The sequence below is a fragment of the Caretta caretta genome, chromosome 7, assembly GCF_965140235.1.
Source record: "Caretta caretta isolate rCarCar2 chromosome 7, rCarCar1.hap1, whole genome shotgun sequence".
Taxonomy (NCBI): domain Eukaryota; kingdom Metazoa; phylum Chordata; order Testudines; family Cheloniidae; genus Caretta; species Caretta caretta.
Window position 1 is genome coordinate 95,289,032 of NC_134212.1, and position 272,792 is coordinate 95,561,823.

General features: G+C 41.6%; 4 protein-coding genes across 8 annotated transcripts; 2 read left to right on the forward strand and 2 right to left on the reverse strand.

Moving 5' to 3' along the window:
- Positions 1–14,888: 14,888 nt before the first annotated feature.
- On the reverse strand, positions 14,889–47,404 carry LOC125640242 (uncharacterized). Of its 2 annotated transcripts, XM_048858568.2 has the most exons (13): positions 47,264–47,404; positions 46,306–46,382; positions 35,857–35,913; positions 29,974–30,049; positions 28,228–28,359; positions 27,175–27,298; positions 25,085–25,145; positions 24,934–24,980; positions 24,416–24,491; positions 20,785–20,886; positions 18,945–19,865; positions 17,981–18,091; positions 14,889–15,647 (listed from the first exon to the last, which is right to left on the reverse strand). In XM_048858568.2, exons 2-13 carry the CDS (start codon positions 46,332–46,334, stop codon positions 15,332–15,334), a joined length of 2,052 nt encoding a protein of 683 aa, XP_048714525.1. In that variant the 5' UTR covers positions 46,335–46,382; positions 47,264–47,404; the 3' UTR covers positions 14,889–15,331. The 2 variants fall into 2 exon arrangements, with proteins under 2 accessions (XP_048714525.1, XP_048714527.1); XM_048858570.2 differs by lacking the exon at positions 35,857–35,913.
- Positions 47,405–47,673: 269 nt separating this feature from the next.
- Positions 47,674–169,687, forward strand: CC2D2B (coiled-coil and C2 domain containing 2B). 2 transcript variants are annotated; one of them, XM_075130971.1, is made up of 38 exons: positions 47,674–48,062; positions 49,276–49,346; positions 51,973–52,071; positions 54,653–54,718; positions 61,925–61,992; positions 64,963–65,044; positions 65,096–65,209; positions 65,312–65,392; positions 68,546–68,638; positions 72,320–72,506; positions 81,587–81,723; positions 81,857–81,982; positions 90,521–90,730; positions 94,007–94,104; positions 96,284–96,424; positions 98,056–98,188; positions 98,528–98,649; positions 99,191–99,368; positions 102,022–102,172; positions 115,265–115,412; positions 115,748–115,886; positions 118,339–118,542; positions 120,346–120,438; positions 121,822–121,916; positions 129,689–129,859; positions 134,875–134,977; positions 140,331–140,440; positions 142,413–142,509; positions 146,470–146,568; positions 148,528–148,710; positions 148,872–149,075; positions 149,350–149,439; positions 149,935–150,048; positions 150,961–151,095; positions 156,678–156,800; positions 157,600–157,658; positions 159,620–159,797; positions 168,915–169,687. In XM_075130971.1, exons 3-38 carry the CDS (start codon positions 52,012–52,014, stop codon positions 169,101–169,103), a joined length of 4,581 nt encoding a protein of 1,526 aa, XP_074987072.1. In that variant the 5' UTR covers positions 47,674–48,062; positions 49,276–49,346; positions 51,973–52,011; the 3' UTR covers positions 169,104–169,687. The 2 variants fall into 2 exon arrangements, with proteins under 2 accessions (XP_074987072.1, XP_074987071.1); XM_075130970.1 differs by lacking the exons at positions 47,674–48,062; positions 49,276–49,346; positions 51,973–52,071; ... (19 more) ...; positions 121,822–121,916; positions 129,689–129,859 and having other exon boundaries at positions 118,418–118,542.
- Positions 169,688–177,658: 7,971 nt separating this feature from the next.
- Positions 177,659–187,859, reverse strand: CCNJ (cyclin J). Of its 2 annotated transcripts, none has more exons than XM_048858907.2 (6): positions 187,701–187,859; positions 186,952–187,080; positions 184,414–184,624; positions 182,549–182,848; positions 182,302–182,428; positions 177,659–180,736 (listed from the first exon to the last, which is right to left on the reverse strand). In XM_048858907.2, the coding sequence occupies exons 2-6, from the start codon at positions 187,018–187,020 to the stop codon at positions 180,325–180,327; spliced, it is 1,119 nt and encodes a 372-aa protein (XP_048714864.1). In that variant the 5' UTR covers positions 187,021–187,080; positions 187,701–187,859; the 3' UTR covers positions 177,659–180,324. The 2 variants fall into 2 exon arrangements, with proteins under 2 accessions (XP_048714864.1, XP_048714863.1); XM_048858906.2 differs by having other exon boundaries at positions 182,302–182,461; positions 187,701–187,858.
- Positions 187,860–255,462: 67,603 nt separating this feature from the next.
- ZNF518A (zinc finger protein 518A) lies at positions 255,463–266,470 on the forward strand. 2 transcript variants are annotated; one of them, XM_048857111.2, is made up of 3 exons: positions 255,463–255,740; positions 258,218–258,346; positions 260,817–266,470. In XM_048857111.2, exon 3 carries the CDS (start codon positions 260,941–260,943, stop codon positions 265,597–265,599), a length of 4,659 nt encoding a protein of 1,552 aa, XP_048713068.1. In that variant the 5' UTR covers positions 255,463–255,740; positions 258,218–258,346; positions 260,817–260,940; the 3' UTR covers positions 265,600–266,470. The 2 variants fall into 2 exon arrangements, with proteins under 2 accessions (XP_048713068.1, XP_048713071.1); XM_048857114.2 differs by having other exon boundaries at positions 261,032–266,470.
- The last annotated feature ends 6,322 nt before the right edge of the window (positions 266,471–272,792 follow it).

Here is a 272,792-nt window from a genome sequence, read left to right on the forward strand (position 1 = left end):
GTCCCCCGACTGCAGTGGCATGACCCCTCGTCCCCACAACTTCTGCTGGCACTGTCTACAGCGCACGCTAAGCGGCAGGAGCGTGGCAAGCCCACAGGTACTACAACTCCCAGCATGCATTGCGCGCGCCCGAGCTGGTGGGCCGCGTGCGCTTGGCCCTTTGCGGAGGGACGGCGGGTGCGCGGCGCCGCTGTTAGGTAGGGCCGCGTGCTCGGGGGCCCACTGTGGCAGCGGCCGGCGGCTGTTCGCTTCTGCCTGCTCGCTCTCTGAGGGCGGCTCCTGAGCTGGTGGGTCCTAGCGCTGGGGACTGCCTCCCGCCCGTGTCCTGCTGTCATTACTACTCTACCTACTGCCCGCCCTTCAGTGGCTGAGCAGCTCCAGCAGGGTCAAGGGAGGTAAATCCTTCCCACCTTCGACATTTAGAGGGCAGCTGGTGGCTATGGGGAAATCAAACAGTTTATAGAAATACGTCCAGCTAGTAGTAAGATACTGATGTATGCTCACCCCACCTCCCACAAACAGGTGGGTATTACACTGAAAAATAGAGGCTGGGATACAACAACAAGACCTCTTAGATTTACTTACAATTATTTATTAACCTGCAACAGTTCTCAAAGTAGCCGGGCCACGACTGAGTTTCCATATCTGTAGCTCATTCCACTCCCTTTACAAAGAGGAATTACATTCTAAATGCCACAGGTAAAATCAGAGCTGTATTTGATATTCAGCTATACTAAATTGCATTTGTCGTCCATGTAATACAAACTCACACTCTTCCCCAAGCTTTCTTTTAGCAAATTAAGTACCATGTGAAACAGAACCAGTTTTAAAGGCTACTATGACTCCGCCCAACAGTCTGCACCACCAATCATAGCTCTTTTTTTGCCTGTTATAATTTATTCGTCTTAATATCTGGGGTAGATTACTAAACCTTTCCTCAGGTGCCTACTATCAGCCTCACATAAGGTTTGCTAATTTCCAAGATTTCCACCCACAACCTCCTTTCTAAAGAGAGATACAACATTTGCTATCTTCAATCCTCTGGTATAGCATATAATTTAAATAACAGAGTGCATATTTTTCTAGCAGCTCAGTCACTTTGACCCAGGTCCTCAAAGGTATTTAAGCACCTAACTACAATTGAACTCAGTGGGAATTAGGCACATGAATACCATTGTGGATCATCTGGGCCTTTATTCCTGGATTCCATTAGGACAAGACTGTCAGAATACGATCTAGTCCTGGTGACTTAGTGCTCTCAATTTATCAGTTTGTTTTGGCACCTCCTCTATTGATATCATAGTCTCCAATGATACGTCATTAACTGAAAAGACTTGGTTTGAGATAGGTAGCTGCAGTGTAGCATGATACAAATAAATCATGTAGCATCTCTGCCATGTACTGATCATCCTTAATTGCTCCCTTTACTCTCTGATAGTCCAGCCGGCCAACCCATTTTCTCACAGGCTTTCTATTTCTGACATACCTAAAGAAATCTTGTTATTTATGTTTATTGTCAGATTGTATGCTCTTCAATTACCACATAGCATTCCTAATTTTTATTTATGTTTTACTTGGTGTAGTTTACGCTCCCATCTATGACTTCACTAAAGATGGATTTCCATTTTTTTTAAAATATCTGTTTAGTTTAAGTAACCTTTAGTTATGGCTATTTAACCAAATGTTTTTCTTGTCTTTCTGCTCTCTTTGTTTAGAGGTATGTTTATCTTCTGTCACTCAGCTGGTCTACATGCTGAATCTATAGCGAAGACTACACCAAAAAGTTAAGATGACCCAGCTGTGTTGTTCAGGGGTGTGAAAGCTGACCTAACTGGTTTAGATAGTGCGAGGTTGATGGGAAGAATTCTGTGGACCTAGCTACTTCCTCTCGGGGAGATGGAATAGGTACAGCAACAGGAGAACCCCAGCACTATGTAGTGTTGTAAGTGTACATATAGCCTAAGAATTTTAATTGCCTCATTTTTGACTTAAGGGACTTTTTGAATAGTCTCATCATTTTTTTCAAATGCCATTTTAAAAAGTACTGTGAAGAAGTGCTAGTTTCTGGTACAGTCCATGCCTTGAGGATATGGAACTCATATTGTGGTCACTGTCATTTAGTAGCTTATCTATGGTTACTTCTAGAACAGACTTCAATGTGTTACTTATGACTAAGTCAAAAATAGTCTCTCTTCTTGCATGCTGTAAAATCAGCTGTTTCAAGAAGTAATGTTTTAATGTGTTGAGAAATTGCTTCACTAAATCATGTCTGATTGGGATGTTTGATCAGTTTTTTGTGCAGTAAATGAAGTTATTCATTATTGCTATTTCATTAGATTTAGTTGCCTCTGATCTCCCTCTGCATTGTACATTCAACAGGGTTTTCCTGATTAGGAGACTGGTAGTGTAACCATACTTGTAGATTTCTATTGCTTGGGATTTTACTCCATGATCCTTGCCAGCCAGAAATTTTATCTCATTAGATTGTATGGAATCTTCTAGAAGTAAAAAGATTGCCTCATCAGTCCAATTTGAGATTATAATAATACATTCCATCATGTTTTAATGTATGCCTGTTATGTCAAGGTTCTATTCCATTGCCAAGCATTCTAGTTCACCATTTTTTTGTATTTAAATGTCTTGTATTACTATATAGGTATTCTAGGTTTAATTTTTGGCCATAAGCCTGTTGTTATTAAATCTCTTAATATGTTGTTGTTCCAGAATTTACCTCCATGATCTCCATCTGTTTCCCCTCCAGCTCAGCTCTAATTTCTGTCCTATTCTTTACCGGATGCAGAAATACCTTGTTGTTGTTGTTGTTGACATCCCTAGCACATGTCTTTGTATGATCTGGGTACTCCTCCACCGCGTCAAGCTTTTACTCCAGCTCTTAATTTAAATAATATCCCCAAACGTGTGCAGAGTTCCGTGCCAGAAGTCTGGTTCATCTCTTGTGTATAGGTGTTCACTTCTCCGAAAAGTTTCCCATTGCTTAATAAATTTAAACCCACCCTCTTTATATTTCTCTCCCTGATCCATAACTAGGGCTCTTAGAGGGTTTAATAAATACTTAATAAAGGTGCCACTGATAGCTCCTCCACTGTTTGTGTCAGCAAGGGTACTAAATTATATTTACGTAAATCAAGCATGGTTTTTATGAACTCTGAACTTTTATGAGCCTTACAGTATCAGCCCACATGGATAAGCACAATATCATGGAACTTTCTGACAACTGGTCTGGAGTTCTTTAATTGTTTTTCATCAAAAATGTCTATTTGTCAAAACCAAAACTGTTCATGCAACAGGGTCAAGTTCAATAAATTCCCCAACTGAAAAAAAGTTTAGAAATTGTCAACATGAAAAATTCTGGTTTTCCAGTTAGAAATTACTTTTTGATTAGAAAATAAAGTTAATTAGCCTGAAAAAGGATTTTTAGAAAAGAAAAAGGTTCAAAATAAAAATGAAACTTTTCTAAATGATCAAAACAAAATGTTTTAATTGATCTGAAACACAAAAATGTTGGGTGGTTGTTGGTTTTTTTGGTTCACAAATATTTTCAAGATTTCTACTTTTTGTCCCAATGTGAGACGGGGAAAAAATTTTGAATTCTTTAAAATATTTGCAGGATAGGAACATTATTTTCGGCCCACCTATAAACTGTATCTGCGAGTTCAGTTTGGAGTGGATGGCATGTATGAAATAAGGGAACTCCCCATATGAAAACAAATTAATCAGTTTAATATTGTGTATATAGGGAGAAGCCTGGGGAAGAAGAGTTCCCCTCACTTTTTTCAGTGTTTACCAGAGCTATGTAAGAGGCAAAAATTAGCAGAGCGAAATGGAGATAGTGAGGCCTGTTTGTTTCTATAAGACTGCAGATGTCACCAGATGGGCCTGTGGAAAAGTAACGACATGAAGATAACTTGTACATGAATAAGTTATACTGTATGGGCCACATTTCTTTTGAGTTAAGTATTTTATTATTTAAGCTCAAACATCCATAAGGTTATATTTTTGTTTCACTTTAATAGTCAAATTGCTCTTCTCTCATGAACCAGTGCAAGAGGGACATTAGTCGGTGCAGTAAAAAGACTTTGATATATGTAATTCCCATGTGCCCTAACTAAATATGCATAGCATAAATAGAAAAGCACCTCTATCATCAGGGTGATAAGGATGAGGAAAAACACTGAAATGCTGAATAGGCAGTGCCAGAGGGTTCACATCTAATCCAGCTCTTTCCAAAAGCTGCTGCTATATAAAAATAGAAAAGAAGGCTAATCTGTAACCATCATCAAGGTTCTATCATGGTTACTAAGTTTGCAACTAGATATCAACATGTTAAAATGATTGTATTTAATTATAAAAATCAATTGATATTTCTCTTCAAAGCTGTATACAATAAGACTGTTCCTAACAATATGATTTAGGCTTGTTAAAAACTCTAATATATAGACTTTGAACATCAGAATTCAGTTTACCATCAAGCACTAAATAAATGTTTGTTTATATGATATACACACTAGAAAGCAGTATTATTCATGTTTGTATCTGTGATTCAAAAAAGGAAAAAACAAATGCAAAATTCACAATTCAGTGCCAGTTTCCACCTCATTTTTCTCTTTCCCTTTCTATTCTATTCTGTGTAGTTTCTTATATTGCACTCAAAACTGTAGTATTTGAGTACTTTCCAGAAGTACATTAAGTGTTGTGACTAACCTCTGTCATATGTAGTTTGTACTCTCTCATCTTCTCCCCAGGGGAAAAATTAAATGTGCAGTGTTTGTGTTCTTGTAGGAGTTTTTTAAAATGTAGACACTGCTATGTTTTTATGTCAGAGAAGATAGGTTTAAGAAGCATGCCTTGCACTTTGAGCAAAAAGTGGTGAAGTTTGTGATTGTGCTTAATCCCTTAGTTTTCCTTACAATAATAGAATCAGGGTTAGAAGAGACCGCAAGGGTCATCTAATCTAAACCCCTGCCAAGATGCAGGATTTGTTGTGTCTAAACCATCCAAGACAGATGGCTATCCAGCCTCCTTTTGAAAACCTCCAGTGAAAAAGCTTCCACAACCTCCTGAGGCAGTCAGTTCCATTGTCCTACTATTCTTACAGTTAGGAAGTTTTTCCTGAGATTTAATCTAAATTTGCTAATCTGTAGTTTGAACCCATTGCCTCTTGACCTGCCCTCTGTGGCAAAGAGAACAACTTTTCTTCATCTTTTTAATGGCAGCCTTCCAGGTATCTGAAGATAGCTGTCATATGCCTCCTTAATCTCCTCTTTTCCAAACTAAACATACCCAATTCCTTCAGCCTTTGCTCATATGGCTTTAATTCCATCATCATTGTCACTTGTCTCTGGATCCTTTCCAGTTTCTCTACATCCTTTCTATAAATTGGTGAACAAAACTTGACACAGTACTCCAGCTGAGGTCTAACCAGCGTCGAGTAAAGAGGTACTATCACCTCCAAGTGACTTATATGCTATGCCTCTGTTAATGCAACCTAAAATTGCATTTGCTTTTTTTGCAACAGCATTGCATTGAGGTTGTGATCGTCCTCAACTCCCAGATCCTTCTCACCAGTGCTGCTCCCAAGCCAGTTTTCCCCATTCTGTATTTTTACATTTGGTTTTTCTTCCCTCAGTGTAGCACCTTACATTTGTCTTTCCTGAATTTCATTTTGTTGTCGATAGCCCAGTTCTCCAATTTATCAAGCTCCCTCTGAATTTTAGCTCTATCCTCCAAAGTATTGGCAACCCCTGCTAGCTTTGTCATCTGCAAACTTGATCAGTATGCTCTCTGTACTTACATTGGACCCAGAACAGATCCCTGTGGAACCCCACTTGAGACTTCCCTTCAGTTAGACGTCATTCCATTAATAGTTATTCTTAATGTAAGTGTTAGGGAATGGTTTTAATTGAGATACCTTTGCAAGTTAACTCTTGTAGACTCTCTCGTCTTCATTGGTAGATTGCTCTATCACACTGCCCAAAAGAAAAGATCATTGACTATTTATAAGAGGTTCCAGCATTTGTTGATTTATTTACTGTAAGTTTATCATTAACGTGATTATTTTCAACTGATATGTTATGCTTTTTTTTTTTTTAACTAATGCAGAATAGCAGGTTTTATGTGAGTGGCAGTTGACAAAATACTCCTTCACAAGTTGTGAGGGTTCTTGGGGCACCTGGGACTGTGAGTCACTTTGTTACCCCCTGCATCTAATGAGAAGGAGTCTTGTGGTAGCTGGGTGTCAGCTCCCTGACACCACTAGCGTTTCAGCCACTCAAGCCTTAACTTTATTTTGCTGGTTATCAGTAGGTACATCCCCAATCTCTGAATCCCTTTGAATTGTTCCCCTGTGATATCCAGCCCCTGACACTGGGTACTCACAGAAATTACAGATCCTCTGCACCCAGAGGTGCAGTGTACTCCAATTTTAGCATAGACCACCACTCTTACAATAAAACAAAAGTAGGTTTATTTAATAAAGAATAAAGATTTAACTAGAAACAAGCCAGAGTGGTAGAAACAAATGGTTAACATACAAAACAAAATCATAAAACACGAACTGAGATCTACTCTTATCAATACCTTACCTTACCTTTCTAATAAAGTAGATTCCACTTTACACCCCTTGAATTTCTGTTGCAGAGCTTGCTGTTTTCTTTAGAATGTGAATGATAGCAACGCTGTTCCTCAAGGGGTTTCCGCAATGAATGGATCAGAGTTCTTCTCCCTCTTGTGTGTTATACTGAAAACAGCCTTTTATTTCTATTCACAGACATGGCAAACCCCTGTCTTGTAATTTTTTTTACCTGTAAGTGGTTTTGATTGTTATTGCCTCTGATGGTTTCCCATTCAAAGTCTTAGATCTGGTCTACACTACATGTTATGTTCCTGAAAAATGCTACTTTAAGCAAAACGATGTTGAACAAATCCAATTCCCCATAAGAATTAATGTAAAGGGGGGAGTTAGGTTCCAGGGAAATTTCTTTTCACCAGACAAAAGACACACACACACAGATACACACGGTATAAGTTTTAAACAAACACTTTTAATACTGTACACATCAGTGATGATGATTGTGAAGCTCGGTTGAGGTGGTGGAGTCAGAGGGTGGAAGAGGGTGGTATATTTCCAGGGAATGCCTTGCTGCTAAACAATGAACTAGCATTCGGCTGAGCCCTCAAGGGTTAACACATTGTTAATGTATCCTCACACTCTACAAGGCAGCACAAATGGAGGGAGGAGAGACAGACAGAGACACACACTGGGTGTGTGTGTGTGAGAGAGAGAGAGAGACATGGGCATTGCCTCTTTAAGTATGCTGACGCCACTCTAAGTACACTGCCTTTTTAAGTAGATCAGCAAATTGAGACAGCAGCTGCTGCCAGCAAGCTCCCTCCATCCTGAACCCTGTCTTGTCCCCCTCACCCTACCCGTACACTGTGGAGATGGGGTACAGGAGTGGGGGGGCAGGAGTGGGGAAGGGGGACACCCTGACATTAGCACCCCTGTTCCCCCACCCTCTCTGCACAGCAAGCAGGAGGCTCCCAGGAGCAGCTCCAAGGCAGAGGGCAGGAGCAGCAAACGGCAAGGAAGGGGTGGAGGGCCAGCTGAACTGCCCAGCAACTGATAGCCTGCTGGGCAGCTGCCACACAGGGAACTTAGGGGAGCTGACAGGGGGGCTACTGGTCCACCCTGATTCCAAGCCCCCACCAGCTAGCTCCAATGGGCTGCTCTTTCTGCAAGCATGGACAAAGCAGGCAGCTACCAAACAACATTATAAGGGAGTATTGCACAACTTTAAATGAGCATGTTCTCTAATTGATCAGCAATGAAACCATGTTAACTGGGATGACGTTAAGTGAGGAGTTACTGTATAAATTATGTATGTGTAAGCAGAGTCAGGATGAGCTCAACCCTGACATCTGGTGGTGAGTTGTGGCAAGTTGTGGAAAAGAACTTCAGGGGCTGAACTCATTTGCATAGACACACCCACCCCACATAAAATGAGCCCATAGCTGCCCAAATGGTCACTTTGGCTGCTGTAGGATCCCCATTTTCTCTGTTATTGGGGCAGGAAGAATAAATTGTTATTATCCTGATTATATGACTCAAGGACAGTGGAACTGTACTTGGCCTTTTGTTATGATGGAGGGACTCGCCATCAACTAAGTAGCACTCGCTAGGCAAGGGACATGGGTTCTAATTCTCAGTGAATTGAGAGGGAGTAGGTGTAGGATAGGTATTAATATCTGGTAGTGTAGGCCCCTAGGTGAGGGCCTTATGTGCTAATTGCACTTCCTTCTCTCTCCACTGTGGAATATCAGAGCTAACGTTGATTTTATTAGGAGTCTAGTTACAGGCTACTGAGTTGAATTCACTTTGGGCCAATGGTGCACCAGCACTGAGGCTCCCCTACTACAAGCTGAAATCACAAAAGAGCTAAACTTACTAAGAGCTGAAATCACTAAGTGTTGTGTTGTGTTGTGGGGGCTGAAGATATATTGCAGAGCAGTTTGTGGGATGGTTGGAGCGGCTCATGGGGTGGCTAGCAGAGCAGAGTGGCTGGTGGAGCAGAGCAGTTTGTGGAACGGCTCATGGGGGCAGCTGGCAGAGTGGAGCAGTTCGTGGGACAGCTGGTGGGGCGGAGCAGAGCCCTATGGAGAGGTGGGGCAATCGGCTTTGGACCATGTAAGGTGCCCCTTAACCCTCCCCATCTCCACCCAGGTTGGGAGGTAAAACTGCAGATAAACTTTCAAACTCTGGCATGCTGCACTGACCAGGGACAGAGACTTTTGGGTTGTTGGACTTTTGGGACTTTGGGTTGCTGGACTCAAGAACCAAAGGGAAAGGACATGCCCCAATTTGCTTGGGGTGGGTTTTTTGCTCATGTGTTGTGTTATGAATCCTGTTGGTGGTGTTTCCCCAACATAATGCCACATTGTTTCTCTCTGTTATTAAAAGGATTTTGCTACACTCAGACTCTGTGCTTGCAAGAGGGGAAGTATTGCCTCTTGGAGGCGCCCAGCGGGGGTGGTATATATTTGTCCCAGGTCACTGGGCGGGGGCTCGAGCCGCTTTTGCATTGTGTTATTGGAATGGAACCCCTAGATACTGAACCCGGCCCTTGTTGCTGCCAACTCTGACGGGCAGAAGGGTTACATATGGTATGTCTGTAGTTCCACACTTGTGCTCTGCATCTGGGTGACACCTCCAGTCAGATTGGCATGAGCACTGCCTAGCCTGCTTGACGGCTCATCCAGGGACATCAGCTGTACGATTGACCCACTGAGAGAAGGCCAGGGATGCACCTTATGACTTGGCAAGGTGGAAGTTTCTATTTAATTTCAGAATATTAAAATGATGCAGAAGTTTATCACAAACTAATCAAAATATTTGTCATGTTTCTATCGTGCAGAAAGGGCCAATACGATGTTTTTAGCAAACTCTACCATGAGAGTAATGATGTATGAATACAGATGAGGAAAAAGAGAACATTCAATATTTTAAAAAATGAACTGAGTCATGATTTAAGTCTCTCTCTTCTCTTGTTAGGTGAAAACAATCCTTTCTTACAGTAGCAATGCAGGCTATAGCCGTAATCTGTTTTTGTACGATATCCAGCAGGTCTAACATTACAAGGCTACAGAGCAATTTGTGGAAAACATTTGTTGTTAGGAAGTTACATTGTATACTACCAGTGTGATTGTTGAGCAATTATCAAAAATAAATAAGCACAATTTAACAGGTTTCCTTTGGAGTAAGACATTTAGGTAGGTTTTTTAAAAAAGCCTTTAAACAAATTTTAAATTTTATTTTTACTTAGAGACATTATCTTTCCAGTTAAAAGGGGGTCTTACAGCCAACAGATGATTGCCCTTGAGTAGAGAAAACCGCAGCTGGTGCAGACCCATCCCTCCTGCATCTGGTATAGGGAGAATTGCCAGGACTGTCAGCACAATACAAGAGAAATCTTTAGGGTGCTCAAAAATATGCACTGGTACAGCCTAGTTGAAGATCAGAGGTTGCAAAGATAACCAAAAGCAACCTTTGTTTCCCTCCCCTTCCTATCTTGTGCTGAGCACAGTTCAGCCAGTCTGGAGAATCTGCCTCATAGTTAAATATCCAGGGAGAAAACTTGGCCCCACTGAATCAATAGCAAAATTCCTATTGTCTTAAATGGGGACAAGATTTCTAGAGCTCTGCGTGGATGCAAAATTTGTATCTGCATCCATCTGCGATCTGCAAAAATGGTCTGTGGATATAAAGCAGATATCCACTGATTTGCAGGAATCTAAAGATTTCACCCCTGTTTTGTCCCTTTTGCAAATATTTGCTGCATATAAATTACGCATAATATTGTTTTGTCACAGCTTCAGCAATTTGTCAGTGTTTGCAACAGCACTGTGAATGACAACAAAGTCAGCCTAGAAAAGTTTGAAGTCATACCTTTTATGTGACATATTATACCCCACCAGCAACCTCCAGGATGTCAGCAACATTACATCTTTCCAGGAGATTTCATACTCTGCACCGTGGGAAACCAGTGGTGTTCCCCAAGATGTGTTACAGTATACTGCAGATATTTCTAGTAGTGTTGAGAATTTGCATGAAATAGGCCAGGACCATGTGATATTTTCAAAAGTTAAGGAGGAAATAGGAGAGAACCTGACATTTATTTTGACAGTTGCATTGATCTATAGTATGAAGATAAGTATTTTAATTAATTTGATTTCATATTCTACCATCTGGCTAACTTAGAATACTACAGATGCTAATGTGCAGTGATGATTCAGCTGCAGAAACATTTCAAGACAAGTCAATAACTGTTTGCATAATTCCATTCTGAATAGGAAATTTTTTAAAGAAACTAAATTCTGGGAAGAAGGATATGAGAACACCCAAGAACATTTCAAAGCCAGTGTGTTGTAAATGGCTTATCTAGTAATTTTGCTTCAACCATAAATGCAAAAGCAAAATATGTTTTGTCAAATTGAAAACATCTGGCTCTTGGAAAACTGTACCTAGAGGTAAGTATTGATCTCTAGAGTACTCTACCTTTGAATCTGGGCATAGGGGCTGTATTTCCCTATTCAAATTATGATCTCATTTTGAATCTAACGGTGTACTCCAAAGCACTTCCTCCTCTATGTACCACAATTGTTGCTCTTTACTCCTTTTTTATGTACAATATAGCAAGTATCTAAACATTGCAAAAACAAAGCTAAGACATTTATATTTGCAATACTAATGGCTCTCTTCCCTCTCTCTGCTGGAAGATATCAGCAAGTTCTTTAGAAAACTTGAATGTAAGAAACCTGTAGCGTGAGCTGCACCTGTCCCTCATCCCTGATAAAGCAATGTGAATGCTGATGCTTAGACTAAGCCCTTGTTAAAATGATTTAATAGAAAAGAGCACCCAACTGAAGGAAAATTTGCTTCATTAATATGCACACCCTTTCTCAAAATTACTTCATCTTTGAAGTACTTGTTACTTTAGTACTGAATAAGGTTGTAGTATTCTCATGATCACAGATTTAATGGAAAACAAAAGTTAACTGTTGTAAAATGAGAAATTTCAGCTTTGTACAAAAAGCAAAAATTGGCAAATTGAGAGAGAATCCTGACAGAGGGGAATGTTATTGACCAATCACTATCACTGAGGTGGAGAATGTAGGAGAAAAGTGGAATTAGGGATGATTTGGAGCCAGCTGGCCTGCTGTTGGGCTCTCTCAGTTAAGTCTGTAAGGGACCTGGGAAGAAGCAGAAAGAAAACCCAGAGGATCTTAGGAAAAAGAAGATATAACTCTTCACCCTTGAGACAGTACTGTTTACTCATGAAGTGTCAGGACCTCTTTCTGCTGAACTTGTTCATTTTCTTTGCATCTCTCTGCTTTCAGTGGTCTAGTGCCTGATTTTCAAAAGAGCTCAACACCCGTAATTGGGACCAGATTTTGAAAAGCAGCTCCCATTCAGAACTTAGATTCTGTGTTGTGCTTTTCCTGGGATATTGTTCTACAAGACTAGAAATCTGGAAGAAGTCCAGTCCATCTTGAAAGTGATCTTTTAGCAACACAGACACATGGAGGATCAGGGCTATTCCAGATTTTCAACATTAGACAGCAGTATCCCAACAAAACCACAATTTAAAATCAGTTGGACTGACTGAAAAAAAAAAATCACCATTTGATGTGACAGGCATGTGAAGAACATTTCCCAGATTTGACAGATAATCCAGTTAGTTGTCTGTGTACAAGTGTTAAAAGTAGAGCTGGTTAGGAATTTTTTTAACGAAACTTTTTTTTTTTTTGGGTCAAAAACTGACTCTTTTTGTCAAAATTGAAACAGTTTTGACAAATCGGATTTAAAAAACCATTGAAAGAAGTTGTTGAACAAAAACATTGACAGTTTGTCAATGACAAATTTAAATTCTGCAGTTTAAAATGACTTTTTGTTTAGAAATATAAGCTATTTAGACTGAAAAAAGTTAAAAAATGTTGAAATTGAAACAGTGTGTTTCAAAATCAATCAAAACAAAATGTTTTGATTGACCCAAAGTGAAATTTTGTTCGGTTTTCTATTTGAGATTTTGACTTTTTGTCTTGATTCAGGATGGGATGAATTTTCAACTCTCAAAAATATTTGAGGTATGGGAAAACCATTTGCCACCCAGCTCTAGTTAAAATAGTCATTGTCAAGCTATGCTACACTGCTACGTCAGAAACACAGGAGCATAAAACCAGAGAATGTTCATCTGCAACAGAATAATCTGAAATGCTAACGCATTTTTCTACAGTAGAAGTTGCAGGATGTTTGTGCAGATGTTGCAGAAATCTGTAATGCTTTTGAATTTATACAAAAGTTACTCTTAGGGCTTGGCTACACTTACATTTTATAGTACTCTAACTTGCTGGCTCAGGGGTGTGAAAAATCACCCCCCTGAGCACAGCAAGTCAGAGCGCTCCCAGCGCTCTGGTGGAGGTGGATTACCAGGAGGTCTGGGAGAGCTCTCTCCACCGCTTGCATGCAACCACTCTCTCACACTTCAAAGCGCTCCTGCAAAGTTTCCAGCGTAGCCATGCCCTTAGATTCTTGGAATTTTCATAATAAAGTTCCAGGTCAGTGGGAGCTGCTAGATCAGAGGTAGGCAAACTATGGCCCGTGGGCCACATCCAGCCCACGGGACTGTCCTGCCCAGCAATTGAGCTCCCGGCTGTGGAGGCTAGACCCTGGCCGCTCCCCTGTTGTCCCCCTCCCCCTCAGCCTCAGCTCGCCATGCCGCCAATGCTCTGGGGGGTGGGGCTGCGAGCTCCTGCCAGGCAGCATGGTGGTGTGGCTGGCTCCGGTCAGGCGGCATGGCTGCCAGTCCTGGTGCTCTGAGAGGCATGATAAGGGGGTGGGGCGTGGGAAGGTTGGATAAGGGGCAGAGGGTCCTGGTGGGCAGTCAGGGGACAAGGAGCAGGGGTGGTTGGATAGGTGTGGGAGTGCTGGGGGGGCCTCTCGGGGTATGGATAGGGGTTGGGGCAGTCGGGGACAGGGAGCAGGGTGGGTAGGATAGGCGGTTAGGGGCAGGGGACCCTGGGAGGGGGCGGTCAGGGGCCAAGGAGCAGGGCGGGTTGGATGGGTCAGGAGTTCTGAGGGGGGCTGTCAGGGGGTGAGAGCCAGGCAGTGGGAAGTGGGAGGGGGCGAGGGCCAGGCTGTTTGGGGAGGCACAGCCTTCCCTACCTGGCCCTCCATAGTTTCGGAACCCCCATGTGGCCCTCTGGCCAAAAAGTTTGCCCACCCCTGTGCTAGATGCTTAGCACTTTTGAAAATCTGAACACTTGTTTAGGTACCTCGCTATGGATTTAGGAAGATCTTATTTTTAAAAAAATGTTGACCTGGAAGTGCTGGGCAAGAGCACTGCTGTTTGAGAACCTTCCTTTGGACTAAACTGCATGGTGTGTATATAAGTGCTGATGCAGTGGGTTTACAGCTATTCCACCTGTAAACCACTTTTCTCTCTTTATACTAGCTTTTAACTGCAGGATTATAGGCACTGAATATTTACCAGAACTGGAAGGCTGATTAACGGGGGTTAATCAGTCACACTCTGCTGCATTACTCTCTGGAGAGCTGCCAGCAGACCAAATGAGATGGTGATCCAGAGTAGGCTGCTCTGGCGCACACATGGATGAACCTAGGGTTACCTTTACCTGTAGATTCTAGCTACTGCTCTGCTGTGTTGCTGAGGAAAGCCAGTGGAAAGTGTAGTAGAATTGGAGATTGGAGATAGACTGGACTGACGTGTAAAAGTGTGCACACACACCTCCACCCCAAGGGACCTGGTCAGCTGGAACAGGGATTCTGGTGATATGGGCGAGATCACTCTGCTACATTGCTGGCAGAAGCTAGTGGAAGATAATGATGATATGCATCTGGCACTGGACTGACAAATGCATTGTCTGTGGGAGCAGGAAGGAATGCAGATTCAGTTCAGGATCCTCAGGCTGCCTAAGAGCAAGGTCAACAAGTTATTACTGAAAATCCAATTAATCTGAAGTTGTCAGCAATTCATGAGAGAAAATTCTCACACGTAAAGCTTTGTGGTGTAAAGAACAGTGATCCTAGGCCTGCTCTTTTGGATGGAGGTACAGAACACTGGAGTTAGAATGCAGTGCTGCAGCTGTCCAGCAGAGTAGACTGAATTCAACAGTGGGAGAAAGAGGAGAGGAAAAAGCCCAAACTGTGGCCAAATGAGCCCATCATATACATAAGTCATGCCCAAATCATTGTACGCTTATGCATGAGAAATGCCTACTAAAATTAATAGGAGATATATGCCACTACTAAAAAAATAGGTTAACATTAAGAAATCCAGGATATCACCAAATAATTCAATCAAGTTGACATTACTTTCCGCTTTATTAATTTTCATAGTAAGTTTTCTATCATTTCAAATGCTAGTCTAGTTTATGATGCAGATTTTTAGGTTTTATTACAAGTTTTGCATCCTGAAATTATTTGCATTTAAAGAAAGTTAAACAAAAACACAACCACTGTCAGCTGTTTACTTTAGGATATAGGATTCCAATTTCACTAGAAACAAGGACTATTTTAATTTCCCATGTATTGAGGATTTGTCTCCAAATATACTTAACACACACTATTTCATAAATGTAAAGAACCACACGTCAGTAGAAACTAGTCTTACAGTAGAGACAAGTTCTCTTAACATTGAAACTTGAATTTTCTAATTCGTAAAAAAAAAACCTTGGTCCACATACAAAGTAAAATGGGTAAATACAGGTTTAATCAGAGCAAATGCTTTCTTTTTATTCAGTTCCAGTTGTAGCGCTCTCTTGGAGGTAAATCATAATGTGTTCTCTCCTCCTCTTCAGGTCTGTAATCTAATGGCAAACCATAATTGTAATCAACTGTTACAATGGGTAATCTTTTGCCTTGCTCCATATCTCTTGTAAATTCACCTTGAAAAGGTTTCCTTTCATAATCAGTTGAATCATCTTCCTGGTGTATGGATGAGGACAGATGCATTGTGCGTGAAGAATATGGCGCAAATCTGTTTTTCCCCCCTCTGTTAAATTCATCTGAAGGACGTGTTCTCCTATTATCTTCAGGACAGCTAGGCCGATTACTATAATAAAACCAAATATTAACTGTACAATTCTTAGATATACAATATTTCAATAATGATAATTGGCATTAAATTCTAAAATGGTGTACCTCTGAAAAGAAATTATAGGTAAGTAATTTACCCTTTAGTACACTGGAAATGGAAAAAGTCATCTAGCTCCAAATTCTTGCCTTTTAATGCTTCATCTTAATACTACATTGCAACTTCATTACTCTCCTCAATACCCTTCTTCGTTCTTAGAGACAAATTTACCTGTGTTAACTTATTCGTATTTGTAATATTTGCCTTCTTTTGAATTAAGTTGACTACCCTTTCTGTAAGGTAGTTCTACCAGGAGTTCCCTATTTATTAATAGTTCCTTCAATTTTGGATCATGTTTCTAGTTTTAAGCCCCTAAATAATGTGGGGAAAAAAATCAACATCCACTTTATCTTTCCTTTGGAATACATAATAGTAGCACTGTACTGCATGTTCTCTATTACAATAATATTGTTCCTATGATATGTTGACTTAGGATCTAATAAGTACCATATGGCATATATTATAAGGGTGTGTACACACACAAACATTGCTTTGTATTCTATCTCTCTGGTCACAAAAAATTTGTAATGGTGAGAATAAATAACCACTGGAACAATTTACCAAGGGTTGTGATGGATTTTCTATCACTGACAACGTTTAAATCAAAATTGGGTGTTTTTCTAAAAGATACGGTCTAGGAATTATTTTGGGGGCATTCTATTGCCTGCAAGGGCATCAAACTAGATGATCACAATACTCCCTTTTGGCCTTGGAATCTATGAATTTAGCATATATACCATATCTTGGCTCCCAGGGTAAGTTATAGTATTTCATATTTACCTTCTTTGTACTACATTTGCCACCTCTTATCCAATTACCTACATCAGAGGTTCTCAAACTGTGTCATAGCATGGACTACATTTTTAAATAGAGAAACTGCCTTGTGAAACACCTCCCTCATATTCACATAGAACACCACCCCCTGTCCTATTCATGATTACATCATCCCAATTGTTCACATGGAAAAGTAATATGAATTCAGTGTAACTTTTGCAGCATTTAATGCAATGTAGCAACTAGAAACAAAGAGGATGGCCAGCACTCCAACAACCACATTTAGGAACCACTGATTTAATCAATCCAAATATTTTTGTATCTGGTTTCACTGTCTCTCATAATTTTGCTCATTTTCAGGTTCAGTATCACCTGCAGATTTTGAGAATTTTGGTTCTAATCCTGTAAAATACTTAACGCAAGTGAATAATTTCATCAACTGGTGTTAATGTTAGTTAGAGAATTAGAACTGAGAATTATGAGGGACTATGAAACCAGATTCACAAGATTTGGATTGTTTAGGTCAGTCATGTCCTAACTGGTCCTTGGAATGCAGGTGTTCTCTGTTTCTAACTAGCTAGTTTGCAAGTTTGGGACTTTTTGGTCTCAATATCACACATTCAAATCACGTACACAAATGAAAAAAAGTCTTCTATCAGTTTCTAAATAGCTTTCATGGTCTGGTCCAACTCACAGAAAGTCAATGGAAAGACTCCTACTGATTTTTCTGGTGTTTGGATTGGGCCCTCAGTGCCGATGATTTGAGCTGTGCGCTATATGACAGCAGCATGGAAGAACTTTGAAGAAGAATATATCCCAAGTTTTTACTTTGCTTTAAGAATGAGTTCACCATGTAGGGAGTGTTAAATAATTTCTAGTTAAAAATATGATTGCATTAATGAGCATCAGTGTTATGAAAAACATAGGTTTCAGAGTAACAGCCGTGTTAGTCTGTATTTGCAAAAAGAAAAGGAGTACTTGTGGCACCTTAGAGACTAACCAATTTATTTTGTTGCACATTAAACTCAGGATTTTGTTTTTTGCCAATTAATTTGATGCCTGTAATAAAAAAAAAACCAGACATATGGCATAAGACCACATATAAGCTTTTGTTCCTTTACAATGGAATGATTTGTGAAAACCATGCTACCAGATAAGGATTTCCCAGTGATAGCCAGAGTACGTATTTCAAAATCCTGATTTTCAGACCCATGTGCAACTTTACTGTCTCTGGTATCTAAAATTCCGGTAACAAGCACTGTATATTATAATAACTCCTCCATTATCAGATATAATTATACACATGTACGAATTTCATAATACATTTCCATTATAAATTGCTTATATTGCAGTTTAGCGAGAACAAATATCTAGTTTGACAACTGCACATCCAATTTAAATTTCTATGGTCATGGTGGCAAAGGGATGTGTAGACGAGTACGTAGATTGATATGCAATATATGAATGCTGATATTTACCTGTAACTTCTACTGAAATCATCATTATCAGATCCGTAATCTCTGTGACGTGAAGGAGAAGAAGAAAAGTGAGGTTCTGGTAAATTTTCATGGGAGGAAAATGACCGATTTCTTAAAGAAACAAAGAAAGTACATGTTAAGAAAGACAAGTGTGTAAAATAATTCAGTAATTCTAGTGAAAGTTCTTTTAGATTTTTTTTAAAAAAGTAACCAAAATTAGTTAGCATGAAAGGAATGTCTTAGTTATATAAGTGAGAGTATAATATTATTTTAGCAATATCAAAATTATAAAGTCTCAGAAGAATGATCTAATATCCCTGATCATTTAAATTGTGTAAAACAAAAGTGAAGGACAGAAATAAGTCTTTTAAATTATAGCACTCCCAAATACTTAAATAAATTTTTAAATAAATATAAAAAGTATAAAGAATATTGCTGCAAATTTTATGTCAAAGGTTTTACTTTTGAACCCAACAGCTGTATTAACAAGGTGCATATTTGTTTTAGAGAGTTTTCAAGGATTTACAGTTCTTAAATGAGAGGTTTGCTAGTAGACATTACTTATGAAATAAGCAACTGAAATCCAACACTTCCTCACTCCTTTGCTGATTACCTCAACTTGGTTAAAGGGATTAACATTACCTTCAGTCCTGAGGACTGATTTTCAGATGCAAACCTCTTCAGTATAAAATGAAGTGAGATGCAGCATTTTGTCTCAAGGTGATTCTGAGGAGTTACTGGAAATGTGCTTTAATACTAATTCCACTCTCTAATTTAAGAAAGTACAGAAATACTCTGGAGATCAGTTTCCCAACCTCAGGGCCTGATTCTGCAAACCATTACATGAGTAAAAGGAGGAAAAAAACCTAATTGCTCGTTATCCCAAAAATGTCATATAATAATATACTGAGGAACAACACTTGCTACTCCCTAAATCTGCTGTAACAGCAAAACAATACTTCACCTGTCTGAACACCATTCACGTGGCAAGTCGTCATGGTCATGAAAAGGTTGCAGTCTTTGTCCATGCCCCTTATTAACAAAATCAAAATCTTTCAACTGTGTCTGTTCCTGCAAGTCATCATAACCTTGATTGTCATGAAAAGGTCTGCGCCTTTGTCCAGGACCCCTATTATCAAAATCTTTCAATTGCATCTCTGTTTGTAAGTCATTGTGAGGCTGATGGTCATGAAAAGGTCTCAACCTATGCCCACGGCCCTTGTTAACAAATTCAAAATCTCCCAACTGCATCTGTGGTTGTAAGTCATCATGCGTTTGGTAGTCGTGAAAAGGTCTCAGCCTTTGCCCAGGCCCCTTGTTGATGAAATCTAAATCCTTCAACTGCATCTGTGCCTGAAATTCATCATGAGATTGGTGATCATGGAAAAGCCTTCGCCTCTGCCCACGGCCTCTGTTAACAAAGTCAAAATCTTTCAGCTGCATGTCATCCTGTAAGTCACTGTGAGATGGCTGATCAGGAAAGGGTCTCTGCCTTTGTCCACGGCCTCTATTAACATACTCAAAGTCTCTTGACTGCACGTCTCCCTGTAAGTCATCATGAAACTGGTGGCCATGAAAAGGTCTCAGTCTTTGTCCAGGCCCCTTGTTACTGAAATCTAGATCCTTCAGCTGCATGTCTTCTTGATAGTCATCATAAAACTGGTGGTCAGGAAAAGGTCTTCGCCTTTGTCCGGGTCCCCTGTTGTAGTCCCAATCTCTCATTTGCATTGGCGCTTGTAAATCATCCTGAGATTGGTGGTCATGAAATGGTCTTCGTCTTTGTCCCGGTCCCTTGTTAATGAAATCAAAATCTCTCAACTGTATCTGTCCTTGTAAATCATTGTGAGAGTGGTCATCGTCATAAATTCTTAATCTTTTCCCCGGCCTGTGAAGAAAATTAGTATTTTTAAACAGCTTATTTGCATTTATGTTATAAATATTTCAAGTTAGCCATCCAAACAAAGTAGCATTTTTTAAACTATTCAGGACTGAGAAGACATTATCACTCAAATATAAAGGTACTAAAATATTAACAGTCTAAACTATCTAATTATAGTATATATTATATGTATTCTATAACCTTGTCTCTTTCACCAACAGAAGTTGACCCAATAAAAAGATATTACTTCACCTCAACCACCTTGTCTTTCTAATTATATTATAAAACACATTCTATTGTCAAGACCGGGGTTCTCAAACTGGGGGTCGTGACCCCTCAGGGGGCTGCAAGGTTATTACATGGGAGGTCACGAGCTGCCAGCCTCCATTCCCAAACCCTGTTTTGTCTCCAGCATTTGTAATAGTGTTAAATGGAAAAAAAAAGTGGTTTTAATTTATAAGGGAGGGGTCACACTCAGAGGCCTGCTGTGTGAAAGGGGGTCACAATACAAAAATTTGAGAACCACTGGTCAAGACTGTGAAAACCACTATAATTCCATATCACTTTTTTCAGAGACAAGCAAACCCAAAATAACCCCATAGAAAACTAACAAGAAAATTCATACACAAACTACTGTACTAGAATGTTATCGAGGAACAGGAGATACAATACATGTCTCTTCCAAAACCAAAGGATAAAAACTTTTACCACATAAAAATTGCCCCAGTGAATCCAAAGTACTTGTAACGGAAGAGATCCTGTCCTAGTATTCTCTTGCTTTATCTTTTTATCACAACCTTAATTTAATTTAAAATAGGTATACTGAATTACTAGTACTGAAAATAGAACAGAACACCAATGTAACTATTCCAATAGTTATCTTTCACAGTACACTTTTTAAAAATGTAATATTTTTGCCAATTACCCAGGAAAATCTTCATTTGGGAACCTATCTACAGGTCCTTCCATTACATTTGGCGGGGGTATAATATCTTCATCAGGATCCCATACATCCATTCCAAGATTACTAGGGAAAATAAAAGCATTTAATGTAAAATTTCCTTTATTAAAAATACTGTTGAAAGAAAGTATGTACATTTTTTTCCAGTTGTGGAAATAAACTGGCATTATGGGAGTGCTGGAAAGCTAGGGAATCATAAAAGTGTAGGACTGGAAGGGACCTCAAGAGGTCATCTAGTCCAGTCCCCTGCGCTCAAGACAGGACTATGTGTACATTTGGGAGAATTTCAGTTTATTTTTTTCTGAGGAGGCTGATAGAAAAAGGCAAAGAAAATACTTTATACTTCACTGACATACAATATGACTCGTTGACCGTTGGGACAAAGCCCCATGGTTATTTGCAAAATTGTCCCTCAACTACATCACCCCTTCTCATATGAAAGTATACATGATACAAGCCAAAAGAAAAGGAGTACTTGTGGCACCTTAGAGACTAACCAATTTATTTGAGCATGAGCTTTCGTGAGCTACAGCTCACTTCATCGGATGCATATCGTGGAAACTGCAGCAGACTTAATATACACACAGAGAATATGAAACAATACCTCCTCCCCCAGGTATTGTTTCATATTCTCTGTGTGTATATTAAGTCTGCTGCAGTTTCCACGGTATGCATCCGATGAAGTGAGCTGTAGCTCACGAAAGCTCATGCTCAAATAAATTGGTTAGTCTCTAAGGTGCCACAAGTACTCCTTTTCTTTTTGCGAATACAGACTAACACGGCTGTTACTCTGAAACATGATACAAGCCACTATCCTCTGATCCCACTGAGGGTTACCAAAAGAAACTACACCATTCGCTCAAGAAACTCCCTCAAAAAGCACAAGAACAAATCCGCACAGACACATCCCTGGAACCCAGACCAGGGGTATTCTATCTGCTACCCAAGATCCATAAACCTGGAAATCCTGGACGCGCCATCATCTCAGGCATTGGCACCCTGACAGCAGGATTGTCTGGCTATGTGGACTCCCTCCTCAGGCCCTACACTACCAACACTCCTAGCTATCTTTGAGACACCACTGACTTCCTGAGGAAACTACAATCCATTGGTGATCTTCCTGAAAACACCATCCTGGCCACTATGGATGTAGAAGCCCTCTACACCAACATTCCACACAAAGATGGACTACAAGCCGTCAGGAACAGTATCCTCGATAATGTCATGGCAAATCTGGTGGCTGAACTTTGTCCTCACCCATAACTATTTCACATTTGGGGATAATGTATACCTTCAAATCAGCGGCACTGCCATGGGTACCCGCATGGCCACACAGTATGCCAACATTTTTATGGCTGACTTAGAACAACGCTTCCTCAGCTCTCATCCCCTAATGCCCCTACTCTACTTGCGCTACATTGATGACATCTTCATCGTCTGGACCCATGGAAAAGAAGCCCTTGAGGAATGCCACCATGATTTCTACAATTTCCATCCCACCATCAAACTCAGCCTGGATCAGTCCACACAATAGATCCACTTCCTGGATGCTATGGTGCTAATAAGCGATGGTCACATAAACACCACCCTATACCAGAAACCTACTGACTGCTATGCGTACCTACATGCCTCCAGCTTTCATCAAGACCACACCACACGATCCATTGTCTACAGTCAAGCTCTACAATACAACCACATTTGCTCCAACTCCTCAGACAGAGACAAACACCTACAAGATCTCTATCAAGCGTTCTTAGAACTACAATACCCACCTGCTGAAGTGAAGAAACAGACTGACAGAGCCAGAAGAGTCCCCAGAAGTTACCTACTACAGGACAGGCCCAACAAAGAAAATAACAGTACGTCACTAGCCATCACCTTCAGCCCCCAACTAAAACCTCTCCAACGCATCAAGGATCCACAACCTATCCTGAAGGACGACCCATCACCCTCACAGATATTGGGAGACAGGCCAGACCTTGCTTACAGACAGCCCCACAACCTGAAGCAAATACTCACCAGCAACCACACAACAGAACCACTAACCCAGGATCCTATCCTTGCAACAAAGCCTGTTGCCAACTGTGTCCACGTATCTATTCAGGTGACACCATCATAGGGCCTAATCACATCAGCCACAATATCAGAGGCTCGTTCACCTGCACATCTATCAATATGATATATGCCATCATGTGCCAGCAATGCCCCTCTGCCATGTACATTGGCCAAACTGGACAGTCTCTACGTAAAAGAATAAATGGACCCAAATCAGATGTCAAGAATTATAACATTCAAAAACCAGTCGGAGAACACTTCAATCTCTCTGGTCACTCGATTACAGACCTAAAAGTGGCAATACTTCAATAGAAAAACTTCAAAAACAGACTCCAATGAGAGACTGCTGAAGTGGAATTAATTTGCAAACTGGATACAATTAACTTAGGCTTGACTAGAGACTGGGAGTGGATGGGTCATTACACAAAGTAAAACTATTTCCCCATGTTTATTTCCCCACCCCCCCACTGTTCCTCAGACGTTCTTGTCAATTGGTGGAAATGGCCCACCTTGATTATCACTACGAAAGGTTCCCCTCCTGCTAGTAATAGCTCACCTTACCTGATCACTCTCATTACAGTGTGTATGGTAACACCCATTGTTTCATGTTCTCTGTGTATATAAATCTCCCCACTGTATTTTCCACTGAATGCATCCGATGAAGTGAGCTGTAGCTCACGAAAGCTTATGCTCAAATAAATTTGTTAGTCTACAAGGTGCCACAAGTACTCCTTTTCTTTTTAGTACAGAAAAGTTTCCCTATTTACATTCTCATAATACAGGAACAAGGGACATTCAGTGAAACTGAAAGGCCAAAAAATATAATTAAAAAACCAAGAGAGCTTACAACTTCACTGCTACAATGATATCAAAAAGGCAAAAGAGTTTTTGGAGAACAGATGGATTAGAATGACATCTACAGTTACATTAGATTGGATTTGTTTAAAATAAGGAATATAAATCCTCTTGCTTCAAGGCATAAGTCTGCTACTGACAGACGGGCTAGGAAGAATCTTCCCTTCCGGGCCCAGTCTGCTGCAGGGTCTGTTGCATCTTCCACTGAAATACCTGGTACTGGCCACTGATAGAAACAAGAGAGCAGGCTAGATAGACCACAGGTCTGCTCTGGAATGGCAATTCCCTAGACAGCATATCCGGAAAAGTTAACAGATCCAGACTCTGGCAGGCTCAGAGGAGAGAGTGAATTCCAGAGTTAAGGGGCCCCTCACCAATAATTTTTTGCCAGCTGCTCCTTCCCATTTATAACTCTGCTGAATGCACCTAAGGAAGTAGGACACAACAACAGAAGAATTTAATAAGAAAAATCAACTTTAAAAGAGAACCCTTTGCATGATGTACATTTATAAGATAAACCTAAGGGGAAAATTACACTTCATACCATTCATAACAGAAGTCTTCAAAGATAAGCACTGATTGTGTAATAGGACAAGAGGCAACATTTTAAATATGACCCAAGCATTGACAATGCAAGGAACTGCATTTGACAACTTCAATTATGTAATTAAAAGCCTTTGCCTACCTTCTCATTGGCTGAGTTCTGAGATCTGTTAGGTATACAAGACCGTCCATACGATGACCTCTAGCATCACCAAAAGCTGAAGAAAATTGTAAAAAGATTAGCGTGTGCAGTTAAACATGCTTGGAACACAACTCCATATAATGTGGTCAGTCAGGGCTCCATGTAAACCGTGGCACAGTGAACCTGAAGTAAGTTCACTATTGATTCCTGTGACTCAGTTTTAAATTGCAGCAGACTGTCATTTTTGCAGTAAACTGTTTTCCAACTGTAACTATTGCAGTTGTTACTATGATTGCACCAATACACAGAAACCTTCAAAACCTATAATGGGGTTGGAGGGAGGGAACTGTCCTCTTGATGTGGTTCAGATCTGATGGTGCTCAAATACTGCCAGGCATGGAAGCAGCAGGAAGATGGATTAATCTGTGGGAACCTGTGCAGGAGTTAAGTATGAGGTAGCTGTCACAGAACCACTGTAGACACAGAGCCTCATGTTCTGTTCAAGTTCTACGAAATACCTTGAATTGCTGTCTCTGGATCCCAACCTTCAACATCAATAAGGTATCTGACAAAAAACATGGCTGAATTATTATAAAGGTATATATTATCACTGATATAAACATACTATTCTAATTAAAAAAATTATCTGAATTTTCATGTAATACTTGCCTACACATAAGGTAGCCAGTTCTATTAATTCCATTGGTACAATGAACTCCAATGAGTTTATCTATTACAAAGGAAAAAAGTGTGAAAAAATGAAAATACCAAAAAATAATGAGTGCAAAACAGAAGCCATTTATTGTTTACACTAAAACAGTTTCAGTGAGCATGTTTGCTGTTTGAAAAATTATTACTATTAAGCCTGTACACATCAGGATATATAGCCAGAATTTATGTTCTTCCTGCTGGATTTGTAGCAGCAGTTAACTCAATGCTTCCCACTTCCCAACCTAAACTAGTCCAGGCAGGGCACAGAAAAAAGAAAGGGAAAACTGGTGATAAGAAAAGCTGCCTGACTAGATAACCATCAACCACACTGTGATAACGAAACTGAATAAAGTGACTAGAACAAAACATGACTGACTTTGAGGGCAAGTTTAAACAGCCACCAAACTTACTTTCACAAGGAGTTCACTTACAGATTCTCCTGAACCCTTCCAAAAGCAAAAACACTGAAGTCAGCCTGGCAGCCTACTGGTAATGAAATGCACTACCAGAGGGATCCAAGTACACGAGTCTAAATTTGGCCCATTACTCCTGGGATGGCAGATGCCTGAGGTATTGCGGAGGCAGTGCATTTAGCTTCTTGCTTTGTATTGCCATCTCTAGTCAAACTTTGGAGAAAGCTGTGTCTCTTGATCCAGCTGCAAACTAGGAAGTTGGGGTTCTGACCAACATTCAGAACAAAACACTCCGACCCAAAGGGCCCCTAAATGAATGCCTTTGTCACATCTAAATCATTAGATTATGCAGGACAGAAACTCCCTACACTTCAGTTCATAAGCCAAAAACAGCAACCAAGGAGCCAGAACATTAACTAAAGGGATAAGAAAGAACCATCTCAGAATATCGTTCTTTTCCAACACTTCAAATTTGGGCTCTGGTATATGAGATTTACGTCCACCTGCAAACTGGCTATCCACAACAGAAGCATACATCTTATCTGAGGCAGAGCAGTGCAATGAGGTAGAGCAACTTTGGCAATGGAAATTTTCTGACACAAACCATTACAGAGCTATCACAGTAAGAAACCAGGAGGGGCTCAACAGAGCAGTCTCCTGAGTCAGGCACACAGCTGAATGACTCTCAGCTGCCAGTAAAGATTTGTTCCAAAAGATGCTGAACGGAGTTGTGCAAGAGCCTGCAGTACTAAGGGAAAGATAAAAAGAGATACACATGTAGGTTGTAGCAGGATGTGTGCAGAGTTCTTCCATGCATAGAGCTGTCACACCAGCCTGGGGAGAACTGTGCAACAGCTCTGCACAAACACTATGTAAACTCCCAATCACCTCTATAACTGTATCATGCTCTTAAAGAATTACTAGCTTCATGAGAGCAAAGGAGTATCCAGCTACCATCAAAAAATCTTAACATGATGCCCTGTAGCTACTAAACTTTATAACCAATTAGCTAAATGACATCTTCATGCTCTTGAGCTATGTCCTTGACTCCTAATTCAGAGAACTCAAGGTCACACTACTAAGTGGTTCTGCTATGAAGAAGAGGGTGGAGATCAGACAGGAGGCTATCACATTACATGCCTTCAACAGGGTAAGGCTACCTTATAGATCACAATGAAAGAAGAAAAAGTATGATCAGAAAATCCTTGATTGTGTCCAATTACAAAAACACAGAAAGTGTTATGAAAAGTATTATTTCTTATACACAGAACTATGCCAGTGGCTCTCAAGCTGTGGTCTGTGAACCAGCAGTGATCCATGAATTGCCTGCTGGTCACATGGTACTAGCTCTCCTTGTTTTCAGCAGGCACATCACATTAAATACAGCTAAAAATATGACACTATTAGGAAGGCTGTCCGTGTAATAAATGCTGTAGCTGATATGAGCATTTTGGAGTGGCAAAAGGGATAGGAGATGGTCCATGAGATTATGAAGTTACAAAACTGGATCACACTATGAAAAAGTTTGAGAAACCTGACCTGTAGAAGTGAATATCTATTGTGATTAATAAATCACACATTGAAGATTTAAGTAACATTTTGGTCTTTTATAGCATTAAAAATGCTGTTAATTACCATTTCCTGCATTTTCCCAAAGGAACTTTCTGACCCATTTTTTGAATTGTAGAATAGTAGCATTATCGGGGACTTCAAGTCCAACAGTATACAGTTTCTTATACTGCACACTTTTAGGTAAATCCTAGCAACAACAAGGAGAAAAAAACAGCAACAATCATTAGTCATTAAAATCTTGTACCACCATAAAACTTACAAACAATATATTAAAAAAAAAAACAGATGTAAGTCACTTGTTCAAATCAATCAGTAGTGATTGAAAATGATCATTACATAGTTATATTAGAAAAGCTGTACTCACAAAAACTGCCATAGCAAATTGACTCTTCCCAACAAAAGGGCTACCTCAAGCAAAGAGATCTAGGTTTGTAATGGAGACTGAACTTTCAATACCCTTTCAATACCTCCTGGTCACAGTAGATGCACGCTGGTGGGATTGACTAAGGAAGCTTGTACTGCCATTCAAATCCTCTTCATGAAGAGTATCAAACTTCACCTCCTCTCCCTTACTTATTTTATCCCATTACAGTGTATATTCAAGGGTCTACATTTAGTAACACATGTTTTTATTTACTCTGGCACAGAGCACATTAAAAGGATACTCGCAATTACAATGTAAATTTTTTTTTAAATCAGTGTAGAGTTAATCTGTGGAATCCATTCATACAGCATAATAGTGAAAGAAATATTATATTTTTAAAAAGATTTAGATATAGCATCTGTCTTCAGGGCGGGGCCATGTCTTTCTGTGTGTTTGTGCCAACATAGTAGTCTTAATCAGTGAATCTGGGAACTACAGTACTATAAATAAATATAATGATCAAATGCTAGTAAAGTTCCTGAATGAAGCCATAAGTGAACGCTAGCTGAGGTTAAGATGTTCTTTCCTTCATGATACAATTCTGCATAAACTTCTGCTGGAAACACGATACCAGATTAGATGGTTCACTTGTCTGTTCCAACATAACAATTTCTAGATTGACATTAAATAACACAAGATAAAAGGTAGCAGTAATTGTGCTTTTAATTCTGCTATTACTCCTTTACTATTACCTTAACTTCATAATACCGTGTGGTGTATGTTAAGTCAATAATTAATCCAAGTTCCACATTTAGGGCTTTCATTGCAGCAATCAGGTCTTTGGGTGTAAATTTCTGGGTTGGAGTAAGTCTCTGGTTAATTGCCTGTGATGAAAAAGGAAAACGAAGACTGTGTTTTACAAATTCCAATAAAAATAGAAACATCTGCCTCTTATAAAATGAATCAAGAACAAGAAGAAACATAGGCATTCAATGTATTGTGTGGATTCAAAAACTACATTGAGATGGAACTGATGACCCAAAATAAGTTAATGATTTTATTGTATGATATGATGACAACAGATAACATGGATAAGGCAGGCTATCATGTGGCAGCAGCTCCAGCGCAATAAGCACTAATTTCATATCAAGAAAAAAGTCTTGCACAATGAAGAATGAATATAACAATTTAAAGTAATTCCTTGAACACATACAAATTTAACATTGATGTCAATAAGCAAAACAAAATACAAAAATCTTACCCACTTGCTCTGCAAAAAATCCCAAACAACTGGTCTATTCTACATAAAAACTAGGGAGCTCTGATAGGACAGCTTACTGGCTTCCTTCTCTTCCCACAGATGTTGGGGATACTTATTTTTCCCTGCCTGTTTGCTTTCTCCTCTGTCACTCATGTTATTGGATGCAACATAAATTTGTCATTTAGCATTAAGATAATTTTTTCCCATATATTTGAAGCAAGGTCTTTATCAGGATTGAAGTGAGTGTAAGAAGAATGTAGACAGCAGCAAAAAATTCTCTAATGAGCATCAGGGCCAGGCAAAGTATCAGGGAGCCTAAACAGCTCCATGACAGCTTCCAGTCTCTGCTTTGACCAGCATAAGCTCAGCAAAACAGAGAATCTGGCCAACCATGTGAAACAGATTAAGATGGAATTTACATACAAGATGCTGTCTACATACCATTAGAGAGCATTTAAAACGTTTCTTTAAAATATACTTCTTTTGTCCATTTCTGTGCAATTTACAGGAACAGGATACGGAGACATACATTTATAGTCACCATTTCAAAAGTGGTCCAGTGACCACTATCCTTTAATGTGTGATCATCATGTATGTGAAATTAATTTCTGCTTTATGTCAAATGGACAGTTATCCACATCACAAAAATCACCACCACAAGTAGGACTCTTGTTACAGCAGTTTCAGAAGATGCAAAAGACTGGGCTCAAGCCTGAACCGACGCACTCCAGAAGCACTAAATTCTGTAATTTAAAATGATTAAATGAATGGTGCAGATTAGCTGGTGAAAACAACGAGGAGTCCTTTGTGGCACCTTCGAGACTAACAAATTTATTTGGGCATAAGCTTTTGTGGGCTAGAACCCACTTCAGCAGATGCATGGAGGGGAAAATAGTGGAGAGGGTATAAATACATGAAAAGATGGGAGTTGTCTTACCAAGCGTGAGGTCAGCCTAATGAGACTGGTTGAGAAAGTCATGATGTATAAGAGATAAGTAAACATACTCAGTAACACCAAGTACCAGTCTACACAAGAAAAGCGAATAACATCTTTAGTTTATGGAAAGCTCATTGGAAAAGGACTGAATGTGCTAAATACTAATTTTAATAGAAAAATAATTTCTGTAATTTTTCACCTTGAATCTGTTCTGCAGTTTGCATATGAATGTGAATGCTATTTTCCATAATTCTTCACACTGCAATTAATACAGACTGACAAACAGCACTTTATACATACCCCTTTCAAAGGCACTTTGAAAGCAATGAATCTTGTTCCTGGTATAGGCTGTCCAACTGGTGTCAAAGTCCGCCATCTTTTATGAAAAAAAAAATTTGTATTTTTTTCTGAATACTTGAAGGATAAAATACTTTTCAAACTATACTAATTTGATACAGGACACCTGAAGTTTCATATAAAACAGCTATTTCTGTAATAAAGTTTATTCTTCTTTGGAGTAAGCTTTCCTCAACAAAAGCACAAAAAAACCCTGCTCTTTTTGGTCTCAGGATAAATTTCAAGCTACATTAAATGTCTTATAAACAGCAGACTTTGCTGCTCCCACATCACCCCAAACAGAAAGATGTAAATAGCATCCTAGTCTCCCTGATGGATCATACAGCTACTTGCTTGACATGTCAAGGGCCAGATTTCCCAAAAAACTTCAGAACCAAGCAGCAGTCCTAGCTGGGCATCTAAGTGAAGTGGTCAGGTTTTCTAAGTGCTTATCTGGCTACGTTATTAAGGTGCCTAAATAGAAACTGAACTCTTCTGAAAAATCTGCCTTATTTCAGCAGGAGATATTTTGATTTAAATAAATCCAAAATAAATAGTATTAGCTAGCATGACTATTGAAACATTACTATTGTTTTGTTTCAATATCACACATTTGAATAATGTTAATAAATTACTGGGGGGAGGGGGGGCGAGAATTCATTTATTCCACAGCCAGAAGGGACCACTGTCATCATCTAGTCTAGCGGTTCTCAAACTGTGGGTCGTGACCCCAAAGTGGGTCGTGACTCAATTTTAATGGGGTCACCAGGGCCAGCATTAGACTTACTGTGACCCAGGGCTGAAGCTGAAGCCTGAGGTCCACCCCCACCTGGGGCAATGGGGTTTGAGCTCCAGCTCCCTCTCCCCCGACCTGGGGCGGCAGGGCTTGGCCTGAGGCCCTCTTTCCCTCCACCCGCCCCAACAGGGTGGCAGGGCTTGGGCTCTGCCCCCCCGCCCCTCCAGGTCATGTAGTAACTTTCTTGTCAGAAGGAGGGTCGCACTGCAATGAAGTTTGAGAACCCCTGATTTAGTCTGATGTCCTGTATAACACAGGCCACATAATTTCCCCAATTTTATTCCTAGACTATATCTTTTAGAAAAACATCCAATATTGATGTAAAAGTTGCCAATGACAAAGAATCCACCATGAGCCTTCATAATGGGGAAAGGTGCCTACAATGCTGGAAGAACATAAGTAGAGTATTATTTAGGTGAGTCAGAATATAGAATTAGCATTTCTCAGAGCACAAAGATTCTTCCATTATTCAGCACAGCTACACAAATTATATGGAGAGATCACTGGCCCTCCATAACTAAGTCTGCAACCAGGTTTCCATTATAAGACCAATCTTCACTGATCTTCTAACAAAGCACAAGAAAAATATTTTCTAGTCATAGTTTTTGTGATCACTGTTAGTATAGAATGGGATTTTGTCCATAAATTTCAAGTAATTAAATGAAATGGTTCTGAAGTTACAAGTTAAAAATTAGTCCTTTGCACATGTTGCCAAAATGCTAACTGTGTACTACATATGCACCTGGGTCTCAGTGACTTATAAATTAAACTGTATCCCCTGAACCCATCAAGGAGCAATTCTACATTATTTTAATACGGAAGCTCATGACATGTTACAGGACTTGTTAAAATTTACACAGGAAGTTTGGGGCAGGAAACAGAATATATTTATCTAAGGTAGCAAATCTGCTAAACCACAGATCTCTGTATCTGATGCTTACTGATCTGTAGAATAGGGCCACTCAAGTTTATCTAGCTTTGTCAATTGTTTTAAAATCTACAGAGGAAAAGTCAGATATAAGCATAGTCTGTTTTACAGAAGGGTAAATAGGCACAAAATACTGTGGGATGGACTTTAGGCCAGCAGAGGAAAGAAAAAGCTTGTCCTCTTTAAGGATTGCTGCACTATGCACCCCTGGGCTTGAGGGCAGGAGATAGAGGGCCTCTGTGGCTAACTGTTTGGGCAGCAGCATATAAGTTTACTGCCTCCCATGTACTCAAGGGAAGATCTATAAGCCCTTCCCCATGCCCAACGGTGATATTATGCACTATGAAGAAAAACTGACTGATTTGCCTGAATGGCACTGCAGTGGGATTGGCTAGGCCATTGCCTGTAAGCCTGGATCTGTTGTGTGAAATCGGGCAAGTGAGTTATTTTTCTCACACAATCTGTAATGTGGTACCCTCTTTGCAAGGAGCTTTGTGAGCTACAGATGAAAATACACTATATAATTGCAAAGCATTTTTATTAGACATTTTTCATGTTTAGGGCAGCGGGAAGTTCAAGGACCTGGCTGGGAGGCAAGGTTTATCTATTGCAATATACATGGGCCTAGCAGATAGAGACACAAATGGAAAACCTGGTTCTAATATTAATTTTCCATGTGATCTTGAACAATGGAGGGCTTGTATCAATTAAGGAAACTTGCTAATTATATTAGTGTAAACTTCCCTTATCTAGACAAATCCTTAATTTTTCTGAGCAATAATTTTACAATCTGTAAAATGGGTGTAGTGATAGTTACCCACTTCCTAAAAGTGTTACAAAGTCCACTTAAATGTGTGTAAAGTGCTAAGAGTAAAGTATTAAAGATATACTGTCACTTTATTCTTATTATTTAACATTTACATTGCAGTAGCACTTAAAGGCCAAGGAGGTTGGGGCTCCATTGTGCTACTTAAAAATGTGGTCAGTTTCTGAAATGTGATCAGTTTCAAAATGAGTTAAGTTTCAGTTACAAAACATGTCCCTAGGTATCCACTGCTGATTTTTGGTGGTTTTAATATTATTTTCCTATTTTTAAAAATGTTTTTCTCCCCCCGTTGCTGTGCTGAAGATCCACACAAACGAAAGAAACAAACAAACTATCCCCAAGGTGCATTTGACAGCACTATCTCAAAGCCCCAAATAAGTGGTTACTTTTTATTGTAGTTTTTAAGTGTCCTCTAAAGTTTTGTAGTAGCAGAGCTGAGAATAGAACAAAGGAGATCAGCCTTGCAACACTGTATTCATTACTTTAATTCATGTGGCCTCCAGGGTGTCACAACCACACTGGAAACTCCTGAAAGTGCTTGTAAGGTTTAAACTTTTGAAGTCCAGCAAATTACACTAAAGTGCTTCACAGTGCTCCCAATATTCAAAGCCAGGAGAGATGGAGCAGAAAAAAGGCCAAAGCCTACTGGCCATGTACACCCTAATGTCCTAGACAACAGACTGAGCACAGAAACTTAAAAATTCCTACTTTTTGTGTGTGAAAATGCTTTCAATGATCACTACTTCAAAACTACTGAACCAATTTCCTTCAAACTCAGTTTTCTCCTTAGATCTCATTAACAGCCATAAAACAACACAATCTTGAAGGAAATTGATCTAGTCTCTATGTTTGTGCAAAACCTGTGCTCAGAACATATAGGGAAAGTACATATTTTACACATAATGAACTAATAAATATCTGAATGAATTCCGCTGAAACTCTCTTCTGGGTAAAGATCAAGTACAGAAAAATTTCCAGTCCCCAATTAATTGGTTTGAGTAAGTTATAAGCAACTTAAGTAGGGGGTTTAAAGAAAGTTGCATTTCAACCTACCATTCTCACTATAATAAAATGGCACACACACACAAAAAAATCACCTAGATTCTACCTAACAGTTCTAATAAATGTGCCTTATACGATGCACTAAAAAGTTGATAAGTATCTGGCTAGTATAATTTATTTTGGAAAAGGAGGAGAAAAAAAAAGATTGAGAGACACCCAAAGTCAAATTATGTCAAGTATGTGATCATAGAAGTCACAAAAATCTGGTTGTCATCATAAATAAAGGAAACAACAAAAGACAATATCCTTTGCAGGCAGTTAAGAGAGTTAGGACTTTTTTTTTAAAAAAACAAACAAACTTGTGTACAGTAAGCATTTCAGAGGTAAAGGCTTGTAAACAACAAAATATTTGTAGGGAGTTAAAATGTGATTTGTAAAATTTCTTTTCACATTTTAATGTAACCAACACTGATCTCAGCATTAGAAAAATTGGATTTCATCGGATACGAATTTTCATTTTGTTTATAAAGGCCATTGTACATTAAAAGAGTATATTGATTAGTGTTCTGTAAGGCCAAAATATATTTTTAAATAGTTTGAAAACTGGAGAGTTTGTTTGTGGAATTGGACACACAGAAGTTGTTAGATGTGCAACAGTATTTATTTTTAACTGGACTAATTGCCTAACCCACAGCAATTATTTTCACAGAAGCATTCTACTGCATGCTCACCTGTGCACTTATTGAAAATTTAACCCTCAGCTTCCTGCTGCAGTGAATTTACCAGTTAGTTACAGAGATCTGTTTATTGACAACAGTACATTTAATCTTTATTTTTAATTAATCAAGAGCAAATATTGGACTGTTGCATCACTAAATGGATCAGACAGAAACTGCAGCCTGACTACAAGGGAGAATGTTATTTACACACAAATATATCAATAAGTAAATTTAAAAAGGTAGTTTAATGAGATTTTAGTCACTGATCAAAAACTTTCTGCTGGACTCCACTGTACACGATAGTGTCCTATTTATTGGTAGCCTCTGCACACATTTCTAAAGCACCCAAAGTAATAACCAAGAAGGGCTGAACATGGGCACTTCTGTGGTCACCTATGTGAAAAAGGGGACAATGAGGGACCTACTTACCCTACCTATTCATGTTGAGATGGCATTAGATAAATTAAAATTGGATAAATTAAAAACAAACAATAAAACCCCCAGATCCCTCTGTCTTCTGGAAATGGGGTGAACATGGGAAGGAAAAACTATGAAAACCCAAGATTAGGGCTTCTAGGAACTACAGTAATATAAACAGTACTAATGAACAGAATGACACAGCAATTTCTGAGACACCAATACTGACAGATAGTTCATATACAGCAGTTTATTATAAAGTTCAAAACAGCTTCAGCTTCCTCCAAGACCACATTTGTCAAGTAATCCTTCTTTCAATTATTTTGGAAAACCAAACTACATTAAACAAGTTACATATGTAATATATAATTATCATATAAGTTCACTGGCACAATAGGTCAGTTGTGGTCTATCAACCTAACAACCATCCCTTTCATCATTAAAAATTGTTGCAGCATAAGCAGTGGGCTAACCTGAAATGGTCCAAGCCCATATTTTGTATTTTTGAAGTTACTGATATAGATAAAAATAAGGACTTACACCTTCAACATTAGATATGTGTGTGCGCACGCATTGATTCGTTGAAAACCAGTTTTGCTAGATAACAGCACCTAAACCATGCCTTGAACGTAGTCCAGTTGCATTTACTATTTCCACAGCATTCTAAAGAGCTTAAGTAGTGCATGACATGCAACATGATTCCATACCAGAACAGATGCAGAGTGGTAACCCTTTTTGTGTGTTTGTGAAAAATGTGTTTAGATTAAAAATCAAGTTATCTTGCAGTCCAAGCTTTCATAAGGTAATATACACTGTTTATCCTTCTAGTTCCATATGTTCTCATAAGGGATTAAAATGCATTTTAAAAGCTTTAACTTTTCAATCTCTGTGTAACAGGGCACACATTTTTAAGGGTAGGAGGAAAAGAAAATACCATTGCCAATCAGCCATTGTTTTCATTCTTCTTACCCAGCTTGCAAAATGGTTGCAAAATTCAACAACCGAGGTAGAAAAATCTATTCAGCTGCCCTATTGCAAGATGACTGATGAAAATGAAAAGTTTGGTATTTTACTTCCAAGTTTAAAAAAAAATGAAAAATTACTTGCTTTGGACAAATGGAATTTTGCAAAATTGTTTAGTTTGCTGTCAAATTCTTACTCAAAGCATTCTTTATTCAACCTACTTCTGGCACCTTCAAAACAGTACGGCGTTAATCTACAAAACAAGAGTAACAAGAAATTAATACTTTTTAGCCTTGTGCAGATGTGTTACAATGTGGAAAAGTTTTGCAAAACAGGCACAGAAAAGCTGTGTGCCAATTTAATACAGGTGTAGAAAAGCTCAGTGTCTAACTCTGAATCCAGATTTTCTCACTAAAAACCGTAAAAGCTATGTTGGTAAAACAAATTGCATAGAATTCTGGGTATTTAAAATTGAAAAATGTGAAAAGTGTTTATTTGGAGGGGCGAACAAGTCAATTAGCAGCACTGAAGCTGACCCCAGGGTGGTACCAAGGCGTCTAGTTCTTAAGCCACCTGCAGACAGAGTATCTCCCAGACAACTCAAGATGTAGCTTGATGACACGACAGCTACCTGGATTCTGTGAGGCTTTTGGTCAGTATCTCAACTGTTAAAATTCTTTAAGCCCATGATTTTCTGAGTTAAGGTTTAAATGAATCTTCCTCCTTGAAGGGAAAAACCTACTGCAAGCACAGGAGTTTTCCTGCTTTGCAGAGAATGGTTTAAATAAATACATGGAAACAGATTTAGCATGTCCTGTTTTAAAAACATGTTGTCCACTATTTCCTAATTCACCCCCTCATGAATGAAGAAATGGAGTTTGAGTAGGGGCATTTCTCAATGAAAACCACTTAACTTCACGCTCATTTTATCATTTATTTTACAATGTATGACTGACACTTCAGAAGAAGTAGAACACATTAGCTGGCCCCAGGAGCTCATCTTCTAAGTTAGAGGTAACATAAGAGTTATTACAACAGATGATGGGGACAGGAAGAACAATAATTCAAAACAGGCATGTTTCGTAGGTCTCATTAGCTTCAAGGATTTTCACCTTTTGTTATTTTATCGTCATTTGGCAGAATAGGATCACGAGTACATAAAAGTAGAGCAAGGGTAGTTCTAACAGGAAAAAGTTGAGAGATAGAAATTCAAGAAGAGGTCAAAAATACTGGGACTGATCAGCTTAGAAAAGAAAAAAAACTAAGGGGGGATATGATAAAGGTCAGTAAAATCATGACTGGTGTGCAGAAAGCGAATAGGGTAGTATTATTTTCCCCTTCACATAACACAGAAACTACAGTAGAACCTCGAAGATACAAACAACAGTTACAGACTGACCAGTTAACTGAACCCCATGTGAAAACAGAAGTAAGCAATCAGGCAGCAGTGGAGACCAAACAAACACACAAACAAACCAGGAAATACTGTACTGTGCCTATATTGCATCTTAAAGGTAGGCACATCTGGGCTGCCTGTCCCCCATCCCCACCTTGCCACATGGGGCACAGCTGGCAAGAGCAACCCTGGAGTCTTGCTGCTTTCTTGTAAGTCATGGACGAAGTCCTCTCCCCTGCCAAGAGGGACAAGCTTGCATGCTCAGTCTGAGCCTGGGAAAGAAACTTCCTGAGCTCCTGCTGGAACCTACCTGGGAGTGTTTGTTGTTGGAGCCCAAACTCAAGCTCATGCCTGCCCAGTGTGCTCTGGAGGAGCAGCTCAGTTTTAAAAAGCGATAGCCTGCACCCCGTGCCCACGCCTGCACCCCGCGCCTCAGTTCTACAGTGTGCCTTGCTCATCACCCTTGCAGCCAGGGGGCCAGAACCAGCTGCCTGTCTCCACCCCATGCACTGGGTAGCCCCTTATAGGTATGAAATAAAGCATCTGAAGTTTGCAGGCTCAGATGTGAGACCCCCTCCAAGCAGTCTGCCTTGAGGAGCATCCCATAATGTCTTATTCAGAGTTACAATCAACCTCCATTCCCAAGGTGTCTGTGACTCTGAGGTTCTACTGTATGAAATTAATAGGCAGCAGGTTTAAAACAAACGTAAAAAAATCTTTACACAACGCATGGTCAACCTGTGGAATTTGTTGCCATGGGATATCATGGATGCCACAGGCTAAGAAAAGAACTAGCTAGGTTCACAGAGGATCAGTCCATCAATGGCTATTAGCCAAAATGGTCAGAGATGTAACCAGACATCGCTAAAATCTCTGACTGCCAGAAGCTGGGACTCAATGGCAGAGGATGGATAACTAGATAATTGCCCTTTTCTGTTCATTCCCTCTGAAGCATCTGGCATTGGCGACTGTTTGAAGACAGGACACTGGGCTAGATGGACAATGGCAAATTTTCTACACCCCCTTCTCTCAATTAAGCATGTGAAAAACTCTCCATTCCAGTTCTGAGTCCTCCCAAGGAAACTCACCAAAACCAATGTCTCAATATTCTGAAATTTCTAACAGGTATAAAATAAGCAGAAGGAAGACAACAAACTTTCAGATACTCTTTATCTATCAGAAGAAACAAAGGGTACAATTCTCCCTTTACAGGTTACCTTTAAGAGTAGTGTATGGGGCACACCAGAGAAGGAAAAGATAAAAGATCTGTAGAGAACAACAGAGGGTTAAGATGAAATAAAGCATAGGACGGTGCAGAGCTATGAAGGGAAGAAATCTGAACTTGTTCTGGAATACAAGAAGAATCCAGTGAAGGAACAGGGGATGGAGAAGGAGGAAAAGAAGATGTGGTTAGAGCTATCAAAGAGGAAGTTTCTAGTAGTAGAGTTTTGGAGAAATGGGGAGAGTTAAGAAGTTGTGGGAGGCCAGAGAAATGATAGTTACAATAGTGGAGACATGAATAAATATTTTAGGGTGGAGGGGAAATTGCCTCAGCGGAAGTCTGTGAGCCTAGATATAGGGCAGAAGGTATTAGAAGTCAAAGATGATATCAAGACTAGAGACAGGGTGACAGGAAAATGGTAGTTTTGTCAACAACAATGGAAACAAAGGCTTGAGTGAAAAAGCAAATTCTTGGAGAAACTGAGCTGGAAGCAGCTGACAATCCAAGAGGAGTTATTAGAAAAATTAAGCAATGCTTGACTAGAGAAATAATGAAAGGTTAGGGACAGAAGTATATCTAGAAATTATCAGGATAGAAGTGACAGCTGAATCTATGTGATTGATTGAGACATGCAGAAAGAAGCTATGGAGGCAGATGATAAAGGAATCAAGGATGGAACCATAGGGACTCAAAGGAATACTGGAGAAGTCCTGAAGTAGTACTCGGGAGGTAAGAGGAAGAACCAAAAGTGTTAAGAAAATGCAGGAACAAGTGTGAAAGGAACAGCTAACTGTCAAATAGGAGATAGTCCACGCACAATTAATTAAAATACAGTCTCATTGCACATGTAATTTTCCAACCTCTGGAAGGAAGAGCATATATGCTGATCTGCTGTCAGCATCTTAAAAAGGTGTGTGTGAGGAATACAAGTCAAATCTCACCTTTAAATCTGCATCAGAATGGCTACACATCTTTGAAAGCCTCTCATGGCCCCACTGTCTAAATTCAAATTTCCTGGGTTTTATAGTGCCCACAGGTTTATTGTTCTAACAGAAAAGCCTTTAAGATTATACATTTGTGCACACCTAAATCAATAAGTGACATATTGCGCATACACAGTACTTTTTTAGTCATTATCTTTATTTCTCTAATTTTTCAGACTTGCAAACATTCCATATGACTATATACATAAAGATTTGATATCTTTAAAAAAGCCATTTGAGTTATGCAAATATTTAAATAAGTCTTAAACTTTTTTCTACGCATGGAAACATTTTGTGCCCATCCCCTCCCCCAAATGCACTACCACCTCAAAGCACATAGAATTTTACCTGTTTTTCTAAACAAAAGGCAAGTGTCTCACTTTTGAAATGAGAACAAGCATTAAAACTTCAAGCTCAGACTAATTTTTTCCAGAAAGTTATTTGGGTCTGAAAACAGGGGCTTCAAATAAAAATAACATCTTAACTATATTATTGTTATAAAAGTATTCTAGCTACCTACTTTAGAAAAGGTATATGAATAGTATTCTTAAGTCTGGTTTACTTGAAAACTTACCCCTCTTTCATCCTTTTAAAATTAACATTTATATATTTAAAGAGTTTCAGAGATCTGCCACAACAGATGGAAACCCTCTTAAAAACAAAGTAAGAAAGCTCCCATCACATTTAGTTACATATATCCTGGTAACAAGTATAAGGGAACAAGGCTGACCCGGGGTCAAATGGCTATGTATTTAATAGTGAACCAATGGCAATGGTCCCTTGTTGTACCAGGATGGAGAAAAGGAAGAAAATGGAAACTTAGGAAAGAGCTCGTTTGAAGCGTGATTGAAGATCGGTGACAGGCTCTAAATGTAAGAGTCTAATCTGATGTGGGTACAAGAGGGAGCAATTCTAGAAAGAGATGGACACAGAAAAATGAGCTTACCCTAAGTTAATAAGATGACCATAAATAAATTAGGTTACTGACCCTGAACATTTTCAGTTAGGCTCCGAGACAGATGTCTGACAGCAAGGAAATTACTTCAACAAACCATGTTACAAATGTTGTTTTGGACAGAAGACTTGCAGATCACTCTTATAAATACAAGTTATATTTGATAAGAATGGCTTACTGCTTTGATTTTTAACAGACTGGATATCTTTATATTAAGAGACTAGATATCATTGAAGTAGAACCACTAACTATCATCCACCTGAACAGTCATAAAATAGAGGTCAAACAGAGGTGCAAATATTAGCAATATTTGCAGTTATGTCTGTTCAATGCAACATTGGTAACACCAAAACAGTAAATCATATTTTAATAATAAAGTTAGCAGTTGTTTTCACCTATGTGAACAGTCAATCTAAATGATAACATAAAAAAATGCACTTTGGGAATCACTGTTATCTAGTGAATGAATTCAGTTTTTTGACTGCTGCAGTAGATCCCACTGTGTATCAGTTCTTGGAAAAAGCTTACTGGTATCTTCTCAACAGGAAAGTAAAATTATATTAGAACAAGTTGCAGATAAAATATGCAATGAGTTACCTTCATTGTACTTATTTTGTACATTTCACACTCAATTTAGACATACTTTGGTTTTTATTTTCAAGCACAAGATTTACTTGCCTACCTTTTCCATAGGTAACTGGGCAAGTAGAATGTTAGGTGACTAATTTACAGGAGTAAAATAACAGAACTGTTGAATTGTACAATTGGATTTCTCAGTATCAGAAGCAATTTGAAAGCATAAAGCCTTTGGTTTTTGGCTTGGCAGTCCTCACTGGCATTATTAAGCAATAATGCATAGGATAATTGATAGCTCAGTGGGCTATGTCCAAGATTGTTTGTGATACAGCAGGTACAATAGATTTAGAGGAACAGCAGGCGTGTCCTATGGGATGCCTGCACTGCCTCTGCTCTATCTGTTCTATACATAAATAGAACATTCCTGTTTCCAATACTTCATTCTAGTGTCTTTAATGGACACTAAACTTATTTCTTAAAGTAAAAAAGCAACACATTTCTCTACCATGGTACTTTCCAGAATATAATAGCTCAGAAAACTCCAGTGTTGAAGTACACCAGGAATCCAGATTCAGCAAAGAAATTAAAATATTAGCATTTGTCTGTTGGGAAAGGTTTTTGACTAACAGTGGAAAATTGGTAAAGACAGATATACATCTTTAAAAAGTTACACTGGGGAGAAAAGTAACTTGAAAGATGACTATCTGAAGCTAATCTTAACTATTCAGAGGTTTCCAGAACTTGCAGTCCTTTACAAATATGCATGTTTAGAGAGTGATTTTCAGAGTTTAGTACGCTCCCCCACAAAAAAAAAAAAACAAAAAAAACAAAAACAAACCGAATTCCAAACCGGATACTATACATATGCCAAATAACTAAACTGTATAGAAAGAGAGACTGAAATACTGCAAATTGCATAAGTTCATCTCCAGAATAGTATACTTGAGCTGTGTGCTGCAACTCAGTATCTGGGTCTAAGTGCTTTACAGAAATGTACAATTCTCATAAAGATACCACAGATTTCTAACAAAGATCTCATGCAACTTGGTTTGCCCTATTTTCTCCTGTGTTTTTAAAGTGTGATTCTGCTCTGAGGTCAGATTTCAAAAGGCTTTCTGGGGTCACACATTGTCTCACTGACTTCCAGAGCAAATTTGCTCAGTTTCTCTCTAAAACAATGTTTTATTTTACACTGCTAGCCCTGTGAACAACTTTGAATGCAAACTTTGAACTTTTCTTCTCATGCGGACTCACAAATAGGTGTTCAGTAGGACAAATTAGGCCCTCAGTTACACCTGTCCAAAACTGATGGTCTTAAAATCAAAGGCTGACATGTGTAGTTCCATTGCCTTTAATTAAGGTTGGAACTAAGCAAACAATTCTTCTTATGGTGCACAAGAATAAGCAGAATTCAACTTACTCTCACTTAACTGTATTAGTTCCAAAGTGTTAACTGAAGCAAAAAGCAGTAAAAATACCTTTTTATCATTTAAGACAACATATGTAAGTCTGAACAGGAGGAGTAGATAGAGCTCATGACTATGGTGCCATTTTTACAGTTACTCTTCAGAGCAGAACAGAAATGTGATGGAAATTGTATTCACTGTCTTTAATTTGAATTCTGGTGCATAAATAAGTATAATTTTCGTTGTTAGTGTCCTGGCAGCTCTGGAAATAGTTTAAGTAACTTGAACTCCCTCTACTGGTTGGTTCAGCAAAACAACCACATACACACCTTACATAAGGGGATTTTTAAAAAAATGTATATGCAATAGTCTTTAAAAAAAGAGTTCAAAACTCATTCATCACCAAGTTTTAAAGGTTGATCAAACATGGATATACTTGGCAGTATTCTTTTAAACAGCCACCAATAAGAGAAGAATTTTATTCCCTAATAAAATGACTAAAGACACGGTCCTCTAATTTTGTGACTGCATTTCTAATATATCAATGAATTACAAAGCTTTATAAACAACTTTTTACTTTTTAAAATGTCTAATTAAACAATACTGTTTTATTTGTTGAAATCAGGTACCAATGGATTAATAATTATATAAAGACCTGTTAAAGTAATTAGCCATTCAGGTTAAATGTAATTTCAGAAAAATAAAAAAATAAGGGCTTGATTACACTTACACTGGTGCAGCTGTGCCACCAAAGCACTTAATGAAGACACTACCTATGCCAAGTACTACACCTCCCTGAAAGGCTGCAGCTGTGTTGACGGGATAAGCCCTCCTGTCAACATACAGCTATATACAGTGGTGGTTAGGTCGGTATAACTACATCGCTCATTGGTGTTGAACACTCTGGGGTGCGGAATTTCCACAGCCCTGAGCGACATAGTTATACCAACATAAATTAGTAATGTAGACCAAGCCTAAGACACTGCTGCCCTTCAAAACAGTACTTTCTTCAGGTGACTTTGTATAAGGAATAAAATACAATTAGTGAAGTTAGTTAAAGATGTGTTGACAGAACACTCTAGAATCCGATCTTAGAGGGACAATGTAAAATTAAAAATATGTACCAAACTTCCATCTAACATTTTTTAAAGCTATTATTGTTACAATTAAAACTGAATATTAAAAATGAAAAATTAGAGGGGAAAAGTGGGAGAAAAAGTGGTGTTTTTGATAGCACTCTATGTACTGCAAGGCGTGGCCTACCCAGTTTTTGTGCTGGTATAATTATTTCAGCCTAAGGGTATAATTTTTTTAACCAAAATAGTTATACAAGTACAACCCCATATTGTGAATGTAGTTTTACCAGTATAAAGGTGTCTCATATCATATAGTTTATTCCCCTTCCTGTACAAGAATAAGTTGTACCAGTATAAGCCCCTTTATATGGGTATAACTTGATCCACACTATGGGGTTTGTATTGTTTTAATTATATCAGTATAAAGTGGTACAACTTATATGGTGTAGACAAGCCTTAAGTTTCACTGTTTCCTCTGCATGTAGTCTCTCCTGTTTGCACAGGACTCTCTCAGAGCAACAAGGGATGAGAACAAATAAAATCTGGGAGGTGATTCAGGGCTAACTGTAGTTTTTACAGTAGATTTTAAATTGATGGTATTGCTTTGAGTTGCATAGTTCCTAACCTGCTTGAACTTGTCCTGTTTAAAATTTTCTGGTCATAAACCGAGTAAAGAAACTGAATGCTGAATGAAAAGGAGTACTTGTGGCACCTTAGAGACTAACCAATTTATTTGAGCATAAGCTTTCGTGAGCTACAGCTCACGCTGTAGCTCACGAAAGCTTATGCTCAAATAAATTGGTTAGTCTCTAAGGTGCCACAAGCACTCCTTTTCTTTTTGCAAATACAGACTAACACGGCTGTTACTCTGAAACCTATCATGAATGCTGAATGGTTCAGAGCAATTTGCCCAGAAAGTTTTCGACAATTTAGTTAACATATTCACACAAGCAATTTCTTACCAGAAAATTCATATTAAGAATGTTAATAGTGCACCAAAAAGAAATAGAAATAATTAACATATTATGTAGACTTAATAAGACCGGAGACATTTTAAACAATTAGATAAAAATAATTTCCTTTTTCACTCATCTGCAGGAGAAACTGTTAGGAATGCCACTAAAACTTAAATGTGCCAGGGAACTGCATTCCTTACACTACTTTATATTACTAATTCTATCAACCATACCAAGAAAATAAGTACCTCAATTTTGATCTTGGCAGATCAAAAGCCTTTTGGGTCACCTTTCAAAAATACTTCTAATTTTAAGTGAACACATATATACTGTTAAAGGCTGTTTCACTAGAAACATATTTAAATGTTTACATAAGAAATTAAGATTAAAAATAAGGTTGTTAAAGAACTTGTAATGTCTTCATCTGACAAAAACCATGCAATTGAGAGACTAACAATCTTTAAAAACACAGCTGCATAATTTGGGAAAGTACAAAATAAACTGAGGAATTAGATTAAATTTTTAAACTTAATCTCCTAAATTTTATTAGCTGATGACTCTCCTACAGGATAGAGCTTATTTCTCAATTTCGAAATGTACACAGGTGTTAGTATCTAATTATACAGTGTGTAAGTAGAAACTAGGGTAACTTCCATAATTAGAGCAACCAGATGTCCTGATTTTATTGGGACAGTCCTGATTTTTGGGTCTTTTTCTTATATAGGCTCTTATTACCCCCGAGCCCCGTACCGATTTTTCACACTTGCTGTCTGGTCACTCTATCCATAATTAAAAAAGGAATGCCTGTAGCCTGTGTGTCTAGGTCAGAGCTGCTTCACTTCCTTCAAATTCAGGGCATGAAGGAAGGGACAATTCGTTACTGAACACATTCTCAATTCTGTAATATTAAGCCTAAGCCATGAAGAAAATGAACAAGATGCGAATTCTTTCCAGTTTCCTTCCTTTCTGTTTGATAAGCCTAAGACCTTTTAAATAAAAATTAGTAAAACTTTTAATCTAACTTCATTTAAAACTTTGAATACAGTATGAAGGGAAGTGGAAGAACAAATTAAGTTAAAACTATTACTTTATAAATAATAAAAAGCTACTGATATTTTTAGTAAGTTTTAATTCCTGACCCCAGCCTGCTATGACCAAACTCATCTAAAATTCTTTGAAGTTACTTGCCCTGGATTGGTTTTATAATATCAACATAGATCTTTTTAGCAGGGAATAGAAATCAGGACTCCTATGTACTATTTTTGACTTTGTAATTCATTCAAAGGCTTTGATAAACCTACTTTACCCTCAATGTAAAATGGGGATAATACCCACCTTTCTAAAACACTCAGATCTTCTGATGAAAGGCATAAGCCTCACGGACTACTCCATATTACTAGCCCTTAAGTTTATGTGCACCCAACTGAATCTGTTGGTGAACTCCCAGTAGCACAAAGGCTACATCTGTTATATATATATAAAAAAAAAGATCGCAGCCACTTTCATTTTTAATATGAAGCAAAGCCAGTGGTCCTAGCATGCCGTACTGCCAGATCACTAGGATGTGGATAGAATGCTGCGACTTATTGTCTGAGACATCACGAGTAAACATTCTAATAGTTCACTTGAAGAGTACAAGTAGAGGAAAAAAAGGGCTTTTGCACTTGCACCTATGAGAATGTCTCTTGTGCACATGCATGCAAGCATCTGCCCCTCTCCCCCATCTCCTCCCCAGCTCTTGGTGGTACTGTAAACATCTGAGAAGTTGAAAGGATGGACTACTGTCCCGCCCCCTCCCCCAGTTGTGAGGACGCAATTGGGGGGGGGGGGGGCTAGGAAGAGAAGCTATGTGTGGTTGATGAAGGAGAAGCGTTCACAGACAGGCTGGGATATTATACTCACCTGGGGGATGGTGGGCTGTGTCTTCCCTGTCTTGGAGCAGATACCTACCTTAACTGGCTGTAGGTGGCAGAGAGGAGACGCTGTAGCGAGAGAGTGCATGGGGCAGTCAGAGCCCCCTCCCTGCAGGCGGGGCTGGGCCCGCTCCTGCCTCTCTCAGTGTGAGGGATACTTACCCATCGGGGATAGTATTCTTCTTTACCATGCTGAAAGCGGGAGCAGGCAGAGCAGGAGGCAACGGTGAAAGTGGGCACTGCAGCAAAGGAGAGAGAACCGCGCAGTTAACACGGTGCCAATCTCTTTCTCCATTAAGATGGTCCGTCTCAGAGGGCTGACCCTAAATGCAAGCACAGCAAGCAGCCACTTCGGCTCCACATTTGATGCCATCAAGTTCTGCAGCTTGCAGGCTGGCCCATTTTCCTCTGCTGCAGTAGGACAGGAGGGAAAGACAGCAGGTCACCCCCCCACCCCCCATTTTCCCCGACACTTGAACCAGAGAAGAGGCAACAGATTTCTCCCTCAATTCGACTCTAGCAGCAGGGCTGAAGGGGTCAGAAAGATCTTAGTAGATCTTTCCTCCTCCTGTAGCAGATCTGCCCTCCCCTTGCACTCTCTGGGCCTCACTTCTGCTCCCAATGACGGAAGGGAAGATCAGCCCCGCAGCAAAGGAAGAAGATTCACCTGCCCAGCGCTAACCTAGCTGGGCCCGATCCTGCCAGGAGCTCAGCACGCCTCGGCTCCCGCGGACCTAGAGACCCCAGAACGGCCCCAAAGATAGCCCGGGGCCGCCGCTCCAAAGAAGATGCTTTTAGCTGGCGCGAGGCCCCAACCGCAAAGACGGCGCCCACCATCCTCTCTGGCCCCGGGAGCCCCGGCAGCCCCAGCCCCGCGGCCGGCTCCCAGAGAAGGGAGAAGACGAGGCGAGCTGCGCCCAGACTCCGGGGGCTGCCGGGTGCCGGCGAGGCAGCAGGATCAGGGATGGGGATGGGGCTGGGGCTCGGAGGGAGGCGCGGGGACAGGCCGGGCCTGCGGTCAGGTCTCCTGAGTGAGAGCGGCAGGGCTTGGACCGTGAAGGGGGTGCGGTCGGGTCCCGGCGAAGCAGGGTGGGGGGCTGGGGCTGCAGGTCGCCCGTACCCTGAATGGATTTTCCTTGAAGAGAAAAGCTGTAGTAGCGACACAGACGACACAGAACCTTCCCGAAAGGGTCCGCACTGCGCAGGCTCAGCGACCGGCCAGCTAGTGTTTCACACTGCGCATGCTCATCAGTGGCCGATCGGGTCCGGGATATCTTAGTGCGCAGGCTCAACAACAAGCGGCCAGGTTTGTAGGTAGGCTCAATAACTGAAGGACTAGTGAGGCACGGGGTTATCAGTGCGCATGCCCAGCAAATAACTGGGGAAGTGGTGCGGTGTCAGTGCGCACGCTTAGAATCAGGATTGGGGTGGGGGGAAATGTATCAATGCGCATGCTCAGTATCCGCTGGCCTAACTAACTTCAATAGGTGAGAGCTGGGATCTTCTGGCTTGGGGACGCAGTTTATGGCCCATCCCTTATTTTTCCCTCAGGAGGACCACAGCTCCCGGCATACAGTGCGGCAACTGCGTCTGATCGGCTGGGCCCTCTCCGTCTTTGGTTGCGGGCGAGGAAGGGCGCGGTCGCTCCTACTTGTGCAACCCGGGGCTGAGGCGCGGCTGCAGGCCTGCGACTCTTGTGCGCTGAGGTGGGGGGACGGTGCACGTCCACAGTGTGCGCTGTCCGTGCTAGGATGCCCTTAGTCTCACACGCCGCCCGGAAGTCTTCTACACCCGGGTTTCTCAAACTTCATTGCACAGCGATCCCCGTCTGACAACAAAAATTACTACATGACCCCAGGACGGGGGCTGAGCTCTGCTGCTGCCCGGAGGAAAGTCTGAGCCTGAGCCTGCTGCTACAGGTGGTGGGGAGGGGGCAAAGCTAAAAACCAAGGGCTTCAGCCCCAGACAGGGGGCCTGTAACATGAGCTGTGCTGCCCTGGGCTGAAGCCCTTTGGTTTCGGCTTGGGCCGTGGGCAGTTGGGCTTGGGCTTCAGCTTCCACTCTTGGCAGTGGCAAATCTAAGCCAGCCTAGTGACCCCATTAAAACTGGGTTGTGACCCACTTTGGGATCCTGACCCACAGTTTGAGAACTGAGGTTGTACTCTGAAGTGCGAAGGTGCCTGCAATTTGCCCACAGCCTGGTGCTGAGTTGCTGACAAGGGTCCCTCGTTGCTGGTGCTGTTTGTTTAAAAACATTGCAGTTACCATTATGTGAGCAAAGTTACCAATATGAGAGGAAAGTGGTCAGGGATAGTTTTCCGAAGAAATTGGCACCTGATGGTGATGAGGCAGCTGTGTAAATTCTAGGGGACTTTCTTACTGTGCTGAGAGAGAAAAGGGAGAAAAAATTATCTAGAGTCTACATAAACCACAGAACTCCTTTAACAGCCTCTATGTTCTCTGCATATCTGAAAAGGTGTGGCTCCTTCTGTTCCCCACTCCCACTTTTGTACAATTTCTGCCCTTCAGGGCTTCCCTCTTTTCTCCTGCTTTCTTCCCCGTTTATCTCAACTCCTATCACATGCAGGCTCCTCTTCAGCTGCCTGCCAGCTGTATCTTGTCTTTCAGGAGCACTTGGTTCCAGCTCCTGCCCTTGTTGTAGATAGCTGAAAGTGGGTGAGGATTGGGTCTTCCTGCTGATGAGAGAGGAGAAGCAGGCAGGAGGCTGCGGGAACAGGACAGCTTAGCTATAGGAGAAAAGTAGCTCAAAGAAAAAAGGCTGCCTAATTCTGTCACATATTCCTGGCTGTGATTAGTGGCTGGGACGCCTGTATCCCTGAATGACGGTTGAAAACCCTGGACTGTTGACAGCTGTGGCCTGAATAATCAAGGGTGTTGGCCACAAATGCTGAAGTCTGTGTAAAGTGCCACTTTTGTTCAGTTTTGACATATTATAATTTTGCATCAATCAGCTTGTTTTAATTTTACATGTTTTTTGTTTGAGAATTCACCTCTTTTAACTCTTTAAGAATTGGTTTTTCATTGCATAAATATAGATGTATCATACTTAGTCCTATTCCTCTTTTTGTACACAAGGCCACATTACACTTTTAATTATGTTCCTTTTGCCAGGGCTACGAATTAAGAGCCATATACTACAGGGGATCTTCCAATGGTAACAAAAGAAGGTTTGCACAAAGATTGTGAGTAGTATATGGCCACTAAACTTTGTCAGTAAAATTATTATTACAGTAGGTATCATTTGGCTGAGAAAAATGTTGCAGGATGCTTTTAGGATCATGGCTATTTCTGTCCTTTGATTATTTGTTTGTGCAATTAGCCAGGTTGTGTGTACAGTTGCAGTACTTGTACATTTCAGATTAGGCAGACAATTGTACAACTGTTTTTGAAATTATTAGCCTTCATTAGGATAAAAAATAAGCATTTCATGGGAGTAGTTCACACCTCTTTTGCACCTGCTCTTTCAGCATTCTATTGCTTCAGATTTTATTTATCAATTGAACCATAAAGACTAGAAGTATCAGTGCTGTCTTCTTTCTTTGTTCCAATTCTGCAGGATCTGGATGTGTATTGAAGTAAGGGGTGTGCGTAGCTGCACTCAGCTAATGATATTTGACTCTTCTTGAAGTAATACTTGTGGGCTATACCTCTCCAGCTGGGAGAGGATTGAATCAACAATATAGTAATAGTACTAGAACGTGGAACTCTTGATTCCTGTTCATGTTGTCTGGTGAACTAAAAATACATAGATTTCTGCTTCTCCTGGTCTCAGAATTCCGTTTTGTTGGCTTTTGCACACCAAGCCAATTTCCAGATTATGGTTATATGTCTCAAATGGCATATGTGCAAGTGTTTGGTGTGAAAGATGAATATTAAAAGCACCATGTTTAGTACAGAAGAAAGAACATAAGAATGGCCATATTGGGTCAGACCAATGGTCCGTCAGGCCCAGTGTCCTGTCTTCCAGCAGTGTCCAATGCTAGGGGCTTCAGAGGGAATGAACAGAACAGGCAATCATCAAGTGATCGTTTCCTGTCGTCCACTCTCAACTTCTGGCAGAAAAAACAAAACCAAAAAGTTGTGATAGGATAAAATAAATAGTTTCCCATTCTTTGACTAGTGTAATAATTTTCCTTCTGAAAAATTTATTTGTTCATAGTATACACTTTGATTGCAAATTCTACATAATAGAAATTGCTGTTCTCCCCTAGTGTGTCTCGCTGTACTCTAAGTGAAATTAATTATAAATTAAAAGATGAAGTTCTAAGCTTATTTTGGTTGATTGTGTCTTTAGAGAGGAGAGAGGGTTTATTTATGTAGGATAGATGCAGTTAAAACAACAAAGAAGTGGAGTATTACCTATAAGAAGAATGGGAAAAATAAAAAGTTTATCAAAAGCCAACAATAGACTCTGGATGGGACATGTAAGATTATATTTATATTATATTCATTCAGAAGTGAACTAAATAACTTTATTTAAATGATAAAATACAATTTTATTCTGTTGAAAGAGAGGAATTGTTCGATACTGTATAAAATAATAAAACCAAATATGGGCCTCATGTCTAAAACACTACATTACAATTACAGCCATATTAGGCGATCCAGTTATTACGCAGCTTCATTTTATGGTATAAATAGGACTTAACAAGCCATATTCTCAGATCTTGGTTTCTTTTGATCTGTCAATGAAGATGAGAGCACAAGTACTGATACATGTATGTTTTTTACTTATGTAAATGCTATGCAATTTAGATACAGCTCTCAGGCTCTTGGCAAGTTGCCAAACACGACTGTTGGGCAGTGTGGAAGGGGAGAGGGGGGTCCTAAAGTTTTGTATCTATTTGGTTTAGCACGTATTCTGGCATGTTAATTTGTTGTAATTTTCAGGTTAGTAACCTGATTATTTAGAAACCCATGTCATAGAGTTTAACACTAGAAGAGACTACCAGATCATCTAGTCTGACCTCCTGTATAGTGACCTGTATATCACAGGCCATGTAAACCAGTTGTCTGGAAATGTGGCCATCTGCACAACAATCATATTGTTGTTCCATATTGTTTACTGTTAACTATTTTAAATCAGGTTATAAACATAGATTTTAGTTGTTCATAGAATATCAGGGTTGGGAGGGTCCTCAGGAGGTCATCTAGTCTAACCCTCTGCTCAAAGCAGGACCAATCTCCAATTTTTGCCCCAGATCCCTAAATGACCCTCTTAAGGATTGAACTCATAACCCTAGGTTTAGCAGGCCAAGGCTCAAACCACTGAGCTATCCCTCCTCCCTGTTTACATATTGTAGTATGATATAATACAAATGTTAAATATCAAAATAGAAGTGTTTTATATAGTATTTCAATAAAATGCTTGCTACAAAATTATGTAACCAGAATTTAATCTGAATTTATTGTGGTGTCTAGCACTAGAAAAACATGAAATACAATGCACTATGATTGTGAAGTAGAGGATAGCTAACTTTAAAATATGTAAGAATTTGGAGCATCATGTCTGTCGATGAACATACTTTAAAAAAATTTTAATCATTGGAAGTATAGACATGTTTTTTTTTCTCTCTGTATTTCTGTCTCTGCATTTTTAAGAATTTAAAATGTTTTCTGTTGGTTTCATCTTATTCCTTCATGTTATATCATTAAACATATTTTAAAAAGCTGTATAAATATTGCTTTCGTGGACCCACTGGATTGAAGAGAAGTTAAATATTTTTATTTTGGGCAAAGTAACTTGTAATGGTCTGATAGTTGATAGGATTAATATCAAACAATGATATGACAGTTTGTGTTTTTCAGTTTACTTACTATCTTGGTTGTTCAAACACTTCAGAATAAATGGATCCTGATCAAAAAGAAGAAGAAATGTCATCAGATAAAACAACTAAGGGAAGTTGTGTTAGTTGAAAAGTAAATGTTTTATATTCCTTTCCAGACAAAATACATATGACTGGATTCAGCATTCTTAATTCATGCTGGTTTAAGCTAACTACTGATGTTAATCATAATAATCGATAATAGAAATCTGTGAGTAGAAGACCCAGAGGATCTGTGGATTTTCTGTTTTGCACAGAGTCGTATTATTTTTTGTGGGGGAAGAGAGGAATATGTATAAGACAATATGTTGAGAACCAATAATAACAGGAGTGAAAAGTCATTAAATAGTAAAGCTCTGTAGTTTAGAGTTGAGATTTTTAGCTGCTAATGAAGTCTTCAATGTAAAGAACCAATAATGTCCTGAGGCTATGAAAAATAATTTAGTTAGAGGCTTGATCAGTTTAACCAATAACAAGCAATTCAGTCTGTGTTTACACTGCAGATATTCTCCTTTCACAGCCATGTTTGCGAATCTGCTCCTGTGTGGTACCTAACCATGTTTGTACAGAACATTCTGAGAAAATCTGGGCAATTTATTCCATAGTGTTTCATCAGGGGATATGGTGTCCACAGGATGTGCATAAAAGGAAACATCAGCATCATATGGTCCAATGTGCTATGGGATGCCCTTTGCAATAAGGAGATGGGGGGAAAGGAGGACTGACCAAACAAATGCAGTTAGGGAGTCATATCCATACTGTATGCAAACATGCAGTGCTGAACTGGGTGTTGGATGAGTCTCTGGCAAAGGTGAAATGCTGCTATTGTTATTAATAGACTTTTAACCATGTGATGTGTGAACACAAATCATGTTTGAGCTAGCCATACCAGTAACTGACTACTAATCTAGTTAATTTTTTTTTTGTCCTTTTTCTCCCATTCTGTTTGATATTTATTGCACACTGTTTGTTGCTTCTGTCTTCTCCCAAACAGTTGCCTCTCACTTCTTGCCTCCTTGATGGTTGCCTTTCCCTGGTTATCTTACTTTCCTTACATTGATGGCTTTTCTTCCTTGCCCTGCTTTCTCTTCACTCTCGTAGTTGCTTCTGTTACGTGTTCACAGAATCATAGAATGTCAGAGTTGGAAGGGACCTCAGGAGGTCATCTAGTCCAACCCCTGCTCAAAGCAGGACCAATCCATAATTTTTGACCCAGATCCCTAAATGGCCTCCTCAAGAATTGAACTCTCAGCCCTCAGTTTAGCAGGCCAATGCTCAAACCATTGAGCTATCCCTCCCATTGGCTTCCTTTCCTCGGCAATTTAATACCCGCTTTCTTCCTCATATTCTTCCTCTTTCTTCTCCTTCTTATTATCAGGGTCATACCCCATTATGTAGGTGCAGCACAAACAGAGAGACATAGCCCATCACAAAGAATTTACAATAGAACTTAAAACAAAATGCAACAAGTGGATGTAACAAATGGAGGATAATACCTCATAATGTGTGGTTTCATAGGTGGGCTATGTGCACTACAGATGGTTTCAAGTGTCTGTCTTAAAAAATTGTAGGATATAAACAAAAATGATAAATGTCAGCAGTTCCTATCTGATACTTAGCTATTTTCTGCTCTGCTGTGATTTGCTCAGTTTCCTTCTCTTCTTATTTTCACTGCTGTGCTGTCTTTGCCAGAAGTATATGGTACAAGAAGTGGTGGCAGCAGAAGACCACTGACTGTTACCACTTGAGTATCCAACCCTTAAGGTAACATAAAAAGGCTGTCTTTGTGGTATCCTTGTGCTGTGTATAACTATATTAAGGCTGCAGAATGGTAGCACCCAGATTAGAACTTGGATTCTTTCCAGGTTTGTAAAACTGATCGTTAGGAACGGTAATGCTGAGTCTGCAGGGTATATTATTGCCCTTGTCACTTCACAGCAATACATGCAATAAAGAACTTGGCTGCAGTAATTTTTTTTTTTAAGTGATATGCTATCTCCTTCAGTTACAGAGGATATAGAGAAAAAATATCCAAGGGGATTTCAGGAAAAAAAAAAATGTAATCCTAAATACTTCTTCTAGATGGAACTTTAGGGACCATGGGCATTGTACCGTTCAACTGGTTAGAGAGATTGCTGTAGAGTCATGTAAGATATTTTTATTTCCCAAGGATGATCAGTTTTTTGCAGATCTCCTAGCACCTTGACTGTGAGGAAGAGGAGAATTTGGATTTCCTACATTTCAGTATAAAGCACTGATACTAGGCCTCTCTTTGGACCAGACCTTGAGAGGATCTTAAATTATGGAAATTCTGACTTTCCTTTGTCCTTATATGGCAGACCCAGACAGCTGAGACATAGATTAGGTACCAAGGGAAAAAATGTGAGATTGACAGACCAGGTGGAGGAGCTGCATACCAAATGCAGCATCCAGATTCTGCCACGTCAAATTAGAGAAACCAATATTGGCAGTCAAAACAAAAACCTATCACTACTACAGAAAAGCCCCCCTACTGTCAAGGTTTTAGTCCACGCAAGCTTATGCTCAAATAAATTTGTTAGTCTCTAAGGTGCCACAAGTACTCCTCGTTCTTTTTACTTAAGACATGTATCCTATAGATAATAATAATGTAAGCTTTAGGATTCTGTTTTCTAATTCTCCAGAAAAAGGATGCTCAGAAAGCAATTCTGAAGAGGATCTCTCAAAGAAGAGAAAGTGCTAGAAAAAAGGTGAATTTGTTAACGCTACGTTTTAAAGATCTATACTGTACTAGCTCTTTATTAGAACAGATATTAGAAAATACTTTATCTTGTGGAATCCAAGTATTTTGATGCCTTGGGCTCTGTATGGAATGGTACATATATACTTAGTGGTGACCACTAGCTGTTAAAAAGTAGTACAGATATTTTTCAGTAATACATTACCCTTTCGATAAAGAGTATCTTATGTTAACAATATCTTGTTTTATTTAGCCCAGATACGTTCTTTAGAACTAAAATGCCCACTTTAAAATTGTTTGTGAATGTAATTTTCTCACAAGCATTTGACTTAATTTATCTACATGACAATGTTTTTACTTCCCAACAAAGCTTTTTTGTACAGATATTCCAAAGTCCAGACTTCATACTGATAGCAGAGTTGTCCTTTCAAGAGATAGTTAGGTTATGTCATATTTTAAAAGAAATCCACGCATGTGTTATACAACCTTAGATTGTTAAAAGTGAAAATGGTGAAAATCTAAATTTCTTTTCACCAGTTATGCTGCTTCTAGACTGGTCAGCTTAATTTTCCAGTTCTCATGGATTTGTGTGATGCTGTTGTGCCTGGTTTGCAAAGTTTGTAGGGGGAATGATTAAATCAAAACAAAACACAAGTTGTTTGAAATTATTTAGAAATACAACTTTATAAACAAAATGTTAATTTTGGCCTACATTTTTGGACAGTGCCTCTTTAACTCTGCTATCCCTTTGGCTAGGAGGAATAGATACTAAACAGTTAAATTGTTTGTGATTAACTGCTTTTCTGTTTCATAGATTCTTAGTGTTTAAGGCCAGAAGGGACCATAAGATCTTTTAGTCTGACCTCCAGTATATCTCAGACTATTAAATTTCACCCAGTTACCCCTGGATTGGGCACAATAAGTTGTTTTGCTAAAGCATATCTTCCAGAAAAGCATCCAGCCTCGACTTGAAGACATTGAGATGGACATTTTACCACATCCTGAGGCAGTTTGTTCCAGTGGTTGATCATCCTTGTTGTTAAAAATTTGTGTCCCAATTTCTCAGTTGATTTTGTCTGGCTTCAGCTTCCAGCCATTAGTTCTTGTTACGCCTTTCTCTGCTAGATTAAGGAGCCCTTTAGTACCCATTATTTTCTCACCATTATCAAGTCCCCTTTGAATCTTTTGATAAACTAAATAGATTGAGCTCTTTAAGTCTCGCTGCATGGCATTCTCTCCAGACCTTGAATCATTTGTGGCTCTTTTCCTGAACCCTCTCCAATTTTTCTACATTCTTTTAAAAATGTGTCCTCCAGAATAGGATATGGTATTCTAACAGCAGTCTCGCCAATGCTGTATGCAGAGATAAAGTCACTTCCCTTCTCTCTACTCTCCTGTTTAGCTCTTTTTAGCACAGCATCGCACTGGGAGCTCTGGTGTTGCTTGTCTACTCTGAGTCTAAATTCTTTAGAGTCACTGCTTACCAGGATACAGTCCCCCATTCTGTAGACATTGCCTTCATTCCTTGTTCCTAGATGCCTAACTTCACATTTGGTGATATTAAAATGAGTTTTGTTTGAATGGGCCCACATTACCAAGCAATCCAGATTGCTCTGTATGGCTACCCTATCCTCATTATTTACCACTCCATTTAGATTAATCAATCTTCTGAGGCTTTTCTCCCTAATTAGCTATATTGTCTTTCAAAAGGACATGGTGATTCAGATCAACCCACATTTTTTTCTAAATATAGATTTAAGACTCTACTGTAACCAGTCAATTTCATTTTCCATTTTTTAATCTAGAATATTTTCTTAGACATCATTAGTGTCTTAAATTACTCTCTTAATTAAAACTAATGTTTTCCTGAAATCTTTTGTACTATTTGTTCTTTACAGACCCAGGTCTATAGGTGCAGAGGAGAGCCTCGGATATAAATGGTAGTTTAAAAGTGTGAAATGCGCTTCCTAAAACAGATTTTGCTCAGTTATGATGGTGTAAATCTGTAATAATTCAACTTTCTTCAGATGAGCTATTGTGGATTTACACCAGTGTAACTGAAAACAGAACCAAGTCATTTTCTGTAAAAAGAAGTACAATTTGCATCCAATGGTCTGAAGGAAGGTAGCACAGTTTTCAGCCTGTACTTGGATTTTCCACAAAGGAGGTATTTCTTCTTGTGGATGGTTTTAAAGAATTCTTTGTATATAGCTAACTAATGGGTTGCTAGATATATTGTTAGATTAAAGCAGGTTAAAATATTAATTGTTGGGACATCTATTAAACCAATGAAGTTTAATAGGTAACTGGAGAACATTTTGAACAAGAACAAGTTGAAAGCAGCCTTCAGAGGAACAGCTGTGTTATCTCTTATTTATGGTACAGTGTGATACTGTCCAACATTCCTGCCTGCTTTTAACATTGGGGAAAATAAGGTTGATTTGAATATGGTATTCTTGTACAGCATCTTATTGGTTATTAACCTTTTTCCTTTCCTGTATTTCAATGTTATTTCTATAAACTTAGAAGTTTAAATTTTGACACATGAATGTATTCATGATTTTACTGATTTATAGTATGTCTATTACTATGAAATCTGGAACCATTACAGATTAGCACAAGCATCAGTTTATAAATGCAAATTTAAAGTGGCAGCAGCAAAGATGATGCTTTAGTACAGAACTATTTGGAAAGACTTAACTCAAAAGATGGACTTTGCACCATTCTCTAACAGTTTAAGTGGGGCTTTGACAAACCACCAGAGGGAGCATATTCTGTAGTCAGGAACTCTGCACCAAGAATTATTCTGCCTCTAGTCCTCAAGAGTGCCCAGCTATGGACTGTCAACAAAACCCACGCAGTTAAAATTAACCAACTTGCTGTTGCATGGGGAGAGTCAGTCCCAAAGTAGCCAGGTGCAAAATATATACGGCTTTATAGATTAAATCCCTCACCTATAAATTACATTCGGAAGCAGATAGAAAGGTAGTTAAGTACACAGAGCACAAATGCAGTATGCTAATTAAGTCCCACTGCACTAATAATAATATTTGGTGCTTCGGTAGCATTTCTTATTGCGTTAAGGCACTTTATAAAGTTTAGTAAATTCTTTCCCCATTTTATATATAGGGGAAAAAACATTGAGAGGTCCTTTACTCTTAACCTCTGAGAGGACACTGATTCTAACCAAGCCAGAGGACTGCCGCATTTTGCGTTAGTCCACTCCAGGCCTTCCGGACAAGTAGACTTTAGAGGAGGGAAACGGAATAATGTTTGTTAGAATGTTGTAAAGATAGCTGGTACCTATCCTGTTAAGAGCTTTAAATGTTAGAACCAAAACCTTGAATTCAATGCGCATACCAATAAGCATCCAATGGAGACAGCACATTCTCTTGCATACCCCAAATGATTGCCCTCCTGCAACAGCTTTAGACAGTGTGTCAGTTTTTTAGGTGAAGTTGCTCTATATAATGTTCATTGCAATGCTCAACTTCATGGTTACAATGGCATGCACTACCTGATGAATGTACAAAAGGAAGAGATGCAGGCTGGCAACATTTGTGGAGGTTCTAATATTGCTCTAACAACTGATTCAAAAAAAATATTTTAATTGTTTAAGTATTTCATAAAAATCAAAAGAAATCTACTAACAGTAAAATACGTTTAAATATAGTTTGATAAAAAACTAGTTACAAAACTAATCAGATTTAGCTCCAGTATTTCTTGTGCTAAATTTTACTCTGTTAGTAGTAATATAATAGATTTTTAGCAGTGTAAGTAAGAGCAGAATTTGGCCCAATATCTCTTTTATTTACTGTATCCTTTCAGGACAGACACATTATATTTGTGAAAGTAAATATTTAATCTATTAGACCAGTGGTTTTCAACCTTTTTTCATTTGCGGACACCTAAAAAAAATTCAAATGGAGGGGTGGACCCTTTTGGAAATCTTAGACATAGTCTGCAGACGGCCAGGGATCCGCAGGTTGAAAACCACTGTTCTATGGTGGTAACAACCTTTTGCAGACCTCTTAGACATACTCTGCTGACTCCCAGGGGTTCATGGACCACAGGTTAAAAACCAATTGTGTGACATACTCCCGGACCACAACCTGGAACTGTGGGACTTCTGAGTCACCTTAAACTCTCCTCCCTGAGTTCTCTCACAATGCTATGCTAGTGACAAGCAGCCAACCCGTCCAGGTGCTGTGATCACTACAGCAGGGAGACTGAGCTCCGCCCCACCCCAGCTCTCTCTCCCCTCAGCAGCACCTGGGCTTGGGGGGGAGAGGCCCCTCTCCCCACCGCGGCAACTCTGGGGTTGGGGCCGCAGGATAGGTGCCTCTCCCCCAGCAGCGGCAGGTCCGGGCCAGGGCTGGGTATCAGCCCCCCTCGGCACCCCAACCCTCAGCATGGATTCACCAAGGGAAGGTCATGCCTGACTAATCTAATCGCCTTCTATGATGAGATTACTGGTTCTGTGGATGAAGGGAAAGCAGTGGATGTATTGTTTCTTGACTTTAGCAAAGCTTTTGACACTGTCTCCCACAGTATTCTTGTCAGCAAGTTAAAGAAGTACGGGCTGGATGAATGCACTATAAGGTGGGTAGAAAGTTGGCTCGATTGTCGGGCTCAACGGGTAGTGATCAATGGCTCCATGTCTAGTTGGCAGCCAGTGTCAAGTGGAGTGCCCCAGGGGTCGGTCCTGGGACCGGTTTTGTTCAATATCTTCATAAATGATCTGGAGGATGGTGTGGATTGCACTCTCAGCAAATTTGCGGATGATACTAAACTGGGAGGAGTGGTAGATACGCTGGAGGGCAGGGATAGGATACAGAGGGACCTAGACAAATTGGAGGATTGGGCCAAAAGAAACCTGATGAGGTTCAATAAGGATAAGTGCAGGGTCCTGCACTTATGACAGAAGAACCCAATACACAGCTACAGACTAGGGACCGAATGGCTAGGCAGCAGTTCTGCAGAAAAGGACCTAGAGGTGACAGTGGACGAGAAGCTGGATATGAGTCAGCAGTGTGCCCTTGTTGCCAAGAAGGCCAATGGCATTTTGGGATGTATAAGTAGGGGCATAGCGAGCAGATCGAGGGACATGATCGTCCCCCTCTATTCGACATTGGTGAGGCCTCATCTGGAGTACTGTGTCCAGTTTTGGGCCCCACACTACAAGAAGGATGTGGATAAATTGGAGAGAGTCCAGCGGAGGGCAACAAAAATGATTAAGGGACTGGAACACATGACTTATGAGGAGAGGCTGAGGGAACTGGGATTGTTTAGTCTGCAGAAGAGAAGAATGAGGGGAGATTTGAGAGCTGCTTTCAACTACCTGAGAGGTGGTTCCAGAGAGGATGGTTCTAGACTATTCTCAGTGGTAGAAGAGGACAGGACAAGGAGTAGTGGTCTCAAGTTGCAGTGGGGGAGGTTTAGGTTGGATATTAGGAAAAACTTTTTCACTAGGAGCGTGGTGAAACACTGGAATGCGTTGCCTAGGGAGGTGGTGGAATCTCCTTCCTTAGAAGTTTTTAAGGTCAGGCTTGACAAAGCCCTGGCTGGGATGATTTAGTTGGGGATTGGTTCTGCTTTTGAGCAGGGGGTTGGACTAGATGACCTCCTGAGGTCCCTTCCAACCCTGATATTCTATGATTCTATCACTACATCAACATGTGGAGGCACACACCCAGCTGAAGTGTATGAATGCTTTCTAAGGCTCTCATGAATTAGACACAGGGAGACTCCAGCCAATCACCTTAGCCCTCAGCCTTGCACCCCAGAAAATATACCGTCTTACACTGCTCAAGACCTCTTGAACAGTGCAAGCTCATTAATTAATTTACCGCTTTGACAAAGGAAAGTGAACATGACCAGCCTTTGTAATCTGAGCAGATTCCCCACTTTAGACAAACTCACTGGTAAGGACAAAACATTAAAATAAGTTTAGCAACTACAGAAAGATAGATTTTAAGTGATTATAAGTGTTAGGCACAGAGTACATAGTTGGTTACATAAGAAATAAAAATAGAATCACAGTCTAAATTCTAACTTTAACAGACTAACACTGGATGTTCCATGCATTTTACAGTTCTTAATACACAGGCTGATGTCCCTTCTCATCCTGGGGCAAGTCTCCACAGTTCATTGTCTTCCAAACGATCTTCTCTGTGTTGAGACTGGGAAGGAGAAAGTCCCAGTGATGATGTCATATGGGCCATCCATACCCATATGCAAAGTATGTAGCTGTGTAGGGCACCAGAAAATTTGGGGCACCAAATTTCCTGGTGCCCTGCGCAGCTGCGTGTTGCTCCAGTCCCTGCTCCGCTCAGCCCTGCCCCCACTCTACCCCTCCCCAAAGCCCCAGCCCCACCTCTTTCCGCCCCTTCTCTGCCTCAGCCCTGTCCCGGTGGTGGGAAGTGCAGCGACCCAGCGCCAGCTGCACCACCAGTGAGTGCTGGGGGGTGATTCTGCCCTGCTCCCCAAGCCAGCCCCCAGAGACCTAGGGACAGCCCTCTCCTCCTGTGAAGGCCTTGGGTCAGCCTACACCCAGAGGCCTGGGTCCTCACACCTCCCCCCCGGGGGGGCTGCGTAGGGCCCCAGAATAGCTAGGGACAGCCTTGCGTGAACCCTCATTTATAGTTTATTTCCACATGCTAGAAAGATCTTTGCTATGAGGTGGGGGTCAGGTAGCCCCCATTGTATATGTGCCCTCTCTGAGGAGTTTCTGGGAGAATGCATTCTTGATGAGCCATCAACGCCTGTCTGGCCAATCTAGATGCAAATCTGTCTTGTCAGTGTTAGTTACTCCTTTGTGGCCACTGAAAGGCTAGCTATGAGCGTTTTCCTTTTATCATATATTACAGCAACAAATATAAAGCATTACTTCATAACTTCACATACAATGATAGTACATACAATTCAACAGGATATTAATGGTCAAAAAATCAAGACTTCTTAAAGAATACCTCCACAAGGCATGCACTGTAGAAAACATATAATCATATCACAGTGGTAAATATGGGGGTTCCAGAGTACTAGTTTGATGTACAGAGTGTCATACACTGTGTTAGACACTTACCGATAGCAAGTACTATAAAATGTTACACAAGCAGTGCAATATGCAAGGCTAGAAAATATTAAATGTAGGATCTGCAGTTTAATTTTAAAACTTTTACTTTAAATCTTTCCTCTGGTCATTTGTTTTTCATAGTTGACTGAAGACAGTGAACATGTTATTAGGCATCAAACAGAAGAATTTGTAGATCAGAATTTCCAGGAAGGTAGCTCAATAAAGATGCTTGTCTTTGCTCTTGATTGATATTGTTTGATGAAGATGCACTTATTGCCTGAGCTGGAACCATATTATATGTTTATTGGTCCAGATTGATACCCACACTCACATTGAACAACACTATATTCAATGGAACTTCTCATGGTGTAAGGCAGCGGTTCTCAAACTGTGGGTTGGGACCCCAAAGTGGTTTGTGACCCAAGTTCCCTCTAAGGTGCATGGCCACATAGCCACGCAGCAGTCTATTAAGTACCACGCAGCTCAGGGCTGCAGTAGGGAGAGATGCCTCTTCCCTAGCCCTGGACCTGCTGTGGCCGGGGGAGAGGCGCTGGCCCCAGCCCATCCCCGGACCTGCCGCAGCGTGGGGAGCAGCGTCTCTCCCGCGGCCCCAACCCAGCCCTGGCCCAGACCTGCCGCTGCTGGGGGAGAGGCGCCTATCCTGCAGCCCCAACCCCGGAGCTGCCGCGGTGGGGAGAGGGGCCTCTTCCCCCCTCCCCCCCCCCCCCCCCGCCCAGGTGCTGCTGAGGGGAGAGAGAGCGGGGGGGCGGAGCTCTGTCTCCCTGCTGTAGCCCTGGGGCAACCTGCACCCCAAATCCCTCATCCCCAGCCCCATCCCAGAACCTGCACCCTAGCCAGAGTCCTCAGCCCCCCTCGGCACCCCCAACCCTCTGGCCCAGCCCTGAGCCCCTCATCCCCAGCCCCTCCCCAGAGCCTGCACCCCCAGCTGGAGCCGTCACCCTCCCACATTCTGAACCCCTCAGCTCCACCCCCGCCACATGAATTTTGTTATGTGCACCAATATGGAGGTGATGAGTATTGGTGCACATAACAAAATTCATTCTGCACATGCGTGGGAAAAATTAGAGGGTACACTGGTTGTGACCCAATTTTAATGGTGTCACCAGGGCCAGCATTAGTCTTACTATGACTCAGAGTTGAAGCTGAAGCTCCACTCTCACCTCAGGCAGTGGGGCTTGGGCTCCGGGTCCCCTCTCCTCCCACCCGGAGCAGCAGGGCTTGGGCTCCACACCCAGGTAGTAATTTTGTTGTTAGAAGGGTGTTGCAGTGCAGTGAAGTTTGAGAACCCCTGAAAGTTATTATTCACCATAAGTAAGGGTGTAACAATTGGGCTCTTTGTGAATACATACTTTACTATATTTTCAGGGTTGTCAAACTAACAGTGAATGAAGGTGATTGCAAAATGCTGAGTTTGATGATTGATCACTTGTTGATTATCTGTTCTGTTCATTCCCTCTGGGGCACCTGGCATTGGCCACTGTTGGAAGACAGGATACTGGGCTAAATGGACCTTTGGTCTGACCCGGTATGGCCGTTCTTATGAGTGAGATTTTTAACAAAATGTGAAATACATTGCAAATATTTTCATAATAAGCGATACAACCTTCCGTCCAACACTGACTTAAATTTAATTCAAAATTAAGGCAGAGCTACATTTTTAAAATTAGTGTAATGCTACAAAATGGTTTCAATTATTTACTTTTATTACGTATTTATTTTGATTAATTAAATAAATCTGAGAGTGTGTCTCAGATTCTAGGCCAAATTATTAAAACAATTATTTTATTAGAAATTAACCCTTTTATGTTCACATACACGTACACATTTAAGATGAAACTTCTTAAGATGTTCACATACACATTTAAGATGAAACTTTTCTTTCCAAAGTTGAATTTATTTAGAAAGTTTGATCCCAGTTTCTCTAATTGTTTGATGTTGGCAAGGAAAAAATATGCTTGTCTCATAAAAATATTAACCACATATTGTTTGACAAGGTGTCAAAAAAGCTAAACTTCACAATTTAAAATGATGTAAATAATTGTCATCTCTATGAGGAGTAGTGTCTTTGTTAGGTTTGAAAAAGGTTAGTTTTGATGTATCAAAGTATTGCCTATTTGAAAATGGTATTCTGTGCATATATGGCTCCAGATGTTAAATCTAGAGGTATGCGCTATGGGCCAGATTCTGAAGTTGGTTAGTTCACTGTAAAGCATGAGTTAACCATGAAAACAGATGGAGTTACTTCAGATTTACACTAATCTTAGATCAGTACTTGGCCAGTTCTGAGAGAATACTTCACATTAGGGAAGTATTCACTTTAATAAAGATAGGATCTTTTCCCCCTCCATTTGTCTCTGAATCTGTTACCTTCCACCAACTACCCAGCACTTCAGTTGTCATCTTCTCCCCTAGATCATGTTTCTATTAATGTGATGATTGGAATTGAATTATATACTGAAGTCCTGCTGAGCATGCTGGTTTTCATGAAGCCAAGAGAGAGAAGGAGTGGCCTTGTTTACAGCAGTCAGTGCAAATCCATGCACTGAACATGGGAGGCAGCTAAGTCAGGAAGCAGCTGCTGAGTTTAAATTATTTGAACATTCTTATTTGAATGCATGGGGACAAGATGCTATTTCAGATAAGGAAGGTTTGGATGGATCTTTGTTCGTATATTCAGTATAAAATGGTAAAGTTAACAGACATCAAATTTTCAAATTGGGCTCAAGAGGCCACATATTTTGCTTTTGTTCCTGTAGTTATGCCTCAAATCGGCATGTGTATGCATGAATATGGTAACTAGTAGTCAGGGTTCTGCTTTCTGAATTTTTTTTTATGTAACTTTAGAAGCCAGTTTGAAAATTTGATCCTGGACATCTGTGTTTTTCAGACACCCAGGATTTAAAAAAAAAAAAATCCTACAAATTGTACATGTTACAAGATTCTAGTTATATCTTGGTGATTCTGTTTACATCTATAAAACTGCCTGATGAACACTATTGTATTGCTATCTAATACCTTTCATAAGAAGACCATTCTATTCACTATAAATAATTAATAGTAAATGGGCTATGCACTGCAGAAGAATATACTTTAAAAAAATAGTATTTAGTACCACAAGAAGGTGTGTTAAAAATTTTGTGCTATGCTATTTTTACACTGGATGTGGCTGATGTAGAAAAACAAAGGCGTGTAACTGAAGCATTACGAGGTAGAGTAAGAGAGAAACTGAAAACATACAAGGTAACTTATTTTTCTTGGACTCGTAATTTATTAAGTGAAACATGCAACAAGCTACATTTTTTGTGTGTGCGAAAAGCTGAAAGTTCTGTCAATTTAGAAAACTTTTCTGCTGTGCCACACTGTTCAGAGCACCTCCAAAAGTTAAGTACAAGATCTGTAAAAGTTGTAAGTGAATTAAGTTTTTGGCTTTCTGCATACTTTTCAGAACAATAATTGTATTGGTTGTTTCTGTAGAAAATAAGTATAATACTATACCTCTTATTTTAGGTTGTACAAGAAGAAAAGTCAACAGACAAAAGCCTCTCTGATACTAAAATATACCAGAAAAACCTTGAAGTGAGGACTGAGGTAATAAATTTTACAAATATTGCAAATAGTAAACAAAATAAGTAAGCTATATACATTATATTCAGTTCAATGCAAAAAATGCATGCGTTAAGTTTCCAGTAGTATCTTTAACTATGATATATGGCATGCATCTACTCACATTTTGTTACTAATTTGTTGGTTAATATATTGCTGTTTGTTATTTAATGTATATATTAATAGAATAGGATAGAAAGCTGGCTAGATTGTTGGGCTCAACGGCTAGTGATCAATGGCTCAATGTGTAGTTGGCGGCTGGTATCAAGCTGAGTGCCCCAGGGGTCAGTCCTGGGGCTGGTTCTGTTCAACAACTTTATTAATGATCTGGATGATGGGATTAATAGCACCCTCAGCAAGTTCGCAGATGACACTAAACTGTGGGGAGAGGTAGATACGCTGGAGGGTAGCGATAGGCTCTAGAGTGACCTAGACAAATTGGAGGATTGGGCCAAAAGAACTCTGATGAGGTTAAACAAGGACAAGTGCAGAGTCCTGCACTTAGGAAGAAAGAATCCCATGCACTGCTGCAGGCTGGGGACCGACTGGCTAAGCAGCAGTTCTGCAGAAAAGTACCTGGGGATTACAGTGGATGAGAAGCTGGATATGAGTCAGCAGTGTGCCCTTGTTGCCAAGAAGGCCAACGGCTTATTGGGCTGTATTAGTAGGAGCATTGCCAACAGATCGAAGGAGGTGATTGTTCCCTTCTATTTGGCACTGATGAGGCCACACCTGGAGTATTGCATCCGGTTTTGGTTCCCCCACTACAGAAGGGATGTGGACAAATTGGAGAGAGTCCAGCGGAGGGCAACAAAAATGATTAGGGGGCTGGGACACATGACTTACGAGGAGAGGCTGGGGGAACTGGGGTTATTTAGTCTACAGAAGAGAAGAGTGAGGGGGGATTTCATAGCGGCCTTCAACTACCTGAAGGGGGATTCCAAAGAGGATGGAGCTAGGTTGTTCCCAGTGGTGGTAGATGACAGAACAAGAAGCAATGGTCTCAAGTTGCAATGGGGAAGGTCTAGGTTGGATATTAGGAAACACTATTTCACTAGGAGGGTAGTGAAGCACTGGAATGGGTTACCTAGGGAGGTGGTGGAATCTCCATCCTTAGAGGTTTTTAAGGCCTGGCTTGACAAAGCTCTGGCTGGGATGATTTAGTTGGTGTTGGTCCTGCTTTGAGCAGGGGATTGGACTAGATGACCTCCTGAGGTCTCTTCCAACCCTAATATTTTATGATTCTGTGATTCCAGATATTCATTGCAGCCAAATTAATGTTACTGGTGAAATGTTAACTGTTGAATTATTGACTTTTAATGAGTTTAACTGTATAACCTGAATGCTGCATTTGCGTTTTCTGACTTTTTTGTGATTCATAAGGTTTGATCCTGCACAAGAGAGGTGCAGAATGTTGTGCATAATGGCCATACTTGGCAGAATTTTATTTTATTTTTTTTATAAATTTGATAGGTAATAGTATTTATTTATAAGTGTTTGCCCCATTTTTATTGACTTAAATTTTCAGAATTGCAGGAAATTAGTGGGGGTCAGAAAACCAGGCGGTGAGCAATAATTATTTAATTACAGTAGGTGTTGACATTCAAAAAGTCAAAGCTTTAAAACTGTTAAAACACAGATTGTCAACATCATATGTCAAAACATTTTTTTTTTGAGATATACCTATCTCATAGCACTGAAAGGGACCTTAAAAGGTCATCGAATCCCGTCCCCCTGCCTTCACAGCAGGACCAAGTACTGTCCCTTATTTTAGCCCCAGATCCCTAAATGACCCCCCAAGGATTGAACTCACAACTCTGGGTTTAGCAGGCCCATGCTCAAACCACTGAGCTATTCCTCCCCTAATGTACAAAGTAAATACACTTAACTCAAACTAGTAAGTTCTCGAGCAGCATTTTTCTTACTTTGTCTATCTGTAAATTTTGACTATTATTGATGAAATTATTTTTGGTTCGCTTGTGTGTGTATAATGGTATCAATGTCTCTCGACATTCCTGATCGCCATCACGGTGGCAAGAAGGATAGGGGAGATAGCGACTCTGGTGCATCCCTCCTTCACAGTGTTTTTCCCTCACAAAGTCACACTTAGACCACATCCAAAGTTCACTCCCAAGGTGATCTCTGCATTGCACGTGAACCAACTGATGCACCTTCCAACCTTTTATCTCAAACCTCATCAGGATAATAGGGTAGTCATGCTCCATATGCTTGACATTAGGAGAGCCTTAGCCTATTCGGCAGGAGAAGAGTTTTTAGAAAATCTCCAAGACTCTTCCTCTCCATTGCGGATAGTTTGAAAGGCCCAACAATTTCAGCTCAAAGACTCTCCAAATGGGTCTTGAACTACATCAGACTTTACCAGATTTACAATTTAGCACCCCCATCCACAGTACACTCTTCGAGATTGGTCTCTTGTCCGTCACCTTTGCCCAGGGTATCCCTGTATCAGAAATCTGCAAAGCAGCTACCTGAGCATCTGCACACACTTATGCCATATTGGGGGACTCTGCTGCAGATGCTTGATTCGGCACCACAGTTCTTTCGTCCATGACAGACTCGACTCTGAAGCCCCATCCTTCAGTGGGAGGTAATGCTTGGGAGTCACCCACAGTGGAGCACTCATAGGGACGCTACTTGAAGAAGAAGTTACCTTGTGCAGTAACAATGGTTCTTTGAGATGTGTGTCCCTATGCGTGCTCCACGACCCACCCTCTTCCCCTCTGCTTCAGAGTTCTTGGCAATAACTCTGCAGTAGAGAAGGAACTGAGGAGGATTTGCCTTTGGCAGAGCATGGGGTAGAGGGCAGCGCATGCATGGGCTGAACGGACACTGCTACAAAAGTTCTTCAATCAGCAGTGGAGGAACGCAGATATACTTAAAGTGAGCACCCATAGGGACACGCATCTCAAAGAACCATCATTACTGCACAAGGTGAATAACTTCTTCTTGTGGCCATCTCTGATAAGTTACTGAAAATCAAAACAATTCTATACTTCTAAATCTGAAAAAGATTTTTTTTCTGGTTACATGCAAGATTTTTACATAGCTACATAATAATGATGATTGCTGAAGACTCGTGTTTTTGCTTGGGTTTTGTTTGTTTTTTTTCATCCTTAGACAGAAATCTTATCCGATGACAGTTTAGCATTTTTTATCATGACTGGTGAAGAAGGCTCAGAATTAAAAGATTTGGACAAAAATACATATCAGGTATAGTATTTTTTCTTCATGAAAGTCAACTGAATTCCTTAAAGAATGTCTCATATTTATCTAATCCTCCTTGTGTATTCTTAATTTAACTAATGCCACTCTCCTTTAAGCATCTATCAACTATTGTAAAGCACCCATCACTGTAGTTTCAAGGCACATTTTTTTCTTTCCCTAGGTAATTCTGTGCCTCCTTTCATGTCTCCCCAAAAACCTCTCCTATGAATCTCATCTCAAAACTTGCTTCAGTTAGCTGGCTTTCAGTCATTGATCACTGTTGAATCCTATTGCCAGTCTTTCTCCTGAGCACAAAAGAGTTATTTATATACAAGAAAAAAAAAGTTAACTTTACAACTCAAATATTTGCTACCCATAATTCATGCCCATAAAATAAAACACAATCAAAATGCCCTTCCAAGAACTGTGTCCCCTCTTGTTTTGTTTCATTAATTCTCTTAAACCATTGCTGATCATGTCTTTACTCTTCAACACTTGGTTATAAGCTTATCAAGGTAGGGACCTTGTCTTACTTTTTGTATAAATTATAATGAACATCACTGGTGGTACTAAATAATATGCAACATTTGGATTGTATAAAGGATAAACAACTATGCATCATAGGATTATAAAAAAGTTGGAGATTTAAAGTGACATCATAGTAAACTATTGGTAAGGCAGAACAAAATAATAGTAAGACAAATCCATCAGTAGTCTACTTTTTTCTACAACTAGAACTCAATATCTTTTGTGTGTGAAGTATGTAGAGTTTAAAATAAACTAAGGCCCCAATCCTGCAAAGACTTTTTATGTTGCCACAGCCCTGGTGAAGTTTCCCACGTTAGACATTCACCAGGCTGCTGCATTTGAATCCCAAAATGCTCGACCCATGTGATTTAAGCTTCCATGGGTTTGAGTAGACTCCATCACTGTATCTTTCTTTAGCCTCTTTGGCACACTTATGGGAAGAGACTTTGTTATACCTTCATGGAAGTGGGACCTCATGGTTCAGCTTCTATAAGCCCCAAGACCAGTGCTGACTCCTCCAAGACACCAGTTGCATAAGCAGAGCTCCAGCCTTGTGGGTACTTTGGTTTACCATTTACCTCTCCATGGATATGTGATAGTTGAAGCACATAACAAACAGGCTTTGCAAAGGTTTTCTAACAAACTTATTCTTTACTTTAGATAGCACAAGAAATTGAAGGATCTGGTTAGAAAAATAAAAATCCTGTCCACGTTTCTCTGCTTCAGTTTCCTCACTGCATTTGAGCATTCTCTGGGGTCAGGTCAGAATTTTTTAAGGAGTCCAGGATCCATCCATCCTTCCTCTCCTCCTTCCCTCTTGCACATGGCTTCTCTTTCAGAACATGGAGTCCTTCTCATTCCTGCAGCCTATTTCTGGTCTTTTTCCCCCTCTCTCTCCAAAATGGCTGGTGAGAGACCTTTTCTTTTATAACCTCCTTTGTAGCATGCTGATTAGTCTCATCAGGTATTCAGTCTCCCACCAGTGATCCATTGCTTAGTTAGAATTATAGAATATAAGTGTTGGAAGAGACCAATCCTCTGCTCAAAGCAGGACCAACACCCATTAAATCATCCCTGCCAGGGCTTTGTCAAGCCGGGCCTTAAAAACCTCTAAGGATGGAGATTCCACCACCTCCCTAGATAACCCATTCCAGTGCTTCACTGCCCTCCTAGTGAAATAGTGTTTCCTAATATCCAACCTAGACCTCCCCCATTGCAACTTGAGACCATTGCTTCTTGTTCTGTCATCTACCACCACTGGGAACAACCTAGCTCCATCCTCTTTGGAATCCCCCTTCAGGTAGTTGAAGGCTGTTATCAAATCTCTCCTCACTCTTCTCTTCTGTAGACTAAATAACCCAGTTCCCTCAGCCTCTCCTCATAAGTCATGTGTCCCAGCCCCCTAATCATTTTTGTTGCCCTCCGCTGGACTCTCTCCAGTTTGTCCACATCCCTTCTGTAGTAGGGGAACCAAAACTGGACGAAATACTCCAGGTGTGGCCTCACCAGTGCCAAATAGAAGGGAATAATCACCTCCCTCAATCTGCTGGCAATGCTCCTACTAATACAGACCAATATGCCGTTGGCCTTCTTGGCAACAAGGGCACATTGCTGACTCGTATCCAGCTTCTCATCCACTGTAATCCCCAGGTCCTTTTCTGCAGAACTGCTGCTTAACTAGTCAGTCCCCAGCCTGTAGCAGTGCATGGGATTCTTTCTTCCTAAGTGCAGGACTCTGTACTTGTCCTTGTTTAACCTCATCAGAGTTCTTTTGGCCCAATCCTCCAATTTGTCTAGGTCACTCTAGAGCCTATCCCTACCCTCCAGGGTACCTACCTCCCCCCCATTCTTAGTGTCATCTGCGAACTTGCTGAGGGTGCAATTCATCCCATCATCCAGATCATTAATAAAGATGTTGATCAAAACTGGCCCCAGGACCGACCCCTGGGGCACTCTGCTTGATACCGGCTGCCAACTAGACATGGAGCCGTTGATCACTACCCTTTGAGCCCGACAATCTAGCCAGCTTTCTATCCACCTTATAGTCCATTCATCCAGCCCATACTACTTTAACTTGCTGGCAAGAATACTGTGGGAGCCCGTATCAAAAGCTTTGCTAAAGTTAGTTATCTCCCTCTGCCCTCATACCCCTCATACCAAATTCAAACTTGAAAAACTAGTTTGTCCAGGGTGGTAGCCAACTCTTTGTCCAAGGGGTTTACATGTATATAAAGGACCATAAAAGTTTAATGACACTCCATTGTGTGCCCTATGTCACTACTTCTTGTAATTTCAGTCTAGCAAAGACAGGAGAGAAAGTAGATGAGCCCCCCCCACCCGCTCCAAAAAAATGCGGTTTGCAGTCTGACATACATACATATAGAAAGTTACCAATTTCAAACAGAATTCATAAGCTGTACATAGATTCCGCAAACTGTTACTCATGGTTAAATTTAGACATGAGAGTAGTCCCATTGAACTTAGATTCCTTAGACTGTGGGCTTCTTAGAACACAGAATGTGTTTCATGAATGTTTGGAAAGACCTAATGCACAGTAGGTGCTACCGTAGTTAAATAATAAATGTTGTTGTTTGTTTTTCGGAATAAAATGGTCATACATTAGTTTAAATCTGTTTCCTTTCTGAAATATAAAAAATATCACACAAAATAGTAAAATATATAAGCTTTCAAGTGTTACAGGTCTATATTTTACTCTGGTTTCTCTAGGACATGAAGGAGGGTCATTTTCTCCCAATCAGAGAGCCAGCTTTTTTTTTTTTTTTTTAAACTTTCCGTGCAAAATGTTTTGTTCTCTTGGAGAGAAGGAAAAAAAAAAAGAATTCTGGATGATGGGTTACTCTGAGTTATGTTACTCAAAGTTCAGGGATTTTCTGTCTCTTCTATCATGGAAGGTACAACTTGGCTTGAAGGCTATTTCATTGTTCATCACTTAGATACTATAGTGATACACATAGAAATACTATAGATAGGCAAGGGAAACAAAACAGAAAATTTGCTTTTCCTGAGGATTACTATGTGTCCATTTAGATTCATTTATCTAGCAATCCTTTTATGCTAATGTTGATATTTATCATACTGTATATATCACATCATTCTGTTAATTTGTGTGTATATGGAATTGATTTTCTTGATGAGCAGCATAAATTAATACATGACAGTCATCGAAACCTTGATGTCTTGAATGATGAAAGTAGTCCTCTGCTTGACATTGTGGAAGAAGTTTTATTGCCGGATGTGCTTGAAGTGAAAGCTGCTGAATATGAATGTAATGAACTGCGGATTAACAAGCAATGGGAACATCTTTTTGTGCCAAGCAGTTCTCCAGGTATTGTGCCTTTCATATAAAACTAGGAAAACTATTAAGTGTATGATGAATGGCGTTAGTGTTGTTAGCAGTATGGCATGTGCAGTTCTCAGGGTGAATTAAGTGAAGATAAAGAATAATGTTAATTTTCAGAGCCAATATTGTATCCAGTCTGCAGATAGATCTGTATCTCTGGTCTAGTCTAGTAGCTCTAATTTTACAAAAAACTCAATTTTACAAAAAGCAAAAATTACATGACAAAAATGTGTAATTATTTCATAAATTGTCCAAGTACAGGATGGTTTGTGATTCAGGTCCTTAATTGCAACCATCTACCGTCTTATCTCCCAGCTCATATAATCTAATCATTTTAACCATCTGCCACTAGCCACATACCTTTTTATCTACATTAACCCATACCAGCTTATCTATTGCCTTAACTTAACTGCAGCTTCGGTACATATCTCACGGCTGGACAGAAATTGCCACCATAGCAGTTGACAAAATGGACTAGAAGAACATGGGGAGAATTTTAGGAAATTGTAGTGATCTGCTAAACCAAAGTCTGATTGTTCTTGCCAGAAAAAAAAGTAATTATTATTTATACAGGACCAAATGTGTGCTAGGTATTTTAAAGACAAATAAGAGTTAAAAAACCAGTCCCCAAAATGTTACAAATATACAATACTAATCTAAATTACTAAATTTACTAATATAAACTATATATATTTAATAATGAGAATTTTTTTAACATTGAGGGTTTTTTTAGGGCTGTCAAGCCATTAAAAAAATTAATCGCGATTAATTGCACTGTTAAACAACATTTATTTAAATATTTTTGGATGTTTTCTACATTTTCAAATATATTGATTTCAATTATAACACAGAATACAAAGTGTACAGTGCTCACTTTATATTTATTTGTGATTACAAATATTTGCACTGTAAAAAACAAAATAAATATTATTTTTCAAATACTGTAGTGCAATCTCTATCATGCAAGTTGAACTTACAAATTTAGAATTATGTACAAAAAAAACTGCTTTCAAAAATAAAACAGTGTAAAACTTTGGAGCCTACAAGTCTACTCAGTCCTATTTCTTGTTCAGCCAAACAAGTTTGTTTACATTTGCAGGAGATAATGCCGCCTGCTTCTTGTTCATGTCAGTTGAAAGTGAGAACAAGTGTTCTCATGGCACTGTTGTAGCTGGTGGCGCTAGATATTTACATGCCAGATGCGCTAAAGATTCATATGTCCTTCATACTTCAACCACCATTCCAGAGGACATGCGTCCATGCTGATAACGTGTTCTGTTCGATAACAATCCAAAGCAGTGCAGACCGGTGCATGTTCATTTTCATCATCTGAGTCAGGTGCCACCAGCAGAAGGTTGATTTTCCTTTTTGGTGGTTCAGGTTCTGTAGTTTCCGCATTGGAGTGTTGCTCTTTTAAGCCCTGGTCTACACTAGGACTTTAGGTCGAATTTAGCAGCGTTAAATCGATTTAAACCTGCACCCGTCCACACAATGAAGCCCTTTATTTCGACTTAAAGGGCTCTTAAAATCGATTTCCTTACTCCACCCCTGACAAGTGGATTAGCGCTTAAATCGACGTTGCCGGCTCGAATTTGGGGTACTGTGGACACAATTCGATGGTATTGGCCTCCGGGAGCTATCCCAGAGTGCTCCATTATGACCGCTCTGGACAGCACTCTCAACTCAGATGCACTGGCCAGGTAGACAGGAAAAGAACCGCGAACTTTTGAATCTCATTTCCTGTTTGGCCAGCGTGGCAAGCTGCAGGTGACCATGCAGAGCTCATCAGCACAGGTGACCATGATGGAGTCCCAGAATCGCAAAAGAGCTCCAGCATGGACCGAACGGGAGGTACGGGATCTGATCGCTGTTTGGGGAGAGGAATCCGTGCTATCAGAACTCCGTTCCAGTTTTCGAAATGCCAAAACCTTTGTGAAAATCTCCCAGGGCATGAAGGACAGAGGCCATAACAGGGACCCGAAGCAGTGCCGCGTGAAACTGAAGGAGCTGAGGCAAGCCTACCAGAAAACCAGAGAGGCGAACAGCCGCTCTGGGTCAGAGCCCCAAACATGCCGCTTCTATGATGAGCTGCATGCCATTTTAGGGGGTTCAGCCACCACTACCCCAGCCGTGTTGTTTGACTCCTTCAATGGAGATGGAGGCAATACGGAAGTAGGTTTTGGGGACGAAGAAGATGATGATGAGGAGGTTGTAGATAGCTCACAGCAAGCAAGCGGAGAAACCGGTTTTCCCGACAGCCAGGAACTGTTTCTCACCGTAGACCTGGAGCCAGTACCCCCCGAACCCACCCAAGGCTGCCTCCTGGACTCAGCAGGCGGAGAAGGGACCTCTGGTGAGTGTACCTTTTAAAATGCTATACATGGTTTAAAAGCAAGCATGTGAAAGGATTACTTTGCCCTGGCATTTGCGGTTCTGCCTTTGCAAAAGGTTTCTGGGGAGGGCAGCCTTATTTCGTCCTTCATGGTAGGACACTTTACCACTCCAGGCCAGTAACACGTACTCGGGAATCACTGTAGAACAAAGCATTGCAGTGTATGTTTTCTGGCATTCAACCAAAATCCGTTCACGCGGTGGGAGGAGGCAAAATGCGACCTTGTAACGAAAGCACATGTGCTATGTATGTAATGTTAACAGCAAGGTTTACCCTGAAAGAGTGTAGCGACTGTTTTATAAAATGTGTCTTTTTAAATACCGCTGTCCCTTTTTTTTTCTCCACCAGCTGCATGTGTTTCAATGATCACAGGATCTTCTCCTTCCCAGAGGCTAGTGAAGCTTAGAAAGAAAAAAAAACGCACTCGCGATGAAATGTTCTCCGAGCTCATGCTGTCCTCCCACACTGACAGAGCACAGACGAATGCGTGAAGGCAAATAATGTCAGAGTGCAGGAAAGCACAAAATGACCGGGAGGAGTGGTGGAGGGCTGAAGAGAGTAAGTGGCGGGCTGAAGACAGGGCTGAAGCTCAAAGGTGGCGGCAGCGTGATGAGAGGAGGCAGGATTCAATGCTGAGGCTGCTGCAGGACAAAACCAGTATGCTCCAGTGTATGGTTGAGCTGCAGCAAAGGCAGCTGGAGCACAGACTGCCACTGCAGCCCCTCTGTAACCAACCGCCCTCCTCCCCAAGTTCCATAGCCTCCATACCCAGACGCCCAAGAACGCGGTGGGGGGGCCTCCGGCCAACCAGCCACTCCACCACAGAGGATTGCCCAAAAAAAAGAAGGCTGTCATTCAATAAATTTTAAAGTTGTAAACTTTTAAAGTGCTGTGCTTAAAGTGCTGTGTGGCATTTTCCTTCCCTCCTCCACCACCCCTCCTGGGATACCTTGGTAGTCATCCCCCTATTTGTGTGATGAATGAATAAAGAATGCATGAATGTGAAGGAGGGTGGTTAGCTTACAGGGAAGTAGAGTGAACCAAGGGGCGGGGGGTTTCATCAAGGAGAAACAAAGAGAACTTTCACACCGTAGCCTGGCCAGTCATGAAACTGGTTTTCAAAGCTTCTCTGATGCGTACCGCGCCCTCCTGTGCTCTTCTAACCGCCCTGGTGTCTGGCTGCGCGTAACCAGCAGCCAGGCGATTTGCCTCAACCTCCCACCCCGCCATAAACGTCTCCCCCTTACTCTCACAGATATTGTGGAGCACACAGCAAGCAGTAATAACAGTGGGAATATTGGTTTCGCTGAGGTCTAAGCGAGTCAGTAAACTGCGCCAGCGCGCCTTCAAACGTCCAAATGCACATTCCACCACCATTCTGCACTTGCTCAGCCTGTAGTTGAACAGCTCCTGACCACTGTCCAGGCTGCCTGTGTATGGCTTCATGAGCCATGGCATTAAGGGGTAGGCTGGGTCCCCAAGGATACATATAGGCATTTCAACATCCCCAACAGTTATTTTCTGGTCTGGGAATAAAGTCCCTTCCTGCAGCTTTTGAAACAGACCAGAGTTCCTGAAGATGCGAGCATCATGCACCTTTCCCGGCCATCCCACGTTGATGTTGGTGAAACCTCCCTTGTGATCCACCAGAGCTTGCAGCACTATCGAAAAGTACCCCTTGCGGTTTATGTACTCGGCGGCTTGGTGCTCCGGTGCCAAGATAGGGATATGGGTTCCGTCTATAGCCCCACCACAGTTAGGGAATCCCATTGCAGCAAAGCCATCCACTATGACCTGAACATTTCCCAGGATCACTACCCTTGATATCAGCAGATCTTTGATTGCATGGGCTACTTGCATCACAGCAGCCCCCACAGTAGATTTGCCCACTCCAAATTGATTCCCAACTGACCGGTAGCTGTCTGGCGTTGCAAGCTTCCACAGGGCTATCGCCACTCGCTTCTCAACTGTGAGGGCTGCTCTCATCTTGGTATTCATGCGCTTCAGGGCAGGGGAAAGCAAGTCACAAAGTTCCATGAAAGTGCCCCTACGCATGCGAAAGTTTCGCAGCCACTGGGAATCGTCCCAGACCTGCAACACTATGCGGTCCCTCCAGTCTGTGCTTGTTTCCTGAGCCCAGAATCGGCGTTCCACAGCATGAACCTGCCCCATTAGCACCATGATGCATGCATTGGCAGGGCCCATGCTTTCAGAGAAATCTGTGTCCATGTCCTGATCACTCACGTGACCGCGCTGATGTCGCCTCCTCGCCCGGTATCGCGTTGCCATGTTCTGGTGCTGCATATACTGCTGAATAATGCGTGTGGTGGTTAATGTGCTCCTAATTGCCAAAGTGAGCTGAGCGGGCTCCATGCTTGCCGTGGTATGGCGTCCGCACAGAAAAAAGGCGCGGAACGATTGTCTGCCGTTGCTCTGACGGAGGGAGGGGCGACTGACGACACGGCTTACAGGGTTGGCTTCAGGGAGCTAAAATCAACAAAGGGGGTGCCTGTACATCAAGGAGTATTTGAGGCAGGACTGCACGGAGGGTTCCAATAAGAAATGGTGCACCTAAGTTATTGTTGTTATTGGAACAAGGAGGTTAGCCTGGCCTCTGATTGATACATGGCTAGATTTACCTCTCTGCACCTTCTCTGTGAGTGACTGCAGTGTGACCTAGAGGAATGAGTCCCCTAGACAGGGGAGGAGGCAAATGAGTACAAAACAAATCTGGTCTATTTCTTGTTTTGACCCACTCCATCTATCTTTTACATCTTTGGCTGGCAGCAGACGGTGCAGAAGGACTGCATGCCATCCACATCTCATGGCTGCTCGGCAGAAGATGGTACAGTACGACTGCTAGCCATCCCCATCTCTTGCCTGCCTGGCAGAAGATGGTGCAATACGACTGCTAGCAATCCTCATCTCTTGCCTGCCTGGCAGAAGATGGTACAGTACGACTGCTAGCAGTCCGTATCGCCTGCCCGCTCACCATAAGACGGTTCAATAGGACTGACTGCAGGACTAAAGAGAATGACCTGGTCAAGTCACTCTAAATTTAGTCCCTGCGACCATGTCTGCCCAGGCGCTCCCAGCCGACGCGGCCAGGAGCACCTCGGACACGACGAGGACGACTACCAATCGTATTGCACCGTCTGCTGCCAGAAGGCAATGGGTTGCTGCTACTGTGCAGCAAAGCCGTACCGCGTCTGCCAGCACCCAGGAGACATAGGGTGACGGTTACCTGAGCGGGCTCCATGCTTGCCGTGGTATGGCGTCTGCACAGGTAACTCAGGAAAAAAGGCGCGAAATGATTGTCTGCCCTGGCTTTCACGGGGGGAGGGAGGGAACGGGGGGCTGACGATATGTACCCAGAACCACCCGCGACAATGTTTTAGCCCCATCAGGCATTGGGATCTCAACCCAGAATTCCAATGGGCAGCGGAGACTGCGGGAACTGTGGGATAGCTACCCACAGTGCAACGCTCTGGAAGTCGACCCTAGCCTCGGTACTGTGGAAGCGCTCCGCCGAGTTAATGCACTTAGAGCATTTTCTGTGGGGACACACACACTCGAATTTATAAAACCGATTTCTAAAAAACCGACTTCTATAAATTCGACCTCATTCCGTAGTGTAGACATACCCAAAGACTTCTAAAAGCATGGCACCTCATCCCTCTCCGATTTTGGAAGGCACTTCAGATTCTTAAACCTTGGGTTGAGTGCTATAGCTATCTTTAGAAATCTCACATTGGTACCTTCTTTGCGTTTTGTCAAATCTGCAGTGAAAGTGTTCTTAAAATGAACAACACGTGCTGAGTCATCGTCCGAGACTATTATAACATGAAATATGTGTCAGAATGGGGATAAAATAGAGCCGGAGACATACAATTCTCCCCCAAGGATTTCGGTCACAAATGTAATTAACACATTTTTTTAATGAGCATAGTCAGCATGGAAGCATGTTGTCTGGAGTGGTGGCTGAAGCATGAAGGGGCATATGAATCTTAGCACAGGAGTGGGCAAACTTTTTTGCCTCAGGGCCGCATCGGGTTTCTGAAATTGTATGTAGGACTGGTTAGGGGAAGCTGTGCCTCCTCAAACAGCGAGGCATGGCCTGGTCCCCGCCCCCTATCTGACCCCACCTGCCTCTCGCCCCATGACGCCCCCCCCCGGGACTCCTGCCCCATCCAACCACCCCTTCTCCCTGACCGCCCCTGGACCCCTTGCCCCTAACTGCCCCCTGCCCCTAACTGCCCCCAACCACCCAATTCAACCCCCCTCTCCTTCCTGATTGCCTCCCCTGGGACTCCTGCTCCCTGTCCCTTGACTGCCCCCTGCTGCCCCATCCAACCCCTCCTCTCCTTCATGACTGCCCCACTGGGACCCCTGCCCCCATTCAACCCCCGTTCCCCGCCCTCTGACTGCCTCGACCCCTGTCCACGCCCCTGAACACCCCCTGAACTCCCCTGCCCTCTATCCAACCCCCCCACACACACACTCCCTTCCCCCTTACCGCGCTGCCTGGAGCACCAGTGGTTGGCGGCGCAGCTGCACCAGGACAGCCAGCTGCGCTGTGCCATGCAGCACAGAGCACCAGGTCAGGCCGGGCTCTGCAACCCTGCTGCCCAGAGCATTGTGCCATGCGGCGGCATGGCTGCATGGGAGTGGGGACAGCTGGCCAGGCAGGACAGTCCCGCGCGCTGTAGTTTGCCCACCTCTGGTTTAGCATATCTGGAATGTAAATACCTTGCAATGCTGGCTACAAAAGTCCTATTCAAATGCCTGTTCTCACTTTCTGGTGACATTGTAAATAAGAAGTAGGCAGCATTATCTGCTGTAAATGTAAACAAATTTGATTGTCTTAGCGCTTAGCGGAACAAGAAATAGGACTGAGTGGAGTTGTAGGCTCTAAAGTTTTGTATTGTTTTGTTTTTGAGTGCAGTTATGTAACAAAAAAAATCTACATTTGTAAGTTGCACTTTCACAATAAAGAGATTGCACTACAGTACTTATATGAGGTGAACTGAAAAATATTGTTTCTTTTGTTTATCATTTTTACAGTGCAAATATTTGTAATCAAATATAATATAAAGTGAGCAGTGTATACTTTGTATTCTGTATTGTAATTGAAATCAATATATTTGAAAATGTAGAAAACATGCAAAAATATTTAATAAATTTCAATTGGTATTCTATTGTTTAACAATATGATTAAAACTGTGATTAATTTTTTTAATCGTGATTAATTTTTTTGAGTTAATCGTGTGAGTTAACTGTGATTAATGGACAGCCCTAGTTTTTTTTATTGTTCCCCATCCGCAGAATGGGAAAACGTAGGAGGAAAATCTTCATTTGATTTTTTTAAACAAATATTTTTATTGGAAGTGTAGAGTACAATAAAGTTAAGGAGCCTAACCTTTCTCCCTATGAAGTCAATAACAAAGCTTCCATTAACTCCAGAGGGAGAAGGTTTGCTATATGTCCAAGATTGTATAGAATCTAAGAATAATACACGGATCCAGATGATGATAAAGGTTTCTTTTAATAAAGCATCTGATCTCAATGAGGGCCTAGATAATCAATTAATCTTTACTTGTTAGAGGAGAAGAGTGGTCTTGGACATAGTGAGGAACTGTGAGGTGTATTCTGAGTCAAGAATAGGGTTATGGTCATCTTGCAGCTGATCTAACGAGGGAACTACAGTACAGAGAAAATAAGGGAATTTTAATGTAAGCGAATGAAAGCTCTAAGTGTTCCCACCTGGAACAGTTGTAACAGGTTTTTAATTGTTCTGATTCCAGTTTCCAGTCTTGTGAGCCATTGGTTGCTACATTCTTGTATTTTTATGTTGTTCCACTTAGAAGACTGGGACGTGATGTCAGGAGATAACTGGAATAAATTAGGTGTTCAAAACCAAATCCTCATATTTTAGGTCAGATTTAGGTTGGAGCGGTACCCTGATTCTGGAAAGATCATCCTGTATAGGGCCACCTCCTCCTCTAAAAGCATCCAAGCATCTACTCCTAATACTGCCACCAACTCATGATCCAAAGTCTATCAACATCAATAGAAAAACTTCCACTGACATCAGTTCAGAACCTTTGTGGCCTTGGGCTAGTCACTAAACTTGTCTGTGCCTCAGTTTCCCCATCTGTAAAATAAGGATAATAATACTCATCATTGTGTATCTTTTATATGCTCAGATGAAATGTGCTATATAAATGCAAAGTATAGTAGTAATATTAATTCATTGATGTGGCTCAGCACAGGCAACAACAGCAGTACACTTCCTCACACCACACTGCCCAATCTTTCTTAATCCTCACTTGGAGGAGTCACCCCTTAGGTTGAGAGAGTAGTTCAGTCTCTGTGCCAGCTGACTCCTTGGTAGCCTTCTTTTCCAGCAGTAAGAAAGCTGACTGGATTGGGAACAGTCTGATGTTATCAGAATTACTTATATGACTTATGTTCTTAGAAATGTTAGAAATGGTTATGGGATAGTATTATAGTAGCAACAAGAACAATACCTTTGATCACTCTTTTGCTTTATGCTTGCAGGTAAAAAAATTAGACCAGTACAAATACTCAGGTTTTTTTTAAATTGTAGTTTTACATTTTATTTGCATCAGTTTTAGTTGAAAATTTACATGCAGTAATTGTTGTTCTCAAGTGGTTCACAGCTTTAAACTACCAAAAGGCATGATGCCACGCATCTTAGAAGATGAAGGATTGTATATTCCAAGAAAACCAGAAACTTGTAGGAGAAGTTACAACAAAATGGAAAATCGTCTTCTGAAACAAGAAGGGGTAAATATATTGTTCTATTAAAAGCTAAAAATGTTGTAAGTAAAATGTAAAATAAAATCAGTAAATGGAATGTATAGAACTTTTTAACATTTCATATGTACATATACTGAACTTCTGAAATATTTCTAACAAGGGAAAAAACTGGTTTGAAGAAAGTGGGGAAATAATTTCATTACCTTCTCCAATCAAACAATCACGAAACTTCAGAAAATGTTTTCCTCTTAAGACTGGTCCAGGATTAAAGACAATATATAAGAAGGTCAGCTATTACTACTTTTTACAGCTATAGTTATTCAGGGGACTTTAACTAGACAATGCTACAAAAATCAATAGCTTGTATTTTTTTTCATGGCAAAATATTTCATTGGGCAGTATTCAAATTACCTCTAGTGGAATGTCAGTCTCAAGAATGGGCCAGGAAGGGGTGATAATCCTGTTTAGATGGAACAATTTGGTATTGCACAGATAGTTCATCACTTTATTAAAAAAATCAGAGAAGTCTGTGCACTGAGAATTCTACAGCACTGTTATCTTTTGACCCAAGCAGGTAGCCAAAATCTGGTTGTAGCAGGTTGTTTCCATTAAGAGGAGAAGTTGATGATAGAGTGAGGTATTTCTTTGATGCAATCCTATTTATTTACCAAATATGTACGTAAAAACCTGTTGCCTTGAACACAGATGGAATCAAACAGCAGGAGGCAGGAGTAGTTTCTTTGCTCACTCTTCCAAGCCCCTTTCCAGCTAGCATGTAGGCCAAAACTGCTCTCTCAGCTTTTCCTCAAGCTCACACGCTACCAGTTCTTCTGTGGCAATGTCCTCAGCTTTCAGCTGCCTTCTCTCTCAGCTTCTCTGGTGGTGTTGCTGCTGCTTCTCTCACACACACAGGCATATACAGTTCCACCAGTGAATGCCCTAGCCCTTGCATTTGCTTTATCAGTCGCCAGGGAAACCTCTTGGGCCACATGGTTACTCAAGCCTTGTTATGTATCCATATTTTGGGTGATGCTCCTATTGTTTCGGCTATCTGGTTGCATAAAGGAGCTCAATTGCTTTTTATACTTCACCTGAATGAATGGTGGTTGTTACACTAACCAATTTCAGTGAGGTTTAATGCAACCCATAACAGCATATAGTTCAGTCTGAAATTAATGTATTTTAATATCTTCAATTTTTTCTTGAATATTTATAAATCCAATTCTTTTAAAATTAATTTAATCCCAGCATACAAGACCGACCTGCTACTCTAGTTAAGGCACACATTTGGCCTCTTTGAGCCTTTGACATTCCCATTCAGCATCAGATAAAGTGTAAATACTTTGTATTAGGTCAGATTTACCCTTTTTCTTGGATTTGGCTTTTTGGTAACACAAATAATAACAGAACATGAACCTCATTTTAAGCTTTCTCCCCAAGCCTGACAGTTTAAGCCCTGGTCTACACTAGGACTTTAGGTCGAATTTAGCAGCGTTAAATCGATGTAAACCTGCACCCGTCCACACAATGAAGCCCTTTATTTCGACTTAAAGGGCTCTGAAAATCGATTTCCTTACTCCACCCCTGACAAGTGGATTCGCGCTTAAATCGACGTTGCCGGCTCGAATTTCGGGTACTGTGGACACAATTCGATGGTATTGGCCTCCGGGAGCTATCCCAGAGTGCTCCATTATGACCGCTCTGGACAGCACTCTCAACTCAGATGCACTGGCCAGGTAGACAGGAAAAGAACCGCAAACTTTTGAATCTCATTTCCTGTATGGCCAGCGTGGCAAGCTGCAGGTGACCATGCAGAGCTCATCAGCACAGGTGACCATGATGGAGTCCCAGAATCGCAAAAGAGCTCCAGCATGGACCGAACGGGAGGTATGGGATCTGATCGCTGTTTGGGGAGAGGAATCCGTGCTATCAGAACTCCGTTCCAGTTTTCGAAATGCCAAAACCTTTGTGAAAATCTCCCAGGGCATGAAGGACAGAGGCCATAACAGGGACCCGAAGCAGTGCCGCGTGAAACTGAAGGAGCTGAGGCAAGCCTACCAGAAAACCAGAGAGGCGAACTGCCGCTCTGGGTCAGAGCCCCAAACATGCCGCTTCTATGATGAGCTGCATGCCATTTTAGGGGGTTCAGCCACCACTACCCCAGCCGTGTTGTTTGACTCCTTCAATGGAGATGGAGGCAATACGGAAGCAGGTTTTGGGGACGAAGAAGATGATGATGATGAGGAGGTTGTAGATAGCTCACAGCAAGCAAGCGGAGAAACCGGTTTTCTCGACAGCCAGGAACTGTTTCTCAACCTAGACCTGGAGCCAGTACCCCCCGAACCCACCCAAGGCTGCCTCCTGGACCCAGCAGGCGGAGAAGGGACCTCTGGTGAGTGTACCTTTTAAAATACTATACATGGTTTAAAAGCAAGCATGTGAAAGGATTACTTTGCCCTGGCATTTGCGGTTCTCCTAGATGTAGTCCTAAAGCCTTTGCAAAAGGTTTCTGGGGAGGGCAGCCTTATTTCGTCCTTCATGGTAGGACACTTTACCACTCCAGGCCAGTAACACGTACTCGGGAATCATTGTAGAACAAAGCATTGCAGTGTATGTTTGCTGGCATTCAAACAACATCCGTTCTTTATCTCTCTGTGTTATCCTCAGGAGAGTGAGATATAATTCATGGTCACCTGGTTGAAATAGAGTCGTTTTCTTCAGGGGAAACTCAGAGGAGCCCATTCCTGCTGGGCTGTTTGCCTGTGGCTGAACAGAAATGTTCCCCGCTGTTAGCCACAGGGAGGGGGGAAGGTTGAGGGGGCAGTCACGCGGTGGGAGGAGGCAAAATGCGACCTTGTAATGAAAGCACACGTGCTATGTATGTAATGTTAACAGCAAGGTTTACCCTGAAAGAGTGTAGCCACTGTTTTATAAAATGTGTCTTTTTAAATACCGCTGTCCCTTTTTTTATCTCCACCAGCTGCATGTGTTTCAATGATCACAGGGTCTTCTCCTTCCCAGAGGCTAGTGAAGCTTAGAAAGAAAAAAAAAACGCACTCGCGATGAAATGTTCTCCGAGCTCATGCTGTCCTCCCACACTGACAGAGCACAGACGAATGCGTGGAGGCAAATAATGTCAGAGTGCAGGAAAGCACAAAATGACCGGGAGGAGAGGTGGCGGGCTGAAGAGAGTAAGTGGCGGGCTGAAGAGAGTAAGTGGCGGGCTGAAGAGAGTAAGTGGTGGGCTGAAGACAGGGCTGAAGCTCAAATGTGGCAGCAGCGTGATGAGAGGAGGCAGGATTCAATGCTGAGGCTGCTGCAGGACAAAACCAGTATGCTCCAGTGTATGGTTGAGCTGCAGCAAAGGCAGCTGGAGCACAGACTGCCACTGCAGCCCCTCTGTAACCAACCGCCCTCCTCCCCGGGTTCCATAGCCTCCACACCCAGACGCCCAAGAACGCGGTGGGGGGGCCTCCGGCCAACCAGCCACTCCACCACAGAGGATTGCCCCAAAAAAAGAAGGCTGTCATTCAATAAATTTTAAAGATGTAAACTTTTAAAGTGCTGTGTGGCATTTTCCTTCCCTCCTCCACCACCCCTCCTGGGATACCTTGGTAGTCATCCCCCTATTTGTGTGATGAATGAATAAAGAATGCATGAATGTGAAGCAACAATGACTTTATTGCCTCTGCAAGCGGTGATTGAAGGGAGGAGGGGCGGGTGGTTAGCTTACAGGGAAGTAGAGTGAACCAAGGGGCGGGGGGTTTCATCAAGGAGAAACAAAGAGAACTTTCACACCGTAGCCTGGCCAGTCATGAAACTGGTTTTCAAAGCTTCTCTGATGCGTACCGCGCCCTCCTGTGCTCTTCTAACCGCCCTGGTGTCTGGCTGAGCGTAACCAGCAGCCAGGCGATTTGCCTCAACCTCCCACCCCGCCATAAACGTCTCCCCCTTACTCTCACAGATATTGTGGAGCACACAGCAAGCAGTAATAACAGTGGGAATATTGGTTTCGCTGAGGTCTAAGCGAGTCAGTAAACTGCGCCAGCGCGCCTTTAAACATCCAAATGCACATTCCACCACCATTCTGCACTTGCTCAGCCTGTAGTTGAACAGCTCCTGACTACTGTCCAGCCTGTGTACGGCTTCATGAGCCATGGCATTAACGGGTAGGCTGGGTCCCCAAGGATACATATAGGCATTTCAACATCCCCAACAGTTATTTTCTGGTCTGGGAATAAAGTCCCTTCCTGCAGCTTTTGAAACAGACCAGAGTTCCTGAAGATGCGAGCATCATGCACCTTTCCCGGCCATCCCACGTTGATGTTGGTGAAACGTCCCTTGTGATCCACCAGAGCTTGCAGCACTATCGAAAAGTACCCCTTGCGGTTTATGTACTCGGCGGCTTGGTGCTCCGGTGCCATGATAGGGATATGGGTTCCGTCTATAGCCCCACCACAGTTAGGGAATCCCATTGCAGCAAAGCCATCCACTATGACCTGCACGTTTCCCAGGATCACTACCCTTGATATCAGCAGATCTTTGATTGCGTAGCCTACTTGCATCACAGCAGCCCCCACAGTAGATTTGCCCACTCCAAATTGATTCCCAAGTGACCGGTAGCTGTCTGGCATTGCAAGCTTCCACAGGGCTATCGCCACTCGCTTCTCAACTGTGAGGGCTGCTCTCATCTTGGTATTCATGTGCCTCAGGGCAGGGGAAAGCAAGTCACAAAGTTCCATGAAAGTGCCCTTACGTATGCGAAAGTTTCGCAGCCACTGGGAATCGTCCCAGACCTGCAACACTATGCGATCCCACCAGTCTGTGCTTGTTTCCCGAGCCCAGAATCGGCGTTCCACAGCATGAACCTGCCCCATTAGCACCATGATGCATGCATTGGCAGGGCCCATGCTTTCAGAGAAATCTGTGTCCATGTCCTGATCACTCACGTGACCGCGCTGACGTCGCCTCCTCGCCCGGTATCGCTTTGCCAGGTTCTGGTGCTGCATATACTGCTGGATAATGCGTATGGTGTTTAATGTGCTCCTAATTGCCAAAGTGAGCTGAGCGGCCTCCATGCTTGCCTTGGTATGGCGTCCGCACAGAAAAAGGCGTGGAACGATTGTCTGCCGTTGCTCTGACGGAGGGAGGGGCGACTGACGACACAGCTTACAGGGTTGGCTTCAGGGAGCTAAAATCAACAAAGGGGGTGTCTGTACATCAAGGAGTATTTCAGGCAGGACTTCACGGAGGGTTCCAGTAAGAAATGGTGCACCTAAGTTATCATTCTTATTGGAACAAGGAGGTTAGCCTGGCCTCTGATTGATACATGGCTAGATTTACCTCGCTGCACCGTCTCTGTGAGTGACTGCAGTGTGACCTAGAGGAATGAGTCCCCTAGACAGGAGAGGAGGCAAATGAGTACAAAACAAATCTGGTCTATTTCTTGTTTTGACCCACTCCATCTATCTTTTACATCTTTGGCTGGCAGCAGACGGTGCAGAAGGACTGCATGCCATCTCATGGCTGCTCGGCAGAAGATGGTACAGTACGACTGCTAGCCATCCTCATCTCTTGCCTGCCTGGCAGAAGATGGTACAATACGACTACTAGTAATCCTCATCTCTTGCCTGCCTGGCAGAAGATGGTACAGTACGACTGCTAGCAGTCCGTATCACTTGCCCGCTCACCATAAGACGGTTCAATAGGACTGACTGCAGGACTAAAGAGAATGACCTGGTCAAGTCACTCCAAATTTAGTCCCTGCGACCATGTCTGCCCAGGCGCTCCCAGCCGACGTGGCCAGGAGCACCTCGGACACGACGAGGACGACTACCAGTCGTATTGCACCGTCTGCTGCCAGAAGGCAATGGGTTGCTGCTACTGTGCAGCAAAGCCGTACCGCGTCTGCCAGCACCCAGGAGACATAGGGTGATGGTTACCTGAGCGGGCTCCATGCTTGCCGTGGTATGGCGTCTGCACAGGTAACTCAGGAAAAAAGGCGCGAAATGATTGTCTGCCCTTGCTTTCACGGAGGGAGGGAGGGAATGGGGGCCTGACGATACGTACCGAGAACCACCCGCGACAATGTTTTAGCCCCATCAGAGTGCTCCATTGTGACTGCTCTGGACAGCACTCTCAGATGCCCGATTGTTTGCCGTTGCTCTGACGCCGGGAGGGGCGACTGAGGACACGGCTTACAGGGTTGGCTTCAGGGAGCTAAAATCAACAAAGGGGGTGGCTTAACATCAAGGAGTATTTCAGGCAGGACTTCACGGAGGGTTCCAATAAGAAATGGTGCACCTAAGTTATTGTCCTTATTGGAACAAGAAGGTTAGCCTGGCCTCTTATTGATACATGGCTAGATTTACCTTGCTGCACCTTCTCTGTGAGTGACTGCAGTGTGACCTAGAAGAATGAGTCCCCTAGACAGGGGAGGGGGGGAAGCAAATGAGTACAAAACAAATCTGGTCTATTTCTTGTTTTGATCCACTCCATCTATTTTTTACATCTTTGGCTGGCAGCAGACGGTGCAGAAGGCCTGCATGCCATCCACATCTCATGGCTGCTCGGCAGAAGATGGTACAGTACGACTGCTAGCAGTCCGTATCGCCTGCCCGCTCACCATAAGACGGTTCAATAGGACTGACTGCAGGACTAAAGAGAATGACCTGGTCAAGTCACTCCAAATTTAGTCCCTGCGCCCATGTCTGCCCAGGCGCTCCCAGCCGACGTGGCCAGGAGCACCTCGGACATGATGATGACGGCTACCAGTCGTACTGTACCGTCTGCTGCCACAAGGCAAGGGGTTGCTGCTACTGTGTAGCAATGCCGTACCGCGTCTGCCAGCACCCAGGAGACATAGGGTGATGGTTACCTGAGCGGGCTCCATGCTTGCCGTGGTATGGCGTCTGCACAGGTAACTCAGGAAAAAAGGCACGAAATGATTGTCTGCCCTTGCTTTCACGGAGGGAGGGAGGGAACGGGGGCCTGACGATATGTACCCAGAACCACCCGCGACAATGTTTTAGCCCCATCAGGCATTGGGATCTCAACCCAGAATTCCAATGGGCAGCGAAGACTGCGGGAACTGTGGGATAGCTACCCACAGTGCAACGCTCCGGAAGTCGACCCTAGCCTCGGTACTGTGGAAGCGCTCCGCCGAGTTAATGCACTTAATGCACTTAGAGCATTTTCTGTGGGGACACACACACTCGAATATATAAAACCGATTTCTAAAAAAACGACTTCTATAAATTTGACCTTATTCCGTAGTGTAGACATACCCTAAGACAGCCCTATCTCTGTTGCTCATTCTTTCTGACCACATGGTCATGCCCATGCCTATCTTGCCACAGTGAGTCAGCAGAATTTACCTAGCTGCTTTAAGCATGGTTCTGATACTTGCTAACAGAAAAGTTCTGTCTTCCTCTTTGGGACTGTAGATCTTGCTCTCTGTTATACTCTGATTAGTGGGTGGAGCGGGTTATTAGGTAGAGCAGTCATTCAGGGAAATCTTTGAATATCTTGAGTGGGGGATTTGGAGTGAGCTCTATCAACAGCCCAAAAAGGATGGCATAGAAGTTGGTGCTGGGCATGGCCCAGGTTGTGGGCTACTGACTACAATTATGCAGATCCAGTGGTCCTAATATACCACTCAGTTACTACAAGGAGAGGGGCAGGAGTTATTCCAACTCATAAACTACACTGGTAGCTGTAGAGTTGCTGCAGTGTAGCCTGACCTGCTGGTACAAAAGAGATTTAAAGTTTGCACCATAACCTCTGTGTACTTCACTTGCATAAAGCCCAATTAGTTGGGCTTTTTGTAGATGAAGTGAATAGCACTATGGAACTTCCTGCTTCTTGGGCTGAGGCACTGCCAATAAATATATTCCGGGCTAGTAAGTCATCCGGCTCAGATAGCACAGTTGGCAGATTATAGGGCGCTTAATTTTAGGGTAATTGGTTTTTACATATTATCATGGATACAGAGCATAGAACTAAGTTTTATTCCTGGCTCTGTCACTGACTTACTATGTGATCTTGAATAAGTCACTTAACTGACCTCTGGTTCCACCTTTTTTAAAAAAAAATGGGATCAGTGAATTGCTTACCCACTTTTATAATGTGCTTTGGTACTTGAGTGATATTCTCATCTTGGTGCAAATTCTATTATTACATCACTACATGATTGTCTCCTTTCACATTTATTGTCTGTATAAGAGGGAATCTGTTATTTGTCTGAGGCTGGCTTTAGTCAGAAAGTACTGCAGTTTAAGGTTACTACAGTTTTGTTGAGTACCACAGACTGAAATCACTCTGTATTTTGAGACTAGAGTTTTGGATTTGGAAAGAAGAAAACTCTTACAGATACATGTTTCAGAGTAACAGCCGTGTTAGTCTGTATTCGCAAAAACAAAAGGAGTACTTGTGGCACCTTAGAGACTAATCAATTTATTTGAGCGTAAGCTTTCATGAGCTACAGCTCACTTCATCGGATGCATACTGTGGAAAATACAGAAGATCTTTTTCTACACACAGACCATTTATATTTTATACAAACGTTTTATACAAACACCCATTTTTTCATGGTCTGTGTGTAGAAAAAGATCTTCTGTATTTTCCACAGTATGCATCCGATGAAGTGAGCTGTAGCTCATGAAAGCTTATGCTCAAATAAATTGATTAGTCTCTAAGGTGCCACAAGTACTCCTTTTCTTCTTACAGATACAGTTACTGGTAGGTAATACTGCCTTTCAAAGTAGTATTTATAAAGATATATGAAATAAAGAAATTATTATTATTTATTTTATGTTTAAAACAGGCAATGCTACCTGAATTGGAAAGCTGCATCATAACTAAATCAGGGGGTCAAAGAGAACTTTATCAACTAGATCTCAATATATCAAGTTTATTGTTCAGCCACCATCCTCTTTTCAGCCAAGAACATGTGTTGACTGCTAGGTTGCTCCAACTTTATGAATGCTTTCAGAACAGACAACAGCATAATATAGCTCTCTTGCTATCTGAAAAGGTAAGAAAATGCTTCATTTTTTTTAATGTGGACAGTTTCAAAATTAAAAGATGCACAGTTCGGGAGGGGAGGGAAGTGTGTATGTATATGTATGTATGAATTGTAGGTGGAGCTGTCAGCAAAGGCTATAGTTAAGTTTGTCTAAACTTTTCCATATAAGACCCTGTTTTCAGTTCCTTATAACTTTGCCAAATTTAAACTCTTTGAGCTCAAATTTTCTCTGCTAGGTGTCTGCCTCAGGCCAACTGGGGATAAGGGTAGAATTTTTTTGTGGGGATAGGGGTAGAATTTCAGAAAAATGGATCAACCATTTCTGAGAACAAATCTAGTGAAAAATATTTTTTCTAATGTTAAAATGTCCTCATAACTGTTTCAGTGAGAAACTAGCATGTCCAAACTTTGGAGCAGTGTAGAGGTCACCCTGGATTCAGAAAGGTGCCTTTTGCTGTCCCTGTAAAAATCCACGTAAATTTAGCCAAGTGTATAAGTCTCTGTAGATCACTGTGTGTATATGCTCAGTAGAGTCTCGTTGGAGGCTTGCACTTAAATTCTCAGAAGATTCTATCTGCACGGAATGTACTCCAGCCCAGGGATACAGGGGCTGACCAGGATTCTACCTGCTATTGCTTTTCCCAGTCACTGGGGACCACTGTGATGTAGAGCTTGAGAGCTGGAAGATTGTCTCTTCTGTGCTCTCAGTTCTCCCCTTGCTGATGTATGGGGACTGTTGCCCCATTACTAACATTCAGTGGGGGTGTTTTAGTTGCTAGCTCCCAGTACTAAAAGGGGGAAAGGTCAATGGGGAATCAGGACCCTGAGACTGACAGGTCCAGGAACAATGGGGAGAGGCCAGTGCTCCAGGTCAGCCTGAATGACAGGGTGGGCAGGCTAATCAGGGAGTCAGGAGGCCAGGGAGGTCCTGTCCTCTGTGTGAGCTGGAATTGTCTGGGTCAGACAGAGTGGGGCCGAGCAAAGGAGAAATCAGGGGCCCAAGCTGAGCTGGGGAGTAGAGCTGTGCCAGATCCAGAGGGACCAGAAAAGCAGCCCAGAGAGAGCAGACCCTGTCCTGGGAGCAGAGCTGCAGCCCCAAAGCCAGAGGCACAGACAAGGGAGAGCAGACTTGCCCTGGGAGGAGAGCTGCAGCAATCAGAGCCAGAGGGGCCAGAAAAGCAGCCCATGAAGCAGGTCAGTGCTGGGAGCAGAGTCACAGAAGCAGCCTGCAGAGCACACCTGTCCTGGGAGGAGAGCTGTAGCAACCAGAGCCAGAGAGGCCAGAGAAGCAGCCCAGGGAGCTGGAGGCAGAGTAGCAGCCTTGCTGAGGCAGAGTGGAGCTGGGGCTGGAGCAATCCGGAGCCAGATGTCGTGAGCAGCTGGGGAGAGCAAGGGGGGACCCTGGGCAGCGGGCCCAGCACGGATAGGCCTCAGCCAGGAGGCTCTGCAGGCCAGACTCGTGGGGGGGATTGGTAACCCTGAAAGGGTGGGGGAATGCTGGGAAGAAGGGTCCTGCCACCTAGAGACGGAGAGCGTGTGGCCACCACCAGAGCGAGTGTCCAGCCCACAGCATCCCTGCAGCACAGCCAGAGCCTTAGAAGGAGGCCTGGGACTTACAAGGAACAGACTGTGAACTGCCCTGACATTCCAGAGACACTGTTTGTGATGTTCCCTGTCACAGAGCAGGGTGATGTGTTTCCTTTAACCTTTCCCATTTTTCCTTACTCTTTTTAAAATTAATTGTTGATTAAATAACTTGCATTTGCTTTAAATTGTACCTAATGATCAGTGGGTCAGAGAAGTGCCCACTGCAGAGAGAGTACCTTGGAGTGGGGACACCCTAGCCCCCGTCCTCGGTGACCACAGCAGGGTTGGGGTCGAGCCTCCCAGGAATCCTGGGCCCAGCCTTGTTGGGGTTACAAGGACTTTGTCAGACAGGAGAGTGGAAGGGGAGTCCTCAAGGGCAGGGAGGCCTCTCGGTAAAGGAAGTGGGAGCGAGGACTCAAATCCTTTCGCTAGCCCACTTCACTGGGGTAGTGCAGAAGCCAGGAAAGTTTCCCACAAAAGCGGGACTATTCCCCCGCTTACACTGGCACCCCGGAAGTACAAAAGAGAAGGGAAGAATCAGAAGGGTGAGGTGCGATGTGGTGACAGGGCAGGATAAGGGGTAAAGACTGGGAGGGATAAGAGAAGAGAGGGGAGAGGTACAGTCTAGGGGAGACGCATAATTGGCTGGCAACAATTATTTTTGCGTTCATGGGAATAATTGAGACACTCCGCAACATGGCTATACCTGTAGTTAGCAGCTCATTTTGCCAACTGGTGTTTCTAAATCTTTGCACTATAAAACATTTTTTCAAGCTAATTCAGATGTATTGGGTCATTGGCTTATGTGACACTGAACATTTCATAATTAAATAAGAAAAGATAATATAGATCTTTACCCTAAAAGCTCATTTAAGAAAAATAGAGGTATATTCTCTGTTTGACTATTAATGCTGTTAATATTTAATTACTATTAATAGAAGCTTTGTATGCAAATGTTCACTGATCAAAATGATGAAAAAATACCTCTTAATTTGGTTGCAAAGGTTCAGTCTCCCAATATACTAGAAAGTCAAGTCTCTCTAAGTAAATATCCTGTGATTCAGATGCATATTTGATGTTGTTTACCCAGAACCAGATTGTGAGCCCCTTAATATTGACTTCCATAGAACTATTCTACTCACCATTGTGGCTAAGGGACTCACAATCTGGCCCTTTACCTTTACTAACAAAAGTACCAGGCTATAACCATACTACACTTATGTGGAAAACCTTCAAAGTGCTAGAAATTCAAATTTCCACTCATGTAGTTGCTTCTTAATCATACCAGGGTAAGAATGGTGTTTACTACTCCCAAGCCTTTTGATCTCCCTGTTAATATTTTTTTAAAAAACAAAGTTGCCAAAATACACATCTTTGAGAGAGACTTGAAAATGACATTTTGGATTCGCCGATAAATAATCTACATTTTATAGTTTTTCGTAGCACTGAAAATTGAATACAAAAACTGATCAAAAGGGTCTGAATTAACAGTACAAAAATCAGAAAAAGTAAAGGTAAAGCTGCCATTTCATCTTTAATGGATTTCTTTGTACCTTTTAGGTATGATTATGTTTGGTATTTCATCAGCATAATACACTAATTTTTGTATTAGTTTTGCCGAATGCAGTAGGAACTTAACGCTAATCAGCTGAAAAGTTTTTAACTTTTTCAAAACAGTGTATGGGATTTTTATTACAGCTTAAAGCATTAATAAATGCTACCAAAATAGTAGAAAGTGGTTTGGAAGCAAGCCAACTGAGCAGGAAAACTTTAGAGGACTACCAATGGCAAATAAGGTAATGTAATTATTGAAAAGAACCAAGCATATTACAACTACACTGTGCAACTGTCAGTTCTGAGTTTTCTTTTGACAACTTACATGTCTATTCAGTCTACTCCTGAGAATTCCTTAGTAAACATCCATTTTAATAAGCATAACTATTGTAATACTGCACTATTTTCTAAACACACAACTACTACCTTTTTTATAAGAACTGTACATAAGCTTCTGGATTTGTTTTTAAATATTGATGGTAAAAGGCTGCTGAAATAGATTTTGGAGTTACTTATATTTGGTTTAATTTTAAATTAAAAAAAAAATTTTCATACAGTTCCTGACCTTAACTTGACACGTCCACATTTCCAATATTTTCCATTTTTCCCATTCCCAGCATTTGTCATGACTAATTTAACTTCTTTTCCCACAGAGAGACAGAAGAAAAAATACATTACGTGACTTTTCTGCAGTAGCTGATGCACAGTAGCGGTTATAATGGTGAAAGTCTCATAGGATAGTACATTTAAAATTTTTATTATTAGATGATAACAGCATGCTCAGCACTGTACAAAACCTAGAAAAATACACAGACCTTACTCCAAGAAGCTTATATTTTAGACAAACAGTACATTTCAAACACATGCCATAAAGCACCAGATGGCTTGTCTTTGGAACGATGCTGTGCTGTAGAACAGCCTCTTTCAAGTAACTGGAAAGTGTTCGTTTACTGGAAGCAAGAAAGTTGTCTGATATGCAAATTATAATATAAAGTTTTTGTTGTTAAGGCGAATGTGGAAATTGGATATAACAGAGTTGTTTGATGTATTTAACAATATATTTAGCTATATCATGCATCAGAAATTCAATTTACATATTAGGTATTCTTTTTCCTTATGCAAGTAATCCTATTGAAGTCTGTGGAACTACTTGCATGGGTAAGGGCAACAGGGGTCACTGTTCAAGGCTTAGCTAGCTATAGCTGTGATGCTTCTCTGGGTTCTCTGAGTGTACCCACACAGGTGCCAGGCTTGGTGCCTTCACTTCTCTTGGTGGAATTCTACAATTCTCCTACTCTTAACACAGGCCCAGGGCTGTATACCAACTTGGGTATGTCTACACTGCAATTAGACACCCGCGGCTGGCCTGTGCCAGCTGATTCAGGTTCATAGGTGTTTGGGCTCAGGCTGCAGCCTGAGCTCTGGGACCCTCCCACCTTATGGGGTCCTAGAGCATGTGTTCCAGTCTAAGTAACAAGACTCCAGAAGAGTCTTTATTATTTGCATCTAATAATACAGGAATTTAGTTTCTTTTTAGATATTTTTTCTACAGTTTGTGTAGTGAAAAGAGGCTTACATGCCCACCAAATCATGAGAGGCAAAAGGAGCTATGGGCTCAACCTGCAAAGTACTTGGATCCATATCAGAACCTCCCCAGAATTTATGGGCCATTTGGTTCTACAGTTTTGGTTTGAGGCCACCACTAAACAAAAATAGTTGATATTTATACAGAGGCTATTAGGCAGAAAGTAATACCACAACAAAGCAATCTTATTCTTTTAATCTCCTATGTAACACGCAAGATACTAAGCAGGCAAGTCTGACAGTTTAACAAATTTCTGCCTGAATATCTACAAACCAGAATCTCAGGGTACCTTTGTTCAGTCCTCACCTCAGTAATTATGGGTCACTGACAGAATTTTAAGGAACAAATGTAGAGAATAGGATGTGGTGTCTCATTTTATTCTCATATTAATTAGTCACCATGCCAGACTCTTCTTTCAGATTTGTACAGTAAATCTTTTTGTATTGTAGAAAACTTGCATACTGTTCTTGCATATTTTTCTTCCCTTTCCCACTTAATGCATTCAAAGGACCAAATTCACATTGCTGTGTGCTGTATCTGAAAAAAATCTGCTAGTGTACATGCAAAGAATCGATGGAAAATGAATATGCAGATTTTAATAAACTATTTTAAATATAGGTTTCAGAGTAACAGCCGTGTTAGTCTGTATTCGCAAAAAGAAAAGGAGTACTTGTGGCACCTTAGAGACTAAGTCTCTAAGGTGCCACAAATACTCCTTTTATTTTAAATATAAGTGTTCTATTTAAAACTTGATTATAGACCCAGATAAAATCATTACTGTCTGATTTTGTTATCAGAGAATTAGATTATCTTTTTGTTGTATGCTTTTATTGCAGAGATACCAAGAAATTGTATGACCTAGAACACCAAAAAGATATTTCTTTAATACATAGTATGTTAAAAGTCTGGAAACAAATAAAATCTGTACGTAGACAGCAAAACTATACAAGTACACCTGTAAAATTACAGTTTCAAAAGTAAGTTTGTGTCAGAGTGTCTTTGAAATGTCTTTATTTCTGTGTAAAGGAATTATATTGAAATGGCCAATTAAAGATCGCCTACATATTACAGAGAGTATATTTTGTATACTGTAATAACTACAAATATTTTTTCTAAAATATATACTTATAAGTATTAACATTGGTGATAATGAAAAGAAAGGAAAAGTTTAGATATTAAGTACCGAACTTTTGAACTAGAAGAGCAGTTGCATAGTGGAATAAGCTATTCAGTCAACTGAGACTCTGTCTGCTTTCTGGGTGCTCGTCTGATCTGTTCCAGACATAAGAGGAGAGTCTCTTCCCAGCCAAGATGTAAAATTAGGAACTGTAAATTCTCAATACAATTTTTCAAAGATACTTTATAAAAATGTAGCTGGATGCAGTATTTCAAATACCATCAGAGGGGCCATATACACCATTCCAGTTCTTAGGCTGGAATAGCTGTTGCTAGGGGCTGTTGGAGAGAGCTGTGTTGGAGCCTATTGATTTTCCTGTGTTGGTTTGAGGTTAGGCTGGTTCTCATGCTGTCATTTGGACAGCACAGAGGCCTCCAAATGCATTATGTGCCTCCATGATATTCTGTTCTGAGCCAAATCTGGCACCTTAAGGGTAGGATGCCTGTGAAGGACAAATATCAGTTGACACTGTCCAGTGATTGTGTTTTAGGTGTTCTGAGGAGTGGGTGGGGGGGTGTCTTTTCCATCCTGCTTTCATTGGGTCAAAGTCGAAAATGATTCTCATAGTGAAGTTGGTAGGCATTTGGAGCGGATGGCCTACCACTATAGAGAGGGTTGGGTGACTATTGGAGAGAGTGGGACCTGTTTAGTTAGCACCCAGACTTCTTGGATTTGAGGGGAGGACTCTAACCCTAAGTTCCCTAGATGAGAATTCCCACAGAGTCTGATTGTACTGGTGGTGTGTTGGGTAGATGGCCCTTCATTCTAGATGTCCTTATCTAGTGCAACTAATACTGTATTTTCTGTGTTCTGACATTTCATTAATTGAAATGGACTTTCTATTAGTACATTTAGAAAGCTGCAGTCAATCAAAACTGCATGTGTTTCATAACCAGGTTTATGTGGAATACAGTTTTGGAAAAGGACATTTATTTGGTGAATGTAGTGTACTTATAGTGTTGTTCTTAGATCCATATTTTCCTAGCTCTCTTATAAATTAGGGTTGTGGTTAGTTAAGGTACAGCCTAAAATTTTGATTGATTATTCTCTATCAGTCCTTACAAATTTCCTATTGTAAATTTTGTAATTCTGTAATTATTTTATTGTAATGAAAACTGATTTTAAGAGGTTCAAATACAAGTATTGAGCATCAGTATCTTGAAAAGACATTAACAAAACAAAACGTATGGGTTTTGCACTTGATGTAGACATCCTCCTCCCCAAACATTCTAACTAAGGCAAATAATTACAAAATGGCTGTTTTAAATTCATAATCTTATTGATAACTTCCACTAGGTTCAAATCTGGTGTATTGTGAGGTAACACTTTGAAGTATTTGTTCTACATTGGAAGATTATAGTGTGTGATCTAACTACTATCGCTACATTTTTCTAATTATAAAATTTAAATGTTTTGTATCCATGTTTGAAGAAGGCTGACAAAGAAAAATGATGAGGATGCATATAAGGCAGGATTAGCACAAGATGCTAAAAAAGACAGTGGGATGGAGGGAGAAGATATCGATAACCCTGACGATATTTCACAGACCTGGGGAAAACAGAAGGTACTTACATTATGAGACAGGTTTTAAAATAATAAATATTGTGTGCCTGATCCTTCTCACATTGTTGCTAATGAGAGTTTTGTCACTCACTTTTATGAGAGCAGTGTAGTGCTCCTTGGTTTGCTAGATAAAGCATTTGCTTTAGAATTGTGGAAATCGAGGTGATGCTGTAAATGTCCCAGATCCAGTGAAAATTTAGGCAGAGGTTTTCAAAGGGACCAAAGGAACTTAGCCATATTTTATAGAGATCTTATGATAACCAATTTGAATGTAGGAAATTAATGCTTGTGCTATAAAAAAAATGTTATAAACAGTTAAAATACTGATACTGGTTTCTAGGGATGTTTGGATTCAGCTCCTCCATTGGCGAGTTCAGCACAACTTGCAGAGATAAAAGAACCTTTTTTCATACCACATCTCACTTTGACTGCAGAAATAACAGCAATGTCGAAGTGTCCCATGTAAGTTGTAATTATTAAATTGCAATACTGTATATTTATTTCTCTGCTAAGGTAGAATAATGATGATATGTATTGTTTTAATTTCACATATCCTTAGAAATTAGTGTATTAAAATTTGAAAGTAAATAGTTTCAAAATAGTTCATTTAAATTAAAAAATTACACGTTTGGTGGTTTTTTAAAAAAAAGTAAATCTTATATTAAAATAAAATTTAACATATTAATGCCATCAACCTGCAAGGATTTATGCACATGCTTAATCTTATGCAATGAGAAGTCAATGGGACTGCTCAAGGTGTGTAAAGTTGAACACACGCATGGGTCTTTTCAGAAATGTAGGCTAAATATCTCTTTACTATGTACTCAATATTAATCTTTGATGGCAAATGTGCATGATTTGTATTCCCTTGAAATTAACCGATATGCTAAGCTTTTGTGTTTTTGTGATGCTACAGTAACTGTTGCAATTAGTCACCAGTTTGTTACTCTGAGTTTGATTATTTAGAATTAATTAAATCTGTATTCTATTTGGTAATTTGTAGGTATGAACAGAAGAGAAGAGCCAAAGTTCAGCGGCAACAGTATTTTATTAAAATATTTTACAATGAAAAACAAGTCTCTTGCACTTCAGTAGCTCCCCTACAGATGGATTTTAGAGTAATGTTTCAGCAAATTTTTAGTATTCAGTTATTAAATTGGCCCGAATCTCTTCGATTGGAGGTATAGTAACGTAATTTACTTTTGTACTTCATTTCTGTGCCATGTTTTAGGTCTGATCCCTAACTTGCATTAAAATCCAAGTGAAGACTCATATTGATGGGTAGCTATAAGTCAGTTAGCCTGACACCGGTCCTGGACAGAATAATGGCAAAGCTGATAGCAGGATTCAGTCACTAAAGAATTAAAGGATGGGAATATAATTAATGTCAGTCATAGTTTTATGGGAAATAGGTCCTGTCAAACAAACCTAATATTTTTTGATGAAATTGCAACTTTGGTTGATTAAAAGTAGCTGTGTAGATGTATAATGCCTTGCAAAAGTCTGAGAACATTCCGCAATATCAATAAGGCTCATGTTAAATGGATTCGGAATTGGCTAACTGACAGATTTCAGAAAGGGCTAATATGATTCTTGGTGATATAAACAGAGGAGTAGTGAGCAGAACGAGGTGATTTTACCGCGGTATACTGCATTGGTGAGCCTTATCCTGGAATATTGCATCCAGTTCTAGTGTCTACATTTTTGAAAGAATGTTGAAAAATTGGAAACGGTTCAGAAAAGAGCCACAAAAATGGTTTTAGGGCTGGAAATAAGGCCTGACAGAGAGGTTCTTGAAGAGCTCAATGTCTAAGTACCTTCATGGGGAGAAAATACTGCATATTGAAGAGCTCTAATCTAAGCAGAGAAAGGCATAACAAGAACCAATAACTGGAAGCTGAAGCCCGATGGAAATTCAAAATAGATATAAGCCACACATTTTTAACAGTTAGATATTGACTAACCATTGGAACAAATTATCAAGGGAATTGGGAGATATTCCATGTCTTGATGTCTTCATATCAAGACTGGAAGCCTTTCTGGAAGATATGCGTTAGTCAAACACAATTATTGGGCTCAATTCAGGGGTAGCTATATGAAATCATATGGCATGTGTTATATAGACTATATATGATCTAATGGTCATTTCTGGCATTAAAAATCTGACTAATGGAAATTGGATTGGCCCCTTAATGTTTGTGTTTTCTGTCATGTTATAGTTTATCTTTATAAAATTAACATACAAAATACTGCACCAAATTTTCAAAAACAGCTGACCAAGTTACAATTGCAGAATATATGTATGCCTGTACAAACAGGCTATTGTTTGACAGGAACATGGCCCAGTACTTAGGATGCTAGGGACTTGTGAGATTCAAGTTCAGTTCGCTCCATTGCCATAGACTTACTGTGTGATCTTAGGCTCGAAACACTTAGTCACTCTGTGCCTTAGTTCTTACAAATGGGTATAATAGTACCACACGGGGTGTTAAGAGAATTTTTTTAAAGATTGTGAGGTGCTTCTTTCAGAATCTTTTTGCTGGAACTTGTTCTTTTTTGACACATCATCTTAACTACAGCACAAATCAGAGGCAGATTTACAGTGAAAGACAGGGTGCCCTGGCACAGGACCCCCCAATGACAGGGAGCCCTAGAGCTGGGCAGCTGCGGGGGCAGAAGCTTGGTCCTGCCGGCTCCTGGGGCTCCTGCTGCAGGCTTCGCCCCCACCAGCAACCAATCTCCCATCTCCTCCCCTGAGCATGCCACTTTTCCCCCGTCCCTCCCAGTGCTGCCCCCACTGCCAAACAGCTGTTTGCCGGTGGTCAGGTCGCTCCAGGTGGTAGGGGGAGGAGGCAGAAAAGAGGCGGGGGTAGGACCTTGGGGAAGAGGTGGAATAGGGGTAGGGCAGAGCAAAGGCACGGCCCCCGCACTCCCCCTGCACATACCCTCTCCACCCCGCCATGAGCCGTTCAGGGCAGGGGCCTGGGAGCACCCCCACAACCCCAGCACACTCCCCCGTCTCCTGTCCTGACTCCTGCACCCCCTCACACACACCCAGCCCCCTGCCCTCCCTGACTCCTGCACCCCCCCAAATCTGCACCCCCACCCTGAGCACCAAATGGGAGCTCCTGCACCCCCCTCACATACCCCCAGCTCTGACTCCTGCACCCCCCTCACATACTCCCAGCCCTGATTCCTGCACCCCTCTCACACACACCTTGCCCTCCCTGACTCCTGCATCCCCACCTGCACCCCTCGCACTAAACAGGAGCTGCCACAGGTAAGCACTCCACACCCCAACCTCCTGTCCTAGTCCTGGGCCCCCTCCCATACCCTAACTCCTGGCCAGACCCTGCACCCCAACCCCCCGCCTGCTCCTGCACCGTAACTTCCTCCCAGACCCTGCATCCCCAGCCCTGAGCCCCCTCCCGCACCCTATGTCCTGGCCAGACCCCACACCCCAACACTTCTTTACTTTTTTTTTTATTAAGCGCTTTTATCCAAAGTGCTTTACAGTAGTTAGCTAACGGTACAAACAATATTTGGAAACATAATTATGTGGTCTGCCGAGACCCTCAGCGATTTTCAAGTGGTCTGTGGAAAAGTAAGTTAAACTACAAAAACAATCAAGGTATCTCACTTTATTTTCATTTACTTCCTATTACTTATAGGAGGAGGATGAAGAAAAAAAGAATGAAAATTGGGGGTGTGCGGGAGATCAGAGAGAATGTTCTTTTTTTGGCTGGGTCCCAAGGAGAGGCCCCAGAAATGAAGCTGAGCACAGGGCCACACCAACTCTAAATCCGCCACTGGCACAAATTGTTTTATTTTTAGATTTGTGAATCAGCTAAAAGGACAAACGTGCTGGCCAAAATATATTTACCTATTCCTGACAATACTGTACTGAAAAGCAAAGGTGTATTGGAACAGGCGGAATTTAGCTGTGACCAGCAAGTTAAACCCATAAATGGAGAAGTGGGAAGCAGTAAGTTACTTATATGTGAAAAAGATTTGAGCCTGGCTTAGTGGTCTGTTAGGAGTATAGTGCACTGCTAGACTGAGTTCTTAAGTCTAAATTCTTTGAATGATGCTTGAAGAAGAGTTGATAGTCTCCTCACGGAGTACTGTTTGGCCTCCTTCCTCCTGACCTCTTACACCAAACCTGTGGTAATACAGTAACTCCTCACTTAAAGTCATCCCGGTTTACGTTTATGTTGTTACGTTGCTGATCAATTAGGGAACATGCTTATTTAAAGTTGGCAGCGGCCTGGTTTGTCCACTGCTTGCAGGAAGAGCAGCCCGTTGCACCTAGCTGGTGGGGGCTTGGAACCAGGGTGAACCAACAGCCCCCCTATCAGCTCCCTTATCAGCTCCCCGCTCCCTTAAATTCCCTGTGCGTCAGCCACCCAGCAGGCTATCAATTGCCAGCTGTCCCTCCCCCCACTGCCATGTGCTGCTCCTGCCCTCTGCCTTGGAGCTGCTCCGGGAGCCTCCTGCTTGCTGTACGGGGGAGGGGAGAAGAGGGGGACTAATGTCAGGGTGTCCCCCTCCTCCCTACTCCTGCTCCCTTGTGACGGTGCTGCCCGTGGGAGCCAGCTGAGGTCACTCAATCAGGGTGAACTGCAAACAGAATGGGGTAAACAAACCCCAAATGCTGGTGGATATTCCAATGCTTAGATTTACCAAGCCAGCACAAAACAGCTTCTGTAGTACCTCACTGATTACTCAGAAGTCCACATAATGCAGTTCCCTTAAAGCACCCAGCCTCAGGCCTCCATCCAGACACACATGTCAAGCATATGATGATAAATTCTGAAAATCTTATTTAATCATATAAAAGAAAAGGTTCTCCTGATCCCAAAGGACCAAGCCCCTGATCCCAAAGGACCAAGCCCCAGACCCAGGTCCAATGATAACCTAGATGTTACGCAAAATACACACTTATAGTCAATTCTTATTAACTAAACTAAAATTTATTAAAAAAGAAAAGAGAGAGAGAGAGTGTTGGTGAAAAGATCAATATACATAGAGACTTGAATTCAACTCTTGAGGTTCAGATACATAGCAGAGATGAGCTTATAGTTGCCAAAAGTCCTTTCAGAAATAGTCCATAGGTTATAGTCCAATGTCCATATTCAGGGTGACTCCAGTCAGTGACTGGGGTTCTCAATCCTTATGGCTTAAGGTTTCCCCCTCTTGAAACCCAAAGCAGATCTGAGATGAAGAAGGATCGTGTCCCAAGGTTTTTATACATTTCCAGCAGCCTTTTGGCCTGAGAAAACAATAGGCTTAACTTTTCTTCTCCTAAACATCATGGCAATTATTACAGGGTAATTTATCCATTAAACAGTTCAGCTACAGGTTACCACAACCTTCAAAGAGATATATTGACAATAATACAATTTCACTCAAGTGTCTTCCTAAATGTTAATACTCCTTTTTTGATCTTTGAATCAAAGCAATAGCAGTAGACAAGACTTGTTTGCTTACATCACAAGATCTGAACAAACATCTACCCTTCTATCTCTAACAATGCAGACTTGCATTTCAAAGCTCTAATCGTTTACGTATCTTCCTAACCCGTCTTTAAAGTTTGGCCATGGATCAGGTCAGTCTGTGAGTTAATTAACTCTTCCTGGCCCTGTCACCTTTCAATGAGATATTATATTATACTCATAATGTCACACCCCACTCACCCCTTCTCCATATAGAGCAGGGTGGGGACAGGACATAGAGAGCTTGCTGGCTGCAGCTACTATCTCAACTTCCTGATCTTTTTAAAGGCAATGTACTTAGAATGGAGTCAGGGTATGTCTACACTACGAAATTAGGTCAAATTTATAGAAGTCAGTTTTTTAGAAATCGTTTTTATATAGTCGATTGTGTGTGTCCCCACACAAAATGCTCTAAGTGCATTAAGTGCATTAACTCAGCGGAGTGCTTCCACAGTACCGAGGCTAGCGTTGACTTCCAGAGTGTTGCACTGTGGGTAGCTATCCCACAGTTCCCGCAGTCTCCGTTGCCCATTGGAATTCTGGGTTGAGATCCCAATTCCTGATGGGGCAAAAAACATTGTTGCAGGTGGTTCTGGGTACATGTTGTCAGGCCCGCTCTCCCTCCCTCCGTGAAAGCAACGGCAGACAATCGTTTCACGCCTTTTTTCCTGAGTTACCTGTGTAGATGCCATACCATGGCAAGCATGGAGCCCGCTCAGCTCACTGTCACCCTGTGTATCCTGGGTGCTGGCAGACGTGGTACTGCATTGCTACACAGCAGCAACAACCCATTGCCTTGTGGCAGCAGACGGTGCAATAGGCCTGATAACCATCGTCATCATGTCCGAGGTGCTCCTGGCCGCCTGGGCAGACATGGGTGCAGGAACTAAATTAGGAGTGATTCGACCAACTCATTCTCTTTAGTCCTGCCAGCAGTCCTATTGTACCATCTTATGGCGAGCAGGTGGGAGATGAGGATGGCTAGTAGTCCTATTGCACTGTCTGCTGCCAGCCAAAGATGTAAAAGATAGATGGAGTGGATCAAAACAAGAAATACACCAGATTTGTTTTGTATTCATTTGCTCCCCCCCCACCCGTGAAATCAATGGCCGACAATCGTTTTGGTGAGTTCTGTCAGGGACACCTTGAAAAGTTTAATGGAGATTCAGTCCTGTCTGAAATACCAGGGGGAGGGATAGCTCAGTGGGTTGAGCATTCGCCTGCAAAACCCAGGGTTTTGAGTTCAATCCTTGAGGGGACCATTCTGTGTAACAGTTCTTTTTCTAATTCCTTGATGTAAAGCCACCCCCTTTGTTGATTTTAATTCCCTGTAAGCCAACCCTGTAAGCCATGTCGTCAGTTGCCCCTCTCTCCGTCAGAGCAACAGCAATCATTCCGCGCCTTTTTTATGTGCTGACGCCATACCACGGCAAGCATGGAGTCCGCTCAGATCACTTTGGCAATTAGGAGCACATTAAACACCACGCACATTATCCAGCAGTATATGCAGCAGCAGAACCTGGCAAAGCGAAACCGGGCGAGTAGGTGACGTCAGTGCGGTGATGAGAGTGATGAGGATATGGACACAGACTTCTCTCAAAGCACGGGCCCTGGCAATGTGGGAATCATGGTGCTAATGGGGCAGGTTCATGCGGTGGAATGCCGATTCTGGGCCCGGGAAACAAGCACAGACTGGTGGGACCGCACAGTGTTGCAGGTCTGGGATGATTCCCAGTGGCCGTGAAACTTTCGCATGCATAAGGGCACTTTCATGGAACTTGCTTTCCCCTGCCCTGAGGCACATGAATACCAAGATGAGAGCAGCCCTCACAGTTGAGAAGCGAGTGCCTTGCAATTCCAGACAGCTACCGGTCAGTTGGGAATCAATTTGGAGTGGGCAAATCTACTGTGGGGGGCTGCTGTGATGCAAGTAGCCAATGCAATCAAAGATCTGCTGATATCAAGGGTAGTGATCCTGGGAAATGTGCAGGTCATAGTGGATGGCTTTGCTGCAATGGGATTCCCTAACTGTGGTGGGGCCATAGATGGAACCCATATCCCTATCTTGGCACGGGAGCACCAATCCGGCGAGTACATAAACCGCAAGGGGTACTTTTCGATAGTGCTGCAAGCACTGGTGGATCACAAGGGACATTTCACCAACATCAACGTGGGATGGCCGGGAAAGGTACATGACGCTCGCATCTTCAGGAACTCTGGCCTGTTTCAAAAGCTGCAGGAAGGCACTTTATTCCCAGACCAGAAAATAACCGTTGGGGATGTTGAAATGCCTATATGTATCCTTGGGGACCCAGCCTATCCCTTAATGCCATGGCTCATGAAGCCATACACAGGCAGCCTAGACAGTAGTCAGGAGCTGTTCAACTACAGGCTGAGCAAGTGCAGAATGGTGGTAGAATGTGCATTTGGACATTTAAAAGCGCGCTGGCGCAGTTTACTGACTCAGTTAGACCTCAGCGAAACCAGTATTCCCACTGTTATTACTGCTTGCTGTGCTCTCCACAATATCTGTGAGAGTACGGGGGAGATGTTTATGGCGGGGTGGAAGGTTGAGGCAAATCGCCTGGCTGCTGGTTATGCGCAGCCTGACACCAGGGCGGTTAGAAGAGCACAGGAGGGCGCGATGCGCATCAGAGAAGCTTTGAAAACCAGTTTCATGACTGGCCAGGCTACGGTGTGAAAGTTCTGTTTGTTTCTCCTTGATGAACCCCCCCGCCCCTTGGTTCACTCTACTTCCCTGTAAGCTAACCACCCTCCCCTCCTTCCTTCGATCACCGCTTGCAGAGGCAATAAAGTCATTGTTGCTTCACATTCATGCATTCTTTATTCATTCATCACACAAATAGGGGGATAACTGCCAAGATAGCCCAGGAGGGGTGGTGGAGGAGGGAAGGACAAGGCCACACAGCACTTTAAAACTTATTGAATGCCAGCCTTCTGTTTTTTGGGCAATCCTCTGTGGTGGAGTGGCTGGTTGGCCGGAGGCCCCCCCACCATGTTCTTGGGCATCTGGGTGAGGAGACTATGGAACTTGGGGAGGAGGGTGGTTGGTTACACAGGGGCTGTAGCAGCCATCTGTGCTCCTGCTGCATTTCCTGCAGCTCAACCGTACACTGGAGCATATTAATTTGATCGTCCAGCAGCCTCAGCATTGAATCCTGCCTCCTTTCATCATGCTGCTGCCGCCGCCTTTCAACTTTAGCCCTCTCTTCAGCCCGCCACCTCTCCTACCGGTCATTTTGTGCTTTCCTGCACTCTGACATTGTCTGCCTCCACGCATTTGTCTGTGCTCTGTCAGTGTGGGAGGACAGAATGAGCTCAGAGAATATTTAATCGCAAGTGCGATTTTTTGCCTTCTAATCTTCACTAGCCTCTGGGAAGGAGAAGATCCTGTGATCCTTGAAACACATGCAGCTGGTGGAGGAAAAAAAAGGGACAGTGGTATTTAAAAAGATACGTTTTATAGAACAATGGGTACACTCTTTCACGGTAAACCTTGCTGTTAACATTACATACATAACACGTGCTTTCGTTACAAGATTGCATTTTGCTTCCTCCCCACCGCCTGGCTAACCCCATCCTACCTCCCCGTGGGTAACAGCGGGGAACATTTCTGTTCAGCCACAGGCAAACAGCCCAGCAGGAACAGCCACCTCTGAATGTCCCCTTCAGAAATGCACCCTATTTCAACCAGGTGACCATGAATGATATCACTCTCCTGAGGATAACACAGAGAGATAAAGAATGGATGTTGTTTGAAATCCAGCAAACATACACTGCAATGCTTTGTTCTACAATGATTTCCGACTACGTGCTACTGGCCTGGCATGGTAAAGTGTCCTACCATGGTGGACGGAATAAGGCTGCCCTCCTCAGAAACATTTTACAAAGGCTTTGGGAGTACATCCAGGAGAGGCGCAAATGCCAGGGCAAATTAATCATTAAACACGCTTGCTTTTAAGCCATGTATAGTTTTTAAAACGGCACACTCACCAGAGGTCCCTTCTCTGCCTGGCAGGTCCGGGAGGCAGCCTTGGGTGGGTTCGGGGGGTACTGGCTCCAGGTCCAGAGTGAGAAACAGTTCCTGGCTGTCAGGAAAACCGGTTTCTCTGCTTGCTTGCTGTGAGCTATCTGTAACCTCATCATCATCATCTTCCTCGTCCCCAAAACCTGCTTCAGTGTTGCCTCCATCTCTGTTGAAGGGGTCAAACAACACGGTTGGGGTAGTGGTGGCTGAACCCCCTAAAATGGCATGCAGCTCATCATAGAAGCGGCATGTTTTGGGCTCTGACCCGGAGTGGCCGTTTGCCTCTCTGGTTTTCTGGTAGGCTTGCCTCAGCTCCTTAAGTTTCACACGGCACTGCTTCAGGTCCCTGTTATGGCCTCTGTCCTTCATGCCCTGGGAGATTTTGACAAATGTTTTGGCATTTTGAAAACTGGAACGGAGTTCTGATAGCACGGATTCCTCTCCCCATACAGTGATCAGATCCCGTACCTCCCATTTGGTCCATGCTGGAGCTCTTTTGTGATTCTGGGACTCCATCATGGTCACCTCTGCTGATGAGCTCTGCATGGTCACCTCTGCTGATGAGCTCTGCATGGTTACCTGCAGCTTGCCATGCTGGCCAAACAGAAAATGAAATTCAAAAGTTCGCAGGCCTTTTCCTGTCTACCTGGCCAGTGCATCTGAGTTGAGAGTGCTGTCCAGAGCACTCTGGCATAGCTCCCAGAGGCCAATACCGTCTAATTACATCCATAGTACCCCAAATTCGACCCGGCAAGGCCAATTTCAGCGTTAATCCCCTTGTTGGGGATGGAATAAGGAAATTGATTTTAAGAGCCCTTTAAGTCAAAAAAAAGGGCTTTGTCATGTGGATGGGTTCAGGGTTAAATCGATTTAACGCTGCTAAATTCGACCTAAACTCCTAGTGTAGACCAGGGCTCAGTGTACTTAAAGGGGCAATGCGCATCTCTCTCTCTCACACACACAGGATGTAGTCTCTGTCTCTGTCTGCCATTCTGTCTCCCCTCCCTCCATTCGTGCTGCCTTGTAGAGTGTGAGGCTACATTAACAACAATGTGTTAACCCTTGAGGGCTCAGCCGAATGCTAGTTCATCATTTAGCAATAAGGCATTTCCTGGGAAATATCCCACCCTCTTCCACCCTCTGACTTCACCACCTCAACCAAGCTTCACAATCGTCATTGCTGTGTACAGTATTAAATTGTTTGTTGAAAACTTATACACACACACATACACAATATATATATATATATATATATATATATATATATAGTTTTTTTGTCTGGTGAAAAAATTTCCCTGGAACCTAAAGTTTACATTAATTCTTATGGGGAAATTGGATTTGCTTAACATCATTTTGCTTAAAGTCGCGTATTTCAGGAACATAACAACGTTAAGCAAGGAGTTACTGTATTTAGTATTTCTCAGAGTTGTGTCAGAGTGAAAGCACTTTGCATTACTCTAACACTTAGACCTTCCTTTGAAATACCATTTCCGGAGCTCACTCTGCCATGACACAGACACTTGGTGGTTCCTCTTCATTTGTTCTCACAGGCAAAATGATGACCATTCACCATCCAGGGTTTTCCTGCTGTTTGATGCTTCTTTCTCTACTTATCCAGTTTGATTAATACCTCACTGAGAGAAACACATAAGAAGTTTGGCCTCTTTGAGCAGTGTCCCTATGGTTGCTCCACTTCAGGTGCACGTGCACCTCTTGAGTCCTTGATCGGAGATTTTATGTTAGCAGCATCTGTTCAGCCTGCACATGCATTCTGTGAATCCTTGTGCCATTTACCGAGGCCAGACAGGGCTGCCCGGTGAACCATTCTATGTTCCTAATCAACCATCTCAGCCTGAGACGGAGCCTTAGCATGTCTACTTTGAGCATGCCTCGTCTATCTCATATACAGTTTCTTATGGTTGGTTGTTTAGGATTAGCTTAGTGTAGTTTCATTGTTAGTAGATAGTTTATAGTTAGTTAGTTAGTTAGATATAAGTAGTAAGAAGATTGATTTGTTTCCTTTCTCTCCCTTTGGGGAGTCTTATTCTCCTGATATGGTGTGCCTGGCTTGCCTCTCCTGTTTGTTAGTGACACCCATTCCTAGTATATTTGTTTGAGGAAGTCTCACATCTCCCAGAAGTACAACTTCTGACTGGCCCTCACATCCAGGGCAAGGAAGAACAGTGTGATTAAACTGGGAACTGAGACTATTCATGATGGAGTACTCCCTTTTACATGCTTCTGAGTCAGGTCAGGAGATCCCTCCACCCCCACTCAGCCCAGTACATCTGTCTCTGGATAGATCAAATGGCCCCTTAGCCTTAGTGCTGGTTTTCCTTAAGAAAAGGAAGGCTATGGAAACTTCAGAGAAAGCTTTGAAGAAGAGGCACTCGGACACTCTCATCATAAGGAGCTCGTTCTTAAATGGCCCCAGTCCTCTGCTAGATTCACAGTCTCAGATGCCTCGACCTCTTGGCTCAGTAGCGTAGAGGCAAAAGACTCCTCCTGTACTAGCGGGGCTGGAAAGTCCTGGAGCTCTGAAGAGAAACACATCTCTGATAGGGTTCTGGTACTGTCTACGAGGGACAAGGTGGGCATGGAGAAGCACTCCAAACAGTTATCTTCTCACATAGCCCCACCATCAGTACCTACCCACTCAGCACCTGTGGTACCAGGCAAATCACAGTGTCGGTATATTCCCAGTCAGTGATACAGCCTTCTTCGGCGACCAAGTTGGTACCAAATCCTTACTTAGTACCACAAGAATTAAGGGCTTGTTTATGATGGATGAACCAGAGTTCCCATTGCTCATGTGTACTGAGTGCCTCTGGGTACTTGAGACACTGATTTCCAGATTACCATTGTCTTCCGGTTCTACAGGACTCTCCATGCTTTTTCACTGTTGTCCCCCAGTTGGAGGATACTGAGGAGGATGAAGAAGACTTCTGGTTAAGTCTTTTCTATTTCTGTACATGGTGCTTCTACACATCCCAGGGCTGCTTATCAGTAGCGATTCACTAGCCCACCAGCACTATTACATAGGGAGGTTGGAATTGGACAGTCCTCTGCCCCATTCAAAACTGAGTGAGAGCAGGCAGATATCGGCCAGAGAGAGGGTGCTTGTGAGTGTCGGGTACCAACTCTATTATACTATGGTACCAGGAGTGAGGATCTTCAGACCGACCCTGATCCACAAGGGCTGTGGAGAGGCAGTAAAACAACTGAGGCAAAGGCAGCCACGGAAACAACAGGCAAGATTTTAACTGTTTTATTGTGTAAAGCCAGAGGCAGAGGCCAAAAGGTGTACTGAAAGGACTCTTGAATGCTCTATAGGTAAGAGAGACCTGGGAGAAAAGGCCCTGACTGACAGGGGCAAGAAAAAGAGTATGCCCTGACTGAAGGGGGGCAGAAAAGGACCGAGGGAAGAACCACTGCCCCAATCCTGTCTGAAAGGGGAGGTGTATAATGGGGTGGACTAGGTATAAGAACCCCCTGCTGGAGGCCTCATAGCCCTGCCTTACCCCGCCCCAGAAAAGAACAGAGGAGAAGTCCTCCTGGCAGCCTAGAGTGGCTGCAGAGGAAGCAGCCAACCAGAGAGGCTTCTAGAGCAACCAGTCAGGGGCCAGAAGGGCCATGTAAAAGGAAGCAGCAGAAGCAGAGCAGTCAGTTCGTAGAATCATAGAATCATAGAATATCAGGATTGGAAGGGACCTCAGGAGGTCATCTAGTCCAACCCCCTGCTTCAGTTGTTGCCTGAAGCTTGAAGAAGGAGGCCTGGGTGCCTGGCTGGCTGGAAGAGCAACTGGACCGCGGACAGGTCAATGCAGGCAGGCTGAGCCCAGGGGATTGAGTCCAGAACCTAGCCAGACCAGGCGATTATACCGTGATGGGGCCCTGCTGGTCTAGTTGAAGACTGAGGCCAGGCGAGGGCTGCCAAGAGGACACCAACTGAGGGTATCAAGATGGGCTCCTGTTGGGCTGTTAAAGAATGCAGTGCCTCCAGGAAGGAAGCCTTGGTGCTATTGCCCCATACCAGGGCTGTGAGCAAGAACTGTAGACTGTATACACTGGAAGGGGGGAATAGTGTGTCTGCCGAGTCACCAAAGACAGGCCGAAAGAACAAAAGGCTGAGGGGGGGGGGGTGAGGGCACTCGCGAGAGGCAGGTGCCACCCCATTGTAAGAACAGAAGAAGCTCAGACCTGACCAAAAGGGGGTTCCCGTGAGAGGTGGGTGCCGCCCCATTCAAAACAGAGTGATTGCAGGCATATATCGGCCAGAAAGGGGTGCTCACAAGAGGCAGGTGCCGATGCCATTACAGCATCATACAGGTTATAACATCAAGCTATAACCACTTTATGTCCCTCCCTCTCTTTCCCTGTCCCTCTTCAGGGACCTTTCTCACAAGCTTTTATTGAAACAAGAACTGGACTCTCTCCTTCAATTAGGAGCAATAGAGCTAGTCCCACTCCTCACAAATGGAAAGGGTGTTATTCAAAGTATTTCCTTGTGCCAAAAGAGGATGGAGACAATATTGGATCTAAAACTACTAAGCAAATGTGTAAAGCCTCCAAAGTTCAAGATGGTGACTCTGGCAGCTATAATTCCTTCGCTAGAGGAAGTAAATTTTGTTTTTGACCCTTGACCTACAAGATGCGTATTTCCATATAGTGTTACAGCCATCACACGTTAAATACCTATGTTTTACTATAGGCCAGAATCATTTTCAATAGTGAATTCTTCCATCCAGCCTTTCTTTGGCCACAAGGGTATTCTCAAAGGTCCTGGCAATAGTGACTGCTTACCTCTGATGAGAAGCAATTCTAGTCTTCGTGTACCTCAGTGACTAGCTACTCAAAACCAATCCTACAAGGCAATGCTGTCTTCCACTCAAACAGCTCTTTTTTCAAGGAATGGGGTCTCCAGATAAATGTATAAAAAAATCCATATTAACTCTCATACAAAAAATACTGCTAATACGGGTTTTCTTTGATTTGTTGGCAGCCAGGGGCCTACCTTCCCATGGACAGATTCATAACTTTGTCAGGTCTGGTCAGGGTTACGCAGGGAAGTCCTCAAACTACAATAAGAAACTCTTGGGACACATGGCAGCTTGTACCTTTGGGACCGATCATGCAAGGCTATGCCTCTGCTGCTTCCAGGGCTGGCTTAGAATGATCTATTCACCAGCCAGAGATACTCTGGACAGGCAGATCAAGTTTTCTCTCCAGGTGAGGAACTCCCTAGCCTGGTGGAAAAATCAACTGAATGGCAGTGCAGTCATTCCTTTCATTCAGCCAACTCCAGCTTTAACTGACAATGGATACATCACTTTTGTGAAGAGGAGTTCACCTCAATGCCCTCATGACTCAGGGCAGATGGACACCTCTGGAAACCAGTCTCCACCTCAACGTGTTGGAACTTAGGGCAGTCAGGAATGCCTGCTTTCATTTCCTACCCCTCATTGGGGCAAATAAATTAGGGTCATGACAGAAATGTGGAAATCAACAAGCAGGGAGAAGGAAGATCTCCCTCCCTGTGCCCCAAAGCTATGAAACTGTAGAACTGGTGTATAGCCATCAGATCCAAATTTCAGCTATCTACCTCCCAGGTATACAAAACACCACAACCAGGACTGCAAATGGGAGTTATACTCTCAGATTCTCCACAGAATATTCCAAAGGTGGGAACTTTCAGAGATGGATCTCTTTATCACCTCCAGGAACAAGAAGTGTCTTCCGTTCTGCTCATGAGGAAGTCAGGGCCACCACTCTTTGGGAGACATCTTTCTCCTGTCTTGGACAAAAGGTCTGTTCTATGAGTTTCCTCCAGCACTGTTAACACCAACACTTGTGATGAATAAGATCAGACAGGACAAATCCAGGGTTATCCTTCTAGTACTGACCTGGCTGAGACAGGCTTGGTACCCTTACCTTCTTCAGCTATGTGTCCAACTGCCATTCAAGTTTCTGACCATTACTCATTTCCTCTCCCAGGATGTGGGTTATGTGCTTCACTCTGGCCTAAGGGTTCTTTTGTCCCAGGGTGTGGTTCCTCAATGGTTTGTAAGGTTATAATCCTCCTGTTCTGCAGAAGTGCAAGAGATACTACTGAACAGTAGAAAGGAGTCAATCCAAATTACTTACCTGCAGAAATGGAAGAGATTCTTCCACTGGTGTTTCCATTGCCATCTTGTGCCTGAATCTGTGTTACTGTCAGTTATCCTGGAAAACCTGTTGGATCTAAAGAAATCGGAGTTATCAGTTATCTTGATTAATATCCACTTGGCTGCAATGTCAGCCTTTCATCCTCTAGTTGATGGGTTCTTCATATTTGCTCACCCTGTGTCATTAATGGAATGGGGAATCTGCCCCCAGGTTAGGGACCCCACTCTGACTTCTGACCCTAACCTGGTACTTAAATACCTCATGAGACCTCCATTTGAACCAATACCAACCTGCTCTCTGCTCCATTTATCTGTGAAGACGCCCTTTTTACTAGCTATCATTTTGGCCTATAGGGTTGGGAGGATTAGGGCCTGGATGGCAGATCCCCTTCTTTGTGGTGTTCTTCATGGAAAAAGTCTCTTTATGCCCACACCCTAAATTCTTACCTAAGGTTCTATCAGAGTTTAATCTTAACCAGTCCATTCATCTACCAGTGTTTTTTCCAAAACTGCATAAGGCCCTACAGGAGACCCGTTTTCATACCTTAGATGTTAGAAAGACACTGGCTTTCTACCTTGGTAGAACCAAACATTTTCAAAAGATACCTACACTCTTCATTTCATCCCAGCTAAATCTAAGGGGTCCTGAGAAGTTTGACTGGGATGGCTAACAGACTGGGGTGACAGGAATCTGTGACTCAGTTTAGCACCAGCAAATCTCTCTCTTGCTGAGGCAGGGGGTGGTAACAAGGGTAACTCACAGACCTGGGCACACTGAGAAAGTATAACACAATGGTTTTGCCATTTTCATTTCAAGTTTTTGTGACTGGCCTAGTGAGCCATGGTTCTGAGGAAGGAGCTACGCTCTGACTCAGAATCTGGACACCAAGTCCAAGAACCCATAAAGAAGGTCTCATAAGGATTGGGACTAGGCATGTTTTTTCAGAATTCCCTCCCACTCAATTCCTCACTCCAGCAGATCACAAACTGCCTGTCTGAAATTTTTGCTAGATCTGCTAAGGAACTGTACATACTCCGGAAGATCTGGGGGATGAATGGCTCTCCTCCTTTAGGCCCCAGATCAAGAAACCATCCTGATTCAGGAAAGTACTGAATTCACTTAAGTACGTGCTTATATCCTAAAGAAGTCTTGGGATGTGGGTGTGAAAAACTAGTCAATGGGGTGTGGAAGATGTATAAATTAAGATGGGTAGACCTTTAACAAGAAATGGCAGGGTTGAAGGATCTGTGTACTTGGGTTCATTTTTCTGAAGATCTCAACTTTCAAAAGCTTGGAAAAAGCTGAACTAGATGGAAATTTAAATTTAATTATACTGATTAATTTTTTTCCAACAACTTTTAATTTACAGATGTACCTTTTCTTCTGGATGAAAATGAAACTGAAGAGGTGTATCTGTTGACATCAGGAAAACTAATGTATTCCTTATCCTGGGCAGTCGATGAGGGAGGAATTCCGTTAGCCCCTGAATCTCAGAAAATAATCTCTGCTTGTTACAGGTAATAATAAATCTTATATTTCTATAAGATTGCCACGGTTTTCACTAAATAGCATCTCATGTTTAATACTATGGGAAAAGTTATGCTAAAATATCATTTGCTTTATGGCAAGGTGTTCTGTACAATGGTAATTTACTGTAGAGCATAGTTAACCTATTTTCTGCAGATTTCTTGGGTGTTTCAATCTCTGTATTTCTTGTAGTCATGACTTAGAATAAGACTGAACCTGATGATGTCTGTGAGAATTGGCAATGTTTGCTAAACCATTGTGTGTGTTATAGTATATAGGAGCTAATGTATGACAAAATAAGTGAAAGTCTTGCATTCCTTTTTAGTGTGCCAAGAAACATAAATGCAGAAATAGCTACTGGACTCCTGTGGTTCACTGACCAACAGAAACTTACTGAATGGGCCAAAGAAGTCAAGATTGATCCTAATGACCCTGAGTATTCAGATTTGATGGAATTCATTATGGTAATGTTTAGCAGAGTTCAGTATTAGGAATTTGTAATAATTTATAATTGCTTCTAGAAGAAAATATGTATTGAGTCTAACATGACAGGAGTTAGGGAATTTCTAGATATTGACTACTAAAACATTTTTCACAGGAGATCTTTGGCTCCAAGGTTATAAATAATATGGGACTGAACTGTAAGACTACTTTCAAGATTTCTGAAGATGCCAAAAGAAGTGGGAGCAAAGCTGAATAATTTATGTATTTACTTGGAGCAACAAGATGAAATTGTTGCTCACTAATTATAAGTGAGCCTATTTTTGTTGTAGATTCTACTTGAATCAGATAGTTACCCCCTCTCCTTTTCTTCCTCTCATATCCTTTTCCCTTTCCCTAACTTTGGTCACTTGCTCTGAACTCTTTCTGGTCATTCTTCCTTCTGGTGTCATACCACACTATGAATCTTACCCCATTGTTTACATGAACTGCAGCAGACTTAGATCATCAATCTTTGATTCTATTAAAACAAATGATGGTGAAGCCCAGGAGAGCAAATTAATAAAACAATTTGCAGTCATCTTGTGTCATGAATTTTATTCTTTGTTTCTGTTTCAAGTCTTGTCATTTCAGTACATCATTTGAGATAGGAAGCACAAAATCTGTGGAAGGATTAGGGGTGAGGAAAACACACTGATAGGGGGAGCCTCACAGGGTTTTCCCTACTTCATTCACTCTGTGGATCTCAAGGATTCAGAAGGAAGTTAACTTTATGCATGGAAACAGGAGCTGTCCTACTAGAGAGACACTGCTCTTGGTTAGGTCAGTGCTACTCAAAGTGGTGCCAGTCCGCGAGCCATCAGCTGCTGGTCTGTGCGCACATTGGAAAAAAAAATTGCCGGTCCCCCACATCAGATAGCTTGAGAAGCACTGGGTTAGGTAATCCTACAGCTGCTCAGTAGTAGTTGTAGAGATTAACCAGGTGGTGGTCAAAAGTGGTGCAATGATAATAGCTGAAAATTACTGGGGATCTATGGACTTATTCTAGAGTCCATGTAATGACTTCTGATCACTGTCTGAACAGCTGACTTCACTGTGCAATTTGGGGAATTTTTCAAAAGTGAGAAGAGGCTTCACTGCTACAAACTCTAGTCTAATTTTCATTTTAAAGTTTTTTAAAGGCTAAGGGTTGTCTCCCTTGATCCCTTTGTAGATACTGAGTAGACTGCTTCAAAGGTAGTCATTTTAGACTCTGTTTCTCTGTGTAATATTTTACAAAATATACTTCTAGCAAAGCATCTAGGGCAAACAGAAAAAAATATTTATCATCTTACACTAGTAATGGGCTACATACAAAGAGAAAATGAGAATTGAACTAGGGTTGAAAGAATAACAAAAAAACTGCTAAACATACCAATGCTTAAGCATATTCAAGAATAAGTCTGAAATGATGCTGAGATATAAATAACTATGAATGAGCCCAATCCAAAGACCACTGAAGTCAATGATAGTCTTTCCGGCGACTTCACTGAGTTTTGTATTAGGTCCTTAACTATAATCTCAGACAAGATTTCTTTTACCTACAAATTTGGTCTTGAGAAATTGGAGATGTATAACCTCTTAGTGGCTACAGTAATCAAAACCACAGCCTAATCCGGCTGTGAGGGACAGCTGAATCTTACAACTAACTACTCGATCCCTTCAATCTACTCACCAGACCAGTCTGGGGCTGTGATTCCACTCCAAATCAAACCTTTACTCAAGTAAACTTCGTTTACATTTTATACTCCCAGGAAGATTTATGGAATCTGTTTCCTACTAATTTCCTTGGCTAGTGGCCTGTGACCAGTGCAACATTCCATGGCATCTGCCCATTACACCTGCTCACATTATACCAAAAGAGAATGATAAAGCTTATTAAATTGATTTTATTCATTTACAAAGGCAATAAGCTAAACTTTACTCTCTTATACCCATGTAACTTCACTGGAATAAGTAGGATTTCACAGGTGAAAGAGAGAGAGAGCAGAATTTGGTGAAGTATTTTAAGAAACATCTTCATTAGAATTTCCTAGGCCAATGGATGTATACAGAGATAGTACAGGTTAGTCAGTCATTTAATTTCTGTGATATAGAAAAATGATAGGTGGATTTTTAAAGAAAAAGAACAAATAAAAATACCATACAAACTCAAATGTCAGTTTCTCCTTAAAGTTAATACCAATAGAAAAAATGTGGGCATTTGTTTACATCATACAATCTATGCTGAAGAGAAGCCCCAAATAATAGCGATGGTATTGCAGGTCATACTGAGATGTATTGTTAGAAGTATGGGAAGTTTGCTTAGAACCTGTTGGTTCTTTGCTTGGCTCAAGCCAGTACAGTTTCACTTTATAAAAACAAATAGCAAATTTTATTAGTCATCACCCAAAAAGTTTAAAAATATTTGAACCTTGCTTTTACTTTCTCTAACAGTATGCAAGATCCAAGGAACAAACTGTGTCAAAATATTTTCGTCTTGAACAGCTGCAAGAAGAGTTTAACTTTGTTACTGAAGAAGAGATTAAAAAGTGTAAACGTTTCCAGCTGTTGCAGCTTAGGAACTCAGAGCAGTTCGATTTCTGCCATTTTCAGCAAATACCACTGTATGATAGAGAGATACCAGATGCAGTCATCCAGGTATTTAATGTTTCCACTATGATCCTTGTTTCATGTTATATATGACAATCTGAGTTTAATATTAATCTTTGATTTCTCACAGTAGTTGAATTCAACTTTCCTCTTCCTATTTGATTTCTATGTGCAGCAAGGACAAGTGTAATCTTTTACATTATCATGATTTAATGCCTAAAAGCCAGATTCCAATGTCCTTATTCATGTTGAATAGCACTTCATTACTCAAGTAGTCCTTGTTGAGTTCAATGATGTAAAGTGCTAGTCAGAGTAATGTGACCCTGAAATGTTAACACAATAAATTGGACAACGTTGCTTTAGTCTCTAGGAAATAATTGCTTTTTGTGACCTTAACCCAAGCATAGATTCTTCTAGTGCTGCTAAGAAAAAATGAGGGCAAACATAGACACTTCTTGGGGTCCTGTTATACTAGCTATCTCTGAATGCTCCTTGATTACATTTTTTTAAATAAAAATATCCAGGGATGTCTTTTGTCCCCTCTAGCTCTTTCTGATACCAAATGAGTTCTAGGCAGTGTTGGTAATTCTCCTTTAATACAACTGCCTTGGCTGGGATGATTTAGTTGGGGTTGGTCCTACTTTGAGCAGGGGGTTGGACTAGATGACCTCCTGAGGTCTCTTCCAACCCTAATCTTCTGATTCTATGAACTGCCTGTTTTGTCCTGTGGTCCTTCTTTGAGCATCAGTATTCTCTCTAGGATGCATGTGTAAGTATGCATAACATAGATAAAATGCAACATGCAGTAAAGACAGTGGCCACAGAATGGGAACTTTGGAACAGTATTTCCTGTGCTCCCACAAGTATCGTTAATATCAGGAAGTGTTGGCATTATTTGCTGATGATATTCAGCTGTTTATATCTTTTGACATCTTTAATGACTTCTCCATGTTGAGCCTCTCTGCATGCTGTCACAAAGTAAACTTGTGGCTTCATCTTCATTTTCTTCAGCTAAATATCTCAGGAAATACAGCCAGAGGAAAATCCTGCAGTGTCACTCCATCTCCTCTGTCTTCCTTCTTGACTCAGACATTCCATTTGCCTCCTTTTCACTATTTCAACTTCACCTTGGCTGAAATCCTCCTCTATGCTTTCATCTTGTCTCATCTTGATTAGCTATGGCCTCCCCAAGTTCCAGCTCTCCAAACTGCAAAATATTTTGGCTCATTTTCTTAAACATATAGAGAATCATGTTTTCCTCTCAAATTTCTCCACTGGCTCCCTAGTTCATTGCAGTATTCATTTCAGAAATGCTCTACTTATTTTTAAAACCCTCTATAGACTGTCTCCAACTACCACCAGCTTTTTCTTTGTCTTTGTACACAACCTCACAACTGATGGTTCAAGCACTTTTTCTTTCCCTACTTCTCTTCCTTTGCCCTCTGCTCAATTTGCATCAGTTTTTTTCTCAGTGTTATCACACAGTCTCACTACTTTTAGTTCCAACACATTTTCCCCTGTAGTTCCTGTTTTCATAAAACTGCTTTGCTGTATCTCTGCACCTCTTTGACTCTCCTTTTGTTTTCAGGTCATGTATGGGGAAACACATATTTCTCCTCTTGCCTATACATTTTAATTTCTCTTTCCCTCTGTTGTTGTTGTTGTTAGTTACAACTTTGTGAACTGTTTAGGGATACGCTTTGAGAGAATCCAGCAAAGATGTCATATTCTGGAACTTCTGTTAATTTCATCATAGTTTTTAAAAAGTTTAAATGCCTCTCTTCATTTTCTTTAAAATTTTTTGTAAAGATCAGTATATGATCCAGGAAAATTACCTAATTCTATATTCAGGAATATGAAAGCCAATTAGAGAAGGATATATCAATGACAGATGTGGATCCTATTACTGCACAAAGGATTAGGTCTGCCAACTTTATAAGGAAGGTATGACAAATATTGACATGACTGTACTGACTATGAGAAAAATGACCAACTTTTTCTTTTCAGAATCTGTAATGTGAATGTAATACTTATTACAGTGTTGCATTGAAATATACTAGAAAATGAATAACAGTAGAATGTGCAGCAGCAGTCCAAACTTCATCACTAATGAGCCTAAAATCTTTTCTGAAGAGATGACTTCTGGAGCTGAGGCTCTATATCCATACAATCCTTGGCTTCCAGACTTTAAATAAGGGAGTCATTTGTGATGGTGTTTTTGGTGAGCTGGACACCTTGTCCTCAATTGGACTGATACCACCAATTAATTTTGTATAGAATACTGAATAGCTATCAGATGGTGATGACTTCTGGTTCCTACCAGCCAGCACTGGAATTCAGCTGGTGACCTAGACGTGAGGGGCACCATGTTCCATTACCAATGTCTGTCACTGCACTGTATGCACCAGCCGCAGAGTGACAATGACTAGGGCCCAGACCAAGGGCTCATGCCTGTAAGATGCTCAGTACTTCCTGTGGCGTGTTGAGTCCTTTTAACTCTTATTGAAGTAATAGCACCTCAGCATCTTCAGAAGTAGAATTTAAGAAATTGATATTTTAGTAAATTACTCTGTTGCTGCCATACACAAAGTCCAGTAGTGGTGAGCAAATATAAGTAATGGAGGCAGGGATACACTAGAGAAGGTGGAGCGGGTTTTGAATCTTTTCTTCTCAGCTGGTTGTAATGGGAGTTTGTTTCATGACACTTTTGACTTTTTTGAAGATAAGGGGCAAGGATTTCTCCTCTGTTGCCCCAAGGGCACTTTATCAGTGTCCAGACAAATTACTCACCCTGAGTGTGGGGAGACATTTTCTGTCCATTAGAATTACCATGTATGTTAATTCTGTGGGTGAAATTTTGTGTTGCAGATCTAAAAGATGCAGCACAAATCTCTCAAGACAGGTTGTGGGAGGAAAGTGTCTTAATGCCACCTTTGCAGATTCCAGTCTGCTGCGGGGGCCAAAATGATCCCCAGCATAACTAAGGAAGTCTGGGGAAGCTGTCTAAGTTATCGTGGCTTCTTCAGGCTGCCACATGGTTTGCAACATAAGGCAGAACAGCAACAAAGATATCTGTGATGTCTACACTACCTCACTTCCCCTCCATCCAATCTGCGACCTATTTGCTGGGGCTTGCAGTAGTGGACTTGCAAGGCAGTGTAAACTGCTTTAGAAGAATTCTGAACTGGGGGAATCCTCCCCTCGCCTGATCTAGGGCACTGTAGCATGAAAGTGCCATAGTGGAGAATTCCTGCCTATAGAGTTACAAATATGAATTTTCATTTTAGAGATGTTATCTTTCATGAAAAACTCAATTATTTTTTGCAGATGAGAAAACTAATTTTAAAGCGACTTGTCAAAGTTAAGCACAAATTTAATTTAATGGATATTGTGAGCGATTATGAAGAAATTATATCTATGAGGTATAATTAAAAACTAAACTTTGAATTAATGAATGTATCAAAAGATTATGAATTTATGCAAGTGAATTACTTTATTAATGTAATATTTTACTTGGCACATTTGTAATACTATATATTTTCAAATTGGTATATGAGAATATAGCCACATGACTCTCACTGAGTTTAATGGATATGACTTGGCTAAAAACTAAAAAGAACATTTCAGTTGATGGTCCTTTGAAAAGTGATTAACAGTTTGCAGTATGAACTTTTGGATTTTTTTAATCAGTCAGAAAGGGAATAGGTAGAAAAATACAAAGAATGTTTTAATTGGTAATTTTTTTTAGTGTATGGTTCTATTATGAAAATATTCTAGTTTTAGTATTGCATAAACTTGCTAATCTCACTTCTGTGCAGGAGTAGCCAATTCATCATAATGACTTGCTTGGGGAATATCAGGTTTCATTTTTGGTCTCTATATCCTTTCTGGTATATATCCTCAGGAGTTACTGTGTTAGGAATGCAGAATTGGTTCTCAAATGGAGCCTAAACTTCAGAAAGTTTGCTTCTTTTGGAAAAACCAGGAATCCATAACATATCAGAAGATTCTCATTTTTCAGGAATAGTTCCTATCATCTTTACGTTCTAAATTACATTTACATGAAAAGTGTCAAAAAGAATAATATATAAATTGTAAATATTAAAAGTGGAAATCAAATTTAAGAAACAAAACAAAACTTGATGAGATTAAATGAATTCTCTTTGCAGTTCCTTATTCATGAATCCATCAAGCAACATTTTAGAAGTGAGTCAGAATTATCAGCATGGGAAATTATCTTGATTCTGATCTATTCCCTCAGCCTAAGACATTTTAGCTGCAGCTCTCTTCCTGAAAATACCAGAGGCAGTTCAGACTTGTCCTCAAGCCCTGGGACTTGGCCTATCCCTTCTACTCCTATGTTAGATTCGCTGCCTGTGGCGGGACAAACAGCAGCTGTTCAGTGCTCCCACATTATCCTTATCATTTAAAGTAGATTTTGGGGCAACAGTGAGTGAGGTCCTCCCCATTTCCTTTAGGCTGAAATTTTTGAGGCTTTATTCTCCAAATGAGACCACCTGCTGAGCTCCTCTCAGTTTCTCACTCCTTGCATAACGACAGTGTGGGCCAGACAAGGAAAACCAGAGGCCAAGAGATGCTCTATCTGTTATAAGACCCTTCAGGAGCAATAGAAACAGGACTCTACTATGATTGCTCACAACCAGCAGGTCTCACTCTGCCAAGGGAAGGAGCTCAGAGTTTTTGAATCATTAGTTGGGGCCTTTGCTTCCCACCGCACCTAGGGGTAATGGAAAGGGAAGGTCAGTACTTTTCAGCTCCAAAGGGTCCGCAAACTGGATCAGTGAATCATTCTCATCAATCAAGGACCCTTGGTGTGAAAGACTAAAACACTCCAAAGCTCAGTCCATCTCTGAGGGGGAAAGTTCCAGGGTCCTATTCTCGGTTCTGTACTGGATCCCAGAACACAAAACTCAAGTCTAAATGCAGATGTAATGCAGATTCTTTTCTATGCGAGGAAGATCACTAAAACTGTCTCAGGGTTACCCGTGCAACAGTGACAACGAACAGATAAGTGGACTGGCTAAGCTGTCAGTGGATAGAATTTGGAACACTTCCCTGAACTAGGAAGTGTTTGGGGGAGATCAAGAGAGGTGTACCTATCTGCATTAAGATTAAACCAAAGGCAAGGCTCTTCTAGACATGGGAAGCGGATCAAAGATCACTGGCTCACAGATATCAGAACCTGCTTCTCTATGCTTTCCTTTCTCTGCTGGCACGAAGGAGAGTAATTCAGAAGATAAGGAGGGAAAACTGGTTATTCTTATAACCAAAGACCAGAGTATTTTGACTGAATGGAGATATTCCTGAAGTCTCCACTCCATTTTCCCAAGTGGCATAATCTCTGTGACAGAAACTACTCTTGCATCCAAGCCAGACTGCCTGAGCATGACAGTTTGGCTGTTGAGTAACAAGCCTTAAATAAGATGGGGATACTTTTCCAAAGTTAATCTCCCATAGTTATTCTATCCCCTTGATTTATGCAAGGTTCTGGACAGAATTCTTATATTACTTTCAATATAGAAATGTGAGCCCTAGGAAACCAGATGGTACAGCTCTTCTGGATTTCTTACAGAATGACCTACAGCTAGGCCTGACATCCACTGTGACATCACAGGTCTGTCAGTGTTAAGAGTGTCGTAAACATAGGGTATGTCTGCACTACGAAATGAGGTCGAATTTATAGAAGTCGGTTTTTTAGAAATCGGTTTTATATATTCGAGTGTGTGTGTCCCCACAGAAAATGCTCTAAGTGCATTAAGTGCATTAACTCAACGGAGTGCTTCCACAGTACCGAGGCTAGAGTCGACTTCCGGAGTGTTGCACTGTGGGTAGCTCTCCCACAGTTCCCGCAGTCTCCACTGCTCATTGGAATTCTGGTTTGAGATCCCAATGCCTGATGGGGCTAAAACATTGTTGCGGGTGGTTCTGGGTACATATTATCAGGCCTCCGTTCCCTCCCTCCCTCCGTGAAAGCAAGGGCAGACAATAGTTTCACGCCTTTTTTCCTGAGTTACCTGTGCAGACGCCATACCACGGCAAGCATGGAGCCCGCTCAGGTAACCATCACCGTATGTCTCCTGGGTGCTGGCAGATGTGGTACTGCATTGCTACACAGCAGCATCAACCCCTTGCCTTGTGGCAGCAGACGGTACAGTACGACTGGTAGCCGTCATCGTCATGTCCGAGGTGCTCCTGGCCACGTCGGCCAGGAGCGCCTGGGCAGACATGGGCGCAGGGACTAAATTAGGAGTGACTTGACCAGGTCATTCTCTTTAGTCCTGCAGTCAGTCCCATTGAATCATCTTATGGTGAGCAGGCAGGCGATACGGATTGCTAGCAGTCCTACTGTACCATCTTCTGCCAGGCAGGCAAGAGATGAGAATGGTTAGCAGTCCTACTGCACCATCTTCTGCCGAGCAGCCATGAGATATGGATGGCTTGCAGTCCTTCTGCACCGTCTGCTGCCAGCCAAAGATGTAAAAGATAGATGGAGTGGATCAAAACAAGAAATAGACCAGACTTGTTTTGTACTCATTTGCTTCCCCCCCACCCCCGTCTAGGGGACTCATTCCTCTAGGTCACACTGCAGTCACTCACAGAGACGGTGCAGCGAGGTAAATCTAGCCATGTATCAATCAGAGGCCAGACCAACCTGCTTGTTCCAATAAGAACAATTACTTAGGTGCACCATTTCTTACTGGAACCCTCTGAGAAGTCCTGCCTGAAATACTCCTTGATGTAAAGCCACCCCCTTTGTTGATTTTAACTCCCTGTAAGCCAACCCTGTAAGCCATGTCGTCAGTCGCCCCTCTCTCCGTCAGAGCAACGACAGACAATCGTTCCACGCCTTCTTTCTGTGCGGACGCCATACCAAGTCAAGCATGGAGGCCGCTCAGCTCACTTTGGCAATTAGGAGCACATTAAATACCACACGCATTATCTAGCAATATATGCAGCACCAGAACCTGGCAGAGCGATACTGGGCGAGGAGGCGATGTCAGCGCGGTCACATGAGTGATGAGGACATGGACACAGATTTCTCTGAAAGCATGGGCCCTGCCAATGCATGCATCATGGTGCTAATGGGGCAGGTTCATGCTGTGGAACGCCGATTCTAGGCTGGGGAAACAAGCACAGACTGGTGGGACCGCATAGTGTTGCAGGTCTGGGACGATTCCCAGTGGCCGCAAAACTTTCGCATGCGTAAGGAACTTTGTGACTTGCTTTCCCCTGCCCTGAAGCGCATGAATACCAAGATGAGAGCAGCCCTCACAGTTGAGAAATGCAAGATAGCCCTGTGGAAGCTTGCAACGCCAGACAGCTACCGGTCAGTTGGGAATCAATTTGGAGTGGGCAAATCTACTGTGGGGGCTGCTGTGATGCAAGTAGCCCATGCAATCAAAGATCTGCTGATATCAAGGGTAGTGACCCTGGGAAATGTGCAGGTCATAGTGGATGGCTTTGCTGCAGTGGGATTCCCTAACTGTGGTGGGGCCATAGACGGAACCCATATCCCTATCTTGGCACCGGAGCACCAAGCCAGCGAGTACATAAACCGCAAGGGGTACTTTTCAATCGTGCTGCAAGCTCTGGTGGATCAGAAGGGACGTTTCACCAACATCAACATGGGATTGCTGGGAAAGGTACATGATGCTCGCATCTTCAGGAACTCTGGTCTGTTTCAAAAGCTGCAGGAAGGGATTTACTCCCCAGACCAGAAAATAACTGTTGGGGATGTTGAAATGCCTATCCTTGGGGACCCAGCCTACCCCTTGATGCCATGGCTCATGAAGCCATACACAGGCAGCCTGGAGAGTAGTCAGGAGCTGTTCAACTACAGGCTGAGCAAGTGCAGAATGGTGGTAGACTGTGCATTTGGATGTTTAAAGGCGTGCTGGCGCAGTTTACTGACTCGGTTAGACCTCAGCGAAACCAATATTCCCACTGTTATTACTGCTTGCTGTGTGCTCCACAATATCTGTGAGAGTAAGGTGGAGACGTTTATGGCGGGGTGGGAGGTTGAGGCAAATCGTCTGGCTGCTGGTTACGCGCAGCCAGACACCAGGGCGGTTAGAAGAGCACAGGAGGGCGCGGTACGCATCAGAGAAGCTTTGAAAACCAGTTTCATGACTGGCCAGGCTATGGTGTGAAAGTTCTGTTTGTTTCTCCTTGATGAAACTCCCCGCCCCTTGGTTCACTCTACTTCCCTGTAAGCAAACCACCCGCCCCTCCTCCCTTCGATCACCGCTTGAAGAGGCAATAAAGTCATTGTTGCTTCACATTCATGCGTTCTTTATTCATTCATCACACAAATAGGGGGATGACTACCAAGGTAGCCCAGGAGGGGTTGTGGAGGAGGGAAGGAAAATGCCACACAGCACTTTAAAAGTTTACAACTTTAAAATTTATTGAATGCCAGCCTTCTGTTTTTTGGGCAATCCTCTGTGGTGGAGTGGCCGGTTGGCCGGAGGTCCCCTCACTGTGTTCTTGGGCGTCTGGGTGTGGAGGCTATGGAACTTGGGGAAGAGGGCGGTTGGTTAGACAGGGGCTGCAGTGGCAGTCTGTGCTCTAGCTGCCTTTGCTGCAGCTCAACCATACACTGGAGCATACTGGTTTGATCCTCCAGCAGCCTCAGCATTGAATCTTGCCTCCTCTCATCATGCTGCCGCCACATTTCAGCTTCAGCCCTGTCTTCAGCCCACCACTTACTCTCTTCAGTCCACCACTTACTCTCTTCAGCCCGCCACCTCTCCTCCTGGTCATTTTGTGCTTTCCTGCACTCTGACATTATTTGCCTTCACGCATTCATCTGTGCTCTGTCAGTGTGGGAGGACAGCATGAGCTCAGAGAACATTTCATCATAGGTGCATTTTTTTTTCTTTCTAATCTTCACTAGCCTCTGGGAAGGAGAAGATCCTGTGATTATTGAAACACATGCAGCTGGTGGAGAAAAAAAAAGGACAGCGGTATTTAAAAAGACACATTTTATAAAACAGTGGCTACACTCTTTCAGGGTAAACCTTGCTGTTAACATTACATACATAGCACATGTGCTTTTGTTACAAGGTCGCATTTTGCCTACCCCCACCGCGTGGCTATCCCCTCAACCCTCCCCGTGGCTAACAGCGGGGAACATTTCTGTTCAGCCACAGGTAAACAGCCCAGCAGGAACGGGCACCTCTGAGTGTCCCCTGAAGAAAAGCACTCTATTTCAACCAGGTGACCATGAATGATATCTCACTCTCCTGAGGATAACACAGAGAGATAAAGAACGGATGTTGTTTGAACGCCAGCAAACATACACTGCAATGCTTTGTTGTACAATGATTCCCGAGTACGTGTTAGTGGCCTGGAGTGGTAAAGTGTCCTACCAGGGAGGACGCAATAAGGCTTTGGGAGTACATCCAGGAGAGCCGCGATTAATGCAGGGCAAATTAATCCTTTCACACGCTTGCTTTTAAACCATGTATAGTATTTTAAAAGATACACTCACCGGAGGTCCCTTCTCTGCCTGCTGGGTCCAGGAGGCAGCCTTGGGTAGGTTTGGGGGGTACTGGCTCCAGGTCCAGGGTGAGAAACAGTTCCTGGCTGTCGGGAAAACCGGTTTCTCCGCTTGCTTGCTGTGAGCTATCTACAACCTCATCATCATCATCATCTTCTTCGTCCCCAAAACCTTCTTCCGTGTTGCCTCCATCTCCATTGAAGGAGTCAAACAACACGGCTGGGGTAGTGGTGGCTGAACCCCCTAAAATGGCATGCAGCTCATCATAGAAGCGGCATGTTTGGGGCTCTGACCCGGAACGGCTATTCGCCTCTCTGGTTTTCTGGTAGGCTTGCCTCAGCTCCTTAAGTTTCACGTGGCACTGCTTCGGGTCCCTGTCCTTCATGCCCTGGGAGATTTTGACCAAGGTTTTGTCATTTCGAAAACTGGAACGGAGTTCTGATAGCACGGATTCCTCTCCCCATACAGCGATCAGATCCCGTACCTCCTGTTCAGTCCATGCTGGAGCTCTTTTGCGATTCTGGGACTCCATCATGGTCACCTGTGCTGATGAGCTCTGCATGGTCACCTGCAGCTTGCCACGCTGGCCAAACAGGAAATGAGATTCAAAAGTTCGCGGTTCTTTTCCTGTCTACCTGGCCAGTGCATCTGAGTTGAGAGTGCTGTCCAGAGCGGTCACAATGGAGCACTCTGGGATAGCTCCTGGAAGCCAATACCGTCGAATTGTGTCCACAGTACCCCAAATTCGACCCGGCATGGCCGATTTAAGCGCGAATCCACTTGTCAGGGGTGGAGTAAGGAAATCGATTTTAAGAGCCCTTTAAGTCGAAAAAAAGGGCTTCATCGTGTGGACAGGTGCAGGTTTACATCAATTTAACACTGCTAAATTCGACCTAAAGTCCTAGTGTAGACCAGGGCATAGGTGTATCCAAATCTCTGGTAGATCATCCAGTGGTATCAAGATTCCTTAACACAGCATTTCTACACAAACCAACACTGACACCTATCTTCCTTATCTGGGATATGCTTATAGCACTAGAAACTTTCATAAACCATTCATTCATACTGATAGGTTCTAACTCTGGAAAACATCATCTTAATTCATTTTCTTCCACCCTATGCATCAGAACTTGAAAGCTTGCAAGTCTCTGTACTTAGGTGGATTGAGTTTTTTATCACTGAAACATACTTAGCCTTGATTACAAAAGAGATCAGAACCTACTCCACACTTTCCACAGTAGCATTCTGTGTAGAAAGGGCATAAGGTACTTCAAAGGAAATCTGGAAAGCTGTCACCTGCTCATCAATCAACACTTTTTTTAAGCGCTATAGGCTTTACCTTCATTCTGTTGCAGAAACCTCCTTTGGCAGGAGGCTGTTCCAAATAGTGGTCCCCAAATGGTTCAATATTACTGATTTTAGGAAAGGGTGAAAATTCTTTTGTCTTACATATCTGACTATATGGGGCTTGTAATGCACATTTCACTGTAGTTTCTAAATGCTTCCCAGGCGAATTAGATTTGCATGGAAAGGTCTGAAGTGGACTTTGTGGAGCCTTTGTGTAGAGCACAATCATAGAAAGGTAACAAATTTTCCATTTTCTTAAATCATGTATAATAAAGGAAGATGTTTATGTATAAAGCTGACTAAAACATTTTCAACTTTATCTAGCCAATTGAGGAATGCAGTTTTTAAGCTAGGTGAACGTAGAAGACATTTAAAGCCGCAAAGAAAAGAGAGGAAAAAGGTTCCAGCGCAGACGGTCTCTGATGGAGATCTTAAGCTTCTTATCAGAGTATTGAGAGCTTATAACATTCCTTCAAGAAATCCATCAGTTATTAGGTAGGAAACCATAGGAACAGAAGTTAGGGATTGTAAAAACCTATTGGATAATTTGGTACATCCTCCACGTAGTCCAGGATTGTTCCCTAATGAATCTTTTCTAGAGTTTTGTCTAGTTTAGTTTCTACCATTTCCCTTGCAAGAGCATTCCCATAGTTTTATAGATCTCACTTAAAAGAAGAAACAATGTAACTGACCAAAAGTGCAGATTATAGGATTTTGTTAGTTATTCAACTCCAGTGAAATCTGTAAATTATCTGTAAGGAACAGTATGCTGTTGATAGTTCTGTTATGTGTTTAATGCTGCTTATATTGACATGGAATTGTTACAGCTATCCAGAATGCAGGGCTACTGTATAGTTATTGATGCATAAGTGTACAGATTTTTCTCCCCAGAAATGAATTTTTCTGCACTGTGATTAGGAACATAGGAATTGACATAGCAGGTCAGACCATATGCTTTGGTGGATGATGTAAAACCACCTTAGGATCAGCAATAACTTGCCCAGAAAAGTTCTACAGGATTGGGTCAGAATACTGTGCCATTTGCATGGCAATCTCCCAAGTCCTGCTCCCAGTATAGATGTCCAGTCCAGCAGGAGTTTATGCAAGGAAGAATTCCACAAAGCAGCACTCTTTCATTTTGCACTCCTAGATGGTGATCTGGTGGAGTGCTCTACCTTCCACTCACAAGATGGAAAGTATGATGAGACTTCTTGTAACGGATTGATTGGTGGTTGATATGTTCAGCTCTTTTCTGGATGCTGCTTAGCTGGGATTGAACTAACTGTCTTCATCTAAGTATGAGCTGTCAGATATAGTACAGAAGGGAACAAAAAGGAAGTCAAGTAGGCTGGGACATCATATGGTATCTGACAGAAAATGTTCTTAATTAGAAACTATAATTTGTTAGCCAGTTTTACTTATCAAGTAAAAGAAACACATTGAGTTGTTCATAATGTAACTTTTGACCCACATGCACTCTCTGGTAGTAATATTTTGTTTAATATTTTGCTTCTAAAATGAAGATCAGTTTATAAGTCTCATAGAATTTAGTATTTTTTCATGACTGCAACTGAATGACTGCATAAGCTATTTTTTTAAAGTAGAGACTATGTTGTCTTCACCCACTTAATATTTCCTTTAATGCTTTATGTAATTACTCATTTAAGTTTTAGAAATATTCTTCTAGTAAGACTGGAAAATTAAGTGAAGCTTGCTCTGAAAAGGATAGTATTTGCAAGTTGGAACTAAATTTAAAAACATCACTTAAGTTTTATAATACAGCAAACAAAAACAGTTGCTATCTGTATATTTACACTGGATGAGCACAATTTTCTTTCTAGCTACCACAAATATTAATCTAAATATTTTAACACACCAAACCTGGTTTAAGAGCTACTGCATCATGAGAAACATTTTCATTAAAGCTAACATACTGCTAGGGCATAAAGTAGGAAATGAAAGTATTTACAGAAAAATGCATTCAGGTGATAACTATACCAATGAGATGTAATGTTTGACAAACATTCTATCATTTAAAAACTTGTTTAAAATATTAGAACTTTATTATTTGGATAAAGTAGGAGAAGTTCATGACTTTCAATGCTTGTACTGTAGACTCAATTCATGAAGACATTTACTCTTTATTATACTTTATGGCTGAGCAAAGCAAGGTCTAACATTCCATGTGATGGCATTTCTGTTTGTATCTCTAAGGCATTAAGAAGTTGGATGGAATGTGGGGGACACAAAGCCCCGGGCCTGAGGAGGAAAATGGGGGACAATGGTATGGGAGCCATGGGAACCACACAGGTTGTTGGCATGAGATGGGGAAGAATGAGGTTGACACAGCGCCCCTGCCATGGTAAAGAAGGGGAAAATATGGGGAAGGAGAAATGAAGCAGTACAGAGAGACCATTTTGGAGAAGGCCCCTGGCAGAGAAGGAAGAACAGGGGACCCTTGTATGGGAACATGGGCAACACAGAGACCTTGGCATATGGGGGAATGGGCACACTGAGCCTCTGGCATGTGGTGGAGGAGGGAATCGTGGGGGGGAGCACAATGAGCCGCTAGCATATAGCAATGGGGGGATACATAGAGACCATGGCATGAGGGAGGAAAGTGTTGGAGGCAGGTTGCATGGAGTCCCTGAAATAGGGATGGGAAGGTGGCTCACAGGGAACTTGTTGGAGGTGCGGGGGAAATGGAGGAATGAAAGGAGGCCCTGGTATGTGTAATGTGTTCGGCCTACAAAAGTAACAAATTGTGCGGTCCTTTCATTTATTTGGAGTTCAGCTGCATAATGAAAGACTAATTCAGTGTATAAACATGTAGGAACGGTTTGTGAGAGTACAGATGTCTAGCATAATGGTTGCCAAATCCAATTAAATTCTTGTGCAGTTCTGAGCTCTTGTTTATCTGAAACAAAGAAAAAGTAAATTCCTTGAGAGAGTATGCATCTAAGAATGTGTGCCTCATTCCAAACTTGCTATGCAAATAATTAGCATTACAAAACAACAGTCTATAACTTTCATGCAATTGGACATTGTTTGCAATAATGGATAGGCTGATTCCTTCACAGAATGCAAATCATATTTAGCAACAATAATTAAATTAGAGATGGTTTATTCATTATTTCACCCATGGTATATTACAATACCCCAAATGTAAAGAAAAAATTCACTGTGGTTCTGAGATTAGTGTGAAAATAAAACAAAACTACAACATGAAAGAGACTCAGCAATAGCTTAACGCGCCCAAAAATAATTTATGAAAATTTCAGTCAAGGAGAAGTGAGAGTCCATCTAGGAGCTAAAATGTGGAAATTGTGTCCCTGAGAGAGAGAGCCTCACCAGCTGCTCATAAATGCAGGATCAAAAGCTGCCAAGTGTTGGGACGGGGGGGACATTCAGATTGGGCCTTTGGGCTGAAGTTTATTTTGCCTAAAAACTGCATGAGGTTTAACATGTTATCAAAGGACTTTATAATTAATAGAAATGGATTATCATAGTCTTAGGGATAACTATGCTTCTGTGGAAGCTGGGCTGGCTGGAGAAGTAGACCAGCAGGGGGTGCCATTTAAGGAGGGTGAAGAGGCCCTCTTCCCCCCCCCTGAGTTTCTAACTACATTATAATTTTACAGACAGGCATGGTGCTGGGGGTGCTTGTGGAAACTATAGCCACCCCAAAATTGCCTTTGCTCCCCTGTATCCACTCGTCTCAGAGCTGGGTGCCCAGCCCGCAGCAGCTGCTCTCTGGCTACCCAGCTCCCATCACCCTTCCCACACTCCCCCAACAGACTCTCTCTCTCTCTCTCTCTCTCTCTCACACACAGTCTCTCTCACACACTTCCCAAAGAAGTCTCCACTTCCTTGGGATGCTGATCCATAGCTGGTGCAGCACAGGGGGAGCTCGCCTGATGCAAGAGGTGGCTATGCCCTAGTGGGTCTCTGCTGGGGTTGGGGGACAGGTAGCCTGTCTGTGTTGGTGCCTCTGGCTCGGGAGGGGGAGCTGCGGCTGCTGCTGTACTGAACAAGTTCCACTTAGAGTCAGACACTGACACACTCAGGCACACACACAGTCTGTCTCTCTTTTTCTCTCTCTCACACACACACACATTCTCTAACACACAATATTATTATTCTTATTGTTACTTCTTGCTACTTCCTGTCAAAATGTGCAGTGCACATATATTCTCAAATTTTATTCTTTCAGGATTATAGTACTGTTGTTTTAGTTTTTGTCTGGTCTCTGCATTTCATAATTTTATTTCTCTCTTATGCTTAAATTTAATTATTTGAGTAGTGAGTTCTAAAATGCCTAATCTGTCCTGGCTGGATTATCATTATTACTTTATTACCATATCGTGCTTTGTCAGTCATTATTTAAAATGGTACAATCAAATAATAGTATGCTTCTAGAATGTAAATTTAGTTTGTACTCATCTTAGCAGTGTCAGTTTAAAATCAATTAGCTAAACACATAACTACAGATACTGTGGAGATGGTCACTTATTTTCAAATTGTATTTTTAATTATATCTGTAAAATAGCTTAAAATTTGTACAAAAACAAATGTGGTTCCAAGTCTGATTCTAATAGTAATGACAGAGTCAGACGTTAGTGAGTCATGTCCATGATTGTGATTGGTAAACATAAATGCCAAAATAATTAGAAAAATAAAATCTCGTTCTTAATAAAAGAGAAAAATATTGCATGTATTAAAATTCAGTAAATGTGGTTTTAGTAGAATGAAAAACTATAGACTAAAATGGAATAGATAATGGCAGTAACAGAGTGTGTCTGTTAAAGAAAGTAAGCAGATTTTAAGCAGATTTTATTTATTTTTATTTATCTCTACGAAAGATAGTGTACCAAAGTATCATACTTGTGTTTCTGGTATCTGAGTTAAGGCTCCAAAACTGATACTGCAAAGCTTGGGATTGTGAATATCTTGCTGTATTATCTCCTGATTGTTCTAAATTTACATATACATTTAAAATATGGCTTTAATTGGTGTTGTATTTTTTTTTTCTTTCTTTAAACAGGAAGTAGATACAGTGCTCCTGTCAGCTAATTTCTAAATTGTTATCTGCAAATAAAACCTAGAATATTCAGGTGCCTAAGTAGCCCCTGGAATCATGGTTAAGGTTGCCCCTCTGCCCCCAAAAGCTGAAATGGAACCCCTGCAGACCAGGCACCCCAGTTCCGTGGCAGCGCCTGGAGGCATAATGTGTCCAAATTGAAATGACTTCAGTGGGATTTGGACTGGAACAAGGGAGTGGCTGCATGATCAGGCCCATAGTTTTAGACATTTCTTCATTTTAGGGATTTATGTTTTGATTTGTGTTACTGATTTGTTAGCTGTTCTTTATAAGTATGTATAGCATCTGTAAATAGTAAACTGATTATCTGTAGCATCTGTAAATAATGAACTAATACAAGCAATTGCCGTGTAGATTAAAAAGAAAAGCTGGTTGAAATGTGTATGTCATTCCTGTTTTATATCTAAAGACCTGCAGGTGTTCATTCGTCAACATATGCAATTAATCAGCTGTCCCGGAGTCAACATCTACTATCAGGCAAATCATCATACACATCTGATCCTCTAAGTGAGGTAAATAACTTAAATTACTCAAACAACAACAAAAAACCCCAAAGAGTGAATCATTTTGTATTGTTTAAAAGTAGGGCTGTCAATTAATCACAGTTAACTCATGTGATTAACTCAAAAATTAATTGCAATTTAAAAAATTAATCGCTATTAATCGCACTGTTAAACAATAGAATATCAATTGAAATTTATTAAATATTTTGGATGTTTTTCTACATTTTCAAATATATTGATTTCTGTTGCAACACAGAATACAAAGTGTACAGTGCTCACTTTATATTATTATTTTTATTACAAATATTTGCACTGTAAAAATGATAAACAAAAGAAATAGTATTTTTCAGTTAACCTCATACAAGTACTATAGTGCAATCTCTTTATTGTGAAAGCGTAACTAACAATTGTAGATTTTTTTTGTTACATCACTGGACTCAAAAGCAAAACAATGTAAAACTTTAGAACCTACAAGTCCACTAAGTCCTACTTCTTGTTCAGCCAATCACTACGACAAACACATTTGTTTACATTTATAGGAGATACTGCTGTCTGCTTCCTATATACAATGTCACCTGAAAGTCAGAACAGTCATTTGCATGGGACCTTTGTAGCTGGCATTGCAAGATATCTACAAGCCAGATATGCTAAACATTTGAATGCCCCTTCATGCTTTGGCCACCATTCCAGACGACATGCTTCCATGCTGAGGATGCTCATTAAAAAAATAATGCATTAATTAAATTTGTGACTGAACTCTTTCGGGGAGAATTGTATGTCTGATGTTCTGTTTTACCCGCATTCTGCCATATATTTCATGTTATGGCAGTCTCAGATGATGACCCAGCATATGTTCGTTTGAAGAACACTTTCACTGCAGATTTGACAAAATGCAAAGAAGGTACCAATGTGAGCTTTCTAAGGATAGCTACAGCATTCAACCCAAGGTTTAAGAATCTGAAGTGCCGTCCAAAATCTCAGAGGGATGAGCTGTGGAGCATGCTTTCAGAAGTCTTAAAAGAGCAACACTCAGATGCGGAAACCACAGAACCCAAACCACCAAAAAAAGAAAATGAACCTTCTCCTGGTGGCATCTGACTCAGAGGATGAAAATGAACATGTGTCAGTTGGTCCGCTCTGCTTTGGATCATTATCGAGCAGAACCAGTCATCAGCATGAACGCATGTTCTCTGCAATGATGGTTGAAGCATGAAGGGACATATGAGTCTTTAGCGCATATGGCACGTAAATATCTTGCACCGCCAGCTACAACAGTGCCTTGAGAACTCCTGTTCTCACTTTCAGGTGACATTGTAAACAAGAGGCAGGCAGCGTTATCTCCTGCAAATTGTAACCAAACTTGTTTGTCTGAGTGATTGGCTGAAGTAGGACTGAGTGGACTTGTAGGCTCTAAAGTTTTACATTGTTTTATTTTTTTGTACATAATTCTAAATTTGTAAATTCAACTTTCATGATAAAGAGATTGCATTACAGTACTTGTATTAGGTGAATTGAAAAATACTATTTTTTGTTTTTTACCGCGCAAATATTTGTAATAAAAATAAATATAAAGTGAGCACTGTACACTTTGTATTCTGTGTTGTAATTGAAATCAATATATTTGAAAATGTAGAAAACATCCAAAAATAATTAAAGAAATTATATTCTATTATTGCTTAACATCGCGATTAATCGCAATTCATTTTTTTAATCGTGCGATTAATCGCAGTTCATTTTTTTAATCGCTTGACAGCCCTATTTAAAAGGCATGACAAAGGCCTCAAACAGTGTTTTGACAATGGATAAGAGGGCAAATTTTACTTTCTTTATTGTAACCGTATCTGCTGTGTCAATACTTATTTAAATTGACCCTCAACAATATATTGATTTGGGACAAAATTCCCCTTGACATTTAAGAATTTGTTCTTATTCTTTAAAAAGATCTCCAACCCTTTGTTCTGTCACAGCTTGTTTTTGCTTCAGTACCTCTGGTATTTTGAGGGATTTCAGTTTCATTATTATAGTTAAATATGTATTTTATGGTAATTTCTCAAAATGCAAATTTTCTGATTTTGGACAGCAGTAGTTTCCAACCTTTTCAGCCTGAGAAATGAACATTATTTCAAACAGGTCAAGAGCCACAATCAACATTTTTGGGCTCTCTGTTCTGCTCAGTCTAAAGGGAGCAGAACCACCTGCAGGTCCCATGCTGCGGATTTCCCCAACATAGGGTTAGTCCCAGTGGGCATAGAGAAATCATAGATGGCTTCTGTGTCTCCTTTCTCACAGTCCTTGTCACAGGGGCATTTCAGTGTTAGGAAGGGGTATGCTGGGGTTGAGAGGAAGAGTGATCAGAGTGCATTGTGGTCTGCCTATTGCATGGGAGGGCCTGTGGATACCATAACTACCTGACACTGGCTGCTCTAATCAACGCTGAGACAAAGTAGATAATTAGCGTGTGATAACTGGCTGTTGGTTCTCAAATTCTCTTTCTTTCCTTTTCTTCTGGGCTGCCCTTGATGGCTGTTTATGGGAAGGAGAGGGGAAGGAGAGCCATCCTTTACTAAGTGCTCCCCTAGTCTCAGGCAGTGCCCGCTGAATTCCTATCCTGCCCTCCCTGAGGCTCCCATAGTTCAGTAGGAAAGCAGGCAAATGGCATAGCCAGACTACTCTTTCTTCCTCCTATGATGCAGCAGGTGGTCACCAGGGGAACTGCTAAGCAACTGCAGCAGGGAAGGGATAGAGCTCCAAGTGCCCCCTACTGCCCCCCTGTCTTAATGGGGTCAATTCAAACACTGCAGTTTAAAAGTTTTAGGACACAACTCAGAGAACACATTTCCTATTAAGAATGAAATACATATTTTCTTCTTAACACTCACCATTCAGGGCCACAGTTTAGAGCCTCCAGAGCCACAGTTTGGGCCCCGCTGATATATAATGACGACTCTAAATTTAAATTAATATTAAAAACTAATTTTCAGAAATCTTAGAAGAAGATGAAAGTTAAACTGTATTTGGGAGACTTTCAGTCTTGTAGAACCCAATAACCTGTAAGTCTTAATATATCATAAGAGTTGAAATCATATCTTAATATAAATTCTAGAGATAAGGGTCATCTTTCATGAGGGTATCGTTATATGTACTGAGCAACTGTAATCTAAAAATAAATAGCACTTGACCAGATGTATCATTTATCAGTCACTAATGTACTGAGTAAATAAGCTGGTTAATTTCCATGTGTTATTCACCAGGGAGCTGGACTTTAATGAATAAAATTTTCTTAGTTGCTACTTGCTTGCAGGTAACCACAGTCTCCCTGTTGCTGTCATCCTAGACACTCTGCTATATCGCTAGGCTTGACAGAATTCAATTTTGTATTTGTTGGTAATTTTGATGGATAATGTCGATATTTATTTTAAGTATTTTTTTATTTTTATCAATTTAAATTTTCAGACCTCTGCAAAATTGAGTTTTAAGTGTTTTTTTTAAATTTTTGCTATTTAAATTTTAACAATTGTTAGAAAGTATAGGGGGTCAGTCAATAATTATTTAATGACAGTAGACAGTGAGATTCAAAATAATAAAGTTTTCAAATCGTTAAACACACACTAACATCACATGTCAAAATATAAAAGTATCCTTATATCAAATGCTAATAAGTTCTCAAACAGCATTTTTCTTACTTTGCCTACCTGTAAATTTAAATTATCAGTAGAAATATTTTTCATTGGTTTCTGTGTGTATGGTGAAATTGACATTTACCAACATTTATCAATAAAAATCTGATATTTCTAAAGTCAAAGTAGCATTGCTATCAAGACATATAAGATATTAAATCTACAAGATTAAATTCAACAAAGACAAGTGCTAAGTAAGAAAAAAATCAAATGTACAACTATATAATGGGGAATAACTGGCTAACTGGTAGTACTGCTGAGAAGAATCTGGGGGTTATAGTGGATCACAAATTGAATATGAGCCAACAATGTGATGCAATTGTGAAAAAGGCTAATATCGCTCTGGGGTGTATTAACAGGAGTGTTGTATGTAAGACACGGAAGGTAATTGCCTGCTGTGCTTGGCCCTGGTGAGCTCTCAGCTGAAGTGCTGTGTCCAAATCTCAGTGCCACACTTTATGAAAGATTGCATGAATTGGAGAGAGTCCAGAGAGCAACAAAAATGATAAAAATACTCCTGGGGGAATTCTGCATCAAAATATTAAAAATTCTACAAAATTCTATTTGTCAAAATAACACTATATAATCACATCAGTTTCAATTATTTTGGTAAATTATTTCAATATACCTGTCAGCAAGTATGTCTGTAACAATACAAACACAACAAATTCCCCCAGGAGTAGAGAGTTAAATAAACCCCTACGACAACCCAGTTCCTGCTTCTCTGTCCCCCCCGCAAACCCAGCCATGGCCCCCCCCCCACCTAGACACTCACTCCCACCCCAGCCCAGCTGCAGGCCCCTCCTCCGGCCCAGACACTCACACCCCTTCCCTCCAGAGGCCAGCTGTGGACCGCTCCCCCCTGCCCCAGGCCCAGACGCTCAGAGACCCTACCCTCCTAGAGCCCAGGGATCCAGAGGGAGAAACAGTCTGATGCTGGATCACGGGCTTACTGGAGTTTCCTGTGCACTGCTGCCTCCTTCCTTCAGTGTGTGCAGGGGGAATTGCAGCTTCTGGGAACCCTCCAGTTTGCTCCCCCTTCCTGCAGCCTTGTCTTCTATTTGTGAGCTGGGCTCTGCTTGGTACAGCAGCCCTTAGTCGGAGCCAACATTTCTATAGCCCATTTCTCTAGGGAAAAAAGAAAATTCTGTGCACACAAAATTAATTTCTGCAAAATTGTGAATTGCGCAATGGTGCAGGATTCCCCCAGGAGTATAAACAACATAGAAAACCTGACCTTTAAAAAAACTGGGCATGCTTAGTCTTGAGAAAAGACAACTGATCCGGGATCTGATAACAGTCTGCAAGTATGTTCAGAGCTGTTACAAAGAGGATGGTGAACAATTGTTCTCCATGTCCACTGAAGGTAGGACAAGAAGTAATTGTCTTAATCTGCAGCAAGGAGGATTTAGGTTAGATATTAGGGAAAACTTTATAAGGGTAGTTAAGTTCTGGAATAGGTTGCCAAGGGAGGTTGTGGAATCCCTGTCACTGGAGGTTTTTAAGAACAGGTTAGACAAACATCTGTCAGGGATAGTCTAGAGGTTTACTTGGTCCTGCTTCAGCACATGGGGCTGGACTTGATGACCTCTTGAGGTCCCTACATTTTTATTGTTCTATAAGATGACGTAGAAATAAAACAAAGCAGTACAAATCTAATAAAGTGTATGATTTTTGTGTTTTAGGTGAGTGTGCGTCCATTTGTAGAAGTTTCTTTCCAGCACACAGTTTATCAAACTAGCACTGCAGATGGATCTCATCCATGCTGGAATGAAGAACTTCAAGTGGATTTTATGTAAGTTGGCCACATACTTCTCCATGAAAAATGTACAAGAAAATAAAAGTATTTGAATGCTCCAGTGAAGAGTCAAAGTTTCCCATGGTTAGGTGGTTATATTTTGTTTCAAAAGTATTTTAAAGTTTTTCATTTAGGCTGCTGAACTCATCTGCCTTTCCGTATCTGTGTATAAGAGTTGGAGATGCAGTAGGAGGATTGAATGATTTAGGGCAGTAGTTTTCAACTTATTTCATTTGCGGACCCTTAAAAAATTTAGAATGGAAGTGCGGACCCTTTTGGAAATCTTAGAAATTGTCTGCAGACCTCCAGGGGTCCCCAGTCCGCAGATTGAAAACTACATATTCATGACCCTGAGGCTACGAACTGATGGTTTAGGACATTAGGAATGGGATACATTGTTTTTTCATCTCTAGGCCATGTTTTTAAACCAGCTAAGTCAGTAGTGACTAAAAGTTATAACCATCCAGTGGCCACTTGTCCGTTCGTTCGTTGGCATCTTCACTGAGTACAACAGACTATAAAAATGCACAAACCAAGTAAAAGAAGTAATGGAGAAGATAGGTTTGATATACAATGAAAAGAAATGTAAAGTCATGTTAATGGGGACTATAGGGACAGAAATCAAAACTGGAGAAGGTGGACAATTTTACGTATCTTGGAAGTACCATCAGCCAAGATGGTACTAGTTCCAAGGAAATAATAAGAATCGGGAAGGCAAACACTGCATTTGGAAGACTCAAAAACGTCTGGCAACTCAAAAACATCTCCCTCAAGACAAAACTGAATAGGTACAAAGTAATTGTTAATCGCCATCATAACATATAGCAGTGAGACGTGGCAACTTACCAAGAAAGATGGATGCATTTCATCACAAATGTCTGAGATGAATATTGGGAATAACATATAGAGATAAGAAGACAAATGAAGAAGTCAGAAAAATTACTGGACAAGGTACCCTTTCACAAATAATCTACAAAAGAAGACATCACTGGCTGGGACATGTGCTGAGAATGGAAAAAGAACGCTTACCAAATACCGCCCTTCAATGGAAGCCAGAAAACGCAAGAAGAAAGAGAGGAAGACCGCAAATAACATGGAAACAAACAGTTCTGAACAACATCAAGCACCTCAACATGAAATGGGAAGATTTGGAGAGAAGGGCAGTTGATAGGCAAGGATGGCAAATGTGGGTAGCCCAATGTGCAGCAAAGCACGGGATGGACTAAGTTCTAAGTGGCCACTTAGTCTGTTTGAATTGAGTTGGAATAATGGCTCTCAAACCTCCCCATCTCCCAATTTAGGGCATATGTCGGGGATAGGGTATGGGATGGAGTGGACCCAATATGAGGAACATGGCTGGAATGCTGTAGTTGCTCTGTTTTGTGCAAATGTAAAAACCATAAAGACTGTTATAAACTGGCACAATTTTAGAGCAACCCTGGGAGCTGAGAACTAGAATTAGGGAGGTGTGCAAAGGCAGTTTAAAACCACCTGTTTCCCACTTGGAAGAACAAAGAATCTGCCTCTGTATCTTCTGTTCGTTACATGAGCTTTCATTCAGTTGGTGCTCTGAAATATGTGAAAGAGTAGAAAATTTACTAAACATGGTTTAGTAAATATGAGATAGAAGTCAGTGAAAATACAGCAGTTTACACCAAAATGAGGATCTGGCACAATTTATTTGACTAAATATCTATTGACACAGTAATTAGAAACAAAATATGCTGGGTCAAATTCATCCCGGTGGGTAACTCCTTCAAAGTCAGTAGAGTTAAACTGGAGTGAAATTTGTCCTTTGATTTTTAGTGGCGAACATACCTATTTAGTTTTCCTTTAAAAATGTTTATGGTTCTGTAATATTTGAAGTAAATTACTGCCAAAAGTGATTGTGTTGTTTTTTAAAAAAATGATAAAGCTCTCTGATATACAATATCTGATTAAAACTAAAAGATTCTGTTCTTAATTACAGATCACCAGGACATGATTATAGCTTTTCAGGACTGTCTAAAATAAAAGACAATATATATGTCAACATTTTTGATGAAGTTAGGATGGAAAAACATGAGGTAAATTGTATAAAACACAACTGATTTTTATTACATTTTTTTGACGTTTGAAAACTATAACCATGTACATATCTCAGCTTCTTGTTTTCTTAACAAAAGAAGCTATATGTACTATTGTTTTCCAATTTTGAATAAATTCAGTTTTTAATTTAATTAAAAGCATGCTAGAAATGTCACAGCCAACCACTGTTGTCATTTGGGCCAAATTCTGTGAGGCATTTGTAAAGGCCTGTGGAATCTTGTTAATAGATTTTAAGGACAAAAGTCCATAACGATCATCTAAACTATAGCAGGTGTGGAAAATGTTTTTATTTTCTGAAAAGAAAGATAGCAAGCAAGCAAGAAACATTTTGATGAAGAGTTGAAAACTGAACATTTTGATTCAGAAATGCCACTGTGATGTCTCATTGGGTTTGTAGTTTGGGTGCCTCAGTCCACCATTCTCCTTTATGGGAAAGCCTCCTTGGCCAGACTACATCTCCCACAACTCATTGTGGGACCCCTTGTTGAACTATCAAAGTGCATAATGGGAATCTCCATCTGTAATGCCTCATGGGAGATGTAGTCTAGCTGAAGAACCCAACCCATAGAGGAGAATGGAGGCATGAGGCAGTTGAACTACAATTTCTGTGAAGTACTGTATCGATGTTTCTAAATTAAAAATTTTCTCTTTCAGCAGGTTTCAGAGTAGCAGCCGTGTTAGTCTGTATTCGCAAAAAGAAAAGGAGTACTTGTGGCACCTTAGAGACTAACACATTTATTTGAGCATAAGCTTTCGTGAGCTACAGCTCACTTCATCAGATGCATTCAGTGGACAATACAGTGGGGAGATTTATATACACAGAGAACATGAAACAATGGGTGTTACCATACACACTGTAACCAGAGTGATCACTTAAGGTGAGCTATCACCAGTGGGAGAGCGGGGCGGGGGGGACTTTTTGTAGTGATAATCAAGGTGGGCCATTTCCAGCAGTTGACAAGAACGTCTGAGGAACGGTGAGGGGTGGGGAATAAACATGGGGAAATAGTTTTACTTTGTGTAATGACCCATCCACTCCCAGTCTCTATTCAAGCCTAAGTTAATTGTATCCAGTTTGCAATTTAATTCTGACTGCTGAATTGGAATTAATTTGCAAACTGGACACAATTAACTTAGGCTTGAATAGAGACTGGGAGTGGATGGGTCATTACACAAAGTAAAACTATTTCCTCATGTTTATTCCCCACCCCTCACCGTTCCTCAGACGTTCTTGTCAACTGCTGGAAATGGCCCACCTTGATTATCACTACAAAAAGTCCCCCCCCCCCGCTCTCCCACTGGTAATAGCTCACCTTAAGTGATCACTCTGGTTACAGTGTGTATGGTAACACCCATTGTTTCATGTTCTCTGTGTATATAAATCTCCCCACTGTATTGTCCACTGAATGCATCTGATGAAGTGAGCTGTAGCTCACGAAAGCTTATGCTCAAATAAATGTGTTAGTCTCTAAGGTGCCACAAGTACTCCTTTTCTCTTTCAGCAGAAATTTTTCTGTTTCTGCGTGTTTAGTTATTTAACAAAAAGTCAAAAATTTCCATGGAAAGCAGATGCTTGTGTGAAAAAATTAGTTTAATTGACTATAGTTTTTGATGAAATTTTTTTGACTAGCCTTACTCTATGCTGACTTCCTGCATAACAAAAGCTATAACTTCTGTTTGAGCTAGAATGTATATTTTAGAAAGACATAAAATTTTGTTTTAGACATCAAGTGACGGGGAATCTACCTCATCCATTGGTAAGTTGTTCCAATGGTTAATTACTTCCACTGTTACATTTTTGCACCTTATTTCCAGGTGGAATTTCTCTGGCTTCATCTTCTAACCATTGGCTCTTATTATACTTCTGTCTGCTAGCTTAAAGAGCCCACTAGTATCTTCTCTCTGTTTAGGTACTTATAGGGTGTGATCAACTCATGATAAGGGTAAAGACAGGTAAATGGAGTTTACCACTTCTCATTTGGGTAATACGGAGTTTAGCTTGTTAGTTTAGCCACTTCTTTTATTACATTCCACCATAGAATCATGTCTTAACTTTCTCTGTAATAAGCTAAATAAAGTGAGCTTCTTAAGTCTCTCACTAGAAGGCACGTTTTTCTGACTTTGAATTATTCTTGTGGCTCTTTTCTGAACCTTCTCCAATTCTCTTATATTACAAAATTATTTTTATGCAACACATACATTTTTCATCAACAGCTTAATGGTTATCACGTATTGTTTTATTAAAACAAGACACATGCTGAAATTTGTGATGCAATGACTACTACTTAAACTTTTACTCTAATGGACAGTGAATATACCTTACACATTATGGCTCATTTCATATGGAGATTTTCTATAGAACTTCCTGCTCCTGTACAATTTTATTTTTATTGTTGCCTTTGAAGGCGATAACATTTGGGTGGATTCTTGAGAAATGCAGCAGAGTTTAGAAAATAGGACCTCTGGTATAAACAATTGGTTTATATATTCTTGATAATAAGATGTATCTGGTTTTTGAGCAGTTAGCAATATTTTTTTATCACAGTGAAATTCTTTAAGCCACTTCCTGTAACGTGACCCAGTGCAATGCTCCAGATGTTGTTATCATAGACAGTTTTGTCATCTGGAATGGAATTGCTAATAAGAAAATGTTTACCTGTCAGATGTACTGTATATAAGAAAAAGTAGTCACACTGCTAGCTTTCTGATTACTTCCTTGTTAGCTCATCTACAGGCCCCATTCCTGTAAATAGTTGTGCTGGTGTGGCCCCCTGTATCAGCATGTATACCACTGACTTTGGTGGCACAGAGGCAGTGCAATATTTGCTTGCATGCTAGGGTCTCAGTGAGCTATAGATTTGTAAAATTGTAATAATTTAAGAAAATTATACCCACTTCTGTGACACATACAAGAAAATAGCTGACTAAGTCATCTACTTATCTATTTAATATATTTATCTTCTGAATGAACAGCTGGAGGGAGTGCTGAACGCTGGGAGGAAGAGGCATAAAGACATTGGAAATGAAACAGAGAATTAGCATCCTGCAAACTGAGCATCATTTTCATCTCTCTCCTTTCCCTTCACCTTGTTTCCAGGCTGTGTCAAAATCCTATCACTTTTTCCTTCATAACATTTCTAAGACCTGATCTTTTCTTTCTGTCTGCTCAGCTGAAACTCTTGTCAAAGCCCTCATCATCATCATGCAGTCTAGATGACAGCAACCACATCCTCCACACCTGCATCACTGTTCCCCAGTCTAGTCAAACGGCAACTGACACAGGGGAGTCCTTACATGGTGCAGTGCCGGTATACGCAGATGCACACTGCCTGTTCCCCTGCTTTCTAGATAGGGGTCGGGGAAGAAATACTCCAGCGTGGAAAGAGGTGGAGTTGGGCAGACCACAAAGCACTCTTTATGATCCTCGTCTGGTACAGTAGTCTCTATGGGGTTGTTACTGCCAGCATAATTTAGAGCATTCCTTAGGGTGCTCTGAGTTATGTTAGTGGCCATTTTGGTGCAGCATTGGGGAAGTGGAGCTTTCTTCCCTGCTTTCCTTAGATATGCTGAGTGTAAACTGAGCATAGCTGTAGATTGAGCCCATGAGTCTTTGAGCTTCACTGATAATGGGAAAGTTTTTTAAAAAGCCTCTGGATTTTATTGTGAAAGCATTTCACTTTGAGAAAATATGGATGTATTTGTTGATCAGATTCAGTTTTTTATGAGCAACTCACTGGTTCTATGAACACCTTGTTGAGTCTATTCAGCTTGGTATTGATTGCCTTTTGTTGCCACAGCCACAACTGAAAATGTGTATAGACCAGAGATAGATATGTGTGTACATATACTGGTAAGCTTCCAAAGGTTGTGGTATCAGTGTCAGCTAAGATACACACACCCACTTAACTACAGCTAACCCTGACTATGTATTTCAATAGGATACTTGTCTTAAGGGTTGCAGTGGCCACTCGTATATAAGAAAGAACTGGTTTGGATCAGTTACTTTTCCTTTTTCTGCTCTTCTGGAACAATCAAAGGTAATTATAATAAAAACATTTTTAAAACTTCTGTTAGGTCAGCAAGATTTTAAGATGTTTACATTGTCAATAGCCGTGATCCTCATACATTAGAAAGAATAATTTTTTTTATCATTATGTAACTCCTGTGGGCTTTACCATTTGTTTGTGGACACAGTTAATCTTTCCCTGCATAATCAAGGGAGATCAAAAATACAATCTAATTTGCAATAGCAATTCCAAGACACAAACTTCTCCCAAAATCTTTTAATGGGAGCACTGGTTTTAACTCCATTTGCCACAGCAGTGAAAGCCTATCTTAGATTGTTCAGAAACTGCTTTTCCATAGGGTGAGGAGAAGTAAAAGGCTGAGGGGAAACTGCACTGAAGTTTGCAAGAGCCCCATAAGAATTTCCAAGGAGAATGCAGGATTCAGCCAGAGCACTCTGCTAATCTTAGTCAAGCTGTAGACTCTTTTGCTGACCCAAGGAAAATAAGACCTTGTTATTTCTTGGGAGGACTATGGGAAAATGCCATAGTAGGGACCTAGAAAAGAGAGACAGAGTGACTACCCGATCCTACCTATTTTAGAAGCACCTGAGTTCCTACTCACCAGCCAGGAAAGATATAAATTGTGAACAGATCTGGGAAGCCTCTTGCTATGGTTTAGAGTACACTACACAACCTTGCTCTCATCCAGAGACTCAGTAATGTTGGGATTCCCTCAGAGACCTTTCCACTCAGCTTATCCAGAACACCTCGTCCATTTCTGGGAGAACATTTCATCCAGTTCTCTGGGATCCAAAAACTCAAACACCAGGTCGTCACACAGGTTACTTTAATAGGCATGTAACAGCTCTCTGATGATGCTGGCCAGGCCCAGATGAAGGGGGTTTAGATACAGGGTGATACTACAATTCCAATTCATGTCATGCATCACACAGTTTATAGACATCTTTCCTAGCTATTAACATCTATACTTCTTGCACGTAAAGACCAATTGCTTTGCAGATAGCATAAGGCAAGCTTATCAGTTCAGATTGTTTCTATTCCTTTGTTTACTACAAACATACCCACAATAGTTAGTCTAGTTAGTTTGGCTCCCTTTTTTATTCACAATAGTTAGTTGTTTCAGAATTACTTGTTGGGGCTTGTTCAGCAGTTACTAGTTCAGGTATGTCATGTCTTAACTTGGGCCTACTCAGGTCAGCTAAGTCAGTCCTACAAGTGTCTCCTACGAGATCTTCACCCTTTTGCTGCTTTGTTTACCCTTCCTCCTACCCCATCATTGGTGTGGCTTACCTGTTGAAACAAGTCCTACTGCCTATGAGCAGCCCAACTTTCTGTAGGCTTAAGACTGAGTTTTTTTGTAATTAAATAGTCAGTAGTCCTAATTAATATATATCCTGTATTGAGAGTTAGTTTTGCGTAGGATTTTGTGTGGGAAGATTGGGCTAAGGGGTGCTATATTATAATTGTATTTGCAGTAAAGTTGTTTAACCAGCCATTTTTACAATCTTCTGTTATTTAAACTATTTAAAGTGAACAACACATCTTCTGTATGATTTTTTTCACCCGCGCTTTATGTTCTCCTAGCTCCTTAGATTTTAAGCATTGCTGGTATTAGGTTAAGTGTGTTGTTCTAAATTTCCCTGTATATTTTCGTGGGACTGAAGTTTGCATTCATGATGTAAGACTGTTTCTACAGGTAGGGGCACCATCTGTTCTTTAACTTGGCACAGGGTATGACTTCCTGGAGAACCCCCCAAAAGGTTCTCCCGTTTAAAATTTGAGGATTGTTGCCCTTATCCAGAATCTAGTGAGTGGAATCCCTGTGAAAAAAGCATAAAAATTAGGTTTATTTCCTTTTATTGCACATGATATAATTTGGATCATTATTACCTTTATATTTTGTTATAACATCTCTTGCACTGTCGTTTGTTTGTTTTACCTAATATAATCATCTAAATATGTTCACAGATCTGTGGTACATTTCAAGTAAATACGCCACCAGTTTTGCTTGGATACACTTGGAGCAAGACTTGTGTATCTCCTAAAGAAGAGCATTGTGGACAGAATTTAAAAGAATATACCTTTTTAACCATCTTTGCTACAATTGAACCTCAGCTATCTTCTGTTGAAAATGATTCAGAATCAGATAAGGTTGGCATTTATACTTAATGTGCATCATCAAAATGAAGACTTGCAGAGTAGGGTAAATTTATTTCTTAAAGCAAATGGTACTTTTTTGTAGGTATTTTGTATTTTAAAGTCAGTCTTTGAAATCGGAAATATTAACATTGTAACTGTAATTATGATTCTAGTTTGCAGATTGTGAAGATGAAACACTTTTACAAAGAGCATGCATTTTTAAAAAAAATTGCAAGGCAAAATTTCCAAAAAGAAGAATAACAACCTCTGTTTTTGACAATGAAGGAAGAAATACTTTAGTAACAAAATATATTAGGGCACTAAATCCGCCACAGCTGCTACTAGATATGTATCCTGATGATCCTAATGCAACTTTTGTAAGTATGAGTTTATTTTCTGTCATACAGTAAGAACATTCAGAACTGCTGAAATTAGTCTGACATTCCTGAATTACTATAATAATTTATATTTTTTTCTTTGTAGCTGCTATAGAGGCTCATATTTATTACCTTAGTAATTCTTGATAGCATGACAAGAAACTTAGATTAACTGTAGTTTTATATTTTTAATAATCCAAAATTAAGATCTATTCAGTAGATATTTATGACATGTGCGCCTTGGTATTTACATATATTCCTATTTCATTTATAGGATCTTATTTCTCGATTTGTGTCTTTAATTCCTTGCGTATCAGATACATTGAATGAAAATGCTGATGTTGATGTTTGGATGACATCAGAGGTAATAATCACATTAAATAATAGATGTAGATGAGTTAATAGATTGTTGAAATAATCTGTTTTACGTACATTAAAATTCTGCATGGAAAATATTTTGGTTTACAGAGCAAAAAGCCAAATCTTGACTGCTTGCCAACCACAGATTAAGACTCATGTCATCCCTTAGCCCAGTCAAATCCATAAAAGGGGGAATGAGCTCTCAGGAAACTTCACAAGCTAAATCATGTGGATTTTGTGAGAAATCCTCCCTCAGTGAGTAGGGTGGGAGGAGGGAGGTTTACATAGGAGGCAAGGCAAGACTGTCTCCAAAACCTTCAGAATCCAGATATACCCATGTTATGTCTCAGCGTCCCCCTTCTACCAATAGACAGCTTTCTGAGGAGCGTGCTGTCATTGGCAATCTCCTTGGCTTCCGCTCTGCATTCTATAACTAGATGGGGAGATGACAGCATAGCATTTCTAGTAAATAGCTTATTCTTTACTATTTTGCATTTAGCATTGCATCAATTTGGCTGTTGGAAATAAAGAAGAGCATGCAGTGCTTCTGTGTAACTACCTTCTGTATTTTGGGAAAAAAGCATGGGTACTGTTGGGAACATCAGTATTAGAAGTAAGTGCCATAATTTAAAAAATGTTTAAATCTTCATTGGGTTCATCCCCCATAACAGCATAAACAATGTAACGTGCTAAAGAGAATAAAATGTGTAGTCAATAACATACCAAGACAAAAATATTGGAAACATCAGGATTGCCATGCCATATCAGACCAGTGGTGCTTGTCCAACATCCTGTCTTCCACAGTGGCCAGTACTACTTGCTAAGAGAAAGGTCCATTAAACCCAATTGTGGACAACTATGGAATAGTTTTCCTTAATAAACATTTCTTCCTAGCTCCGCATGAGTTAGAGATTGGTTTGCAGCCTGGATGATTTCATCATCTAAGTAAATGTTTAATCCTGCTACGCTCTTGGCCTCAATGACATTGGTGAAAATGAGTTCCACAGCTTAATTATGTAAAAGTATTTATTTAATCAGTTTTAAATTTGTTGCTTTTCATTTTCACTGCATGGCCCTTTATTCTTATGATGAGAAAAATTAAATACGACATAAAAATTAAATCTCTATTACATTTGTTGTTTTACATATCTCTAGTGTGTCCTCTTATTCATCTCCTCTTTAAACAGCCCCATTTTTTTCAGTCTCTCCTAATCTGGTCACAGACAGCATTCATATTTGAAATCAAAGTGAATATCTATGTGAGGCTTGTAAGATTAGGCCCTATTTTCACAAGATAGAGAAATATTCATGAGGCAGCATCGGGTAAACTTGCCCTTGCCGCACCTGTTCTTTCAATAAACAGAAGACTACAATCTCTTGGAATGTCAGTCTGGCACCTTTCACTAAAGAAAAATAAACTATTTGTAAAAGACTGAGGAAAAGTAAATATTGGAAGCTAATTTTACTTTCTTCATTGGAATTGTGTATATATATAAAATTGATGACATCTACTTTTTGTTGGTAGGGAAAAGTGGCATATGTATTAACTCATGAAAATGAAGAATATTTCCTTTGGAATCCCTTGAATGGACAGTGTTATAAACAGTTTGATACATTTTGTCCCTTACAGAGTGTTGACTGCTTAATCAATTGGGAAAACGTAAGTATATAAAATTAAACCAAAAGATACAAGAAATAGTGTCATGTTAGTTGTAGACAAAGTATTAGGTGATATTTTAAGGGATCAAATAAAGTAATGTAGAATTTACAAAGAACAGGATTCAGGATATTTATATCATTTTAGAGACAGCAAAACTTTGCTGCTTTGCTAGCTAACTAGTATTCAGTATGTTACTACTGTATAGAAACTAATATGGTTCTACTCCGGTCTTTAGATGCTGTCTAGTATTTCGGTATGACTGAATCTGTGAGATCCCAAACATTTTGTTATGATTCTGCATCATATGTTTCATCTGCACTACCTTCCACAATGGTGGAGAATAGGATATTTTAATTATGTATTATCTCTTTAAATTTTCAATAATTAAATAGAGAGGAAGATATATTACTACTATGATAAACCATGGGATAAGAACAACTTCAGGTACTGTACATAGGAGTTTATAAAGCAGATTGCAGACTACTACATGAAAGTGTATTGTTTCTTTAAGAGCATTATTTTTATTTTATTTTGGAGTGTGCTAAACACTTCAGATCTGTACTGCAGATTCTTAAAGTATGGGTCTGATCTTGCAGTGTTCTTAATGCCCTCAAGTCTTGACTTCAGCGAGAGGCAAGAGTACATAGCATCTCAAGAAATACCCACTGCAGGAATGGGTTCCTCGGTAGTTCCTCTGCACCATAAAGACAGCAATATCTTTGTTCCACATGTTAGGACTACAACTGAACATCAAGAAATCCATTCTGAGATTGGTGCAAAGTATAGAGTTCATAGAGGCCTCCCTAGATGCAGGTTCATGACATTAACAAACCTTGTATCAAAAATTCAAATCAACAAAAAATTGCCTTCAGTTACTCGGACACATGGCAGCTTGTACCTGTGTGACTCAATATGCTATGTTATGTCTTTGTTGCTTCCCTGGCTCAGAACAGTTCATATTTCAAACAAACAGCCTGAAAAAGCTGGTGTCAGTCCCTCATCAAGTAGAAGACACTCTCAATTGGTGGAAAGACCCCGACAATGTCTACACAGATGTGCCATTCATCCAACCTTCCCCTTCAATCAGCGTAATGACAGATGCATCTCTGGTGGCCACATTTAGGGATTCACACCATTCAGGGCAAATGATCTACCCAGGAGACACAGTTACTCCTCAAACTCCTGGAGCTGAGGGCTGTCAGGAATGCCAGTATCCATTTCCTGCCTTTAATCAGGAACAGATCCATAAAAATCATGACAGACAATGTAGCCTCCATGAATCTGGCAAGTTGTGTGTGTGTGTGGGGAGAGATCCCCTTCCTTTTGTGCCAAAGGAATAAAGCTATGGAGCTGATGCATAGCCAACTGCATCCTAATCTTGGAAGTTTACTTCCTGGGTATACAAAACGCTATGGGTGGTGACCTCAGCAGGCAGTTCTCCCAGAATTACAAATGGGAGCTCCTCAGACTCTCAAGCACATTTTTCTGACTTTCGGAGTTCCAGAAGTGAATCTCTTCGTCATCGTTACCAACAGAAATTGCAAACAATTTCGCTTGGGGGCTGAGTTATAGGTCCTCCCTGACTGGGGGACGTGCTTTCCTTGTTCTGTGGACAAGAGGCCTTTTCTGTGCACTTCCTCCAGTGCCTCTGATTTTGAAGGTGGTAAATAAGATCAAGCAAGACAAAGTCAAGATAATATTGTTAAATCCAATGTTCCCACACAGGGCTGGTACCCTTTGCCTTGCTGTTTGTCTGGTGATGAGCCTTCCATCCGTTCCCAGCCTTCTCTCTCTAGATGCTGGGCAGACTCTCCATCCTAACCTGGGAATTTTTCACCTCAAGTCTTGGTTACTCAGTGGTTCACAGGAGTACAGACCTCCTGTTCTGCAGAGGTACAGAAGGTGTTTTTAAATAGTAGGAAAAGGTCTACATGAAATACTTACTTGCAAAATTGGAAAAGGTTTCCACACTGATGTATTCAGCTATGTCTTTAGCCTTTTTTTTCTTCATTCTCTGCTGTCCTTGACTGTCTACTGGAATCCAAAAAGTCCAGGATTATATATGAGTTCCCTGAGAGTCCACCTGCTATCTATAACAGCCTTTCATTCCCTGGTTGAGGGATTCTCAGTGTTTGCTCAGCCCACCACTGCAAGATTCATTAAGGGATTAAGAAATTTTTAATTCACATTAGAGAACCCATCCCTGTATGGGATTTAACTTTAAACTTTTTACTCAGATGTCTTATGAAACCCACTTTCAACATGATGGCCACTTATTTCCCTCTTTCACATATCCATGAAAACAATCTTGTTGGGGGCCATCACTTCTGCTAGAAGAACTAGGGAACTGGGAATTTTAATGGCAGACCCTCCCTTTACAATGTTTTCCAAGGACAAAGTCTAATGTCCACTTCCAAAAATTTTACCTGTTATCATCTGAATTTCATATCAGTTAGGTCATACATTTCCCAGTTTTCTTCCCAAAACCACAGCAGACCAGGGAAGATGCTGCCTTCCATATCCTAGATGTCAGGAGGGAGCTAGCCTGGACAGAACCAGATCATTCAGAAAATCTCCAAGACTGTGTCAATTGCTGACAGGTCAAAGAGACCACAATTTTCACCCAGCGGCTCTCTAGTGGATTTTTGAATGTATTATTTCTTGCTATGAATCTGCTGATTTACAACCTCCCTCTATGGTATTGGCCCACTCCCTGAGATTACTTTCTACTTCTGTGGCATTACTCAAAAATATTCCCATTTTTGAGATCTGCAAAGCTGCAAATTGGTTTTCAGTACATATATTCTCTAAGCGCTATATGTTGCTTCATTCTTCTAGATCAGATGCTCCTCTTAAGAACACAGTTTTGTCTTTAGTGTTAGACTCAGCTCTGAAGCTCCCTTCTTCTGTTGAGGATACTGCTTGGAAGTCACCTGAAGTCAAGGACATATAGGGACATCACTCAAAGAAGAAGGAAGGTTACTCAGTTTGTGCAGTAACTGGAGTTTTCTGAGATGTGTGCCCTATGGGTGCTCCACTACCCACTCTCTTTCCCTTCTGCTTTGGAGTTTCCTCTGTGGGACTTGGTAGTGGAGAAGGAACTGAAGGTGGTTCTCCCACACAGTCCTACATATCCTCTGTGTGAGGCACGAGGACGTGTAGGGCACATGTGTGGGTTGAATGCGCACTGCTAACAAAAATCTCCAGTCAAAGGCTCATGGGGTATAGGGACAGCTGAAGTGGAGCACCCACAAGGACACACATCTTGAAGAATTCCAGTTATTTCATAGCATAAGGAGCCTCTCCTTTTCCACACATTCCCCTCACACCTTGAGTCCTGAGGAAAATCAATCAGGACAGAGTATCAATAATCTTAGTGGCTCTCTGGTGGCCAAGACAGTTTGTTTTATCAGCATTTCCCAGATGGCTTCACATCTATGCATACGCATCCAGCCATTTCTGAACCTGCAGAATGAGGGCAAGCTCAACTATCCCAAGCCAATAGCCCTCCACCTCACAGCCTGGTATTTGGGTGGACAGTGGACACAAAGGCTCATCCTCTGAAGAGGCTCAAACTGTTCTCCATAACAGCAGGAAAATATCTACGAGAAAATGTTATACAGCTAAATGGAAGAAGTTTTCCATCTGGTGCCAACGTCATCACAAATCTCCAGAGAACTTGGGGATCCAACCATCTTTGACTATCTTTTGGTTCGTTAAAGACATCAGGACTATTCCTTAGCTTGGTGCATGTACGTCTGCCAGTGATTAACGCCTTCCTTCCTCCAGTGGAGAACTGCTCAGTCTTTACCCACCCTGTGACCGTGAGGTTTCTGAGCGGTCTCACCAGAACTTTTCCTCTAGTATTGAAACCAACACTTATTTGGGACCTTAATCTGGTACTGCCAACACTCATGAATCACTCATGTGAACCTTTGGCCTCCTTGTCCCTTCTCCATTTCTCTATAAAAGTGGCTTTCCTGAAGGCAGTTACCTCCACCAGAAAAGTAGATGAGCTTGGGTGCCTTATGGTGGATCCTTCCTACACAGTTTCTATAAGGATAAAGTGTCTCTTTGAGATACCCCAAATTCATTCCATAGGTTTCCTCCGAATTCCTCTTTAATCAAATCATACACTTACTTTTTTTTTTAACCAAAACTATTTCCTCGCAAAAAGAAAAGGAGTACTTGTGGCACCTTAGAGACTAACCAATTTATTTGAGCATGAGCTTTCGTGAGCTACAGCTCACTTCATCAGATGCATACCGTGGAAACTGCAGCAGACTTTATATATACATAGAGAATATGAAACAATACCTCCTCCCACCCCACTGTCCTGCTGGTAACAGCTTATCTAAAGTGATCAACAGGTGGGCCATTTCCAGCACAAATCCAGCTGGAAATGGCCCACCTGTTGTTCACTTTAGATAAGCTGTTACCAGCAGGACAGTGGGGTGGGAGGAGGTATTGTTTCATATTCTCTATGTATATATAAAGTCTGCTGCAGTTTCCACGGTATGCATCTGATGAAGTGAGCTGTAGCTCACGAAAGCTCATGCTCAAATAAATTGGTTAGTCTCTAAGGTGCCACAAGTACTCCTTTTCTTTTTGCGAATACAGACTAACACGGCTGTTCCTCTGAAATATTTCCTCACAGAAACTCTCTAAATGGATCTCAGGTTGCATCTTGCATTGCTATGAGTAAGTGGGAACTCCTCCCCCCTTGGAGATGTTTCCCTACGAGATCTGTAGAATGGCAACATGGGGCTCTGTGCATATTTTTACTAAACATTACACCCTAATACAAACTACTTCTTCAGACACATCCTTTGGTAGAGTGGTCCTGCAATGTGTGGTGCAGAATGGTTCCTTTCACCCTCCACCATGATGAATACTGCTTGGGAATCACCCCCAATGAAATACCTATAGGGACCACTACTCAAAGAAGAAAGGAAGGTTACTTACCTTACAGTAACTGGAGTTTTTTGAGATGTGAGGTTTCTATGGGTATTCCATGACCCGCCTTCCTTTCCCTCTGCTTTGGATCCTTCCCTAAGGTGATTTGTAGTAGAGAAGGAGCTGGAGATGGAGAGGCAGTTGGTCTACCCCACCCCTTGTGCCCTCATTTTGGTGCACAGGGTGCAGTTGCAGACCAACAGACACAGCTAGTGAAAAAATCTTCTGGTCTCAGGCTCATGGAGTGTATGCGCACCCCCCACACCGTGGAATACCAATAAGGACCATATGTCTCAAAGAACTCCAGTTACTGTAAAATATGGAATCTTCCTTTTCCATTTGACTTCTTTGGGAGTTCCCCATATGGATGACTTGCAGGTTCAGGCCCTATGTTTGTATTAGTGAAATATTAGCCAAAACTACAGGTGTTTAAGCCTGATCCTCTTCAGTTGTCAGTACAAGTGTGCAATTGCTTCCCTCCATCATACTATATAATGGCATTTCTCTGACTTATCATATACTTGTTTTGGTATTAAAGGAAAACATTTAAAAGTACATTTCACATCTTTTAATTTAAAACAATTTTTGTAGATTGATTGCCACATTTTATACTAATGTTTTGATAGGTCTGGTTTAATACACAGCAAAACAGTTCACCAACGTGCGTAAGTTTTGAAATTTCAAAGGAAGGTTTTTGGAGACAATTTCTACCACACAATTTTCAATGCATAAAAACACAAACTGTACAGGTAACTCCTCCAATTTTCAAAATTTATCTGTCTGATATAAATTATAGTAATTATCATTGGCAGTAATTGCTTGAATACCCCACCATTATAAGCAGCTGTAAATCCTGCTAGGAAAAGGTTAAGTGGGTTGGCTATGTTGATTTAGATGCAGGTGACTAGTTACTGAATATAATGGATTTGTGAGTGACTCTATGAGGAAAGGTGTGTGTTGAGCAGTCTTGAAGGAGCAGCCAAGCCTGCAGAGAAGGTTTGAACTGAACCATGTCACCTTATTGTTATAAGAGCTAAACAAAGTGGGTTGGTAAAGGTGCCTGCTTAACGTGCCAACTCTGTTTTCACTAAGATAGTAAAAGTTAGTGGGCAGATCATTGACTACTGCTGAGGATCACACAGTGCAAATCAGGGGTTGTGGAAGGTCTATATGTGCGTGCCAAGGTGACATAAAGCTCATCTTTGCACTACCCTGATTATGGGGCTGTTATGTGCAAGACCGATCTTCACATATAAACTAGAGCAACCAGAGAATTGGTCTAATTGATGTGGCTGTTAACAGCCCCGATGGGGCCAAAATCACAGCTCGGGATTGGAGCAGTGTGTACGTTTCCCTACCATGGCCCCTTCCCTCCACCCACACACTCTGTGTGTGCAGCTGGGATGATCTTCAGAGGGCCAACTGTGCTTACTCTATGTACATATTCCACTGACAATGTATGCAAAGTAGCTGCACTTCATTTGAGGATCTGGCCAAATGTCTTGTTATATCTTATATGTATACTTGATAGGATGTTATCTCTTTCAGCCAAAAGTAATACTTTACACCCCTACTAATGGAAGCATGGTAGAAGAACTACAGAACAGGTAGGAATCTTTTTGAATACTAAAATATGTGACCATAATGGAAGTTGGGGTGCTCAGCTTCTTGGGAAATCAGGTCAACAGTCCATTACTTTTCTACCACAAATTTATCTTTTCAGAATGGCCTGCTAATAGAATTGCCTGAAGTAAATATTAATTCTGTGTATACTAGCCATGATTATCTAAAAGAAACAAAGTTTTAGGGACAGATCATCAAAAATAAATGCTTTAAAGGGTCTCAGGGAATTTTGTTAAATTTAAGTAATGAAACATGATTATTTACATATAGGGCTGTCGATTAATCGCAGTTAACTCACACAATTACTCAAAAAAATTAATCGCAATTAATCACACTGTTAAACAATAGAATCCCAATTGAACTGTATTAAATATTTATGGATTTTTGCTACATTTTCAAATATATTGACTTGAATTACAACACAGAATACAAAGTGTACAGTGTTACACTATTTTTATTACAAATATTTGCACTATAAAAATGATAAAAAGAAACAGTATTTTTCAATTCACCTCAAACAAGTGCTGAGGTGCAATCTCTTTATCATGAAAGTGCAACTTACAAATGTAGATTTTTTTTGTTACATAACTGCATCCAAAACCAAAACTGTGTAAAACTTTAGAGCCCACAAGTCCACTCAGTCCTACTTCTCATTCAGCCAATCGCTAAGACAAACAAGTTCGTTTACATTTACGGGAGATAATGCTGCCCGCTTATTTACAGTGTCACCTGAAAGTGAGAACAGGGATTTGCATGGCACTTTTGAAGTTAGCATTGCAAGGTATTTACGTGCCAGATATGCTAAACATTTGTGTGCCCCTTCATGCTTTAGCAACCATTCCAGGGGACATGCTTCCATGCTGATGACGCTCATTAAAAAAAAAAGACTTAATTAAATTTGTGAATTCCCTGGGGGAGAATTGTATGCCTCCTGCTCTGTTTTACGTGCATTCTGCCATATATTTCATGTTATAGCAGTCTCGGATGATGACCCAACACATGTTGTTTGTTGTAAGAACACTTTCACCTCAGATTTGACAAAATGCAAAGATGGTACCAATGTGAGATTTCTAAGGATAGCTACAGAACTCAACCCAAGGTTTAAGAATCTGAAGTGCCTTTCAAAATCTGAGAGGGACAAGTTGTGGAGCATGCTATCAGATGTCTTAAAAGAGCAACACTCTGATACAGAAACTAAGAACCCGAACCACCAAAAATGAAAATCAACCTTCTGCTGGTAGCATCTGACTCATGATATGAAAATGAACATGCGTCGGTCCTCACTGCTTTGGATCATTATAGAGCAGAACCCATCATTGGCATGGACGCATGTCATCTGGAATGGTGGCCGAAGCATGAAGGGACATATGCATCTTTAGCACATCTGGCACATAAATATCTTGCAATGCCAGTGCCACGCGAAGGCCTGTTCTCAGGTTCAGATGACATTGTAAACAAGAAGCGGGCAGCATTATCTCCTGCAAATGTAAACAAACTTGTTTGTCTGACCAAGTGGCTGAACAAAAAGTAGGACTGAGTAGACTTGTAGGCTCTAAAGTTTTACGTTGTTTTATTTTTGAATGCATTTTTTTTGTACAGAATTCTACATTTGTAAGTTCAACTTTCATGATAAAGAATTTCCACTACAGTACTTGTAATGGGGGAATTGAAAAATACTATTTCTTTTGTTCTTTTACAGTGCAAATATTTGTAATAAATATAAAGTGAGCACTGTACATTTTGTATTCTGTGTTGTAATAAAAATATATTTGAAAATGTAGAAATCATCCAAAAATATATAAATAAATGGTATTCTATTGTTGTTTAACAGCGTGATTTAATCCCAAGATTAATCGCGATTAATTTTTTAATCACGCAATTAATCCAAATTATTTTTAATTGCTTGACAGCCCTATTTATAAACATTTCATAACTTTTATCGCAGGATCGAAAAGACCTTAAAAAGTAAAATAATGGAATGGCGATTTCATCAACCAACTCGGTGGCATCGACAATGTACTGCTCTTCTACGACAAATTCTTCCCAAGCTAGAATTAAGAAATAGGAGCTTTGTTACAGACAAAGAAGAAAATGAATTGGAAAGTTTACTGGAACATTATTGGGTTAGTATTTATATTAGAAACAATTTAATTGTATAATTTAAATTATAAACAATATTGAGAGATTTTTATATCTATAAAGGTAAAAACTATGTATGTGTAGTATAAAGAAGGCCTTGTATATAAATAGCTGCAGCACTGAATACAGAAACTCATTCATGATCAAACATCTTTTAATACTGCTTTATTTTAACAGCAGATTATAAGGGAGGAAATAATGACTAGCTCTATAAAAAAGAAACAAAAATAACTTTAAAATGCTCAAGATAAGAACCACAGACTTAGAATATGTAAAAAAAAGTTTTTGCCAGAATGCATCTTATAACAGATCTCACATTTGGAAATTTATTTTCTGATATATCTTTTCATAATTTCACCCTTCTGGTTTTATGTTTTAGAACAAGAAAGACAGCTTATTTCCATCTTTGCTGTTTATATCTTTTAGATATGTTAAGATGGTTATTTAGTCTCCTACTCCTTAGTTATCATTTAGATGGATTGTACTAGTTATTCGTCTTCAAGTGATGGTCCCTATATGTATTCGACACATGGGTGCACTTGAGTCCGGAAGTGTTTCTTAGCAGTGTCCATTGACTTGCACAGACATATGGCGACTCCTTGAGCTCTCAGCTGAGGGTATAAGAGGTAGTGCAGGTTGACACCTCTTTAGTTTTCTCTTACTGCTGCATGGCCTGAGTTGGAACCCCTGTTTCTTTGCACTTTTAGTTTGCTAAAAGAGTAACTTACTTTATACATACTTTGTCTTAGTGATAGTTAGATAAGTTTTAGTGTAAACGGAAGCTGGACCAGGGTAAGGCCTTCGAGGTGACAAAATGGTAAGGGACTGGTCACCTGGGAGGGCTGGGGTCCCCCTTGCCACCAGCAGCAGAGGGAAGGTGCAGGGTCCCCCACCCCCTCCCAGGCGGGGAGCTGTGGGAATCTCACTGCCACTGCAGCAGTGGGGAGCTGCGGGGGTCCCCCTGTCCACCTGTGGTGGCTGGGGAGCTGCGGGGGTCAGTACCAAAAAACCCACCACTTCCTAAAAATGTTCAGTTTGCTGATTATCCAGGGCATACATAAAAAACAAACAAAACAGATCAGCGGGCTTCTTCCCATACTCAATCTGTGAGAAATTCACCCATATTCTCACATGCCAAATGAGGCTTAGATGCCACTTAAGACCTCAAAATATGGTTGAAATAGGACTTTTGATTCTGGGTGAACTTCATCCTCCATGAATATGAGAGGATCAAAACAGCTTGATGTGGCCACAGGATTCCCATTTTAGGAAATGGCCAGGTGTATTTGTTTGAAGGCAGTCTTTTTTGTTGTTGTTTTAAACAACTATCATTATTTTAGGACATGTTTAATTCAGTCAATAAAATACCACAATTGTAAATCAGCTTTTGTACAGTGTGTGGGAATGAGGAAGATGTAATATCATAGCGATACAGTAGGATAGATTTTTATTTCAGTTACTCCAGTGTATATTTGGAGTAGCTCCACTGACTCAGTGGAATCCCTCTTTGCTATCTTAACCAAGTGAGACACAAACAAAAGCATGCAAAAATTTTCACAGATTCACTGAAAATCTTCCGTACACTAGTTATCATACAATTTCTGCCACAAACAGTAAAACAGAATTTAGATTGAGAAAATACATCACAGAAAAAAGGCTTTTAAGCTTTCAAAGTTTCTGTTCTGTAACTTCACTTTAAATCATAGTGCTTCGGATATTCCATTTTCTTGAAGGAAAATGTTTCTACAATGATTTTATTTATCATGGTCATATTCCATAGATTCTCCTGAAAGATCTATTCATTAAATAGAAAAATGGAGCTGGCTGGGGAAGCAACAGAGCACTAACTCTAGTTATATCAACATTACGAAAGAAAAGCAGAATTGTGTTCCAGTTATAAGTAATCCCTTGTGTGTTATTGTTTTCCCTTTATACTGTGCATCTGCTCATAACACAAGTATAAATGTTACTGTACATTAAAATTTATTTAAAAATTCTTCATAATGATTTATTATAAGATACCCTCTTTGGGTGAGATTCTGTGCTATGCCTCTAGAGATATAGCTACACTTCAAGCTGGAGGTGTAAATTCCAGTTTGAGGAGACATACCTGCACTAGCTCTGATTGAGATAGTGCACTAAAAATAAAATTGTAGCTGTAGCAACAGCAGGGACTAGCTGCTCTGAGTATCTATTTGTGTCTTGGATGTACCTGGAGTACGAAGTTAGTGTCTTAGTGTAATTGGGACAATTAGTCCCTCCCATAGCTTGCGCTGCTGTGGCTACACTTTTTAGCACTCTAGCTTGATCAGAGCTAGTGTGGGTATGTCTCCTCAAGCTGGAAATTACACCTCCGAGCTCCAAGGTAGACATACCTTGCCATGCAAAGTTGTGAAGGCCAAAGGTATAACTGGGTTCAAAAAAGAATTAGATGACTTCACGGATAGTTCCATTAATGGCTGTTAGCCAAGATGGTCAGGGATGCAACCCTATGCTCCTCATGCCCCTAAACCTCCAACTGCCAGAATCTGGATGATGGGATGGATCAGATTTCTGTTCATGCCCTCTGAAGCATCCAGCGCTGGCCATTGTCAGAGAAAGGATATTGAGCTAGATGGACCATTGTTCTGACCCAGTATGGCCATTCTTATGTTCTTAAGTTAGGGTGTTCCAGAACCTCACTCTTCTGATGGTTAGAAAATTTCTAGTCTTAATTTAGTCATGGACAGTTTATACCCAGTTGTTCTTGTACCAACATTGTCCTTTAGTTTAAATAACTCTTCTCCCTGCCTGGTGTTTACTCCCTGATGTATTTATAGAAAGTGGTCATATCCCATCTCAGTCTTTGTTTTATTAGGCTAAACAAATCAAACTAGTTTTGTCTCCTCTTTTAAGACAGGCTTTCCATTCTCCTGATCATCCTAGTTGCCCGTCTCTGCACCTCTTCCAGTTTTAATTCATCTTTCTTGAACCTAAGTGACCAGAATTGTAGTGTTCCAGATGAGGTCCTACCAGTGCCTCATACAATCACATTAATTCTTTGTTATCTCTACTGAAAATATCTCACCTGTACATCCTAGGATCACATTTGCCTTTTCCATGGCCACGTTACATTGGTGGCTTGTTGTGACCTGGATGAAACCTTGTTATGGATTGCATTAAAACACTGTTGAGACTGATAGGTGCGAACTCATCCTTCATTTAACATAACTGTAAGCATATGCCCCCACCTAGGGCAAAAAGTGCGTGAGAACCCGCCCAGGAGTTTTTGGCTGTGTGTTGTTTCGGGTAGTGGGTGGGGAATGACAGAACACACAGAAACTGAGAACAGACATAAGACCGCAGAGAGAGAGGGGGCAAGAAAGTCCAGCAGAGTGAGACTCTGGAAAAAGCTAGAGAGGAGCTTCTGGGTCTAGTATTAGCTAAACAGGCTTGGAGGATATAAGCTATGAATAAAACTGCTCCTTTTGTTGTTGGTTCCTCCTGCATTCTGACAAGGAGAACTTTGTAGTTTCCTTGTAAATAAACAAGATTGCATCAAAGAAAATACTAGACTCCATCAGTTTCTACTTTCAACTGGAACACCCCCAGGGCCCAAACTTTGTGCCACTCAGGTTGAAAAGGAGCAACACTGGTATCAAGAGCAGTATCTGGTTCCAAGAGAAAAATTGTGAGCTGGTATTCCTGTTGAACTGAGATGGAACAAATTATGGAGGTGCTTAAAGAAATCAAAAATGGTCACTGGGATTTAAAACAAGACCTAAAACAGGAGCAGGAGGCTTCAGCAAAGAATTTAAAACAAGTCTTGGAGCCTTCATGAGAAGATCTAAACAAGAAATGCATCACATATTGCTCCAGAGGAGCCCTTGGTCACCACTCCCAGGGCAATGCTCTACTTCTCCCTTGGTTGGACCATTCAATTATGCCTTCCCTTCGCTACTGCTCCTGCTATGAGTTCTAAGCAAAATCCTGCAGGACAGGGCACAGGTCATCCTGATCGCCCCCTACTGGCCCAGAGAATTTTGGTTTCCCAGTCTCCTATGCATGTCATCCCCACTACCAATCATCCTCCCATTGTTTCTGAAGCTCCTGACGCAGTGGAATGGCAAGATCAAGCAACCCTATCTGCATCCTCTCCACCTCAGGGCTTGGTATTTGGATGGGCATCATCCTTAAAACATTCATGCTCTGCAGCCATGTGAGACATCCTTTCTTATAGTAGGAAGGCCACTACTAGGAGATGTTACTGTACCTAGCTAAATGGAGGCACTTTTTTTCTTGTAAACATAAAAGGAGCATTCTCCAACGAATTGCAGATATTCTGCTCATCTTGGACTATATCCTCTCTCTGAAGGCATCAGCTCCTTGCAAGTCCACTTGGCAGTAATCAGTGCACAGCATCCACCTTCTCAGGGCTACTCCGTCTTCGCGTACGCACTGACCACCAGATTTTAGAAACATCTGATCAGAACCTGCCTGCCTATTCAGAAGCTTACTTCCGTGTGGGACCGGAACCTTGTTCTTGCTGCACTCATGAGCCTCCCCTGCCCCCTTAGCTTCTTACTCCATGTCTCTCCTTTCCATGAAGGTTGCTTTCTTCATAGCTATTACCTCAACTAGAAAGGTTGTCGAGTTTGGAGCAATGATGGCAGATCCTTCTTACACTATAGTCAATAAGGATAAGGTTTCTTTGCATCTATACCCCAAATTCACACTAAAGTCATTTCAGAATTTCACCTTAACCAATCGATTAAGAACACTTATCTGTGTTCTTTCCAAAACTGCATACTCCTGCAGAGGAATGAAGACTCCATTCCCTTGATGTTCAGCAGGCCTTATTCTTTTACCTGCAAAGAATAAAACCAAGCAGGAAGTCCCCAAGACTACTCGTTGCTATAGCAGACTCAGGGGACACCCTATCTCCATTCAAAGAATCTCCAAATGGATCTCTGTCTGCATTCTACTCTATCAGCTATTGAACCTTCCCTTCCCCTAGGGTAAGGACTCATTCCACAAGAGCACAAACAACAACTATGGCATCACTTCTGTAAAGTGGCCACATAAGGATGTGCTCACACATTTGTGAGACATTATGCCCTGGTGCAAGACTCCTCTGCTGATGCCTCTTTTGGGATAGCAATCCTCCGCTCAGCTCTACCATCTACATCCTTACACCACCCATCTACTTAACGTACTGCTTGTCAGTCACCCACAGTGGAATACAATAGGGACCATAATTCGGAGAAGGGGAGGAAGTTACTCACCTGTAACTGGAGGTTCTTCAAGATGTGTGGACCCTATCTGTATTCCACTACCTGCTCTTCTTCCCTTGCATAATGACAGGTTTCAGAGTAACAGCCGTGTTAGTCTGTATTCGCAAAGTCTGCTGCAGTTTCCACGGTATGCATCCGATGAAGTGAGCTGTAGCTCACGAAAGCTCATGCTCAAATAAATTGGTTAGTCTCTAAGGTGCCACAAGTACTCTTTTTCTTCTTCCCTTCTGCTTCAGCTCTTCTCTGATTCATGGTATAGAAAGAACAGGAGAGATGGTCAGTCCACCCTACTCTTTATCCCTTTGGTTGGAGGCACCAGGTGAGCCAGGATGCATGTGCAGACCAGCGGACACTACTTTCAAAAATTCTCTGGCTCCGGGCACACTGTGTGCATGTGTAAGCCCACAGTGGAATACAGATAGGGACCATACATCTCAAAACACCTCCAATTACACATCAGTAACTTCCTCTTTTCTATCCTGTCTGTACCCCATAGAGGCCCAAAGGGGAAAGGTCAGACTGTCCCAGCTCCAGTGATACCAAAACCCCCTTTCTTTGAGGGGAAAACTCCCTGGGAGGCTTATTTGGCTCAATTCAACATTAGAGCTCAAATCAGTGGGTGGGAAGATGGACAGAAAGGGGAGTTACTAGCAGCCAACACTAGCAGCACCAGTTCTGATGGTGCTGTAGAACTTACCCCAGAAAAGAGACTGAGTTATCTACACCTGGTAAAAAAGCCCTTGATAAGCGGTTTGGAGCTGGCCAGGGCACACCTATGAATTAGAAGCAGAGGGAAAAAGGAAACCCGACATGAACTGTCAGGGGACCTGCGGAGACTTTGTGTTCCTGGCATATCAGATACCACCAAACATATTCCAGGATAGACTGGCAATGGACCCAATTTATAGATGCTGAACTGGACTTAGACTTGCACTCCAAACTTTGACTAGCCAGGTCAAAAAGGGGCAACAGACTCAGTCATCAGGTGATGGAATAATATGTTCAGGTCTTTCTTCTCCTTTGTTGTTTCCAGCTGAAGACCCCTTCCCCCCAGCGTACAGCAGAAATCCTTCTTCTCAATTGCACTACCTTGCACTTTGTACTATTAAATTTCATCCCATTTCTATTACCACAGTCCTCGATGTCATCCATTTCCTCCTGTATAAAATTCAAGTCCTCCTCTGTAATGATGATGCCTCTGAACTTTGTGTCATCAGCAAATTTCACTAGCACACTCCTATTTTTTATGCCAATTAAAATATTAAATAAAATCAGTTCCAAGACCAGTCCTTGAAGTACTCCCCTAATAACTCCCTCCAGTCTGATAGTTCTCCTTTTAGCACAATCTGTTCTTCTTTGAGTGCCTGCACATGTCCATTCCACTTTAGGTGTATGTGCACCAGTGCCCAAGAGCTTTTTCCCATAGTGGTACCCATAAAGGCAGCGCATGCACCCTCCTCACGCTTGTGCTGCTTGCCAAGAGCATAAAGGAGCAGAGCTTCCCCATCCCCCTCAGTTCCTTCTCACCATCAGTGATCAGTGGTTAGAGCAAGCGTTAACTCTTCAGACCTTCCTTTTTTGTGCTTTAGAGAACTTTCTAAAGGCTGATTTTACAAATAATTAGTTTAAAAGTTTTCTAGCTAATAGTTAGCTGACTCTGTACCTCAACGCTCTGTCTGCATCTAAGTGCCTGGATGGCTCAGCGGTTTAATCATCAGGATTCTGCTGCAGTTAAAAATGTTCTTTTGAATAGCAGGAAATTGTCTACCAGGTATACATACCTTATGAAATGGAAGAAGTTCTCCGTTTGGTCCTGGCAGGGAAGCACTTCTCCTTCCCTGCTCCTATCCAGTTTATCCTAGACTACTTGCTACACCTAAAAGAGAGAGGCTTGTCAGTTAGCTCATATGTCTATTATTTCAGGGTTTCACACACCTATAGATGCCAGATCCATATTCTCCAATCCTATAACTATCAGATTACTAAAAGGTTTGGACAGAGTATTCTCTCCTGTTAAAAATCTAATTCCTTCCTGGGATTTAAAACTTAGTTCTCTCAGAATTAATGCTTTCCAACCCACAGATATCTGCTGCTTGTTACATTTCTCAGTGAAAGTTGTGATTTTAATAGCTGTTACCTCAGCTAGGAGGGTTTCAGAGCTCTGGGATCTGATGGCTGACTCTCCGTACACTATATTTTGTAAGGACAAATTGGCTTTGCATCCTTATCCCCGAATTTCTTACCAAAGTGGTTTCTGATTTTCATTTGAATCAGACTATTTATTTACCAATTTTCTTTCCAATGCCTCACTCTCACAACGATGAAGAGAAATAAACTACATAATTTGGCTATTCAAAGAGCATTAGCTTTATATGTGGACAAAACTAAAGAGTTTTGGTCACCTCCGTACTTGTTTGTTTCATGTGCTGACCAGTTGGAAGGAAACCCTTAAAACAAACAACATGTGCTGGTCATCATCTGAGACTGCTATAACATGAAATATAGGCAGAATGCAGGTAAAACAGAGCAGGGACATACAGTTCTCCCCCAAGGAGTTCAGTCACAAATTTAATTAATGCATTATTTTTTAACGAGCATCATCAGCATGGTAGCATGTCCACTGGAATGGTGGCCGAAGCATGAAGGGACATACGAATGTTTAGCATGTCTGGCATGTAAATACCTTGCAATGCCGGCTACAAAAGTGCCATGCGAGCGCCTCTTCTCACTTTCAGGCAACATTGTAAATAATAAGCAGGCAGCATTATGTCCTAAATATGTAAACAAACTTGTTTGTCTTAGCGATTGCCTGAATGAGAAGTAGGTCTGAGTGGACTTGTAGCCTCTAAAGTTTTGTATCGTTTTCTTTTTAAGTGCAGTTATGTAACAAAAAAAAATCTACATTTGTAAATTGCACTTTCACAATAGAGATTGCACTACAGTACTTGTATGAGGTGAATTGAAAAATACAATTTCTTTTGTTTATCATTTTTAGAGTTCAAATAATCAAAATAATAATATAAAGTGTACACGTTGTATTGGGGATTGGTCCTGCTTTGAGCAGGGGGTTGGACTAGATGACCTCCTGAGGTCCCTTCCAAGCCTGATATTCTATGATTCTATTCTGTATTGTAATTGAAATCAATATTTGAAAATGTAGGAAAACATCTTAAAAATATTAAGTTTCACTTGATATTCTATTGTTTAACAGTGCGATTAAAACTGCAATTAATCACGATTAATTTTTTTAATTGCAATTAACTTTGAGTTAATTGTGTGAGTTAACTGCAATTAGTCAACAGCCCTAATTAATTGCTTACTTTTCATGTATACTGACAAAACTTTTAAATTTGGATATTCTGCATGAAATCTTGGCCACATTGAAGTCAATGGCAAAACTCCCTTTGGCTTCAGTGGAGCCAGAATTTAATTCTCTCAGGTTATCATAGCTAATAAGTACAAAGAAAGAACAATTTTTATTTTTCTGACAGTTTCTTAATGCAGTGCAATAACTTTTATGGCGTGTTTTATAATATGATACAAGAATATACAATATAATCTTGACATTGAATCAGTAGCTCAGAGCTAAAATACATTTCTAATAAATGGGAGGTTGGTTACTTAATCATTTGACAACTTGATAGAACTCATAAGAGAATTATCAAATGCTTCATTTCAAATTCAGACAAATGCATATACCATATAGTGTTTTTGATATGTGAACATTTTTTAACCATAAAGCTATTTTGATTAATAATGCAGCATTTAGTTTTTCATAAAATAATCCTTTCAAACTGTACTTATAGTTTCAATCCTATATTTTTCTAGGTGACAGGATACCCTATCCAGATGCCATACACAGATTTATCATCAATAAGCGAGGCTGTGTATCAAACTGGCATTCATTCTTCAGAAATCCCCAATACAGAATTTGCTCTTGCTGTGTATATTCATCCATATCCAAACAACATCTTATCTGTATGGATCTACTTAGTTTCTTTGGTCCGTCATCAGTAAATAGTGTCGAATTCAATTATAATTAAACTAAGTTACTACATGTTACCTCTCATGGTTTAAGATGGTTATTTAGGCATGAGAACTGGGACACAAGAAGCTAATTTTATACCACAAGAGATAAGCCAGTACTACTTATTGTACATTAATAGAATCTTGTTACTGTAGAGAGATTGTAGCTTCTAAAAATTCTAATTAGATCCATTAGCTCTATTATAAATTGACCTTATCATTTTTGCTAATTTCCCAATAATCTGAGACCAGCATTAAACTCCTGTAAATAATTAAAATGATCATATTTAGTGTCCAGAGAAGTTGTTTAAATGATTTCTTGGGGAGTAGAGAGTAAACCCTTTGAGGAAAGATCTTAATGGGTTGTTTTATAGAAGTATTAGAATTTAGGGTCTTGCTGCCTCAACACAGTGAATTTCAAACATTCCAAGAGTAACACACAGTTGATACTATTACTTAAATAAGGTGCTGTAGAATATTGTGGAATGCATATTAATGTTTAACTGGTAGAGACACAGTAGTTTACAATGATGAATGTGAAAGTTGTGGAATAAAATTCAAGTTTGCAACTTTAATATCCAGAGGCTTCCCTAAATCTTAGGGCATTGTCCTACTCCTTTGAAATCACTGGGGACAGGAACAGATCCTTAGCGTCATTGCTAACTTGTGAAGTTCACTTTGTGTGTTATGTTTTATATTCTTTTAATTTTCAGTTGTAAGGTTTTGTGGAATGATTAACAACAAATATTTTGTTCAAGCGATGTTATGAAAATCCTTACTTTCCTTTAGCAGAATGTTTACATTTAATTTTTTAAAACTGTACGAGTTTAACTTTAGCATACAACATTTAACTGTAAACAATATACTTCATTATAGGGAAACATTCAAAAGCGTAAAGCAAAGCTGTCAAATATATAAATGTTTTTATTATACACTTTAAAAGTTATAATATTGATAAGTAAATTAGTGGTTTATTAATATTTGATATAGAATTTTAAAATATAAAGTATAAAATAAACTAAGGAATAAAAATATTCATTGTGTATATTAAAATATTTATCAACACATTAGAAAATGCCATTGCTGATGTCACTTGGGACAATGTGGAAATAAAACAGCACACTGATAACTGGGTTTTGAAGTTTGATTATTGTCAGAGTAGGATGCTTACTTTGCATCCTCTGTGTATTCAGGGTCATATCTATGGCTGGCAGAGCTAATACATCACTGGAAGAGCTAGAGTCTTTTCTGGCTTGTACCTAATCAACGGAATTGTTGGCTAGGTTCCATCTGCAGATCGTTGGTGATGTGTCAGCCAGCAAGAAACCGGTTTAACCTTTAACTTCCAGGCTGAATTTGCAGCACCCGCAGCCAGGAAAACCTAATCATTTTGCTTACAAACAGCAGAATTGATTTGGACTTTTGGAGGTCATTGGAGACAATAAACAGGAAACTCCACTTTGCCATTTGTACATGCACTAAAATACCAGAGTTGAACTGCAATTTAAAGGAAGCGGCTGAAACTTTGGATGAAATAATTCAAACTGCAGTGTTACCTTGCAACCAATTGTCTCAGACTCTCTGTGGTCCTAAATAATCACAAGGCTTGATGAAACCTTTTGCTCTTGAGACCAAAATGCAGTTCCCTAATTATTCCAATATCAATTGAGAAGCATGTGTGACAAATTTGGAATTCTAAGCAATAGGTGTAATTTATATTTAGTAATGGTATTTGACGGTCAAGGGATTCAAGTACATTTTTTGTCCATGATTTTAATGACCCATCCTTTGTGGTCTTTTATGTACCTCTAATTCCACATTGTATTGTACATGCTAGACCTATCACAAAACTAACATCATACCGTGATGATAGGTACCTTATAAATGTAAGTAATCAAATAACGATGTTGATTTTAAGGCACTTTTCTGATTATTATGCAAGAACTACATTTCATTCACTTCTTTATTTTTCTATGCATATGTAATACAATATTTCAGTTTTCAGAACTCACCTATCTGCTTTTCATGGTCAGCTCAGGTACACCAGCATATGCAAGAGTTTCTTTAAGACAGCTGAAGAAATTAGAAAGGAGCTGAGAGCTAGTTTAATGAAGAAGATGGAATTAATGTGGCCACCATGGCCGCATGCAGCCACCAGGGCCTCTTCTTGTGGCCACAGCCCCCTGGGCTGTGATTGTGGTGGGGAAGGGAAAGAAGCAGCACCCCCTCACCCTCCCTGTTGCTCCTGGATGCACCGCCTTGGTGTTGGCTACTAGGGCTGCAAGCCGGTGTTGGGCCCTGCCCCCTCTGGAGACAGCTGGGGCATAACACCAGAGCAGGCACCTGGTGAGTTCCCTACTTTCCCAGGGGTGATGGGGCTCAGGTTTTGGGCTTCAGCCCTGGGGTGGTGGGGAAGTGGGCTCTGGCTATGGGGCTTCACACTCTGGCCCCCGATGTCTCCCCCAGCACCGCCACTCCAATTGCCCCTAGCCCCTGCTTAATTTGTCCCCAGGTTTGCTGGGGCTAGGTAAGTACGCCGTGAAAAGTGATACTTGTATGTTTGTTAATACCACTTTTAACAGCCAATTTACTATCTAGCAATAAATAAATTACAATGATTTGGACATGTATATGTGCATATTTATTTGTTTTTCCTAAAGGTAATTAAGTATTTTAGGAAAAAGTATGAGGCCACCAAAAAGTTTGTCCTGAGAACCCCTGGAATAGAAGGTATATCAATGGGCTTTGTGGGTCAGTCATATTGGATTCCATATCAAAGGAATTTTAGTGCCTAATGAACTAGTTGAATTTTCTGTGTATAATCACATTCTTAAAGAAAAAGTTTTGCTGGCGTTTAGCAGAGTCTAGGATAAAGGCAAAAATGTGTGTGTGTTTTTAAAAGACCAATTGAATACCAAAATAATATATAAAGGACTGGATGGCAAGCATAGAGAAGCCTTGCTGAAATGATAGATGCTGCAAAATTCAAAATAAATGCTGCTTTTTAGGGAGGTAATTTTCTTTGGTTTATTGAGAGGTGGTATCTACCCCCTTATGGTATATAATTGTGTTCTGTTAAGGACATAATGTGAAATTTTCCTCTGCAAATTAGAGAAGGCAACAGTATTCCAAGCAAAAGTTGAGACTGTGAGCATTCAGGAAAGTCAAATGTAAGAAGGCGGCACAGTTTTGATTACAGATTTACAGTCTACATGCAATTACTTCTTTCAAGTCAGAAATGTACAAAGAAACCTTAATAATACTATTTTATTTCAGTTTCACAGGGTCCAGGAGGAGAAAGATAGTAAACCCCTTAGCATTTGAGAAAACCAGTTTTGTTGCAGTACTCTGAGTAGAGGTGGGCAAACAATTTTTTTGGTTCACTGGCAATTTTGAAAAGTTGGGGGGAAAAAAAAAGTCTCAGGTCACACTGAAAAGAAAAAATTTTCAGCAAAGTTGCCGGGGGGCCCGGGGGGGGAATCATTTTGGGTTGAATGAAACTGTTTCATTCAAGCCAAAATAAAAAATTTTCGTTTCCATTTCAAGAACTTAAAGAAAAATAGAATAAAGGAAATTTTGAAATACCATAATTTTGAAACAAAAAATAAAAACATTTCATTTCAAAAAGTGTCCAGACAAAATGTTTGTTTTTCAGACACTTTTAGGTTTTTTCTAAACAAACAGTTCAGCAAAATCAACACAAGTTTGCAAAACGTTTTGGTGTTGATGAACCTATGGTTTTCCACTGAAAAAAGTTTGTTGAAAAGTTTGCCCAGCCCTTGCTTTGAGACTACTTGAGTAGAACAGACCAACTGGTTTAAAGGCATTTTGTTCAGTTTGAAGGTGGTACTGTAGGAGTAGCTGGAGAATGTCAGATCATTCTATTTATTGTACTAGAAGCTAGACCACAGTTGGTAAGTGACTCATTTAAATGACATACAGAGCCATTTTCAGTATTTTTAAGCAGACTTTTAGTACAAAGATTTAGACTGTCCTGATTTATCATATACTAATCAGAAACTAATTCTTCAAATTTGACTTTAGTAAATTTACAGCAGTGAAATATGAGGGGAAACAAAATTTAATTTAAAAAAAGTGCAAGGGATGTAATGCTTGTGAAAGTTGCCTGCTTGACAGCACTGTAGACTAGTGCTGTTTATCCACATAACAGAAGAGTATAGCCGCCACCTCAAGCTGCCCCATGCCTTCACCTTGTAGGAATTATGGAGAACTGCAATTGCTGAGCAAACCCATCATCCCTCTAGTTTGATATCCTGGGTCAAAGCTGGATGCTTTACAGGATCGAGTAAAATCCCTGCAAGTCCTTGAAATTCAATTATAGTTAAAACAACAGCAAACTGTGTTTTTATTCATGTAGGCATCTAATCATTTTTTTTATTTGACTACTACTAGCAAGTATCCAGTGGCACTGAGTTCCATAGGTTAATACATTATGTGAAAAAGTATTTTCTTTAAATTTGTTTGCTTTTAATTTCATCAAACAAATAGAAAAATGTAAATAGGGACATCTGGCTGGATTTCTCTGTACCATTCAACACTTTTAATCCTCATATGTTACAGAAATTGATTACTCTCTTCCATCTCCCACAATCACTAGTGTCAGGATATATCCCTGATTCATTACAAAGTAAATAAAACAGAAAACCAAAGGGATAAAGCTACCCCTAAAGTTGATACCTAATTATTTTAATATTTAAAAAGAATGTCCATCCCAAATCCAGACTCTACAGACTGGGTAGAACTGGGTAACAGCACTACTGTCTAGCACTAGAGACCCTGTGTCACTGTCTATAGCTCTGACCCTTCAAGGGATCTAAGATGGAAGAGCAATTCTGCTCAGTCTTCTAGAGTCATAATTCAGGGCAACTGTACCTGTATTCCCTCTCCATGGTCCAACAAGGGCACACCGGCTTATAGGCTTCGACCTCCTCAGCAGTTACCTCTCCCGTGTCTCTCCCTCCTGACCTGACTTTTTTCAGGATGCTCAGTTAACACCCTACACTTTGTTATTCAAAACAAGTTAGACTGTCTAATCAGGCCAGCATCTGCACTTTACTTACTCTTTGAAGGCTCTGAATAATGAAATTGCCTACAGTTATAAGTCACCAGACAGCTCTTTCTAAGCAAGCACATTTATTCTCAAGGTGCAAACATTAGAGAGAAAACATTAAAACAATAAAAACCTATGCACATGCTCATAAGCTTACTAGAGATCACCCCTCCAACACCAGCAGGGGCTCTGCTGGGAGTCAATCCTTCAAACTCCACCAAGGGTTTTTGCTGTGGTTACAAGCTCATAATAGCCTCAGCACAGAACAAGCACTCTTACTGCACAGATCAGCCTGTTTCTTTATAAATCTTGACCCTTTGAACTTCAACCTTTGGAAACAGGTAATCAGCAGACAATGGTTCTCTCCTTAGGGTGAGGGTCAATTGGTTGGGTTTTCTGAATAATCTATGGATGGCATTTGCATTCACTTCCCCCTATATGTTTCCCAGGAATTCTACTTCACACATATTGTCCCAAAAGATCATTTTTGTCTGCTGCAATACTCTATCGTCCTTTGATCATCCAGGCCTACAATTATATATAATCTTTGCATTTAACACAATTGACTCCAAAGATATGTAATCTTCATTCAGTAAGGTTTTTCAGTAGTATTGCAGGAAATTGACATATCTGTCACAAGTAGGAATTTACATGAACGCAAAGAAGTTCACTTTTGTCCCAACACAGATCACAGAATTCATTGGAGCTACCTCAGGACTCTGTCTGGGCCAGAGCTTACCTCCCTCAAGACAGATTCCAGTGGATGAACAATTCAGTCAGTTAGTTCAGAAAGAGCTCACAAAAGTTGGTTCATTCATGTCTCATCCTCCTGGGCCACACGGTGTCCTGTTCTTATGACAGCTTCTGTAAGACTCCATCTCCACTGTCTACAAGCTTGGCTTTGGCTAATACACCTGCCAAGTGGACACACTATGGACAAGTTAATCATGCTTCCCCACACCCCAGGGTGCAGGATGCTTTCCAGTGCATGTGTCCCCTTCTCACTGTCTCCACCCCAGAAGACATTGATCACAGATGCCACCACAGTAGGGTGGGGCACCCACCTGAATGGTCATACAGCACAAGGAACATGGACTCCCCGGGAGTCCAGGATGCACATAAAATTCCTGGAACTGAGAGCTGTCTGAGAAGCCTGCAAACAATTCTTACAGGTCATACATTCCTAGCACATCCAGGTAATGTCAGACACCATGACCACATTGTTCTACATCAACAAGTAAGGGGTAATGAGTGTTGCCTCTTTTTTCCTTAAAGGCAGTCAATCTGTGGTACTAGTGTATGTGACACCAGATCACCCTATCAGCAGTGCACCTCCCAGCAATACACAACACACTGGCACCAGCCTCAGCAGGCACTTATCCCTTGACCACTAATGAGAACTACATGATTCTGTGGTGAAGACCGTATGCAGATAATAGGGGTCTTCCTCTTGGATCTGTTTGCATCACAAGAAAACAGGAAATGCAAGATCTACTACTCCAGGGGGGCTCAAGGTTGGGACTTCAGGGGAGATACTCTCTTATTCTTATGGATGTAACACTTACAACATGCTTTCCCCTCCTCCCCACTGCTCCACCCATCAGCAAGACTTACCCTGAGCTCTCAGGAAGATCCAGCAGGACAGGGCAGTGATCATCTTCCTTGCTCCCAGCTGGCCCAGATAGTTTTGATTCCCCAGCCTTCTCCAGCTGTCAACTACTCCACCCATCAGCATCCAACCTTCCCAGGTCTCTTGACACAAAACACAGGCAAGATCAGACATTTCAACCTGGACTTCCTCTGCCTCACAACTTGGTATTTGGAGTCGAACCTAGAGCAGACATGTTCAGTAGCTATTCAAACCATCCTTAACAACAGCAGGAAGAAATCTACCAGAGAATGTTACTTAGAAAATCTCTTGATTTTTAGCTATTTGGATTCAACATCACTGAATGTCCCCAGAAGAATCAGACAGTCTCAAGATTATCTGCTCTTCTTGAAGACCTCAGACCTTTCCCTTAGCTCTCTGTGGGTACACATGTCAGCCTCCAATTGACAACCACTCAAATTTTCACCTATCCAGCGACAGTGCATTTTCTAAAGGGTGTAGGCAAAACCATCCCTCCCATAACGAAACCTGCCGCACCATGGCACCTTAATTTTGAAGTCCCCGCCTCAGAGCATCTTTATTGTTAAGACTACATTGAAAAGATACTTCAGCTTAAGTTTTATGCTATCAAACATCTACATACCTTTACTACAAGCAATGTGACTATTACTGGAAACAGAGAAAAGAATGCTCTATATAGTTTACTTTTGTGTATTTGACAGCATTGTGCTTAGTCAGTCATTTACTCAGCTCCCCTTCTTTAACATGTACAAAACTGGAATACAAGATTGTAAAAATAAAAAAACTGGCAGGGAAACTCCAGTAAGGATATTACATGAATCTACCTTCAACTCCCTTGTAACCGACTTCATTAAGCTGACATTGCCCTTTTAAAAGCAAACCTATATTATTGCATATTCACATGGCTTTTGATCACTGAATCATTCTTGTTTGATAGTTGGTCAGAAATTGATTTCCACCTGTATTATACTAAAGGCCAATTATATTTCTACAATTAAAGACCTTCTCTTGCAAGCACTTATGCCTGAGCGTAACTTTAATCAGATGAGTAGTCCTGCTGGACTCAGAATATTCATGTGAGTAAAGTTAGTTACAGCTGTATATAGGTATCAACAGGAAAGAACACTGAAGTAGAGTGAAGCATGGCCTGTACTGTATGACTGAGAAACTCAGATTCTGCTAGACTGGCTTAATATTTGAAGCCCAGTGACTAATGGGGTCTCATTTTAAATAGTTCCATATACATACCCATTCTTGATGTGAGAAAGATTCGTTCTGTAACAGCAATTATAAAAAATTTCAAACATGGGAAAATGTTTCAGCCTCTATACATCACTTGTTCTTGTTCTGCCTGCCTCACAGGTAAGCTCTGGCAGCGAAACTAACTTCAGCTAAGGATCCCAAATTCTGGATTTCTTAGGATTCTGCTCACCAAAAGCTATGCTGTTCCTCTTCCTATTCAATTCTGACTTTCTCCGTACAGTTCTACTATAGGCAGAATGAGTTATCACTAAGACTCATTTAAAAAAAAAAATCTTACTAGATCTGGTAAGCTATTTCAGAACCACTTTTTGTATTTCTTCCTGAGATCCAGCTGTACCCTGGATACAATATTGTTGAAGTGTACAATATTCTGGCTTATGCTGTGGATTTTTTTTTAAAACCCTCCCTGCACAATTTCATTCCTGTTTTGTTGTCAGTGTATTCCTAAGTCTATTTATAACTCCTGCCACAGGAGAGCAGTGGAGAGAACCTTCAAGTTCAAGAACTGTGGTAGGAATGAAGTTACACATCTGTCATTCAGGTATTTAAATAAAATAAAACAAAACAAACCAGACAGACAGATTTACTCAAAACTAGTTTTATTTTTAAAAAAATCCAAGTGCATAGCACTCATCCAGATTCCATTGTTGTGGATGTTTTGCATTTATGATAATTTTTAATTATGCCATAAAATGCACGTTCCGGTTCGCTCAGTAAGAACTTGAAGTAGTGTATTTAATGGACACTGGTAAAGCCCTTTTTCAATAACACATTGAAATTGTTCACAGTGCACGCTCCTTTCTCTATTTTCATTGATACTGTAATGTCAGACACAAACTAAATAATAAATTAAAAAAAATGTAGTGGATCCTTTTACAGTTAAGCCTAATACCTTAAAATAAAATCAAAATACCCTACTATATGTAGACTTTGCAGTATTAACTAACTGAATAATCACCCCTATAATTCCAGTGTTAATTTTACGTAATTTTATATGTAAAATACTTGAGATAGATTTACTAATATTTCAAAAGAATCTATACTGCTCCATCACAATTAAAGATGACATTTAGCCAAGATATGCATTTTACAGACAAATTGCTACAGGCATCTGCTGTTATTTCAAGTCATGGTCCATCAGAAAACTGTACATTCACATAAACGAGGTAGTTAGAGCACTGAAAACTTGGACATAGCATTTCAATAAACTGAAATCTGAAGATGGAAGACAGTTTCCCTTTTGGATCTATTCCCCATCTCTCCAAATTTAAATGAAAAACAATACAGGCATTTTAGGAGGTAGGAAACTTGCTTGCCCCATCCCACCAAAAAAGAAATAATTTTGGGGGAGGAAAGGAGGGGAAAGGAAAGGTGGCTCTTTGAGAAGGTAAAAGTAGGTGATATTGTGCTCACCTGGAAGTTTATTCTCTAGCATGAAGTAGAGAGGCTCAATTCCTCCTTACACATTCTCCCAACCTTCCACTCCACCTCTCTCCCCATGAAATAAGGACTATTTGAAACATGATGTGTTAAAATAATTATAGACACAGAGGATTTCTTCTCCTCCATAATAAAGGATGGATTCTTGAAACATTATGGTTCAGCTCCAGGAAAACCATCAGAACAAGCAGAAGTATCTTCCTCAACTACTGAATATTTTAGGATGGCCCGCTCTCCCAAGTTAATCTTCCATATTAATAGTGATGTCAAACACCGCTTCTTCCCCACTCCCAATATTCTTTGCAACATACAGAGTGCGTGAACTTCCACTGATCATATAGTTAATAGAAGGTCTTGCCTCCTGTCTGCCATTTAACCATGCTTTTAAGTGCTGCCATTAGAAATTAAACAAAAAACAAACATACATTTAAGCCCGTAGGGCTCTCTCCATCAATTCCCCCTCCCATATCAGATCAGGGGGAGAGTCAACTGCCTGATTTTGTAAACAAGGAACTTTTCCATAAATATACTATCCTCACCACCACCTTCATCCTCTGGGGCTGGAGGAGTGAAGCTTCCTACTCTCAGGCCATCTGACTTGTGGGTGATATTAAAGCTCAGACAGCTATGTAATAAGCATCCTGCCTGTGATCTAGCAATACACTTTTGTTCCAGCAGTGAGAATGCCGATGTTGCTCTCCAGTGTGGGACTTCTGTAAAGCAGAAGAATGAGCTGCCACGGCATTACCTGAGAACTTATTTCCTCCCACCCTGCACCAAGCCTGACATACGAAATACTGAATTTTTGTAAGCATTTAATGGTGCCTTTTCTGCCTAGAGAATTTATAGACTGAAAAACTAGAGGATATTTTGTATTGGTTGTGTTAATAAAATTATCACAACCACTACTACACGAGTTCTGGTACAGTATTAGTTCAGCTTAAACTTAAAAGAAACTACTACAACTCTGTAATCATTTGATCACAAGAGTGTTGGGTGGCAGGGAGCAGTTAGGACTACACTTATACTTTATACACTTATAAATCCCTTTGGTACTCTGCACTGTAGATGCCCTGAAATACCACCCTGGATTACACCCAGTTAAGTGTACACACAAGCAGCACAGAGTCATTTTGAATAGATAATTCCCTGAGTTAGTGAGAAAGTGTTATTCTAAACATCTGAATCAAAAGGAAAAAAAAATGTAACATATGTCCTGTGAGGCACAAGATTTAAAAACAATAAAAAGAGTCAGTTAACTCAAGTGCCTTAAATTGGACATTCTCTTATAATGTAAAGTGTATGACCAAAAAAATGACAAGTAATTGCATTACTGATTTAGTCAATGAAAGTTTGTTTCTCTCTACGTGGCCCCAGTGTTTCTGGGAAAGCCCATTGCTCAGTGAATTCTTAAGTTTCAATTTACCAAAAGTAAATCTTATTCAGTACTGTATGGAAGTATTGCATAAATATGGCCTCTTCAAAGTAATACTGTATATCTCCTTCATTAAAAGATATGTCTCTAGCCAGTCCACAGCCATTTTTCTCTTGACCAGTATTTCAAAGGTGGCTGTTAAGAGCACACAGTGCATTGGAGTGTCAAAAATATTAGCACATGACTGCCATGCACACATTCCTTTTAGAAAACATACTACATGCTCATTCTTTGCAGATTCTGTACTTGAGCTAATCGGTTGCCAATCCAGCTGTTTTCCTTCCGGAAAGAGTGCTACTTTTACTTAGATTGTTGCCCTCAAACTTATTTGAGGTTTGACAAAAAAAACCTAGGGTATCTAAATTTGTTTTCATCACCTCTCAAAGCAGGGAGTAATACAAGGATACCGTCCATTGATCTGGTAACTCCGGTTGTACGAGACACTTATACATGGCTTCACTTCTATTGGAACTGCTAGTGACATACTAGCACCAGTCTGCATCTGACCTCGAGTCTGAACGCTGGATTGTAAGCCAGCGGGGCAAGACTGCAGTGGGTAAGAGGATGTGTGACTAGTTGACACCATCTGCTGACAGTTTTGCTGTTGTGAGGTTTGCTGGTGATACTGTAATGGAGCTTGATGGGCCTGGAGATACTGTGATACATGTTGTTGAACATGAGCCTGCTGTGGAGTGGGACTCTGGGTGGGAAACGCACTGTGTTGTGCAGGCTGGGCATGTTGTCCTTTTTGCTTGTTTGCTTCTTTTACGTCATTATCATGTGCACTAGAATACAAAGAGAAAATAAGACCATTTTAGTCCATGTTTTGTATAGTTTTAAGAGTATCCTAACTGTAAAGCTGTAACAGCCTTTAAATACCAAACTATTTTTAAAAGGCCATTTAAGAAGCAATTCATATTCTTTAAAGATGTACATTAGGAAGTTTAAATGATTTTAAAGGTTAGGGCCATGAATTTTTTAAAAGGCTACAATGTGAAAAGCATTTTCATTTAAGAGTTAATGAAAGTAGTATGCTTGGATATAAAAAGGTCAGAACACTACCATTTGCTAGTACAACATTACAGTGTAGGAGAATCAGAAAGTGACATTTTTGCTAGGAGCAGATTAGCCACCAATGAATGATTGTATTGTGACCATCTCAACTTCTCCAAGTCATTGATACTACTGATCATGAGGGATTACTGACTTGCTCGTGGTGCCTTACTGGATTGACCCTGCAGTCACTCTTCCCCTTCCTCTTAGCCCTTCCAGAAAGGCATTGAGTATGTTCTTTCCCACGCCAATGGTATTCTTGGTATCCTTGTTCTGCCACAAGATTGGATACTGTAACACCTTGTGATTACCGGGTACAGTATGAAGGCCATCAAGGGAGATGGGTTATGGGCTAGAGTGCCACCTTCATGGAGAGGATAGTTTCTCTTCAAGTCTGGATTCAGATTTTTCTGTTCTTTATGTGCTAACCAAAGTTTGGACGTGGATGGGAGCAAATGTCAACAAGAGGGAAGTGAGGCTGGTGGCCTAGGGATTCATCTTGGAGAATGAAATTGATTAATTGGGGATATACCGTCACCCTTTTCTAGTATGGTTCAGTCTTGTGGTCCCACTGGATCCCTTGGCACATCTGCTATGTAGATGACACTGGCCTGCAGTTTTTCCATTTATAAATAATGAGAAGGCAAGCTTTCCCCTCTTAGCTGTGGGACCCTCCATAACTATCCACACTTTTCTAACATGCTCCATTGGGAGCATCCTCTACTCAGAAAGCTCTAAATTCCAGAGGCTTAAGTAGACCTCCCATGTGCTCAGTACAGTTCACGGGATACCTATTAAATTCAATTCTCTAAAGCTCGATGCAGATTGGGAGCCAGTTATTTAAGGAGTCTGCTTCCACATGTTCATTTGAAACAGCTGAGATCTGCTACAGCACCCCAAAGGCACTCAGGCACCTGAAAGTCCTCCCCTTGTTTCCCCGTACTCCAATCTTTTGAACTTGTTACCTGACTGCCTGCCACAGCCCAAGTTTGGTGATCATGCTGCATATATTTTTCTTCTGTCATGGTTTTGTCTGAGTATTTTATTTGCTGAGAGGAGGAAGGATGAAGGAGTTAGGTCAGGTGAGGTTTTTTGAAAAGCAGAGAGGGACTGACTGGTTGGTTTAATAAATATTGTACAGTACCTGGGTACTTTCGACAAAGATGCTGCACAAACTCACTAGTAAATAAACTGTACTGTTTTTGTACATATTGTTTTTTAGTGTAAGTATCCTTTAAATATACCATGCTGTTACAGAGACAGAGCCTTTACAAATGAGAAGCCACCATTAGCTTACATTAATAGTCGTTCAATACACGGAACGAGGAAGTCCCAGGAGTATGCAGTAAGACGATGCAGTCGAGTTGGCCACGTTGGAGAGAGACGTAGGATAATCCTTGAAGCCGCCACACATGCAGTAGCCACTAACGAAGGAGCATAATTTAAAAATGCATGATCTGGACAGACACAAAAATTGTTTAGATGAGTCAGACACAAATATTATTTAAGAAATAAGGTTGCATTAACTAAACCATGCAACACACCTTGCAGAGATACTTCCAGAAAATAATCAGCATATTTTGCCATGTATAACTTGGTCTTCTCTAAGGAAACCATTGGCCAGCCATCGTGGAGATCTGTCTCATGGACAGCAATAGAAAGGTAATATTCAATGAAGTGAGCAGCAGTTGGGAGACACAAGTTCCACTGAAATGTTTCTAGCAACAACAGCTCCATGTGTAGCAAGTTCTGTTTTGTTAATACCAGATTCATGTTAGTCATACAACCCAAGCTGTTCAATTGTTCGAGCTTAGGGACGCTGTCTTCCTTTTCTTCAAATTTACCTTGGGGCAGGGGAGAGGAAGAAAAATATAATTAGAAACATGAGTACAACACACACGAAACCGCATTTGCTGTTATCGTTAACATTCGGGTATTTTTCATTGTAAACACTTGCTATACAATTGTTTTCCCCATGTCAAATAGGCTCCTGCATGCAAAGTTGGATGGGAAGGTTCTGCCGAAGAGAGGAGGGACATACTGTTAAGGGTTAAGCTTCAGCAGATAGTTGCTATGCAACCTATAGGATATTACAGCAGTGTCACACTTCCTGTTGTCTCTTTATAGTTTCTCTCACACAAACAAGAGCCATTTGCAGAGAGAGAGAGAGAATACTGATGATGGTATGGTGTAGCCTGACTGTAATTCATAAATGACTTCTTGTTGTTCGTTAAGTTATCCTAAAACCTACCCCGGTAACTGCTAAAGTACCATTAATAATAATAATAAATAATAATAATAGTGCAAGAGTCCACCTTTAGTTTTAAGCTTTTAAAAAAAGAAAAGTCTTTCCCTGTTCAAAGTGCAGTAGGAAGAATCAACTTGGTATAGAGGCTCTAATGTACATTTCAGTGTTTACCCGTATGTTTAAATTCAGTAACTGACAAGCAGAAATTGAGCCCTTCAGTCTAAATCAAGTGAGTTTCAGTCATGTGTATCTGGAAATGCATATGGTCATTTATGTAGACTTCCACAACTGTCCCTCCTTTTAAGTTTATCAATACTTAGATTGTAAGTCCCAGGTGACAGGGACCATCTTTTTGTTCTGTGTTTGTACAGCACCTTGCACAATGGGATCCTACTCCAAACTAGAACTAGGCGCTGCAGTAATACGAATAAATAATAATAATAATAATTAATAGCAGCAGCTCCACCCTGTCCTGGACTTTGTCTTGTCATACCTGTATGTTTTAGCCTAAAGTGAAGTTATACGTGTAAAAGCCCAGCAATAATGGATGCAAGTGCCACATTTCTATAGAACTTGCCACTGTTTTGCTACCTCAGTTTCACCACACTTTCCTCCTTTCCTACACTCTTTCTACAGAAGGTGAAGTTATGTTCTTTTAGCAAATAAGGACTCTTCAGTAGCAGTGGGACTCAGTCCACCAAATTAATTCCCTTGGTTCTCCCAGTTGTGGAAGGTACCCGTTTATTGTAACCATTTTGTTCATATTTTAGTTCTCACAAAATGATATAAATCCAAAAGTGACATTCAAGGTGTCTTTTCAGCATCTACAACAGATGAGACTTTTCTCCTTTTTCTGTGTATAACTGGGAAATTTGGAGGTAGCAGGTGACTGCCTTTAAAAAGAGGGCTCGTTTTCTTGTAATTCCTTCTTAATATATTTGTGATGTAAACACGGATCTGTGATTGTAGCTTTTAGTGTCCTATCCCCACTTCACCAAATACCAACAGAAGTTGAAAGTCTTGAGAGAGGCCCGCATATTGAACCAAATTCAGCTGTGCTGATCTTTTATACATAATCTTCCTCCTAAATCTGCTTGATCACCTCAGAATGATCCTTTAGTTGGTACAAGAACCTAAGTTAAATTAGTGCATAATACTTACTTGCTAAAAGTAAACAGGAAAGAGCAACCACATGTAGCTGCTGAATGGATATATCATAGCGGTCCATGAAGAGGTCCAGTAGATAGACAGCAAGATGTCGTGCAGCGGGACAGAGTCTGAAACGATTGCTCACAATGGCAATCAGGTCTGCAAAGTATCTTCTCAGATTTAACTGGGGAGACTGGCCTTTGTAGGAGGGAAGCTTCAGCTCCTAGACAGAGAGCAGCATATAGCTGTAGTACAACCACTATTATTTTTATGCAAATACACTTGCCAAAAATACATATGAAAACTGACTGGGTTAATACATAAGGGAATTTTCAAAGCAGCTTTAGGAGGCACGGTCACGATTTTGCTATTTATCTTCACATAGTGGAACTGTTCTCTTGCTGGGGATGACTATTTATTATCTTATGACACCTATATAAGGAGTATCTAGATTCTACAGAACAATTATTTAAAATAGAACTTGGCCCAAAACTTAGAAACAAACAAGCCAAATAAGGTTTGACTGAACATAATGACGGACTGACAAAGAAAAACCCTTGTGGCATAGTCCGACTATAAAAAAATTCAGACTCTGAAGGGCAGAATGTTTCAAGGACAAGAGCCTTAACTGCTAGCATGGTGTTCTTCACTGTGGAAAGCAGAATTCCAGGCAACTGCAATGAAAACAACACAGCTGATCTCCACTATCACAAATAAACAGACAGAAAGAGCTACACTCTGGAACACAGATTGGATATGGTTTGGGATTATAATGCTTATTGTAATAACATTTCCCAGCAGGGGGCCTATTCCGTGACACCAGGTAGAGCTGAGATAACTGGAAAGTTTACAGATCCATAGACTTTCAGGCAAGAAGGGACCATCATGATCATTTAGTCTAACCTCCTGCACATCACAAGTGTAAGGTAAATTCTAGAGTTTTAAAATCATATGATTATCTTTAAAATAACCACCCCTTTAAATAGTTTCAAATTGAAAGAGTATTAAAGTTATCAGAAGTTATTTACTTTCATTTGTAATTAGAATCTATTATACTAGTTGTTGTTTCTTCTACATGGGCCCAGTAATGCGCATTGCTGAAGTGATCAGGCCATCAAGAAAGTTAATGCAATCTCCAAAACTGCTTAGCCACATTTTTACTAGGTTAAATCATTGTTAACCTATTTACAACTGTTTGGTGATAAGGTGAGCCTTATTATCAAGGAGCAATATCCGCAAACACTGACATGAGTCAGCTCACAGCTAAGAGGGGTTTCAAAACAGGATTGCCCTAACATTTCTTATTGTTATTGCACCCACTTATAGAGCACTCTTCTACATAGTATCTCAACTTTTTTTTTTTTTAAACATAGTTTAAACTTGGATCTATGAATACTTCCCAAAAAAGGGCCAAATGCACCATGACTAAAGGGCACAGATAGGGGCATACCTGGTCAGTTGTGTAAATACTCAGGATTCAGTACAGATAATCAGGATAGTATATACTTAGAGGCATTACATATCTCAGCAGTTCAGTTGTTACCATATGTTCTGCTGGAGTCAAGTCTTTTTCCATGCAGTTTTCAATTAACCTGACTTTAAACTAGCATGTTTATTCTCCTCTTATATAGCAGATTTGGAAAGAATGACTGTTATAAATAGCAAAAAGAAAAGGAGTACTTGTGGCACCTTAGAGACTAACCAATTTATTTGAGCATAAGCTTTCGTGAGCTACAGCTTCTAAGTGAGCTGTAGCTCACGAAAGCTTATGCTCAAATATATTGGTTAGTCTCTAAGGTGTCACAAGTACTCCTTTTCTGTTATAAATAGATTTCCAACAAAATTTAGCACTGATGTATAGTAATTGTGCTGGAGGTTACTATATTTTTTATTTTGCAGCCTGCCTCCAGGGAGGGTACCAGAAAATTAGGGTCCGCATTCTTAACAAGGTGGGGAACTTTCTACTAAGACCTCTAGCACTGGCCTCCCCTCTAATAGCCTTTTAGCTCCTCCTCCCCCCTTGCCCGCAAGGAGCCAACCAGCTCCACTGTCACATGTTAATCAATGTCTTTATGTACTGAGAGGGCGAAACGCAGTTCAAGCAAGTGCTGCAGTTCAAGTATCAATTTACTTTATCTAACTTTAATGACAGTGGGAACATACAAAAACCCTTGCAGCTGAGGAGCCCAACGCTTCTTGCAAAAACCCAGTGAATGAATCCGTCCTCCCAACCCTCCTAGGAGGATCTTAGCCCATTTTGCAGATGGAGAAGCTAGTTTTAAGATTTCAGTGCACGTGGACTTAAAATGCCCAGGCACAGGATCCCCGTGGCTAAATCCTCTAAGAGCCTAGCGATAAAGGCCTGAGACAAAAGGAACAGTAAGTCGCCTTGCCCTGGGCACTGCCCGCCTCACCCCCTTCTAGGGACTGTCTGAGACCGTCCCCTCTCCTGCCACTCTGGAAGGGAAGAGCTGAGCCTCCCGCCCGCGCAGCCCGAAGGGCTCCGGCTCCCTCTGTGGCAAAGTCGCCGAAGAGCCCTGGGCACCGTACCTTGTAGCGAAGCGCTTGGTGGATGTCGGCAGCCAGCTGTCCTTTCCACCACTGCCCCTCCAGCTCCATGGGACAGGGCGGGACGGCAGAGAGTCACAGCGGCACACGGCGAAAGGCAGCAGCCGAAGCCTGCGCAAGAGGGGAGGAAGCCGCCGCAGAGCCCGGTTTAATTCTCGCCCTAGCCCCTCTTCATTTGCACCCAATTAAAAGCAGCCAGTTACTCCTCTCCCCCCGGAGCACGCTCGGCTCTCTGGCCCTTCCCCCCGGGGAGGCACCGGCAGCCCCGCTCCCCGGCCACAGCTGATAGTCCTGCACGTTTCGAGGCGAGGAGAGGAGAGGAGAGGCGAGGCGGGGTGGGGGGAGCTGAGTGCAGAGACCCCCCAGGGGCACCTCATGCTAAGGAGCAGCGTCGGGTGTCCCCCACCCCGGGATGCCGGCGGGGCTGCGCTCCAGCCTCGCACTGGAGCTGGCCCTTTTTCCTATCAGCGCCGGCTGGAGGGGCACAGACTCCGCCAGGCGGGTGCATCGCTCCGGGGCAGCCTCATCTCCCGACCCTGCCCGGAGGAAACCCGGCGGAGGGGAAGGCAGCAGAGGGGGCGCCGAGCGGGGCGCTGGTGCAGCGGGGCGCGCAGAGGAGCTGGGGGTCCCGGCAGCGGCAGCAGCCTCCCTGGCTCCCGACACAACAAAGGGCTTGGCGTGCAACCTCCGCCGGCAACTTCCCCACCACTCCCAGCGCCGCCGCCACTTACCCCGCTCACAGCCCCGCCGGCAGGAGAGCCACAGGCATCTCCCCGGGCATCTCACCGCAGCGCGTCCCCGGAGCTCAGCTCTGCCCTGGGGCCGAGCAGCGCCCCTCGCCCATTGTTAAAGGGCTGAGCAGGCAAGTGTGTATACAAAGCCAGGCAGCAGGCACATGCCGCTGGGCCTCTGCCAATCTACTTTCGTTTTACATCGTGGTCTGGCCCCGGAGCGCCAATCACGGCCCAGCATTCACGGGAGCACAAGCTCTCCGCTCTCCTGCCACATGCAAGCAGCTTTTGGACCCATTGAGCTGCCGTAGCCGCCCAGACGGAAAGGTTTTGGGGGGAGGAAGCGTGGGAAGAGGGGAGCCATGGGACTCGGCTGTGAGCAGCCTGATTTGCCTTCGCGTTGCCAGCCGCTTCGGGGCTGGTCGTGTCAGTGTGTGTGCACACACGCCGTGCTACAGATAAGTAATGTTTGAGCACACACGGGAGCGTACAAAGCACCAGAAAAAGTTGCAAAGCCTGGGGAAGGCAACGAAGGGGGGAAAACTGTGGGAGCATGTCTGGTTGCTTTTTCTTGGCATGAGAGTAATCCGCGACCAGAGGGCGTGGTGCGGGTCTGCCTGCAGTGTGGGGCAAAAGAGAAGGTCGGATCAGGTCCCAGGGAGAAGCTCCCTGGGGCCCTTGCGCTTTGAACTGGAGGAATTCTGAGTTGGCTGGAAAATGCGGGGGTTCAGCTCCAGAAACACTGCAGTGCCCACGCCTTAAAACACGTGTTTGTGTAATTGTCGCCTATATTTGTTTTATCATTTCACCTGAAAACCTAACGGTTCCCCCACTTGATCCGAGCATTATAGGTTTCAGAGTAGCAGCCGTGTTAGTCTGTATTCGCAAAAAGAACAGGAGTACTAGTGGCCCCTTAGAGACTAACCAATTTATTTGAGCATGAGCTTTCGTGAGAAGTGAGCTGTAGCTCACGAAAGCTTATGGTCAAATAAATTGGTTAGTCTCTAAGGTGCCACAAGCATTATAGACACATTCATTAAGCCTTACGACTGAAATATCATACAAAATGACTTGTATGCCAAAAACATGAATAAAGAGAGACCTAAGCTTGTGATGAGGGCATAGGTGTGTGTATAGAAAAAACAATTGCCTTACTTAGGGAAGAGTAGTTTTTTTAAAAGGTAGATGGTAATGCAAACAATGCAAGTGAGGATAGATGCTACCCATTATGCAATATAAGTCTTTGTATCAGAAAAACCAAAGAAGATACAGAAGGTGATAGTATGCAATTGTTCATTTTCGAGGAGGGCTCTCATATAAGAGCCACTGGGGCACATGGGGAGACACTTTTGGGGGAGGGGACTATGCTGAAATCGCTTTTCCTTGTCTTTTTCATCAGACCCAGAGATGCAGCCCCTTGGCTCTCCTGGTGTCTGATCAAAGAAGAGGCTTGGATGAGAAGTGGGTTGTTGAGACTCATCCAGACAAGGCTGGATGTGGTATACCTCCCTTTTGCTAAAGTATCTCATGATCAAGGGATTCCTTTAGACCTAGGGTGACCATACATCCTGTTTTGGCCAAGACAGTCTCTTTTTTTAAGCCCTGTCCCGGCAATCCTGACTTTTTTGGCAAAGGTGGGCAGTTGTCCCATGTGCTCTTGCCAACTTGATCAGTTGGCAAGAGCAAATGGAACAAATGCCCATCTTTGTCAAAAAAGTGGGGTGTGGTGCAGAGAAAAATTGGGGGGGCATGAGGGGATTTGCCAGCTCCTTGCGGGAGGGAGGACAAGGGGGTTCCAGCAACAGCCTCTTGCAGGGGGTTCCAGTGACCCCAGCCTCACATGGGGGGAAAAAGGGGGATCAGGCGAGCGGCTTGGGCCAGCCCCATTGGGGTGGAGGTGGGGGGCTTGAACCAGTCTTGTGTGGTGTCCCATTTTCCCTTTGGAAAATATGGTCACCTTATTTAGACTTTGGTTTGATTCTGAATTCTCATTAAGCAGAGGAGTTCCAAGAATGCTTTCTTCTATAATTGGAGGGTTTTTTCCTTGTATTACCATGGTCTTCCATGATTTTTTGGTATCTAACTTGGACTGCTATAATGCACTTTCTTTTCACCTGTCTATTTACTTCCCTTACTGTTGATAGCACTGATAGCACTAGAACAAGGGAGAACTCAATGAAATTAAAAGGCAATACATTTCTCACATGATTTTATTGCAAGTCGCTCAATATTTGGTGTTTGACTTAAGGCCCAGCTCCTTCAGACCTATGTTTAGGTGAGAATCTCCTTTAACTTAAAAAAGCTTCTAGTCTTCAGGGCTGTTGAGAAAATCTGGAAAACCTAATGGCTCAACAAGAAGAAAGCAAACAAAAACATCAAAAATATATTATTTTTTAAAATCTCAATTTTGAAGACAATCTTGTGATTTGATAGTAGTTAGGTACTTGAATGGTTCAGTTTGGCAAAAGTGAAATGGATAAAAAGAAAGACATTTTCATAGAATATATGGTTCACATGGGGAAATCATTGCCACAAGTTATTATATTTTGAGGATAACAAAAAGTTTAGACATTGGGTAAAACATTCTAAAGGACCCTCAGGATTCAGGGCATAAAACAACCAGTTGGGATTAGGAAGGAACTTTCCCTTATGGGTATGTTATTGTGTAATTGTCTGTTGTGGGTTTCTTGCACTGTGAGAGACTTCTGTCTTTTCCCCTCCCTTTATTGTCGACAAAGAGCCAGTGTAGACACTGCTGATTGTTTTGTCGACAGAACTGGCTTCCGCCAGTATTCCACAATGCCTGCCCTGGTTGCTCTGCTCAGTGTTGTGATCTCTGCTGCGCTGCAGGCATGTGCCCCTCCCCTTCCAGAGCTCCGGGAAGTATCTGTGGGCTGCTCCATTTGGGGAACAAACAAAGAGCAAATCATTTGAATGCTCCTGTTCTGCCCTGCGCTAGGAGGACCGCAGCAGGCGGACTGCTGCTGCAGGGGGAGTGGGGCAGACTGCGGTGCTGCTTTGCCATGCCTCAGCACGGACAGCTCACAGAGCTACTCATGATGTTGCTCACGGCAGCTGAGGGGGCTGTGGGAGACGCGGAGAGAATCCCAAGGTGCTCAGCGATCAGCTCTTTCTTCCCACAACACTGCACTGTGGGATACATACCCACAGTGCATTGCTCACCCTGTCAATAATGAGGTCCCCAATGTGGACATGATCTGTCGACAGAGGGAGCAAGTGTGAACTCCCTTTTTGTTTTGTTGTCTTCTGGGTGTCGATATAAGTTTTGTCAACAAAACTTGGTAGTGTAGACAAGCCCTTATACATGAATGACTTTACGCAGGTAAGAAGTTCCATTGACTTCAGTAAATGAATCTACCTGCATAAGTGTTTGCAGAGTGGGGTCCTAAGAGACTTTCTACTATAAACATGATTTTTTAAAATGTTACCTCTAAGTTTCTCGGGAAAACCCAAAACCATTGTACTGCCTGAAATGTTCTGCCTGTGCATAATCTCTGCACAGATAAGTATATTTCAGGGAACTTTTAGAATAGTTGAATTAAACATTTTAGATTTATAGGACTTTGAAAAAGCAGTGTTTTTCAATTTTTTAATAATTTTTTTATCCAGCTTCTACACATTGCTGGATGGGCAAATATCTCCTAAAAATATTTTTAAACTTTTTTTAAAGGTTGAGCTATTTACACCAGTCTCACTTTAAGGTAGTGAAAGAATTTATCTCTAAAGAAAAAAATAATTTTAAATCACAAGGAATAGCCATGGAGTTCCAAAGGCTAATCCTACTGTTAAAAAGTCCAGTAAACGGGATCCTAACAGGAACGTTTTCTTTGACAGTGTTTTTACAACCTTGCAAGAAATGTGCATACTTGAAGCAGAGGAAATAAATGAACACCCCAGTGCTAACAACATGCTGCTGTGGACCCAAATAGAGAAGTGACACTCTCACTCTTACGTACTGGGAGAAATTACTATCATTAGCACCACATGCTCCTGCATTGGAGGAAGTGACAATGTCCATTTTGGATGTTCATAAACACCAGGTGGATCATTCAGTTGCTGAACAGTTAGTGAAAAAAGAAAAAGAGAACAGTGTATGGCTTATGTGGCAAATGCACTTCTCCTTTGATATGGGAAACTGTTAGCTGATAAAGACTAGGTACATGGACAGAAAGGACATCTAAGGGCTAATTTATCTATATGATTATTTATATGTTATACTTGCGGGGGTAATATTGATTCAAAACCATCTGCTTGGATGTGCACGTAGTACATATAGATGTGTACTACTGGCTTCCTGTCATTGTTACCTTCCTCCTCCTCTCCCCATTCCTTCAGACTGCTACACCCACTTGTTACCTCTTGTCTTAAGGTAGGCCCTGATCCTACAAACACTTACACATGTATAACTTTTCTACCTTGAGTAGTTTTATTGATTTAAATTAAGAATATGCATACAAGTTTGCAGGTTAGGGGCCCATATGTGTAACTGTTTATAATGTGAGTAGTCCCACTGAAGTCAAGGGAATACTGGCCATCAAGTACAGGACTAATCATGGATATTTACAAGGTCCTGATGATAATGGATATGAAAGGAAAAAATATGAATAAGTGGGAAAGGAATGGAGAAGAGAGAGACAACAAGAAGAGCAGATCCAAATCTGAAACGGGGACTACTCTCCTACCTACGTGGTAATATAATATAGCAGAATACTACTTTTAAAGATGTATATTCTATCAGGTTAATCAAAACTATAAGATCATCGATAATTTATACCAGAGAGAAAACAGGGAGCTTTCTTATCTGAAAGATATGCCCCTGTAATTACACATTTGAGTAATATCTACTTCTGAACCTTCTGAATGATCCACTTGACTTACCCTGGGGTTTGCCTGTAGTAGTTAGTTTAATATAACTACTTGTATGCCTTTTAATACCACATTATATAAAACCCATGTCCAGTGTTTAAACTGGTGCAAACTTTACTAAGGGCATGGCTACACTTGCAGTTGTAGAGCGCTGTGAGTTAAACCAGCCCTCAGAGAGCGCAGTAGGGAAAGTGCTGCAGTGTGTCCACACTGTCAGTTGCAAGCGCACTGGCGTGGTCACATTTGCGGCACTTGCAGCGGCATTGGGAGCGGTACATTTTGGGCAGCAATCCCACAGAGCACCTCTTCCTGTTCTGGCGCTGTGGCTTGTGGGAAGGCGGCTGGGAGTGTGGGGCATTCTGGGTCCTGTCCCAAAGCCCCAGGATGCATTGCTTCGCATCCCAACAATCCCTGTGCTTCCGTCCACACTTGGCACCATCTTTCAACGTTTTTTGTACTGCGCGCTCTGTCTTCCCTTTCGTTCTGTGGGGATGGATCCCAAAGTGCTAAGGAATATGCTGATGGGTCTCGCCAGCACGTCACGTTTGGCAGTCAAGTTACTCCTTAAGCTACAGAGTGACAGTGAGGAGTCCGATGATATCAACTTGCATGATGCATATGACACGAGATTTCTTGTAGCATTCATGGACATGCTCACCACCGTGGAACGCCGCTTTTGGGCTTGGGAAACAAGAACTGAGTGGTGGGATCACATTGTCATGCACATCTGGGATGACGAGCAGTGACTGCAGAACTTTCGGATGAGAAAAGCCACTTTCATGGGACTGTGTGATGAGCTCGCCCCCACCTTGTGGTGCAAGGATACGAGATTGAGAGCTGCCCTCCCAGTGGAGAAGAGAGTGGCTATTGCAATCTGGAAGCTGGCAACTCCAGACAGCTACCGAATGGTCGCTAATCAGTTCGGAGTGGGAAAGTCGACCGTTGGAATCGTGTTGATTCAAGTTTGGCAGGCCATTAATCGCATCCTGCTCAGAAGAACCGTAACTCTGGGTAACGTGCATGACATTGTGGCTGGCTTTGCACAAATGGGTTTCCTTAACTGTGGACGGGCAATAGATGGGATGCATATTCCCATTCTGGCACCAGCCCACGTAGCCTCCGAGTATGTTAATTGGAAGGGGTATTTCTCTATGGTTCTCCAGGTGCTTGTGGATCACCATGGGCATTTCATTGACATTAATGCAGGCTGGTCCAGAAAAGTGCATGACGCACGCATCTTTTGGAACACTGGGCTGTCCAGGAAGCTGCAAGCCGGGGCTTTTTTCCCAGACCAGAAGATCACCGTAGGGGAAGTCGAAATTCCCATTGTGATCCTTGGAGACCTCGCTTACCCTTTAATGCCATGGCTCATGAAACCCTACACAGGGAGCCTTGACAACAGCGAGGAACGGTTCAACAATAGGCGGAGTCAGTGCAGAATGACTGTGGGGTCCGCTTTTGGCTGTTTAAAGGGCCGCTGGTGCTCTCTGTGTGGGAAGCTGGTCCTGACCAATGACAACATCCCTGCGGTTATATCCACATGCTGTACCCTCCATAACATTTGTGAAGAGAAGGGAGAAAGATTCACTCAGGCATGGAACTCAGAGGTTCAACACCTGGAGGCTGAATTTGAACAGCCAGAGAGCAGGGCTATTAGAGGGGCCCAGTGCGGGGCTGCAAGGATTAGGGATGCCTTGAGGGAGCAATTTGAGGCTGAAAGCCACCAGTAATGTTTGGTGCCCTGCATGGGAGTGAAGTGCAGTGGTTCCAATGTTGTTAGGAATCTGTGCTTGCTACACTGACTTGCAGTGCCTGTTGCTTTCCTGGGCTAAGGTATCTTTTACTTAATGCAATAATAAAGAATGTTTTAAAAGCCAAAAAAAACATTTATTTAAAAGAAAATTCATTTCTTGAAAAGAAATACAACTGCTTGGGAAATAGAAAAGGCAAAGGGGTGGGGTGGGGAACGGTTCAATCACAGATTTGAGTATGTTCTGTTCTCATACTCAGCCTTCCTGTCCGGAGTTCTGTGCAATGAGTGCTGCACTTCAGGATGGCTATAATGCATGGTGATGGGAGTTGAGTGCAGTGGGTCAGGGTTGTAGTTTGCAGGGCTGGGTGGTGATACTACAGGTGTTGGAGGCAGCTTGTGGAGATAAGAACCCGGATGTTGGGGAAAGTGGGTTGGAGGTGGCATGGGGGCACAAGGGAAAGAGTTTTGGGACAAGGGCTGCCGGGGGCGGGGCGGGGGCAGGCACGGTAGTGCTCCGCCTGCATGGCTGCGAGTGCCTGGATCGAGTCCGCTTGGCGCTCCATAATGCTTATCAGCCGCTCCGTGCTTTGGTGCCGGCGCTCCGCATTCTGCTGGAGGATCCTCCTTTCACTCTCCCTCCACTCCTGCGCTTTTTGATTTTCGTGCAGGGACTGCTGCATGACTTCATGCAGCATGACTTCTTTGCTTCTACGTGGCCTCTTCCTAATTCTTTGGAGTCTTTTGGCCGGTGATAACATGGACGGCTGAGATCTCAAGGTTGCATCTGTAAAGGCAAAATGCAACACTTAACAGAGGCAGCATTGTTCACACCAAACAGAGCAATGATTTGGCCATACTTAAAGACAAGCACGGTCTACATAATAGCAAAATTTGCCCGTCTCAAAGTGAGCACACACAACCCACAGGAGCCCCAAAATGGTGAGTAAGCACAGGGTCGAGGGAGACTGATTATTTCACTGCTGTACTGTCCGCTGGGGTGCTGTGCCTTGGGGATAGCCAACAGCTGCAGGGGGCCCCTATACTGAACACTGTCCCCACGTTTTCCACAGGAGTTCGTCCTGGAAGATACACCTCTTCCCCGATATAACGTGACCCGGTATAACACGAATTCGGATATAACACAGTAAAGCAGCGCTCTGGGGGGCGGGGCTGCGCCCTACGGCAGATCAGCACGTCAGCATGTCTGGCTCCGACACGCTGCTCTGAACCGCGTGTTAAGGGTGCCGGGCCGGGACCGAGGGGTTGGATAAGGGGCAGGAGGGCCCTCGACCCCACCCCAAGAGCCCCCACCGAATAACTTCCTTCCCAAAATAAAAGCCGTTGCTGGGCACCTCCTCTGGTGTTTGTCCCTCCCCACGCACTGGCCGCTGCGACTGGCTATCTTCCTCCTGCCTTGAGAATAGCTCCTGGCTGCATGTATCTAGGGATGCCGGGGTGTCTTCCTCCTCCTCAGCTGCCTTGCTCCCACTTTCCTCCTCCTCCTGCCTTGTTGAACTGGGCTCTGAAGTGTCCATGGTGGTCCTTGGAGTGGAGGTGGGGTCGCCCCCCAGTATTGCGTCCAGCTCTTTGTAGGAACAGCAGGTCGCGGAGGCAGCACCAGAGCGGCTGTTTGCCTCGTGGGCTTTGTGGTAGACATTCTGCAGCTCCTTCACTTTAATCCTGCACTGCTGTGTGTCCCGGTCATGGCCCCTTTCCATCATGTCCCTTGATATCTGCCTGAAAGTATCATAATTCCTACGGCTGGAGCGCAGCTGGGACTGGGCAGCTTCCTCCCCACAAACACTGATGAGGTCTAGCACTTAGCCATTGCTCCATACTGGGGATCGCCTGGCATGTGGAGGCATGGTCACCTGGAAAGATTTGCTGAGAGCACTCCACGCCTGGCTGAGCAAACAGGAAGGGGGTTTTCAAAATTCCCAGAGAATTTTAAGGGCAGGTCTGATGGTTGGTCACCTGAGGGCAGGGCAGTAGAGTTCAAAGTGATGACCAGAGTGGCTAGAACAAGCATCGTGAGACACTTCTGGAGGCTGATCAGAGCGCACTAACAGACCAGGGCACCCACAGCGGCGCTCCAGCCAGCGTTCACCAAGCGTTATGCCTCTCATGAAGGTGGAGTACCAGGAGCGCTCCAGCTGCGGAGTCAGGGCGCTCTCCATGCCTTTCCAGTGTGGACGCGTCATGAGTTAGGACTCACGGGGCTGCTTTAATGTGCTCTAACTCTCAAGTGTAGCCATGCCCTAACACTGGGTGTGTATGGATATAGACAATACGCTGTTGTGGTTCAGCAACCTTGACCAGTATATGTAAGTCAGAATAAAATCAAACTCAGTAAATGCTCAGAATAAACAGTGGGCATGTTAATATTCCATTTAATGGTATCAGCTAGGTATATATTAGTAAGACACTTTAAATCGACACTTTGAGCTACTTATGTACCTAAAAACCTGGGACATTTCAGTGAGAGAACAAATAACAGATCTCATATGTACACAATAGGCATGAGGGGGAAAGAGAAGACAAATATTTTGAAATGTAGGGTCTGATCTTGTGCACAGCTTGAATCACTTATGCATAATTGTGCCTCTCAAGGGCTATGAAAACTGTTCATTGTGCACTGGGGAGCTCTGGGAAGCACAGTCCCTCTTGGAGTTCCCCTTGGGATGGTGCACCTCAATGCTGTCTCCACTGGAGTTTTAAATTTGTGAAATCTGGCCTTAAATTCTTCCTGTCTGTTTGTGGAATCATCCAAATGGACAATGCTGAAGTCTCTAGGATTTATGGCCCTGTAATTCACAGGATTATAGTCTTAACACAGTTTCAAACACGTTGAGTGTTCTGACCAGCCCTTTAGGACTTGAATCCTACAGTTACTTGGATACTTGATTTTTATGTTTTTAGATTTGAATCATGGTTATTTCCTCCTTCTGTTTGTTTGGTTGAGTTTTTGCTTTTTATGTCCTGTAGAAAAAGAAAGAAATGTAACTTTTAAAAATGTAAATGAAAATTTTGCAGGATATTGCAGAATGTAGCAGAAATATTTCAGAGTCTCTTGAGATCCACCATTTTTCCACATCAGTGACTTTTTCCTATTTTTAATGTAAAGGCAGTGATGGTTTTTGTTTTTGTTTTAAATAACAGAGGTACAGTAACTATAGAGTACGATAGTTCTTAAAGCTCAATATATTTATATAGGAGTTGCATTCTGTGTGGCACCTGATGCACCTTTAAAGTCTGGAGCACTGTAGACTGGCAAAGTTAAAAAGTCTTGTCAAGTGAATCAGTCACAGTGTGTGTTATTTGCCATGCAGTTAATGTAATTATGGGTAGTTAGAATAGTTAAGTGTATACTGATACTGTGGAACACATTCTGACTTCAGGTTTCAGATTAGCAGCCTTGTTAGTCTGTATTCGCAAAAAGAAAAGGAGTACTTGTGGCACCTTACAAACTAACAAATTTATTTGAGCATAAGCTTTCGTGAGCTACAGCTGAATCCACTGAATGCATCTGATGAAGTGAGCTGTAGCTCACGAAAGCTTATGCTCAAATAAATTTGTTAGTTTCTAAGGTGCCACAAGTCCTCCTTTTCATTCTGACTTCAGTTACACCCGCCACATTTCAGTGAGCTGGAAGTTAACAGGAGGAAGCTGTGGCAGAGGGGGGCGACTGCCTCCTCTTAGTGTCACTTCACATCTCTCACCCCTGCCAAGCCCTGTCCAGCTTGCTCTCCCAACTCCTTGCCCCTCTCACCCTAGTTCCCCAGGCCCATCTGCCACCTGTTTCTGTGTAATGCAGCGGGTAGGCTTCACTCCACATTTGCCCCTTCTGCAAGGGCATGAATGGACACCCTGCATGATAAATAGTGTCTTGCTCTGGTAAGAAACATTGTCCACGGAGCTGCAGAAAAGTTGGCGGCTATGGATTTAGCATTACATAGCAGAGCACAAAGTAACCACACCAGAATTTCAAGAATTCAAGATTCTAACAACATTTTGGACAAATTCTTTGCAAGGAATCTGACCCTCTCATCTTAGTGCATGGGTGTACCTTTCTCAAACTATATGGGCAAATATATCTTCCATCCCAGCTTTCTAATGGGGATTATCCTGTTGTATTACTAAGTAGATAATTACCTAGTTGCACCACATCCAGTAAAGACATGTTTTTAACAGACATGAGTCAGTACTCAGTATTCTCACTTAATCTCAGTCTCAGTTCAGTGACTCATTATGTATGCTGTATTATTACAGTGTATAAATGAATGTCCCTTTGGATGACATTAAAAGCACTATGATGACAGGTGAGTGATCCATTTGAAACAAAACCAAGAATCAAGGGGGGAAATATGAGCCAAACAGGGGCACTTGGCTTGAGAGCACATAGTCACATGTATTCCCTGAGACGGTATGGAATATATGTGTATGAAACTGTTAGCCAATTTTATATTGTAACCTCTTTTTTTTATTGGGCTTTCCATTTGGTAATGTGTACTGAAGACATTTTTAACTTTGCCCAAGGCAGGGCTACTGAATTGCATTTCAGATAGTTGCCCTTCCCAGGAAAGATGTTTGACACCTCATTGAAGGATCATCACTGAGAAGCCATCACAGAGCAATCTGGAGCCATCAACTTTGGTTTTCTTTCAACTGCTGGCCTGCCCCAGGGGAAAAAATGGATTTTCTACATTTGGTGCCAACAAGGCTTATGGATCTGCTGCTGGTCAGCCTGGGCACATGGAAAAGGGAGACAGACGTATTTAAGAAGGGGTGCTGCTCTTAGGAGTGGACATAACATTGCCACATGTAAACCTGACATGCAAGAGAGAGAGGGCAGTAGGATGAAGGTCTCTGCACCCAGCCTGAAACACAGACAAGCCATGCACTCCGAGAAGGGGTGAGCTCAGGCTAAGGCAGGGTGATTCTCAGGGCTGTTTATTGTTTACAAAGAGCTGTAACTCTTGAGTACTTTAAGAGTAAAAGTGGTTGTGGTTAAGAAATTCCCTGGCTAAGCCTGCATGCCTTGCTTTCTTGCCATGTTGTCCCTGAAGAGGTTAAATTAGAAGCCCAGGTTGCCCACAGTCTAACGAGAACTCTGGGGGAGCATGTATAAGTGACTGGGAGAGTCAGAGGGTAGAGTCTGAGGCACTGGTTTCAGAGTGTAGGGTGGCTGGGCTGTGGTATCCCATGTCCCAAGGAAGGGTGTCAGTCGAGACATCTAAGCTTGGGGGTATACCCTATAGACCCAGAGCTAGAAACAGTGACTATGCTCTCTGTTGATTTGGAAGCATGTGGGACCCAGTGATTGGGTCAACTTGTGATAGACTGGTGACTGGACAGAGTTGTACAAGGCCAGATTGTAAGCTGGATATCCAAAGTGGTGTGTGGCACAGACATAGGCCTTAGGAATTTTGCAGCCTGGGAGTGAAAAACATCTTAAGGTGTTGGTCTCAATGGTCTTAGGAAAGGGGCAGCCTGGGGCTGTGGCAATCCTGAAGTATGAATGGTATAATGGCTTCACTGTGACCCCCAGAAAGCCTATTTCAGGGTGATAAAAATTCTGCATGGCATGATGGCTGATCACTGTCTGGCCCAGAGCTTGGTACTAATTGCACAACTCCAGGCCGGCATAAAACCCTTTTAAGAGCTAAATATTCAAAATAGACATGTAGGCAGGCTACGATTATTCTTTATTGGTTAAGAGCCAGTTATGTGCTTAGCCCTGTGGAAGATACAAATATCCAGACAGCTCCTGGTACCCGTGTCCCTTCATTAGATCCAGAAGAAGGTAGGAAAATAGACCTACTTTTTAAAAAATTTCAGTCTCTTCATCTTTTGCATCATGTTGGGGTAGAGGAATTTGATTAAGGTTAGTGTTGGTCTGGCCAAAGAACTTAAGTCTTTAGGAGGGAATTGAATGAAAAGAAAGAGGAGGTCTAAAGAAGAGGCTGCTGTTACGTTGCTACCTACTTATCGTGATAGGTTTTAGGATCACTGCCCTAGTTCCTAGGAGATAAAGGGTTAACCCCAGTTTTAGTTTTCCTGACCCTTTAACAAGTGCTCAGGGGATAAACTATAAGAAGCATCTTTTGAGTTGTTTACAAAATTAGGTCCAATTCACTTAACATTATGCATGATGCTACATAGAAAGCAACTTATTTATTTAATATCAATCTGAAATAAGAGATGGCAATACAGAAAGTAAACCCAACAATGTGAATGAAACACTCAAGCATTACAGTAATATTTTATACTTGTTCAAGATTATCTTTGGCAAGAAAAGTGAAACAAGACTTTGTCTCGCTCTCACGCCTGGTCTGAGTCCTCAGAGACCTGGAAAATGCTTGTTTACATTTTTTGTTGAAGTGGTCCAAAATTTCAAAACATGGCAAATATAATTTTTGTAGTTGAGTCATAACTTTAAATCTGTGACTGTGGTTAGAACAGAGAGAATAATTTGCAAGAAATAATTTATTTGATGAATATTACCTATTTTTTGTTCCCCAAAAGATTACATTTTCTGTTTTATTCGTTAAAATTAATAATCCTTGGTCACAGATCTCAGTCTGTGTTAGTGATTTACAAAAGTCATGTGGTATTGTTTTGGTTTCCTGACTCAATGACTTTTGTAAATAACCAGCACAAATTGAATTTCAAATAGAGAATTTTATAATGACGTATGCAACTCAAAATTTACTTTTGGGCCCCAATCCAGTAAAGCACTTATGTATGGAATTAACTTTAAGTATGTACCTAATCCCACTGACTTCAAATTATCCCCATGACTTGAGTGAGAGATAAATTAAGCTCTTTTTGCAAATAGTTGTGCCACTATAGTGAAAATTAAATTCACAAATACAGAGGTCACAAATTCAAATATGTGATTAAATTGTATTTGAAAAATATACACCTTTCCCTCCTCTCCCCACCACATTATTCGCTCGGCTCTAATTATGCATTAGCTATTTTTTTTTTTCAATTACAGGAACATTCACAAAAATGTATTTTAGAAAGTTCCAGATCTTTTATTCATATACTTTAAAGGGACAATATCAACTTCACAATCACACTTCTATTTCAAAATTATCCTGTGTGTTGAAACCTACTATCTTTACAGGTAAGACCTAGTGTGAAAGACACTAAAGAGTGTGCTTTGTTTTAATGAGTACTAATTATTACAACATTGACTTATTTTTCAAAATAGGCAAAGCTTGTTATTTCAAAATGAGGCTGTAGGTATGAAGAGAACAACTTGCAGGGCCCAATCCTGATCCTGGTCTTAAAGGAGAATATTGGGTATGCATTGGGCCCTTAGCAAAGCTTCCTAGAACTAGGATATGAAGTATATTTTCACTTCCAAGCAGACTGTAATAGTTTAATGTAAGTCAAAAATTTAGGCTGACTAAAGGGACAGTATTAGACTACTGACCACAGAGTTAACCCTCCTTAATCTGCATTTCACAAATCTTCATGCTGCTCAATCCACACATATTGATGGTCTCTCCCCAGCTCTCAGCAAACACTTAATGTGTGAATGCTATTGTGAGATTCACATTTACTGAAACTCTGTGCTTTTTATGCAATCTGTTACCACACATTTACTATGTTGTGAAATCTTAGAAGTAATTAATATGAAACTGTCATTGTCAAAATACATTAACAAAGTGCATGGCAGGATGCATTTCTTTTGCCTATTTTATTGCATTAGTTCACTGAAGAGAAAATCCTGCCTCCACCTCTATGAGTGTGCAAGGCCCCCTGATAGCAGAAACAATGCAGTTCTGCTACACAAAGGGGCAGGGGCCAGGATTTGTTGGCTAGGCAGTGATGTGACCCAGATCCACAGCAGCTCCCTGGGTGAAGTGTTCAAAGGATGTCTGGTGGCAGGGCAGGAATGGACTGAGGGTAGAGGCCAGAGGATTGTGTGAATTTTCCAGTCCCACCATCCTACTTGGGGAATGTTGTATGACTAGGGAGACTATTCCAGCAAATCTGCTGGAGTAGCTCTGTGAATTGGTTCTGCTTCAGCTCCATTGTCCTGGGAGAGGACTCAGCATTAACTTAGATGAGGAATTCCCATAGATTTGGTGGAGGAACAATGCCTTAGACATAGAGAGAGCCCCACCATCTCTCACATTATGAAACACTCACACCACAGAACCCCTTTGTCTTCCAGATGGAGCGCTGGCCCTGGAGAAGCCTCCCCTTCTGCCACAATTGTTTTTGTTCCTTATACCTATGCAGACAGAGGACATAATTCAGCCTCTAATATTTTATGGTTGTGTTAAAGTCTTTCATCCCAAAGGATTCCAAACTACAACCATACAACACCATTAAAATGTAGCTACCTCTGTGGTGGAGGATGCTGCCAACCAGTGCTCAACACTGTGAATGAGGAGGAGGCAGGGGAAGGACACAGTAGCAAAGTCCTGCTCTTATGAAAAGTATCAGGATAATTTTATTGTCCTCATACGGTCTTGGTTTTTCTGATCCCATGTGAAAGACCTACATATAGTAAGCAACATGGTTAACTATGTTTCACAGGATTTTAACCTGTGGCTCTAGGGAGTTCAGGTATTTCAAATCTGCTGGTGTGACAGATAATCTGCTGGTGTGATAGGTAGTCATTCATGCATATAGAAAAGGAGTACTTGTGGCACCTTAGAGACTAACAAATTTATTTGAGCATAAGCTTTCATGAGCTACAGCTCACTTAATTGGATGCACGTAGTGGAAAATACAGTGGGGAGATTTTATATACACAGAAAACATGAAACAATGGGTGTTACCATACACACTGTAACGAGAGTGATCAGGTAAGGTGAGCTATTACCAGCAGGAGAGCCGGGGGGAGGGGGGAACCTTTTTTAGTGATAATCAAGGTGGGCCATTTCCAGCAGTTGACAAGAACGTGAGGGGAACAGTGGGGGGTGGGGAATAGACATTGGGAAATAAACATTCATGCATATGTCTTTAAAAATTGAGGGATCTGAAGGAGGTAGCAATAGAAGCAAATTCAGATAAAATGAACATTGGATATTCAAATGATTTTGGACCCAGAAGTCTTGTTGTATTTAGGATCATAGGATTATAGTTATTAGAGATGGAAAAGACCCATTAGATTAAAGTCCAGAATCTTTAAAACAGGTACATAATTAGACTTTCCTGCAAAAACTGATATATTTACTAAGGAATATAGCGGATAAATATATTCATGGGAAAGATCAGTAGATGAAATGAAAAAGTACACATTACACGATTTAAACAATTTATTTTACCAAACAGATCAGAATGATGAGTTTATAGATGTAGTTGAGAAGGGAACCAGCTCTGCTATTATGAATACTGCAGGAACCAACTTAGATAAAATTGTTAGACATTTATTACTATAAACCAGATCAACATAACTAATAATTTGCAGTCTATTACATTTTAACCACCAGTGTTTTCCAGCCCCACCTTTTAGTTCTATAAAGAAACTAGCTTAGATCCAAATTTCTGAACGACAGTAAAGGCTCAGTTTGACCACTGTATTCAAACCACTCTGTAGACCTTGCTCATCCCAAGCACGTCCACTGAAATCGTTGGGAAAACATGTGAGTAATGACTACATTTCGGGATTTGGGTCACACACACTGTAAGTAAGATGGCTCTACTTTTACTATCATTGTTACATACAACAGACAATAACAACTTTAATGTTCACAGTCAAGGGAAAATACAGAAAGCAGTTATTACATTAAAACAAATGAACAAGCTTGTTCTTAATTAAATCTTCTGGAACCATAAAGTGGACTGATTGAATTGTGAGGAAATGCAGGGGCAAATCAGTGAATGAATCCACCGCTATTTCACCCTCTGGAGATCTGAGCTCAAATTAGGTCACAATGAAAATGATTTTGATGGCCTTTATCTAGACTTTCATGGGCATTTATCCACATTACAAAGCCAAAATAGGCAACTGTGGGCAATTACAGCTCTGCCCTTAGAAGAGGATGAATAGTGGAACTGCAGACAGCTGCGGAGCAGGCCGGAGACGCTTTGTAGAGCTGTTCAGGAAGGGGTTCTCAAACTTTTTCCTAGAGTGGACCATGTCTGAATAGAAATATTTATCTCAGTGACCTCTTTCCCTTCATTTGGTATCATACATCAGCCCCGAGGCAACTACAGCCTATGTAAAATTTAATGTATGTTTAGCTTCTTTTAATGAATTTTAGCAGGAGGAAGAAGGAGAGCCAGCAACAGAAGACTAGCCAAGTCTCTATGGATCACGTGTGGCCCATGGATCCCAATCTGGTGTAGCAAAACACGTGCACTGTGCATGGCTCCAGCCAGTATTTTCAGCCTTCACTTATCTAAAAATTAGATAAATAGAAGAGCAATTAATTGAGTTCTATATTGGTAGAGAAGAAACACTGGTATACTAAATAGCATCAGCAGTTAATGAGCTGAACAATACTGCCAGTGGTTACAGGGTTTGTCCCTCCCTACTATCCTTAGGGCATGTCTACACTGGCAGAGCTACAGTGTCGCTCAGAGAGCGCTGAAGGGAAACTGCTGCTGTGTGTTCACGCGGTCAGCTGCCTGCGCAATAGCATGTTCACGCTTGCGGCACTTGCAGCGGTATTCGGAGCGGTGCACTCTGGGCAGCTATCCCACAGAGCATCTCTTCCTCTTCTGCCGCTAAGGGTTGTGGGAAGGTGGAGGGGTTGTGGGGCATCGTGGGTCCTGTCCCAATGCCCTGTGATGCATCACTTCGCATCCCAGCAATCCCTGTGCTTCCGTTCGCATTTGGCGCCAACTTTCAACAGTTTGTGTACTGTGCGCTCTGCCTCTTCGGTCTGCAGGAACGGATCCCACACTGTTGACCAATATGCTGCTCGCTCTCTCTAACACGTCACGAGTGGCAGTGGAGTTATTCCTTAAACTACAAAGACAAGAGGAGTGCGACATTGATCTTGCCATGCGTAGTAGCTACGACATGAGATTGCTTGTTGCATGCCCGGAGGTGCTGATCACAGTGAAAGGCTGCTTTTGGGCTCAGGAAACAAGCAGCGAGTGGTGGGATCCCATCATCATGCATGTCTGGGATGATGAGCAGCGGCTGCAGAACTTTCAGATGAGGAAAGCCACGTTCATGGGACTGTGTGATGAGCTCACCCCAGTCCTGTGGTGCAAGGACACGAGATTGAGAGCTACCCTGTCGTTGGATCAGCACGTGGCGATTGAACTGTTGAAGCTGGCTATTCCAGATTGCTACCGATCGGTTGCTAACCAGTTCAGAGTGGGAAAGTCCACCATTGGACTCGTGTTGATGGAAGTGTGCAGGGCCATTAATCGCATCCTGCTCCAAAAGACCGTGACTCTGGGCAACGTGCTTGACATTGTGGATGACTTTGCACAAATGGACTTCCCTAATTGCAGAGGGGCGATAGATGGCACACACACTCTAATTCTGGCACCAGACCACCTAGCCACCGAGTACATTAATCGGAAGGGGTATTTCTCAATGGTTCTCCACGTGCTTGTGGATCACCGTGGGTGTTTCACGGACATTAACGCAGGCTGGTCTGGAAAGGTGCATGACACATGCATCTTTTGGAACACTGGCCTGTTCAGGAAGCTGCAAGCAGAGACTTTCTTCCTGGACCAGAAGATCACCGTAGGGGAAGTCAAAATGCCCATTGTGATCCTGGAAGACCCCACCTACCCCTTAATCATAAAATCATAGAATATCAGGGTTGGAAGGGACCTCAGGAGGTCATCTAGTCCAACCCCCTGCTCAAAGCAGGACCAATCCCCAACTAAATCATCCCAGCCAGGGCTTTGTCAAGCCTGACCTTAAAAACTTCTAAGGATGGAGATTCCACCACCTTCCTAAGTAACGTATTCCAGTGTTTCACCACCCTCCTTGTGAAAAATGCCATGGCTTATGAAGCCATACACAGGGCAACTTGACAGCAGCAAGGAGTGGTTCAACAATAGGCCGAGCAAGTGCAGAATGACTGTTGAGTGTGCTTCTGGCCGTTTAAAGGCCCACTGGTGCTGCCTGTATGGGAGGCTGACAATATTCCTATACTTGTAGCCGCGTGCTGTACGCTCCATAATATTTGTGAAGGTAAGGGTGAAAGCTTCACTCAGGACTGGACCGCTGAGTGTCTGCTCCTGGAGGCTGAATTTGAACAGCCAGAGACCAGGGCTATTAGAGGGGCGCAGCGTGGGGCCATAAGGATCAGCGATGCCTTGAGACAGCAATTTGAAGCTGAAAGCCACTAATACTGGTTGCTATGCTCAGGAGTGCAGTGCTTGTAATGCTAGGAGGTGATTGTGATTGGTGCAGACGATGCACTGTGAAGGTTTAAGAAAATTGCCTGTTCCTTTGCAGGGCTCTGTTTGCTTACAATTAATGGAATAAAGAGTGCTTTCAAAGCAAAACATTTCTTTTATTAAAAAACAACCGGAGCAGAGAGACAAAAAAAACCAAAACATCAGCACTGTGGAGGCTAGGGAAAGGGAGGGTCCCAGGAGGAGGTGGGGTCCCGGGGGACAGTTAAAGATTTGTGTATGTCCACGTATCGTCTGCAACCTTGTCCTTTGGAGTACAGTGCAGCGGGTACTGTACTTCAGCAGGGCTAAACTGCAGAGGGACGGGTGTTGAGTGCAGCGGGTACTGGACTGTGACGAGGCAGGAGTGGAACGTAGCGGGTACAGACTGGCGCCAGGAGGTTGACAAGAGTGTGTTAGTGGTGTCTGGGGAGCACATGGGAAAGTGTTTTGCTACAGCGGCTGCAGGGGAGGGTAGGCACGGAGCTGTTTGGTTTGCTAGTAGTGCTTGAAACGTGTCCGCTTGGCGCTCCATAACGTTTAAGAGCCGCTCCATGGCTTCGTTCTGCAGCACCGTGTTCTCCTTTCAGTCCCTCTTCTCGCTGTCCCGCCACTCCTTCCATTCTTGGTTTTTGGCCACAGAATGCATCATGACATCACGCAGAAAGTCCTCTTTAGTTCTTCGTGGCTGCTTTCTAATTCTGTGCAGCCGTTCAGCCCACAATAACAAAGAGGGAGGCTGGGCTCCCAAGGTCATCTCTGTGAAGCCAAAATGCAACATTTTACAGAAGCAGTATTGTTTGCAACACACAGACCACTGATTCAGTGATTTAAAACACGGCCACTATTCATATACCTGTCACTAACTGGTTGACCCCGGGCAAGCACACATGAGCCACAAAATCCCCAAAATGGTGAGTAACCACAGGACCAGGGGAAATCAGTGTTCCAGGACCGTACTGTACACTGGGCACATGGCTGTTGGGGAGAGGCAGCACTGTGTGGGGGAGGGGGGGGGAGAGGGGCTTGTAATCATTACTGTCTGCACATTTTGCACAGGCTGGGTTCATTATGGAAGACATCTTGCTGCTGAGGGTGAGCAGGGAATCAAGGGATGGTCTTCTCTAAGACTGCGGCTTCCATCCTGGTCCTTATGCAGCTCACCTGTGTGCAACAATGGTCCCCCCCCCCCAGGGAATGGCAGAGTGGCACGGGAAAGTTACCCTTAATGGGGCAAGAAACAAAGCAGCTCTGCCAAAGAACCTGAGGCAGCGGATTGCTCAGTATCTCCATGAGAGTTTCTGGGAGATCTCTGAGACAGATTCCCTCATGAAGTGAGGGAGTCGATCAACAATCTGTTCCACTGCTCAGACTAGGCATGTGGTGGTACACACATCATACAGACACAAGCCTGCTTCCTGCCTCCAACAACTCGCTTCAGTGATTCCCAAAATCAAAGCAACTTATCAGGGGCCTCCTCTCCTGTTTGTGCTTCGCCAAGCTCCGACAGCTGTGACTGGCTAGCCTCCTCTGGGGTAGAGAAGAGCTCCTGGCCGCATGTACCTCTGAACTCCGAGTCATCCTCTGCCTCCTGGTCCCCCTCCACATCCTCATCCAAGATTTCCTCCTCCTGGCTTGGTCCACTCTCGACTGGCACATGAGCCCCTGACGTATCCATAATGGCCTTTGCAGTGGAGGTGGGGTCGCCACCGAGTATCGCGTCCAGCTCTTTGTAGAACCAGCAGCTCATGGGCGCAGCACCAGAGCGATGGTTTGCCTCCCGTGCCTTGTGGTAGGCATTCCGCAGCTCCTTCACTGTGACCCTGCACTGCAGTGTGTCCCGGTCATGGCCCCTTTCTGTCATGCATTATGAAATCTGTCTGTAGGTATCATAATTCCTACGGCTGGAGCGCAGCTGGGACTGGACAGCTTCCTCTCCCCAGATGCTGATGAGGTCCAGCAGCTCGGCATTGCTCCAAGTGGGGGATCCCCTGGTGCATGGAGGAGGCATGGTCACCTGGAACGATGCGCCGAGACCACTGCACATGTCACCAAGGAAGGGGACTTTCAAAATTCCCAAGGAATTTAAGGGGTGGGGCTCACGGTGGTCACCTGATGGCAGGGCAGTAGAGTTCAAACCGATGACCAGAGAGGCGAGAACAGGCATTGTGGGACACCTCCTGGAGGCCAATCGGAGCGCTGTAATCGACCCCGGTATCTACACTGGCAGCGCAGAAAGCTGTACAATAAGTGGCTTGGCAGCGTGTACACCTCAGGAGTTACAGCGCAGAAAGCTGCTTTACACCACAGAAACTTGCCAGTGCAGACAAGGCTTTAGCCCCTTTCTGAAGGGGGGGATGAATACAGTATCATAATCCTGAATTACATCTAAATTATGCTGGTGAGCACACTATTAGCCGGATAGACAAAAAAAAAATTAGTTTGTGCAACACTTTACAGTATGGGTTATCTGTCAAGTAGATTAGAAAGATTAGTCAGAAGCAGGTGTGTTTGAGAATTAGTCTCGTCTGTCACAGACCCACCCTGAAAGAGTTGCCTAACTTTAGCCTGCTTCCAACGTGCTGGAATACTGCCACATTGTTGGGTGAAATTAACACAGAATTCAAAGGCTATATTAGCATATCCGTGCTATGCTTTAAAAGTGTCATAAGCATGCCGTCATCAAGATTTAATTTACTACTATCAATAACCCATCTTTTAAAAACCAGACCCTAATTACTGCAATGGCCAAGTTCAGTTCCCATTGAAGTCAATAGGAGTTTTGGTGTCAATTGGAGGTGAAAGTTTACAGTTCCTTTGCTAGAATAGCATCTGTACTACATTCAATGAAGAATTTATTTACTGCCAAATACATCAGAAACAGCATCAGGTTAGTATCAGTCCAGTTCCCAGCAGATAGAGCTTCTAAGGCCCAGTGAACAGATGTGAACAGATGTCTACAGTCTACATCACAAAATTCATCACTATTTGACCCTAATTGGTATGTTTGATGGCAATCTCATCAAAAGCCAAAAACTGAGTGGTAATGAAACTCAATTACAAAAGGTGATACCTTTGATCAGGACTGAGGGAGGTTGGTGGGGCGCTGATGGGAAATGTGCACTGCTGCTATACACGCTGCAACCATTTCTCAGGTAAATAGAGGACTTCAGTTTCTAGGACTTCAGTCTGGCTCCTTGCACCTGGCACCTATACATTCTTATATATAATCAAAAAGCACTATTATCCATGTTTGCATTACTTAACGTGGCCTGAAAAGAAAGTTGTAAAAACTGGGCTTGTGTCTTTTATCCATCATAAAGAACCAAAAAAGAAACTTTAAATTTTTTTCCCTGCAGTGGTTTTTCTGCTTGTTTTTTATTTTAAAATATTAGGAATGTCAATTATTTTCTTCCCTCTGCCTAGTCTACACACAGCCTTATGCCAGTTTAACTAACATTGTGTATTTGAACCGATTTACTTAAAGAGGTGCAAGTTTGTGTGTAGACTCTTATTTTAATTTAGTTTAATCCTGTAGAAAAAAATGGATTAAGCTAAACTGAAATAATCCAACACATACATATAAACCAAATGAATTTTGCTGGAGGACCTCAGGGAATTTTTAAGGATGTCTATTGTGAACTCTAACATCTTAATAGAAGGGACAAGAATGCTTAAGGCTTCCTTCATCCAAAATGTTAATTAGTCATTTAAATTAAATAAGAGTTAATAAAATCAAACAAAAATCCAAAGAATTTTAAACAAAATCCCTTACCTTCTTAACAGACCTGTCTCTACTTTCACTATTTTGGCTCTGTTACTGTTTCACTCTTCTTTGGTCAACATAAAATTTTCCAGGCTAAACAGAAGAAAAATTTTTATTTTGAAAAACTCTTCTAGGCCATCTTTATCCATCATAGAAAAACAAAGAAAGGACACGTTAACTGCTCTCTCTCCCCCCCTCCCCCCAAGGTATACAGCATAGATACAGGAGGCAAGGTATTGTGCTACTTTGTAACTAAAAGGGGGACACTAACTAACATTTTGTTAAGTGAAACTAATTAATGGGTCACATATTGATATCTGTTATCAATTTTTACTAGTAAGACCCTCACTAAAGGAAAACCAGGAGAATGGGTTGAGGAGATTGGGGGGGACTTAGCAGTTCTCTTGGGCTTTTTCCCCAAATTGTTCTGCTGCGAAGAGGGTGGCTTCAGGAACAGGATTTGCCCTCCCACAGCATGAATAGGGGTTCTCTATCTCTTCCCAGACCACTGTGGAATTGACTAGGAGAGAAGGGCCATCTGCATGGACCCCGAATTACCATCTCCAGAGCCTCCTCCAACCCCTGGCAGTTGTGCTCCCAGGATCCATTTTTTAAAAACTATTTCCCCAGCGTAGAGATGGCTTCACCACAGGTAGGGGATAAAGCCACCATCATGTGGCCGGGGCATACCCTCACCAAGAAAGCCCGTTTCCCGCCGTCCTGGTGCATAATCTATTCTAGGGTTATGATCTGTCTCTTAATAAAGACTTCAGGATTTGACCCAATCTGTGTGACTATTTTCTGTCCGAGCATTTTGCCATTTTCCACACATTTAAAAGATAATATTGGGATATTCTTAGTAGAAATCTGAGAGCTTTAAACTAATTTCTCCATTGTGTGTGTGACATTTTCAATAGATACATTTAAAAAAAGGTCTCAACAGAAAAGTCTGCAGAGAGACTCTCTGTTATCAGAACCATGCAAACCAGGAGATAAATCTCTACTAAGTAGCTACACAGAATGACAGAAGCAAAATCAGCTAATTTTTTTTTTTTTTTTAAAGCAAGACATTGCAGTTGTTTGGTACTAAATAAATGCCTGATTGTTCTGCCTGCAGAATTCCCACTGAAGTTTGTGGGAGTTTTGAGTGTCATTTTGAATAACAGACTGAGCTACAGGGTATTGTAGGTCATTTTGTTTGCTATTAATTTCTTTAGCACATGCATTAATCATCTGTCTTCTTGACACTCTTGTCAGCCAGTGGTGAAACTATATTTCAGGCTGTACGTACCCCTTAGTACTTGGTAGCTAGCAGCATCATACTGCATTAAAGGTACTTTGTACAATTCATCAAGCTTGTTTTTGAAGGCAAGTTTATCATTGATTTTCTTCAGAGCAAATTAAAGCAAGACAAGACCGCACATCCCTTACTGATGTTATAATATTTAAGAACTGTCAGCACACTTAGAACACTCTTCATCGCACTTTAAAAACATTAAATAATCTGTCTTCTTCAAAATGTTGATCAAATTAATGAATACCCCAATTTGCAGATAGGGAAACTGAGGCAGAAAGGTTCGGAGACTTGCCTTAGGCCTCAGGCGGAGTTGGTATCAGAGCCAGGATTGGAATTTAGGAGCGCCTGGTTCCCATTCCTGTGCACACCTCTTTCTCACTATCCCAGATCTAAGGGCCCAATCCTGCTCCCACTGAACTGATTGCAACCTCACCTTTTACTTCAGTGAAAGCAGGATTGGTAAGTGTAGTGTCCTAAATGTGTAGTCTATCCTGCTTCCGAACTGCAAAGACACAGAAGCAGGTTACTGAGAGGTTCCATAGCCCTTCTGTTGAGCAGAAAACAAATGTATTTTTTGTTGTTGTTACAGTGGGTAGTAAATGCTGCCAATAAATAAGAGAGAGATCAAGCAAAAAGCATTGGATACGATCCCATTTATCTTCATTCTACAGTGATAAGTATGGAAAGACTTAGGTAAAAAACTTGACTGGAAGACACAGCACTCACTGAAAATCATTACTCTGGTTACTAGCAGAATCAAGCAATGCGCTTGGTAGTGAGTGAAAGTTATAGCAAGTTAAGTAGCATGCTTTGAAAAAAAAGTCTAATCAATAAATGTTAATATTGTCAAGTTGTTTATCCAGATGACAAAGCTACTATAACTGCCTTGATTTTTTTGACCCTGTGCTTGAAAATGAAAACACAAATATTATGGAGGAAAGATACCTTTTTATTTATTTTGATATTATATTTATTATATTTTATATTTATTTATATATTCTTGAATATATATAAAAATCCTTGTACTAAAATGCTCAGGGGGTCAGGATTAAGTGACAGAGCTAGGTTTGGGGCTAGCTGCTAGACTGGCCTGGGTTAGTAATGACCAGTGACAATAACTATTTGATGCTTGTTCAGTGGCCTATGGATAAATAAGTTGGTGGAATCTATGCAGTTCCTGCAGGACATGTGTCCACATCACATAATCCAGCCTCTTTAATTAGCAAAGAAGCCAAAGACTGAATAGGTTTGGAGACTGAAATATTTTCTTACCTCTAGAGGGACCACCAGTATCAGAGATGAGGCTGGGGTGGGGAAACTTGCACTGTTACAACTTCCTCTTTATCTGCTCTGTGAGTAGGTAGGTAGGGGACATCAGTCTGCAGGGCTCACAAGATCACTAACTTCACTTAAAATCAATTAGATATTGAGATAAAATACTAAAGTGAGGGGAAAACTCTCAGCAGCATCTTGAATACAGTTGTGTATACAGTACACTGTAGGCAAACCCTGCTCCCTCTGCTCAGCTTGAGTAAATGGGCTGTGCACAGGGGTGAGTCAGAAATCCTTCCCCAGGATGCTCTTTGGGGGCTGTTGCTCCTGTAACCTGTTATGAAAGGGGGTTGGCTGGTGGAGTCACATAGTTGCAGACCATACAGTCATACCCTCATCATTCCTTGGCCTGCCTTCCTCCCACCTGAAATTCTTCCACCCCCACGACCTGAGTCAAGGCAGAAGGAGCCCCTGTGGAATATACAGGACATCTACACCTGCTTTGTGGTCCCTACATCTGTGCTTCTGCACTGAGCAGTGGAACTGCATTTGCTCTGTAGCCTTTAGGATCTTCCAGTGCCATAGTTGGACAAGCTCTTTCACTGAAGAAATAAATGACTTGCTTCATATTCAGCATAAATCAAAGTCTGGAAGTCTCCTTTATTTCTTATCTCCAAACTAGTCTGAACTTGTTCTTCAGTGACACCACACTCCTTCTGCTCAAGGTAAAGTCTGCATAGTTTCCTCCTATTCGTAGCCAAATGTATCTTCTTTAACTTCCTGATTATTATTTTTTTTAATACTCTGTAAATCTATGCTAGGGTTATTTAGCGCTTTGTTACAATTTTCAAGTAAGTATTAACAAGAAAAACAAACTCAAACAGAGTGAAATGTGACTACATTTTCAGCTTCCTCTCTGATCTCAAATATTCCAATGGAAAAAATGCAAAGCTAGAAGAATGGTTCAGCTGTGTAAAGTGGTCATATGTGAATAACAACAGCCATATACAATATTGTGTATTCATTTAGATCGGGGTGGGCAAACTTTTTGGTCCGAGGGCCATATCTGGGTATGGAAATTGTATGGCAGGCTATGAATGCTCACAAAACTGGGGGTTGGGGTGCGGGAAGGGGTGAGGGCTCTGGCTGGGGCTGTGGACTCAGGATTTTTTTGGGGCTCATTGGTGGGATCGTCCCACTTAGAGTGCCCTCACTGCAGTGTCTAGTGTGAACTGGTGACTGTCTGGCATATTTTTAATCTTCTCCTATTCTGTGGATGGGTAAAGGCGGATGATGCTCAAACTAAATTTGTGCAGGAACAACTAACTCAGTGCAGCAGAGAGGGTGCTGGCTTTTAGGGGTCTGGCATCACCTGCTGATTGGCAGTTGGGGGGTCAGAACAGAAGCCCAGCAACCTCAAATCGTCCAAGGCCCATCATAAATTTGGGGTTTTGTGAACTCCATAAATCAGCTCTAATTCCAGGTTCTCCAACATGTTTGGTCCTGTATAGACAATGATAACTAATGCTCTTTTTCTAACATGGCTAAATCTGATTTTCAGATTTATTGAGCAACCACAATTGCCCCTGCAATGCATGGGCAGTGTGGTTACTCAGCACCTCTGATAATCAAGCCTGCTATTTAATTCTTGTACTTGTTAAATTCTCTGGCTGAACAGCCATTTTGCATCCCTGTAGTCCTATTCCAGTAGTAACAATGCAGCTATTATAAGTCGCCTTTCCATTTTTCCCTCATTAGTTTTGCAAAAGATGCTAAGTGCACAAGCAATCCATACTGCCTAATGACAGATATTGAAGGTTGAAAACACCATTCACTGATTATTTGATGATGACAGGAGAAATTGACTTGATCCTCCAAGAACAAAAATAAGTTTTAACTGGGAAAAGCAACGCTAACAACAGTGTATGTATTAAATATTTGAACCTTACAGTTTTTTCTCATGAAGATTTTATTAAGAGATACCGCAAGTTTGCAAAGATAATGGAAGAAACAGTTCTGCTTCAGAACAATAAATAGTGGTTGTCTCAAACAAGAAGTCAGTCACAGTTAATAGGGATAATTCAGCATAATTTATTGTTTGCATGTTTTTATTGCTCTTTACAACAAAGAATATTTGTTCCCTCATTTTTCCTGCATTTCCAAAGAACCTTGCGTTGTTCCATTTATTTGAATGAGCAATTTGACCAATTGTTTTTCTTTTTAAACGATAGTTGTAGCTTATTTTTTACTATTAAATTAATATCTTGTACATTAAACTTCTTTGACTTCTTTGGCCATTTATCTTACACTTATACCAAATCTGTTTTTCATATTGGGATATATAAACAATATTCCTTCATACATGCACACATTACAAATAATATACTGTTGTGCATTTTGGCCTGAGCAGTTAGCTGGTTTGGGGGTCTTACAGGTTGTTTCCATTCGGGTGAGAAAATGATACATGTATTTCGTTGATGAAGCCTTGGTTATTTACAAAGAATGTACATAAAGTCTTGTCTTGTTTCCCCAAACACAGTAGTAATTAAACAGTAGGAGACAGTTTCGTTGCTTTCAGTTTCAAGCCTCTTTCCAGCCAGCACTCTATCCAAAAACTCTCTCTCAGAGTTTTTATTCAGGGTCACCCTAAAAGTGCCTCCCTGTCTATCTCTGGGGCTTCCTTGCTGCCTTCTATGTGCGCTTCTGTGGTGTTTCTCTTGCTTCTCTCACACATAGAGACGCAAAGCTGCAGTCAAATTAATCCTCTACCCATATGTCTATTATTAGACCTCAAAGAAACCTCTTTGACTGCATGGCCCAGCTATTGCCCAGGCTCACATGTAGTCTAGTCCATTGTTTCAGCTATCACTTAATAAAGAGGGCATTTAATTCTTCCTTCATTTAGCCTGATTGGAAGGCGGTTACCGGCTTCAACAAGATGATGTGATTGTCCAACCCCCAGCATAACAACCCTCTCTGTAACAGGGTGGTCTGACTCTTCTAAGGGCCGGGGTCAGCCAGGCTTATTTGATTTCCAGACCCAGCTGGGAAGGGGTCAGATGACATCTATAAATGGCTGAGATACTCAGTTGGAGGAGAGCTATAGGAGGAAAGTTGTCTCCTTAGACTGATCCTAGAGCAGATAGAGAGCGGCAGAGTGAAAGACCTCTGGGTTCCTGCAGCCCGTGTTTGTCAGGGGAATGGCTATATTTTATCTTGTTCTGTGGGATTTTTTTTTTTTTCGTATTTGAATTAATAAACCAGGCCCTGAGGGAAGGGCCTGAAATAGACTTTGGCATGATGTTAGTCTTCCTGGGCTGGGAAGACAGGCCAGCAGCCCTACATGTGGTAGAGCTGGGGTGGAATTGAAGGGAAATTGAAGCAGTAGAAGAGAAAACAGCAGCTACAGAAAAGACAGAGGCTGACATGATAGCAGACAGGGTTTGTCTAGTGGTCTCCATCCCCTTCGTGTTTTTTTTTTGTTTGTTTGTTTTGGGGTATTTTTGCAAAAGGAAAAGATAGAAGACATTTTATGCCCGATGGTGGTGGCTCACCAGTACAAACAGGAACAGTAGAAGCAGCCTCAGGCTTTGCAGAAAGAGCAAGAGACATGGGTTGCTGCTCAACTGTGGTGGCAGGAGGCCCCAAAACAGCAACAGGAACTATTCTTGAAACAGATGGGCAGCAGGGAGTCTTGGTGGTCCTGGAGAAGGGAGCTTAGGCTGGCCTGGCCCTGGGTTGGTGAAGGTGGGGCTGGAAGATGACCCTGAGGTCTTCCTCTGATCAAGTGACCTGTGCATCTCGCTGGGACGAGTTGACTTGGGTGGCCAGGGTGGCACCATTTCTGGTGGAAGACGTCTCAGCAGTATAATGAGCCTTGAGCAACAAGCAGTCTGGCTCTTATCCTGGGGCTGACACCAGAGGCATAATATTATTGGTTCTGGGTAGAGCCATTTATGTGGGGAGCATGCCAGTGTGTAGTTGCCCAATAGTTGTGGGATCTCACTCCTCTTTGTTTGTGTCCAGAGATGAGCTTTGTGAAGAAAGGCTTGTGGACCTGGTGGTTCTGGAACAATTTTTGTAGGTCCTGCCGGTGGGAGTCTAAAGCTGGGTATGGTATTTTCACCCATGGGTGAGGTGGTGGAGAGCGTGGAGGCCTACTTGGAGACTGAGGGAGCTAAACCAGACCAGGAGTGTCTCACTGGGGAAAGTAAGAAGAGGCGGTGCCCCAACCTGGGGAGGCTGGGGGAAACTGTCAAAGGGAGAGAGTTCTGGGTAACCCTAGAAGTGGGGTTTCTGAAGGATTATTGACCACTATTCCAGTCAGCGCCACAAACTAGGGCAGTGTTTCTCAAATATGGCCACCGTGGCTGCACGTGGCCACCAAGGGCTTTTCCTGTTGCCACAGCCTCATGGGCAGTGATTGGCGGGGGGAGCTAAGCACCCTCTCCCCTGGGGCCACCCAGAGGGGTTGGGCCCTGCCTTCCTCTGGAAGCACAAATGCCGGAGGAGCAGACAGCTGATGTGAGTTCCCCACCTTCTCAGGGGCGGTGGAGCTCAGGCTTCCAGCTTCAGCACTGGGGTGGCGGGAGGCAGGCTCTGGTCGTGCAGCAGCGGGCTCTGGACATCCGCTCCGGCCATGTGTGGCAGGTTCCAGCCTCAGCCTCAGGGCCCGACAGGCTCCATCCCGTGGTCCTTCACCCATCCACCCTAACACCCCTGGCTCCCACTACCTCTGTACCTACCTCCCCATCCAACCAAGGCTAATTTGTCCCCTGGCTTGTCAGGCCTGAGTAGGTCTGCTGTGAAAAGTGATATTTGTATGTTTGATAATATCACTTTTCACAGCAGATTTACTAGCTAGCAAAAAAAAAAAAAAAAAAAAGAGAGAATCAAAAGCAAAAGAAACAACAACAAAAGACAAGAACATGCAAAGCACTTTGTTTGTGTTTCTATTTTGTTTAGGTCCAGTAAAGAATAGACACAACTGTCCATTATTTTTATTATTGAATCTGTAAACAAACCCTATATAAATAAATTACTATGATTTGGACACGTGTAGGTGCATTTTTATTTGTTTTTTCTAAAGTTAAGTATTTTAGAAAAAATTGTCATAGTGGCCACCAGCAAGAGTTGGTGACTGCACTCTGAGGGCCACCGTGGGCAGGGGTTCTCACAACAAATCACTGCCCAGGAGGCGGTGGCCACAAGAAGAGCCCGTGGTGGCTGCATGTGCCCATGGTGGCCACATTTGAGAAATGCTGACCGAGAGGGAGTTCCCCTGGGGGCAGCTGGGAAGTCACGGTAGTATGATATTGATGTGGCAAACCTGGGGAACAGTAAGAAAGATGGTCCGTTGATGGGCTACAAGTATGCGAGGTGCTATTTCAGCGAAGCGGGGACCCTGGGATACCCTCCTATGTTTGGTTTCAGAGTAACAGCCGTGTTAGTCTGTATTCGCAAAAAGAAAAGGAGTACTTGTGGCACCTTAGAGACTAACCAATTTATTTGAGCATGAGCTTTCGTGAGCTACATCTGATGAAGTGAGCTGTAGCTCACGAAAGCTCATGCTCAAATAAATTGGTTAGTCTCTAAGGTGCCACAAGTACTCCTTTTCTTCCTCCTATGTTTGTCCCCTAAGTGACATGTAAAGCATGTTAGATCACCATGGAGAAAGGACTACTCTGAGGTGTGCTTTGGATGTGGGATGATTAAAGTCGTGCCCTTTTGATGAACGGGACTTTGGGGGAAATGATGATGTCCCTGAGAAATGTGGGGCCCTGCATATAACAAGAGAATCAAAGGGGGGGGAGACGTGTATAGTCCTAATGGAACTGCGTGAACCCCAGGCACCTGAAGTGAGGACACCAGGAACAGGTGGCCGAGACTGGCAAGAGGGCAGAAGTCTTTGCCGAACCCAAGAGCACATGGCAGAGAAGGATGAGAATCGGACAACCTGGAGGTTGAGAAGACTACCAAAAAAAGGAAAAGTCTGTGCCTTGGTGAGGATATAGACGGTAGAACTTGTCCTGAGGCCAGGTCAGATTTGGGGTTGGGGGAAGGAAACGATGAACAGTGTGTAACAGGGTGATTTGCCCCTTTAAGTACCAGGTGCTGGTCAGGTGATACTTTTAAAGGGCTGACAGAACTGAGCTGAAGAAGAGCTGCAGGAATGAGGTTGTCTCCTGTGACTGATCCTGGGAAAGGCACAGAGTAAAAGGCTTTGGGCCCTGCAAGTGAATAGCTTTCTTTGTATTGCTTTGTGAGGATTTTCTCATTTGAATTAATAAGCCATGCCTTGAGGGAAGGATCCGAAAGATTTTCATTTAGTGTTAATCTTTCCTGGGCTGGGGTGACAGGCCAGCAGTACGCTCCCATCTCAGCTTCACCCATTGTCTTGATGGAGTCCAAAATGGCAAATCCCATTTGTATGACCCATCCCAAAGTGAAAGAAAAGAAATAATTTACAAATTACAAATGATACAAGCATAACTATTTCCTTCATAGTGTGTGTCTCTCAAGACACTTCCATGTTGTTGTTGTTCTCATCATTTCAAAGCATCATAAAGTCACATCACAATGAAGAGGAAACAACAGATGGGAGTCATTGGCCAGCAATTTTTTCCCACATTTTGTGGTCTTCGCACAGCCTTGTGAAGTGTGCCATCCGGCATTCCATCTAATCAGCCACATTATCAAATGACATTCACTGCGGGCACCACCTGCGACTGGCACTTGGTACCAATCCCTGCAAAACTTGCTTTGACAATCTTCCTTCACTCATCTGATCTAGATGTCCTGCAAACCCAAGTTTTCTTTGTCTGCATCTGATTGTCTTGACATCTGCTATCACTCTGGTTATGCCATAAATTCAGGCTATTACCCCATTGTCACTTGTGTGGGAAGTATAGCTAACATGCAGCAATGGCCTCTAGCATTTTAATTCGAAGGCAGAAAGCCTCACTGTCTTGTTTCCTTAGCCACAGACAAGATTTAAGAAGACAAGATGCTGCAGAAATTTCATTTTACACTTCATAGTGATACTTGAATCAAACCAGCTTCCACATTACCAGCTTAAATTAGTTTTACTACAATCCGAATCTCTTTGGAGTTCTTCTGCCCCTGCGTGACTTCTTTTCAACCACCTGGGAAGGGCCTCTTTCAATGACCCTATGATGGGGTGTTCATCACACAACAGCCCATGATGGGGTAAGGTGGCTAGGTAGGCTAATTAGCTACCTAAGCTGCACCTGGAGCATGACCCAGGGAGCAATGAGGACTAATTTAAGGATGAAGCTCATCTGGACAGGAATAGGTGTGGCTTGTATATAGCTGAGGGCAGAAAGGGGCTCCAGGGAGGAGGACTGCAATCATTTTCTCTGAGGCTAAGGAGAGCAGGAAACTTGGCTTGGAGGGAAGGGTATACCCTGAGGACAAGAGGAGGATGGAGAAGGAGCCTGATAGAGGCAACATAGGAAGCAGTTCAGTGAAACAGCTGCAAAGTGTGGGATAGTACAGACCTTAGCCTCTGGTTATATGGTCCCTGGGCTGGAACCTGGAGAAGAGGGCAGGCTTGGCTTGACCTACCAGCCACAGGGGAAGTGGCATAGTCAGGGAAGTGGAATTGGAGACTGCCTGGGACAGTCTGTCCTGTGGGACTTTGATATCCCAGAAGTGGGAAGCATGAATAGTGATCTAGTTGGAGGGCCAAGTCACAAAAGGGCGTGTGCTGCGTCCCAGAGAGTGAGAGAACAGAAGGGAGTGACAGAGCTGGAAAGATATAATCCGCACAGCAACTAGGAGAACATGACCTAGTGGTGAGTGGACCCCATGACAGAGCCCCTAAGGAATGTCCACTTTCTGTGAAAATGGCTGTTTGAGACAGACCCTCCTCATTTATTCTAATGGGGAACTTTTTACTGTTATAACTTTTCTATGGCCTGGTCTACACTTCGAGTTTGTCGGATTTAGCAGCGTTAAATTGAATTAACCCTGCACCCGTCCACACAACAAAGCCATTTTTTCGACATAAAGGACTCTTAAAACCGATGTCTGTACTCCTCCCCAATGAGGGGATTAGTGCTGAAATTGACATCACTGTTTTGAATTAGAGTTAGTGTGGACACAATTCTAAGGTATTGGCTCTGGGAGCTATCCCACAGTGCACCATTGTGACCGCTCTGGACAGCACTCTGAACTCGGATGCACTGGCCAGGTGTAGAGGAAAAGCCCCAGGAACTTTTGAATCTCATTTCCTGTTTGGCCAGGCGAGCTCATCAGCACAGGTGGCCATGCAGAGCTCATCAGCACAGTTGACCATGCAGTCCCAGAATTGAAAAAGAGCTCCAGCATGGACCCAACAGGAGGTACTGGATCTGATCGCTGTATAGGGAGAAGAATCCGTGCTATCAGAACTACGTTCCAAAAGATGAAATGCCAAAACATTTCAAAAAATCTCCGAGGCCATGAGGAACAGAGGCTACAGCAGGGACGCCACACAGTGCCGCATGAAACTTAAGGAGCTCAGACAAGCGTACCAGAAAACCAAAGAATCAGACTCTCTGGGACAGAGCCCCAGTCATGCTGCTTCTACGCTGAGCTGCATGCAATTTTAGGGGGGGCCGCCACCACTACCCCACCCCTGTCCGTGGACTCTGATGATGGGGTACTCTCCGCCATATCTGAGGATTTTGCAGATGGGGAAGATGAGGAGGAGGAGGACGAGCTTGAGGAGAGCACACAGCACACCGTTCTCCCCGACAACCAGGATCTTTTTATCTCCCTGACTGAAATACCCTCCCAACCCAAACAAGCCGGAGAAGGGACCTCTGGTGAGTGCCTTTTTAAATATAATACATGTTATAAAAGCAAGTGTTTTTCAATGATAAAGTAGCCCTGAGGACTTGGGATGCATTCGTGGCCAGTACAGCTACTGGAAAAGTCTGTTAACGTGTCTGTGGATGGAGCAGAAATCCTCCAGGGACATCTCCATGAAGCTCTCCTGGAGGTACTCTAAAATCCTTTGTAGTAGGTTTCTGGGGAGAGCAGCCTTATTCCATCCTCCATGGTAGGACACTTTACCACGCCATGCTAGTAGCAAGTAATCTGGTATCATTGCATGACAAAGCCTGGCAGCGTATGGTCCAGGTGTTTGCTGGCATTCAATCAACATCCGTTCTTTATCTTTCTGTGTTGTCCTCAGGAGAGTGATATTGTTCATGGTAACCTGGTTGAAATAGGGGAATTTAATTAAGGGGACATTGAGAGGTGGCCGTTCCTACTGGGCTGTTTGCCTGTGGCTGACAAGAAATCCTCCCTGCAGTTAGCCACACGGTGGGTGGGTGGGTGGGGGGCATTGGCGCTGAGCTGTTCGCGTTTGGCTAGCAGGGATCTTCCCTGATACTAGCCACACGGTGGGGTGAGGGGTAAAGCAATCATCCCAGAGAATTGGATGGAGGGTGGGAGTTAGTTTGGTTTCTGCTGCTGCATGTTAATAGGAAAACCGAAGCACTAAATGGCCAACTCAACATGCTTTGCTTGGTATGGGAGAGGAGGGCACTGCTGTTATGAAGGTTGCAGAAGCTGAAAGACTATGGCTTACCATGGCCGCCTGCAAGCCAAATTCTGTTGCCCGGCACTGTGTGTGTGATCTCTAACACCAAAGCTGCAGGTACTCAATATAAGATGCAAAATGCGACCTTGTACCAAAATCTCATGTGCTATGTAATGTGAATAGTGTTGTTCACCATGAAAGAGTATAGCCATTGTTCTGTAAAATGTATCTTTTTAAATACTTCACTCCCTTTTTTTCCTCCAGCAGCTGCAAATGTTTCAAGCCTCCCTCCTCCATCCCAAAGGCTATCTCAGACAAGGCGGCAAAAAAAACGCATGCGCAATGAAATGTTCTCTGAGCTCATGCAGTCATCCGGCACTGACAGAGCTGTGTGAAGGGACACAACAGCAGAGTACAGGAAAGTGGCCGATGAACATGAGGAGAAGTGGCGGTAGGAAGATCAAAGGAGGCATGAGGCAACGCTGGAGCTACTGCAGGATCAAACAGACCTGCTCCGGCGTCTGGTGGAGGTTCATGAACGGCAGCAGGATCACAGACTGCTGCTGCAGCCCCTGTTTAACCACCCTCCCTCCTCCCCAAGTTCCATAGTCTCCTTACCCAGACGCCCAAGAACGCGGGGGGTCGGGGGGGGAGGCTCCAGGCACCCAACCACTCCACCCCAGTGGACAACCCAAGCAACAGAAAGCTGTCATTCAACAAGTTTTGAAGTGGCCTTTTCCTTCCCTCCTACCCTCATCCCACACCCCACCTAAGCTAGCTTGTGAGTTATCTCCCTATTTTTATAATCAATTAATAAAGAATGCATGTTTTTTAAACGATAGTGACTTTATTTCCTTTGCAAGCAAGCTGTGATCGAAGGGGGGAGGGCGGGTGGCTCACAGGGAATTTAGAGGCAACCAAGGGGGCAGGTTTTCATCAAGGAGAAACAAACAGAAGTGTCACACAAAACACTGGCCAGTCATGAAACTGGTTTTCAAAGCTTCTCTGATGCGCAGCACTTCCTGCTGTGCTCTTCTAACCGCCCTGGTGTCTGGCTGCACGTATTCAGCAGCCAGGCAATTTGCCTCAGCCTCCCACCCCACCATAAACGTCTCCCCCTTACTCTCACAGAGATTGTGGAGCACACAGCAAGCAGCAATAACAATGGGAATATTGGTTTCGCTGAGGTCTGAGCGAGTCAGTAAACTGCGCCAGCGCGCCTTTAAACGTCCAAATGCACATTCTACCACCATTCTGCACTTGCTCAGCCTATAGTTGAACAGCTCCTGACTACTGTCCAGGCTGCCTGTGTACGGCTTCATGAGCCAGGGCATTAAGGGATAGGCTGGGTCCCCGAGGATAACTATAGGCATTTCAACATCCCCAGCAGTTATCTTCTGGTCTGGGGAGTAAATCCCTTCCTGCAGCCGTTTAAACAGACCAGAGTTCCTGAAGACACGAGCGTCATGAACCTTTACCGGACATCCCACGTTGATGTTGGTGAAACGTCCGTAGTGATCCACCAGTGCTTGCAGCACCATTGAAAAGTACCCCTTGCGGTTTATGTACTGGCTGCCCTGGTGGTCCGGTCCCAAGATAGGGATATGCGTTCCATCTATAGCCCCACCACAGTTAGGGAATCCCATTGCAGCAAAGCCATCTAGTATGACCTGCACATTTCCCAGAGTCACTACCTTTGATAGCAGCAGCTCAATGATTGCGTTGTCTACTTGCATCACAGCAACCCCCACAGTAGATTTGCCCACTCCAAATTGATTCCCGACTGACCGGTAGCTGTCTGGTGTTGCAAGCTTCCACAGGGCTCTTGCCACTCGCTTCTCAACTGTGCGGGCTGCTCTCATCTTGGTATTCTTGTGCTTCAGGGCAGGGGAAAGCAAGTCACAAAGTTCTATGAAAGTGCCCTTACGCATGCGAAAGTTTCGGAGCCACTGGGAATCATCTTAAACCTGCAACACTATGCGGTCCCACCACTCTGTGCTTGTTTCCCGGGCCCAGAATCGGCATTCCACAGCCTGAGCCTGCCCCAGTAACACCATGATCTCCAAATTGCTGGGGACCGCGATTTTAGAGAAATCTGTGTTCATGTCCTCATCACTGAGCTGCCGTCACCTCCTCGCCTGGTTTTTCAGGTGCTGGTTCTGCATAAACTGCACGATAATGCGCGAGGTGTTTACAATGGACATAACTGCTGTGGTGAGCTGAACGGGCTCCATGCTTGCCGTGCTATGGCGTCTGCTCGGGCAATCCAGGGAAAAGGGCGCAAAATGATTGTCTGCTGTTGCTTTCACAGAGGGAGGGAGGGTTGACTGACGACATTTACCCATAACCACCCATGACAAATTTTTGGCCCCAACTCAGCCCAGAATTCCAGTGGGCAGCGGGGACTGCGGGAACTGTGGGATAGCTACCCACAGTGCACCACTTGGAATGTCGACACTAGCCACGGTACTGTGGACCCACACCGCCGAATTAATGTGCTTTGTGTGGACGCATGCACGCGACTTTATACAATCTGTTCCCAAAAATCGACTTCTGTAAAATCGGAGTACTTTCGTAGTGTAGACATGGCCTATAACTGTTATAACTTTTCTAGTATCAGTTTCTACGGCTACATTCTCAGGTTCTGGGGGCAGCCATACCACACTTCTGTCTCCCTGATACCGTCTCAGGTGGTCCTTATGCATAATTTTGGGTTTAGTTCTGGGACCCAAGTGTATCCTATTTGCCATTTCATTTATTTGTGTCTGTACTGTATAAGGTCCCTTCCAAGGTTTATCCAGCTTATGGCTCTTAGGATTGTGGCACCGTACCAAATCCCTTCTTTTAAAATTTTTTGCATATGACCTTACATTGTAAAGTCTTTTCATTCTATCAGAGGCTATCAAATATTCCCTGGCAAAAGTGTGAGCTTTTATAAATTTGGATTGTAGGGTTTCTATGTAGTTCAAATCCCTTTGTTCCTCTTCAGAAACATCATACAAGAGGTCGACTGGAATGCTTACCTGATACCCAAAACTCCTCATGTTTGGACACATTTTGCATTCTTATTGACTGCTGGTCTGTGAACCATCAAAAAGAATGGGATCTGCTGGTCCTAGTCCCTTTGGTACTGTTCGATAAGGTAGCTAGCTGAGTCTGATTAAACCATCCTATCATATTCCTCTGAGTGGTGAGTTCTGGGCGACCCTAGAATCTCATAAAACTGCTGAAAGAGACACTGAAGGGAAGTATGGTCTGTCTTGACCATGAACTTCCTCCTAGACAAATAGTGGTGAAAATATTCTATAGATTTAACCATTGCCAGGAGTTTTTTTCAGGTTGTATAATAGTTTGTCTCTAGAGAGCTTAGACTTTTACTCTCATGTCCTTTTGTGTTCCTGTGTCAATGTTGCACCCAAACTATAAGCACTATCATCTGTATCCAATATGAAAGGGTTTTGAAACTTGGATAGGCTAAGAAAGGAAGTATCACAAGAGCCTTTTCCAACTCTAAAAATGCTAACTTACGCTCTGAGCAGTGAAAATATTTTCCTTTCTCACAAAACCTATGCACTGTTAATGTATGAATGCTTGGTATTAATGTGAAAGGACTCCATGCTTGTAAAACTAAACTGGCTCTTTATTAACAGAACAGATACATGGCAACTGCACCTTGCATTCTAGGCTTGTGCATGCAGTACAGACTGAGATCCTGGTGCCTCCTCCAGACTCTTCCCTTCTGCAACTTGTGCTTCTTCCTCCAAGTTCCATGCAGGTTGCTACATCTGCAACTTGTGCTTCTTCCTCCAAGTTCCATGCAGGTTGCTACATCTGTCATTTTAACCTTTTTTTATTTTGTGCATTTGCTGACTTCCTGGGGCCAGAGATTACTAGTATATAGCCCACTCTAGGGACATGGTCTTTACTACCATCCCATTGTGTCTTGTTAGGCCTCATAGGCCTTCAAGCATACTGGTCTTCAAACCAGTTTCCCACTTCTTCATTGCTTTATTGCTGTTGGTGGGGGCATTTCTGCCTTCATTCTATTGGGTGGTGTCCTGTTGGCATTCTGTATTCCTCGTTTCTTCTGACTCTCCTACATCAGGCCAGCTGATGGCTGAGGTCCTTTCTAAGTCCGCCTAGTCCTGGCCTTGGACCTGTCTGTCTGGGTGTGCTGTCTGTCTGTTGCTACTCCGCAACTGTCTTTGGTATTGTCTCTACCGCTGTCCTGAGCTACCCCATAGCTGTAACTACCTCACATAACCTATGTCCCACTGCAGCTTGGACTGTTGCCTTTTGTCATTGCTTTGTGTGGTTTTTTGATGGGGCTGACCCCAGACCTGCCACCTGTGCATAGTCGCCCGAGGTCTCAGACTCCTTTGTATTAGCAGGCTGCCTGCTTAGCCTGGCATTCTTTTAAATGTTTCTGTGTACTGTCCCTTGTTCCTCTGCTGGGCTGCAGCAGACTACACCTCATGGGAAGCAGAGTCTCTGACCCATCATGCTCTGTGCTGGGCAACTATCTCATCCCTGGGATGGTATGGTGATGGTCCAATATTGCCTGGGATCCCTGCCTGTTGCTTTTGTCTCTGCCATCAGGTCTCTTGGCTGTCTTTACTGCTGACTCTTCTTCCTGTCTGTTGCTTTGTGGGTACACAGGAGAAGATGTCTTGTGCTCAGATTTCCATTTGGCACTGAAACACTTGAATTTTGCTGCAGTGTGCTGTGGGCCATTATCTGAACACAGAATATAAGGGAAATGAATCTTCAGTTCCTGATCAATGCTTTCCTGAGTGTCCTCCAAAGAGTCCACACCTCAGAAGTTGGAGTAGTAATCTACTGTGACCAGGTAGTTCCTGTCATTTAAAAATTAACTAGTCTGTTCCGCCCTTTTTCCAGAGTCAGGATGGGATTTCATGACACTGTGGGGTCTCCTTCTGTTGTCAATCACTATACTCTTTGCACACCTCACACTGTTCCACATATACTTCCAAGTGGACATTCGTGCCAAATGCTACACATACTCCCTGGTTCGTTTGAGGCCTGCCTCTATCTCTGAAATGTATATCCATCTTTTGTTGTCAGCTCAAATTTGCTGGTATTACTGTTTGGTCCCCTTTAAACAAATCCCACTTTATACACACAGGTCATCCCTCAGCTAGGAGTAGGTGTTACCTCCTGGGGCACATGCTCCTCCCAGTCTGGCCAACCCTGGAATATGAACTATTTTACTGCCTGCCTCCACCTGTGTGCAAAGGTGAACAAATGGAATTGTTCCATTCTGAGGAGCACTGCCAGTAGCCCCTTTTATATCAGAGCATATCTCCTTTCTGTGTCTGTCAGGGCTCTGAAAGCAAATGCTCTGGACTGCTGGCTTTGCATCAGTGCTGCTCCTAGGACTCTTTCTGAGGCATCACATTGTAGCTCTAGCTGTGCCAGAGAGGCGTAGTGCTATAGGACTGGTGCCTCACTTACACTTTTCTCTCTTCTATCAAATGCCTGTTCTTGGGTCTGTCTGAACATTCCTGTTCTGCAACGTAGTATGTTAACTGTCTCAAGGGTTCACAGGCTTCTGATAGGTGTGTGCAGAATCTGTGTGCAGCTGGCCATCCCTATAAATCACTGAATTCCCATCACATCCTTTGGTGTGACATTTCCTTTATGGCTCTGAGTTTCTCAGGGTCCAAGCAGAGTCCCTCAAAAGTCAACAGATGCCCAATGTAAGGGACCTCCATTTTCCTCTGCCTCAGCTTGTCTGCTGTCAGCCTAATATTCCTGCGTAGAAGTTCTCACAGCTTGGTGCCATGGTCTTGGATTGCCTCTCCTTGACATCTTCATCTACAATAAGAATGTAATCAGCTACAATCTTGATGCCTGGAAAGTCCCTCTAGTGCCTGGTTCAGTCTACATTGGAATATTCTGGGACCGAGTTGATGTCCGCAGACATTCATACCCAATGGTACCTGCCAAAAGGTTTGACAAAGGTTGTCAGATGGTTAGATGGCTCATCTAACTCAATATGCCAGAACCCATTCTTGACATTACAAACAGTGAATGCTTTTGCCCTGGATAGATCGAGTAGTATATCCTCAATACTTGGTAATATGCAATGACTTCTTTTCAATGCTCTGTTACATGGTCTTGGGTCAATGCATACCTTGAATTTACTTGAAGGTTTTCTCACCACTACTAAGCTGCGGATCCATTCTTAGCTCTTTTCAGTATGTGTAATGATGCCTCTTCTTTGCAGGCTTATCATTTTCTTCTTCAGTGGCTCCACCCAGAGCTAACCACATCAGCCACACCATAAGAGGCTCATTTACCTGCACATCTACCAATGTGATATATGCCATCATGTGCCAACAATGCCCCTCTGTCATGTACATTGGTCAAACCGGAAAATCTCTATGCAAAAGAATAAATGGACACAAATAAGACATCAAGAATTATAACATTCAAAAACCAGTCGGAGAACACTTCAACCTCCCTGGTCACTCAATTTCAGACCTAAAAGTTGCAATTCTCCAATAAAAAAACTTCAAAAACAGACTCCAACGAGAAATTGCAGAATTTGAATTAATCTGCAAACTGGACACCATTAAATTAGGCTTGAATAACGACTGGGAGTGGATGGGTCATTACACAAAGTAAAAACTATTTCCCCATGCTAATCCCCCCCCAGACTGTTACTCACACCTTCTTGTAAACTGGTTGAAATGGGCCCTCATGATTATCACCACAAAAGGTTTTTTTTCGCCTGCTGATAATAGCCCACCTTAATTAATTGGTCTCATTACAGTTGGTATGACAACACCCATTTTTTTATGTTCTCTGTGTATATATATCTTCTTACTGTATTTTCCACTTCATGCATCTCATGAAGTGGGTTTTAGCCCACGAAAGCTTATGCCCAAATAAATTTGTTAGTCTCTAAGGTGCGACAAGTACTCTTCGTTTCTATTTGGGACTGTACTGGTTGATGGTGAGTCAACCACCAGCAATGGAGAAGGTCTTTGGACTGTCGGCCTGGACGCAGCAGCTCAATAAAACAACTTTACAGTATTGTCTCTTTATTTGGTAAAGGGTACAACCCCTGGGAGGATGGGTTATTTTCCGGGGAGGATGCCCTTCAGAAACTGGGTACACTGGTACATGATCTGTAAACTGCCCAAAAAGAGGGTTCAGAAAAGAGCTCTGTTATGTGGGCTCGCTATGGCTGGGAAAGGGCTAGACAAGCAGGTGAAGGTTCCTAAAGAGTCAGCTACCCAAACCCAAGCCCAATTACAGGGTAAAGATCTATAACTAGAGAAGCTGTCAGTAAAATGCAGCCCAGCAGCTGCACAGGTTACCAATCAGATTCTTCAGCTGACACAGCTCGAAGAGCAGCTGTGTGAATTGAATGAGAGATTAGTGTCATCTGAGCGGGAAGGTTTCATCCTCAGCAAGAAGCTGGAGGCATCACAGGCCACTGTAAAACAGTTGCGTAAGGAAGCTAAGCCGTCTGGGGAAGGCATCACCAACCATGAGGCCTTCCTGAAAAGGCTACAGAAGCTGAAAGAGCAGCTTCAGAGATCACAGGGAGTGATCTATGCTATTGAGGCTAGTCCTCTAGCAGGGTTCACCACAGATGGGTTGGAGTCAGAGGGAGAGGTCTCCGAGAGTGAAAGATCACCACCTGGCTATTCATCACCTATCCATCGGTCCCTCTTAGCCATGAGGAAAGCCAGGAGGGGAGGCGAGGCCCTCCATTTGCCCCAATCACTACCACGGTAGTGCAATTTGGCCCAAATCGGCCACCTGAAACCAAATGTTTACCTCATGTCAACCATTCTGTTGTGGTCATGGGAGATAAGCACTGTATTTGCTTAAGAAGCCCATGTACCGAATTCCGTGTTAATAAGTTTCATACTGTTAAGATTGACCCCTCCATTAATTTGTGTAGGTGTGCAATGTTTTCTCTTGTAGGGTGTGATATCAATCTAATTATTTATGAAATTAAGTTAGAAACCATTCAAACACAGTATGTACTTTATAAACATATGGGGCCTATTCATCTGGATGCAGACCTGAATGCATTTAAAAACACTAATGCATCCAAAAACATGATATATCACCTCAAATGCATTCCGAAGGATAGTCAAAGAGGGGATATGTAGGGCGGAGTTCGCTATATATGTTTGTTCATGCTTACTTATGCTTGTTTTACTGTTCACATTTGAATGTATTGTATTTGTATTAAAATAATTAGTTAGAAGGCATTTTGGACAATGGAATCCATCTTTTAAAATGGAGTCCAGTTTTGGTTGTTTACAACTCACTTTTACACCTTTACGTTTGGTGGGAAACAGGGTTTGCCGCAGAAACTGCCTCTGAGGAGACTAGATCAAACTGGTCTGGACTAAAACTTTCGTGACAGAGAAGGCATAAAAGGCCTGCACATCCTGTCAGCAGGGCTCTCCAGCTGAGAGGCAGCCAGCAACTGTCAAACTTCCCTCACCATCTTACCTGATCTATTCCACTGATCCAGGTATCTTCCACCTGAATCCACTTACCTTGTTCTTGGTTCCAGTGATTGCCAACACCAACGGTCTCCTGGTTTTTGGTTCCAATGCAGTGAAGATCCTGAGCTCCTCCTGTCCCCAATAATCACTGGGTTCACAGTTGCAGGTCCAGGTCCCTATGAACCCAAGCAAAGGAGAGACTGTCATTTAACACCCGCAACTGATCCCTCTCAAGATCCATCCTTCGCGATACAGTACAGTTCTGGGGGTACCTTGATTTAGTTTGTTTTGTTAGAAGTGTAAATTGGCAAGGGTTGTATTGGGGTCTGGGCTTCAGGCCCATCTTTGGGCAACCACATTGCTGTTTTATGGTTTTAATCTGTTTTATTCTCCCCCTCCCCCTACACCCTTCTCCGTGACATTGTTAGTAATCCTTTTAATAAAATTCCTGTTTGTTTTCAAAAAATTTCCCTCTCTAGTCTTCTGTTACCTACCTGGAAGGTTTTAATTAACTTACTCCCCAGGTGATTAGATACTGGTATTGCCAGTCAAAGAACCTGGCCCTGTTGCCTGAGACCGTGTAATAGGAATTTCCACAGACTGAATTTGTAGGACAACTTTTTTGCCATTTTATTACACAGTTATTAGCCATAATGAAATCCAAACTGACTATTAGCTGGCTGACTATCTCAGCTACCCAAACGTCTTACTTGAATTCCAGAGGTCCAGTTTTCCCATTTTTGAACAGATGCACATTCCCCAATCAGGGTCTCCATTTGAGACCAATTTTGGATTCCCTATATTCTCCAGCTTTTTTAGCATGTCTGGTCTAACACCAGTTTTGTTAGAACCAGTGTCTACTATTTCCCTGAAGAAAAGGCTTCAACAGACTTTAGGTATGGTATTTAATTAATAACACCTAACTCTTATATAGTACTTTTATCTACTCTCAAAATGCTTCACAAAGGAGGTATCATTATTCCCATTTTACAGATGAGGTAATCAAGGCACAGAGAGGTGAAGAGACTTGCCCAAGGTCACCCAGCAGGTCAATGGTAGAGCCAGGAATAGATCCCAGGTCTCTGAGTCCCAGTCCAGTGCTCTGTCCTCTCAGTTACGTTGCTTCTTCAGTTGGGGGAACAGGCTAGCAGCCTACAGGCATTTACTTCTTCCCTTATTTAGCCTCAGTGGAAGGTGCCTATCACACCCAAGGGCTTCAGTGATGGTGCTGTGCTTGCCCACCCCCCTGCATAACAATACAGCATGTATGTCTCAAATGTATAAACCACCAATGGTGTTTAAAGGATCTGCTGTGTTCCCTAAGAGGACTGAAGTCTCAATTACAATACATGGGTTTTGCTACCTGCTCTGCAGAACAGCAATGCATGCAAACCTTTGCTTCTGTGAGTGAGGAATAGTATTACTCACTTTCAGGGTTCACAGCTCTTAAGAAGGCTACATTTTATACAGACAAAGAAATATGCTTTATTGCCACTGCCAGAGAATAATATTCCAGTCTTTTACAGATGTTTTGAATTTTATTGTTTTGTTATTGAATGTCTAGTTTTATAAGATCACTACTCTGGTAATCCTTCAGACAACATGGAACAGACATCTCTTTCTTTTATTCACTTTCCACAATTCCTGTAACTGGTTCAGGAATGCTGGGAGGCTCCCCAATGTCAGGAGGGTAAGAGGCAGTATCAACAATTGAAATGCAGATAAAATGTTGGTGTTTGAGGAATTTCGATTCCAGCCTGCAACTCCCAAACTCTTACTCTGATTTATTCTCTGTACTGAGACAGACTAACACCCACCAACTCCTTATGTGAGTGAAAAACGTCAAGGACACTCATGTAAGAATAGTGAGAAGACATAAAGTCAGAAAAAGACCATTTAAATGTGCCTCTTAAGGTAAAGTTGTTCAAACCACCACAAGGAGGTTGACTTTTTTCCTTTCTAATTCTGAGGACTCCAAACCTGTGATCTAAGTCATTTACTTGGGCCTTCCACCTCCAGCAATTTTGACAAACCTGTTCGGGTGCACAGAAGTCTCTAGCGGAGGTAGGGAATTCCTAATCTATGACTGACTTCTCAGTAGTGGTTGCTGTCTTTTTCTCCTTCCTCCATGCTTGACTTGACTTTCCTGCTTGATAAAGTATTTGCTGCAGTTAGAGTACAGGCTGGTCCTGCAAACATCCCTCCCTCTTCTAAGATAAGACCTGTTACTGCAGTGAAGAAGGCCTCCATTGTTACACAGCTGCTCAAGGTCAGACCTGCCGTCTATAACTCATGCTGCTTCTGATAAGGCCAGTCATAACCTTTTGGATAAGGTGAGCCAGTTGTCATCCAAGAGGGTTTATTTGCCAGACCCTTGCTTTCTTTCCCCCTCCTCTTAAGTGGTCCCTGCTCCCCACACCTCACTATTGACTGCCACATTGATATGTCTGTCTGAGATGAATCATCTGATTCCTCTCATCATTTACTGAGCTTGATTTTTCTGTGCAGGCATATCACTAAATTGTAAAACTCACTCCCCTCAGCTGTTACTTTGGGGAGTGCTGACTGACAGCAGTAGCAGGAAGAGCTGACAACCCTATATACGTTCACCAATCAGATAATGCTCTCCTTAACAATGTGGTTGACCCCAGATATTAAGTTTGCCATTCCTTCCTGCAGAAGCTTCCTCCTGATAAAGCAAAACTATGGCCCCAAGCTATCAAAGGTGGATGCTGGTATAGCCTCCCATTCCAATAAAACTTTCTTTCCCCTAGAAGATGGCACCATTTGGAGGCATCCCTTAGAGAGCAAAGAACCAAAAATGGGGATCTGAAAAGATGCTGTGGCCTCTTTAAAAGGGAGACAGCATAATCCAGTAGGCTGGAAGTAACGAAAGCTGAGTTCTGTTCCTGGTTTTGTCACTGGGATACCTTGGGTACATCGACAGGTTTCAGAGTAACAGCCGTGTTAGTCTGTATTCGCTGTAGCTCACGAAAGCTTATGCTCAAATAAATTGGTTAGTCTCTAAGGTGCCACAAGTACTCCTTTTCTTCTTGGGTACATCATGCAGGACAAAATTTTCAGACTTGGCAATTTAAAGTTTGGGACCTGAAGCTGTATTTAAGCATCTAAATAGACTTGAGAATGGTAATGGTACTTCACTCTCTTTTGTGAAATCCTGGGAGATCTAGGGATGGAAAATGCAGTGGATATTTATGTTTTTGCTATTTGTTTCACTGTGCAACTGGTGGGCAGTCTCTGGAGATGTCATGCTGGGCTTACCCTGTTCCCTGCATGGTCTGGAGCCTAACTTTCTGAGGCTACCTGCATGGTGGCATGCAAATGATGGGTGGAGCTGTGCAGGGGTGAGTTGGTGTGTGTTTGGGGGAGAGGGGGATTGTGAATTCAAGGATCAATCACTGTATAGTTACTCTGCTCATCCACAGCAGGGGTTCCTGTGGGACACGTAGGGCTGAGCTACCCTTGATGGAGTAGTACCACACCTGCTCTGTGGATTGTGTGGAGCATTCCTGTCTCTTCACTTTCCCACTGTGGATCTGCTTAGTGCCCTGCCCAGCTATACAGGCAGGGCATTACAGTGGCAGTTTGGCCCTTTATGCACTTTGTAGCTTAGTTCAGTGGTAGGAACACCTATCTTCTACCAAGGAGATCATCTATAGATCATCCCATAGGCTGTCTATGATCTGTGACTACCGTTTTCACATGTAACTCAAGACTCCCTAAAGATTTCTGTCTAGGTACTTATATGGCCCCCATCATCTTCATACCTGAGTGCCTCCCGAACATTCTCCCAACACTGCTGAACGGAGGCACATTGAGACCAAGTGCCTTGCCCAAGATCACAAAGGAAAACTGGCAGTGCTGGATTCAACCAAAGCCTTAACCACAAGGCCACCCTTCTTCCTATAATACAGGTAGCCTACGGAACTGTCTGGATACTGTACTGGACCAGTGGTGAACTTTCTAGCATATTTAGATCTCTGGCTTTCCTAAATCTGAGGGTAATCTTTAAGACTCTCTGAACCAAATTCATTGCTGTAACCCCATTGACTTAACTGAGGTGAATTTGTTTTCCTGGGCCTGACTTTATATTGCCTTGTGCAGTCATCAACAGCTGGGTGCAAAATGTTACCAAATCAAAATTCTCCACTCATTTACACCAGTAATAGCATTTTACCCCATTTTGTATTCAGTACGCTTGCATCAGAGATATAGTTAGTCCAGCATGTCTAGTGTCCTGCTGTGCACACCTGGCCCTGAATTTATGTTTTTTACTAAGATGAGCACTTGGGATGAGTAATAGTTTAGTAAAATATGTCAAATTTCACTTAAATCTGTTTTAACTAATCCACTGTTGCCTACATTTTTTATTCTTTCTTTCTCTTAATTCCCATTGTATGATAAATCCCAGTCAGGAAATGAGATTTTTAACCCAGAAAAGAACTCCTCCCGTCCTTAGAAATAATCATTTCTATACACGTATTTTATTTTTTAGCATATGTTCAAAGTCGTTGCTCCTTGAGGAACAATTGTAAAACGTTTTTCTCTAGGTCAGAAATGCCTTGTTTAAGATCAGCTCCTGTTGTCTGTATTTATTTTACTGAAACATTTCCATTAGATTCAGATTTTCAGTCTGTGTGCTTTTCACATTCACCTCCCCTTCAACTTGTCTGTATAGACTGTAGAGAAATCCTGTCCCTCCTGAAGTCTATGGCAAAACTCTCATTGACTTCCACTGGATCGCGGTTTCATCCTGGTTTTTCAAAGGATCTTAAGGAAGTTAGGCATCCAACTTCCACAGAAGCTCTATTGGAGTTGAACGCCTAACTTCCTTAGACTCTCTTGACAATTCGAGCCATAAACTTTGACTCTTTTCTGAAACATATAAGCACTTTTTGAGGAAATGCTGTTGCTCTGTTAATAGTTCATTGAAAACCCTCTGAGAGATAGGAGTGCACAAGCCAGGTGTAATAAGAAATCAGTGTCCAAGGGCTTTGAAAGAAACAGGATTAACAACCTGGACTTCACACATGACCAACATTCTGCTGTACTCCTGAAGAAATCCAAGTCCAAAAGGAGGTGAGAATAGGGGCTTTGAAAATTTTACCCTCCATTTCAATTTAGGTTTCAGAGAGGCCCTGTCTTGTTTTATTTGTATTGTGGTAGCACCTAGGATTCCAAGTCTTGCACCAGGACTTCATTGTGATAGGTGCTGTGCAAAAGCAGAACAAAAAGGCAGTCTCTACCCCAAAGAGCTATGTAGTCTATGTAACCTTCCCTTCCTGTTGCCATTGCTGAAAGTACAATCTCTGATTCCAATTATATTTTTAGTTGATTAAATATGCAGAAGCAATATCAGCAGGCAGGGGTGAAAGTGAGCCGGTACAGGCCGGTATGGCATACTGGTAAGAAGCCGGTACCGGCCTGTACGCAGCCCACTTTTGACCGACCCCCCCATCCCTGCTCCTTTTGCCTCTTCCGTCGGTGGCCCTGCTGGTAGGGACAGTACTGGCAGGGCTGCTGACGGTGGGGGCAGAAGGGGCAATGACGTTAAAGCGTAGCCATAGCAGCGCTTTAAGCCGGGTCCTTTGCCGCTGCAGCGCTTTAACATTGCTGCGCCCCCCCCCCCCCATCGGCAGCCCTCCCAGGAGAGACCCTACCAACAGGGCCACCAACAAGGGGTGCAAAAGGGGCAGTGACATTAAAGCACTGCCGCGGCAAAGGACCGTGCTGAAAGTGCTGCTGTGGCAGCACTTTAACACCATTGCCCCTTTTGCCCTGCCCAGCCACCAACAGGAGGTCGGGGGGGGGGGGCAAAGGAAGCCGCTACCCTGGGGCAGATGATTTAAAAGGGTCTGGGGCTTTGCAGCATCAGCCGGAGCCCTGGTCCCTTTTAATCGCTACTGGAGCCCCGACCAGCATGGGCCAGACTGTCTGGAAGGGGTGCCTGGGGGATGCTGACCCCAGCCCCGCCCCTTCTGCCCAAGGCCCCGCCCCTTCCGGGGGCCGGAGCCGGCCCCAGCCTCTCTACCAGTAAGTCTTCAGAGTTACTTTCACCCCTGTCTGCAGGGGAAAGGGAGAGCAACTCTCCAGCCTCCGGACTTGTTTATCCCTCCTCCTAGCCAAAGCTGAAATAGTCAAAGCAAATATATTTTCCACAGAGGAAACCACATTTTTTTGATGCTTCCTGCTGGCCCTGCAACTGCTATTGTTCACAGTGTTCTTGAGCCTGTTTATTTTCCAAGTGCTGCCTGCAAGGTCCCCACGGAATATAGAAGCGTAGGGCTGGAGGGCACCTCAAGAGGTCATCTAGTCCACCCCACTGCTCTGAGGCAGGACCATGTATACCCAGGCCATCCCTGACAGGTGTATGTCTAACCTGATCTTAAAAGCCTTTAGTGATGGGGATACCACAACATCCCTTGGAAGCCTATTCAAGAGCTTAACTATCCTTATGGTTAGAAAGTTCTTAATACCTAACTTAAATCTCCCTTGCTACATGTTAAGCCCATTATTTCTTGTCCTGCCTTCAATGGACATGGAGAACAACTGATCACCATCCTCTTTATAACAGCTCTTAACATATTTGAAGACTATCAGATCCCACCTCAGTCTTTTATTTCAAGAATAAACATGCCCAGCTTTTTTAACCTTCCCTCATAAACAGTTTTCTAAACCTTTTATCATTTTTCTTGCTCTCCTCTGGACTGTCTCCAACTTGTCCATGTCTGGGCATGATACTCCTGCTGAAGCTTTACCTGGGCTGAGCAGGGTGGGACAACTATCTCTCATGTTTGATATATGATAATTCTGTTAATAATTATACTAGCCTTTTACACAACTGCATCAAATTTGATTTATATTCAATTTGTGATATACTGTAACCCCCAGATCTTTTTCAACAATACTACCACCTAGCCAGTTATTCCTCATTCTGTAGTTGTGTATTTGATTTTTGTTCTTCCTAAGTGTAGTACTTTACACTTGTCTTCATTCATCTTGTTAGATTGAGACCAAATCTCCAATTTGAGGTCATTTTGAAATCTAATCCTGACATCCAAAGTGCTAGCAACCCCTCCAACGTTGGAGTCATCTGCAAATTTTATGAGCATACTCTCCATGCCATTGCCCAAGTCATTAATGAAAACATTGACTAGTACTGGACCCAAGATAGATCCCTGGAGGGTCCTTCTACATATGTGCATGCAGTTTGATAGCAAACCATTGCTAAATATTCTTTGAAGTCTTTCAACCAGTTGTGCAACCACCTTGTAGTAATTTAATCTAGACCACAAATCCTTAGTTTACTTTTGAGTATGTCCTGAGTGACTGTGTGAAAAGCATTAAAAATCAAGATATATCCATGTCTGCAGCTTCCCCCATCTGCTCAACCCGGTAACCCTGTCAAAGAACGAAATTAAGTTGGTTTGACATGATTTGTTCTTGACACATCCATGCTGGCTATTACCTATAGCCCTATTATTCTCTAGGTGCTTACAAATTGATTAATAATTTGTCCAGGATCTTTCCAGGTATCGAAGTTAGGCTGAATGGTCCATAATTCCCTGGGTCCTCTTTGTTCTTTTTTAAAAGATAGGTACTACATGTGCCCTTCTCCAGTTCTCTGGGATCTCATCCATCCTTCATGAGTTCTTGAAGATAATTGCTGAAGGTTCTGAGATGCTTCATCTAGTAGTTCCTTAAGTACTTTAGGGTACATTTCATCAGGCTCTGCTGACTTGAATACATCTCACTTATCTAAATATTTTTAACCCGTTCTTTTCCTATTTTGTCTTATGTTCCTTCCCCCCTTGTAGTTAATTCTGTGGAATATCTGGTCACTATTAACCTTTTTAGTGAAGACTAAAGCAAAATAAGCAAAATAACACTTCAGCCTTCTTGATGTCATCTATTATTAGCTGTCCTTCCCTGCTAAGCCGAGGACTTATGCCTTCCTTCATCCTTTTCTTGCTCCTAATGTATTTATAGAACTTCTTATTGCCTTTTATGCTCCTTGCTCGGTATAATTCATTTGGTGCCTTAGCCTTTCTGTCTTTGTCCTTGCATGCTTGTGCGAGTCTTTTGTACTCCTTAGCAATTTGTCCATGTTTCCAGTTTCTTGTAGGATTCCTTTTTGATTTTCACATCACTAAAGAACATCTGTTGGAGCCATATTGTCCTCTTCTTATTCTTCCTACCTTTCTTCTGCATTGGGATAGTTTGCTGTTGTGACTTTTAATATTGTTGCCCATTTTGACTTGAGCAGATAAGCGACATTTGGGGGCCTGCAGATGTTCCAGGTAGAAATTGGTGATAATCAGGTATTTCTTTGATGCAGTTTTGCTTTGTTACAAAGTGATGCGTCTCTGAATGTGAATGCAGAAGGAACCAAGAACAAAGGAGCAGTTTATTAGCTTTTTCTAGGCTAATACTATGCTTACAGGTTCCTGCCCTGCTTGACTTTTCTTGCCTCTTTTCCTCTGCTGCCTCTTTCCCTGTGGTTCTCAGTGACCTCAGTATCTGTGTGTTCTCTCACAGGCCCACTCACTCCTACTCAAAACAATATTCAGCCACACCCCCTTTTGTCTTAGGTAGGGCTTATGTTTACCATAACAAGGTTTCACCCATTCAGGTCATAACAATATTATCTCTTCGAGAAACTGCCAACTCTCCTGAACTCCTTTTTCCCTTAGATTTTCTTCTCATGGGACCTTACCTACCAGTTCTCTGAGTTTAAGTCTGCCTTTTGTGAAGTCCATTGTCCTTATTCTGCTTCTTCTGTCATTCCTTTCTTTCCTTGGAAACATGAAACATACCATTGCATGATCACTTTCACACACATTGCCTTCACCTCTCAGATTCATAACCTTCCTGTTAGTCAGAATCAAGTGTAAAATGGCTGTCAGAAACAAGGTAGATAAACAAAGAGAGACTGATGAAGAAGAAAAAAATTAAACAAAACACAGAAAATTAAGATCCAGAATTAAAAAAAAATATGAGAAGAAGGGAAAAACCCCTGAGAACAATATATATATATACAGGAACAAATGGGAAAAAATGCAACAAGGAGCAAAAAGGATGTTGGGAGCTTTAAGTAGAAGAAAGGGAGATGTGGGAGAGAAGCAAAAGTGAAAGAGAAATGTTGAAAATGGGGAGTAACAAAGGAAACGCCTAAGCCTGAACTCCTTAGTCAGCAAATTTACCAACTTTTCTTCAGCGGAGTAAGGTCCTAACCCTGACCCCTTTCTGCAGGGAAAATGTATGAACATCACTTAAAATCAAGCCCTTCTGTGGTGGAGTGCAAATGGGAGACAAACCGTGGTAAATCTTGGGGGGAAATGCTTACTTAGATTAGCAGGAGTGTGTGTGTGTGTGTGTGAGAGATGTATAATTACACACAAACAACTGCATTAAAAGAACATTAAGTTTACAAAGTCAAGCACTCAAAAGTTTAAAAAATGCCAGAATTAAGGTTGCCTCTGCAGCTTTAACTCAGCCCTTTTGTGCATATGTATTATGAGACAGTTCTAACTCATGATCACATTCTTTTTTTTCCCTACAAGTCCCCTGCATCATTCAGTGCACAGAATAGATGATGCTCATTTAATGAGCAGCTATTCAATATTTTGTTTTCCCCTCATTGTTCAATGTGTGGCCCCAGGCCTTATTTAGGGCACAATATTCAAACCCTACTCTGAAGACAGAATTATAAATTTCCTCATCACCTTTTCTATAACATTTGTCATTATAGTATCTCAGCACTCTACAAAAATTAATAAATTTATTTTCAGACCCCTCTGAGGGGATGGGGTGGTATTATCCCCATTTCACAGATAGGGAACTGAGGCAGAGAGAGGTTAAGGTCAAAAGTTTCCACTAATTTTGGGTGTCCAATTTGGGATGTCTAGGACGTGACTTGTTAGAGTACTTTGTATTATATAGCACTTTATATGTTCAAGCACAGCTCCCACTGACTTCAGGTGCAGCTGTGAGTGCTCATCACTTTTATAAATCAGACCCCAGGATCTCAAGTAGAGGACTCAGAAAATGAGAAGCTCACAATTAGTGACCACCTGATAAACTCTGTGGGAGAGGCAGGGATAGAATCCAGGGCATGAGACCATCCGTTCTCTTCCTGCAATCCTCCACCTCATTCACTATACATCTTCCAACTTCTGCAAGAAATGAGTCAGGCATCCTACGTACAATAGCCTCGTTCACTTCACAACCCTGATTCTACCCAGATCAGACCCTATCCTGGTACACTGAATGAGGCAAGGGTCCTGTGGAAAGAGTAGTCTGTGATCATGTAGTTAAAGACTGTATCATAATGCATGCACCAGGAGGATGAATTAAGGATGCACTGACATTAGTCCAGAGTCCTCATGTAATTTCTATCTCACCTCCTTTCTGGCTCCTTGTCCCAATCTCTTTGCCCAGCCAGTCGCAGTTCTCTCCCCATACCACAGCTCCTAGTCAGATCGGTCTCCCCTCCCCAACCCTTCCCCTCAGGCCCTGTTTCCGCCATCCCCATTGGTTCCTACTCCTAGTCTCCTAGGCCAACCAAGCCCAGTCACACCTCTCCCCGCAACTCTTCACCAATGTTTCCCCACCCAGCCAACTGACTCACAGTCCTCCATGCCTCTACGTTCTCTCACCAGTTCCCAGTCTTAAGTCTCCTTGCCCAACCAGTTCCAGCCTCTCCTCTCTTCCCCATCCCCACCTCCAACCTCCCACACTCACTCTCTTTGCCCAGCCAGTTAGAATCAGTTTCTCTCCCCCACCTCCAGCCCCAATCTTCTACTTTCCCTTCTCTGTCTGCCTTTTATCCCCTCTAGAGCTTCCATGCTGCATGGGTGCCAGCAGCAGGGGCTTTGCCAGCAGAGGAGGGAGGCTTCCAGAGCCCTGCTCCCACCCTGCTTGGAGCAACTGGAAGCAGCAATTACAGGGAAAGTCTAATTTCATCCCTGTAGCCCTGGCCTGGAGTTTGCTCAGTTGCTCGGTAGGGATGGTGCATGTGATGTGGGAGCATTCTTAGGGGGGATGGAATTGAAACTTCAGAGATTTTAGCTGTTACGTTCTAGCAAGTCTCTCCTGAGCATATGTGAATTACAATTTTCAAAGGCTTATAACTTGGCAAAATTTAGGCAGATTTTCAAAAGGGACACATCCCTGACACAAAGGCCATACCCCTGTCAAATTTCACATCACAATTCCCAAACCTGGGGTGCTAGAGCTTTTTAACTAAAAGGTCATTATTATTTTTTAAAATGGAGAGAACAATGTATTTTTTACTGGGTCTCATCCATGGCTAAACCATTTTGGCCTAAATGAAAAAACACCACCACCTAAGTCTGACTGCAAGCATGGGAAAATTTCAGCCCAGTTAAAGTTATAAACAACTGAAAAACAGGGTATTTATAATGGGAAGTGTTGGGTAACCTTAAAAATAGTTGGTGCTATGCGTTCTACCAACTTTAATATATATGATATAATTTATTAAAACTATTTAGTGTCCTAGAGAATGACAACTTGATGGGATACCTTCTAGTCCTCTGCGTTGTTTTCCACGCACTATGGGTGAAGTCGTGTCCCGCTAAAGTCAACAGCAAAACTCCCATTTACTTTAATGGAGTCAGGATTTCATCCTATATGTTCTATTTTTCCTGCTTTATTGCCCAAGATTCAGATTCTCCCAGTTTTAATCAGGGATTTTTTATTATAAGCAAGGCTCAGGAACTTTCTGAGATTCTCTCATCCAGGTGTAGAATCAGGTGGGAAAGTACCCATCTAAAAGGGAAAAAAAGGAGGTTGTTTGATTTACAGAGCCACAACTGCTTTGCTTCCATTTGGCTAAAACCAGAAGTATTATGTTAAAACTGCAGTTAACAATAGTTCTGACTTTCTATATGTTTTAATATGTCTGATTATTCTATCTATACAATACACAAGGTTACCATTAGCACTTGTATATCATATTTATATACCTCCATATGTAGTGCCATTAGTCCACAAGGAAATTAAAATGCTTTCCGCTATATATTATAATGTCCGCTTGGTAGCAAATACTATGCAGAAGCTGAGGTTGTAAAACAGTTTCAGTTATATCCCCCTTCTTTCATTTATTCAGAATTTTCTAAAATAATTCTCCTTTTGGACTAAATTTTTCATCCTTCGTCTTTGGTCAAAGATGACTGTTATAAGAAAGTTTTTGGGAAAAGCCATCCAGCCATTACTGAGTTCTGTGTGGCTGAAAAACATACACCTTCACACCATAATAAATTATTGTCACACCTTTTCTGACACAGTACAGTAGTGGTTGAACTTTGAAACGTGCTATCGGTTAGATTGTACCACTTGGTAGAACCCTGAACAAAGAGTGATGCATAAGCTACACCAACATAGCATTAGCCCTGCAAGACAATGTGCCTCAGAGAGTCTCTGTGGCATAATTCTGTCCCTGATTCCCCTTTGCTCTGGGGAGGTGGTGGTTGTTGTGGCAAATGGCCTATACTAGTGGCAAACTATGATACCTTTCAAGTTGGCTGAGCTGTGCTGGTCAATGTATGGGATGAGGGGAGGTGAGAGTGCCAAGACTCTGCCCACTCATCACTGAGGTGAGTATGAAAAATAAATTGGTTGGAAAATGCTAAAGTTATTAACTGAAAAATTACATCTGAGCATGCCCAGAAGTTACCTACTAAGATTCTTTCTTTCCTAGAATCATAAGATTAGAAGGGACTGCAAGGGTCATCTAGTCTAACCCCTGCCAGGATTCCTTTCTTCCTTCTCCCTTTTTCTTACTTTCGAGCTCGAAGAAACTTGGCACCTTTGAACATGGGCTGCTCCTTTCAGGGCATGTCAGGGAAATTTTGCATGAAAGATATTATGTTTCCCACTTCAAACCACGGCATGATCCTGTGCCTTCCCATCAGGTACAGAATAGATACAGAGCCATGAAAATATTGCAGAGTCTATGATTTATAGCTCCTCCACAATTTGTGCATTCTGCAATATTCTGCACTATATTGAGAATACAGATATTTCTAAATTCACTTCTATAGAGAAACAAGTAAGGCTACTTTTGAAAATATCAACTTTGTATCTTTGTCAGTTGTCAGGATACAACCATGATAATGTTATCAGATGTCTTGATGTGTTCAACCCAGCCTTGCATGAAACTGTCTCTAGACAAAACAGAGCTGTGGTAAATGGGTGAACTCATTTTCCCCTCTACTGCATTCACCTCAGTGAAGTATGAGCTTCAAAAACTAGTTGGGATCATATACTTTTCTTGCTAACATTATTAAGCATTGATAATTTATCTCTTCTCTCTCCACTTTTTCTAATAAAGAACACAAGGAATCTATATAGAAAATACTTCAAGAAAATTTAGGCCTTGGCTGAACAAAGCACTCTGGAAACACAAAGGGGATAGAAAGCAGTCAGATCTCCTTAGCTGGGGATTCGCTTGGGGTAGGGGAGTCGTGGGTGTAGTGCTGTTGAAATATGAGCTCCTGGTTAGGACAAGTGTCAGGCATATTTCAGGGGCAGGAGTGGAAGTGGCTGGAGCGCTGCTTCAGTCTAGTAATCCTCAGCTGCCAGACTATCCCTTGAAGACAGCAGAACTAGCCCCAGAATCAGAGATCTGCAACTAGCTTCCTTATAGCTTCCCCCCTCAGTAGTTTATATGGGACGCAACTGAAAATCTGGCCATATAAATCTGATCTCTTGAATATGATAAGTGGATGAATGCCGGAATACAAAGGAACAGCTGGAATGTGTCTCATATTTAGATACCCCTGTGTGCCTCTATTTTCTCCTACAGTAAGATAGTCATATTTTTTTAGAGACAAGGTGGGTGAGGTAATATCTTTTATTGGACCAACTTCTCTTGGTGAGAGAGACAAGCTTTCACGTTTCCACAGAGTTCTTTTTCAGGGCTGAGAAATGTACTCTATGTAAGTTTGAAAGCTTGTCTCTCTCACCACAGAAGTTGGTCCAATAAAAGATATTACCTCACCCACCTTGTCTCTTTAATATCCAGGGACCAACTTGGCTACAATATCACTGCCTACAACATTTTTTTTGTTAGTTTATTTACTTTTGGGCATACAGTCCACCTATTAGTATCAGTTAAGGCCTGCCATTAAAAGAAGGGATTTCTCTTACACACAAATAAAAGTATATCACTGTATATACAAACCATTATTTTATTGTAATTTATTAATTCAGAGAAGCTCAGGAGAAGCATCTGATATTCTCTGAGGTCCAGTTTGTATCCAATTTTCAGCTGAGTTTACTGAGTAACAACAGGTAGGTCAAGTGACTTCCCCAAGGTTATACCGTAAATGACTCAGGTGGGATTAGAACCCCAGATTCTCCTTGCTCCTAATCCTTTGCTCCTTCTACACATTCATAACAAGTTCATATTTGTAAAATCAAAACACATTATCATGGGTCAAATCCAGCTTGACTCTTGCATAGATGTTCCACAAGGAGTGTTGTGAAATGGCAATAGGAAAGCTGACTTGTATCTGAAGGCAAAAACAATTAGTTTTAAGATAATGTGGAGCCTGCCATATTTAATGACAATGCGGTGCCTCACCCAGTGGTCTGGGGTACCAACTCTTATATTTTCTTAGTATTATGTACATCTTTGTCATCCCTCAAATGCACATGCTGTTGTGTCAGAAGCTTGATATTTCCTGAACTATTTTTCTTCATGAATTTCTTCTTTCAAGGAAATTGGCTGGCTATAAATAGATGAATCTCAACAAGGTTGCTGTCATTTGGCAATTAATTGTCTTTATGTAAAAATCTCTTTGATATAAATCCAACAGTGCTACTGTGTAGTAGTTTTTACCCATCTCTTTTACATGATTGGGTATTTCATATTTAAGAGGAAAAGTTTTTAGTTAAAAGAAGAAATCCCCGTTTGCTCGTGCTCCATATCTTTCAAATGGAAAACTATGCTCAGTATCACTGAGCACATGGCAGTGTATACTACCAGTTGATTTCACTTATAGGATTATTTTTCCCCACACAAATGTACTTCACTAAAAAACAACAAACAAGCCAATGTCCTCTTCAACTAAGTTTTTTCTTTAAACAGGAACTGATACAATATGCATGTCTGGAATACTGCATAGGAAGCCTCCTAGGGCACAGAACTAAAATAATAGCCTACATATCTCAGATTAATTAAAGAGCTTGCAAAACAAAAATGTCATTATTCAGTCTGTTTTCAAATGAAGTAAACACAGAGTAACTGATCTGCTGTCATTAGGCAGTGAATTCTAAAGCCTAGGGGCACAATTAACAGGCAACCTGGCACCTGATATCTCAGATGTATCTTTTGAAATAACTAGTAGGGGGACTATGAAGTGATTGGTAATGGGATATAATCAAGGGATTGGTAATGGGATATAGAGGTTTTTTCCCTCTAGGTTCCTAGATCAAATTTAGCCCAGTTAGTGACTGGAAATCATTATCAACTGATGTCTATATGAAAAGAGTTTAAATTCAGTCTAGTTCCTTGAGGACAAAATGTCCCTATCATCACAAAAAACAACATCACGATTGATACTAGATGCCAAGCAGTGAATGGACATGGAAATGGCCATTGCCTTGGTGAGTGGTTACTCTAAATCAAGGACAAAGGTAAATTGCAGGATGGCCTTGGGAAGCTCAAACTGTGCTGCTGCCTCTGCCAAACCTGTTCTGTGGAGAGGACTTAGTTAAATACTAAACCAAAGACTCAAGGCATGAGATAACACAAAAGGGTGAGAAAGATCATATGACTGTGTCAGAGCAATAGAATATTAAACGTTCTTGTAGACTGAGAATACCACTTTAAAAATCCATTTGAAATCTTATTAGGAAGCAGTGCAACAAATAACAAATGGATGAAATAAGAAAGCAAAGTTTTGTGCTGATTATTACCTTTGGTATGATGAACCATCTAGAGGTTTTTCATGGCATGCTGTGGGAGACTTAACTAAAATTCAGTATGTGGTGATGTAACAAAAATCTGGAGAAGCCTAATGGTGTGTGAGGGGAAAGAAAGTGCATTAGTCAATCTGCATTCTCCTGGTAGTGAAAATACATTTTCAATATTAGATTTAAGTGTCACTCAAAGGATGGTATGGGAACCAAGGTTACTATGAGCAGTGACCAGAATATAGGTGATTGGTATTAAAAGGGGAGAAAATAGAAGACAGAGGAAACAAGTAGTGCCAAATTCTGCACACAGATGTGCACACCCAGTTCCCACCAAAGTCAACAGGAATTGTTCATTCATTCCTGAAGGCAAAAATGTATCCCTTATGTCATCTACCTACTTTTTTCTATCCTTCTAACCATAGTCATCTACTTGATTTGCAAAGTTGTATGTGTGTATCTGAGGGTAAAATGTGGTCACTTATGTCAAATACTCACATGGCCATCAGTCTTAGGGTCTGTATGCAGCACAAGCTAAATAAATACTTTAAGTGCATACAGTACCTTTCACTGAAGGATCTCAAAGTACTTTACAGCTACTAAAGTCTTACAAGACCTCTGTGAGGTGTACGTGCATTAGGTTTTACAGATGGGTAAACTGAAGCACAGAGAGGTTCAGCAACTTGCCCAGAAACAGGCTTAGGGTTAGGGGTGTCTTCATTATTCAAATGAACACTTGGATGGCAATGGCTTATGACAGTACACAAAAGATGCCTATTCAAGTTGGTACCGCAGAGAGTTGTTATAGAGGTGGAAGCTAGAATGCAGCCATTAGCTAAACCAGAACCAGGGTCAGCAGGCTCAAATTATATGTTCTGCAGTGACAAAAGCTGCATGCAGTTTTGTAATTTCATCAGTTATGATTTAAAATAACCTGCTGATTTTAGTTTTTCCTGTTTGCATGTCTATAATTCTACTCCTATAAATTCTAGTAGGGAGAATTAATGCCACCCTTGCTAAAGAAAATAAGACCAGTACTCAGGATGTATTTTGAAATGTTGCATCAGGAAGACATTTGTCAATTGTGTGTGGTTTCTTGTTCTTTAGTCTACTAAGGGTAAAATTCTCCTCCTAGGGTTGCAGATCGTCCCATAGTTTAAGGATAGCTGTGCACAAGCAGACCTGTGGAACTAATTTCAAACCTTCTCTGGCTGCCCCTGAAATCTGGGTTTTAAAGACTATTCTCATTATTATTGATAGCATTTGTAGGATACCCATCACTGTTGGGGGTGGAAAAGTTTGGAGACCAAGTTTTGACCTGCAGATAGTCGGTGTTCAAATGAAATACAGCTATCCACTTGGTCTTGGTTCAAGGGGCCTTCTCCCTGGCTGCCAAAAGCACATGGAGTTGGTATGCACATCCTTCTGCTGAATATACTGTATAAAGAATATCATCCTGAGACAAACACATTGTGAAACACACATTTGCATGGCCAAGGCATACATGGGACTCCACAAAGTCAGGCTCCTCAGCTGGCCCCATTGATGTCAATGTGATTTTGGGCATTGACTTAAATGGGGCCAGGATTTCACCTGAGGAAATAGTTACAAATCCCCATTTGACACATAGAAGCTTTTGAAGAAGGGACATTTCTGCCATAGATCTCATAGAGAATTTTGCTTCAAGTACTGCTTCTCTATACTTCTGACAACATATACACTGAAATTTGTTAGTAAACACCTACACTAACTCTTTATAAATGCAGTGTAGTATATGGGAGGTGGTTAGATAATGTGATGAAAACTATATATAAAGCATTTGATGGGTGTGTCCAACATGCCTGAGATGCTTCCAGTACATAAGGACATGGAAGATATATAGCACACATATGTGAAATATATTTACACTGAGCCAAATTTGGTCCTCAGTTATAGCCATTCAACTCATTAGCTTTCAAAAGGTTGTAAATGTGTAAATGAGAGCAGAATGTGGCTCAATAGCTTCAGTGAAAAGGGACTTGTATTTAGCTGTGACACTTTTGAGTATGTTTGCTAGACCTGAAGAAGAGCTCTGTGTAAGCTCAAAAACTTGTCTGTCTCACCAGTAGAAGTTAGTCCAATAAAAGATATTATCTCACTTATCTTGTCTCTTTAGCATAATCAAAACAGTTCAAGGGAGCATTTTTATTTCCAGAAGGAGACAGACAGGGTGCTCTTTTATTTATATATATATATATATATATATATAGAGAGAGAGATGTTATGTTATATTATGCTGTAAAATGGCTAATAGAAAATTCCATTGTTATTGTTGGGGTAGAAAGAGTTTCAACATAATTGCATCTAAAAAGTTTAGCCAGAGTATATGTATTTAAAAAGATGGCTCCAAAACATTCAAAGGTGATTTATGTAGAACATGAAATCTGTGCCAAGTAGTCAGATTGTTAGATGGCTGCTTTCAATTGTTTTAAAATTACTTTTTCAAATAAAGAGTGTAACATTATAGGTATACAATGCAAAGTAACTGCACAGCTCAAAGAAAACACACATTTGAGTCATCATTCTACTCTATGTAGTCACCTTACAAGGTCATACCTTACAAGATGCTCACTGTCTTCCTCATAATAAACAGTCCTTTATTAAAACCTTTCAGTAGGGCCTGCTGAGTACTTATCCATTAATTTCACATTAGGTTTGTTTACAGATAGCCCCAATTTATGCTAATAATTAAAACAAACTAAAAAGATGAGCCACTCAGAGGTCAGTTTCTTTATGGAGTACAGTGTACTTTTTTAACAACTGCACTTTTGTGGATGAGCTGTGGTTATTAAGAACACCCAATAAATAATTTCTCTAAGACAAACAGAATCCAGGAGACCAAAATGGTGTAGTGCAGAAACCCAGGTTATTCATAAAAGTAAAAAAACTACCTCTTGGTGAATAAACTGTTTTTGATTGGTTTTAGAGTAACAGCCGTGTTAGTCTGTATTCGCAAAAAGAAAAGGAGTACTTGTGGCACCTTAGAGACTAACCAATTTATTTGAGCATAAGCTTTGATTGGCTGAAGTAGCCTGTTTGTTGACTCAACCAATCAGAATGCACAATGATACAGTGAGCAACTGTCACTGATATAAAAATAAACATCTTGCTTTGGCCTCTGTATTTATTTATGATAAATGCCTCAACAGTTAAAATAGCAGGAGACCATAATCAAATGGCAATGCTGTTTTGCCCCACTGATTTATGATCTCTTAAATATACCAGTATTAATGCCTACTATACCCAGTGATGTCTTTGTTAATAGCAGGATGTCATTGCATTCTCGGAGTGGTCTTGCCTGAACTGCTCATGCAATGACACTGTAATAGTAAAAGTGGTTGATATTTTAACTTTCTTTGAAGTTTTCATGGTGCCAGTCAGCATCAGACCCATCTAAGCCGATTCCTTTAATGTTGCAGGAGTGTGGGTAATAGGTTTGAAACACTACAGAAGACAACCACAATATTGTCATAGTTTGTAGAAAAAAAGTTTGACTTAAAATTATGTTAAACTCAACGCAAACTAGAGGTTCAACCAAGTCTAAGAACAGCAGTGGATCCAAAGAGCATTTGTGACCAATTTGTTTGGGCCTGATCCTGAAGATACTTATACATAGGAGTATCTTTTACTCATGTAAGTAGTCCTCTTTATGTCTCCATGTCAATGATAATACTCACATGAGTAGTTATTTATATGTATATTTATAGATCAGGTTCTTTAAAAAATCCAAAATACCCCACCATTTCAAATCTCAGTGTTGAATCTAGTCTCAGCTAACGCGATACCATAAATCAGCTCCAGATGAACAGTGTTGCTGAAGAAATACAACATACCACAGATTATCTAGAAGTTTAGCTATGGGATGAAAGCACAGCAGAAGACGTGAAATAAAGCTATCAGTTTTAGCCAGACATATTCACTTATTAATTCAAGTATGGAGCACACTATTGATAACAATAATGCATTTTTTCTCAGATTCCTCAAAAAGAAGCTATTTCAGAATTAGGCAAGTGTATGTCAGGCAGACCCACAGGCAGTGTCATTAATGGGGATAAGTGGCTTTCTTATGAAAACATGGAGTCCTGCAATGTGATTTGTGTTGACCTCTTACCCCAGAAGTGACCTTCTTCAAACAACCCTCCAACCTCTCCAAGCTCCTCCTCCTCCTCTGCATCATCATCATCATCATCACCAGAAGTGAGCTCCCCACAGACCAGGACGCACCAACTCAAAGTGACACCAGACCCTGCCAGAACAACAGATGCACAACCTACTGCTACTATAATCAGCACCTCCCATAGCACAACTTTCAAGATCCGTGAGACTTACACATGCCTATCACAACATGTGGTGTACCTCATTCAGTGGATTAAATGCCCCAATAAAAACTACATGGTGTGAAACCACACAATGATTGAGCTCTCGAATGAACTCACACAGAAAATGATAAAAGACAAAAACCCCACACCACCTATGGATGAACCCTTTTCACAAAGTGATCACTCTATATCTGAGCCTCATCCTCAAAGGAAACCTGTACCAGACAAGCCTGGAGCTTAAATTTATAATGTTGCTTCGCATGAAAAATCACGGTCTTAATAAAGACACTGGATTCATGGTTTATTACAACCATCTTTAGCCCACTAACCCCCCTTTTTGTCCTATGACTATAGCGGTGTTAACGGGCCACTTCACCTTGAATGATCTCTTAAAATATGATGAATCTTAAATGATCTCTTAAAATATAATGGATCTGATGAAGTGAGCTGTAGCTCATGAAAGTTCATGCTCAAATAAATTGGTTAGTCTCTAAGGTGCCACAAGTACTCCTTTTTTTAAAATATGTGGTAACTACTTACGATAAACTATCTGTTTGATCTTAAGAACATAAGAACCACCATACTGGGTCAGACCAAAGGTCTATATAACCCAGTATCCTATCTTCCGACAGTGGCCAATGCCAGGTGCCCCAGAGGGAATGAACAGAACAGGTAATCAAGTGAGCCATCCTCTGTTGCCCATTCCCAGCTTGTACTTAGCTATGACTCTCTGAATACATTTCCCAGACGTGAAGAAGAGCTCTGTGTAGCTCGAAAGCTTGTCTCTCTCACCAACAAAAGCTGGTCCAATAAAAGATGGATTCTAGAGACACAGGTGGCATTCTTTTATTACTGAGGGCTCTGCTCTGGTCCCACTCTGAAGCAGTCAATTAAGCAATGCAGAGGAGCAACAGTATACCACAAAAGACTGCTAGTTACTGTTAATGAAACAAAAAGTCAGTGAGAATTTAGGTTGAATAAGGACTGTAGTATTGAACTTTAAATATTTTGTAAACCAAAACCACGTCTGAAAAATGATATACAGTAGGAAACAGTAGGCTCTCCCTCACACCATAAGTCTACAAAATACTTCATATATTCTAATAGTTTGTAATTGTAAAGCACCATCCATCTGAGAATCTTAAAGCATTTCACAAGCTTTAGTAAAGTAAGGCTCATAATATGTATTTGAGGTATGGAAGTACAACATCATTATCACTGTTCTACAGATGAGGAGGCTGAAGTTCAGTTTCTATGCCCTCCTAAATTTGGATTTGTGCATGAAAATTGAATAATGTGCAAATGCAAAACTGAGTGCATATGTGTTTGTGTGCATGTGTGTGCGTATAAATACTACCCCATAAAAGTAAAGCCCTAGTCTTTCACAAATGGCAAATAGCAAACATAGATCTTCCAATATAAAATGAAAGAAAATCTACATTTTTGGATTCTAATCGATTGTGTATTTTGGTGCACATTTTTGTGGAAATTCATGGTTGTAACATTTTAACTGCAATAATGCTTATTTGAAGTTTCACATTTAGCAAAGGCATAAAAACACATAAAAGTGAATAAGAAAACGATGACAGCAAAATATTCCAGAGATAAATGGACCTGCTTTTGGCTTTACACGACTACAGTTAATATAGCATATACGAAAGATTTTGCATCTGAGGGTTTGTAGGAATATGCACTTTTTGACATGTTAAATTGGCATGCCACAAACTTGACATGGCTTCCTCTCATTCTCATTTTAAAATCAGAAATGCAGGGACAATATATCAAGCTGTGATGACAATCTGAATGAGCGAAGTATAAAAAAATTATGGAAATTTGTAATGGCTTCTCTTAACACATGAACCCCACACAATATCATCCTCCATCTCCAAAGGGAGAAACTTTAAACATTAACTTAAATTGAATCCTCAGAGGACGTCTTCCTCCTTTCGATTAGTGAGACTTAATAACAGGTATGGAGAACTTAGGTCTAGTCTACGCTTAAAAATTAGATTGGTCTAGCTACATTGCTCAAAGCTGTGAAAAATTTTGCTCTCTCAGACAGGTGGATTACCTACATCAGATGTTCTCAAACTGTGATCCACGGATAGTTCCCTCTAAGGTGTGCACCTCGGCAGGCGCACACGAGAGAATGAAGGGCCACCCACCTAATTAGGGAAGCTGCGCAGGCATGCCTGAACCCTGGAGAAGATGCACATGTAAGGTGAAGTGGTGGCCTTGGAGATAATAGGGGGTGGGTGACAGGGGGAAATGGGGTCTGAGGAGGGGGTGGGGGTAATTTGGGATGTGCAGGGCTGCAGTGGCCAGAGAAAGAGGAGACTTTCCCCAGCTCCAGGGCTGTGGCTGGTGGGGAGAGACAGCCCTCCATCGCAGCCCCAGCTCAGGGCTGCCGCAGCGGGGGAGAGAGGGAACATCCATCACATTAGAAAGGTAAGACTACTGATATTAAAATATGAGTTGTTTGCTTTTATTTACAGAACAAAAAATGTTAATTACTATTAAGGTTTTTTTTATATAGTGCTTTTATCCAAAGTGCTTTACAATACTTAGCTAATGGTACAAACAACATTTGGAAAGATCATTAAATGGTCCGCTGAGACCCTCAGCAATTTTCAAGTGGTCCGCGAAAAAAAAAGTTTGAGAACCACTGACCTACATAGATGGAAAAACACGTTCCGTCAATGTAGAAAGTGTCTACTCTACAGTGGCACAGCTGCAGTGCCATAGCTGTGCCACTGCACTGGTTGTAGTGTAGACATATTCTTAATTGAACTGCTCCCTTTGGGTTCAATCCTGTTCTCACTGAAGGCAATGGGCATTTCCCCACTGGAAACACCATCAGTCCTTTTTACTCCTTCTTCTTGGCTTTGCACCCTCTTTCATGGCCTCCTCTATGTTTGGAACAGCATTCCTTTTCAATGCCCTTTCTTCCTTCAAATCTCACTTCTTCTGCTAATCTTTCCTATATTTATTGTCATTGACCACACCTCTTTGCCTTCTTGCATTTGAATTTATTATATTGTATGCGTCTGAGACTACAAATTCTTCAGACAGGGACCTTGACATTTGATATGTCTTGTAAAGCACCACAAACACACCACTCTACTAACATAATTGTTATGAAAATGGCAACTGTAGTTTAACCCTTATACATGGAACAGTCTCCCTCTTCTAGTGAAGTAAACAACTACACTCTGAAGAAACATTTCTTCCACAGAATTTTTCAGCTTTGTTTGCTACATTACCTTGAGTGTATAAAATATCTTATCTCTGCCAGGTATTTCTAATGTGTGAGCTGCAAAGTCTCTATCTGCACTGGACTCCTTGAAGTAGCAACCATATCTTCCTCTATGTCTGCATGATGATGGGTACCTTGTCATTGTTCAGTGAATCTGAATGCAATGGGATGCATGTGTGTTTGTGTGAAGGAATTATAAACTTGCTAAATAAATAGTAATATTTGGTGAGAAAAATAGAGATACAATTTTCTACTTCATTGAAGTACACTGGCCACAGAAAAGGTTCATTTTGGGGAATGGCAAACTGTTGCTACAAACCAGAGTTGGTTGGCTGTATTGTGGGGAGGGGAGGGAAGGTGACCTTAGTTTGGATAAGGGAGTTGGCAGGTGAGGGGTTAGTGCACATATAATCCATCAGGGTTAGGGCCCCGTTTCAAAAAGTCAAGGTCTGAGGCTCTGAAGGGGTCGTGTGTGTCTTTGTGTAGGGTGAGGAGTATGTACTTGGTTGGCAGAGTAGGAAGTGTGGGAGGTTGGTGCCCTGCTGCTGGGAGTCATGTATTATGTTCCCGTGCCATGCCCCCCTTCCCAACCGCAGCCCCTCCAGTCATAGACAAGAATAGGGTGACCAGACACCCCAATATTAGGTGCTTTGTCTTATATATGCAACTATACCCCCCCTTCAAAAAGTGCCCTGATTTTTCACACTTGCTATCTGTCACCCTAAGAGGAGGAGGAGGAAGAGGGAGGGTGTGTGGGACCGTCAATGCTGCTGCCTCATATATAGCAGGATCTCAGCCTTGCAGCTGCTGCAGTCAACATACAGCAGCCAGCACAGGGGCACGGGAGGCTTCCAGGGCGCCTGGCACGCCCCCCAACTGGGGGCCTGGAGGGTCATCAGAACGCACTCCCCTCCTTGGGCCTCCTCGGCCTCCGTCCGTCTGCTCCAGGTGAAGCGCGTATCCCTCCGCCGCCGCCGCCGCCACCACCCCCACCCCCCATTGCTGGGCTGGGCTCAGCTCGGCAGCCCTACAGTCCCCGGATGGAAACTGTTATGGCCGCCAATTGTGACTCGGAGGGCTATGGAGACGGGCAAGGTAAGTGGGCACAGGGCACGGTCCGCCGCGGGCGGATGGGCTCCCGCGCGGCCCCGAGGGAGGGGGCTACGGCCCCGTGCACGGGAGGGGGCTGCGGCAAGCAGGGGGCGACTCCCTGGCGGGGCAGGAAGCCGTCCTGCTGTAGGGCTGAGCCATCAAATAGTTCCGTGCGCCTCCCGCCATGAAAGTTTGTGGGGTGGCCCCAGGGTCCGGGTGGGTGGCGGGAGGCGAGGGGGGAGCAAGAGGGAAAGCGGCTGAGCCCCCTTCCGCGGGCACCAAGCGTGTCCCGTCGCCGTATGGCAGGGAGCCCAAGATCAGTGCCCGTGTATCCTTCCGCCTGGCTGAGGGGGCCAGTAGAGTTCCCGCCTGGCAACTCTGCCATCCCCGTGGGCAGCAGCAAAAGTTCTGTTTCCCCGCGCACCCCCCCCCGTCCCTGGGGCCCTGAAGCGGGGCAGCCAGGTGTGGGGGGCTGCCCAGCACTACCTGGGCTGATGGGGTCAGGATGGGGAGAGGTGACTATGGCTGGGGGGGGGGGGGATCACTCACTGCCCATCAGGTGCCCTGTGTCTCAGCGGAATGTTTATCCCTAGAGTTGCCTGAAAGGCTTGAGTTAGTCTACAACGACGGATTCTCTTCTCAGTGCCCCAGAAAAGGGGCTCTCCCCCCAGCCCCACTTCTGCTTAGAGAGTCTTGTAGTAATGCCTTTTAATAGTTTAAAATGTACCACTGCAGTAGTTCATAAACACTAAATACACCTTTTTACACCTTGGGTTTTGTATTTCAGCCCTGTTTGTCCACCATATATGTGTATACACTCACACACACTACATTTTTTTCCCTGAGAGCTGGTACCCTAGACTAGAAAACCCTTCACAATGGTTTTATATCATACCATGAGTGGAGTAGTCAGCTGGTAGCCTTTACAAAGAACTACTTAATTGTGGTGCTTAGAGTGTCTAAAATGTGTACACTGTGCTGTGCTAATAGTATATTTAGTGAAGCTTTTTATAGACTATTATAAATGTAGCTCAAGAAAGTAATTGTAGGTATGTTATGATGATTGCATAGCACTGTATTTCTAATATAAGATGCTTTTATAAATAATAAACCTTTCTAAGTTAATGTCCATCTTAATTTAGTCTCAGATTTTTGTTCAAATTTAACAAGTTTCACTTTGTTTTAATAAAATAAAGATATGAGAGCTCAAATATATTTTAACATCAGAGCCTATTTTTGTAAGCCCTTAAACATGTGCATATTCCTGTTGAAGTCAAAGATTTGCTTAAATGAGTGAAAGTTTGCAGATTTGACCAAAAATGTGAAAGTTATTTTTAAACTAGAAAATTTAAGGTACTGGAAACAAAATTTATGCAAAACTTTGACACTATTAATTGGCTGTAACCTTATTATATTTCAAATTTATTTTTTTCTCTTACTATTTGATGAAAATTTACAAAATGTATAATAGTTGAGATGGAGTTAAATTTGTGTACAAAGGGCTAATCTTTTTTATGTTATAAATAAGAATAGTTAATTATCATCATCAGATTAAACTGGGTCATTTCTCCTTTGTATTCAATGGCTTGCTTTTGTTTTCACCTACATCATGTTTTAACAACACATTGGCAAACTGGAAGTCCTTCAAAACAAGATTGGGGCCTAGAAAAATCTAGAAACCGCTTACTCATCTGAGTAACATTAAGCATATGTGTAAGTGTTTTCAAGATTTGGTCCTTACTCATAATATCAAATATAAAACTTGTAAATCCAGTTTTATTTTCAAATGGTGGTGAGTAGACTAGTTCCCTTTCCTTTCATGTCCCCCTTTTTCTTTTTAAAAAGCATTTTTTTTCAAAATCCTCCTGGGAAATAGTTGTATGACTTCTCCAAAGTTATTGGTGCAGATTCAAGAATCAGTGGACTGAGCCCTGGTCTACACTACAATCTTATGTTGGTGTAACAGCACAGTTATACTGACTCAACTCCTGGTGTTGAGATCACTATTTCGACGGGAGGGATTCTCCCTTCTTGGGAAGGTGGAAGCTTTCCTGTTGGCCTAGGTAGCATCTTCACAAAGTGCTACAGTGGCGCAGCTGCATCGCTGTAAATGTAGACAAGCTCTGTGGTACCAAATAGTGTTCTCTTTCTGTGGTTTGTTGACAACTATCATGTCTGGCTACTTGGTTACCAAAGTTATAGGCACCTTAGAAGTACCCAAGGCATTGATGGGAGAGTACATTTTTGTTTTTTGATTGCCAACTATGTTAATTCCACTCATAGATTTATAGGTCATATCACAAATTACTCCATTCTTCTTGACAGAACAATATTTGTCATATAAGAGTTTGTCCCATCCTTCTTTTGGCTAAAAACACACAAAATGTCAGATTGTGAAGAATCTGTGCTTGTTTTTTTTTTCTTTTCTTCAGAAATGCTTAAATTTACAGCTTTTAAAATCTCTATCCTTTTATTTCCAGATCCTTCTCTTAAGTATTTCTCCTGACTGTGGCCTTTTCTGATCGTTGTATTTTTATGCCTTTCATTCTTGTGGAAGAAAAATGTTGAAAAGGCAAATGAAGAATTGAAATCTAATCTTTCCCTTCTGAGTAAGTTCAATGTATGCCTATCTAAAACACAAAAATTTCACTGGGCTTCTATTTGTAAGTTTACTAGTTAAGAATTTTGTTTGTTGTGTGCGGAGCTACACTTAGAAAAAGTTTGCTATTATACAGTGAGGCAGTTTTATATTAGCATATGAATGTTAACTTGTATCTTGTGTGGTTAGCTAGTTTAAGTAGAATTTAACTTGGTTGGATATATCTGGCAAACACTTTGCCAAGAGCATCTGTGTTTTATCCAGTTAATGAAAGGTTGCCCAACTCAGGATCACACTGGTGCCCAGTAGGAACCTGAAGTTCACCCTTTGCATAAAATACAGCAGACTGTCTTCATTTTTAATGCAAAGTGCAGTCTGTAGTTATTACCGGTCTCCGTATTCAGTATAATGCTCCATTGTCATCTAAGCAGCTAGCTACTAGCATCAGGATGGAGCATGGCATGCTGGGACATATAATTTGAATGGGTTGCATCTTGTCTATTAATAATATCCAGCTACAGTGAAGAATTCTCCGCCATACTTTGTCACCCATGCTTTATTTGGGAGCTAGATTATTTTCTCTACTTATATACCAGTACATCAGTGGATCTTAGTGTTGACAAGAGGAAACATTAGTATATTTTTCTTTTAGTGACAATGAAGTGTATATGCAGTGCCTCTGTGATGGCACAAAACAGAGTAATATCAGATGGACTAATCTCACACTTGTGAGTATAAACAGGAAATGTACAGTAGCTTATCTAAAAATAAAATTCCTCTTTTCTGTATGCCAGGTTATTGGTCTTAATTACCAAATACTCCTAAGTGTGTGTGTTTTAAGAACACCAAATGTGTAATTTAAAACTTTGTGATTCACTTAACTGAGGAACACTGTTAGTTGAATTTTAATTCAGTCTAAAATATTGCTATTACTATCCTATAATAATAATATACAATATATTACTATTGAAAAGCTGTATAAAATACTGGAAAATGTTTTGCTCTTTATCATTTGGGAGACTTGTTTAGGAGTCCTAATAATACTTTTTAAAGGTGTACAATAAAGAATATGTGTAAAAATGTTTTTTGCCGTTCTTGCTCCTCTGATGTGTAAATAGAGCCTTGGCATTTTTGTCAGCTTCCATCTTGCTGCTTGATTTTAATGTGTTTAATATTGGGTCTTCTGTTGCTAGAGGACTATGATAAAATATTTGGAGAACTTCAGTTGCGCTGTTGTCAGAGCCTGTTATCTATACTGTAGCTTTTGCATACCCCTAACCAAGAGGGAATGAAAAACTCATTCTTACAGTTTGAATGTTAACCAATAAAATGATCTAAGATTCAGTATCCCCAGCACCTTGTGTAGGTGTGCGTGTGTGTGGGGGGGTGCTGCTCAGGTTACAGTATCTTGTGATTCCACTACTCAAGCAACATCTCCAAAAATTTTGCTAAAGCACTCCAGAAAAGAGGGACATGAAGATATCATTTTTTCTAATGTTAAAAACCTAAACAGGAAAGAACTTTATAGATTATGAGGAAGCAGGGAAGGGCAACCCCCTTTTTTGTTTTGTTTTGCAGTTTACCTTTAAGGAGTGAAAATGATTTTCTGTGACAATCCATTGCACCTGATACTATGTTGCCATGTGGGAACCTTGTTTTCAAACATGGACTTGAGCTTCCAGACCGTATGCCAGTGAAACCTCTTGTGCTGCTTTGTATTGATATAGATTTTTTGTCCACATCATTTGTAAAGTAAAACTTAAATCTGTCTATTCCCCAAGAATAGGTGATACTGGTTTCTGTTACACAACATTTAGCTACTACTATGAGTAGTGAAAACTTAGCAAAAGTAGGGGCATTTTCATATTTTTATTAATGAAGTCAAATTTCACTGCATACTGTTTGAATTCATTCATAATACATTAGGTGCCATTTCATGACCCATGTCATAGTAAAGTTACGGTAATTATTTTTAAATGGATTGAATCCAGGGTTTATCTGTTCCTGAGTAAATAATAAAATCTGGATTAATAAAAAAGGCACTCAGAAGTTCTGATGCTTACACAATATCAACATATATTTAAGACTTTTGTTTACAAAAAGCTATGTTGTGAGGAAAACAAAAAACAAAGCTGTAGCTAAGAACTGTTAAAGTGTATTTTTCTCTTTTGTCAATAGGTATAGCACATACAATTTTAAAATATTTGTGTATATATTTGAAAATATAATGCCCAAATGATCCAAAAAAGTTTCATAAAAATAAAATTAATGTAGTTCTTGGAGGGAGGCTTTTTGTTTTTTGGATTGGTGCTGTTTCTCCTGGGTGCCACAGCAATACAAATGTATAAAAGAAATAAACAGTTAAAAATATATTTAAAATGCTGGCTCATAAACTATGCTTTAAATAATTTCATAAGGAGTATGTTACAATTGAATCAGCTTTTAAAAAGTAGCATTCACTGTGCTATTTTTAATTTCAGGGAAATTAAAATGGAGAAAGTCCTGGAACTCTGAAGATATTTCTGCATAACAGGCTTGTCTGCTGCACAAATTACAAAAACTCACAAGATCTCCCTAAAACAAAATAAGGAATATTTTAAAACCATGCCATCTGAAAAGGAACAAATTTTTTGTGATAAAAAGCCAACTACTTTACAAGATAATGATGCAAAGAAACTTTGTGTTTGTATTCCAGATAATGCTGTGGAAAAAGTATTGGTGAATGATACTAGAAGTGTAATGCCTCCACCGCTGATTTTAGATGTCAATCTTTCTTATGGACTGAAAAATGTGAAAATTGATTTGCCCAAAGTGAACATTCCAAATGAAGTGGTATTGAAACATGAAGTTGATAGATTCAGAAAATTATTTCAGTGTAAACAGCAAACTGCAAGAAAATCTTTAAGTCAAGAGAAAGTAAATGGAAGTCATCTAAATTGTTCAGAGAGCTACAATTTGCAAAGTAAACCGGAAGTGCAGTTTGAAGAAGAGGGTTTGAAAACTTCAGCAAAGATACTGAATTTCACCTGTACAAAATGTAGAGACAAAATTAGATATAGCCCAAATGATCTACAGAAACACTTTCAACTGTTACACTATGGAGAGTTGCCTTCGTATCCTTGTGAAATGTGCAATTTTTCAGCCAATGACTTCCAGTTGTTTAAACAACATCGCCGCATCCATCGCAGCACTTTAGTAAAATGTGAGATTTGTAATGATGAGCATATATATACCCTGTTGGACTTGACAAAACACTTCACATCAAAGCATTGTATAAATGGCCATTTTCAATGTGAAAAGTGTGGGTTTTCTACCCGAGATGTGGGCACATTTGTTCAGCACATTCATAGACATAATGAAATCCAATATAAATGTGGTAAATGCCATCATGTCAGCTTTACAAAAGGGGAGTTTCAGGAGCATCTTCTTGTTCACACTGGTGCATTTCCTTTCAGTTGTCAGTATTGCAACTATAGTGCACCACGGAAGGATTACCTTTTAAAGCATGTAATAGCTTTGCATAGAGATCACTTATATGCAAAAGATAAACTGGAGAAAGATAAATGTGAAAAAAGAATAGTAAAGACTCCAGCAGGGCTCAAGCTTATTTTGAGAAGGTACAAAACAGGAGCATCAAGGAAAGCACTTTGGAGACGGAAAAAGATTAACAATGGAAATGACAAAACTGAAGAGCAAAATGCACAAGTGCTTAGGAATTTGAATAAAATTCAAGCCAAATCTGAAGAGCTAAACCAGTCTGTGAAGGAGCTGCATATGAATGAAGAAAAAGATCAAATTATACATAATGAAAAGCATAATCTGCAAGGTGGAACATTGTCACCTATCACCATGCAATACAACAAAGCAGAAGATGGGTCAAGTTTTGGTTTGGGATTATTGAAAAATGCTGTTCATGGACCTACAGTTCTGATGGTGAAAAATAATAAAATATCTGTTCCAGCAAACTACAGTGCTAAATTTATGGGATTTAAGATGGTGGATGGAAAACAGCATATTGTAATAAAATTGTTGCCTACAAATAAACAGAATGTGTACTTATCGGGACAAAAATCTGATGCCTCAGCTGATTCTTTGCTACAAACTGCTGATACTTTTGGCTTGTCTTCAGGTGCTACATCACATGTAACTAATCATCAGACTCTGAAGAATAATTCTGTTCATCCATTAACCTCCACTCCATTTTCATTTTCTACTCCTTGTTCAGGAAACGCAAAAGCAGAAAAACAAAATAATACTTTATCACATGGTAAGAATATTTCTCAGACTGTAGAATCTCCCACTGTAGTTATAGGAAAGAATGCAACTCATTTGCCAATGAAGCCTGCATCAACTGCACCTCCATATGACTTGGTGACAAAAGTTGGAACTAGGGGTAATGTTCTCTCATGGGAAAGTTGTATTGCTCACAGTCGTCCTCAGGTATTATCTCCCACAGTTACAAATACACTTCATTATGACCCCATGAAAATGCCCTTCCCTACTGAATTTAAAACACAAAATGGTGGAGTGAGCAATAACAGTGGACCTAATCATCTCTACTATCCATCAGTTGATTCATCTAACCAGGGACTACTGCCTTTTCATAATTACTCTAAAATAGACTCTTCAGATAATCCATGTAGCATTTGGATGCCAACAGATGACAAACCTAAAGACTTTATGTCCAGCAAAATGTTTCTTCTTCAAAACCGCTTGAGAAGTGACTCTACAACCTCATTTTCACAGTCAGCGAGAGGCCTAAATCCTGAAAAATGTGTATCATCCCAGTTAAATATTAATTCAGTTTATGGACATGTAAACACTAAGAATAATTCTTTGTCTTCAAGAAACCAATCTAAATGTGCTATTGACAGACAGTGTTTTACAGAAAAATGGCATGGTGGTAACAAACAGTATTTGGACACTAATATAAACCAAGTGTTTGAAAATGTAGCTGAGAAATCTAAAGCAGAAAATATTTCAGATTGTTCTAATTCATCCCTTATGCCTAAAATCACATCAGTTTTCTCATTACATAGTAAACAGGCATCCAATTATTTGTCACCTGAAGTAAACCAATTACTTCAAGACGTGCTAAAAGTAAAATCAACTACTCAGCAAGAATCTCACAATAAGTTAAATACATGCATAAAACTTCATTGTGATCAGTCATTTTCATGTCATCAGACAGACAGTAAAACTTTTACACACTTAAAGGACTCAACTGCATGTAGTTTAGCCAGTTCTTCTAATGTAGGTGTTCATATGTCTAAGAGAGAGCTGAACATGAAATGTAGCACAGAAAGTGAAGGTATATGTTTTGGGAAAGAAAGACAGGCACCAATGACATCACTTGATGCAGAAGAAATGGATAAGTTATCTAGAACTGCGAGTGTTGGTACATTGCTTAAAACTCATACTGATGCAATCATAACACAGCAGCTGGTAAAAGATAGGATGCGATCTACAACCCAGAATCCTAGCGGCTTCTCACCAGTTCTTCCAGAACAGAAGAAAACACTTCTAGTTCAGTCACCTCCACCAGGATTTCTTGTACCTTTGCATCTTGCTAACCAACCAAGCTTACAAGTTGTTTCAGGAAAACCTCTCCCATCAGCGAGTTCATCAGATGTTCATTTGACTAAAAGCATACCTGCATCCTTTCTTTTAAATAAAGGACCTGGAATGATATTGACATTTAGTAACGGGACACTTGGTACAGTTACAAATGTCACTGGTAATAGCTCTCAGCTTTTAGGGAGAGTTGCATCTAAAGAGTATGGTAAAATAACAGTACCGACTTCAAAGACCGAATGGAAAAATGACAGTGTTAGAAGTGTAAGTAATTCCTCTGGTGTTAACACTGCATCTGATGAGGCAGTAAGTGATTTGTCAAATAGCGTGCCATTCAAAGCACCTCTTTTAATTACAAATTCAGCTGATTCTTCTATGAAAGGAATTTCTTCTGAAAAAATGTTACCAGAACATCGTGGCACGGTGTTTGGTTCCTTGGAGTCAGTAAAACAACAGGAGATTCCACAGAAGCAGCCTGTTTATGCGCTTTTGCCTGATGGACGACCGGCAGTTTTTCTGAAATGTATGACGCCAAACAAGCCTGTGGTTCAGAAACATAATGTTGTTCAAGATAATGCTTATAATCAAAATTGTCAACCAAAGAAAACTGGAGCCATGCAACAAAAGCTTTTGCTGAAAGTTAAGACCTCTACTTCTGATGCAACTACTGATCTAAAACAATCAGTTAGCAACTCTGTGCCCTCACTACAATTGGATAAAATGCAGTCCTTTAAAAGTCCTGCACTAGGGAAGAAACAGACTATTCTTACTTCTAGTGATGCCTTATTTTTACCAGGTAGATTGATGCCAGCAAATCCCTCTTTGGCAGGCTCTAATTGTGTACTTCCTGTAGAACCTGTACATTCCACCAAGCCTACAGGGGCATGGTCGCAAAACTGTTCAATTAATTCTAGACAAGCAGTAATTGCTAACAAAGGGAATAGTTATGGTAGTCAAAAGTCCACGTGGAACACCAGAAACAAACTTTCAAAAGTCAAACCTCACTTAAAACAAACAGGTTATAAAAGTTCAGAAGCTGTGGTTTCACAAAGAAACAAGAATTCCAAACGAAAAACTAAGGATGACTTCCAGGAACCCCCTAGAAAGAAAATAATGTTGCACAGGAAGTGCAAAGAAAAGAATCAAACTGAAGTTGTTAGCAAATCAAGTGGCCCTTACAGACCAAGGGCATCAAAGGAAACTGTGAGGACTTTGAAACTACTTCCTTTTAATTCTAAACAACTTGTAAAATGTCCTCGGAGAAATCAGCCAGTTGTAGTACTGAACCATCCTGATGCAGACGTTCCAGAAGTTGTAAATGTAATGAAAACTATTGCTAAATTTAAAGGACATGTTCTTAAGGTCTCATTGTCAAAAAGAACTATTGATGCTCTTCTGGAACCGGCATACTGCAATACTTTGGACATTGCTACTGAGGATCTCTCTCGAAGGAGGCACAGGATGATAAAACCTGTTAGTCCTGTAAAAGAAAGATTTGTGTTAAAATTAACACTGAAAAAGACAAGCAAAAACAATTATCAGATTGTGAAAACTACCTCTGATAATACCTTGAAAGCTAACTTTAGCTGCTGGTTTTGTGGTAGGATATTTGACAATCAAGATAATTGGGTAGGGCACGGACAGAGACATTTGATGGAAGCTACTCGAGACTGGAATTCATTAGTATAATCTTTGATTAGTGAAGAAAGCAAAAATTAAATACCTTACAGTACTCATTTTAAAAAGAACCAAGTTGAATTATGATACAGAGGTTATTTAGGTATGGTATATAAATACAAAACAAAATTTTAAAATAATGCAAAATGATAGCATCAAATGTTGAGATACAACAAAGAACTGTGGGTTAGATATTGTATAACTAATTGCAATTACAGTACCATAAAACTTCAAATATTTTTTATTGCTATCATGTCCTATATTTTTATTATTCAATAGATTGAGTTCACAGGATTTTTGTTCTGTACATATTAAAAAACCTAAACATGTAAATATTTTTGTACTGCTCAGTTACTTGCTATAAATCATGCACAGAATTTTTTTCCCTTTTCAGTTCTGTGCATGCACTACTAAAACTGATTTAAAGGTTTTTCAACTACACACAGCTATTATCCATGGGTTTTTTTGTTGTTTTCAATTTGAATGGTTTTTGATTTTGCTTTTTCAGGGATTGAACACTATTGTTAGCAAGTGCCTAAAAGATGTGAAACAGTTTACATCATGTCAACTGTATAACCATAGGTCCAAATAGGACCATTTTCCCAATAGTTTCATTTAAACAAAGCCATATGTGAATGCTTTAAGCTGTATTGCTATGCACATGACACTTGTACTATTTCTGTGCAGTTTGTCTACTTTCTTAGTGAAGTATTTTTCATATAAATTAATAAAACATGTTACAATTGTGGTTAATACATTGAGCCTGAGAATGGAATCAATTGGAAATATTCAGTATATATTCATAATGTATATGGTGTTTAAGAATGGTGAACATTCCTAATCTGTATTGATTCTCATCAATATTAAATTTGCTATAACTGTGTTTACAGAATGATTGTGAGAATTTATAGACATTTGTTTTCTAGCCGCAGTATACTACCCCCTTGTCACAAATCCCAAGGAAGTGGCAGCACGTAGTTGCACTGTCCTAGGACCAGAAATTGGATTATACTTTGCTCCAGGGAAAACAATCTGTTCCTAGAGCTAGTGCAGATTGCTATTGCTTTTGCTCTTTGCTTCCTCAACTGCACTGTCTGGTATTTTTGGGAGGCCTAGACTTTGCCCACTCCCCATCCATCTGTATGGGGAGTAACTAGGGTGACCAGATGTCCCGATTTTATAGGGACAGTCCTGATTTTTGGGTCTATTTCGTATATAGGCTCCTATTACCCCCCACCCCGTCCCAATTTTTCACACTTGCTGTCTGGTCACCCTAGGAGTAAGCCTTGCAAAGGCTGCTCTACCTCCTATTGCAGCTGGTAAATAGCAGTGGCTCATGGAGGCGATGGTATGATGGGATAACATGATTTTGGTAATTAAATATTCATGGTAAATAGGCCTAATGGCCTGTGATGGGATGTTAAATGGGGTGGGATCCGAGTTAGCCAGGAAAGAATTTTCTGTAGTATCTGGCAGGTGAATCTTGCCCATATGCTCAGGGTTTAGCTGATCGCCATATTTGGGGTAGGGAAGGAATTTTCCTCCTGGGCAGATTGGAAGAGGCCCTGGAGGTTTTTTGCCTTCCTCTGTAGCATGGGGCATGGGTCACTTGCTGGAGGATTCTCTTCTCCTTGAAGTCTTTAAACCACAATTTGAGGACTTCAATAGCTCAGACATAGGTGAGAGGTTTTTCGCAGGAGTGGGTGGGTGAAATTCTGTGGCCTGCATTGTGCAGGAGGTCAGACTAGATGATCATAATCGTCCCTTCTGACCTTAGTATCTAGTATCTATGAAGGGAATAAGAGCGTTTATGCTCCCTTACTTTCCTGTGTGGACTCACAGCCAGGATTGCAATCTGACCCATAGAGATGACTATATTAAGGGCTGTATCCTGCAGCCCGTAGGGAGTCACTGGGAGTCTTGCATAAGGACTGCAGAATTGTTCTCCAAATGTCTGACTCACTTTTGAAATATTGCTGGAAATCTCAAATGGGTGAAATTCAGCTCTCAGCAAAGGATCTGCACATTTAAAACGTTGTGAGGCCTTAAGTTGAACATAGATTCTCTGTGTTGGTTTTCTGTAGAAGGGTGAATGTCACTCTGACGTGAATATGAAGCCTGATTCTGTGTCCAGTGAACATAGTGGTAAACCTCTCATTGATGCCAATAGGAGCAAAATTAGACTAATGATTAAACTTCTATTTCATAAGGTGTAATAAGTGTTAGTATATTTTCTGTTTTAAAATGTCTCTTAAATGAATTGTTTTAATATTTATTTAAATAGGGATTGGTACTTTATATCAGGAAAAGTATGTGCTTTCAACATTTAAACACTCTTGTTAGAAATTTCCTCTTAAATTCTGCCTGCAAAAAAGTTTACCATTGACAGATTGCTAGATGCAAATAGTTTTATAACTGTCTTAATTTATATTTTTGTTGGCCAAGATATTTTCAGAAATGGGTGCCTAAAGTTAAGCTCCAAACTTGTATTTAGGTCCCAAAATAAATGTCCTGTGTTTGTTTTTCCTCCAAAAAGTGCTGAGCACGTAGTGGCTCTAGTGACTGCTAAAACTTTTGTTCATCTTGGCTTTTTGGTTTGTTTGTTTTTTATGTACAGTGTAGGTGTTTTTTTGCTGCATGAACAATGCCGACACCTACATTGGTGTGGGCGAGTGGAAGTATGAAAAAATGTGTTTTGAAGGTGCTTAAAAGTGTGTGTTGCTTTGTTATGTAGAAGCAAAGCAGCAGTCTTCACTGGAAATGAAAATAAGCAATTTAGTGGTAGAAAACGTTGTAATTAATGACTTATGTCATTCATGAGGTGTTTTTACTTCTGCTCTGTAACAGACTGAGGATTCTAATAAATGGATATATAAGTGGATTTAGATTGAAACATGTATATTTGCATACACATATGGAGCAGCATTCCAGATCAAATATTTCATTCTTAAGTGTGAAATATTTTCCTTTCATGGTGAGATTTAAGCTTCATAATGAATTTGTCACACAATTTGTTAATTTTGAAAAACTTTTAATATACTGGGGAGAAAAGAAATTTTATGAGGCTCTTGCCTGGCTTTTTAACACTAATATATGAAGAATCTACTACTTGGGCTACTTCTGTGTGGCATGTGCTGCAGTGCAGCTAAGTGAGAGCATACATAGTAATGACAGGTTTCAGAGTAACAGCCGTGTTAGTCTGTATTCGCAAAAAGAAAAGGAGTACTTGTGGCACCTTAGAGACTAACCAATTTATTTGAGCATGAGCTTTCGTGAGCTACAGCATCCGATGAAGTGAGCTGTAGTTCACGAAAGCTCATGCTCAAATAAATTGGTTAGTCTCTAAGGTGCCACAAGTACTCCTTTTCTTTTTACATAGTAATGGCGATTTTAGCGCCCTGCTACAGCAAAGCAACTCTTAAGCAGACTGAGCGGGGTATATGGATATTTGTTGTAAATCTAAAATTCTGTCACTTTTGAAATTCATTCCTGTAATATTGACATTAAATTTTGATCCTTTATAAAACTCAGTATGATTTATCAATTTTATATCTCTGACTACTAATAAGCCAGTTACAAAAGACTCTTGAGGATTTACTTGTACCTTGACACATTCTTCTGCACCATCCAGAATTATATGGATGCAGTGATTGAGTGTTGTAATATTGTAACAGTCTTAATTTTTTGGGGAACTCTATATACACACATACTGTCTGTATACATTTTTCATAGGTATTCTGTGGCTGATAGCTTCTTCAGAGTTAAAGCATTCAGCATGCATCTTTGTTAAGAGGTACTTCACTGGTACATAAAATGCATTTGTAAATATCTTTCTGAAAATTACTGGCAAGGGGTGCAGCCACACAGTTACCAAATTTCATTGATTAAAAAAACATTGGTTTATATGGAAACACTTTAGAATTTGTTGTTAATATCAAAGTAAAGATCATATAAATAGACCACACACCAGAATCTTTTTATTAACATTTTATATTATAGATGCAGTTGGTAGTGTCAGGCAACCTTAACAGCAGGCAACATTTCCCGTCATAAGACCTTGTTTTCAGTTGCTTATTATTTTGCCAAACTTTTAACTGTTTGGGATGAAATTTTGCATGCTGGTGTTCTGCTTCAGGTTGTTCTTGAAAGTTCCAGCCATGGTTCAGCCATTTCCAAGAACAAGATTTGGGGAAAATAGTTTAGTTGTGCTCTATTGCCTCTATGTGTGGACGCAGGGATTTGAAATTTGGCAGAGGCATGGCATGATCTTTGTGTCAAATGTGCCCTTTTCTCCTCTTGTGAAAAACTACTGTGACAAAGTTCCTGCTCTACCTTGGTGGGTCTTGCGCTTAATGGTGGATTTTCTCACCTTGGAGCTTCACGGCAGCCCTCAGCTTGGCCGTTTTTCTGAATTCACAGTCCAGGTTGACTCCTCCTGTGTCTGACCAGGAGTTGGGAGGATTTGGAGGAAACCTGGGCCCGCCCTCTACTCCGGGTTCCAGCCCAGGGCCCTGTGGAATGCAGCTGTCTAGAGTGCCTCCTGGAACAGCTGTGTGACAGCTACAACTCCCTGGGCTACTTCCCCATGGCCTCCTCCCAATACCTTCTTTATCCTCACCATAGGACCTTCCTCCTGGTGTCTGATAATGCTTGTACACCTCAGTCCTCCAACAGTCCACGTTCTCACTCTCGGCTCCTCACACGCACACCACAAACTGAAGCGAGCTCCTTTTTAAAACCCAGGTGCCCTGATGAGCTTGCCTTAATTGATTCTAGCAGCTTCTTGATTGGCTGCAGGTGTTCTAATCAGCCTGTCTTAATTGTCTCCAGAAGGTTCCTGATTGTTCTGGAACATTCCCTGTTACCTTACCCAGGGAAAAGGGACCTACTTAGCCTGGGGCTTATATATCTGCCTTCTATTACTTTCCTATAGCCATCTGGCCTGACCCTGTCACACTACCCAAATTTGGCCAAATTTTAAGATCTTTAGTCATACATGTTGCATAGATACTGGAAGCTGAGCAACAAAATTAAAGATTTTTGTCTCCACTGAGTATGCTCCAGCCTGGAGTCCAGGGACTGAGCAGTTTCCATGCAGGTTGCTGCGGGCAGTTGTGGTACCAGGCACAGGAACTGAGAGTTGGGAGATTCTCACTGTGCTCTAAATTAGAACATAAGAATGGTCCACCTAGTCCAGTATCCTGTCTTCAGACAATGACCGGTGCCAGATGCTTCAGAGGGAATGAACAGAAGAGTGGAATTTCTGCTGGTGCCTAGGCAGTGTGAAAGAGCAACGGTCTCATTTGATTGCAGTGGCGACAAGAACCAGGCTGGCAGCAACTGTGGGGGTAGAATGGGACAAGGAGCACGGGGAGGGGAAATGGGGACAGTGGAAAATGAGAACAAGTGGAGGAGGAAGACTGAAGTTGGATGAGAGCCCTGGAGTCTGGGACTGGCTGCACAAGGAAATGGGTGGGGATACTGGGACTGAGCTGGGGTGGAAGGAAAATTGGTACTTGGGGAGCATGTCTGAGAAGACTGGGACTAGGATGAGGAGGCTGGCTGGGCAAAGATGGGCCTGGGACAGGAGCAGAAGAGATCAGTGTATTTTTTTTTGGAGGAGGAAGGAACAGGGGTTGAATGGTCTGTGTCTATAATTAGAGCACACTCCCTTCCAGAACCTGGAATTGAACTCAAGATTCCAATCATTCCTCTGCTGTCGCAAAAATCTGTGGAAATGCACTGGCAAAGTGTCTTCCCTTCTAGTGGCTGGTCCATATTGAGGATGGCAACCTACTGCTGCTATCATTTACTCTGTTAACTTGAAGGCAGAGTTCTGTGTTGTGGATCTAAAAGTTTCAATCCTTTTGAGTCATGTAGGTGCCAATATGATGCCACATGATAGAATTCTTTTTTCCAATTTGCATTCTTAAAAACCTAGGATATTACCTAAAAACTATGTTAAAAGAACATGAATAAAGTTGCAAAGTCAAGCACTTAAAAGTTGGAAAATGCCTGAATTAAGGTTACCTCTGCAACCTTAATTTGCCCCCCTGGTGCTTGCATATGTATTATGATAAGTCTTTAATTACATGAGCACATACTATTTCTTTCCCCCCCCACAGGACCCCATTTTCATTCGGTGGGTTAGAGGTACAGTTCTCTAGGGGTAATCAGTGTTGTGTAGTAAAGGAGGCTGTTGTTTGTAGGACCAGTATCATTTGTTGCAGAACTTGGAAGGTGTGTAGTGAATGAGGTAGAAGATTGCAAGAAGAGAAAAGACAGTCTCATGGTTAAGACAGTTCAGTGCTGTTCTGGAGAACTGGATTCTATCCCTGCCTCTGCCATAGAGTTCCTCTGTGATGATGGGCAAGTCACTTAAACCAGATTTTCACAGGTGGTCACTATTTGTGTGTTCACCGTTTTCTGAGTATCTGACTTGATAACCTGGAGTCTGAGTTACAGAAGTGCTAAGCACTCACAGTAGGAACTATAATTGGGGGAGTGTGCTTTGAACATATAAAGTGCTATAAATATTTAAAAAATAAGGTCCTAGGTGTTGCACATTGGGCACCAAAAATTATTGGAGGCTTTTGACCTTAATCTCTTTGTCTCTGTTCCCCATCTGCAAAATGGGGATAATACCACTGCTCACTTTGAATACACAAGAGGCATTCACATTTATTTTCACAACAATCAGATACTATAGTGATGAGCATCATAGAAAAGCCCGTGAGGAAATAATTATCTTTTCAGAGCAGGTTTCAATATTATGCAATAAATAAGGTATGGGGCCATATATAGAAAACAAACTATTGAATAGCTACTCAAGTGAGCACACACCATCCTATGTACTGAATGAAGTAGGGGTTGCGTGGAAAAATAGTAGTTGATCATGTAATTAAAGACTATATCATAATGCATGTGCATAAGTATGCCAAATTAAGGTTGCACAGGGATCCTAATGTTGACATTTCCGAACGTCTGAGTGCTTAGTAACTTTAACATTCCTGTAATGTAATTTGTATATAGTGGGTATATGTATATAGAGAGACAGACATTAAAATCTTTGCATGCTTATTGGGAGTGGATGGTAACTGTTTACAGGTATGAGGTTAGCATTTCTCCTGTTAGGAAAATCTGGGGAATAACTAAATGCTTTGGGCTAAAATCTTAACAGCGCTGTGCTCCTGCCATTCCAGATG

Bases quoted from the DNA above. Each gene is read 5' to 3' on its own strand.
- LOC125640242 (XM_048858568.2), bottom strand. From the start codon at position 46,334: ATGGTAAAGAAGAATACTATCCCCGATGG. The intron at 27,299-28,227 runs GTAATAGTAAAG...TGTTGTTGCTAG, and splicing joins CACGGTATTATGAAGTTAAG to GATTTACCTAAAAGTGTGCA. The intron at 18,092-18,944 runs GTGAAGTATTGT...TGTTTCTTTAAG, and splicing joins CGTGAATGGTGTTCAGACAG to AAATCGGTCATTTTCCTCCC.
- CC2D2B (XM_075130971.1), top strand. From the start codon at position 52,012: ATGGATCCTGATCAAAAAGAAGAAGAAATGTCATCAGATAAAACAACT. The intron at 98,650-99,190 runs GTAAGTTGTAAT...GGTAATTTGTAG, and splicing joins GCAATGTCGAAGTGTCCCAT to GTATGAACAGAAGAGAAGAG. The intron at 121,917-129,688 runs GTATAATTAAAA...AACTTTATCTAG, and splicing joins GAAGAAATTATATCTATGAG to CCAATTGAGGAATGCAGTTT.
- CCNJ (XM_048858906.2), bottom strand. From the start codon at position 187,020: ATGGAGCTGGAGGGGCAGTGGTGGAAAGGACAGCTGGCTGCCGACATC. The intron at 184,625-186,951 runs GTACGGTGCCCA...CTCTCTGTCTAG, and splicing joins ACCAAGCGCTTCGCTACAAG to GAGCTGAAGCTTCCCTCCTA. The intron at 180,737-182,301 runs GTAAGCTAATGG...TTTGTATTCTAG, and splicing joins TGTATTGAACGACTATTAAT to TGCACATGATAATGACGTAA.
- ZNF518A (XM_048857111.2), top strand. From the start codon at position 260,941: ATGCCATCTGAAAAGGAACAAATTTTTTGTGATAAAAAGCCAACTACT.